We start from the raw sequence: 240,000 nt of genomic DNA on the forward strand, positions 1-240,000 counted from the left end.
AAAACTGGAGGAAGTGAAGTGTTTTAGATATCTGGGAGTGGATCTGGCAGCGGATGGAACCATGGAAGCGGAAGTGGATCATAGGGTGGGGGAGGGGGCGAAAATTCTGGGGGCCTTGAAGAATGTGTGGAAGTCGAGAACATTATCTCGGAAAGCAAAAATGGGTATGTTTGAAGGAATAGTGGTTCAAACAATGTTGTATGGTTGCGAGGCGTGGGCTATGGATAGAGTTGTGCGCAGGAGGATGGATGTGCTGGAAATGAGATGTTTGAGGACGTGTGGTGTGAGGTGGTTTGATCGAGTGAGTAACGTAAGGGTAAGAGAGATGTGTGGAAATAAAAAGAGCGTGGTTGAGAGAGCAGAAGAGGGTGTTTTGAAGTGGTTTGGGCACATGGAGAGAATGAGTGAGGAAAGATTGACCAAGAGGATATATGTGTCAGAGGTGGAGGGAACGAGGAGAAGAGGGAGACCAAATTGGAGGTGGAAAGATGGAGTGAAAAAGATTTTGTGTGATCGGGGCCTGAACATGCAGGAGGGTGAAAGGAGGGCAAGGAATAGAGTGAATTGGAGCGATGTGGTATACCGGGGTTGACGTGCTGTCAGTGGATTGAATCAAGGCATGTGAAGCGTCTGGGGAAAACCATGGAAAGCTGTGTAGGTATGTATATTTGCGTGTGTGGACGTATGTATATACATGTGTATGGGGGGGGGGGGGGGTTGGGCCATTTCTTTCGTCTGTTTCCTTGCGCTACCTCGCAAACGCGGGAGACAGCGACAAAGTATAAAAAAAAAAAAAAAAAATATATATATATATATATATATATATATGTAATGTGAAATTTGTCCATGTTTGTTACTAACTGCGATACGTTCTTTTTTTTCCCCCTCCTCCAGGCATCGGCATTGACTCGTTGACCAATGGCGTCAAGCTGGTCAAGCAGACTGGCAAGGTCAAGTGTCTGCGAGATAAGATCGAGGCGCAGCGCCAGGAGCTGGGCTTCGACAGGGAACTGCAGGTCCACTGTGGCATCGCCCACACCCGCTGGGCCACTCACGGCGTCCCCTCAGACATCAACTCCCATCCTCAGCGTTCCAACGAGGATAATGAGTTCCTCGTCGTCCACAACGGTAGGTGTCGTTGGTCGTAGTCGAAAGTCAGTGATAGGTGTCGTCAGTCGCAGTTGAGCACACAACATATATTGTTTGGCTACGAACTCCATTGTACAAGTTAAATAAATGTACAGAATTGTAAAAAAGAGGAATCATGTATAAAGAAAATTTATAGATTCAGAGCTTCAATGCAACACCTTAGGGCAGGGAGCTATCAATAATGGTTTGCTTAATAAGGACAAGTCCAGCCAGAAGTATTTCTGAAGTTTTTACAATCAAGGTAGTGTAATGCATGTGCACATATCTCCTTCATAGGACCTATATTAGATATATCTCTGCGTGTAATAGAAAGTCACAAGTCATCATTCATCACCAAGTAGAGTAATTTTGCTCCCTTTCGACTTTCCTGGCAGGCATCATTACCAACTACAAGGACGTGAAGCAGTTCCTGGTACGGAAGGGGCACAAGTTCGAGTCTGACACCGACACCGAAGTCATCGCCAAGCTGGTGAAGCATCTGCACACCCTCCACCCCAGCTACTCCTTCAGGGAGCTGGTCGAACAGGTCATCCAGCAGCTGGTGAGTGGGTAACAAACATCATCACCCGCATCTGGATGACTTTTATGTACCTGTGCATGACAGTCGTATGTAGGGTTGGATATCATTTGGCAGGACCTGAAATTAAAAGCAAAAAAGAAGAAATGATAGTAATTCAGTCACTGACTGATGTTTATGAGTAGCGAATGGTTTTCTTGTGCTGAATGTGTGATAGGATGATGGCAGACATGTTCGTTCGTTACTCTTACCCATGCTAAGAAGTAAGCGGAGTTCATCTGTAGGATGATTTTCTGGAAACCGGCCGTGAAGGAAGGGACGGCACATGTCAAAAAAAGTCATGAACAAGTCATCGCGGTACACACCTTGTACAGGTAGGTAGGTAAGACCTAAAATCAAAACAAGGACGTCTACAAAACCATCAAGAAGCCAGCATAGATACGCGGACATACGACGTGCCATACATGCACAGGCTACGTAACATGTGATTTATGTGGTTGATTTGCCGTTTGCACTCAGGAAGTCACGCATTACTGGCACCATAGGCATAGTCGTTGATGAATTGACACTAGTAAAACAAAAAGTACCGTAGAGTACATTCAAACAGTAAACTTCCGAAGTTGCATAACTGGGTACCGACTAGGTAGCCAGCGGGGAAATTCAGATTCATTGAGCAAATATCTCTGGAATGTACTCGATCAGCCTAGGTATTAAAAACTATGAAGGCTGGCGGGTGATGGCATTGAATAACCAGTCTGATAACTTTTTGGGGCAAAGGCTTGTACACGAGAGTTGTGCGGGTAGACATGAATGTCAAATACTGATGTGAGGTACGAAGTAAATTATGAATGTGCCAGTGTGCACAGCGAAGTGACTACCCTGGTCGTTCAGTAACTTTGGTGGAAATCCCTCTCCATCATGTGGATACTGAAATATTTGCCAGGTCGTGCTTTATTTAAACGACACCAGGCCATCTGTCATGTGGAACCCACTTAGTCTATACGCCAGGTCTTGTGTTGAGTACCAAGACTACTGTTTATTGGTTCGTCAAAATTAGGTAACATATCAGTTATCTAAATTGCCATTTTATTCCAGTTTCTCGTTGTTTCAGTGGAAGGAAGTAAAGAATCATTCCAGTAAGTGTTTTAATTTTTTCATCGAATCCACAGGTCTAATGTTGAAGTGAAGAATAAGCGCCAATAATTTGTCTCAAAAAGAGGACTGTGTTGTCCGCTTGGCTTCGTGGGCCATTGCAAAATGCACACCACGTCCCATCATGATGCATATAATAGTCGAACTAATGCAGTTTTCTAATACCTCTGTGTTTTCTTTTTTATGATACTGTATCACAGAAGAGGGAAAATAAGAAAGTAAAGTATAACGATCCACAGGTTCGATTTTTTTTAGCAATGGTCATGGGTTGTGGTATTTGTTTGTGGGGCAGCCAAAGGTGTGCATGACGAGTTTCCATGTGTGTGCATTCATATTGTCAGATTGGATGAAAGATGAGAGCATTAAAAGCCTGACTTCCGGGGAAGAAAAACAAATGAATGAAGTTGTATGGCTTGTTTGTACCAGATCCCTGCCACGATATTGTGTATAAACGTCGTTTTAGTGAAGCCATTGACCGAACGATGTTCATTGAACCATGTTTGTTTATGTATTTATAGCTATACGAAGAATCCTTGTCGCTTACCTCTTGAGATTATTTATTTGTCGTCAGTGCAAACGTTGCATTTGTTGAAGGAGTTCATGTTTGACATGCAGAATGAATGCTGTAGTTTTTAAATGCCTTAAAATAACATCTGCGAAGTACATGGTAACGATACTCGGCCGGGCTGGGAGGCTGCCGTTGGAGAACCGGTTGTGAAAATAGCCCCGCCTACCTTATTTGAACTTCTCTTTGAGGTGAAGACTTCACTCTTGAGAGAGAGAGAGAGAGAGAGAGAGAGAGAGAGAGAGAGAGAGAGAGAGAGAGAGAGAGAGAGAGAGAGAGAGAGAGAGAGATTCGCGTCTTCAGGTGTTTTTTTTTTACTGCGAAGCAACAGAAAATTTAATGAATGCTCACACAATTAAACACAGACATCCATATTTGTAATCACTTCAATAGTCATGAATGAGAGATATATAGACATTAGTAATATGAGCGACCATACCACTAATTCCTGTTGAACAGTTTCCCAAGTAATCAAGCCAACGAAATGTGTAAAGCGGATGATCAGCATGTAATCATTTTCCTGCAATAGGTTGAACTTGGCTGACATATATAATGACAGGGTACCTAACCAGATCACCTTACTTGTGTGTGGATACCGGCTCTCGGCTGAAACTAAACCCGAGTGAAAATGTGAAAGTGAAATCTGCAGAGGTGGTTGGGGGATGGGGGCGCCACTAGAGGCTTGTACGAGACACACTGGCTGTGGTTGGGGTGTGTGGGCGTGGCGGTCTACTAGGAACTTGGAATTGACATGTGGGAGTGGGTTGTGGCTACCTGGGGATCACTTGAGGCTAGCGTCTGTTTGTTATTAGATATAATCGCTATAAACAGGCGGTCATTAAGCTGGGATTCGTACCATACGAGAAAACAAAGATTATGTTACACGCTTATCGTACCATAGGATAGAACGATGTGTAAGAATTGTGTTGAAGTCTTGCGGGAGACAGATGGGCAGGTAATGGGTGGGCATTTGAGAATGACAGAGGCTCGTGGGAGACTGGCAAATGTTGGAGTGGGCGTCGGGGAAACACTGGAGGCTCATGGGAGACTGACTGGCGGGAATCTGGTACAGTGGCGTCAGTGATTTCCTCCGTTGCCACTGACAACCGACCGGCAGCTGATGTGGCTCACTGGGTCCCGCCTGGATACACTGAACGAGGCCATGCGATTCTTTAGATGAACATTTATCTATCCATAATCATATGACAGTTCAATACCTTCAAATTTGTTAAAAGAAATTTGAATAGGCCTCATTAACAAAATACTTAACTGTGAGATGGATGTAGTTTTCTTTTTTTGGTCATGGGAAATTTAGTTTAATTAGGGGAATATGTTATCAAACCAAGGGGATAGTTTCGTAAACGTGATCTTATTCTGGAATCAAGACTTCATATGGGGGGAGGGGGGAGTCAAGGTGCTGGTTACCAATCATCATCGGGACACAGCCCCTTTGTCAACACGGATTTGCCTCCCCACCACCTCCTCTATCGCATACATCCCAGATGTGCCTCCCTCTCTCACACCCCAGCCTTGCCTTCCGTTACTGTCCCCCTCTCACACACCAGCCGTGCCCCCAAATTACTGACCCTCTCTCACACCCCATCCTTGCCTCCCCAGCTACTATCCCTCTCCCACACACCAGCCGTGCCCCCCAATTACTGACCCTCTCGCACACCCCATCCATGCTTCCACAGTGGCCACTCTCTCACCAAGCCATTCATCCCCAGTGGATCAGACGATTTAGATCGATGTAATTATAGGTGTTTGAAGAGCTGTGCCTGCAACAACTAACCTAAGACCACGGTTTGTTGAGGAGCTCAAAAGTCAGATGAATATATTTTTGGTAGATAATCGGTAGTTCTCAGATAATCCCTGATGGATTGTTAGAATAGTGAGGCACTTATAAGTAGAATAGTGAGTCTACGTGCAAAGCCTACGTGGTGTTGTGGTGAATGTTGCGGACTGTGATCATTCACGGGTCGGCCGGAGGTCACATTGGTCGGTTTACAGGCAGCCCAGCTGTTCATCCTCCTGCATGGAACTGGTCGATAAAATAGGTACCTGGCTTATGATATATATATATATATATATATATATATATATATATATATATATATATATATATATATATATATGTATATATATATATAATTCTAGAAGATAGCTGTTATTGTAAAGGAAATTTGTTCATTGTTATTTATTACTGTAAAGCCAATAAATAATATTTAATTTTTCTTGTACGTTGCTTTTTTTTAAAAGTAATTATGAAAATGAAACACTTGCGACTCAGTACAATCCTGTACAGTAAGGAGTGACCTAACAGTATGTTTCACCACAGAATGACATTTTAAATACCCTCGTTACAATTGCAGGAGGGAGCCTTTGCTTTGGCATTCAAGAGCAAGCACTTCCCAGGTGAATTAGTGGTCACTCGTCGAGGTTCCCCTCTCTTGGTCGGAATTAAGACAAAGGAAAAGTTGGCTAGTGACCACATTCCCGTCCTTTACAGCAAAGGTAAGTACTTGAGAGGAATGGATGGGTTGCTTTTTAATTAGACTCCCTATGTGTTGACCTCGCTTCAAGTTACGGTGTATTATCTTATGTCACAGTGAACAATATGTATGAACCTCCTTAGTAGATAAATTGTAGACATTCATTAGAGTATATAGCGTAGCTACATCATAAAGATAAACCAGTGTTACATATTAATTATGTATTCATACAATAAAACTTTACAAAACTGGATCTAAGTGGTATGAAATTTGCTGGAACAGGCCTTTGAAAATCACCCCTTTCATGATTTATGACATGGATGTTAGCAGTGAAATAAGAACATAATAGCTTTGTTGAAACAGTGCATGGTGTTGAAACAGTCATATCTCAATGGGAAGATGGATGACAATAATCCACCAGAGTACCATATTGGTCCTCATTTAGCTTTATGTTGGTCTCAGTTTACTGGAATGCTTTATGACGTTGATTATGCATTTTTGCCATCAAGGACACCATTACGATGTATCTGTACAAATACCTGTGCCGTTGTTTTAAGGCTGTTAATGACTCTTACAAATTTAGTCTATACCAAACCTGACTTTTTCATTACTTTTAATACCTAATGGAAGTTTCAAAAAGCTGCGTAAAATGAGATTAGCATCAGATCTCTTAATTGCCAATAATGATTTTACAGTAATATAAAATAATCAAGATTAAAAATCAGACGAGATTTGAACTGATAATTGTGAAATCACTATCTTGATGTACCGTAGCTTATCATGAATATCCATGATTCACAGCACAGTAATAAAACTATCTTTAATTAAGCATTTACTTACTGTATACATTATGTTTTTACTGTGTTAATATTATTCACGTGGTTGATACTCTACACCATAAGTGTGTTGGACTGTTTGTTCGTAGATAAATGAGTTTATAATTAAATACAATACTTGAATACCGTATTGGATGGATTGACTGATTATATACAGTATCTTAAGTATTAACACATTCAGTAATGCAAAACTGTATAGTAATTCAGCAGCATAAAGGTAGTATTTCTGGTATATATTTAGTAAAAAAAAAAGGATAAGTTGAAAGAGGGAATCGCATTATTGAATTATTGAATCGCATTGTTGAATCATTTCTGTATTCTTGTGTTTTGTCATTGTTACATTTACTGAGGATGGGGGAATCTGTGAGTAGAGATTGTTGATGTGTGCGGTAGAGGTAAGCTTTTCATTTCTGCATAGGGGTTGTTAGTTAGTATAGAGTGATTTGGATGGGAAGGATTTTAGTGTGTTGCAAAGAAATGAATGCCGAGCATATTGAGGAGTCATTTCTATATCCTTATGAGGATCCTGCAGCACTCAGTAAGTTGGCCACATCCACTAGTCAGGACCATAGGTGATAAAGTGTTGTGATTTTTGCATGTTTTCATATGCAGAAAGTACAGGGGAACTGAGTGGTAAGTGCTCAAAATCTTTACGATAGTTACATTGTGGGCGTGAATGGTCGTGGGATGTGTTGAAATGGTGTTCGTAGTGATGGGTAACGTCCAGAGTGTGGACTGGAGGATGAAACTTGTATTTGTCATGGGAGTGTAGTTTTTGATGGGTGTATGTCTAGATGTGTGTTATGTGACTTGTAACATGTGTAACCGAGCAGTGATAATCTGTGTACAGTATTTAGATCTGATTGAAGATTTACATTGGTGTTCATTATATTTCCTGGTGTTTTACTGGTGTTACTTGACACTGTCATTTTATATCCTGACTACATAGCGAAGTGTGAAGAATGTTTAGGCAGTTGTTTTGTTAATTGAACTGTTGTATTAGATTAGAATAAGATTTTCTTTGTCACAATTATATTAGTGGTAGTGTAGTAATTTTTATCATGTAGAGTTCATCATATCTATTTGATTCTGAATTTTTCTAATGTGCTTGTGATATACTGTATATTAAGCCTGGTGATGGGTCTCTTTGACTTATATGATGCATTGTTTATGCCATGGTCAAACTATCATGTTTAACCAGTTTCAAAGAAATTCCAGACTTTATTGTAAATGGAATTTAAGTTCAGCTTACTTATCATCTAATACAGTACCACTTAAAGAGGAAATGAGATGTTCATTCAAAACACATATTATCATAACTTTTACAAAACACTTCTGTACATTCAGCAGTAATTGTTTGTACCCCAATGATTATTGTGTGTTGTGATGACAGCACAGCCTACACAGTATCATTTGATGGAAGTCACTTCAGAGGATTTGCCCATCTTAATTTCTTGTCAGGTTAACATAGATCACTGATGTAGATTTCCAAAATACTTTGATTTAATTCATATCTCAACATGAGTGATTAGCACAAGACCATAGTTTTATGTATATGGCTGAATAATTAGCTTTGATATGTCTGTGCCAAAGTAGTATAATTCATAAGAATATCTTGAAAGTATTAGATAGAATGTACAGAAGACTCAGTTTTGTTGTTCATTATCTGCATGCATTTTTCATACTTGAATGAAGTTAAGTATCTGCTAAATAGAAATCTTTGAATCTGGAATATTAACACGAGAAAGTGTCCTCTAACTCTTGATATCATTTTTGGCTTACTAAGATGGGTGCGAGTTCGGAGGAAGGCCACTGGGTGCAAGAGATAGAGGCAAGTGAGGAATGATACACTAACTTAGAAATTTTAACTGCATGACATCTTTAGCACATATGTTTTGATGTAATAGTTTTCTTTTGCTTATTGCTTTCACTAATATTGCTTTGCTCTATACATTAATGAGGTGTCTAAAGCCTTTACACAGATGTAGCTGAAGGTTGGGAATGTGTATCCCGTAGTGATACTTGCTTTAGCATTAATAGTACCACTTACACATCTGCATGACAAAGAGTGCAATCCATCCTACCACTGACTTACACTATGTCTGTACCTCTTAACCTCATGTTAGTAAATCTTTTCTTATTTTCTTTCTTCTCATATCTTTTTTAAAATTCTCCATCAATACTGGTTTACTTTCTGTTCACTATTTCTAATCAAGATTGATTAATATAGGTAGTCTTGAAGCACTAATCTCTATACATTTTCCAAAGTAGAGTGTTGATAAAAGCATATTGTATGATGATGTATAAGAAAAGTAAGCTGATATTCTTTGAAAAGATTCCCCCTCACATGTAACAAATGCAGACAAAGACCTTGATGTAACTGCATACCTTTGTGTGTGGGCATGCTTAAGATTAACCGCCCAATTTTTTGACCTTGTTATCTAGTTGTTTTTGATAGATCATTTGGTAGATATTAGAAGCCTTGGTATACAGTACTTGTATTGTGCTTCATGCATAGGCAGACTAACTTGTCGGTCCTAATTGCGAAATGTATCTTAGATGTTTTCTTGAAGGTTTTATGTGACATGCTTTCTATAACATTGGTGATGGTTTGAATTACTTCATTTTAAGCATTTCACAAAGAATTTCTTCTTTTGCATTGGTGGTTGTTTGGATTACAGTATTTTAACCATTTCACAAGGAAGTGCATCTTCTGCAGTGGTGATGGTTTGAATTTAAGTTTTAGTGGCTTTGGTCTTCCACATTTTTCCTCTGTGTTGGCATTTGCAAAGTTGATAATCCTGGAAGGTTGTGGTATTTTACAGATGAAAGAATTTATGCAACATGGGATAAACTGTAAATATTCTATGTAAATCTGTCCCTTTTTTTTTTTTTTACAACAGGTGTATTTTGTTTGTACTTGTAGTTTTTAGTTTTTATGTTTACCTTTTTTGTCATATTTATTTCTGTAGCATTATGTATTCCTGTAAACCTTAACATGTCGAGTCCATATTTACTTATTGTTATTTACATTAACCCCCTTCTTCTCCTCCGTGTTTGATCCTGCCTGACCTGCCCTCCACACCACGTCCAGATTCACCCGAGAAGGTTGATCTCAAAGGTAGTTAGAGGTTTCTCCTTCCTTTGTGTTTTATCCTTCTGTTACTTTTATTGTACTTGATTTGACATCACTCTTCGTACTATACTGTTCATTTATGCATAACATGTTTTTGACATTAATTTCAAGCATAGGGTACGATCTTCGTAAGACTTTTTCTTCTCTATTTTATTCATAGATATAAGTCTGACATTAATAGGACTTAATGGAAAAACTTAGGAGTTCCTGCTCCTCTGCTTGCATGCAAGGTTTTGGCTGGGGACCCCATTTTTTACAAAATAATTTTCCAAAAATGATGCATGTGTATCACTTGGTCTACCCCATGCAAAAGGGAAAGTAAAGATTAGAAAGTAGACAGATAGAAGTATGATTACTTCATGAGGAAGGCAGGTATATGAGTTTAATTTCATATACTTGAAAAAATAACACAGTAGCATTTCCTCCCATAATTTTTTCATTATGGTCCATAAGTTATTTTAACATGATTAGTACCCCAGTATTAGAAGTGAGCATATGTTGGTAGGTTTGGAGATTACTTGAGCTAGTTATTAGCAAGTCACACATGTAGTTTCCTGTAATTATATTAGATAATGAAAGTTTGGAACTGAAATCTTGTTTAAAGTTAGTTGCTCCACTGGTTATTTCTGTGCATGATTCATTGTATGCATCTTTAATTTAAGCGAAGGGAATGGAGTGATTCTGTAATACATCAATATTATTTCAGAGTAATATCATGGTTGTAGAATATCATGATCCTTGAGACAATGCAGTATAGAGTAAAAGGAATTCAGGATAGTCTGAAATTGTTATTGAAACAACTATGTCTTAAGTGGTGCTTTTAATTGAGTCCAGCTGCACACCTAAGTCAGATTTGCATACCCACAGTTCAATTACACTGTAACATGGCTTATCATTTTACTAATTATGAATATCATTGCAAAGTTTTTAGTCATTACTGTTAGTATTATTTAATTTTATTACAAGGGATTATTTCCAGTTATCTTCATCCTATGTTGTTGTAGATTCTTCATTGCAACCACTTGATTTTTGTTTGTTAGCGGAGATGACTCAGGCAACTGAGGCCCTCATTAATGCTGTATATATATATATATATATATATATATATATATATATATATATATATATATATATATATATATTATCCCTGGGGATAGGGGAGAAAGAATGCTTCCCATGTACTCCCTGCAAGTCGTAGGAGGTGACTAAAAGGGGAGGGAGCAGGTGGCTGGAAATCCTCCCCTCTCTTTTTTTTCTAATTTTCCAAAAGAAGGAACAGAGAAGGGGGCCAGGTGAGGATATTCCCTTAAAGGCCCAGTCCTCTGTTCTTAACGCTACCTTGCTAATGTGGGAAATGATGAATAGTATGAAGGAAAAAAGAGAAAAGTGCAAAAGAGAAAGGTGCAAGAGGCAAAAAGAGGGCAAATGAGAGTTGGGGTGTGAGAGTATCATTAAATTTTAGGGAGAATAAAAAGATGTTTTGGGGGGAGGTAAATAAGGTGTGTAAGACAAGGGAACAAATGGGAACATCAGTGAAGGGGCAGTTGGGGAGGTGATAACAAGTAGTGGTGATGTGAGAAGGAGATGGAGTGAGTATTTTGAAGGTTTGTTGAATGCATTTGATGATAGAGTGGCAGATATAAGGTGTTTTGGTTGAGGTAGTGTGCAAAGTGAGAGGGTTAGGGAGAATGATTTGGTAAACAGAAAAGAGGTAGTAAAAGCTTTGCGGAAGATGAAAGCTGGCAAGTCAGCGGGTTTGGATGGTATTGCAGTGGAATGTATAAAAAAGGCGGGTGACTGTATAGTTGACTGGTTGGTAAGGTTATTTAATGTATGTATGACTCATGGTGAGGTCCCTGAGGACTAGCGGGATGCTTGCATAGTTCCATTGTACAAAGGCAAAGGGGATAAGAGTGAATGCTCAAATTACAAAGGTATAAGTTTGTTGAGTATTCCTGGGAAATTATATGGGAGGGTATTAATTGAGTGGGTGAAGGCATGTACAGAGCATCAGATTGGGGAAGAGCAGTGTGGTTTCAGAAGTGTTAGAGGATGTGTGGATCAGGTGTTTGCTTTGAAGAATGTATGTGAGAAGTACTTAGAAAAGCAAATGGATTTGTATGTAGCATTTATGGATCTGGAGAAGGCAAATGATAGAGTTGATAGAGATGCTCTGTGGAAGGTATTAAGAATATATGGTGTGGGAGGTAAGTTGTCAGAAGCAGAGAAAAGTTTTTATCGAGGATGTAAGGTATGTGTGCGTGTAGGAAGAGAGGAAAGTGATTGGTTCTAAGAGAATGTTAGTTTGCAGCAGGCGTGTGTGATGTCTCCATGGTTGTTTAATTTGTTTATGGATGGGGTTGTTAGTGAGTTAAATGCAAGAGTTTTGGAAAGAGGGGCAAGTATGCAGTCTGTTGTGGATGAAAGAGCTTGGGAAGTGAGTCAGTTGTTGTTTGCTGATGATACAGCGCTGGTGGCCAATTCGGGTGAGAAACTGCAGAAGCTGGTGACTAAGTTTGGTAAAGTGTGTGAAAGAAGAAAGCTGAGAGTAAATGTGAATATGAGCAAGGTTATTGGGTACAATAGGTACCCATTTTTGCTTTTCGAGATAATGTTCTCGACTTCCACACATTCTTCAAGGCCCCCAGAATTTTCGCCCCCTCCCCCACCCTATGATCCACTTCCGCTTCCATGGTTCCATCCGCTGCCAGATCCACTCCCAGATATCTAAAACACTTCACTTCCTCCAGTTTTTCTCCATTCAAACTCACCTCCCAATTGACTTGACCCTCAACCCTACTGTACCTAATAACCTTGCTCTTATTCACATTTACTCTTAACTTTCTTCTTCCACACACTTTACCAAACTCAGTCACCAGCTTCTGCAGTTTCTCACATGAATCAGCCACCAGCGCTGTATCATCAGCGAACAACAACTGACTCACTTCCCAAGCTCTCTCATCCCCAACAGACTTCATACTTGCCCCTCTTTCCAAAACTCTTGCATTTACCTCCCTAACAGCCCCATCCATAAACAAATTAAACAACCATGGAGACATCACACACCCCTGCCGCAAACCTACATTCACTGAGAACCAATCACTTTCCTCTCTTCCTACACGTACACATGCCTTACATCCTCGATAAAAACTTTTCTAAACTGCTTCTAACAACTTTCCTCCCACACCATATATTCTTAATACCTTCCACAGAGCATCTCTATCCACGCTATCCTGAGCCAAGGTACCCATTTTATCGACCAACCCCTAGGGGTGGATAAATAGCTGGATTGACCTTGGGGTAACTTCAGCCACCAGGATTCAAACCCTGGGCATCCCATGAATGCGCCTTAGTCAAGAACGCTAGCCGCTACACCACGGAAGATATATTGTCATCTTTTAAATCTTATTTATATGTTTCCTTTGTATGCTTTTCTCACTATACATCCTTGCATTTTTTCTGTATTTTCCTTGACAGTATGTGAAATTTTCATGGTATGAGTAGTTTTTTCTTACATATAGGACTTATTGAGTAAGATTTTCATTATTATAGAGGCTTCTCACAAGAGTTTTTTTTTTATTCAACATACAGATTTTCAGTTGCTAGTTTTATCCTTGCTTACACTGAATTTCTGATTCTTGTGTATGCAGAAAGGGTGTTTGCATATTGTGTGTTTGTTCCTATTTGTGTATTTTTTTGTATAGATAATTATCCATTTTTTTTTTCGTACTATTCGCCATTTCCCGCATTAGCGAGGTAGCGTTAAGAACAGAGGACTGGGCCTTAGAGTAAATATCCTCACCTAACCCTCTTCTCTGTTCCTTCTTTTGGAAAATTAAAAAAAAACGAGAGGGAAGGATTTCCAGCCCCCCGCTCCCTTCCCTTTTAGTCGCCTTCTACAACACGCAGGGAATTCGTGGGAAGTATTCTTTCTCCCCTATCCCCAGCATTTATCTGAGGTAATTTTTGGATCTTCTTGTATTCCTTTGCCACTCATTCTTCAACTTGAATATACTTCATCTTCATTCCATATGTTACTATTTAACATTGTCTTTCTACTCTCACTTGCCTAACAGTTCTTAACTTTTCCAGGTTCGTTATGGAGCTCATCATCACCGTTCTACCCTCTTTTAATCATTCTTCTTTTGCATTTAAACCCTGTGTTTTTACCCTCTGGCAGATTATATAGTCATGTCTATTTCAACTCCCATTTCCTTGATGGCCTCCTTCTTGACTTTATTGTCAGTCTCAACACCTTATGAAACATGATTTTTTTCTTGTGAGCGTGGTTGTATTTGCTTCCCATATTCCTTGACCATAGTTGTTATGCTCATCTGGCTCACACTTATGTCATTCAGCTTTGTTCCACAAGTACTGCTGTGCTCACCATTTCTTTTACTTTGGCCATAACTGCTTTCCTTCACCATTTTCCTCATCTCCTGCATCTTTCATTCTTGTCACTGCAAACTGGTAATCATGATCTATCACCTTTCCTGATCTGTCTACATCCTCATCTATTCCGATGATATTTTGCCATTTTTATTATCTTTGTCACATCTCAATACCAGTATAGTTTTGTGTGTGTGTGTGTACTGTGATGCAACTTTTTAACTTATTTCATAATACAGTATCTCCATATACATTCTCATCACTTTGATTCATCTCCCTTTCTTTGTTCTCTCTTTCATTACAGGCAGAGTTGTTATTAACCTTTTCTTATGCAACTTGTTACCTTTTTCAGGTACCATCTTTGTTGCCCTTTGTTGGATGGTCATTATCAGAACTAGGATTAGGGTTCTTCAAGTGTGGTGACTAGACTTGAAAAGCATACTCCCATCTTAGGTCTAGCATGTGATGATATTTTACTGAAAATTTCCTTATTACATATGTGCATGTTTGTGTTTTCATATACATATATATGCTCATGTTGGTTACTGTGTGTATGCGTGTCTGGAGATGAGGTTAGGTATGTTGGCAATGGGATGGATAGCTGGTTTTATACATATTGCTGGTTTTAACATTAATATGTAGTGTCCACAAATATAGACCACCATTCTTCCTTAGACAGAACTTGGCTGTCATATATTGTTTGTGTATTATGCAAGTCTTTATAGACACTAACTAGGCAAAAGAAGGAACATAGACTTGCTGAGTTTAAATTGGTAAAACATTGAATTTGTTTTGTTTGTCACTTAGTTTCTTGTAGAAGAATTTGTTAATGATCCTCCAGAAGATTGTAGGGTTCTCTGATTAGTTCATTGAAAACTTTTATGAGATGAGTCATGTTACACTGTAATGACAGACAGGCAGTTCAGATCTTTGCAACCTTCACCCTTGACATGGAAGGTTTAGAGCATAGTATTCTAAGATACTATAAATTATACAGTGTTTCATTTATTTCAGTAAATTCTTCATTTCATAAATATACATATTTTTTTCTTTTATGAAAATGAGAGAAACCATTGGTATCTATATACTGTACAATTGTACAGTATTAGAAAAATAAAGTACGGGGTACTAAACATTATGAATTGTGGGTCGCTAGACAGTGAAAGTCTTGTTAACTTTCCATTTCTTTTTACCTCTTCTGCAGAACTCTGTCCTGATTCCAGTGTTTACTTCAGCTGATATTTTTGTTCGTTTGATTTTCTACTCTTACTGCAGGCTATCCTGACAGTGATAGATACATATGTTGTTCTTATGATTTTTGCATGATGGTAGTAATGGTGACTATCTCATAATTGTGGAAGGCATTTTTTTGCATGATGAGGTATTTTATGAGTTATTTTGTCACTGACATATGATGGTGTTGGGATCTGATTACAGTATTTGATAAGATGTAGAGATATATGTATATTTGATACCATATTAGACTTTTGTACATGCCTTCAGTATCTGTCATTCATGATTTTTTATTTTGAAATGTTTGAAATCAGTAATTAATTCTAGTTATATTTCTGTAGGTGGTACTTTGCTCAAGGTGTAATGATGTCCATAGCTTCTTTCTTGATTTTAGTGTTACTTCTATGTAACTGGCTGATAGAGGGTGTAGGGATGGTATAGCTTTTATTGGTTGTTTCAACTTGCGTTGTATTCTCCTACATTAATTATTAATATTAATGCTTCACTAGATTCATGAGTGTATTCTTACTAGTCTTGTGACTAACTCATTAACAACATTGCATTATTTGGGGTGTCATGGTAAGCTGTCATTGTGCCATCATCCATATCCCATTTAAATGAAATTCTTGGGCAGTTGTGGATGTTTATAGTAGTTGCAAGGATTATGTGAATTTACTGTCAGAAGGATATATTGAAATGACATTTCTTATAGGTATTATTCTCAAAACATTCCCCTGCTTTGAATATGGGGGAAGAAACGTGTACAGGTCGGATAAGTTAAGGTTTTCTCTTGTGTCTGGTCCTTTGTCCTTGTATTGTCTTCTGTGTCTTCAAGTCCATTTTTTTTTGAGTGTCCCATAATTTTGCCCACACCCATTCCACTTCTACATTGCTTTGTCATCTTGCCTTAGTATCTTAAATTGCTTGCTTTTGTAACTCCATTTAGTTTTTTCCAGTCCAAGAGTTGAGTGTTGCATTGTAGTGGCATTAGATTTTGCCTTCTTTTTATATTGATTTATTTTTAACTAGCATTGAGGCTTATTGTGTCTTGAATACTTTTGCAGTTCCGTGAGTGATATATATATATATATATATATATATATATATATATATATATATATATATATATATATATATATATATGAACTCTTTATTTATTACATTTTCTTTGTCATCTTCTCAAAAATTTCAGTACAATGTACAAATTTAGCCAGCTGTATAGGGTAAGGAAGTGGTACTTTAAGCTATGTCTACAAGTCGTCTTACACCATTTGTATGATGCTGACTTTTTCCTAATATTCATGAATATCTTCTAACCTTAAGAACGTCATTACATCACAGATCCATTTCCATAGAACTAACTTTCTACTAGGAACTTAAAACATTATCTTAGTAATCCACATCATTGATTAGACACTAGGTGTTTTGCTTCATATCATTTAAGACAAATCGCCTTCCACCACATCTCCAACAGCCTTTCAGTACTTCATTAGCCATTTAAAACATTTTCCAGGAAGTTTAAGAATTTTTTTCCCTCCCAGTAGAGTAGTAAAATGTGTGTTACGGTAATTTATTGAGAAAATATTATGTGCATATATGCGATGAATGAAATAGTAGATATAATTATTTGTGTTGTCTGTTTAAGTTTCTTATATACCTTAGAGCAGTGGAAAATGATGCTGTCTTAAGAAGAGGACAGTATGATATTTATTGTTTATATCAGTTATTTTTTGAGTATCAAGTTCATACCCTCTTCAAGAAGTCTTCATTTGGTAGTTATGCTGAGTTGAGGTTTTGACAATTAAAAGCTTTTTTAATGTGTAGTAATAGAATTGTTATGTCATGTATTTTTTAGTTACTGTTATTTTTTTTCCGAGTGATATAGCTGTAAATATTTGCTAATGCCTGAATTTTTGAATGCTGCCAGTTTGGAGTACAGACCTCAAGGCTGTAGCAACCTTTACTTACTCTGTTTACCTTTCTGTCCCACAATCACCTGACCTCCCCACAACCTGATGATCCTGATGGTAGACTTGGAAGGTAATGGTTTCCTTCTTCTCTTGTTCTTTTTTTTTTTCATTTTAACTTCACTCTGCCTTAATTATCCAGGTCAGCAAAAGAATTGTTGATTTGTGTTTGATAATTCAAGGTCTAACATGACAGAGCACTTTATGGCTTTGTGTAGTCAAAATTTTGTATATGACTTTCTATCTTGCAAATACTTTTAACATATAAATGCTCATAACTTCTTTATTTGTCATGGATTTTAAAATGTTGCATTGTTAATGATATGTATTTAGTCTGGATAATTGAGGTATATATCTCCTGTTTAGTCTGTTTGGATATCATTGTCTTCTCAAGTTCACTCTAAGTAACTTTTGTTTTCTCATTAATTTTCACTTTAGTTGTAACCAGAAATGATGAACAGGATTGTCTTTATTTATTGTACATTTCAAAAGTTAGTATGTTTTCATTCATAGTTATGGAATGGCAGTTACACATCTTAAAATTACTTTTTGTTTGTCTTCACTAAATCATAATGTTTGAGAGGCTTCAGGCTTTTAGTTATATAGGCTGCCCACTCATTCATTAGGACAAGTTTTATAGTTTTTTAATTCTTGTACATGTATTTTACCCAGTTACATGTTGTATAAAATAAAAGTAAATGTTTATACTGAATGTGAGTAGAGTAGTTTATAGAGCATCAGTGATGATGGGATTTTAAAAATTTAGTCTCAGCACACAAACATTTTCAGTTACACTTATTTTTATTCCACTTTGCTTGACCTTTTCAGTAATATTACCTCTGTTTTTTCCCTGAACCACAACTACTTGCCACTCCCTATAGGTCTTCCTGCTAAAGAAGGTAATATTTTATTTTTATTTTTGCATTTTATAGAATTCATGATATAGAAGTAATCCTCTATATCTACAACCCTAAAAAACTTCAGTTCAACCTGAAGTCCAGGCAAGGTTGAGATGTTTACACTGTGGAGAGTGTGGAGCTGGTCACTCCAAAGTTAATTCTAGGACTAAAGTAAAGCCTTTCTTGCCTGGAAGGAGAACACCCTACATGAGTGGGAGATAGTGAAAAAATAATTTTTTCTTATTGTGATTGTGTCATCTTTTGACTGTTGCTTGATGATGAACTGTGAGCAGGTGATTGGTGGTCTGTAAGCTTGTTTGCTGGACACAGAAAAGAGTTCAAGTAGAACAAAACAAGGGGTAAAGACATGTTAATGCTTAGAAGTTGAGAAATATAGAGTTGGTCTTTTTATCATTGAAACAAGTATCTCAGAAACAAATATAGTGCTACCTCTGATGCAGAAGGTGTTGATCGAGCATGAAGAAAATGAATGTCGAAACAACCGTGTTAGTTGAATAGTGCACTCTCAGGCCAATCAGGATCATGAAAGGTTGCTTGTTACTAAATAATTGTTGGTGAATACTCATGCAGCATGTGGTTGTTTAGACCTAGCAGATTGTCACAAGTGGTACTTTACATACAGTTTAACCTGTTGAAATGTGGTTGCAAACATATAGCTTAACCTGTTGAAATGTGGTTGCAAACTACATGCACTTTAAGTTATGCTCCTCTATTGCCAGGTGTAAGAGATACTTCAAAAGTACTGTCAGAGATACACAATGAGAAGTATGTTATTTCTGAAAGTTTTGTCACATACAAATGTGATTACTGAGTATTTTCAACACTAGTATCTAGTATTTTGTAAAAGTGTGACAGGTTCACACATTGTTCTGTAACAGGAGGGTACAGGTCTTGTACAGGCTTCCTTGACATGTCTTCATATGCTGACCAATGCATGGAAAGAATTTAGGTCTTAGTATAGGGTAACTATGTGTAGGATGCCACTGCAAGCATTAATTGGCCGTACATTTTACGTCAAGACATAGGCAGATGATTTAATAATTATGAATACTTATGCCTTTGATGTGGTAAAGAAAAGATACAATTACAAACACACCAAAGTCAAAGTGGTTGAGTAAAATGCCATGTTTGTTTGGTTGCTGTGTACTCCCAGAAAAGCTGTTTGGATGTCTACCACATCTAGCACTTCCCCTCCCCCCCTTTTTTTTTTTTTAACTAAGCTCAATAAGATATTCTGGACAGTTGGAGACATAAGCTACAACGCTTAATGAATTCCTCAAGACGTAGCCGCAAAAATGGATCAGTTTGTGAGTGTTTCTTCATGCATGCATGAATGATTACATACAAGATCCTATTTTTATGATTAATAGTGCGTCTGTTTGCATTCTCTTTTTCAAGGCATTTTTTAAGTTTAGTGAGTTACTTTTGCTGATCTGAATCTTATATTCATTTACTCTTTGTATATGCATATTTTGGAAATTTTGAAAATCATTATTATTCATCTGGTTACAAGGTTGACCAAAGTTCATACTTCCTGCTACAGGAAGTAGAATGAGTAATAAGGGCATAATTTGCCTTTGTGCCATGTTTTCAGGCACTAATATTCCTAGCCATGAGAGGACCAAGAAATCTAATGCATGTTGAACCGATATTCCAGTATTTTTGTTGAATTACTCAGTAGATATGTTTGCTTATCTTATCCTAGTGGGATAATTGTGTAGGGTCAAAAGAAGTGGAAAAACTTTTAGGTTTCTCTTTTAGATTTATTAGCAATAGCATCAGGTGGACATCTCTTGATTGAGATCAACAAGATGAGGAGGTATTTACCTGTTTCCCCAATCCCTCTATTTGAACAGCTAAGTTGCTACGAAGGGAAGACATAGGAGCTTTGACTTACTGATATTTGCTATTCAGTCTTTGATTACATTTACTAACTCAGAGGCCCAACCAAGTGATGCGCATCTGTTTCTTACCAGTCATAATAATGGATCCTAAGTAGTGGTTCAATACTCTCAGAGCTCACAACTTCATGTCTGGAATCTTCAGTTTTTGCATGATCAAGTGGTTTCTTAAGCATCGATTTTGGTATTATTGATAAAGTTCTTGAATTTCTGTTTTAAGAAAAAAGCAGTGGGGAAAGGTCCTGCAGTTCTTAAGAGTTTACTATTTTGGATTCATGTTCCACTTACAATCCAAAATGAAAATAAGAAGGTGCATGAGAAAAAAATATGAGAACAAGCAAAAAAAAAGGAAGGATAGGTGTATGTTGCATATAAAGAACAGGAGTTTGAAAACAAGACATGCAGAAAGAAGGATACGCTTATGGTTCATTTAAGGAAAAGATATGAAGTCCAAGTTTTTTAGCCTTATAGAAATGAGACAAAGAATGATCAACAGTCTTTTGATGTGGAGACCATAGAACTACATTTTACATAGCCATTTAGTACTAGCATTCAAGAACTTTGCCTATGTGTAAATTGTAATAATTTATAAGCTTGTGTGAACGATAGATGGCATATCAGTAAAAGATAGTTAGTTGTAAATACTGCTATCCCCTTGCGGCAGTAAGATGATGAAATTGCAGCACGAGGGTTAATTTGGCTGTGACCTCAAACGAGAGTCTGCTGAGTTTATGTGGTTACAAGACAGGTTGCTTTTGTGCAGAATTTGGTTACTGTATTTTTAGATGACCTTCCTTCATCTTCTACTAGTTATTTACTTTTAGTTGCTTTTTTTTGTGTCCAGTATTCAGGCTTGTGAACAACCAAGCAAATGTTGAAGGCTGATGAACAAACACAATGGAAAAAAATAACCTCTCAGTTTTTTAGTCTATGTATTTTGTATTTGTTTACGATTTTCTTAAGTAGAGTAGCAGTAGTATTCATTAATTTGAATTCTTTTTAGGAGTTCTCCTAGTATATGTATTAGATTAGATATGATAATGCATTGGTTGCTTCTTAAAAAAATATTTTTTTATACAATGAAAATGCATAAAAAGAACACAATAACCTGTGTAAAAATGTCTGAACTTGATGCATAGGAACTGTAGAAACCCTTTCATAGGCTTGTCAAGATTAGCAACTGAGCAGCCATTACATGTAAAGCAAATGACCAAATCAGAGTGACTGTCTCTTCTCAATCCAAGTTGATGAAAGACTAGTCAAATAGCAAAGCTGTCCATCCCGTTGAAGTCAACGGTTGCCTTACCCCTTTGCCAGTTGAGGACTTTCTAGGTTCTTGTTTGCTTTTACTTTTTGACTTATCAACTGATACTGTTTTTATTCTTCTGAGGTAAGTCATAGAGGAATTGATATCTTAGCCATCCAAAAGAGAATTTTTTTTAGACCAGATATTTCTAGTAGTCACGTTGTTAAAGGTTATGTAGTGCTTCATCCTTACTGGAACAATATACAGTTTCTCATAGTTTTCTTTTTTTTCATGATTCAAAGCAATTTTTTCTAACCTGATAGTATTCCTTTGTTTTATTATTCAAAGCTGTTTTTTTCTAGTATTTTCATGTAATTAAGAAACTTCAGAAAAGTTTCTTTACTGTATCAGTGAATGCTAAGTTTTTTGATCAGAATATCTGTATTTAATCTTGACTACATTTGAAAAAAAGAGAAGGTTTCTGATACTCACACCTTGTAATTTTGTTGCCTATTTTTGTAGGAAAAGCACTGCTTTTCTGAAATTAGAAATGGCCTTTCCCATGCTAAGACATATCTTTTGTTTCTTAGCTAAACGTATCCCTGACTGTTATCATTCTAATTGACATAATATTTGTTTACTTAAATCAAAGGATACAAATAAAAGGATGAATCATTATCTTGCCCTTGTATACAGATCTTACACTTTTAGTCCCAGTAGTCAAGCATATTAATTGATTGTTCAGTCAGATCATCATTAGTGTACACAAAGAGGTCCTAGTAATGAAATGTTTCTTGTCAGATTTCATAATTATTTTGTTGTGGATAGGGGGCTGTAGATTTGGTGCATTACATGTGACAGCTAGAGAAAGGAATGAGGCCTTTCTTTGTATGTTCTGGGTGCTACCATGTTGGGGCTGGAAACAGCAAGCAAATATGAAAGAGAGTATTTGTACATAAGTTGAGGAATCTGACAGCTTCTCTTGCAGTCTGTGATTCAGGATTTGGTATTGATTTTATAGAACATGTTATTTCAGATGCGTGCACTATTCTGAAATTTTCTCATGACTCACATCAGAAGTTAGCTTATGTTTATCCAAAATTTGGCTTATATGGTTAATGTAAATTATTGTAATTCAGATATGTTAACTGTTTATGATCCGAGGTACACATTGTGTATGTCTGGCCTCATAGACATTTTCAGGTAGATATTAGTAACACAAAGAGAAGCAGGATCAGTGGCCTCTATACACATAGATTGGCTTATTCACTCAGCTTTATATAGTGTTTCAACTGTTTAACTCTTTAGTCATTTGAGAGCTGTGGAAGCATCAGCATAACAAGTCTCAAAATCTGCAGGTATATATATATATATATATATATATATATAATATTTTTTTTTGCTCATTGACTGATCTGTTGAAGGTAAGAGTCAGTAGCATTGCATACTGTCTGGTCATAACATGTTCCTACTGAGCAAGAGATAAGATGGTAACTGCTAGTTTCAGAGGCAGCTCAATGTCCCTTATTCAACTGATTTCATGATTGGAGGAGTTAGGTACCCAGTTACTTGAGGAAGAGGAAGTGACATTGATTTGGTACTTTGGCTTCCATGTAGTGGTTGACAAATTGTAAATCTCACAAGCCAGGACTGGCAGTGTTTCTACAGTATCCCCTCTAATTGTTAAGTTTAGAAATGTGTCTATTTCAAAAGTAGTACAAAAGATTACTTGAATTTTATATTTCGTCTTGTATAGATATGCTAAAATATGCTCCCAGAATTGAATAATGACAGGTTTTGGCACTGAAATAATCTAGGATAAAAGATATGAAATTTATGTTAGAGAAAGATTATGCACCTGACTTCTTGAGCTTCTACAGTCCTTCACTTGTGACTTCTCCTCTCTTGACCTATTTATGTATTACCTGACTAAAGACAATATTTTGTTGAACTGAATTTAACTTTAGTCAGCCAAAGGAGGAAACTTATGCAAAAAGGACAAGTTTTCTATAGCTGTAAAACTTACACAACACTGCCTATAATGTGTGTGGGCATTACAGATGATGAATGGTAATTTATTGCACACTATACAGGGCAGAAGGATATATAGATTACCTTTAGAACAGTGTGGAGGTAAATGAAAATGAGAATGTGAGTGAAAAGTGAAATACTGGAATGATAAAGGAATTATTTCCCATACAGTGTTAGCAGAAGCATCCTTGAAGCATAAGTATCAGGAAAAGATGGAAAGGAATAGATAGACTGTAAAAATGTTCAGGTATTATGTTGCATGCAGCAAATGAAAGAGGAAACATGGTTCTCATAGTAACTGACATGGGATAGGTAAAACATGACCCATGCCTCAGTCATGGCCATCTTAGACTAAAGAAATACTGTTTGAGGTAAGAAAAAAGAAAGAAGGATATATAGATTACCTTTAGAACAGTGTGGAGGTAAATGAAAATGAGAATGTGAGTGAAAAGTGAAATACTGGAATGATAAAGGAATTATAGAATGTGAGTGAAAAGTGAAATACTGGAATGATAAAGGAATTATTTCCCATACAGTGTTAGCAGAAGCATCCTGGAAGCATAAGTATCAGGAAAAGATGGAAAGGAATAGATAGACTGTAAAAATGTTCAGGTATTACGACGCATGCAGCAAATGAAAGAGGAAACATGGTTCTCATAGTAACTGACATGGGATAGGTAAAACATGACCCATGCCTCAGTCATGGCCATCTTGGACTAAAGAAATACTTTTTGAGGTAAGAAAAAAGAAAGAAAAGCTTAATGAGAGCTCCTCTGGTTTATAGACCTGACTGTTAAAGGTAGAAAGGGTATTGGAAGATAATAAAAAGAAAAGAGTTCAACAACATTGTTTGAATCCATTTCTTGTATGACAGATCCCCACAGAGAAAACCTGTGGGAAGCATCAGCTAGATGTGTGTCATAGTTGTAAGTCTTGGTGGCAGGGACACATACAGACAGCTCACTAAAGAGAAGCTTACGTGATGTATTTTCCCGTGAGTTTGTTAAGAGAATACTGGATTATGAAAGAAGAATATCTACATTACATTGATGTGAAAAATGTTAGATAAATTGTCTGTTTCTGGATAAACAGTCACAAATAAGAGAGGGGGGGGCCCCACAAGCATAGAACCCCCTTGCCATACAGTGTAAATACTAAATTAGACATTCTACCAAATTGGAAGACAACACAAATTCAGGGAAGGTCATTCACAACAAATTTGTTAAGACTCGTAAGGCAGGGCACGTTTTGTCTTGATCAAAGAGATGGATGAGTTTACAGTACACTGTATATTTTTGGACTGCCAGAAAGCTGTTGACACTTGTACCCCACCATAAGCTGATTAAGAGCAGCATCTACTGACCAGAATGGGAGTAGATTCCTCCACCAAAAAGATTATCTTATTGGAAAGGAACAGAATTCTCAAAATAAATTGTCACCATTGGATTGCTGCATGGCCTAGTGTTGGTCTCACTGCTATTCTGGGTGTTAGTGACATGCCAATTGAACTGGACTTTTACCTGATCATGTTTTTGCATGATACCAAGGTCGTCAGAGAAGTTAAGAATAGTGATGATGGCATTATCTTCAAGTGTTTGTAGGTGATGCCAAGGTCATGAGAGAAGTAAAGAGTACAGATGATTGCATCTTCTTATAGGATGACGTAGACAAACTTCAAAGTTGGTCTGATGAATAGTCGGTGAAATTCATTCTAAGTGAATACAAAGTAATGAGGATGGTATACAGTGAAAGTTGGCTTTGATGCAGTCATTACCAAGTGGGAAGTAAGGTAAAGAAATCTGTGTGTAACAGAGACCTAAGGATTTACATTGTCCCTAACATGTAACAGCTCCAAATCAAGAAAACTGTGCAAGAGATAAACTGTCTGTTGTAAGAGCTTCACATCAAGAAAATTGTGCAAGAGATAAACTGTCTTATGATATAAACTTTGCACATAAATATATGGATAAAGAAATGTCTGATAAGCAATCTGCAACATAGACCGAAACTGGATTCTATCTATCTTCATCTCTGATGCATGTTCCCTCCAGGAACTCCCATCAAGGGTTGGCCATAGCAAAAGAGTCTCCATCTATCCTTGTCCTTACATGCCTCCCTTACATACACTATTCCATGCATTCTTCCACTATTTCTCTCCCTTCAGTATTCCTCCACCCTATTTGCTTTTCACTCGCAACAACCCCTTTAATAGCACTATCATACACTCTCCTTGTAAACTTTCAGTCTTACATTCTTTCCACATGCCCAAACCCTCTCAAAGTATTACGTTTCACCCATTCCACCTCTTTACAATTCACTCCCCTTGCATTCCTTGCCATACCACATTTCTCATACACCCTTTCATTTCTTTCCTGATTCCATCTAGTCACATCACATGCTCTTCTCAAATAGCTTATTTACACAGCCTGGATCCTTGACCTTTGTGACTCATTCCATGTCCATGTTTTGGCTGCATAGGTCAAGGTTGGGAGGACTATGCTGTCCCTTAATCCTCTTTTCACTTCCATACTTACACCTCTACTCTTAATTATTCTAAGGGACCCAGTGACTCTTCTACCCTGTACTGCTTTCTCCCTTATCTCTCCTTCCATATCACCACTTTTACCTGAAACAGCTCCTAGATACTTAAATTCTCTCCCCTTTTTCTAGTCTCCCCCCCCCCCATATCCACAGCACAATTTAGTACACTTTCCTCTTTTACTCTGCATGGTTTTACAAAATCTATACTTTCACTCTGTTTCCTTTCAAACACCATTACTTTACTTTTACTTGTATTTACCTTCATTTGCCTAGGCTTACATACATCATAAAAGGCACAGAAATTTCTGCAACTCCTCTTCACTCTCAGAAAACAACACAGTATCATCCACAGATAGGCTTATCACTAGCCACTATACCTTACTGCCACACTCTGTCTCTTCTCCCCTTTTTTCCTAGTTTTGCTTTCATCTCTTATCACTCCATCCATATATGCATCCATATATGTATATTAAAAAGTCATGATGACATCAAACAGCCCTGCCTCATGCCTATATGTATCCCAAAACTTTCGCTCAGCTCTTCCTCCACTCTTACACATGCATTTACTCCTCTGTAGAAGGCTTCCACACCATCCAGTTGTCCCCCTATACCATAGATCCTTAACATAACCCACAAAGTATTTCACTTGACTCTGTCATACAATGTCTCCAGATCCATAAAAGCTGCATACAACTGCATACATCACTGTCAATTAATATTCTTTCATACACTTTTCTTGGTATACTTAACAGACTTATTCCCATATAATTGCTACATATATCCTTAGCACCTTTTCCTTTGAATACAGAAGCAATAATAGCTTTCACCCAGTCCTCAGGCATGACCTTGTATTTCCATGCAATGGTATGTATAAGATGCATCCACTCTATCACACTTTTTCCTCCATACTTCAGCATTTCAGCTGTAATCCCATCCACTCCAGGTGCCTTTCCTACTTTCACTCGCATTATTGTCCCTCTTACCTTCCTTTTTCCATCTTCCATACTCATGCATGTATCAACTGCTGCCTCCCCTCCTCCATTCATCAGTTCTTCAAAATACTCTTTCCATCTTCTTCACTTCCTCCTTTTGATTCAGCAACTCCCCTTCCATACTTCTCACATTAGCATTTCCACTCATACAACCACCTCTTTCCTGTTTCACCTCATTCCTTTTTAGTTTTACATTATCCTGAAACTTTTCACTCGACTTCCTTTCAAAATTTTCATCTACTCTTTCTTTGCTTTCTTTTATCAGTTTTTAACATTGTTTACATATTTTGCAGTATTCCCTCCTCCTTTGCTGAACTTCCACTTGTACATTCCTATTGAGCAATGTACCATATGCCTCTTTCTTCAATTCCACAGCATTTCTAATCTCTTCTGTCCACCATGCATTGCCCTTTTTATTCCTGTATCTCACTACCTTGTATCCTGCTACTGATTCTACAACCTTTAATTGTATTTCTCTAAACATTTTAAACACCACATTCCCATATGACCGCATTCCTACATTCACTGCACTTCTGTCTAAGCTTTCATTTACCTTCCTGTCATACTCCTCCCTGCATTTTTTCTGATTCATCTTTTCACTTGCCAAGTTTTTTACCTCTATTCTTCCTTACTCCATACCTCCACTTCTACCTGATCGAACTGCAAAATGTTGAGTCTTCACGGCCTTTCTCAGTCTTTCATCCACTGCCACATAGTCAATCAAAGCCGTTTGCTCTTGTCTTCCATCATTCCTCATCTATGTATATCTGTGGATCATCTTGTGCAGAAAAAGTTTTTTTTGCAAGGAATCAACCCAATTAGCACAAATATCCCTAAGATAACTCATTCTCATTTACTCCAGGCATTCCCCATTTACCAACTATCTCACCAATTTCATCTCATCCCACTTTCACATTCATATCACCCAGTATGACCATGTTTCTCTCAATCTCAAAATTGTTTATAGTCATTCACATTTCTCAAGAAAAGCTTCATTTCATCCTTACCTTGTGCAGTCATCATATTCATAGTTGCATATATGCATACCCACACATACTTCACAATCCTAAGCTTTCCTTTCACCCACGTTATTCTTGATCCATTCCATCCATGCTTTGTAATACCCTCCCATTACTCTTGGTTATAGCAGACTTGCACATCCTTCTTTTCCTCTGCCTCTGTAATTTTCACTCATTCCCATCCATACCACACCTCCCATGCCCTCATACAACTGGATTATGCTTGAAAATCTGGTCACTGCACCCAAAGAAGCGCAGAGATATTATTGAGTGGGTACAGAGAAAAATATTAAAGGTGGTAGCTGAATTAAGAAAGCTGAGCTGCAATGAGAGGATCAGGGTAACAAAGTTGTCCACCACAGAAGAGAAGAGAGAGGGATGACCTAATTACATTGACTGAACTGTTCTCGAGATTGCAGTAGCAGAGTAACCAGAGGCCATTACTTGAGGCTTGGCAAAGAGCTTATCGGAAACAATGCAAAGAAGTACTGTTTTGGTGTAAGGGTAGTGGAAGGTTGGCATAGACTAAACAAGGAAACTGAATGCTGGCAGTATGCAAATGTTTAAAAGGCTACTTGATGGTACACAGTTCAAGAGATGGGGGGCCACTTTAGTCTAAAATTCTCTCTAGTACTGTACAAATTGGTAATTAGATACACTCACAGAGACTGGTAATCTTTATATAGCAGTCTAGAGGAGAGTAACAAAGATGGTACCTGATTCAGGGGAGCTGAGCTACAGAGAGACTATGCTGTTGAGTTGCCCACCCTGGAAGAGAAAAGTAAGGGAAAAGATGTATGTTAGTGCTGCTTTTGTAACAGTGTGGTCGGTGACTGGAATAAGATGAGTGATGAAATAGTGAATGCTCACAGTAATAGAATTAAGGTTTTAGGGAAAGAACAAGTAGGGTAAAACAAAGGGGATATGAAAAAACTATAGAATTTAAGGGATAATGGGGTTTGAGAATACATTGCAAAACACAAAGTGGGTGACATATAAACATATCCAGAGAAAAGAACATACAGTGGTAGACAGTGATATATTTTTATGTTACTGAACGAATGAATATTTTTTCTTGTAATTTTAAGAAGTTGATGAAGTATTCATAGTAGATAAAAAGAGTGCTCCTGAGAACCATGAGGTAGCAAGTCATTGCCATGAAAAAGGAGCCAGGACTGAGAAAAATTTATGGAGAATGGAGGTTCTGCTCTCATTGAAGACAAACTGTTCTCTAGGACTGATAATGCTGATGCTTCCTCAAAATATAAAGAGTTGGAGTCCTCCAACCAAAAGGAAGAAGGGAATTGTAGCTTCCTAAAACTCAGCAGGGGCCATTGACTCATAAGAGAGGGCTCCAAAATTTGCTGTGAAGGAAAAGAAGTGAGGAACATTATTAGAGCCCTGTAGGTGTGAGTGGGATCCCAGCAAGATTAGCAATGATTCTTAAGCTGTACTGGGTTTAATGAATGGTTCTAACAGAACATCAACAGGTGGAGAACCATTACAAACTTGTAATGGGGTGGGGTTAATCTGGTTGCCTATTCATTTACAAGAAGGAAGATCCAGCACCTGATGTTCTAAACCCAAAGTCCTGAATAAGTGGTTGGTCAGACAATGAAACAATATGGGAACTCTGTCCTTGTCTTGCTTGTGTTTCAAAAGATAGTTCTCGCAAGAATTGCCCTTTTTCTATATAAAAAAGGCAAACAAAGGAAGTAGCTGTTGATTAAGAGCATGCAGCAAAACTAAGTGCCAAAACCCACCTCTTGACACAATGAGCACCACTCGGGTGAATAAATGTTTTGAAAAAAACAGCTGTCATGGTAAACCCCTCTCATGAAGGTCATCAGCAGTTAGATTTTCTGTACATTTGGTCTTGGCTATAAAAGAAGCATGACCTAGAGGGATACCAAGATCCTCTGGTAAGGGAGACAATTAACTGAAAGCTACTGTATGTTAAGAAGGAAAAAAAAAAATACACAGAATATACAACAAAAAACAGACCAAAATGTAGCACTCAAGAACTGCCTGAAGAAGGTGTCAACAACAGAAAAACTCATGGCTAGAGAAGGCTAATCCCCAGGAATAGGCTAAATCAATAATTACTCAAAGTATGAGAAAAAACAAGTTTTTTCAATTCTTTGGATGGAGCTCCTTCACATTTCTGTACGACACAAATTATGTATAATCCAAGACCTGAGATGGGAGATAGTAAATGATAAACCGTTTCCTCATTGATACCCCAGTGTACTGTTGGTAAGCTAGTTGGGACATGGTACTAAAGAAAAGTAATTTTATTTCTTTATACCCCAAAGATGACTCGGGATTACAGTGATCTTGTCATATGAATGTACTTGACGTTTACTCCTCTGGTGGTGATAGCATTAAGTAAACGGTATTCAGTTGGTATGAGAGTAATATATTAGAGAAATCAGGTTTCTGTTATCCATTTGGAAATAGTTTTGTGGATTTCTGGATTTTACCCCATTGAATAATGACCTTTGTAGATGCTTTGTTATTGAAATTTGATTTGATAATAGTACAAGAAAAAAAGTATTTTTTTTTTTTAGATAAGATGACTTGTATTGCCCCATCCTTACTTTGGAGGAAAGAAAAAATTTTCAGGTTCGTAAATTAAGACATATCAACTATTCCATAAAAACATGATGCCTGCTGGCATCTAGATTGTTGGCACTTGACATTTAGAATGACACCCAGGGTTTTAACAGTAGGATACTTCTTCAAAATAACTTCAATGCTTTTTACAAAGTTGGTTACAGGAAACTCCCCCTTCTTTGCATGGTATTGTATTTCATTACAGTATTTCATTTGTAGACATCGATTTTTTTTTTCTGCATGATGAATTACCTCTTGACAGCTGAATTCTTACAGTAGGATAGTATGTAAATGCATTTTTATTTTCATGACTAAATTATTGGTTTTTATTTTGACTGGACATATAGAGCAGTAAATGTCTTTCATGAACCACTGAAAAGCATGCAGTTTTATATATCACTAGCATGTAATATGTATTATTAACAGCTGGCTTTTAGACATTCTTTTATATAGGCTGATATGAGCCCTGATTTTACTAACTAAATTTGACCATTTTTCCCTCATTTTTCATTTTCATTATGGTTGGCTTGCGTCTCTGGCCGTCCTGCTGCATGACCCCAACCCCCCATATCCCTCTCTCCCTATATCCCAACAGACAACCAAGCAGGTAAAGTATGAGTTCATAGTTCTGTGTTTATATTGTAATTAGAGCCTTTATACACATACACATATATATCACGTAATGTTTGTCACATCATCATAGAAGAGCTCTTTCATGTGATGTCTGTGTTTTGCTTGTTATTTTTGCCTACAACTTGTAGCTTTTATGGTGTTCAGATTTAAAAAGCTTTTCATTACTGTGCCATGTATTTATTGCTTAGCATTTTTTTTTTTGGCTAAATAATGTATATACTAGTTGTGCATTTGCATTTATTCAAAGCAGTCCCAGTGACATTCATGTTCCTATGAAAAACTCCACTCTGATGAACTCAACCAAAACAGACCCTTCTTGGGCTTGTAGACTGTTACCAAATGAAGGAAAGAATTTATTAAAAGACGTTTATGTTGACACAGTATGATAATATGTTGTCACTGTATAAACTTTATAAATCCATATTGAATATGGATGGAGGTACCACATTTGACTTGTTTGCCCAGAAGTATCTTTCATGTGTTCATAACCAAAATTTTTTACACCAAAAGAACTTGCTTCAAAACCTCATAAGACAAGAAAAACATTTTTACAGATCATCGCTCCCATGTCTATGAACTTCCCCATGGCCTTGCACGCACTGAGTCTTCTGCAGAGTTCCTCCCACTTGGAGATGATAAACAAGTGGAGTATTTCTTTGCTTCAGATGCCTCAGCTATCATTGAACACACAAATAGGGTCATCTATCTTCTGGTAAGAGGTCAGAACTTTCCATAATTCTAAACTAGAAAATGCATTGTAACATGAATTTCTAATATTACAGTTTAATTTCTGCCAGAGTTACAGTTTAATAGTCAGAACTTTGAAAAGAACTTTATTGCAAGGATACTTGAAAATATTTGTGCTAAATTTTGGACATCAGAAGTGTAGACAGGATAAAAAAGGAAGACATGAAATTCAGTGAAAAAATATATGTAGGTTGATGTAGTAATGTTGCATTTTACTTTCTGAAATGTCAGGAGAACATATAGCTCATGTCAGTTTGATCTATGAACTAATTTCTGAACCAGAGGAACCCATTCAAGCAATGAAGCATGACTTTGGAGAGTACATTTCAAACAAGTTTAATCCCTCATAGGATGATGATGTTGCTAGTGTTGACTGTGAGGGTATCCTGAAGATTCATCGTCTCAAACGCAGCCTGGAAGACTCTCATGCACGTGAGATTACCACTCTCAAGATGGAAATTCAGCAGATAATGAAGGGTAACTTTTCGTCATTCATGCAGAAGGAAATTTATGAACAGCCTGAATCTGTCGTCAATACCATGAGAGGACGTATCAACTTCGATAGTGAGACTGTGGTATTGGGTGGCATTAAGGTATATATTTTAACTATAGTTTTGTATGATGCCTTTATAACGTAAATGGATTACTTTTTTAGAGTTCAAAGAGGAGATTTTTAACAGTATTAAATCTTCAAGTGATAGGTATTATTTCATTGAGAGCTTTGATGTGACTCATTCATATATTAAGATTTTCCTACTCATTTTGACAAAATTGTCTGAAATAGTTTTGAATAATGCACTGATCATATGCTTAAAATTTCATAACTTTATTTGTAGAATACATTTTTTAGTACCTATGCTTCATTTCTAAGTATTATATAATTTGCTATAAGGGATAAAACTTTTCTTTCCAATAGGAACACTTAAGTGAGATTCGCCGTTGCCGTCGTCTTCTACTGATTGCTTGTGGAACTTCCTACCATTCTACTATTGCTACCCGCCAGCTGCTAGAAGAACTAACAGAACTTCCTGTCATGGTTGACTTAGCCTCAGATTTCTTAGATCGAAATACTCCTATCTTCAGAGATGATGTTTGTTTCTTTGTCTCACAGTCTGGAGAAACAGCTGATACTCTCATGGCTCTGAGGTATGATTTGGCAAATAACTTTAGTGAAAATCTGTAAAGAAATCCAACTTGGGTTATTATTACTAAGGTGGAGTGTTTCCTGTTTGTCTTGGTATTAGTTTTCTGCAGCTGAATAGCATGGTGTTCTTTTGGAATTAATGGAGTTTTGCCACTAACGGATATAGTTCGGGTGTTCAAGTTACAAGATATATTATTATTTATTTATTATACTTAATCACTGTTTCCTGCATCAGCGAGGTAGTGCCAGGAAACAGATGAAGAATGGCCCATCCACTCACACACATATACATATATTTATTTATCTATTATTCATTATACTTTGTCGCTGTCTCCCGCATTAGCGAGGTAGCACAAGGAAACTGATGAAAGAATGGCTTAACCCACCCACATACCCATGTATATACATACACGTCCACTCACACACATGTACATACCTATACATTTCAACGTATACATATATATACATTTTATTTTTATTTATTTTGCTTTGTCGCTGTCTCCCGCGTTTGCGAGGTAGCGCAAGGAAACAGACGAAAGAAATGGCCCAACCCACCCCCATGCACATGTATATACACACACGTCCACACACGCAAATATACATACCTATACATCTCAATGTACACATATATATACACACACAGACACATACATATATACCTATGCACACAATTCACACTGTCTGCCTTTATTCATTCCCATCGCCACCTCGCCACACATGGAATATCATCCCCCTCCCCCCTCATGTATGCGGGGTAGCGCTAGGAAAAGACAACAAAGGCCTCATTCGTTCACACTCAGTCTCTAGCTGTCATGCAATAATGCCCGAAACCACAGCTCCCTTTCCACATCCAGGCCCCACACAGCTTTCCATGGTTTACCCCAGACGCTTCACATGCCCTGATTCAATCCACTGACAGCACGTCAACCCCGGTATACCACATCGATCCAATTCACTCTATTCCTTGCCTGCCTTTCACCCTCTTGCATGTTCAGGCCACGATCACTCAAAATCTTTTTCACTCCATCTTTCTACCTCCAATTTGGTCTCCCATTTCTCCTCGTTCCCTCCACCTCCGACACATATATCCTCTTGGTCAATCTTTCCTCACTCATTCTCTCCATGTGCCCAAACCATTTCAAAACACCCTCTTCTGCTCTCTCAACCACGCTCTTTTTATTTCCACACATCTCTCTTACCCTTACATTACTTACTCGATCAAACCACCTCACACCACACATTGTCCTCAAACATCTCATTTCCAGCACATCCACCCTCCTGCGCACAACTCCATCCATAGCCCATGCCTCGCAACCATACAACATTGTTAGAACCCCTATTCCTTCAAACATACCCACTTTTGCTTTCCGAGACAATGTTCTCGACTTCCACACATTCTTCAAGGCTCCCAGGATTTTCGCCCCCTCCCCCACCCTATGATTCACTTCCGCTTCCATGGTTCCATCCGCTGCCAGATCCACTCCCAGATATCTAAAACACTTCACCTCCTCCAGCTCCTCTCCATTCAAACTCACCTCCCAATTGACTTGACCCCCAACCCTACCGTACCTAATAACATACACAGACATATACATATGTACACATGTACATAATTCATACTTGCTGCCTTTATTCATTCCCATCGCTATCCCGCCACACATAAAATGACTACACCCTCCCCCTGCATGCGCACAAGGTAGTGCTATAGAAAAGACAACAAAGGCCACATTCGTTCACATTCAGTCTCTAGCTGTCATGTATAATGCACCGAAACCACAGCTCCCTTTCAACATCCAGGCCCCACAAAACTTTCCATGGTTTACCCCAGACGCTTCACGTGCCCTGGTTCAATCCATTGACAGCACGTCCACCCTGGTATACCACATCGTTCCAATTCACTCTGTTCCTTGCACGCCTTTCACCTTCCTGCATGTTCAGGCCCCGATAGCTCAAAATTTTGTTCACTCCATCTTTCCACCTCCAATTTGGTCTCCCACTTCTGCTCATTCCCTCCACCTCTGACACATATATTTTCTTTGTCAATCTTTCCTCACTCATTCTATCCATGTGACCAAACCATTTCAAAACACCCTCTTCTGCTCTCTCAACCACACTCTTCTTATTACCACACATCTCTCTTACCCTTTCATTACTTAATCAAACCACCTCACACCACATATTGTTCTCAAACATCTCATTTCCAACACATCCACCCTCCTCCACACAACTCTATCTATAGCCCATGCCTTGCAACCATATAACATTTGTTGGAACCATCATTCCTTCAAACGTACCCATTTTTGCTTTCCGAGATAATGTTCTCGCCTTCCACACATTTTTCAACACTCCCAGAACCTTTGCCTCCTCCCCCACCCTGTGACCCACTTCCGCTTCCATGGTTCCATCCGCTGCCAAATCCACTCCCAGATATCTAAAACACTTCACTTCCTCCAGTTTTTCTCCTTTCAAACTTACCTCCCAATTGACTTGTCCCTCAACCCTACTGTACCTAATAACCTTGCTCTTATTCACATTTACTCTCAGCTTTCTTCTTTCACACACTTTACCAAACTCAGTCACTAGCTTCTGCAGTTTCTCACACGAATCGGCCACCAGCGCTGTATCATCAGCAAACAGCAACTGACTCACTTCCCAAGCTCTGTCATCCACAACATACTGCATACTTGCCCATCTCTCCAAAACTCTTGCATTCACCTCCCTAACAACCCCATCTGTAAACAAATTTAACAGCATCTGTAAACAAATTTATCATGCACCCCTGCCACAAACCTGCATTCACTGTTTACCAAATGGTGTCCTAGCTTCGTCTCTTCGATGTATATCAACTGACTGTTATATTTCTCTCGTGTCTCCCCTGATGATGTGATTATATATATGGGGATAGGGGATTAAGAATACTTCCCACGTATTCCCTGCGTGTCGTAGAAGGCGACTAAAAGGGGAGGGAGCGGGGGGCTGGAAATCCTCCCCTCTCGTTTTTTTTTTTTTTTTCTCCAAAAGAAGGAACAGAGGGGGCCAGGTGAGGATATTCCAAAAAAGGCCCAGTCCTCTGTTCTTAACGCTACCTCGCTAACGTGGGAAATGGCGAATAGTTTAAAAGAAAAGAAAAAAAATATATATATATATATATATATATATATATATATATATATATATATATATATATATATTATTTTTATTTTTTTTATTATACTTTGTCGCTGTCTCCCGCGTTTGCAAGGTAGCACAAGGAAACAGACGAAAGAAATGGCCCAACCCCCCCCCCATACACATGTATATACATACGTCCACACACGCAAATATACATACCTACACAGCTTTCCATGGTTTACCCCAGACGCTTCACATGCCTTGATTCAATCCACTGACAGCACGTCAACCCCGGTATACCACATCGCTCCAATTCACTCTATTCCTTGCCCTCCTTTCACCCTCCTGCATGTTCAGGCCCCGATCACACAAAATCTTTTTCACTCCATCTTTCCACCTCCAATTTGGTCTCCCTCTTCTCCTCGTTCCCTCCACCTCCGACACATATATCCTCTTGGTCAATCTTTCCTCACTCATTCTCTCCATGTGCCCAAACCACTTCAAAACACCCTCTTCTGCTCTCTCAACCACGCTCTTTTTATTTCCACACATCTCTCTTACCCTTACGTTACTCACTCGATCAAACCACCTCACACCACACATTGTCCTCAAACATCTCATTTCCAGCACATCCATCCTCCTGCGCACAACTCTATCCATAGCCCACGCCTCGCAACCATACAACATTGTTGGAACCACTATTCCTTCAAACATACCCATTTTTGCTTTCCGAGATAATGTTCTCGACTTCCACACATTCTTCAAGGCCCCCAGAATTTTCGCCCCCTCTCCCACCCTATGATCCACTTCCGCTTCCATGGTTCCATCCGCTGCCAGATCCATTCTCAGATATCTAAAACACTTCACTTCCTCCAGTTTTTCTCCATTCAAACTCACCTCCCAATTACTTGACCCTCAACCCTACTGTACCTAATAACATACACAGACATATACATATGTACACATGTACATAATTCATACTTGCTGCCTTTATTCATTCCCATCGCTATCCGCCACACATAAAATGACTACAACCCTCCCCCTGCATGCGCACAAGGTAGTGCTATAGAAAAGACAACAAAGGCCACATTCGTTCACATTCAGTCTCTAGCTGTCATGTATAATGCACCGAAACCACAGCTCCCTTTCAACATCCAGGCCCCACAAAACTTTCCATGGTTTACCCCAGACGCTTCACGTGCCCTGGTTCAATCCATTGACAGCACGTCCACCCTGGTATACCACATCGTTCCAATTCACTCTGTTCCTTGCACGCCTTTCACCTTCCTGCATGTTCAGGCCCCGATAGCTCAAAATTTTGTTCACTCCATCTTTCCACCTCCAATTTGGTCTCCCTCTTCTCCTCGTTCCCTCCACCTCCGACACATATATCCTCTTGGTCAATCTTTCCTCACTCATTCTATCCATGTGACCAAACCATTTCAAAACACCCTCTTCTGCTCTCTCAACCACACTCTTCTTATTACCACACATCTCTCTTACCCTTTCATTACTTAATCAAACCACCTCACACCACATATTGTTCTCAAACATCTCATTTCCAACACATCCACCCTCCTCCACACAACTCTATCTATAGCCCATGCCTTGCAACCATATAACATTTGTTGGAACCATCATTCCTTCAAACGTACCCATTTTTGCTTTCCGAGATAATGTTCTCGCCTTCCACACATTTTTCAACACTCCCAGAACCTTTGCCTCCTCCCCCACCCTGTGACCCACATCCGCTTCCATGGTTCCATCCGCTGCCAAATCCACTCCCAGATATCTAAAACACTTCACTTCCTCCAGTTTTTCTCCATTCAAACTCACCTCCCAATTGACTTGTCCTCAACCCTACTGTACCTAATAACCTTGCTCTTATTCACATTTACTCTCAGCTTTCTTCTTTCACACACTTTACCAAACTCAGTCACTAGCTTCTGCAGTTTCTCACACGAATCGGCCACCAGCGCTGTATCATCAGCAAACAGCAACTGACTCACTTCCCAAGCTCTGTCATCCACAACATACTGCATACTTGCCCATCTCTCCAAAACTCTTGCATTTACCTCCCTAACAACCCCATCTGTAAACAAATTTAACAGCATCTGTAAACAAATTTATCATGCACCCCTGCCACAAACCTGCATTCACTGTTTACCAAATGGTGTCCTAGCTTCGTCTCTTCGATGTATATCAACTGACTGTTATATTTCTCTCGTGTCTCCCCTGATGATGTGATTATATATATGGGGATAGGGGATTAAGAATACTTCCCACGTATTCCCTGCGTGTCGTAGAAGGCGACTAAAAGGGGAGGAGCGGGGGGCTGGAAATCCTCCCCTCTCGTTTTTTTTTTTTTTTTTCTCCAAAAGAAGGAACAGAGGGGGCCAGGTGAGGATATTCCAAAAAAGGCCCAGTCCTCTGTTCTTAACGCTACCTCGCTAACGTGGGAAATGGCGAATAGTTTAAAGAAAAGAAAAATATATATATATATATTATATATATATATATATTATATATATATATTTTTTTTTTTTTTTTTTTTTTTTTTTTTTTTTTTTTTTTATACTTTGTCGCTGTCTCCCGCGTTTGCGAGGTAGCGCAAGGAAACAGACGAAAGAAATGGCCCAACCCACCCCCATGCACATGTATATACACACACGTCCACACACGCAAATATACATACCTACACAGCTTTCCATGGTTTACCCCAGACGCTTCACATGCCTTGATTCAATCCACTGACAGCACGTCAACCCCGGTATACCACATCGCTCCAATTCACTCTATTCCTTGCCCTCCTTTCACCCTCCTGCATGTTCAGGCCCCGATCACACAAAATCTTTTTCACTCCATCTTTCCACCTCCAATTTGGTCTCCCTCTTCTCCTCGTTCCCTCCACCTCCGACACATATATCCTCTTGGTCAATCTTTCCTCACTTCATTCTCTCCATGTGCCCAAACCATTTCAAAACACCCTCTTCTGCTCTCTCAACCACACTCTTCTTATTACCACACATCTCTCTTACCCTTTCATTACTTAATCAAACCACCTCACACCACATATTGTTCTCAAACATCTCATTTCCAACACATCCACCCTCCTCCACACAACTCTATCTATAGCCCATGCCTTGCAACCATATAACATTTGTTGGAACCATCATTCCTTCAAACGTACCCATTTTTGCTTTCCGAGATAATGTTCTCGCCTTCCACACATTTTTCAACACTCCCAGAACCTTTGCCTCCTCCCCCACCCTGTGACCCACTTCCGCTTCCATGGTTCCATCCGCTGCCAAATCCACTCCCAGATATCTAAAACACTTCACTTCCTCCAGTTTTTCTCCTTTCAAACTTACCTCCCAGTTGACTTGTCCCTCAACCCTACTGTACCTAATAACCTTGCTCTTATTCACATTTACTCTCAGCTTTCTTCTTTCACACACTTTACCAAACTCAGTCACTAGCTTCTGCAGTTTCTCACACGAATCGGCCACCAGCGCTGTATCATCAGCAAACAGCAACTGACTCACTTCCCAAGCTCTGTCATCCACAACATACTGCATACTTGCCCATCTCTCCAAAACTCTTGCATTCACCTCCCTAACAACCCCATCTGTAAACAAATTTAACAGCATCTGTAAACAAATTTATCATGCACCCCTGCCACAAACCTGCATTCACTGTTTACCAAATGGTGTCCTAGCTTCGTCTCTTCGATGTATATCAACTGACTGTTATATTTCTCTCGTGTCTCCCCTGATGATGTGATTATATATATGGGGATAGGGGATTAAGAATACTTCCCACGTATTCCCTGCGTGTCGTAGAAGGCGACTAAAAGGGGAGGGAGCGGGGGGCTGGAAATCCTCCCCTCTCGTTTTTTTTTTTTTTTTTCTCCAAAAGAAGGAACAGAGGGGGCCAGGTGAGGATATTCCAAAAAAGGCCCAGTCCTCTGTTCTTAACGCTACCTCGCTAACGTGGGAAATGGCGAATAGTTTAAAAGAAAAGAAAAAAAATATATATATATATATATATATATATATATATATATATATATATTTTTATTTTTATTTTTTTTATTTTTTTTATTATACTTTGTCGCTGTCTCCCGCGTTTGCAAGGTAGCACAAGGAAACAGACGAAAGAAATGGCCCAACCCCCCCCCCCATACACATGTATATACATACGTCCACACACGCAAATATACATACCTACACAGCTTTCCATGGTTTACCCCAGACGCTTCACATGCCTTGATTCAATCCACTGACAGCACGTCAACCCCGGTATACCACATCGCTCCAATTCACTCTATTCCTTGCCCTCCTTTCACCCTCCTGCATGTTCAGGCCCCGATCACACAAAATCTTTTTCACTCCATCTTTCCACCTCCAATTTGGTCTCCCTCTTCTCCTCGTTCCCTCCACCTCCGACACATATATCCTCTTGGTCAATCTTTCCTCACTCATTCTCTCCATGTGCCCAAACCACTTCAAAACACCCTCTTCTGCTCTCTCAACCACGCTCTTTTTATTTCCACACATCTCTCTTACCCTTACGTTACTCACTCGATCAAACCACCTCACACCACACATTGTCCTCAAACATCTCATTTCCAGCACATCCATCCTCCTGCGCACAACTCTATCCATAGCCCACGCCTCGCAACCATACAACATTGTTGGAACCACTATTCCTTCAAACATACCCATTTTTGCTTTCCGAGATAATGTTCTCGACTTCCACACATTCTTCAAGGCCCCCAGAATTTTCGCCCCCTCTCCCACCCTATGATCCACTTCCGCTTCCATGGTTCCATCCGCTGCCAGATCCATTCTCAGATATCTAAAACACTTCACTTCCTCCAGTTTTTCTCCATTCAAACTCACCTCCCAATTACTTGACCCTCAACCCTACTGTACCTAATAACCTTGCTCTTATTCACATTTACTCTTAACTTTCTTCTTCCACACACTTTACCAAACTCAGTCACCAGCTTCTGCAGTTTCTCACATGAATCAGCCACCAGCGCTGTATCATCAGCGAACAACAACCGACTCACTTCCCAAGCTCTCTCATCCCCAACAGACTTCATACTTGCCCCTCTTTTCAAAACTCTTGCATTTACCTCCCTAACAACCCCATCCATAAACAAATTAAACAACCATGGAGACATCACACACCCCTGCCGCAAACCTACATTCACTGAGAACCAATCACTTTCCTCTCTTCCTACACGTACACATGCCTTACATCCTCGATAAAAACTTTTCACTGCTTCTAACAACTTTCCTCCCACACCATATATTCTTAATACCTTCCACAGAGCATCTCTATCAACTCTATCATATGCCTTCTCCAGATCCATAAATGCTACATACAAATCCATTTGCTTTTCTAAGTATTTCTCACATACATTCTTCAAAGCAAACACCTGATCCACACATCCTCTACCACTTCTGAAACCACACTGCTCTTCCCCAATCTGATGCTCTGTACATGCCTTCACCCTCTCAATCAATACCCTCCCATATAACTTACCAGGAATACTCAACAAACTTATACCTCTGTAATTTGAGCACTCACTCTTATCCCCTTTGCCTTTGTACAATGGCACTATGCACGCATTCCGCCAATCCTCAGGCACCTCACCATGAGTCATACATACCTTAAATAACCTTACCAACTAGTCAACAATACAGTCACCCCCTTTTTTAATAAATTCCACTGCAATACCATCCAAACCTGCTGCCTTGCCGGCTTTCATCTTCCGCGAAGCTTTCACTACCTCTTCTCTGTTTAACAAATCATTTTCCCTAACCCTCTCACTTTGCACACCACCTTGACCAAAACACCCTATATCTGCCACTCTATCATCAAACACACTCAACAAACCTTCAAAATACTCACTCCATCTCCTTCTCACATCACCACTAATTGTTATCACCTCCCCATTTGCGCCCTTCACTGAAGTTCCCATTTGCTCCCTTGTCTTACGCACTTTATTTACCTCCTTCCAGAACATCTTTTTATTCTCCCTAAAATTTAATGATACTCTCTCACCCCAACTCTCATTTGCCCTTTTTTTCACCTCTTGCACCTTTCTCTTGACCTCCTGTCTCTTTCTTTTATACATCTCCCACTCAATTGCATTTTTTCCCCTGCAAAAATCGTCCAAATGCCTCTCTCTTCTCTTTCACCGGGTTATAGTGATGGGTGATTTGAATGCAAAGGTGAGTAATGTGGCAGTTGAGGGAATAATTGGTATACATGGGGTGTTCAGTGTTGTAAATGGAAATGGTGAAGAGCTTGTAGATTTATGTGCTGAAAAAGGACTGATGATTGGGAATACCTGGTTTAAAAAGTGCGATATACATAAGTATATTTATGTAAGTAGGAGAGATGGCCAGAGAGCGTTATTGGATTACGTGTTAATTGACAGGCGTGCGAAAGAGAGACTTTTGGATGTTAATGTGCTGAGAGGTGCAACTGGAGGGATGTCTGATCATTATCTTGTGGAGGCTAAGGTGAAGATTTGTATGGGTTTTCTGAAGAGTGAATGTTGGGGTGAAGAGGGTGGTGAGAGTAAGTGAGCTTGGGAAGGAGACCTGTGTGAGGAAGTACCAGGAGAGACTGAGTACAGAATGGAAAAAGGTGAGAGCAATGGAAGTAAGGGGAGTGGGGGAGGAATGGGATGTATTTAGGGAATCAGTGATGGATTGCGCAAAAGATGCTTGTGGCATGAGAAGAGTGGGAGGTGGGTTGATTAGAAAGGGTAGTGAGTGGTGGGATGAAGAAGTAAGAGTATATATATATATATATATATATATATATATATATATATATATATATATATATATATATATACATAAATATGCTTTCAAAAAAACACACACTTAGCAAAGAGAGTAAGGATGGAAGGAAAACTGAAAGTTTCACTTTTTCTTCATATGATGATAAACCTGCCTCTTCAAGGAAGATGTATTGTAGGTATCAAGCATAACATAAAGAAGTTAAGAGTTCTTCAGTTGAACAATGGAAGGAAAGTAGACATCAAATCCACTAACCCTTGAGTTGCCAATGCTCACATAGTATCCAGCCTGTCAGCTGCTGTATAACCTAACCAGATGAGGAAGGTTGTAAACTGTAAACAGATGTGTATGGACCTATGTCTTTAGGACCATATTCATTTGTGCTGAAGCCGTTATACTTAATTTACCTATTTTGTTACATACTGTCATATGGTTTTGTATAGTAATCAATACTAACCTCAGTTTAGCACTGAAGCCAATGCTCATACACTTCTTATTTTTCTCAGGTACTGTAAGCAACGTGGAGCCCTCATTGTTGGAATCACAAACACTGTTGGTTCATCCATCTGCCGAGAGTCTCACTGTGGTGTTCACATCAATGCTGGTCCAGAAATTGGTGTTGCCTCCACTAAGGCTTACACTTCTCAGATGATCTCACTGGTCATGTTTGCCCTCATGATTTCTGAAGACCGCATTTCTGCTCAACCTCGCAGATCAGAAATAATCCAAGGACTTCGCAAACTACCAGAGCAGATAAATGAGGTAAATAAGAGCAGTACTTTTTAGTTATTCTTATCATTTGGAGTTTGTGCATTAATGCAGTATCAGGGCAATAAATATCAACAAAGTATTCACCACCATTCACCAATGAATCCTTACACCAAAGATACTTAATGTTCCCATGTTCCCTTAAAAATTACAGAAAAATGGTTAACCAGCTTCATAGTTTGATATCAAACCAGAGTTATCCATAATGACTTCCTGTTGTTTCTCCAATTCTCTTCAGTTTCTTCCCACATGACAGTCTGACATTTGAAGACCACAGTGTGAATATCTTGTGCAGGGACCATCACACTGACATCACAGCAACTCAACACTGTACAAACAATATCGGAAATGCAGCTCTGAATCAGGCATTAAGAACACTTGTTCTCACAAAAGAAGATGTTAGCATCCCATCAGAAATCCACTGTCATCTTAACCCCAGATAGATATAAATCCACCCTGCACCTTCACAACACCCTAATGATTAATCTTTTCCATTCAACAAAACATTAAACTTACCAGGCATCACTCATAACATTTATGTCCCATATCTAATTTATCTGTGGGAAATCCACAAACTTACCAAATACTCTGAAAACTCACTGGCATCAGGTTTTGGCAAGAAGAATCCCTTAGTACCCTTTTCAAAGGATATATGCTTTCCACTGTATACTATGCCTTACCTGCCTCATCATCTAATTACAGAAGATAGGTTCACAGAAAATCAGTTATGGAAACTTAATATTAGGGAACATGAATCAGTAGACAAGAATATTTCTTATGTAAAGTTTAATGGAAGGGAAGATCAACCTCTGTTTCCAGTATTACCAAGCCATCAGCTAGCATATATATGACGTGTTGCCAGTATTACCAAGCCATCAGCTAGCATATGATCCACAAAAAGTAAACAAAACAACATCCATACTTCAGTTACCTCTTGTTCTTTTCCAGTCCTGCCATAGATTAAGACTATGCATCACCTAGCCTGGTCGTTATGTATCACTGGCAGTGGAACAGCAAACAGTATCATTGTTACTAAATAACATTTAGGCAAGGGTCATCTGATGGCAGTCTTTGACATCGTGATAGGACATTATATACTTTATTTGTTGATTACTGACTATCTCTGTTTAATTATAAGCTGAGGTGGAGCCACTATGTTTTCTTTTAAAGAAAATTTTTTATGCATTGTCTTGCTTAACAAAGACCTAGATAGGGGCCTTGGGAGGCCAAGGTCCTCAGCTTGCTTATCTTCATTGGATAACCAACTAGTATTTAGAATAGCTTAGTAATTTATTTGAAGATATTCAGCAATCGAAATGTTTTAGGAATATATCATCACAAACCACCCTGCTTTGAATGTGGTAAATGACTTGCAGCATAATATTGTTATATGTATTTCATTTTTATCTTACATCACCATATTTGATAGTGGATATCCACCATTATTAGTGTGTTAATGAAGAATACATATATTTTTATCACTATCATCGAGACATGGTAGTGTGAAGAGTAATGTCGATACACACTCCAACTGAGAATCCAGATTAAGGGTATCAGTGATCTAGTATATAAGAATGTATGTGCACTTCTGTTGTAGCTGTTTTGATGAATATGATCTGTAATGTTCTCATATAAGTAATACTTTTATTTGAAAGAGTTCTTCAAGAATAATGTAGAGGTTGTTATTATTATATGGCAAGTTGGGTGTTACACATTACAAGACAAGGATGGTTTTTTTCATACTAATGGTGTTTGATTGTGTTATTCAAAGAATTTCTGAAGGCTTTGCTTGTGGGTGAGAGAGTAAAATATGTAAAACTTAGCTCTAATTTTTACTTTCTAGGTATTAGCCTTAGATTGCAAGATTCAGGAGATCAGCAAAGAGGTGTTTGAGAAGAAATCATTGCTGGTGCTTGGACGTGGTTACAACTATGCTACCTGTCTTGAAGGTGCCCTGGTAAGTAGTTGATACAAGAAAGATGTTTCATTTCTGTGTGACATATAACTTATAATAGTATGGGGCTTGCTTAGACAGTGCATTGTCAAGGTGAGAGGGGAAATGTTTCGTTCTTATAGACATGGAAAGAATAATTATGCAAAAGAAATAGCATAAGAATATAAATGGAAGTGGTAGGTGGCTTAAGAAAACCTACCCTAATGTGAGACAGATTCTTTCTGAATTTGAAGGCTGCCTAGACTGTAGGATAACAGTAAATCCTTCATCCATTATTGTTGAAGAGCAAAAAATCATGATTTTTTGGCCAATACCTGAATCAGTATTTATTTTCAACACTATCACCAGAAATTTTGAAGTGGGAAGGTAGGGAAAGGCATATCCAATGTGAGTCTGAGATATCTGTGTAGGTAACACAACCCACCTTGTGTCATAGGAATTTTTCAGCATAAGATGTGGTAGCTACTGAAACTGGTGCTAGACTACACATAATGTGAAGGTGAGGCCGAAAGTGGATAAACTATCTAAACATTCTGAGAGAAAACATACGATACATGACATAATCGTACATAGCAACAGATGGCTATTGAGGCTGATGGAATTCCTGCAATTTCTTACAGATTTCTGAAGGAAATATTGGCCCACTGGAAGTTCCTGGCAAACAGTAGAAGCTTTGTGTAAATTAACCATTTAAGATGAAATTGAAACAACAAAAATGTAAAAGTGAAAAACTGGATGTTCACTAAAAGTTCATGGTGCACATTGCACAAGAAGCTTGCTTGTTGGATTAGTTGTCTTATCTCTGATATGTGATGTGAAACCTTGATTTTGCCAAGGTCATAATAAGTATCAAAAAATGAGAGCAGAAGATATTCTTTTGCAAGTGAATATGGAGGTAGGAATAGGTACTTTAATCTCACATGACAAATCACTTATGCATGCAAAAGGAAAAAGTAATAAATGCTTCAGGTAGTGTAAAAGGTCACGTTTCACTATATCTCACTGAGCATGAAGTTAGGAAGTTTGAGGAGAGCAAGAGTCCGGAAGCACTGCATCTATCCACATGTCAGTTCTTGATGCTACCTTGATCACGTGGGAAATTGTATGTATGAATATATGTATATATTATTATTATTATGATTATTATTGTTATTATTCTTGATTGCTATTTTCCACATCAGCATCAGTGAGGCAGCGCCAAGAAACAGACAAAGAACAGCCCATTCACTCATACACCCAGACACACATTTATTTATTCATTTATTTTGCTTTGTCGCTGTCTCCCGCGTTAGCGAGGTAGCGCAAGGAAACAGGCGAAAGAATGGCCCAACCCATCCTCATACACAAATGTATACATACACGTCCACACATGCAAATATACATACCTATAAATCTCAACGTATACATATATATATACACTTTTTCTTTTCTTTTAAACTATTCGCCATTTCCCGCGTTAGCGAGGTAGTGCTAAGAACAGAGGACTGGGCCTTTTTTGGAATATCCTCAACTGGCCCCCTCTGTTCCTTCTTTTGGAAAATTTAAAAAAAAAACGAGAGGGGAGGATTTCCAGCCCCCCGCTCCCTCCCCTTTTAGTCGCCTTCTACGACACGCAGGGAATACGTGGGAAGTATTCTTAATCCCCTATCCCCAGGGATAATATATACACACACAGTACACAGATAATATACACACACAATATATATACACACACAATATATATACACACACAGACATATACATATATACACATGTACATAATTCATACTGTCTGCCTTTATTCATTCCCATCACCACCCTGCCACACATGAAATAACCCCCCCCTCCCCCCTCATATGTGCGAGGTAGTGCTAGGAAGACAACAAAGGCCCCATTCGTTCACACTCAGTCTCTAGCTGTCATGTAATAATGCACCAAAACCACAGCTCCCTTTCCACATCCAGGCCCCACAGAACTTTCCATGGTTTACCCCAGACGCTTCACATGCCCTGGTTCAATCCATTGACAGCACGTTGACCCCGGTATACCACATTGTTCCAGTTCACTCTATTCCTCGCACACCTTTCACCCTCCTGCATGTTCAGGCCCCGATCACTCAGAATCTTTTTCACTCCATCTTTCCACCTCCAATTCAGTCTCCCACTTCACCTCATTCCCTTCACCTCTGACACATATATCCTCTTGGTCAATCTTTCCTCATTCATTCTTTCCAAGTGACCAAACCATTTCAAAACACCCTCTTCTGCTCCCACGCATTCCTCATGTGTCGTAGAAGGCGACTAAAGGGGACGGGAGCGGGGGGCTGGAAACCCTCCCCTCCTTGTATTTTAACTTTCTAAAAGTGGGGGGGGGGAAATATATATATATATTTATATATATATTTTTTTCATACTATTCACCATCTCCCGCATTAGTGAGGTAGCATTAAGAACAGAGGACTGAGCCTTTGAGGGAAGTCCTCAGTTGGCCCCCTTTGTTCCTTCTTTTGGAAAATCAAAAACGAGAGGGAAGGATTTCCAGCCCCCTGCTCCCTTCCTTTAGTCGCCTTCTATGACACGTAGGGAACATGTGGAAAGTATTCTTTCTCCCTTATCCCCAGGGATAATATACATATATATATATATATATATATATATATATATATATATATATATATATATATATATATATATATATATATTTATATATATATTCCTGGTGAATTATATGGGAGGGTATTGATTGAGAGGGTGAAGGCATGTACAGAGCATCAGATTGGGGAAGAGCAGTGTGGTTTCAGAAGTGGTAGAGGATGTGTGGATCAGGTGTTTGCTTTGAAGAATGTATGTGAGAAATACTTAGAAAAGCAAATGGATTTGTATGTAGCATTTATGGATCTGGAGAAGGCATATGATAGAGTTGATAGAGATGCTCTGTGGAAGGTATTAAGAATATATGGTGTGGGAGGAAAGTTGTTAGAAGCAGTGAAAAGTTTTTATCGAGGATGTAAGGCATGTGTACGTGTAGGAAGAGAGGAAAGTGATTGGTTCTCAGTGAATGTAGGTTTGCGGCAGGGGTGTGTGATGTCTCCATGGTTGTTTAATTTGTTTATGGATGGGGTTGTTAGGGAGGTAAATGCAAGAGTTTTGGAAAGAGGGGCAAGTATGAAGTCTGTTGGGGATGAGAGAGCTTGGGAAGTGAGTCAGTTGTTGTTCGCTGATGATACAGCGCTGGTGGCTGATTCATGTGAGAAACTGCAGAAGCTGGTGACTGAGTTTGGTAAAGTGTGTGGAAGAAGAAAGTTAAGAGTAAATGTGAATAAGAGCAAGGTTATTAGGTACAGTAGGGTTGAGGGTCAAGTCAATTGGGAGGTGAGTTTGAATGGAGAAAAACTGGAGGAAGTGAAGTGTTTTAGATATCTGGGAGTGGATCTGGCAGCGGATGGAACCATGGAAGCGGAAGTGGATCATAGGGTGGGGGAGGGGGCGAAAATTCTGGGGGCCTTGAAGAATGTGTGGAAGTCGAGAACATTATCTCGGAAAGCAATTTGAACACTCACTCTTATCCCCTTTGCCTTTGTACAGTGGCACTATGCACGCATTCTGCCAATCCTCAGGCACCTCACCATGAGTCATACATACATTAAATAACCTTACCAACCAGTCAACAATACAGTCACCCCCTTTTTTAATAAATTCCACTGCAGTACCATCCAAACCTGCTGCCTTGCCGGCTTTCATCTTCTGCAAAGCTTTTACTACCTCTTCTCTGTTTACCAAATCATTTTCCCTAACCCTCTCACTTTGCACACCACCTCGACCAAAACACCCTATATCTGCCACTCTATCATCAAACACATTCAACAAACCTTCAAAATACTCACTCCATCTCCTTCTCACATCACCACTACTTGTTATCACCTCCCCATATATATATATATATATATATATATATATATATATATATATATATATATATATATATATTATCCCTGGGGATAGGGGAGAAAGAATACTTCCCACGTATTCCCTGCGTGTCGTAGAAGGCGTCTAAAAGGGGAGGGAGCGGGGGGCTGGAAATCCTACCCTCTCGTTTTTTTTTTAATTTTCCAAAAGAAGGAACAGAGAATTGGGCCAGGTGAGGGTATTCCCTCAAGGCCCAGTCCTCTGTTCTTAACGCTACCTCGCTAATGCGGGAAATGGCGAATAGTTTGAAAAAAAAAAAAAATATATATATATATATATATATATATATATTTTTTCATACTATTCGCCATTTCCCGCGTTAGCGAGGTAGCGTTAAGAACAGAGGACTGGGCCTTAGAGGGAATATCCTTTGAGGAAATATCCTCACCTGGCCCCCTTCTCTGTTCCTTCTTTTGGAGTATTAGAAAAATACGAGGGGAGGATTTCCAACCCCCCGCTCCCTTCCCTTTTAGTCGCCTTCTACGACACCCAGGGAATACGTGGGAAGTATTCTTTCTCTCCTTTCCCCAGGGATGATATGTATATATGGTTAGGGAGGTGAATGTAAGGCATCCCGCGTTAGCAAGGTAGCGTTAAGAACAGAGGACTGGGCCTCTGAGGGAATATCCTACATGGTTGCTTTTTGGGCTATGACAGTAAAGAGAAAAAATGGATGTGCATCTCCATACATTTTTAGAGTCTGGATCTTATTAATTCACCTTTTTTTCTAACTTTTGTTTCTATAGGGAATTTTTGCATAAGCCTAATCATCACATTTCTTACATCTAATTTCTTGTTCCCTCTGTTTCTTAAAGACAAGATTCTGAATAGCTTAAAATTTGTGTATGTGAAGGAAGTAGCATGTTTGGAGGGAAATTTTAATTTGAGAATGTGAATAAACCAACAGTTGGGGAAACAACAGGATGGAGAACAAAAGATCTATCAATAGGAAATAAAACAGATTTGACCTGATATATTTTCAACCTTCAATCTCCCAGGATTAGTATCTGTCCATTGATATGCCGTGAAATGTGAATTCATTCACATTTCATGTCTGTATTGTCTTATCTGATCACTTGAAAAAATCCCAACAGAAAATCAAGGAGATCACATACATGCATAGTGAAGGCATCCTGGCTGGTGAGCTGAAGCATGGACCTCTGGCTCTTGTTGACAAAGGCATGCCCATTATTATGATCTGCACACGGGACAATGTCTTTGTGGTAAGTTCAAAGACTTAGGTCTCATTATATATTTCTCTTGACTTTATACATCGCTATTAGGATTAATATATATCATACATTTGTGTGCTATATTTTGGTGCTCTATTAATGTCAATAGGCCTTTCCTGTCGTATGTTTCATGTCTGATCTAATTTGATAAGCTTATATGAAGTTATAATGGATTTTACTCTCAAATTAGGAAATAGCTTGACATGATTATATATATATATATATATATATATATATATATATATATATATATATATATATATATATATATTCTTTCTTTCATACTATTTGCCACTTCTTACTTATGACAACTATATTCTTTTTTTCCTTAGAAATGTATGAATGCTTTGCAACAAGTTACTGCTCGTGAAGGTCGGCCAATCCTCATCTGCAACAAAAATGATGAGGAACCTCAGAAGTATGCCTCCAGTGTTTTAGAGGTTCCCAAAACAGTGGACTGCCTTCAAGGTCTTCTAACAGTCATTCCCTTGCAGCTACTCTCCTATCACATCGCTGTTTTAAGGGGTTGCAATGTTGACTGCCCGCGAAACTTAGCAAAATCTGTTACAGTCGAGTAGTTAGTACTAACTCAATGTCGATACACTGCATTCATTTTGGACTTGCTCAACAATTCTTTGGTGTATCAGTAAAATATTAATAGTTAATTATGATATAAACCCCATGTACAGAATATTACACTTAACTGAATTGAATTGATATTCTAAGTAATGATTTTGAAAAAAGTAGTAGGGAAACTGCACTAAAAATAAAGATGCAAGTTTTTGAACTGCCAAAGAAATTGTTGATAAGTCCATCTGATTTGTAGTTAACATCTGTGATTGCTTTCCTCATATTTTTCTCACCATAATCTAGATTAATCTAGGTGGTACTTAGCTCTCTGGTCTTTCTTGTTCAATTTTTATTATTTTAAGTGTTTTCAGTGATTATCTGGAATTCTTCCCATGCTATCACTTTGATTGTCCAAGTATCATATCCTTCAGTATTTGCATTGAAATTTTACCCATAGTATGATACAGTATCATCATCAACAATACCATTACTCTGTAACTGATACAGGTATTAGGTGGAATTTCCTGTCAAAAGCTGGGTCAGTATATTCATTGAAAATTAATTAGCAAATTAGTTCTTTTCATCACTGATACAGCATTGGATAAAGGTTAATGGGTCAGTAAGTGGCTTGAATTAGAAGGGTATTTTCACTGCTATGGGACTTGCAGCTATCATGCAATGAAAAATGTTGAAGAAAATTATGCTGTTGGGCAAAACTTGTAATTTTGCTATTAATATTGTGCCCACAGATAAGTTTTGTAAATATGTATTTATAGTTAAAGGTTTATACTCATAAACTGTCAGTGGCTTCCATATTGTAAGAATAGTAAGATTTAAAAGCAGAATTTGCAACTGTGAATGCTTTTGTTAATGTGGCACTTTAATGATAAATGCACACATTGATGTATTTGACCACCATTGACACTAAAATTTCTGAATCCTCCACAATTGACACTAAAATTTCTCTATCCTATAATAAATTTAATCCAAAACTCTATCCAGGGGCAGTATCTGACCCATGAACACTGTAATTCATCAGAAATGCTGTTTAGTTTTCGTTTTTTGTAGTTGTAGCTAAAGATATCTAAAGCTGCTTCAAATTATTTCAGCTTGGCAGCTTTGGACATCAAATGAAGCTGTTTTTGAATAACAAAATATTTTGATTTCTTTCCATACATTGTCATTATACTCTTAAAAACTATTATGCTCCATACCTATAAATTCTTCCTCTCTGCACATACATTGTTTTCATGAATTACTATGAAAGTTGTACAAAATAGAGAAAATAAATGCAGACCCAGACTAAAACATTCCTGATGGTGACATCAAGAATATTAAATGCTACTGCAGTTAGTGCAATGCAGCATTTAGATTGAGCTCCCTTTCTGTCATGGATGTTGTGAGGTTTTTATATGAAAACATTTTTACTCAGCCTGTACTGTAAGAATTCATTGAAGGTGGGTTTGGAAATAAAATATGAATTCCCAAAAAACATGTTGCATTGATGTATCCCAAGACCATAAATAGGAATGCTGTATTCCTACCAAATGACCAATTGCCTCTGCAGGATAATGTATGGCACAAAATAACAAATAAAATTTCAGGTGTTTACCTTTGTGTCTTGAATTTATAAATTGTATTAATGTAACACATGATCCTTAAAGCTTTTGTGGTTATCTTTAAATCCATTCCCATTTACACCAGGTGGGTTAAGTGCATACTGCCTCATAGTTGTTGTATCTTGTGTCTTATGGAGACAAAAGAGCAAAGCTCTCCACATAATCTTCAGGGCTTTATAGTTATTCACTGTGAAAACTGCTGAATCATGATAGTTTCTATCCTTCATCCAACCTTTTACTCTTGCTCAAGAAATGACTGCATTTGACAAGCAAATTTCTGTGGCATAAGTGAAAATACTCTAAAACTTTAATCTTTACATCTTTTACCAAGGCCCTCATACAATCATTCGTATTACCATACATATTCAAAAAACTCTTTACTTGCCCATGTTCTGCTCAACTCTACTATTGCAGTAGGCTTGCATCCATTCACGTTTCTATCTTTTTCAAACCATTTATATTTTCATGCATGCATTTGCTTTCTATGTCTTTAATGTGTAGGCCATTTATCTTTAATACCAATATTTTTTATATTTCATGCCACCAAAACATTTTCACGTCTGAGAATGAATCACACTCACCTTCATTTCTGCAAAGCTATTCTTTGTAAAGTGAAGCATGCCTTCATGAAAGGAGAGGTTATTGACTTTTTCTTCTGTTCCTAAATCAAAAGCATCTACAATTCAATCTTTCCTCCTTTCTTCCATCCTGACCATCTATAGCTAACTCTAGCTGATAAAACTACTCATTTTGGTAATTTACTCTCCTCTGATTCTAATTCTACTCTGGATGATTTCCCAACATTCTCCTCATGCAGGCTCTTCCAAGTAGACAAGGCATAAAGTTCAGATGATATATTCCATTTAATCCCTAGGAAGTGTTCTTCTGAGCTTGCCTAGATTGTTTCTGCTTCAAAACCCAAACATTTTCCCTCTTCTTAGCAACTTACCTATGTGCAACTCACCCCTAAGAAAGGAGACCATTCTGAACATCCCAATTATTGCCCCAATGCTCTTAATTCTATCTCCAAAGTCTTAGAAACTCTTTTTACTTTCCTTTTCTCAAATGCTTAGCATTCCATTCCTTCTTTCTTTTCTGATCAGCAGTATGCTTTCACAAGTGAGGCAGAAAGTAAAGACAGGTACCTGGGCCAGAGGAGTGCAACTTGACAACTACAGAAGTACTAGCTCAATAAGCAGCTTGTCACTAACCCTCCCAATACCCAGGTGGGTAGTACTGGTAAATGTACCTCCTTGTTTGTTGGCTGCCTACCAACTACTACCTACTTCTGTTTCATTTCAAGTGCCATAATTCATTCCAAGGATAACTTAAACACATAGGGCTTAACCATATCCTCCACTCATTGTTCTACAGGTATTATTTTGACTACTGCAGTAGTGAGCTGTCAGGATGTGTCCTCTGCCACCAGAGAATATGCATTGAGACCAGCCACATGAAAACTGACAATCATAATATCTCCTTGTTCCCTTGAACAGCAAAGCTGTGGAATTCTGATCATTCATTTGTACCTGTTCCTATAACCTTTCTACCTTTAAAGAGTCAGGTCCACACACAAGTAAGGAACTCTGATTAATTTTTTTCATTCTTTCACCATTTTCCTTTCACCCAAGATGGCCATGATTGGGACATATTTTGCCTGTGTCAAGTCAGTAACTATAAAAAAGTACAGCATTATTTAGGGATTCTGCTTAAGGTACTCTTTACGTTACAAAAAAAAGTCTGGACCATTATGTATATGTGGAGTCGACATCTGGTCTCGTTCTGCTATATTTACGAGGACAAGTCAAAAAGTGTCTGCAATAAGTGTCATTTGTTTCCAGAGCTGGATAAACTACTGGCATTGGTTGCACTGCAAACACTGAGTATAACAGTTGCTGCTGCATGGAATTAAGATCTTTACACTCAGTTGTGATTATACTGTAAACTTGGGCACACCTTTATCAACTTGCTCCAAAGAAGAGCAACGCACTGCCGGGCATTTTTTGTAGTCTGACAGCAGTAGAGGATCTGAAACTTAGATTCTTTTACAGAGTAGTGATCATGTTTTGCCACAGTGGACAGTGCATAAATGGATAATAAAGTTCAAAGCTGGATGATGTGGATGGCCACCCTGAATGTTCTGTGTCTGACTATTTCTGAAGATTTCAATCTATTCCTACATGCTATAGTTTGACAAGACATGATCACCATACTGCATAGATAATCTGCAAATTTCAGATCAATCCTCACCCTTAGACTACAAAAAAATGCGACAACATGCCACTCTTTACTGCAAATTAACAAGCATTTGGCCACAACAGAGCAACTGAGTGTAAAGGTCTCATACCCAGCAGTGACCATTACACTCGGTGTGCCATCAGTGTCAGTAGTGTAGCTAATTCTGGAAACTAATGACTGACAGTGTGTATACCTTCGGACTAGCCCCCATTCTTCTAGAATGTGCAGAAACGCTTGACAGGCCAACTTAAGTGTTTGTGTGTTGGGAGAGAAAGTAGTGAAGACAGTCTAAAGTCAGAGATGAAGAGGTTAAGCATGAAATTTCCTTACATTGTATTAAGACTCTATGGTGGAATAGGTCAAGTTATTTGGAGATAAGACAAGATCTATGAACCATGTGAATGCAAAGGATGCTAAAAGTCATGCTTGCCAGTGCATTTTTTGTAATATTTTTTATAATTTAACTAAATGATTATGGACCTTCATATGAAACTTCAATAACATATTACAAAGTTGTTACCGCAAGAGATGAAAATGTGGCAGTACAAAGCAGAGAGATAAACTCTTTGCTATGTGCAGCAGTAATTGTGATGCAGTCCTGCTAACGAGTTGCAGAGTAGGTTAAGCAGCATGGTCACTAGGTCACTGTTTGTGGCACTGCCTGCATGATGCAAGTTGCTGCACAGAAGCACGTCATCCTGGTATATTGGATGAGATGCCAGGCCGCGGGTAAACAGTTGGTTGCACTCTAAGATGCTGGCTAAGTTAAGGGGCAAGCTTGAGTCCCACCACCACAACCCAGAGGTACTCCTTGTGGGGACCAGCGGATCTTGAAATGTCCAGGTTTCTTCTGTGGTTCCCAAAAGAGTTGGGTTTTCCTCTATGATCCCGGCTGGCTCCATTGTTCTTTGTAGTCTTTGGTCATCTCTTGGAGTTTGTTCTGCAGTCTCCTGCTGTACTGGGGTGTCCCATGGAATCCCGGTGTGCTCTGTCGCCTCCTCTGGTACTGTGGTATCTACTGGAGTCCTTGTTTGCTTTGAGGCTTCCTGTAGTACAGTGGTGTCCATTGGGGTCCTGAATTGCTCTGTGACCTCCTGCAGTACTGGGGTGTCCATTGGGGTCCTGGTTTGCTCTGTAGCCTCCTGTGGTACTGAGATGTCTACTGGGATCCTGGTGTGCTCTGTGACCTCCTGTGGTACTGGGATGTCCACTGGGGTCTTGATTCGCTCTGTGGCCTCCTGTGGTACTGGGATGTCTACCGGGATCCTGGTTTGCTTTGAGGCCTCTTGTATAAGGGAGTTCACTGGGATCCTGGTGTGCTCTGTGGCCTCCTGTAGTGCTGGGGTGTCCACTGGAGTCCTAGTTTGCTTTGATGTCTCCTGTGGTACTGGGGTGTCCACTGGGGTCCTAGTTTGCTCTGAGGCCTCCTGTGGTACTGGGGTGTCCATTGGGATCCTGCTTTGCTCTGTGGCCTCCTGTGGTACTGGGATGTCCACCGAGATCCTGGTTTGCTCTGTGGCCTCCTGTGGTACTGGGATGTCCACTGGGATCCTGGTTTGCTCTGTGGCCTCCTGTGGTACTGGGATGTCCACTGGGATCCTGGTTTGCTCTGTGGCCTCCTGTGGTACTGGGATGTCCACTGGGATCATGGTGTGCTCAGTGGCCTCCTGTAGTACTGGGGTGTCCACTGGGGTCCTCATTTGCTCTGAGACCCCCTGTAGTACTGGGTTGTCCACTGGGATCCTGCTTTGCTCTATGGCCTCCTGTGGTACTAGGATGTCTACTAGGATCCTGCTTTGCTTTGTGGCCTCATGCAGTACTGGGATGTCCCCTGAGGTTCTGGTTTGCTCTGTGGCCTCCTGTGGTACTGGGATGTCCACTGGGATCCTGCTTTGCTCTATGGCCTCCTGTGGTACTAGGATGTCTACTAGGATCCTGCTTTGCTTTGTGGCCTCATGCAGTACTGGGATGTCCCCTGAGGTTCTGGTTTGCTCTGTGGCCTCCTGTGGTACTGGGATGTCTACTGGGATCCTGGTTTGCTTTGTGGCTTCATGCAATATTGGGGTATCCACTGAGGTCCTGGCTCGTTCTGTGGTCTCTGATACTGGGGTGTCCATTGGGGTCCTGGTTCGTTCTGTGGTCTCTGATACTGGGGTGTCCACTGGGGTCCTTGTTCGTTCTGTGGTCATCTTTGATACTGGGGTGTCCACTGGGGTCCTGGTTCGTTCTGTGGTCTCCTCTGATACTGGGGTGTCCATTCGAGTCCTGGTTCGTTCTGTGGTCTCCTCTGATACTGGGGTGCCCACTGGGGTCCTGGTTCGTTCTGTGGTCTCCTCTGATACTGGGGAGTCTACTGGGGTCCTGGTTCGTTCTGTGGTCTCCTCTAATACTGGGGAGTCCACTGGGGTCCTGGTTCGTTCTGTGGTCTCCTGGTGACCTGGGTTAACATCTAGATCAACTGGTGGTCTTTGGGGTTCTTGCAGAATTATAGTTTGTTGTCTGGCCTCGTTTTCTCCTGAGTGGTAATGTGTCCTACCTCGCTCTGAGATCCTGTAAGATTGTGATTCACCTTGGAAAGCCTCCTCCATGGGCAATATATGTCTGTGTGGAGCACTGTGAGAAAGTTGACTAAGGCGCCTGTGTCTTGAACTGTGTCTAGGAAAGTCCTGAGGGTTCCTGGAGTCCTCTCTTGTAGCTCTCTTAAGTCTGTGGCTCTCTCTGTTCTGCTTCAGCAACTGAAGGAAGGTCATTTCACTCCAGTCATAGAGGGCATCACTTAAACCGCCCCACATACTGGGTAATACACTTGAGTGTGGTCGGATGCGACTCTGCGGCAGCACCAAAACTCTCGTCCAACGGGAAATCTAGAAGTGTTGTCATTATTATGAGTATTTACAATGTAAAGAAATGCGTGTAAACAGAGATGCTGTATGTTGTTGGCTTTAGTATCTTCAAAAACGTAAGCATCTGGAAAGAGCATGTGTGTTTATACAAAAGAAAAGGCTTACTTATCCTATTTAAACTAGGAATGGGGGCAACTTTGCAAAAACAAAAACTTGTATGTACCTACATCCCACACCAGCAGGTGTGCCAGATTCTATCGAGAAATTCTAAAGAATTTTGAAAACTTGAAAACCACACAAACTAATGCAAAAAATGCATAAAAGTGTATGAGTTCCTGGCATAAAGGAGACAGTATATAAGTGAAAAAAGGTGGGTAGATGATGATGAATAACATATACTTGTCATGAACAAAACGTGCATATCTTGTACAAAGAGGAGTAATACACAGGTTAGTGAAGGAGGGTTTCAAGGAAACTTTCATGGTCTTATTACTGGGGCTATGAGAGGTTGAAATTACTTTTTTCATCTAATTGGTGGTGTGTTGGAGCACAGAAGTATTGGGTTAAATGTATTAAAATGGTATTGTAATGTTAATATTATGTAACCCATAAACAAGTTCGCGAAAGTTTCTTTGAATTTCATCTTACTCAACAGTAAAGAAAATCAACAATGGTGTCATTTTACAAAGGATTATCATATAAGAATTGGCCCACATAGCACTAAGGATGGTCTCCACAGAGAGAGAACCCAGCTCACTATAAGTATTTCCGTGTACTAATAATAAAGTATTAATGAAGATCCCTAATAAGAGTTTGGGCTTACGTCTTGCTAACCCCTGCCGTCGAAGGGCCACCTCTGCAGCACAGACTTAAAGATTTAGATCTAACACATTTAATCAAGAGTATAGTAGGCATCTCACCTGTTCTAGAAGGGGCACAATGACAGAGTGTTTCTCCATCAGTAAGTCAAGGGTGTCGGCAGTGTACACATTGCGCTGGTTTCTCATTCCTACAATCCAAGAGGTGTAACCTGTGAAGAAAACAGGTTGCTGGCTTATATTCTGGCAATACACATTTATGTAACCGAGTAGGAGGTGGGCACTGTGTTATGTTGAGTGGTAGGAGGAGTACAATTTATGTAACTGAGCAGGTCGGCATTGTGTTATGCTGACTGGTAGAGGGAGTGCATTGTACTATGCTGTAGGGTAGAAGATCAGAGGGGCTATGATGAGGTTACCTGCTGAAGGATAGTACTATTATCGTACATTCCTAAACTGTGGAAATGGAGACCCAACAGTAAAGCAGAGGGCAAGCAACTACAGACTATTAAGGTATTGTACTTACCATATTGGTACTGTGGTTTAGTTAAGGTCATGTGATGTCATCCTCCCTACTCAGCCCAGGTCCAGCTTCATCTACAAGTGGACTACTACATTCAATCCACAAACATTCTTTTCAGGGATAACACCCGACAACATGGACCTCACTTAAATTCTTTATTCTTAATTCTAATTTTCCCCCCATGTATACAACTACTTGGCATGTAACTGAAATAGTGCCACTGGTCGAGGAGAACTAGTTGGTTCCCAGGGCCCTCTGCACCATCATCAAGTGATTGGAATACATTCCAATTCCGGCGACAGACAATGCTACATACTATATCTAGGTCTTTCTCTCTCCATTTCTGAAACATTTGAAGTCTCAGATCCAACCTCCGTTCTGTTGATCACCATCTGTCAACTCTGATCTGCTTTTCTCTAAAACTCAAATGGCCATGGATGTCTCTCCCCTGCAGTGTTATAGATGTATCAATATGTCATACACTATTCCCACTGTGAGGGCAGTGTACGGGTTTAATGCAATAAAGCACCCATTCTAGCACCGCAGATTCTGCTTTTCCCGGCTTTGAAGCTTCTGGATAAAATTTCTTTAAGAGTGTTGATAAGACAGACTACATAAATAATATGACGGTCTACTGATAGGCGCTGATGTTTACAGTGGATAGGGCTATCGTTGTTAAGAGTTACGTACTACGCATGAGATCATCTTTAAAGTCAACTACCAAGAAGTGTTACTGTGACTAAGTACACTGGTGGATCATCCATGTTGTTATGGTGGAACCATCCGTAACTGGAGGTCGAGCAATTGTGGAAGGTGTGTGCAGGAGACTTACCCACGACCAGCAGATCCGGCGAGGGCTCCCCCGACGCCCACTGCCACAGCTCAGCTATCTCCTCGTTGAACTCTGAGGAATGCGTTTGGCTCATTTTCTTAAAGCTGTAGAAGTAATTTTGGGTTAAGTGATTCCTTATAAAGCCTCATTACCGTTAACTTAGTAGCTACGTCCATGGGATGGGTCAGGTAAACACTTACATCCCCAACCCAGGCCTGGTGGGCTATGGTGAACTCGTTGCCGCACTAACATAACAACCTCCCGAGTTTTAATGTTCCACAACAATCACTCCTCACTCGAGACAATATCTCACCTCCACACACACGCAAACCCACACACCATCCTCATCTGAAATGTTTCTATCCCTTAAAAAATTACCCAGAGCACCTGTGTACATTTCTTCCATTACCTTCATCAATAACACAATATATATCATTGACGAACCCATCATCTGCTATGCGTTCTACAGGAACACGCCATCTCAATCATTCCTTCTACGTATTCCTTCTAAGGATGTCTTCTCGTCCTATGCTCTTCACATCTCATATTCTAATATCTTTATTCCTTACTATATTTTCTAGATAATAAACTTGCTATTGCATTTCACTTATGTTGTTCACGGTAAAGTTAGGTTCTATATCCACAGGTAGTTTGGTTTGGTTTAGCATAATGATCAGGCAACACTTCATTAAGTACGTATTAATCGATAAAGTATCTACAATACATACTATAAAACAAAACATATAAGGATAACTGTGGTCCACAGAAGAGCAAAACTGATTAAACAAGACAAATATAAACATGATTCAACAAAACAAACACGAAAAAGACGAGGGAAGAAACGAGCAGAACACTAATTCTAAATATAACTGTGATAACTTCCAAACTGTTCTGCCACGATTTAACACCGCAACCGTCATCACACCACCACGATCTCATCCTAGTTACTCCCTAGCTACAGGCGTTCCACACCCATCCATGCAGACAATATAAACTTGACAATCTATTTAACGCTCATATAAATTACTTCCATCATAAAAGCTCTTGACCACATCAAAGAAATACCCCATGTACACCATATAGAGTCTGGACATCCCAGTCATATAGTTTTAACTTCATATGTCTTTTCCAGATCAATAAATATACAACTTCCCCAACGAACCTTAAAGACATGAAAGCCTAATCTACACACCCTCTACCCTTTGACAATCTACCTTGTGATCCCCTTACAAGGGTTTCACTAATATTCTAATACGTTACAATTTGATGCCCTGCTTTTTCAACTACGTTCAAGAAGTCTTATTCCTCTGATTCTTTCCTTCCTTCCTCCGTACTGGAACAACAATTGCTACCGATTGTATACGATGTTAGAAGTTACGTCACTTAATATTCTTTGCTCTAGGAGGAAAGACACTCCATGGACATTCTTAATCATTTGATAATATTCTCTCTAAACTTGTGTTCTTACATATGAAACACGTATCCCATTAACTTACAGATGAATAAAAATCCTGACCTGAAGGAGATGCGCAGGCCCCGTGCGACGCTGGTCGAGGCCTCCATGTCACACCACCTGACTTGGCGATTCGCCAACCTTTGCCTCAGCGTCGGCCACGACACCGTCACGTTCTGTAGGCGGCACAGTACATGACTACTTAATCAAGCTGTGGATCATGCAGAAAGTATATGATAACTGATTCCTGATTCAGTCAAATTCACGCTTAAGGTCACTACTATAAATTGGTTAAAATGGCCTTATTATGAACAAAGATATTTAGTAAATCATACTAAAAGCAAGACTATCCAATGCCTCGTTCATTCAGTATTAACAGTATGGCTGGCTACCACATATTCTCGCTACGACAAATATATCTAGACGTTGGTTTGAAAACGGCTAGGAATCACGAAGTACAAACGAAAAATACCTAGATTAAAACTATAACACTAAAATGCATCGTCACTTTTCCTGCTTCATAGTCACTGAAATTAAAGGTACCGAAATGTCAATACTTAAGTACTCAGCTGCTAGTCAAAACTCAAGTGAGTGTATGGTCTTAGAACTGTCTTAACAACTGCAGCAAAATGTGATTTCTTTATTTTGGTTCAATCTATATTGCCCTTGCCTGTCGCTTGAGACATCATTAGACCCACTTACGCGCATTTATATATATATATATATATATATATATATATATATATATATATATATATATATATATATATATATATATATATATAGTTTTACAAGAATTCAGCAATTTACATCATGCGTTATTGTGTGATAAATCTGAAATATGTCGGTGTGAGAATATAAAAGATACTGGAGCGTTTGTAGCGACCCGCTGTCGCTCTACAGTGTTACCTTACAGATTTGGTGGCAGGTCGCAGCGGATGACCTTGCTTAACCTTATAATCCCCGGAAAAGTATTTGGTAGCCCAACCTACGGCTACACCTGCAATACTAATCCCTTACACATACACTCGATATTCGGCGGTTGCAGATCAGAAGCTGCCGCTGTAATTGTAGAAGACCTGGCTCCATTAGCGGCGCCGCTCTTACGGGTTTAAACCTCAGTCCAACAGCTTGAAGAGAGATCAGAAGCTTGCGACAATCGACTTCAACGTCTTTAATTTCCTTTGGGAATAGCTACTCCTCCCGGACCTGACTTCACCACCTCTTAAATACCTGGATATCAAAGCAGTCAGGTGGTTGACTGGCTCTAGACAAGTGCATCACTCCGGCACTTCAAGACTTTAGCAACGTTTCATCTTCCTGGCAGGTCTCATCTCCGACGTCTAACTTTGGCAGGGCTCGCGTGGCACATCGCCTCCGCCCGTCATCAGCTATAACATGGGACCTACAGCCACGCCCGAGGCACTCATACAACCCTAAGCACAACTCCAGACGCCTCCTGCAACCCAAGAACAAACCGGCAGCCGCCGCACACTCCAGGAGCCGCGATACGTGCCACATCCACCTCCTACAGGAGCTCCACGTACATTCAGCAGTCATGCACTTCTCCCACGTGCTCCTGCTTCCTCTGACATCCTCACCAGCATCACAGAAACCCTGCCAAGACTTCCTTGTGCTTCTCAACCTCCCACAACTGAACTCTCATTTCCCGCTATAATCCTACACCTCCAGTTGCCCATTGTCCTTTGTTATCTCACCTTATATATCTAAACCAATAAAGCGCTGGTGTTCTTGCTTAACGCGTTTCCGTGCCCCTCTCAGTTAATCCACTCCAATAAACCACAACCATGAACACGGGTCTGTCCAACAGTAATGGAAGTGGGCCTTCAAAATCCACGTTCAGCCTTTCGTTAGGCTGGGTTGCCTCAATCAATTGGCCAGAGTCCGACTTGTAGAACTGAGGTCTGAGCTCAGAAGTTACTTGACAAGAGGCAGCGATTCTCTTCACATCTTCGATAGAGTAAGGTAGATTCCGACCACGGACAAAATGCACCATTGGAAACACTCCAGAGTGGCAGAGTTTTCATGTAGTTCCCCGAGTTTATCTCTCGTAGCAACACCACACACACACGTGAGAGTGCAGTAGCAGGTAAATTTTTCTCAACCTGGGCGGTACACAGTATCATAGCGATAGCACGAGAGTTCAGTGTGCCATCTTGCTATCTTGTCCTTTTTAATTTTTCAACAGATTTAGTGCAAAACATAAACTTTACAATGTGCTGATCTGTAATGAAGCTTAAAATGATGTCCAACAAGAGTGTTTCCACTTCCTAAGGGCTTCTGCTATGGCATTTGCTTCTTTCTATCCAGAATATTTCTGTTCGTTACTAGAATGAGAACGAGATGAATGCTATAGGATGACCGTTCTGAGTTAGTGTAGCAGATAGAGCACGGTCTGAAGCATCGACTTCAATAGTAAAAGGAGATGCAGGGTCAATAACATGTACCACCGATTCCGCAACGTCTTTCGTTAAGTTCTCATAAGCTAGCGCTGCGTCAGTAGAATGAGGAAATTCATTAGCATGAGAGAGAGGACAGATGTTTTTAGAAAAATTAGGTATCCATCGGGAGTAATGTGCTAGCATTCTCACTGATCTCTGTAGGGAAGTAGTGTTCTTAGGGAGTGGAAGATTTAACAGTGGTTGAAGGCGCTCTGGGTCGGGTCTGATCGCTCCCTCCTTAATCGAATACCCAGGAGGATTTATGGCTTGGGCTCTATACCACATCCAAAAAACGTCAGATTTTTAACGTGTTCCTCTTCAGTCTCACCAAATATAGTTACATTATCCATACAAGCAAAAGTGCCCTTCCCTCCTTCCTTTTTAAGGATTTCATCAATCACTCTTTGGTTGGAAGCCACTCCATTTTTCACTCCAAAAGGTATGCGATTGAATTCATAAAGTTTCCTATATGCTCCAGAGGCAGTGTAAGGGTTTTCTTCCTCTCGGATAGCCACTTGATAGTATGCACTCTTCATATCCAGTGTGCTGAACACCTTATAATTGGCAATTTTATTCACCATCTCATCTATTCGAGGCATGGGATAAGCGTCAAGTTCTGTGAACCGATTCATAGTTTGGGAGTCTATAGTCATTCTCTTCTTGCGAGTCTCCCGAAGTGACTCATACTTGAGCCCTTCATGGTGAGCTGCTGGGCCTTATAAACCCTTCTAGGAACATCCGCTCGGTTTCTGTTTCAATAAACTTCTTGTTAGCCACGGAGTAATGTCTGGATTTGATAGCGATAGGCTTGCACTCCGCTACCAGATTTCTAAATAGAAAAGGAGCTGGCACCAAAACGGCGGCAAGTCCACATATCTTGGGGTAGGGCTTTCATCACTACGCAAGCTGGGTAACACCTCACATCACTACAGAAGCTGAGTAACACCTCACATCACTACACAAGCTGGGTAACACCTCACATCACTACACAAGCTGTAACACATCATATCACTACACAATCTATAACACATCACTACACAAGCTGGGTAACACATCACTACACAAGCTGGGTAACATCATTATACAAGCTGGGTAACACATCATTACACAAGCTGGGTAACACAACATTACACAAGCTGGGTAACACATCATTACACAAGCTGGGTAACACATCACTACACAAGCTGGGTAACAAGCTGGGTAACACATCATTACACAAGCTGGGTAACACATCACATCATTACACAAGATAAGTAACACCTCACATCACTCCCTCACATCACTAAACAAGCTGGGTAACACCTCACATCACTACACAAGCTGGGTAACACCTTGAGCTTAACGCCATGGTAAGTTTCTCCACGCAGCTCTGGAGCCACAGTACACTGACTGACCCAAGATTTTCGAGGAAAGCGATACATCGGCCAAGGAAACTTCTCCCTTGTCAGGATGGATGGTTAGCTTGTTCAGTGTCACTATGTTATCGTGCACAAGGTTTTCAAAACTACCAGTGTCAATAAGAGCGTTGACAGGAATCCCGTTGGTTTCGAACGGCGTACAGATTTATCAAGGAATGAAGGTGTAGTAGCTCCAGCTAGGAGCTTCAATGCCTGGAGTAACTGGTCAAGAGACTCGCCTGGCTCTTGTCTACGAGTGGCAAGAAAATGTCTGGCGAATATTTTCTTTTTGGGTTCCACATACAACGCTGTCAAGGCCTTCTCAGCCTTTTCATACGTATCACAGTCTGCTATATAGTCATACACTCGTGGAGTAATGTAGTTAGTGAGGAGAAGAAGTCAATACACAGCGGGAGAAGTTTTTTTACACAGCCAGGGCGAACTTTGTGATTCCACTCCTCAGCAGTAGTGGCAGAGTCTGGATCTGCGTCAAAGCGGTCAGGCCGTGGAAACCGTTCTATGACCTCTTAGAATTTGTTCGTGCAATAAATTGAAGCAAACCAACTGAATAACAACACTTGTGGTTTTACTGCACAAACAATAGCACTACAGTTACATCCTATAAAACAAGCGTAGCTATATACAACACAGCACTTATTACTCAAGTTATACGTCTAGCAGACTAACAAACATAAAGAAAACCTTGTCCACAATTCTTAGTCATCAGTAAGACCGGCAACACGCAATATAAAAATAGGATCACATAAGCAAAACGAAGGCAACCAACCTATGTTTACAAAGTCCTCAGCTCGTCTGAGCTGAAGTGGAATGACAGGGATCCCTAACCTAAACATATAATGTTCTTAACTTTCACAACAAAGAAGTTATAATATGGTATTTGAACAAGTGCGTGTAAAAAATTGGTCATTAAGCCAACAGTGTAAATATGCTTGTAAATGATTGTTATGATGGCAAATATAATAGAATACCGCTTTTATTCATACTGTAAAGATTAAATATATACGAATATATGGTGACTGAGTTTGGTAAAGTGTGTGAAAGAAGAAAGTTAAGAGTAAATGTGAATAAGAGCAAGGTTATTAGGTACAGTAGGGTTGAGGGTCAAGTCAATTGGGAGGTAAGTTTGAATGGAGAAAAACTGGAGGAAGTAAAGTGTTTTAGATATCTGGGAGTGGATCTGGCAGCAGATGGAACCATGGAAGCGGAAGTAAATCATAGGGTGGGGGAGGGGGCGAAAATCCTGGGAGCCTTGAAGAATGTGTGGAAGTCGAGAACATTATCTCGGAAAGCAAAAATGGGTATGTTTGAAGGAATAGTGGTTCCAACAATGTTGTATGGTTGCGAGGCGTGGGCTATGGATAGAGTTGTGCGCAGGAGGGTGGATGTGCTGGAAATGAGATGTTTGAGGACAATGTGTGGTGTGAGGTGGTTTGATCGAGTAAGTAATGTAAGGGTAAGAGAGGTGTGGAAATAAAAAGAGCGTGGTTGAGAGAGCAGAAGAGGGTGTTTTGAAATGGTTTGGGCACATGGAGAGAATGAGTGAGGAAAGATTGACCAAGAGGATATATGTGTCGGAGGTGGAGGGAACGAGAAGTGGGAGACCGAATTGGAGGTGGAAAGATGGAGTGAAAAAGATTTTGAGTGATCGTGGCCTGAACATGCAGGAGGGTGAAAGGCGGGCAAGGAATAGAGTGAATTGGATCGATGAGGTATACCGGGGTTGACGTGCTGTCAGTGGATTGAATCAGGGCATGTGAAGCGTCTGGGGTAAACCATGGAAAGCTGTGTGGGGCCTGGATGTGGAAAGGGAGCTGTGGTTTCGGGCATTATTGCATGACAACTAGAGACTGAGTGTGAACGAATGAGGCCTTTGTTGTCTTTTCCTAGCGCTACCCCGCACACATGAGGGGGGAGGGGGATGGTATTCCATGTGTGGCGAGGTGGCGATGGGATGAATAAAGGCAGACAGTGTGAACTGTGTGCATGGGTATATATGTATGTGTCTGTGTGTGTATACATATGTGTACATTGAGATGTATAGGTATGTATATTTGCGTGTGTGGACATGTGTATGGGGGTGGGTTGGGCCATTTCTTTCGTCTGTTTCCTTGCGCTACCTCGCAAACGCGGGAGACAGCGACAAAGCAAAATAATAAAAAAAAAATCTATTTCCCTCTCTCCACCAAGGATTCCATTCCATTATTCAAAGTCAATCCTGACACTTTGATATACTACTGTAATCTTTTGGTCATCTCCAAAGCTGGAAAGGACAATATAACTAGAATATGCATACATATGTTTGTGAGTGATTGTGTGGTGCATTATATTCTGCAAATAAGTCCATCATCTAGTAAAGAAGATACGTAAGGTAAAAATAACTTTAAATCATAAATATACATATGCAAAGGAGCTTTGTTTCATTTAATACAAATTAGATGGTTCACATTTGTTTTGAATAGTGCTTATATAAGTTAAAATATATCCCCCCAAAAAGTTATGGAAATTTTGGACTTATCCTTCCTCTTTCATTAACATATGTTTACTCATCCGTTCTCTTTGATTAACACACTATCTCAATAATAGGTGACGCTGTAGTCGACTCTAGGGATCTCTTTGAAAGTAATGTAAATGGGTGATAACTAAACTTTCTCCTTAGTTATTCCTTGCCTAAAACACAGACCAAGACACAGACGACGGAGAGGTTGACCAACAAAATCTAGTAACCCCAAATGGCGGGTTATAAGCTCAAAGGAATGGGCAGAGTGGCACTGTAGTTAACAGAGCAGTTGACAAGCAGCGGACATGCGGGCAAGACGAACGTATTCACAAAAGTCTTTCACTTAAAATCATAACTTTCTCACGACCGGATCTGCTCCATCAAGTGAAAAATTCTTTTAGTTCATCGGTGTATTAATCCCGACAGACCATCGGTTTGGCATACGTTTGCGTCAATTCATGAACCAAAGAAGCATTCTTATATATGTATGGGTATAATGTGATACACGGTGTCTTATGTACGTTTTTTCATCATATGACGTCTAATAAGATCTAAAGGAGAAATAAATATTTCCCATTCTCTTCCAGGAATGGTCTTAGAAGATTCTCTCTCTCTCTCTCTCTCTCTCTCTCTCTCTCTCTCTCTCTCTAGTGTTAATAACATCTTAAATATAGCTATAGACATACCATAGAGAAATAGGTCAAAGCATATACTCTACTAATTATAAAACTGACTAGGGCTGATGTCTATAACTATTGGAAAAACAATATATATATATATATATATATATATATATATATATATATATATATATATATATATATATATATATATATATATATATGGTTGCGAGGCATGGGCTATAGATAGGGATGTGCAGAGGGTGGTTCAATTCGCTGCCAAGTCCACTCCCAGACATCTAAAACACTTTACTTCCTCCAATTCTTCTCCAGTCAAACTTACATCCCTGCTAACTTGTCCCTCAACCCTGCTGAACCTAATAAACTTGCTTTTATTCACATTCACTCTCAACTCTCTCCTTTCACACACTTTTCCATATTCAGTCACCAACTTCTGCAGTTTCTCACTCGAATTGGCCACCAGCGATGTATCATCGACGAACAACGACTGACTCACTTCCCAAGCCCTCTCATCCCCAAGAGACTGCTTACTCGCCCCACTCTCCAAGACTCTTGCATTTACCTCCCTTACCACTATATCCACAAACAAAAAAAAACATGGTGATATCACTTACACCTGACGCAGACCGACCGTCACTAGGAACAATACATTCTCCTCTCTTCTTACTCGTGCACACGCCTTACACTCTTTATAGAAACTTCTCACTGCTTCTAGCAGCTTACCTCCCTGCACATGCCTTCACCCTCTCACTCACTACCCTCTCATACAACTTACCAAGTATATACTCCACAAGCCTATGCCTCTTTAATTTGAACATACCTTTATCCCCTTTGCCTTTATACAGTGGCACCATGCATGCATTCAGCCAATCCTCAGGCACTTCACCTTGATCCATACATACAATGAATATCCTTACCAAACTATCAACAACACAGTCACCCCCTTTCTAGATAAATTCAACTGCAATACCATCCACCTTTGCGACATAGCATCCTTAAAACAGACGAAGAAAGGCCTCATTCACTTACATATAACACAAAAACCAAACATCCCATCTACAGCTAAGCCCCATAGTTCCGTGGTTATCCCTGCCTTTTTCAGATGCCCTGATTCAGTCCTTTGACAAAATGTCACCCCCAGTATATTACTTCGCTCCAGTTCGTTCTACTCATGCCCATCTCCCACACTTCTCAGTAATCAGTACCTGATAACTGAAAGCTTCACACAAACCGACTCTAAAGATTCGGATCACCGCGCATTTGATCGATGCAATGTTAGGAAAGTCATTTCTGAGATGCCCACATTAGGACTCTCTAACGACAACAACGACCACAGGATTTTACCAAGCAATGACCAAACCAATACTTTCAGCCATTAAATCCTGCATTAAGTTCATACGGTTATAGGACAATGAATTATACTGGGAAGTCTAATGCACTGTCTAACTATTCTATCTTCCAATTCACTCCAAGTTTTTACGGGACGAATGAGGTATATTATATTCAATCTCAAAAATCACTGTCACTCAGCAGTCTATTTCCCTACACAATGTAAACTTCCATCCGACCAAGGTCAAATAATTACTGTAATCATCTTTAGTGTTATGTTGGTCAGTGATGAGGTTAGTTCTCGAATCGATATAACACGCTAACTACTGCCTACACTTGGTACTGTGACATGCAAGACTTACCAAGTATGAGATGGTGTAATTGTATTCTGAATCAGTTCGGTTGATGAATTCCGTAAACACATTTCTGATTTTGGAGTCGCCCATGAAGAAGAGCCACAACTGAGGCTTCCTCTCAAGCCTCCTCCTGAAGCACTTGGTGAAGGCGGCCGGCTGCTGGTATGAGGCTATGACGCAGGGAACGTAGGGAAGCACACCTCCCCCAGCCACGACTCGACTCCTCTCACGGAAGAATGGCGAGTTCGTTTGTTTACTTATATTTCCACCGCCATCAGCGCTGTAGTCTTTTGTCTGTATTTTCCCATCGTCTCAACTCTCTCCTCTCCATAATGACTGTCATCACTAAAGGACAACAATTTAGGAAGAAGTGCGGCAAGAGAATAATAATACATCGTGGGAGCTCCACAGTGGAACGTTTTCCTTCTTCATCAGTTCCTCCCGATGCCCCACGTTCCCACCAGCAGAGTCACCGACCACCCACCCATCACCTCGCACGTCCTCACTGTGTGTCCGCTTACGTGCGAAAGTCTGGAGAAGGTGGTGGTGCACATCATGACTGATGGTAAAGAGGGCACGGCAGGTGTGGAGAGGAGTCAGAGGAGTGGGTGGCGGACGAACTGTGGCAGACGTAATGGGACCAATCTGCCCGAGGTTATTTGTGCTTCTACTCACATCAGAACCCAGAAACAGATATATCATACCAAAAATTACGATAATACTAAAAGGTTTTAAAAGCGTTTGAATGTTCAGTCTCCTGTGATGCATAGTAAGTACACGTAAACAAGTCTCACTAGAGTATTCGGCAAAAATAACACAACCGTAAACATTAATACACAATTCCCGCAACACCACTGACGAGCAAGTCAATGAAACACTAGCACTCCAGAATGCAAGCGCAGCTGCGAGCACTCTGAACTAGTATGGAAACACGGGACTTTAGGTAAACAAATGTTACACGTGGCTCAGCATTGACTGTGCGTTTGCCTGAGAAACTTTGCAAACCACACACATCACATTTCATTAAAGTACATTTTCCTTAATCTACTTTGATATGATGTCAGCTACTATGGAAAGTACAACAATTTCCTAAATGCACTTGTGAAAACGGTAACAACAGATTAAATGAGTGAAAAAAGTGTCACGTCAACGCAATCGAACGAAGGTTCCAAAATTCGTTGAATAGAATGCAAGTTTTCCTCGTCAGTTCGGCCGGATTAATGACCTTCATTTTCCTCTAATGGTGGATGTAATGTTACAAATATGTCATATATGAATGTGGAGAAAGGATATGGTGACAGACATGGCTTGAGGAAGGTGTTACGAATATATGGTGTAGGAAGAAAGCAACGAGAGGCAGAGGAGTTTCTATCAAGACAGTAAAGTGTATATGCGAGTAAGAAGAGCAGTAGAGTGTGACGTCTCCATGGTTGTGGAACCTGTTTATGGATGGGGTGGTGAGGAGGTGAGATGCTATTGTTTAATTGGAGAGAGAGAGAGAGAGAGAGAGAGAGAGAGAGAGAGAGAGAGAGAGAGAGAGAGAGAGAGAGAGAGAGAGAGAGAGAGAGAGAGAGAGAGAGAGAGTTGGGTCTGTTGGGGAGGTGTCAGTTGCTGTTTACCACGGCTTTGGTGGCCAACTAGAATAGGACACTGTAGAAACTAGTGTATGAGGCTGCGATACTTCCAGCAGTAGGGAGGTGTGGACTCATTTTCTGCTAAGTGATTTGATAGCCCAGCTAAACTTACTTTTCACCCACGATGTAGCTTGATGTTAGCGGAGTTTACTACAGACACTCCCTTGAAGCGAATGCTCAGTTCATCAAATCAGGGCCGGCCCTAGGCTTTTTGGGCCCTTGGGTGTCTTTTTTGGGACACTCTACCCTAATAGAAAATAAATCGCGAGCTTGGGGGGAGGGGGAGAATCCCAAAATGAATCGAAAATTTAGAGCGTCTGGGATAGCATTTCTGTTTGCTGAAGGCTGCCATGTAACGGTAGGTAGTTAGTACCCTTGAACGTATAGAGCGTAGCTGAAAGGCCGGCATAGCATGGAATGTTAAAGTAGATAGCAACAACGCTTGATACAGCAACGAATATTCAAGTCTTACCAAGTATGAAATGGCGTAATTATATTCTGAATCAGTTCGGTTGATGAATTCTGTAAACACATTTCTAATTTTGGAGTCGCCCATGAAGAAGAGCCACAACTGAGGTTTCCTCTCAAGCCTCCTCCTGACGCACTTGGTGAAGGCGGCGGGCTGCTGGTATGAGGCTATGACGCAGGGAACAGAGGGAAGTACACCTCCCCCAGCCACGACTCGACTCCGCTCGAGGAAGAATGGCGAGCTCGTTTATTTCCTTATATTTCCACCAATATAGTATTTTGTCTGTATTTCTCCATCTACTTCTTGTCTCTCCTCTCCATAATGATTGTCATAACTAAAGGACAACAATTTAGGAAAAAGTGAGGCAAGAGAATAATAATACGTTGTGGAAGCTCCAGATACAGCTTCTCTCTGCACCAGTTGCTGTACAGTTTTGCCTGCAGCAGACCACCACTCCCGATCACCCACCTTCCCACTAGCAGGTCACTGCCTTCATGTATTGACACCGTTGACAAACAATTCCATAAATCACTGGTAGTTAATAACCCACTCTAGACTGCAAACACAACTGTTAATACACAAAATTTCTGGACACGGTAATTTCTTCGGTAAACAAATGTGAGACGTGGCTCAATGTGATGTCAACGTTTTTGTTTAGCCCTCCAACCTTTGCAATGCAGCCACATATGGCATTTCTCTTCTGTGCGCTTCCTTTAATTTCTTTAATGCAGTACCAAGTTATTTTCTAAATCGTATTTGACTTAAGAAACGTAATGGTGAAAGAGAAATCACTAAATTTAATTGAAAATAATACATTACACGTAATAGGACGAAGCTTCCTGAACTCGGCAGGATAAACTTCAACTTTCCTCATCACCTCGGCTGGCATACTGTGTACGGATTTTGTTATTCTTTCTCCGAGAGCTGACCATAGAAGAAGTACGTGTGATATTGCCCGACGCACTCCATCTTGTGTCTGGATTTACCAAAAGACAACGCAAAGAGCTTCATGGGCGGAGCAAATGACTAATATAATTAGACTGGATAATGGATATGAACTTATATATATATATATATATATATATATATATATATATATATATATATATATATATATATATATATATATATATATATATATTCATTTATTTATTTATTTTGCTTTGTCGATGTCTCCCGCGCCTGCGAGGTAGCGCAAGGAAACAGACGGAAGAAATGGCCCAACCCATTCCCACACACAGGCACACACACACACACATCCACACACGCAAACATACACACCCATACATCCCAACGTAAACACATATATACACACACAGACACACACATATACACACATGCACACAATTCACACTGTCTGCCCCTACTCACCCCCATCGCCACCCCGCCACACACGGAATAACATCCCCCTCCCCCCTCATTTGCACGAGGCAGCGCCAGGAAAAGACTACAAAGGCCCCATTCGCTCACACTCAGTCTCCAGCTGTCATGCAATAATGCCCGAAACCACAGCTCCCTTTCCACATCCAGGCCCCACAGAACTTTCCATGGTTTACCCCAGACGCTTCACATGCCCTGATTCAATCCACTGACAGCACGTCAACCCCGGTATACCACAACGTTCCAATTCACTCTATTCCTTGCGCGCCTTTCACCCTCCTGCATGTTCAGGTCCCGATCACTCAAAATCTTTTTCACTCCATCTTTCCACCTCCAACTTGGTCTCCCACTTCTCCTCGTTCCCTCCACCTCCGATACATATATCCTCTTTGTCAATCTTTCCTCACTCATTCTCTCCATGTGCCCAAACCATTTCAAAACACCCTCTTCTGCTCTCTCAACCACGCTCTTTTTATTTCCACACATCTCTCTTACCCTTACATTACTTACTCGATCTTACCACCTCGCACCACATATTGTCCTCAAACATCTCATTTCCAGCACATCCACCCTCCTCTGCACAACTCTATCCATAGCCCACGCCTCGCAACCATACAACATTGTTGGAACCACTATTCCTTCAAACATACCCATTTTTGCTTTCCGAGATAATGTTCTCGACTTCCACACATTCTTCAAGGCTCCCAGGATTTTCGCGCCCTCCCCCACCCTATGATTTACTTCCGCTTCCATGGTTCCATCCGCTTACTTCCTTCAGTTTTTCTCCATTCAAACTTACCTCCCAATTGACTTGACCCTCAACCCTACTGTACCTAATAACCTTGCTCTTATTCACATTTACTCTTAACTTTCTTCTTTCACACACTTTACCAAACTCAGTCACCAGCTTCTGCAGTTTCTCACCTGAATCAGCCACCAGCGCTGTATCATCAGCGAACAACAACTGACTCACTTCCCAAGCTCTCTCATCCCCAACAGACTTCATACTTGCCCCTCTTTCCAAAACTCTTGCATTCACCTCCTTTTAACAACTCCATCCATAAACAAATTAAACAACCATGGAGACATCACACACCCATGCCGCAAACCTACATTCACTGAGAACCAATCACTTTCCTCTCTTCCTACACGTACACATACCTTACATCCTCGATAAAAACTTTTCACTGCTTCTAACAACTTGCCTCCCACACCATATATTCTTCGTACCTTCCACAGAGCATCTCTATCAACTCTATCATATGCCTTCTCCAGATCCATAAATGCTACATACAAATCCATTTGCTTTTCTAAGTATTTCTCACATACATTCTTCAAAGCAAACACCTGATCCACACATCCTCTACCACTTCTGAAACCACATTGCTCTTCCCCAATCTGATGCTCTGTACATGCTTTCACCCTCTCAATCAATACCCTCCCATATAATTTCCCAGGAATACTCAACAAACTTATACCTCTGTAATTTGAGCACTAATGGGGAGGTGATAACAAGTAGTGGTGATGTGAGAAGGAGATGGAGTGAGTATTTTGAAGGTTTGCTTTATTGAATGTGTTTGATGATACAGCGGCAGATATAGGGTATTTTGGTCGAGGTGGTGTGCAAAGTGAGAGGGTTAGGGAAAATGATTTGGTAAACAGAGAAGAGGTAGTAAAAGCTTTGCGGAAGATGGAAGCCGGCAAGGCAGCAGGTTTGGATGGTATTGCAGTGGAATTTATCAAAAAAGGGGGTGACTCTATTGTTGACTGGTTGGTAAGGTTATTTAATGTATGTACGATTCATGGTGAGGTGCCTGAGGATTGGAGGAATGCTTGCATAGTGCCATTGTACAAAGGCAAAGGGGATAAGAGAGAGTGCTCAAATTACAGAGGATATATATATATATATATATATATATATATATATATCATACAAAGCTCCATCAGCCAGGATCGAACCTGGAACCCCTTGTGCAAGAGGCAGGCATGCTAACCGCTAGGCTAAGGGACTGTATAATAGAAAACAACTATTCGAAATACTAAGTACTCGAATACCCTTCGTCTCACTATGGTGAGCAACGGGGTCTATCGGTTGTTTCCGAACAGAACACATAGCCTGCTGAGAGCGTTTTACCGCGTTGTACAGTCAGGTTCGGTAAAACGCTCTCAGCTGGCTATGTGTTCTGTTCGGAAACAACCGATAGACCCCGTTGCTCACCATAGTGAGACGAAGGGTATTCGAGTACTTAGTATTTCGAATAGTTGTTTTCTATTATACAGTCCCTTAGCCTAACGGTTAGGCATGCTTGCCTCTTGCACAAGGAGTCCCAGGTTCGATCCTGGCTGATGGAGCTTTGTATGTTCTATGAAGGTGCGCGTTTATATACACTTTATTCGTATTCATATAACTCCGCGTTGTACAGTCAGGTTCGGTAAAACGCTCTCAGCTGGCTATGTGTTCTGTTCGGAAACAACCGATAGACCCCGTTGCTCACCATAGTGAGACGAAGGGTATTCGAGTACTTAGTATTTCGAATAGTTGTTCCCTATTATACAGTCCCTTAGCCTAGCGGTTAGCATGCCTGCCTCTTGCACAAGGGGTCCCAGGTTCGATCCTGGCTGATGGAGCTTTGTATGTTCTATGAAGGTGCGCGTTCATATACACTTTATTCGTATTCATATAACTCCGCTTTGTACAGTCAGGTTCGGTAAAACGCTCTCAGCTGGCTATGTGTTCTGTTCGGAAACAACCGATAGACCCCGTTGCTCACCATAGTGAGACGAAGGGTATTCGAGTACTTAGTATTTCGAATAGTTGTTTCCTAAAATACAGTCCCTTAGCCTAGCGGTTAGCATGCCTGCCTCTTGCACAAGGGATCCCAGGTTCGTTCCTGGCTGATGGAGCTTTGTATGTTCTATGAAGGTGCACGTTCATATACACTTTATTCGTATATATATATATATATATATATATATATATATATATATATATATATACACACGATTCCTGTCACAGGAATGCTATCCATATGAGGCTCCTGTAGCACTCAGAAGCTGTCCACATCCACCAATCGGAACCACAGATCATAAGTGTAATTTGCGTGCGGTTGTGTGTAGAGAGAGCTTGTTATGTAAGCTGCACGGAAGTATGAAGGGTCTTGGGATATGCTGAAACGATGTTTGTAACGATGTTTTTATGGGTGATGTTCAAAGTGTGACTCGTAGTTGTGTGGGATGTGTGGCTTCTGATTAGTGTATGTCCAGTGGGATGGGATTCAAGACTGAGACGGGGAGAGGGATGGCTGTGCTAATCACGTTGATCTCCGATCCAGCTACTCAAGTGGTCATGATCAGATGAAAACCCGATGCGTTGTCCGCTTCAGACATGCTGGCATATAACCATAATATAAAAGGAATACGTCGGGCAACATCACAATAATTGCGTACACCATCAATGCTGAGAGAGAGAGAGAGAGAGAGAGAGAGAGAGAGAGAGAGAGAGAGAGAGAGAGAGGAGAGAGAAATCCATACGCTGGTCTAGGCTATGAGGAAAGTGACAGCTTATCCTCCTCCACGTTTGAGGAAGCTTTTGCAAGTATACAGAGACGAAGGAAATTTTCACTAGTAGCATGTACTCTTCAGGACAAAGCATGATACTATTTTTAAAATAAATGAAGGAAATATATATGAGAGACCTGCTGTGTTTGGTTGGCGAAGATTCAGTGCTACGTATGAGCGTGTTGACAACGTTGAGACACGTCCGACATTTGTTTACACACGGCAAAGTTACGTGCTTACGAAATAGTTCTGCGTATTTGCAGCTGAGCTTGCCTTCTGGATTGGTTCAGCCAATAATAATGGTTTGCTACATTGCTTCTGAACGGTGTTAATCGAGCAGTAGTGTTACTGTTAACTGGAACTCACAAGGAACTTTTTTCTTTTGTTCACGTAGAATGCATCACAGGAAATTGGGCGTCCAAACGTTCATAAAATTTCTTAGTTTCTTCATGGTTCTTGGTGTGATATATTCATTAATAAGTTCTGACGTAAGTAGAAGCACTATGTTAGAGCAGGTTAGGCCCATTAGACCTGCCATTGTTCGCCAGTCACCCGCTTCTCCCCACACCTGCCGTGCCCTTTTCACCATTACTCATGATGTGCATCATCACTTACTCCAAACTTCCGAACATAACGGGACACACAGTGAGGACGTGCGAGGTGATGAGTGGGTCGTCGATGACTCTGCTGGTGGGAAGGTGGGGGATCGGGAGTGGTGGTCTGCTGCAGCCAAGATTGTACAGCAACTGGTGCAGAAGAGAAGCTTCCTGTCTGGAGCTCCCACATCGTATTATTATTCTCTTGCCGCACTTCTTCCTAAATTGCTGTCTTTTGGTGACGACAGTCATGATGGGGAGAAGAGAGATGAAGCAAATGGAACAATACAGATTAAAGACTACAGCGGCCTAGATCCTGCAATTACAATGAAACAAACAAACTCGCCATTCTTCCGCGAGCGGAGTCGAGTCATGGCCTTGGGAGGTGTACTTCCCTACGTTCCCTGCGTCATAGCCTTATACCAGCAGCCGACCGCTTTCACCAAGTGCGTCAGGACGAGGCTCGAGAAGAAGCCTCAGCTGTGGCTCTCCTTTATGGGCGACTCCAAAATTAGAGGTTTATTTACAGACTTCATCAATAGAACTGATTCAGAATATAATTATTCCATCTCATACCAGGTAAGTTTTCAGTGTGTTACAGTAGCAAGGGCAGGGAATAACAAGCATTTTGATATATGAATAATTGAGGCGAGAAATACCAACATCTCTGACCTAGATAGTACCGAAATTCTTGTTGTAAATTACATATACACATGAAGCATTGACGTAAGTAAACTTGCTGGAGAAATGTTCTCAGAACTCGTAGCTTTCAAATGTTTCTCAAGGATCTATGAAAATGGCTTGAAATACACTCAAAAGTCTGGAGCTTCTGTATCTATTGTTCCAGCAAGTTTATTTATACGTAGCACTAATTAGTTATTGTAATTGATTAAACTGGCTTACATTATATGTTGTGTCACATTGTTTCATATAGCTGACCAAAAGGTGTTTTTTCATCAATGTTAGATTGATAAGAATGAATAAACTTCCCAGTATAATTCATTTTTCCGTTACAAAATATATATATATGAGATTTGAATGCTGGACTTGGTAAAATTGGTTGCGAGTACTTGCTGATCGCTGGTTGTTACCCTTAAGCCCTGTAATGATGTCACTGTTGCCGATAATGAATATAGAATTAAAATTTGGACATCTCGGAAAATATTTATCCTGATATTGCATCGTTCGAATATTCGGTGATCCGGATCTTTGTAGCTTATAAGAAATTGTATCGGATGAGAGCCTGAGAGTCGTACATAGGATAGAGTGCATCAGAGCGATGTGGTTTGTAAGGGGTGATATGTTGTTAGTGGGCTGAACCATGGCATATGAAGAGGTCAGGCAAAACCACGGAAAGGTCTGTGGGGCTTGACTGTGAATAGGGATGATCTAGTTTCGGTGTATGATGTGTGGGAATGAGGCCGCTCTTCGTCCGTTTCGGGTGCACCTCATTCGCGTCTCAGGAATCAATTTTTGTGTTAGATTATTTGCAGGATCCACAACCGAACTACAAATATCAAATACTATGCGGCCTACAGAACATGACGGTGTCGTGGCCGACGCTGAGGCAAAAGTTGATGAAGCGCGAAGTCCGCTGGTGTGACATGGAGGCCTCTACCAGCGTAGCACGGGGCCTGCGCATCTCCTTCAGGTCTGTATCGTCTAAATTCTATAACCTCTGAACTACAGTTTTCATTTCTTAAATAGACGTATATATAGCGAGAACATTATCCTTTGCTGAGGAATATTGATGGTATATCTAATTTTTGAACGCTTTACTTTACGTGTTATCGAGTGTTAGCTCACAGAGCCTACGTAGTGCAGTGGTAAACATAGCGACCCTCAATGAGTTTTCCTGTTTTCGAACCCTGGTAGTGGCAGCCGGCTCGCAACTGATCCAACTGTTCATCCTTCCCATTGATGGTGGTCGATGAATGGGGACCTGTCGAAAGCTGGAGTATATATTGTGTGCATACCTGCAACACATTAAGAGACAATAGTAGCCTAATACCTAGATGAGACAATATTATTGTAAACTCTACCGATGTAGCACTTGTTGAGGTATAAGGTTGAAAACCTTGGACCATATTACGCATGGTATCGAAAACTAAACTCTTAGAAGTTTTTGGGAAAGCGCTGATTGTTGTGTGAATTCAAAGGGAATAAAGAAAAGAACTGCCGGAAGAATCAGAAAAATGATTCTCCTTAAAGCAGCTGGCAAGAAGGACATTAAATTATTAAATGATTAAAAGTTTTTGAATCCTTTGTCGGTTGAAAACATGGAGGATCCATGAAGGGTACAGGTTTGTAGATCAGATTTTTATATCTAACATGATAATTGAGAAAGTTCTAGGGAAAAAGTGGATATATGTAGGGGAGAAAGATTACTTCCCACGTATTCCCTGCGTGTCGTAGAAGGCGACTAGAAGGGGAGGGATCGGGGGTCTGGAAATCCTCCCCTCTCGTTTTTAATTTTCCAAAAGAAGGAACAGAGAAAGGGGCCAAGTGAGGATATTCCCTGAAAGGCTCAGTCCTCTGTTCTTAACGCTATCTCGCTAACGCGGGAAATGGCAAATGTATGAAAGAATATATATATATATATATATATATATATATATATATATATATATATATATATATATATATATATATATATATATATGGAACTGGAAAAGTTTCATTTTAAACTTAAGATGGAAGGACTGGGAATTCCTAACCCTATAAGAGGCACGGAGGTTATCTTCTGAGTGTGGTTATGAGTTTTCATACATGGGGTAGTACATGTGGGAGAGCAGAATGGTGGTTTTAGTGAGTTGTTTGAATTAGGTGCGTAAGTATGACTTCAGTTTATGCGGTCAACATGGATGGTTGTGTGTGAACCTATGGTTAAGGCATTACGTGAGATGCGAGCGAGGTGGTGTGATGACGGTGGAGGCGCTGAACCAAGATGGAACGGAATGGAAGTCGCCACAGGCGTTGTGCAGAACCACAGGAGGAGCAAGATGGAGAGGTGGGTCGATCTGATAATGCTGAAAGTAACATGAAGTTAAACCAACTTTTTTGTGTGAACAATGGTATACGTTATAACCTAACTCAGGTTTTGAGTGTCCGTAACCGTGGGCTGGCATTGATGAGTGGAAAGAATTCAATTGAATATCGAACGTGCAAGAAGCTTGCATGATAGGATAGTCGTCCCAAGCCTGGTGTATGGATATGACACCTGAATTTACCTAGGAATAGAGATGTGAGGCTATGTAGTAAAAGAAATCCTTACAAGGGTTTGTGGATTATAGACTATTAGAATGATACGTTCGCGGTGGATGCATATAAGAAGATAGGTTAGTCAATTATGTATATGGTGGTATTGATGAAGGTATAAAGAGAGGTAGAACAGGTGGACAAACGTTCTGAATAAACTTTATTTGTAAAGGATAGAGGTATTTCAGATGTGAACGCTGGGTGGCTCTGTATGTGGATGTGAGACAATGGTCTCATATGACAAACGATTATTGTGCAGCTGTACAAGTTGACAGCCTAAGAACACAGTAGCCCACCAGGCCTGGGTTGGGGATGTCGTGGCCTGTATGTGTACCTGATCCAACCCATGGAAATGACTACGAAGTTAACGATAAAAATATTATCTACGTAAGGATTTATAAGAAATCCACTAACCCAGGATCACTTTTACAGCTTTAAGAAACTGAACCAGATAGAACTCTCAGAGTTCAACGAGGAGATAGCTGATCTGTGGCGGTGGGCATCGGGGGAGCCCTCGCCGGATTTGCTGGTCGTGGGTAAGTCTCCTGCACACACCTTCCACAATTGTTCAACCTTCCATAACTGGAGGTTCCACTATAACAGTAACCAGCAGTCAGCCCCATCCCAGCCACAGTGACTTTCCCTCACTATTTATGTAGGCTGTCTTAGCAACCATTTACACTTATCTTTTATATATATATATATATATATATATATATATATATATATATATATATATATATATATATATATATATATATATATATATATATATATATATATATATATATATATATATATATATATATATATATATATATATATATATATATATATATATATATATATATATATATTTGGAGGATTTTTGCAGGGAAGTTATGCAAATGACTGGGAGATGTATAAAAGAAAGAGGCAGGAGGTCAAGAGAAAGGAGCAAGAGGCAAAAAAGAGGGCAAATGAGAGTTGGGGTGAGAGTATCATTAAATTTTAGGGAGAATAAAAAGGTGTTTTGGAAGGAAGTAAACGAAGTGCGTAAGACAAGGGAACAAATGGGAACATCAGTGAAGGGGGCTAATGGGGAGGTGATAACAAGTAGTGGTGATGTGAGGAGATGGAGTGAGTATTTTGAAAGTTTGTTGTATGTGTTTGATGATAGAGTGGCAGATATAGGGTGTTTTGGTCGAAGTGGTGTGCAAAGTGAGAGGGTTAGGGAGAATGATTTGGTAAATAGAGAAGAGGTAGTAAAAGCTTTGCGGAAGATGAAAGCTGGCAAGGCAGCGGGTTTCGATGGTATTGCAGTGGAATTTATTAAAGAAGGGGGTGACAGTATTGCTGACTGGTTGGTAAGGTTATTTAATGTATGTATGACTCATGGGGAGGTGCCTGAGGACTGGCGGAATGCTTGCATAGTGCCATTGTACAAAGGCAAAGGGGTGCTCAAATTACAGAGGTATACGTTTGTTGAGTATTCCTGGGAAGGGTATTTATTGGGAGGGTGAAGGCATGTACAGAGCATGAGATTGGGGAAGAGCAGTGTGGTTTCAGAAATAGTAGAGGATGTGTGGATTAGGCGTTTGCTTTGAAAAATGTATGTGAGAAATACTTAGGAAAGCAAATGGATTTGTATGTAGCATTTATGGATCTGGAGAAGGCATATGATAGAGTTGATAGAGATGCTCTGTGGAAGGTATTAAGAATATATGGTGTGGGAGGTAAGTTGTTAGAGGCATGTCTACATGTAGGAAGAGAGGAAAGTGATTGGTTCTCAGTGAATGTTGGTTTGCGGTAGGGGTGCGTGATGTCTCCATGGTTGTTTATTATGTATATGGATGGAGTTGTTAGGGAGGTGAATGCATGCAAGAGTTTTGGAAAGAGGGGCAAGTATGCAGTCTGTTGTGGATGAGAGAGCTTGGGAAGTGAGTCAGTTGTTGCTTGCTGATGATACAGCGCTGTTGGCTGATTCGGGTGAGAAACTGCAGAAGCTTGTGACTGAGTTTGGTAAAGTGTGTGAAAGGAGAAAGCTGAGAGTAAATGTGATTAAGGGCAAGGTTATGAGGTACAGTAGGTTTGAGGAACAAGTCAATTGGGAGGTAAGTTTGAATGGAGAAACACTGGAGGAAGTGAAGTGTTTTAGATATCTGGGAGTGGATTTTGCAGTGGATGGAACCATGGAAGCGGAAGTGAATCATAGGGTGGGGGAGGTGGCGAAAGTTCTGGGAGCGTTGAAAAATGTGTGGAAGTCGAGAACGTTATCTAGGAAAGCAAAAATGGGTATGTTTGAAGGAACAGTGGTTCCAACAATGTTATATGGTTGCGAGGCGTGGGCTATAGATAGAGTTGTGCGGAGGAGGGTGGATTTGCTGGAAATGAGATGTCTGAGGACAATATGTGGTGTGAGGTGGTTTGATCGAGTAAGTAATGAAAGGGTAAGAGAGATGTGTAGTAATAAAAAGAGTGTGGTTGATAGAGCAGAAGAGAGTGTTTTGAAATGGTTTGGTCACATGGAGAGAATGAGTGAGGAAAGATTGACCAAGAGGATATATGTGTTAGAGGTGGAGGGAACGAGGAGAAGTGGGAGACCAAATTGGAGGTGGAAAGATGGAGTGAAAAAGATTTTGAGTGATCGGGGCCTGAACATGCAGGAGGGTGAAAGGCGTGCAAGGAATAGAGTGAATTGGATCGTTGTGGTATACCGGGGTCGACGTGCTGTCAACGGATTGAACCAGGGCATGTGAAACGTCTGGGGTAAACCATGGAAAGTTCTGTGGGGCGTGGATGTGGAAAGGGAGCTGTGGTTTCGGTGCATTATACATGACAGCGAGAGACTGAGTGTGAACGAATGTGGCCTTTGTTGTCTTTTCCTAGCGCTACTTCGCGCGCGTGCGGGGGAAGGGGTTGTCATTTCATGTGTGGCGGGATGGCGACGGGAAGGAATAAGGGCAGACGGTATGAATTATGTACATGTGTATATATGTATATGTCTGTGTGTGTATATATATGTATACGTTGAAATGTATAGGTATGTATATGTGCTCTGTGTGGACGAGTGTGTATATATGTGTATGTGGGCGGGTTGGGCCATTCTTTCGTCTGTTTCCTTGCGTTACCTCGCTAACGCGGGAGACCGACAAAGTATTATATATATATATATATATATATATATATATATATATATATATATATATATATATATATATATATATATATTGCCTATATTGTCCTTATGTACTGTATAATTCCTAGTTTCTAGCTGCGTTTAATGATCTCAGGTTACACCTCCTGGATAATCGGGGCGAGGAACCTGTATCTGAACAAGGCTTATGTGTACACGGGCGACATCCTTGACCTATTGATGGAGAAACATTCCGTTATTGTGCCCTTGTTGGAACAGGTGAGACTGCGTGCCATATGTGTGGATGAATCTGTTGGATCTTGATCTTCACTCTGTACTGAAGAGGTGGTCCCTCTTCAGCAGGGGATAGCATTGCTGTAGCCAAGTTCTCCCAAAAGATTCGTAAATACTACGTCATCTCAGGTCTGTTCTGCAGAGAACCTCTCTATAGCAGGGCATATCATGACCAAAGCCATGGTCTCTTCAGGATCTTCAGCACTGTCGTGTTACCAGTACAGGGATTCACTTATGTTGTCCTTAGCCTTCTGTTTGTCACTCAATCAGTCAGTCAGTCTGCCTGTCTGTCTGTTTGTCTGGACATATTATCTTTGGTACCATTTTGTACCCTCCATCTAGGTAGATACAATAACAGTCTCATATCATGTTACACAATAACCCTCAGTAAAGATACATCATTGTTGATTATCATAACTTGTGATTAAGGTAAAACAAAGGAAAGAACTTTTCGCAGACATACTTATGGCTTACGTAACATTACAGTATTATCCTTTTGATAGTTTAACCCAATACTCGACCTGGGCTCTAACACTTCACCCAACTTATTGGATAAAAGATGAAGTTTAGAATAATGCCACTTTATCACACACCCAGTGATAATGTCATGAGAGTTTCAAGTAATTTTCTCTTCATTAATCCGTGAGTTAGACTTCATTTTCTTTACATGGTAATGTACAATGAAACGTTATTTATTATAATGAGAAGTACAAGTTATTAACAAATACACTGTCTCCTCTTTTATCTCAGGAACTCAATAATTCTTGCAGTATTGTTTTTTTCATTCATATGATTAGTTTGGTGGTTGTCAACTTTTCAGAATCCTTTGCAAATATTCTGTAAAATCTGGCACACGTACTGGTGTGGGATGTTGCGCCAAATATTTTCATTTTATTTTCTATCTTATATTAATCATTCATTTTCTTGGTTTAGAAAGTTGCTCCCACTCCCTAATATATTTAGGGTAAGTCGGCCTTCTCCTTAAACAAACATACGGACTTTCTAAATGTTTATATATTTAGGAAAAAGAGAAAAAAATGAGGTTAGAACATAAATCACATTTTACATGCATTTTTTGTCATAAATATCTATAATGATTATTATAACACTTCCAGATTTCCCATCGATCAAGAGTGTTGGTACTGCCACAGAGCCGCCTCCGACCACACTCCGAGGTATGGGTCACTTTGCTAGGTGCTTTATCAGATGCCATTTTTGACTGGAGTGAAATGACCTTCCTCCATCTGCTGAAACAGTACAGAGAGGGCCGTGGAGACGGTGAAAATCACATGCACAACAGCAGCCATGTGTCTCACAGTGCACCACCACCCAGACACTTCCTGGCCATAGATAAGGCTTCCCGAGGTGAACCACGATTATACAGGACCTTAGAGCGAGACTGGACGCTACAGGACCATCCAAGCACAGACGAGACCAGGCGGCAAACTACAATGCTACAAGATCAAAGATCGCCTGACGTTACTGATGCCAACCTAAGACCCAAGACCACGGTACAAACCAGTACCCAACAGGAGGCCACAAATCAACCTATGACCACAAGGGATGACCTAAGAACAGGTCGAGCTAGGATCGCCGAGGACAGCTCAAAACCACAAGGAATCCGAGAGACATTCGAGACCACAACCGAGGACCTGAAACCACAGGGGACCACAGAGCAAAACAAGGCGCCAAATACTGACCGAAGAACGAGGAGGCCAGCAGAAGAAATCGGGACTCCACACGACATCCCAACACCACATGGGACCACAGAGCGAACCTTGACATTCCTCGACCACTTGATCCCCACGAGGAGTTCCTCTGGAGTGTGGTGGTGGGACTCGAGCCTGCCCCTAAACCTGGCCGGCATCTTGGAGTGTAATGAGCTATATAATCGCGGCCTGGCGTATCATCGCATATATAGAGAGGCTGTGCTTCATTGCTTGGACGTGCAGCATGCAGGCAGGGCCACCAACAATGACCTGGTGACCATGTTGCTTAACCTCCTTTGCAACTCGGTGTCAGGACTGCATCACACTTACTGCTGCACGTAGAGTTTGTCTCTCTGCCTCATAGTTCCACACTATCGTGCCTCCTGGTGACATTGTACCGTGATGAAAAGTCCCATAATCGTTTGGTTTATTACGGGTGTTTACCTTTTCTAAAACTGCACAAGCAAGAATGTCATCTTTAAACTGACATATTATATGAACAGATTTCCTCCACACTCTCTTACCACAACTTGAGTGAGTCCGCACCGGTTCTTCACTCAGCACCACTGTACTCCTGTAAAGTGTACTTAACTGAGATAGAATAAAGTGCTTGTTAAGTAAATCTTACATTAGATATAATTCCTGTCTTCGATGTGTTTATTTTTAGTCACATGCACATTCAGTCTGTTTTCTAGTTATTTTCGACATGAATTTAATTCCAACAGACGAGACAAAACTTCATCACCGAGATAAGTTTTGTATGTGAATAGAAGAGATTATAACATGTAATATATGCCAGTACCTACAAGTAATTTCAATGTCACTTACATTAACTCTGATAGACCCAAAGAAACCCATCAACCTTAAATGCGAATATACTGCAGCTTAAATCCGTGTCACTTTATCAAACACGAGTCGAGCACAGATGTGAACGATATTAGGAAAATGTGCAAAAAGACAATTGTACCAATGCAACTATTTGAGCCTGTATCCCTCAAAATACGACGACGCTTTGGACGAATATTCAATTCGAAGTAATACACTATCCTGGTAAAGATGTATATCATTATGATATACGTTTTTAAGACAATATTGGGTGTATACATTATCAAATACGCGTAATATTAATGAAAAATGATTTTACTGCATGTTGGGATGGGGTAAAATTGTCGGGCTTTTGACCAGCTGTTTCGGTTAGTTGTTTACCTAAGCTTCTCGGCAACTGTTCCTTCACGTTTGTTGTCACGTTGTCAGCATGGGAATATTAGGGCTGTCGAAGCTTATAGCAGATGTTGCACCATCAGCAGCCAAAGAAAATGAGAGCAAGAACTACTTTGGTCTTATGTTTACATGGGTCTCTGAATGGGTCCAATCTGCCCGAGGTTATTTGTGCTTCTACTCACATCAGGACCCAGAAACAGATATATCATACCAAAAATTACGATAATACTAAAAGGTTTTAAAAGCGTTTGAATGTTCAGTCTCCTGTGATGCACTAGAGTATTCAGCAATAATAACACAACCGTAAACATTAATACACAATTCCCGCAACACCACTGACGAGCAAGTCAATGAAACACTAGCACTCCAGAATGCAAGCGCAGCTGCAAGCACTCTGAACTAGTATGGAAACACGGGACTTTAGGTAAACAAATGTTACACGTGGCTCAGCATTGACTGTGCGTTTGCCTGAGAAACTTTGCCAACCACACATATCACATTTCATTAAAGTACATTTCCCTTAATCGACTTATATATGATGTCAGCTACCATGGAAAATATAACGATTTCCTAAATGCACTTGTGAAAAAGGTAACAACAGATTAAATGAATGAAAAAAGTGCCATATGTCAACGCAATCGAACGAAAGTTCCAAATTCGTTGAAAAAATTCGGCTGGGTTAATTACCTTCATTTTCCTCTAAGGGTGGATGTAATGATACAAATATGTAATATATAAATGTGGAGAAAGGATATGGTGACAGACATGCCTTGAGGAAGCTGTTACGAATATATGGTATAGGAAGAAAGCTACGAGAAGCATTGAGGGGTTTCTATCGACAGTAGAGTGTATATACGAGTAAGAAGAGGAGTAGAGTGTGATGGTGTGATGTCTCCATGGTTGTGAAACTCGTTCATGGATGGGGTGGTGAGGTGGTGACATTTTTTTTTTTGGGGGGGGGGGAGTGAGAAAGGGCTGGGTCTGTTGGGGAGGTGTCAGTTGCTGTTTACCACGGCTTTGGTGGCCGACTAGAATAGGACACTGTAGAAACTAGTGTCTGAGGCTGCGATACTTCCAGCTGTAAGGAGAAGTGGACTCATTTTCTGAGAAGTTATTTGATAGCATAGCTAGAGTAACTTCACCCGCTCCGTAGCTTGATGCTAGTGGAGTTTTGGTTATACCTTTATATAATATATATATATATATATATATATATATATATATATATATATATATATATATATATATATATATATATATAATGTTTGTAAAGACAGTATTCGATCGCCATGATGGAACATTGGCCTCTTAGTTTTACGTAATTCAGGATACTTAATTCGACTTCTTTGATGTTCATGATTTTTGATGTTTGTATCGTCTTAACTGTTCATTTCATCCTTAACATTACCACATTCATCTTTTACATTTTTTTTTTCATTTACATTTCTACTACCATATCATCTACAATAGAAAAGGTAATTACGTGTCACTGACATGATCAGACCATGTAAAGCAAAATTTTAGGTTTTGAAAACTGAACAAACCTTAATTGCTGTAGTAGGAACCTGCTTACAGGGACCAACACTAACAAAAGCAGGCCTGGCCGGAGTCGGGTTTACTGTGGTATAAATATTGCAGTGCAGTATTGTCTCCCCCGGGGGCCTTCACCCACTGGGAGCTTCCACATGCTGGGCTCTCATCAACCGGACCTCCACATATACCTGAAGCCTCTACAAACTGGGATCCTCCACTTACTGAAGGCTTCCAAATACTGTAGGTCTCCTACTGGGGTCTTCCACATACTAGGGTCCTCCACATACTAGGTTCCTCCACATACTAGGGGACTCCACTTACTGGAGGAGTCTACATGTTGGGAACCTCTACATATTAAAAGCGTCCACAAACTTTTAAATTCTTCCAAAACTCTACTGTAATCATCTCTTAAACATGACATAAAGTACCCTGACTGTCGGTGTGATTTAACAATTCAACTGCTTTGATATATCGATGAAAACTCATATAGTCTATCATAAGTACTTAGGAAATACATGTGTTCCTATAAATCATACTTGCACAGCTATTGTGAATAAAAAAAGGATAAACATGGGGTATTATTCCCGGGTCGCCATTGTGCTGGATCCTATCTGGCTAACCTGATGGATACATCCTCTTCTCCTGGGCTAGACGAGCCTGTCTGACCTACCTTTAGGGTTATACACTCCGATCCGTGGGTAGGTTCGTGAGGTTACGCCATTGGATGCTTTCCCGAAAAGTACTTGCAAGATACTGTTGCTAACATCAGTTGCCGTTGGAGTTACTGGAAAAAACATAATTACAACTGTATATATTTTCATACCGTCATATATTTCGACTTCCTTTAAGAAGTACATCAAACTATTTACATTATCAAAATTTCTCGAATACTTTTCCTTGATTCATTGTCATAAGGTAATTCATATTTGATTCCGAAGACTAATGTATTTTCAGCAATCCGTCAGTATATGGTTCACGGTAATATTGCAGTGCAAAGTATAGGTGTCATATACTGGAGCAGGTCTCCACTCCACAAGTCAACACTGAATGATTAAAACTCAGTCCACAAAAAAATCTCAAAAGGGTGATTACTGTTGAATAAAAAAGGCCATACTTGAACACCCGTCTTTTCTTCATCAGTTTGGTATTCTGCTGAATTTCCAAATTGCATCTGGTTTACCATTTACAACCAACACACAGTCATTGTGATAAATCTTTCACATACATGTAGTCAAATATAGCAGATTTAGCCTTAGTATCTACATTTTTATTACCACTGATACTAACATGTCCAGGAAACACCAACAAAGATCAAGTCTCTTGCTTAAAATTGGAATCTAACAGTTCAACTTTAGCCTTCTATAAGTATGGGATGCAGTGGAATAATGTTTTATGGCTTGGAATGAGTGCACTCTGGGAATCTGGGTAGAATGCAAAATTGTTCTAGGAGGATTTAAATATATTGCTGATGGAGATCAGGAATTTAAAGATATTAGCAGAAATACCGTGGCTAGATATATCAACATAGACGATTCAAAGTTGTCACCTCGAGAGACGAAAGCGTGGCGGTATTAATTAGAGAGAGAGAGAGAGAGAGAGAGAGAGAGAGAGAGAGAGAGAGAGAGAGAGAGAGAGAGAGAGAGAGAGAGAGAGAGAGAAGCTGTACACTACGTGCAGCAGTAAGTGTGATGCAGTCCTGCCACCGAGTTGCAGAGGAGGTTAAGCAACATGGTCACCAGGTCATTGTTGGTGGCCCAGCCTGCATGCTGCACGTCCATGCACTGAAGCACATCCTCTCTATATATGCGATGAGACGCCAGGCCGCGATTATATAGCTCACTACACTCCAAGATGCCGGCCAGGTTTAGGGGCAGGCTCGAGTCCCACCACCACACTCCAGAGGAACTCCTCGTGGGGATCAAGTGGTCGAGGAATGTCAAGGCTCGCTCTGTGGTTCCCTGTGGTACTGAATTTTCCACTGGGTTCCTAGTTTCCTGCCTAGTCACAAGGGATCTTGGGTTGGCATCTGTACTGCCAGATGATCTTTGGTATTTCTGGTGTACTGTAGCTCCTTGTTTGGTCTCGTTCATTCTTGTTTGGTACTGCGGGGTCCAACCTCGCTCTGAGACCCTGTCTGATTGAGGCCCATCTCGGAAAGCCTCATCCTTGGGCAACATGCGATTGTGTGGAGGAGTGCAAGATGCAAGGTTGTGGATGTGCTTGTGGTCTTCAGTGTCTCCATCAGGTTCCCAAGGGTCACTGAGGTTCTCTCTCCCAGCAACCTCAGAGCCATGGCTGTGTGTGTGCTGCCTCAGTAAATGAAGGAAGGTCATCTCGCTCCAGTCAAAGATGGCATCGGTGAAGGCGCCCCGCAGGTTGGGCCATGCAACGGAGTGTGGTCGGAGGCGACTCTGTGGCAGCACCAACACTCTCGACCGACGGGAAATCTGGAAGCGTTTCAATCATTATGAAGATTTATAATGTAATGGAATATATGTAAAATGAAATCTCTTACGTTGCTCAATTAAAATTTTCTTCAAAAAGGAAGGGCAAGCACTTGATAAACTGGGTTTAAGTCAACTTTCGAAAACCAAAATCCTCTTGTTTGAAGATACAGTCCACATCAGTACGTGTGCCTGAGTCTGCATAGTAATCCAGAGGGATATTGTAGCCAACAACCAAAATATAAGTGGAAAGCAAAATGGGCGAAAGAAAAGAAAATTCTACATCGTGAATCTCATCTCGATTATAAGGAGAAAATATACAATACGAGTCGAATATATCACTGTCAACATACACATTTGAGAAATCAAGTGAAACCTTCAGTGGCTTACAAAGACGGGAGACAGACATACGAGAGAATTCATTTCGGTCTTATGATTGACGTTGGGTCGTTAGATTCGGTTGTTTCTCGTTCGGTGACGTCCCAAAAGCAGTAAGAAAACACGTGGGTGCATGAATCTGACCTCCGTCAATTGTATACGCCACTCAACATGCTGCTGCTTCACTAAGAGTTCCCATATCACTGTAGACCCTGATTATGTATTAGCAATGAAGAGGTTCACCTTATTTCAACTAGTTTCCTTGATGCATCGCCCCACATGGACGGAACGATCCTTAAATGGAACCAATAATGATTCGTAAAGAGAGGAGAAGAATGGCTGAGCCTGATTTGTAGAGAGAAAAAGTGAAAGCCTAGTCCTACGCAGCGAGTAAATTGTACTGATAAGTTAGTTAAAAATCCTTGACGGGATCTTGGGTTTATGGATTTAAGCATGATATTCCTTAACTTATACAGAAACGCTGTGTATTACAGTTATACAGAAACGCTGTGTATTACAGTTACAGAGAAACGCTGTGTATTACAGACTTCATACTAAGATCCGTCAAGTTTGTGCATCTCACCTGTTCCAGCAGAGGCACAACAACCGAGTGTTTCTCCATGAGCAAATCAAGGACGTTGGCAGTGTACATGTTAGCCTCCTTGCTGTACAGGTTCATCACCTCCATCATCCAAGTGGTGTAACCTGCGGAGAGCAAGACGTATATTTTTGGTTTGGTATAGGCTAGATGTGGCACCATTACATTACATACTAAGGTAAAACAGTGTGAATTGGAATATTCCTTGTGAGCTTTCTATCATGATAGAAATTGTGGGCCCTTCTGAAATTTTGCCTCGTGAAAATTCCTGAAAAGTTTAATGCCCTGGTGGAGACTGTGTTATGCTGTAGGGCAGGTGGTGGAGACTATATTATGCTGTAGGGCAGGTGGTGGAGAATGTGTTATGTTGAAGGTCAGGTGTGGAGACGGTCTTTAGGTTGAAAGGCTGGTGGTGGATATGTGTTACGTTGAAGGGCAGGAGGTGGAGACTGTGTTATGTTGAATGGCAGGTGGTGGAGACTGTATTACGTTGAAGGGTAGGTGGTGGTGGAGACTGTATTATGTTGAAGGGTAGGTGGTGGACACTGTGCTATGTTGAAAGGCATGTGGTGGACACAGTGTTAAGTTGAAGGGCAGGTGATGGAGACTGAGTTATGCTGTAGGTCAGATAGTAATCGGTGTTATATACATATATCACATAATACCCTCCAACAGCCAGGATTCGAACCCAGTACCTTTTGCGTGGTACACGAGAACGCTAATATTAGGCTAGGCTATGATCGTCTGTAAAAATAAATGACTATTCGATTACAAGTAATCAAATACCCTTCGTCCAACATCCATGAGCAACGGGGTCGACACTGGTCAAATCCCATCAGGCATACATTACCAACAGCTACTATTTCACAGAGCCTTACTGTACGAACGCAGAGGTATATGGACACAAATATAGTGCATATGAATTGAAAAGTTTTGAGATGATGGCAAGGCGAGAAAAGGGGACTGACCTAATGGATCTATACGCCAGAAGAGAGGGAACAAGGGGAGGGAGGCCTGAAGATTCAGGAGGGCGAGAGGCTTGCGCTGGATACAATGGACCGGAATTGTGGTATAAGGAGGAAGAGAAGTGTCGATGCGCTGAAATAAAGTATACAAAGTAGTTAAGAAAAACTATGGAATAGTCTGTGGGACTTAGCTGTGTACTGCAGACTCGGATTACGGCAAATTATGCATGATAGCTATGTCTTGATGGGACTGGACGTGTGCAAATGAACCGTTATTTGTCTGATCCCAATGCTAGCATACTAAGCGTGGAAGGGCAAGGAAGTAAAATAATAATAATGATGATGATAATAATAATAATAATAATAATAATAATAATAATAATAATAGTAATAATAATAATGATAATTTCTTACTGCAGCAAAATCATATAAAAATGCACTGTAAATACAGTAGTACAAACACTTGGAGCTATAAAAGTAGAGGATGGAGGGAATTCACAAGAAGTCTTTAGATAAATACTGTAATGACAGTATCCTGATTGTTGCCATGTTCACTAAGGCTGCATTGGGGTTGCTCTTGTTGTATGAGACTATGTTTCGTATCAAGTAACACCTTAGAGATGTCATAGTAACGTACATATACTGGTGGATCATCCACCTTTCTGTGAGGAACCTTCTGTCACTGGAGGTCGAGCAACTGTGAAAGGTGCTTGCAGGAGACTTACCCACGACCAACAGGTCCGGCGAGGGCTCCCCTGACGCCCATCGCCACAGGTCAGCTATTTCCTCGTTGAACTCTGAGGGATCTATCTGGTTCAGTTTCTGGAAGCTGTAGAAATAAACTTACTTGAGTACATTGCTTTTGTATTTCTGCGTAAACAATGCTTATAACCTTTGCCTTTTTAGCCATTTCCATGGGATGGATCAGTTACGACTAGGCTCTCACTTTATCGACTTCTTCAGCCTCGGCCTAGTAAGCAACAGTTACCTTCGGCTGTCACAACAACTTTCAAGCTCCTCCATAACTCACGTCACAAAGTAAGTTGATTACCTAAACAAGACTAACGTCTTACACCTATACGCAGAACCACTCCGTTGTACACAACAGAATCTTATGAAATGTCTCTAACATTAAAATAGTTGAATCACAGCATCTGTCCATCTCTTCCTTGTATACCTTCTTCAGTACCACCACAATGCGCCCGACACGAACGAACCCTCTCGAGCTATCTCTTCACGGCACTTATTTTCGTATTACAGTTACTCACCACATGTACACCCTCTACAGATCATTCGGCATCCTTATCTCCAATACGCCCGGCAACGGTCAGCTGATCACTGGTGTGGTTGGTATCCCTATGTGTGTGTGTGTGTGTGTGTGTGTGTGTATGTGTGAACGGTACATGTTTTCCGCAGCCACGGTCGCATTTAACGGTTAATAAACGGGAATACAAGGAGCGTTAATACGAAAGCCTCTAAACAGCATTACATTACCCTCTCTAATATAATCATAAAACCCACAAGCTTTATGAATGTGTGCATAACAACCAACGAATCGGGATGCCATTTAGGGATTTCTTATGTTATGAGATGCAACAACATCAGTCCACATCATTACAAAGTGTAGATGATGGAAAGTATGTAAAAGTCCATTAATAGAACACTTTCGCAAAGAAAACACAATATCTGCGTTTTGTAAGACTGACATAACATTATGAAGCAGGGAATGAGTCACGAAACGAGGTATGATATTTCTCTAGTATGACAAGCATGATAAAATTAGTAGGGGGGGGGGGGGGAAATTGGTGGTGAAATTCATGCGAGACACTGTTAGTGTAAATATAAACTTCAACCACAGGAGGTTAGGTACCTGAATACAATGTATAGAATATGTTGCAAACGGGACTTGTTCAACCTGCATTGAGTTGAGATTCGAAGCGAGCAGTAGGAATTTATAAAGCTTACTTCGAATCATAACTGTACACATCTTCACAAAAGCTACGATTTTTGTAAATATTTACTTGCAAATCCCACTGAAGTATAAGATGAAGAAGGAAGTAGTATACTACCATGTCTCTCTGACATATATATGTTAATAAATAATTCGAATCCTAGCTATGTTACACAATATGAAAACTTCGGAGAAGACACGCGTAGCTATCACTGCACTTCACAGTGCAAGTCTCAGCAATGGTCAATTGCGAGGCGGGTTAGCGTCTCCAAGCACACCGTAGGCCGACGGCTACAGCGCTACGTTGAAACTGGGGACGCCTAGCATAGACGTGGAGAGGCGGGCCTCGGTGCACAACGCCTGCTGAGGATGGAGGAAGCACACATATCGTCGACAATACCCTACTTACCACAGCCCCAGCCGTCCCGTCAACAAACTGGATTATCCTGCACAACACAAACAATTAAAAACCGGCAAAAATCCCGTGGTTTCCATGGCTGTATACCAGCAAAGAAGCCGGAGCTTACCCAGCTGGACATACAACGGCGCGTGGAATATGCATTATAGCAGACAAGTGTACTACATTTTGGGTCAAAGTCGTCTATTGCGATGAGAAGACGTTATCTACTGATAAGAAAATAACTACCAAAGTATGGCGCCCAAGGAACGAAGACAAGACTGTACGTGTGTGTCATAAATCCTTTTGACATTCGCGACGCATTGGTTTCCTGTAAGTGTTTGGTTAATCGTTTGACAAAATGAGAAACATGCTACTAATGCCGGAATATTACCCCAGTATCTTACGTCACATACCTATACTTCTTATAGAGGCAATTCAGAGTAAGGTAACGCATGTGGAATATCCTGCCGTACATGGATTACTTTCATCCGTCAATACTAGGATGGTAATGCATATTTACGGTGTTTCACAGGGAACAAGTATGTCGAGATATTGGAGGAAGTCCTGCTTCGTCAGTGCAGCGATTAGTCTCCCCTGACAACACGCCATTCTTTCTTACCAACTCGCCCATACACACGAGCAATGTTGTAAAGAGGCGGTTTCAGAACCATCCGCCACATGTTACGAGTGTGTCACACCCTTCGAAATCACCGAACCTCAACCCGATCGAAAATATGTGGTCAGACTTGTCAGCTGTCACCTTCATGAAATCCATAACCACAGCAGGGAACAGGTGATTACTCATGGTAAGATGGGATGGGAATGCATGAAATGTCCGGCTGGTCAGGCATTGCTCCAAATTGGTCAAACTATGTCCAAGTAGCTGGGGTTTCCTACGCTAACTATTGACAAAATTAAAAGTAAGATAACATCTGATGAAACGTGTTTACCTCTCTGATCAAATAACAAGATGACCGGTTGACCCTTACATCTAAATACTCTGTGACCGCAAGTCTGTCGGTGGCGAGATACTGCTGTGGTATTATTGTGAACACTGCTGTTGTGGTTCATTTGTATCGTGAAGCATAATTTGGTTCATCAAGCACAATCTGCACGTAGAGCCACTGAAAAATGTATACCATCACAAGCTACAGAGTACATGGCAACTCAGCCGGCCAGGATACCTACCATGAGCCGGATCTCAGAGGCATTTTCCAAAAATTCTGGTGTGTTGTGTCATGTTGCTTCACGTCGTAATGGTGCCGAATGATTTTTCGGAAGGTGTACATCTCTCGTGGATATTGGTATGTCACACAAGTTAACCGTTTTACTCTATATTTCACTTATCCTGCCCTGGAAGAAACAACTCGTGTTCTTACACCCTTTTACCTTAATCATCATCTTTCTCTGAACATCATCAGAGCGATCAGCCACTCTATCCAACTCCTGTCCTTCAGCAAAGAATAATGCACCATCTCCCTACAGCAAAGACGATGATTTCCATTCTGTTCTCCATGTTTCTGCAGCACCAACAGCATTATCATCCTATCTAGTTCTCATCTGAAGTAATGCCCCAACTCCATACATAACACAGCCATGATTAAAACACACAACCTTGACGCACTCCTAAATTCAAGCCACTCACACTATCACTTTACCGTACTTCCTTTATAAAAGTTCTTTCTGACACTTAAAAGTATCTCTATGCACACCATGTAAAGCCAGAACTTTAAAGTCCTTTCCTTTTTAAATCATGTGCTTTCTCCAAGTCCCTAAATGATGCATAAGCTTTCCTCATTTCCTTTGTAGCTCTCAACTAACGTCCTAAAATAAAGAACCTGGTACACACGCCCTCTATCTCTCTTACATTTACCGTGTTCACTTGCAAGGGATTCACTTCTCTACTTGCCAGCTATGCTAAAAATGCTTATTCCCTTTATTCTTACGTCAGTTTTCACTGTGTTTATTACTCTTACGGTGGAGCAATAATTACCTTCGTACAAAATATTTGCTTTATAATTCAGATACTACACTAAATGCAAGCAGGGTTTATCAGGCCTACGATAACGCCAACTCTCTGCTTCCAGTTCGATTCGAATTCGTTAAACACTTATTTTTGGAAAGAAATATACTCCATTCATAGTCCTAAGCATATGATAATACTCCCTGTACATAGTTATACTTATGTTTAACGAACAATATAGCTCCGAAGTTATAGAGCAATGATAATGCAGACCTGAAGGAGATGCGCAGGCGCGGTGCTGCTTCAGTCCTAGCCTCCATGTTACCCCAGCGAACCTCGTCTTGCACCAGCCTTTGTCTCAGCGTCGGCCACGGCTCCGTCGTGTTCTGTAAACAGAATATTACTTGATATTATACTGAAGTATTGAAGTATTGATTGAGAGGGTGAAGGCATGTACAGAGCATCAGATTGGGGAAGAGCAGTGTGGTTTCAGAAGTGGTAGAGGATGTGTGGATCAGGTGTTTGCTTTGAAGAATGTATGCGAGAAATACTTAGAAAAGCAAATGGATTTGTATGTAGCATTTATGGATCTGGAGAAGGCATATGATAGAGTTGATAGAGATGCTCTGTGGAAGGTATTAAGAATATATGGTGTGGGAGGCAAGTTGTTAGAAGCAGTGAAAAGTTTTTATCGAGGATGTAAGGCATGTGTACGTGTAGGAAGAGAGGAAAGTGATTGGTTCTCAGTGAATGTAGGTTTGCGGCAGGGGTGTGTGATGTCTCCATGGTTGTTTAATTTGTTTATGGATGGGGTTGTTAGGGAGGTAAATGCAAGAGTCTTGGAAAGAGGGGCAAGTATGAAGTCTGTTGGGGATGAGAGAGCTTGGGAAGTGAGTCAGTTGTTGTTCGCTGATGATACAGCGCTGGTGGCGGATTCATGTGAGAAACTGCAGAAGCTGGTGACGGAGTTTGGTAAAGTGTGTGGAAGAAGAAAGTTAAGAGTAAATGTGAATAAGAGCAAGGTTATTAGGTACAGTAGGGTTGAGGGTCAAGTCAATTGGGAGGTGAGTTTGAATGGAGAAAAACTGGAGGAAGTGAAGTGTTTTAGATATCTGGGAGTGGATCTGTCAGCGGATGGAACCATGGAAGCGGAAGTGGATCATAGGGTGGGGGAGGGGGCGAAAATTTTGGGAGCCTTGAAAAATGTGTGGAAGTCGAGAACATTATCCCGGAAAGCAAAAATGGGTATGTTTGAAGGAATAGTAGTTCCAACAATGTTGTATGGTTGCGAGGCGTGGGCTATGGATAGAGTTGTGCGCAGGAGGATGGATGTGCTGGAAATGAGATGTTTGAGGACAATGTGTGGTGTGAGGTGGTTTGATCGAGTAAGTAACGTAAGGGTAAGAGAGATGTGTGGAAATAAAAAGAGCGTGGTTGAGAGAGCAGAAGAGGGTGTTTTGAAATGGTTTGGGCACATGGAGAGAATGAGTGAGGAAAGATTGACCAAGAGGATATATGTGTCGGAGGTGGAGGGAACGAGGAGAAGAGGGAGACCAAATTGGAGGTGGAAAGATGGAGTGGAAAGGATTTTGTGTGATCGGGGCCTGAACATGCAGGAGGGTGAAAGGAGGGCAAGGAATAGAGTGAATTGGAGCGATGTGGTATACAGGGGTTGACGTGCTGTCAGTGGATTGAATCAAGGCATGTGAAGCGTCCGGGGTAAACCATGGAAAGCTGTGTAGGTATGTATATTTGCGTGTGTGGACGTGTGTATGTACATGTGTATGGGGGGGGGGGGGTTGGGCCATTTCTTTCGTCTGTTTCCTTGCGCTACCTCGCAAACGCGGGAGACAGCGACAAAAAAAAAAAAAAAAAAAAAAAAAATTATACTGAAGAATTCAAAGAACTGGATATTCTCAAGGCTGTTTGGGATAATGGAATGATTCAGAAACTCAGGGATAAATGTGGTTAGAGATGCAAATAATGTCAGTCGTGGACTAGATACACATACTTTTATAAGTGTGGCTTTAAACGAATAAGTTGGGTTGCTTTCGGCTAGGACTGTGCTAACTGGTAAAACATTCCATATGCATCACTCCTTTGACAGGAGTATCTAGTGACAGCACTAGGATTTCATCCCTTTAACAAGGAGAAAAGTATTGAATTTGAAGAATCCTCTTGAAGAGAAAAAAAACCCCACAAATCTGGTAAGTGATTCTTAGATCGAGATTGTTTAAAGAATTGGATAATTTTGAGTTACAATGAGAGATATGAGGATATAAATCTCCCTTCTCCGCATGGAAGAGATAGGAGGGTAAAAGATGACTCGATCACTTACAATAAAACTCTTACCCAACTCCCTAACGAACCACTCGATGCGAATCAATTATAAGAGCGCTTACACAGGCTAATCCAACCTTGGTGTTGATGTGACACAAGATTCCGTGATTTACCTCATCCCATCCATCCTTTCCATCAGTGATCTACCTGACTCTCTAATATGCTGACGCTGTGACGCTACAACATATAGACAACACGGTCTCACTAAATTAACTACAGTCCTTCAACCTTACCAAGCGAATCCAGGAGACTGACCACGTCTCGCGATGTGAGGTAAAGAATAGACTCAAAACACGAAAAATTAAATATACCGTTACAGCGCACAAACATATTCACTTCGACGCACATGCTCACTACCCATCCTTCATCATTCATCTCACGAACACTGGATCTGACCTAAGCTATGATACTGAACTCAATACAAACTGCTATAATCAACCCAAGGCGGGTACTGCATACGGTCGACCCATTGGATTATATATATATATATATATATATATATATATATATATATATATATATATATATATATATACATATAGTGGTTCCAACAATGTTGTATGGTTGCGAGGCGTGGGCTATGGATATAGTTGTGCGCAGGAGGGTAGATGTGCTGGAAATGAGATGTTTGGGACAATATGTGGTGTGAGGTGGTTTGATCGAGTAAGTAATAATAGGGTAAAAAAGATGTGTGGTAATAAAAAGAGTGTGGTTGAGAGAGCAGAAGAGGGTGTTTTGAAATGGTTTGGTCACATGGAGAGAATGAGTGAGGAAAGATTGACCAAGAGGATATATGTGTCAGAAGTGGAGGGAACGAGGAGAAGTGGAAGACCAAAATGGAGGTGGAAAGATGGAGTGAAAAAGATTTTGAGTAATCGGGGCCTGAACATGCAGGAGGGTGAAAAGCGTGCAAGAAATAGAGTGAATTGGAACGATGTGGTATACCGGGTTCGACGTGCTGTCAATGGATCGAACCAGGGCAGGTGAAGCGTCTGGGGTAAACCATGGAAAGTTCTGTGGGGCCTGGATATGGAAAGGGAGCTGTGGTTTCAGGCATTATTGCATGACAGCTGGAGACTGAGTGTGAGCGAATGGGGCCTTTGTTGTCTTTTCCTGGCGCTGCCTCGCGCACATGGGGGGGGGGAGGGGGATGTTATTCCGTGTGTGGCGGGGTGGCGATGGGGGTGAGTAGGGGCAGACAGTGAGAATTGTGTGCATGTGTGTATATGTGTGTGTCTGTGTGTGTATATATGTGTGTACGTTGGGATGTGTGGGTGTGTATGTTTGCGTGTGTGGACGTGTGTGTGTGTGTGCATGTGTGTGGGGGTGGGTTGGGCCATTTCTTTCGTCTGTTTCCTTGCGCTACCTCGCAGGCGCGGGAGACAGCGACAAAGCAAAATAATATAATAATATATATATATATATATATATATATATATATATATATATATATATATATATATATATATATATATATATATATGTGGAAAGCGTTTGGCAAAACGCTCTCCATTGTACTCCTCACAAAACGAAGCTAAAACTGACAGAAACTACAGAAATTGAAAATTAAGCAAAATGGTTTTATTTCACCAGATAGGCCGACCTAAACGAGAGTGAAAGCAAATATCTCAGCATTATTCACATCCTGACAATCGCATGTCAACAAACTGAACGGTTTAAGTACATAGTCGGACCCGAGCGAGAATCTTCACCAAATCTCATCTGGGAAGAGAATCGTTATGTCATATAAAAAGACCTTACTTGCAATACTCAGAACTAAACTTCTGAACCTGTTATCGTTAATTTTCACAGCTCTCCTTACCACCACTATAAAACCAAAGTAATGCTTCGTGTACAAAGAAATAAAAGTTAGTTCCTAAAAGGCCATTTGTCAGCATACAAATGCCTGACACTAATTCAAAAACAAAAGACATTCAATCTTGCCATATCCAGTAGCCACTGCACGGTAGTTAAAGCCTCATCTGTTCCTTTAATACACTCAATCTACCTTCTGACTCACTCCCTGATGAGGTCATGCACTGAAAAACGTGACATTCACGAAATTTGCATAAGATAGAAGAGGAAAATGTTGACGTCGAGCTCCTATGGAGATTACAGTTTACTACAGACACTCCCTTGATGCGAATGCTCAGTTCATCAAATCAGGGCCGGCCCTAGGCTTTTTGGGCCTTGGGTGTCTTTTTTGGGACACTCCACCCTAATAGAAAATAAATCGCGAGCTTGGGGGGAGGGGGAGAATCCCAAAATGAATCGAAAATTTAGAGCGTCTGGGATAGCATTTCTGCTTGCTGAAGGCTGCCATATAACGGTAGGCAGTAGGTACCCCTGAGCGTATAGAGCTTAGATGAAGGGCCAGCCCTGCATTGAATGTGGAACTAGTTAGCAACAACGCTTAATACAGTAACGAATATTCGTCTTACCAGGTATGAGATGGCGTAATTATATTCTGAATCAGTTCGGTTGATGAATTCTGTAAACAAATTTCTGATTTTGGAGTCGCCCATGAAGAAGAGCCACAACCGAGGTTTCCTCTCAAGCCTCCTCCTGAAGCACTTGGTGAAGGCGGCCGGTTGCTGGTATGAGGCTATGACGCAGGGAACGTAGGGAAGTACACCTCCCCCAGCCACGACTCGACTTCTCTCACGGAAGAATGGCGAGTTCGTTTGTTTACTTATATTTCCACGACTTTCACCGCGATAGTATTTTGTCTGTATTTCCCCATCTACTTCATCTCTCTCCTCTCCATGACTGTCGTCACTAAAAGATAGCAATTTAGGAAGAAATGCGGCAAGAGAATAATAATACGATGTGGGAGCTCCAGACAGTGAGCTTCTCTTCTGCACCAGTTGCTGTACAATCTTGGCTGCAGCAGACCACCACTCCCGATCCCCCACCTTCCCACCAGCAGAGTCTCGGACGACCCACTCATCACCTCGCACGTCCTCTCTGTGTGTCCAGTTACGTGCGGAAGTCTGGAGAAGGTGGTGGTGCACATCAAGACTGATGGTAAAGAGGGTTCGGCAGGTAGGTTGATGAGAGGGTGACGGACAAGCATTGACTGACCTGACTTGTCCTCTACGACGAATGTAAACTGTGCCTCTACTCAAATCAGAACTCATGAATATATATATTATCCCAAAAAACACAATGAAACTACCAAAGGATTTCACAAACGTTTGTCTTTTCAGTTTTGTGTGTTGCATCGTGAGTGCAAAAATAGAACACCTCTGGGAAAGGCGACGTCGATAACACGGCTGCATGTATTGACACCGTTGACAAACAATTCCATAAATCACTGGTAGTTGATAATCCACTCTAGACTGCAAACACAACTGTAAATACAGAGAACTTCAGGACACAGCAATTTTCTTCGATAAGGAAATGTGAGACGTGGCTCAATGTGACGTCAACGTTCGTGTTTAGCCCCACAACCTTTACAGTAATGCAGCCACACATGGCATTTGTATTCTGTACGTTTTCTTCATTTTCTTTAATACAGTACCAAGTTATTTTCTAAATCGTATTTGACTTAAGAAACGTAATGGTGAAAGAGAAACCAGAAAGGAAATTGAAAAATAATACATTACACGTAATCGGACGAAGCTTCCCGAACTTGGCAGGATAAGTAGCATCTTTCCTCATCACCTCGGCTGGCATACTGTGCACAGATTTTGTTATTCTTCCTCTGAGAGCTGACCATAGAAGTAGTAAATGTGATATTGCCCAACGCACTCCATCTGTGTCTGTATTTACCAAAAGACAACGGAAGGAGCTTCATGGGCGGAGCAAATAACTGATATAAGTGTACTAGGTAATGGATATGAACTAATACACACACACACACAGACACACAGACACAGACACACACACACACACCACACACACACACACACACACATATATATATATATATATATATATATATATATATATATATATATATATATATATATATATATATATATATATTTCTTTTCTTCAAACAGCCATTTCCACGCTACGAGGCGGAACGAATGGTTTGAGGAAATATACTGAATTTTTTTTTTTAAATATATATATATATATATATATATATATATATATATATATATATATATTATATATATATATATATATAATAAATATATATATATATTTACTTTTGCTTTCATAACTAGGGATCCTATTCCATTCAAGAGGGTCTGAGAGCGAGAGAGCGTAAAACAAGGTATGGCCCAATTGGGAATACCCAGATCATAAAGCTGGCTCAAATTTGCGTTGTTCGTTTGTGTTGCGAAAAGTATATGATATTAATATACGATATATATATATATATTTATATAATTTATTATATATTTTTATATTTTATATCGAATAAGTGCATTTTTTTACGTTCCTCTCCAGGGATCTTCCATATGAGGCTCCTGTGGATCAGAAGCTTCAGATCCACAACGGAACCACAGATCATAAGGTAATTTGCTATGCGTTTGTGTGCGAGAGAGCTTGTTATGTAAGTGCAGGAGTATGAAGCTTGGGATATGCTGAACGTGTTGTACAGTTGTTATTGTTGTGTCAACAATGTGCTCTGTTTTCGGTGTGTGTGTTCTCATTTTTATGTCCAGTGATGGAATCAGATGAGACGGGAGGGGATGGCAAGTTATCTCGTCCAGCTACTCAAATGCATGATCAGATGAAACATGCGTTGTCCGTTAACACTCGCATATCCCGTAATAACGGAGTTGTAGAGCACTACAATAATTCGTACCTCAGTGAGAGAGAGGGGAGAGAGAGAGAGAGAGAGAGGAGAGAGATGAGAGAGAGAGAGAGAGAGAGAGAGAGAGGAGAGAGAGAGAGATGCTGGTAAGGTTATGAGGAAAGTGACAGTTTATCCTCCTGCACGCTTGAGGAAGCTTTTGCAAGGATACAGAGATAAAGACATTTTCATTTGTCGCATGTGTTCTTCATGACAAAGCACAATACTGAAATATATGAAGGAAATATATATGAGAAACCTGCTGTGTTTGGCTAGCGAAGATTCAGTGCCACGTATGAGCGTGTTGACAACGTTGAGACACGTCCGACATTTGTTTACACAAGGCAAAGTTACGTGCTTACGAAATAGTTCTGCGCATTGCAGCTGAGCTTGCCTTCTGAAGTGGTTCAGCCAATAATAATGGTTTGCTACATTGCTTCTGAACGGTGTTAATCGAGCAGTAGTGTTACTGTTAACTGGAACTCTCAAGGAACTTTTTTCTTTTCACGTAGAATGCATCACAGGAAATTGGGCGTCCAAACGTTCATAAAATCTCTTAGTTTTTTCATGGTTCTTGGTGTGATATATTCATTAATAAGTTCTGACGTAAGTAGAAGCACTACATTAGAGCAGGTTAGGCCCATTAGACCTGCCATTGTTCGCCAGTCACCCGCTTCTCCCCACACCTGCCGTGCCCTTTTCACCATTACTCATTATGTGCATCATCACTTACTCCAAACTTCCGAACATAACGGGACACACAGTGAGGACGTGCGAGGTGATGAGTGGGTCGTCGATGACTCTGCTGGTGGGAAGGTGGGGGATCGGGAGTGGTGGTCTGCTGCAGCCAAGATTGTACAGCAACTGGTGCAGAAGAGAAGCTCCCTGTCTGGAGCTCCCACATCGTATTATTATTCTCTTGCCGCACTTCTTCCTAAATTGCTGTCTTTTGGTGACGACAGTCATAATGGGGAGAAAAGATATGAAGCAAATGGAACAATACAGATTAAAGACTACAGCGGACTAGATCCTGCAAATACAGTGAAACAAACGAACTCGCCATTCTTCCGCGAGCGGAGTCGAGTCATGGCCTTTGGAGGTGTACTTCCCTACGTTCCCTGCGTCATAGCCTTATACCAGCAGCCGACCGCTTTCACCAAGTGCGTCAGGACGAGGCTTAAGAAGAAGCCTCAGCTGTGGCTCTCCTTTATGGGCGACTCCAAAATTAGAGGTTTATTTACAGAATTCATCAATAGAACTGATTCAGAATATAATTACTCCATCTCATACCAGGTAAGTTTTGTATGTGTTACAGTAGCAAGGGCAGGGAATAACAAGCATATTGATATATGAATACTTGAGGCGAGAAATACCGACATCTCTCACCTAGATAGTACCTAGATTCTTGTTGTAAATTACATATACACATGAAACGTTGATGTAAGTAAACTTGCTGGAGAAATGTTCACAGAAGCTCCTAGCTTTCAAATGTTTCTCAAGGATCTATGAAAATGGCTTGAAATACACTCAAAAGTCTGGAGCTTCTGTATTTATTGTTCCATCAAGTTTACTTATACGTAGCACTAATTAATTATTGTAATTGATTAAACGGGTTTACATTTATGTTTATATTGTGTCATTTTTTCATATAGCTGACCAAAAGGTGTTTTTTTTCATCAATGTTAGATTGATAAGACTGAAAAGACTGTGAATAGGGATGATGTAGTTTTGGTGTATCGATGTGTGGGAATGAAGCCGCTCTTCGTCCGTTTTGGGTTCTACCTCATTCGTGTAACAGGAATCAATTTTGTGTTAAATCATTTGCAGGATCCACAGCCTAACTACAAATACCTAATACTATGCCGCCTACAGAACGTAACGGTGCCGTGGGCGACGCTGAGGCAAAGGTTGGCGAATCGCGAAGTCCGCTGGTTTGACATGGAGGCCTCGACCAGCGTAGCGCGGGGCCTGCGCATCTCCTTCAGGTCTGTATCATCTAAATTCTATAACCTCTGAACTACAGTTTTCATTTCTTAAATAGACGTATATGTAGCGAGAATATTATCCTTTGCTGAGGAATATTGATGGTATATCTAATTTTTGAACGCATTACTTTACCTGTTATCGAGTGTTAGGTCACAGAGACCACGTAGTGCAGTGGTAAACATAGCGACCATGAATCTCAACGAGTTTTCCTGTTTTCGAACCCTGGTAGTGGCAGCCGGCTCGCAACTGACCAAACTGTTCATCCTCCCCATTGAAGGTGTCGTAAGCTGGGATATATACTGTGTGTATGTCGACTACACCTAAAGAGACAATAGTATCCCAATATAATTGTAAACTCTACCAATGTGGCACTTGTTGAGGTATAAGGTTGAAGACTAAATTCTTGAAAGATTTTGGGAAAGCACTGATTGTTCTGTAATATCAAAGGAAATAAAGGAAGAACTGTGTGAAGCATCAGAGAAATAATTCTCCTTAAAGCAGCTGGCAAGAAGGACATTAGATTGTAACTGATTAAAATTTTTTGAATCTTTTGTCAGTTGAAAACATGGAGGATTCATGAAGGGTACAAGTTTGTAGATCAGATTTTTATATCTAACATGATAATTGAGAAAGTTCTAGGAAAAAGTGGATTTATGCAGGGGAGACACAATACTTCCCACGTATCTCCTGCGTGTCGAAGAAGGCAACTAAAAGGGGAGGGAGCGGGGACTGAAAATCCTCCCCTCTCGTTTTTAACTTCCAAAAGAAGGAACAGAGAAGACGGGCCAAGTGAGGATATTCCCTGAAAGGCTCAGTCCTGTTTTTAACAACCTCGCTAACGCGGGAAATTGCGAATAGCATGAAAGAAAAAAGATATATATATATATATATATATATATATATATATATATATATATATATATATATATATATATGGAACTGGAAAAGTTTCATGTTAAACTTAAGATGGAAGGACTGGGAACTCCTAACTCTATATGAGGCACGGAGGTTATCTTCTGAGTGTGGTTATGAGTTTTCATACAAGGGGTAGTACATGTGGGAGAGCAGAATGGTGGTTTTAGTGAATTGTTTGAATTAGGTGCGTAAGTATGAGTGAGTTTATGCGGTCAACATTGATGGTTGTGTGTGAACCTATGGTTAAGGCATTACGTGAGATGCAAGCGAGGTAGTGTGATGACGGTGGAGGCGCTGAACCAAGATGGAACTGAATGGAAGTAGCCACAGTCGTTGTGCAGAACCACAGGAGGAGCAAGATGGAGAGGTGGGTCGATCTGATAATGCTGAAAGTAACATGAAGTTAAACCAACTTTTTTTGTGTGAACAGTGGTAAACGTTATAACCTAACTCAGCTTTTGAGTGTCCGTAACCGTGGGCTGGCATTGATGAGTGGAAAGAATTTAAATGAATATCAAACGTGCAAGAACCTTGCATGATAGGATAGTCGTCCCAAGCCTGGTGTATGGATATGACACCTGAGTTTAACTAGGAATACAGATGTGAGGCTATGTGGTAAAAGAAATCCTTACCAGGGTTTGTGGATTATAGCCTATTAGAATGATGCGTTCGCGGTGGATGCATATAAGAAGATAGGTTAGTCAATTATGTATATGGTGGTATTGATGAAGGTATAAAGAGAGGTAGAACAGGTGGACAAACGTTCTGAATAAACTTTATTTGTAAAGGATAGAGGTATTTCAGATGTGAACGCTGGGTGGCTTTGTGTGTGGATGTGAGACAATGGTCTCATATGACAAACGATTATTGTGCAGCTGTACAAGTTGACAGCTGAAGAACACTAGCCTACCAGGCTTGGGTTGGGGATGTCGGTGAAGTGAGAGGCTGTATGTGTACCTGATCCAACCCAAGAAATGACTACGAAGTTAACGATGAAAATATTATCTACGTAAGGATTTATAAGAAATCCACTAACCCAGGATCACTTTTACAGCTTTAAGAAACTGAACCAGATAGAACGCTCAGAGTTCAACGAGGAGATAGCTGATCTGTGGCGGTGGGCATCGGGGGAGCCCTCGCCGGATTTGCTGGTCGTGGGTAAGTCTCCTGCACACACCTTCCACAATTGTTCAACCTTCCATGACTGGAGGTTCCACCATAACAATATCCACCAGTCAGCCCCATCCCAGTCACAGTGACTGTCCCTCACTATTTATGTAGTCTGTCTTATCACCATGTACACTTATATATATATATATATATATATATATATATATATATATATATATATATATATATATATATATATATATATATATATATATATATATATATATATATTCCTATGAGTCCACGGGGAAAATGTAATTTTGCATTTTTCCTGGACTTATATATATATATATATATATATATATATATATATATATATATATATATATATATATATATATATATATATATATATATATATATATATCTTCAATGCCTATATTGTCCATATATACTGTATAATTCCCAGCTTCTGGCTGTTTCATGATCTCAGGTTACACCTCCTGGATAATCGGGGCGAGGAACCTGTATCTGAACGAGGCTCATGTGTACACGGGCGACATCCTTGACCTATTGATGGAGAGACATTCCGTTATTGCGCCCCTGTTGGAACAGGTGAGACTGCGTGCCATATGTGTGGATGAATCTGTTGGATCTTGATCTTCACTCCGTACTGCAGAGGTGGTCGCCCTACAGCAGGGGATAGCATTACTGTAGCCAAGTTCTCCCAAAAGATTCGTAAATACTACGTCTTCTCAGGTCTGTTCTGCAGAGAACCTCTCTATAGCAGGGCATATCATGACCAAAGCCATGGTCTCTTCAGGATCTTCAACACTATCGTGTTACCAGTACAGGGATTCACTTATGTTGTCCTTAGCCTTCTGTTTGTCACTCAGTCAGTCAGTCTGCTTGTCTGCCTGTCTCTGGACATATCTTTGGTACCATTTTGTACCCTCCATCTAGGTAGATACAATAAGTCTCATATCATGTTACACAATAACCCTCAGTAAAGACACATCATTGTTGATTATCATAACTTGTGATTAAGGTAAATCAAAGGAAAGAACTTTTCGCAGACATAGTTATTAGTTACGTAACCTTACAGTATTATCCTTTTGATAGTTTAACCCAATACTCGTCCTAGGTTCTAACACTTCACTCAACTTATTGGATAAAAGACGAAGTTTAGAATAATGCCACTTCACTCTATCACACACCCAGTGATAATGTCATGAGAGTTTCAGGTAATTTTCATTAATCCGTGAGTTTGACTTCATTTTCTTTACATGGTAATGTACAATGAAACGTTATTTATTTTAATGAGAAGTATAAGTTATTAACAAGTACACTGTCTCCTCTTTTACTTCAGGAACTCAATAATTCTTGCAGTATTGTTTTTTCTATTCATATGATTAGTTTGGTGGTTGTGAACTTTTCAGAATCCTTTGCAAATATTCTGTAAAATCTGGCACACGTACTGGTGTGGGATGTTGCGCCAAATATTTTTATTTAATTTTCTGCTATATATTAATCATTAATTTTCTTGGTTTAGATAGCTGCTCCCACTCCCAAATATATTTAGGGTAAGTCGGCCTTCTTCCTAAAAAAACAAACGGACTTTCTAAAGGTTTGAACATAAATCACATTCTGTATGCATTTCTTTTATGTCATAAATATCCATAATGATTATCATAACACTTCCAGATTTCTCATCGATCAAGAGTGTTGGTACTGCCACAGAGTCGCCTCCGACCACACTCCGGGGTATGGCTCAATTTGCAGGGTGCTTTATCTGATGCCATTTTTGACTGGAGTGAAATGACCTTCCTCCATCTGCTGAAACAGTACAGAGAGGGCCATGGAGATGGTGAAAAACACAAGCACAACGGCAGCCATGCGTCTCACAATGCACCACCACACAGACACTTACTTGCCATGGATGAGGCTTTCCGAGGTGAACCACAATTATACAGGACCTCAGAGCGAGACTGGACCCTGCAGGGCCATCCAAGCAAAGACGAGACCAGGCGGCGAACTACAATGCTACAAGATCAAAGATCGCCTGGCGTTACTGATGCCAACCTAAGACCCAAGACCACGGTACAAACCAGTACCCAACAGGAGGCCACAAAACAAGCTATGACAACAAGGGATGACCTAAGAACAGGACGAGCTAGGATCGCCGAGGACAGCTCAAAACCACAAGGGATCCGAGAGACATTCGAGACAACAACCGAGAACCTGAAATCACAAGGAGCCACAGAGCAAAGCAAGGCGCCAAATACTGACCGAAGAACGAGGAGGCCAGCAGAAGAAATCGGGACTGCACACGACATCCCAACACCACATGGGACCACAGAGCGAACCTCGACATTCCTCGACCACTTGATCCTCACGAGGAGTTCCTCTGGAGTGTGGTGGTGGGACTCGAGCCTGCCCCTAAACCTGGCCGGCATCTTGGAGTGTAATGAGCTATATGATCGCGACCTGGCGTCTCATCGCATATATAGAGAGGATGTGCTTCATTGCGTGGACGTGCAGCATGCAGGCAGGGCCACCAACAATGACCTAGTGACCATGTTGCTTAACCTCCTTTGCAACTCGGTGTCAGGACTGCATCACACTTACTGCTGCACGTAGAGTTTGTCTCTCTGCCTCATAGTTCCACACTATCGTGCCTCCTGGTGACATTGTACCGTGATGAAAAGTCCCATAATCGTTTAGTTTATTACGGGTGTTTACCTACTCCAAAACAGCATAAGCAAGAATGTCATCTTTAAACTGACATGTTATATGAACAGATTTCCTCCACACTCTCTTACTACAACTTGAGTCAGTCCGCACCGGTTCTTCACCCAGCACCACTGTACTGTAAAGTGTACTTGTGATAGAATATAGTGCTTGTCAAGTAAATCTTAGACATAATTCCTGTCTTCGATGTGTTTATTTTTAGTCACGTACACGTTCAGTCTGTTTTCCAGTTATTTTCTACATGAATTTAATTCCAACAGATGAGACAAAATTTGATCACCGAGATATGCACAATGTGAATAGAAGAGGCTGCAACATGTAATAAAAGCCAGTACTACAAGTGATTTAATGTCAGATGCATTAACTCTGTCAGACATGAATAAATAATATTAGACTAGGCCTTAAGAAACCCATTAACCTTAAATGCGACTTTACTGCAGTCTAAATCCATATCACTTTATCAAACATAAATCGAGCACAGATGTTAGCGATATTAGGAAAATGTGCAAAAAAAACAATTGAGCCTGTATCCCTCAAAATACGACGACGCTTTGGACGAATATGAAACAATTCAATTCGAAATAATGCACTATCCCGGTAAAGATGTATATCATTATGATATACGTTTTTCAGACAATATTGGGTGTATGCATTATAAAATACGCGTAATATTAATGAAAAATGATTTTGCTTCATGTTGGGATGGGGTGAAATTGGCGGGCTTTTGACCAGCTGTTTCGGTTAGTTGTTTACCTAAGCTTCTCGGCAACTGTTCCTTCACGTTTGTTGTCACGTTGTCAGCATGGGAATATTAGGGCTGTCGAAGCTTATAGCAGATGTTGCACCATCTGCAGTCAAAGAAAATGAGATCAAGAACTACTTTGGTAAGAAGTTGAATTATCTGTTGGTTTTATGTTTACATGGGTCTCTGAATTGTCCTCGTGAGGGAAATGTCTAGCAGGAAGGGTATTTGATAATGTCCTACGGTAAAGTTCCAGGTTTGGAGTGCCACAGTAATGACATGGATGTGGAACACAAGCACGTCAATGGACGTAGAGTAGGTAATGAGTGGCTTGCACTACATTTCTTTGTATTTAAAGGTGTAAGAATGAGTCGAGCATTCCTGAATCAACTGAACATAATAACTAAACATATTTATAATTACAGGCCAAAGTTTACTTTAGTGTTTGGTGTTGTATCGAAATAATGGAGACGTGTAATGAGGATCACACTAAAATGAAATATTTCACTATGTGTTATCCTCTAAAAGTATTTGTGGGTTGACTATGTGTTTTAACTATATGATTTCACATTTACATCATCTTCCTTTGTTATAATGGGAATGAACACCCGGCAAAGATATGCCCCAGCCACTGAATGCAAATAATATACTTTTCAGCTTTTCTTTTAAAATGATATTGTTTGTGAAAGTCACGAGGTTCTCGTGGGTTATCTTGATTTACGAAAGTGTTTCCCTTTTACTCAACGTTTCTAGGTCATATCCCTCCCCACTGTCTTTGTTACTGTTGAATTAAAATTAATTCTCCATATCTTGTTTTGCCAATTTGCATTATTTCTTCTGACTCTAAAGAGTTAATTGATATGCATTTCATGCAAAGTTAAAAGTTATATCTATGGTGCCCTTAAAAACTGTAACTGTACCCATCCATCTTCATGTAGTAATTGATGGAGGATTGCAATAGGTGTCATCTTTATTGACTTGGTGAATTTAACTTTTGAAAATCAAAGAAAATCATGTCAGGGGAATTGTAATATACCATGATATTATAGGATGTAAGTGTTAGGTTTCTTGGTTTAGTAATGTGTCTATTAGTCTAATTTATCTCATTGCAGATAGCACTGATATTGATTAATTCTGTTATGCAATGCTAGTGTAGTCTATAGAGAATAAAATTGCTGTTTTGGAATGTAGTTTGTGGTAGTATATTTTTATGATTTAATGGAGGATATTATATAAAGTGATAGCTATGAGGGAAAATATGGGGTTAATGTATTAGTAGGTAGAATTTATTAGAAAATAAAGTGAACCTACAAAAGCCTCACTGAGCTCAACAAAACCACAAAAACCTCATCAAATCTCACTTAGTAACTTAAATGCTCGGTAGAAAGGTAATTTATTAGTCAGGCTTGGTATTGCTCCTAGCTCTGAATATTGAGTAATTGTGTTATGTAATGCTAGAGTAGTGGTTTGAGAATATGATTACATAAGCACGCTGTTTTATACACAAGTTTAAATCAGTTGATCAAGGAAAATGTAGGGTTATTATTGTAAGAGTAGGTAATGAACTTTTGAGATATCAACAAAACTTGTGAAAACTTCACCTAACCATAGTGGTCAAAATTAATATTGATGTTCCATAAACTTGTATTACCCACTTTTTCATTAATTGACTGAACACTCCCTGGTATGCCTAGCCTTTGTTACTTTTCCACTATTTGATGTAGTGTTGTTCATTAAAATGTATTGCTTCATAGTCATTATTGTATTTCAGAACATTATACAAATAGCTTTCAAGAACAAATCCAATGCTAAAAGTGACATGGAACTAAACTAGGCCATTATCTATGCTTATATAGTACAACAGCTGATGACCTTGAAAAGACACTCCCCCAACCCTTTACCCTCTTATTACTAACTTAAGTGAACATTCTTAAACTCATACTGTATATTTTGACAATTCTTGAATCTGCCACTTCTTACTCTAGGTGAAATATATGGCCATTAAGGCTTGTGATAGCATCCCATCTATTGTTTTTGTGATATCACAGTTTTGCATGAGATCTATGTCCTTATGTTCTGCAGTGATTTGTGAAGCTGTAACACTGTTATGAGATAATAGATGCTGGTAAAAAAAGCCCTTGGTAATTTTGTTTTTGACAAAAACAATTTGAAAAGTATTACATATCACTTCATATACCACAAGACCTGTGGTTGGCACAGTTGTGTAATGGGTATTAGTGTTTTTCCTAATTTCAAAGCCCTTCCATTTATCATTTATTTTAGAATAAAAGATAATGCTTCAAAGTACAACATCTATGTAGATCACCTCTACTAAGTGTAATGGTTCCCTGATGTGCATTTCTTCCAAATATGTAATTCAGTTTTCTGGTGCCCCAAAAGTAAGATTTTACTGCTCATCATGTACGTAAGGACAGTGTTAAGCAAGGACTTTGTGAATCCAGAGACATGGATCCTACTCACAGAAAAGTGGAAAGGTATAGCAGGATGTGCAAAACCATTTCTGCATTTGAGGTTATACTACGTGATATTTTGCAACTTTGCTAAAGCCTTATTCTAGAAATTGTTGAACATCACAGTCAGTCAGATTTCACTTGTTCTTCCTGGTTCTGCAGCTGTACTCTCCATGGTAAGTTAGGATTCCATATTTTACTTGAAATGGCAGGTTTAATGCATGTGGTTCTATTACTGATCTTAATATGCCAGATTAAGCTAGGGTATTTTTTTTTTTTTTTTTAACCTAGTGTCTTCCCTCCAATTTTCCCAGTTTCAATGCCTTGCTCACTGTGTGGGGTCTTAATTTCATGACAGTGAATGATTTTAAGCATTACATTTCCTTCTTTAGTTCTATGTAAGTAACTGTAAGGATATCTTACATGTGACTTGTCAGTTGTGGATGTATAGTAAGTTGTTATAATTAAAGAGAAAATTACCAAAAATTCCATTCTGCCTCTAGTGATCATTTTATAGAAAGTTAGGATAGATTAATTTGTTTAGTTTGATGTCTTTCTTTACTATGTCATTTTTCTTATTTACATGTAAAACACTCTTTACCAACCCAAGAAACCTAACATAACTTAGCCCTCTTAGAATGGCGGGGACAGTTGGAATGAAGTGTAATGATTTCCTTTATTCAATATTTGTTGATTTCCATGTTTTCAGTGTTGCTAAAGTTAGTATTTGAAATAAGTAGAACTTAGAGATGTAACAGTTTCATCTCAGAAGTATTGATGAATGATGAGTATTGAAGGTCATTCGCTAAGAAGTACTGATGAAGCATTGAAGATCACTTGCTTCACAATAGAACTCTGTGGTGATCAACATATGGACTGTTAGCAAAGATCAGCTTAGGTTTCTTGAATGGGTATTGAGTTCCATTTTTAAGCATATCTGGATTTACAAAAGAAGGATAACTAGCATACAGTAGGGCCACTCCAAGAAGCCAGACCTATTCTAAGATTCTTTAAAACAGTTGCTGTGTGTAGATTAAAGCCATGCTAATTCTGATGAATCCATTAATGGTATTTTCATTTGTGCTGATAAGTTAGAATTACTGCATCTTTAAAGGAAAAGTTTTACAGGTTTAGAGTGTGCTCCATTATTATTAATCATTTTAGATTTCTTGTAGTGATGTTAATTCTCCTGTGTAATATTTAGTACATATGCACCTCTGAACTTACAGTGGACATTATAGAATTGATTTTCATTATCATTATTTTAGGGCGTAAAGTGGCTGTTGATGCATCAATGAGTCTGTACCAGTTCCTTGTTGCTGTTCGACAGGAAGGGAATATGCTTATGTCAGCTGATGGAGAAACAACAAGGTAGATGAGTTACTGTTAAGATATTGATGATAAACCATAATACCATTTCAGACACTTGAACCCATGTTATATTAAAAGGAATCACATTATCTGAATTCTTTTTTTACTTATTTCCTGATACTAATACAGTAATTATGTATTTCCCTGTTTAGAATAAAGAAATGTTTTGCCTCGGAGTTTTTTCTTCCATTATATTTATACCTGCTTCTGATGAAGAGATGATGTGTCATTGATTGCCCCTACGTACTTAACCATTATAGACTGAGACAAACACTGGCAATAGATCTGATACTGGCTGTTCTTAAACATTCATAATTTCATCTCTTGATAAACATTGGGTACAAGTTTTTTGCAGTTCAGAGTTTGCACACTTATATCTTTGGTATAAGAGACATATTTTATATGAGCATTAGTATATCATGTAACTTATTTTTGGTTGTCAGTGTTTTATATATTTTCAGAAATGTAGAATAGTTGTTTTGCATGAGACACAAACACTGACTTAATATATCTCAAGACTCTTCGTGCCTACTATGTAATAACCACAGTGAAGACAATGTGCACCTATCTCTCTGTTATCTTGCACTTTCCCCATTTAGACACAGACACACACACACACACAACATTACTGCACTTTATGATCTGTGGTCTACTCAGTGGATATGGCTGGCTTTCTGAGCATTGTGGGGGCCCATGGAATGTATAAGGGGCTCCTTAGGCAGGAAGAAAGGCAGTGTTGATGATATAAAAGACAAGGATATCAGGAAAGCAGGATTAAAAAGTCAAGAAGATATGTATATGAGAAAATTGAAAAGTGATTGCATGCCTAATGATTTTATGGAGGAAGTGTTTGTTCTCATGCTTTAAGGGAAAGGGAATTAAGTTTATATTCAGAATGAAACAGAAATTAGCTGTATAATCATAGTTAGGTAGATAATTTAGTTGTGTCAGTCAAGAATTAGACCTCTAAATCATAAAGGAAGAAAGAAAAAATAGACTCAATAAAATTTTTTGTGAAAAATGCATATTTTAATGGTAGATAAGGATCAAGTGACAATAGCCATGATCTTTTATCATTGATATTAGACTTGGACATCGTAATGTAACATTACAAAGACATGGTTTTGATAGTGTAGTGAATTGTTATTCTTTATAAACATTCATTGTTGAAAGTGATGTTTTACTGACTGGTTTTTAGGCTATAACACTGCCTTCTGATTGGGCATTCATGATGATGGTGGTAGTTTAATCTGTTTCATTTTAATCAGAAGGCATTCTTGATAATGGTGGTAGTTTAATCTGTCTCATTTTAAAGTTAATAAACTAGTATCAAACTATTACTTTCCCTTCATCCATAACAGGGTCATTAACTGATTCTTTTTCACAAATTAGGTCACAGATTTAGGGTAATCAAGAAGTTTGTCAACCTCTTCCTCTTCAGTTGTACATGGGCCAGCTTGGCTTATAAGACCAGATTCCCTTTGCATTCTGATGACATCCTGGAAAAATTCTGTTTTTTATAAGAAGGCCTGACAATATTAAGCACAATCTCATTCTTATCGGGGAGGCTGCTATAAGTTTCACCTTTGTTTTATTTAAATTTTGCTATTGTTTTCTTGCATTGCACCTCTTTCCTTACCCTTTTTTGTCTACTGGAGGGACCAGGCTGATCCCAGTAACAAGTGTCATTCATGATGCACAGTATGATTAGTTTAGGGTTCAGGACTTGATTTAAATTAAGGGATTCCATCATGGTAGCAAGTTGTGAGAACAGGGTTTTTTTTGGTGGAGTTGTGATTGGTTGGGATTGCTGTAATGTGATTGTTCAGCTGTGAATATCTCAATAGTGGTGAGTGGCAGAGAATCACTTTGCATGTTTTTTCATGTGCTGTGATTGGGTCACTTTCTCTCTTAATGAAAAGGATGAAGAGGAGTACCTCTCTCCCGGTGTCAGCACACTCCAGTCTCCATAGGCAATAAGGCGAAGAAGAGCTTTTTGTTAGGAAAATCAGCCATGTTATGTATGCTGTACTCTGTCTCTTGGTATTCTTTTTGAAAGACGAAAGTTTTAAGATTATTATAATGGTGTAAAAACACATTTCCATAAGCTTTGTTGCTTTCCTAGTTCTTGCTTGTAGTGCTTCATGTGGTAAGACTGTGGTTATGACTTGAAAAAGATTAGTGAAATCATTTAGATGAAGAAAAAGATTCATTTGGAAAGGGATGAATATGTGTTATTGAGATTTTTGGACTTGGTGGATACTTTTAATGATAAAAGAAAAGCAGTGGTCACCATTCATGGATTTAGAAAAGGTATGTAAGAAATTTAGTAGGAAATGATAGAAGTGTTCTTGGAAGAATCGTTAGTGTTGTTAAAAGAGCTCACATGATAGAAGTGATGCTTGTGTGAGTGAATGAGTGGTTGGATGCTTTTATGGTTATGCATCAAGTTTGTGTTGTTTAATGTTACTACGATTGCTTTTGTGAATGGTGCAGATCATAAGATGAGAATGAGGAGGAGTTTGGAACATAATAAAACCTTAGTGCAGGTTTTGGTTTTGCCTTGGGAGGGCTGTGGTTGGGTTGTTTTTTGGTGTCAAGTTGGTAGGTAGAAGTTTGTAAACTACAGATGCCCAGGAAGGTACTTACATCTACATTTAGGGATGTCAAACTCCTGCACAGAAAAACTGTAGGTTCTGTGTTTCAGAATTGCTTATTTTACTTTCTTTCATTAAAGCTAAGGTGTAAGGTTAGATTTATGGTACTATAATATGTTTTTTCTTCATGATTACACCATATATCTCTCAGCTTCTTTTACATTTGAATTGTTATGCTTTCCTTTTTCTTATTCTCTTTCTTCTCCTCCTTGATTTCCTTTAAAGACCTTACTCTAAGTTAGGACTCCTGTCCATGATTAGAATATTTGTCTCAAAAAAGTATATAGTTTGTTTTTGTTTTCAGTCACTTAATGGGTTTCTTCTACCGAACAATTCGTATGGTGGAGAATGGTATTAAACCAGTATATGTGTTTGATGGCAAACCTCCAACCATGAAGGGTGGAGAATTGGCCAAACGACGAGAACGTAGGGAGGAGGCTCAGAAGGCTTTGGATGTAGCTACAGAAGCAGGTATGATTCTGTTCGTGATTCTCAGTTTTCTTATAATCTTAAGCATTGGGTACAGCAGTGCAGTACTCATCATGAAGCCATATTGATATCCAATAAGTTTTTAGACTTTGAAATCAGATAAGCTTTAATCCTGTTATGAGTTACTTTGTTTCCCTTTACATGGGTGTGAATCAAGTGCATGCACATGCATATAAAAATGCAATTTTAGTGAGAATCACGTTTGCACACCTGGGGTTCCTGTCCTTATTCTTGCATGTATGGATACTCACCCAAGGACTTCCTTGGGTTTACATTTGCTACTCAGCTGCTTTGATTTATGGGATTGATAAAGATTTTCTTTTCTTTCATACTATTCGCCATTTCCTGCATTAGCAAGGTAGCGTTAGGAACAGAGGACTGGGCCTTTGAGGGAATATCCTCACCTGGCCCCCTTCTCTGTTCTGTCTTTTGGAAAATTAAAAAAATGAGAGGGGAGGATTTCCAGCCACCCGCTCCCTTCCCTTTTAGTCGCCTTCTACGACATGCAGGGAATACGTGGGAAGTATTCTTTCTCCCCTATCCCCAGGGATAAAGATATATCTATTTATTTATGTATTTATTTTGCTTTGTCACTGTCTCCCGTGTTAGCGAGGTAGCGCAAGGAACAGACGAAAGAATGGCCCAACCCACCCATAAACATATGTATATACATACACGTCCACACATGCAAATATACATACCTATACATCTCACCGTATACATATATGCACACACGCAGACATATACATACATACACATGTACATAATTCATACTGTCTGCCATTATTCACTCCCATCGCCGCCCCGCCACACATGAAATACCCCCCCCCCCCCCCCCCCCTGCATGTGTGCAAGGTAGCGCTAGGAAAAGACAACAAAGGCCACATTTGTTCACACTCAATCTCTAGTTGTCATGTACAATGCACTGAAACCGCAGCTCCCTTTCCACATCCATGCCCCACAGAACTTTCCATGGTTTACCCCAAACGCTTCACACACCCTGGTTCAATCCACTGACAGCACGTCGACCCCAGTATACCACATCATTCCAATTCACTCTATTCTTTGCACCCCTTTCACCCTCCTGCATGTTCAGGCCCCGAACACTCAAAATCTTTTTCACTCCATCTTTCCACCTCCAATTTGGTCCCCCACTTCTCCTCATTCCCTCCACCTGTGACACTTATATCCTCTTGGTCAATCCTTCCTCACTCATTCTCTCCATGTGACCAAACCATTTCAAAACACCTTCTGCTCTCTCAACAACACTTTTTATTACCACACATCTCTCTTACCCTATTATTACTTACTTGATCAAACCACCTCACACCACATATTGTCCTCAAACATCTCATTTCCAGCACATCCACCCTCCCTCGCACATCTCTATCTATAGCCCATGCCTCGCAACCATATAACATTGTTGGAACCACTATTCCTTCAAACATACCCATTTTTGCTTTCTGAGATAATGTTCTCGACTTCCACACATTCTTCAACGCTCCCAGAACTTTCACCCCCTCCCCCACCCTATGATTCACTTCCGCTCCCATGGTTCCATTCATTGCCAAATCCACTCCCAGATATCTAAAACACTTCACTTCCTCCAGTGTTTCTCCATTCAAACTTACCTCCCAATTGACTTGTCCCTCAAACCTACTGTATCTAATAACCTTGCTCTTATTCACATTTACTCTCAGCTTTCTTTTTTCACACACTTTACCAAACTCAGTCACCAGCTTCTGCAGTTTCTCACCCGAATCAGCCACCAGCACTGTATCATCAGTGAACAACAACTGACTCACTTCCCAAGCTCTCTCATCCACAACAGACTGCATACTTGCCCCTCTTTCCAAAACTCTTGCATTCACCTCCCTAACAACCCCATCCATAGACAAATTGAACAAGCATGGAGATGTCACACACCCCTGCCCCAAACCATCATTCACTGAGAACCAATCACTCCCTACACGTACACAAGCATTACATTCTCGATAAAAACTTTTTACTGCTTCTAACAACTTGCCCCCCACACCATGTATTCTTAATGTCTTCCACAGAGCATCTCTATCAACTCTTATCATATGCCTTCTCCAGATCCATAAATGCTACATGCAAATCCATTTGCTTTTTAATTATTTCTCACATACATTACTCAACGCAAACACCTGATCCACACATCCTCTACCACTTCTGAAACCATACTGCTCTTCCCCAATCTGTTGCTCTGTGCATGCCTTCACCCTCTCAATCAATACCCTCCCATGTAATTTCCCAGGAATACTCAACAAACTTATACCTCTGTAATTTGAGCACTCACTTTTATCCCCTTTGCCTTTGTACAATGGCACTATGTAAGCATTCCTCCAATCCTGAGGCACCTCACCATGAGTCATACATACATTAGATAACCTTACCAACCAGTCAACAACACAGTCACCCCCTTTTTTAATAAATTCCATTGCAGTACCGTCCAAACCCACTGCCTTGCTGGCTTTCATCTTCCGCAAAGCTTTTACTACCTCTTTTCTGTTTACCAAATCATTCTCCCTAACCCTCTCTTTGCACACCACCTCAACCAAAACACCCTATATCTGCCACTCTATCATCAAACACATTCAGCAAACCTTCAAAATACTCACTCCATCTCCTCACATCACCACTACCTGTTATTACCTTCCCATTAGCCCCCATTTGTTCCCTTGTCTTACACACTTTATTTACCTCCTTCCAAAACATCTTTTTATTCTCCCCAGAATTTAATGATACTTTCTTACCCCAACTCTCATTTGCCCACTTTTTCACCTCTTGCACCTTTCTCTTGTCCTCCTGCCTTTTTCTTTTATACATCTCCCAGTCATTTGCATTATTTCCATGCAAAAATTGTCCAAATGCCGCTCTCTTCTCTTTCACTAATAATCTTACTTCATCCCACCACTCACTACCCTTTCTAATCTGCCCACCTCCCACTCTTCTCATGCCACAAGCATCTTTTGCGCAAGCCATCACTGCTTCCCTAAATGCATCCCATTCCTCCCCCACTCCCCTTACGTCCTTTGTTCTCACCTTTTTCCTTTCTGTACTCAGTCCCTCCTGGTACTTCCTCACACAAGTCTCCTTCCCAAGCTCACTTACTTTCACCACTCTTTTCACCCCAATATTCTCTCTTCTTTTCTGAAACCCACTACAAATCTTCACCTTCGCCTCCACAAGATAATGATCAGACATCCCTCCAGTTGCACATGTCAGCACATTAACATGCAAAAGTCTCTCTTTCGTGCGCCTATCAATTAACACGTTATCCAGTAATGCTCTCTGGCCATCTCTCCTACTTACATATGTATACTTATATATATCTCTCTTTTTAAACTAGGTTTTCTCAATCACCAGTCCTTTTTCAGCACATAAATCTACAAGCTCTTCACCATTTCCATTTACAACACTGAACACCCCATGTACTCCAATTATTCCCTCAACTGCCACATTACTCACCTTTGCATTTAAATCACCCTTCACTATAACCCAGTTTCGTGCATCAAAACTACTAACACACTCACCTAGCTGTTCCCAAAACACCTGCCTCATGATCTTTCTTCTCATGCCCAGGTGCATATGCACCAATAATCACCCATCTCTCTCCATCAACTTTCAGTTTTACCCATATCAATCTAGAGTTTACTTTCTTACAGTCTATTACATACTCCCACCACTCCTGTTTCAGGGGTAGAGCTACTCCTTCCCTTGCTCTTGTCCTCTCACTAACCCCTGACTTTACTCCCAAGACATTCCCAAACCACTCTTCCCGTTTACCCTTGAGCTTTGTTTCACTCAGAGCCAAAACATCGGGGTTCCTTTCCTTGGAATACTACCTATCTCTCCTTTTTTCTCATCTTGGTTACATCCACACACATTTAGACACCCCAGTCTGAGCCTTTGAGGAGGATGAGCATCTTCTGTTTCCCCTTTTAGAAAGTTAAAATACAAGGAGGGGAGAGTTTCCAGCCCCCTGCTCCCACTTGGAAAATGTGTGGGAAGTATTCTTTCTCCCCTATCCCTGGGGATAGGGGAGGTAGTGCAAGGAAATAGACAAAAGAATGGCCCAACCCACCCATATACACATGTATATACATACACATTCACACATGCACATATACATAAATATACATTTCATCATATACATATATATACATATACAGACATATACATGTACATAATTCATACTTGCTGCCTTCACTCATTAATGTCGCCACCCCGTCACACATGAAATGACATCCCCCTCCCCCCGCATGCATGCAAGGTAGCGCCAGGAAAAGATAACAAAGGCCACAGTCGTTCACTCTCAGTCTCTAGCTGTCATGTATAATGCTCCGAAACCACAGCTCCCTTTCCACATCCAGGCCCCACAAAACTTTCCATGGTTTACCCTAGATGCTTCACATGCTCTGGTTCAATCCATTGACAGCACGTCGACCTTGGTATACCACATCATTCCAATTCACTCTAATCCTTGCACGCCTTTCAGCCTCCTGCATTTTCAAGCCCCGATCTCTCAAAATCTTTTTCACTCCATCTTTCCACCTCCAATTTGGTCTCCCATTTCTCCTCATTCCCTCCACCTCTGACACATATATCCTCTATGTCATCTTTCCTCACTTATTTTCTCCATGTGACCAAACCATTTCAAAACACCCTCTTCTGCTCTCTCAACCACACTCTTTTTATTACCACACATCTCTCTTACCCTTTCATTACTTACTCGATCAAACCATCTCACACCACATATGTTCCGCAAACATCTCATTTCCAACACATCCACCCTCCTCTGCACTACTCTATCTATAGCCCATGCCTTGCAACTATATAACATTGTTGGAAGCACTATTCCTTCAAACATGCCCAATCTTGTATTCTGAGATAATGTTCTCGCCTTCCACACATTTTTCAATGCTCCCAGAACTTTCACCCTCTCCCCCACCCTGTGATTCACTTCCGCTTCCATGTTTCCATCCGCTGCAAAATTCACTCCCAGATATCTAAAACATTTCACTTCCTCCAGTTTTTCTCCATTCGAACTTACCTCTCAATTGACTTGTATCTCAACGCTACTGTACCTAATAACTTTGCTCTTATTCACATTTACTCTCAGATTTCTTCTTTCACACACTTTACCAAACTCAGTCACCAGTTTCTGCAGTTTCTCACCTGAATCAACCACCCATGCTGTATCATCTGCGAACAACAACTGACTCACTTCCCAAGCCCTCTCATCCACAACAGACTGCATACTTGCCCCTCTCTCCAAGACTTGCATTTACCTCCCTAACAACCATATCCATAAACAGATTAAAGAACCATGTAGACATCACACACCCCTGCCCCAACCGACATGCTCTGAGAACCAATTACTTTCCTCTCTTCCTACTCGTACATATGCCTTACATCCTCGATAAAAACTTTTCACTGCTTCTAACTACTTGCTTCCTACACTATATACTCTTAATACCTTCCACAGAGCATCTCTATCAACTCTCATATGCCTTCTCCAGACCCATAAATGTTACATATAAATCCATTTGCTTTTCTAAGTATTTCTGACATACATTCTTTAAAGCAAACACCTGATCCACACATCCTCTACCACTTCTGAAACCACACTGCTCTTCCCCAATCTGATGCTCTGTACATGCCTTCACCCTCTCTATCAATACCCTCCCATATAATTTCCCAGAAATCCTCAACACACTTATACTTCTCTAATTTGAGCACTCGCCTTTATCCCCTTTGCCTTTGTACAATGGCACTATGCATGCATTCCGCCAGTCCTCAGGCACCTCACCATGAGTCATACATACATTTGATATCCTTACCAACCAGTCAACAACACAGTCACAACCTTTTTTACTAAATCCCACTGCAATACCATCCAAACCCGCTGCTTTGCCAGCTTTCATCTTCTGCGGAGCTTTTACTACCTCTTCTCTGTTTACCAAATCATTCTCCCTAACCCCCTCACTTTGCACACCACCTTGACCAAAGCACCCTATATCTACCACTCTATCATCTAATACATTCAACAAACCTTCTAAATATGCTCTCCATCTCCTTCTCACATCACCACCACTTGTTATCACCTCCCCATTAACCCCCATCACCGATGTTCCCATTTGTTCTCTTGTCTTACACACTTTATTTACCTCCTTCCAAAACATCTTTTTATTCTCCCTAAAATTTAATGATACTCTCTCACCCCAACTCTCATTTGCCCTCTTTTTCACCTCTTGCACCTTTCTCTTGACCTCCTGCCTCTTTCTTTTATACATCTCCCAGTCATATGCACTATTTCCCTGCGAAAATCGTCCAAATGCCTCTCTCTTCTCTTTCACTAGTAACCTTACTTCATCCCACCACTCACTGCCCTTTCTAATCTGCCCACCTCCCACTCTTCTCATGCCACAAGCATCTTTTGCGCAAGCCATCACTGCTTCCCTAGATACATCCCATTCCTCCCCCACACCCCTTAGGTCCTTTGCTCACCTTTTTCCATTCTGCATTCAGTCTCTCCGGGTACTTCCTCACACAAGGCTCCTTCCCAAGCTCACTTACTCTCACCACTCTCTTCACCCCAACATTCTGTCCTCTTTTCTGAAAACCTCTACAAATCTTCACCTTCGCCTCCACAAGATAATGATCAGACATCCCCCCAGTTGCACCTCTCAGCACATTAACATCCAAAAGTGTCTCTTTTGTGCACCTATCAATTAATACGTAATCCAATAACGCTCTCTGGCCATCTCTCCTACTTACATATATATATATATATATATATATATATATATATATATATATATATATATATATATATATATATATATATATATATATATTTTTTTTTTTTTTTTTTTTTTTTATACTTTGTCGCTGTCTCCCGCGCTTGCGAGGTAGCGCAAGGAAACAGACGAAAGAAATGGCCCAACCCCCCCCCATACACATGTACATACACACGTCCACACACGCAAATATACATACCTACACAGCTTTCCATGGTTTACCCCAGACGCTTCACATGCCTTGATTCACTCCACTGACAGCAAGTCAACCCCTGTATACCACACCGCTCCAATTCACTCTATTCCTTGCCCTCCTTTCACCCTCCTGCATGTTCAGGCCCCGATCACACAAAATCTTTTTCACTCCATCTTTCCACCTCCAATTTGGTCTCCCTCTTCTCCTCGTTCCCTCCACCTCCGACACATATATCCTCTTGGTCAATCTTTCCTCACTCATTCTCTCCATGTGCCCAAACCATTTCAAAACACCCTCTTCTGCTCTCTCAACCACGCTCTTTTTATTTCCACACATCTCTCTTACCCTTACGTTACTTACTCGATCAAACCACCTCACACCACACATTGTCCTCAAACATCTCATTTCCAGCACATCCATCCTCCTGCGCACATCTCTATCCATAGCCCACGCCTCGCAACCATACAACATTGTTGGAACCACTATTCCCTCAAACATACCCATTTTTGCTTTCCGAGATAATGTTCTCGACTTCCACACATTTTTCAAGGCTCCCAAAATTTTCGCCCCCTCCCCCACCCTATGATCCACTTCCGCTTCCATGGTTCCATCCGCTGACAGATCCACTCCCAGATATCTAAAACACTTCACTTCCTCCAGTTTTTCTCCATTCAAACTCACCTCCCAATTGACTTGACCCTCAACCCTACTGTACCTAATAACCTTGCTCTTATTCACATTTACTCTTAACTTTCTTCTTCCACACACTTTCCCAAACTCAGTCACCAGCTTCTGCAGTTTCTCACATGAATCAGCCACCAGCGCTGTATCATCAGCGAACAACAACTGACTCACTTCCCAAGCTCTCTCATCCCCAACAGACTTCATACTTGCCCCTCTTTCCAGGACTCTTGCATTTACCTCCCTAACAACCCCATCCATAAACAAATTAAACAACCATGGAGACATCACACACCCCTGCCGCAAACCTACATTCACTGAGAACCAATCACTTTCCTCTCTTCCTACACGTACACATGCCTTACATCCTCGATAAAAACTTTTCACTGCTTCTAACAACTTGCCTCCCACACCATATATTCTTAATACCTTCCACAGAGCATCTCTATCAACTCTATCATATGCCTTCTCCAGATCCATAAATGCTACATACAAATCCATTTGCTTTTCTAAGTATTTCTCACATACATTCTTCAAAGCAAACACCTGATCCACACATCCTCTACCACTTCTGAAACCGCACTGCTCTTCCCCAATCTGATGCTCTGTACATGCCTTCACCCTCTCAATCAATACCCTCCCATATAATTTACCAGGAATACTCAACAAACTTATACCTCTGTAATTTGAGCACTCACTCTTATCCCCTTTGCCTTTGTACAATGGCACTATGCACGCATTCCGCCAATCCTCAGGCACCTCACCATGAGTCATACATACATTAAATAACCTTACCAACCAGTCAACAATACAGTCACCCCCTTTTTTAATAAATTCCACTGCAATACCATCCAAACCTGCTGCCTTGCCGGCTTTCATCTTCCGCAAAGCTTTTACTACCTCTTCTCTGTTTACCAAATCATTTTCCCTAACCCTCTCACTTTGCACACCACCTCGACCAAAACACCCTATATCTGCCACTCTGTCATCAGACACATTCAACAAACCTTCAAAATACTCATTCCATCTCCTTCTCACATCACCACTACTTGTTATCACCTCCCCATTTACGCCCTTCACTGAAGTTCCCATTTGCTCCCTTGTCTTACGCACCCTATTTACCTCCTTCCAGAACATCTTTTTATTCTCCCTAAAGATATATATATCTTTTTAAACCAGGTATTCCCAATCACCAGTCCTTTTTCAGCACACAAATCTACCAGGTCATCACCATTTCCATTTACAATGAACACCCCATGTACACCAATTTTTCCCTCAACTGCCACATTACTCACCTTTGCATTCAAATCACCCATCACTATAACCTGGTCTCGTGCATCAAAACTACTAACACTCTCACTCAGCAGCTCCCAAAATACTTGCCTCTCGAGATCTTTCTTCTCATGCCCAGGTGCATATGTACCAATAATCACCCAACTCTCTCCATCCACTTTCAGTTTTACCCATATCAGTCCAGAGTTTACTTTCTTACACTCTATTACATGCTCCCATCACTCTTGTTTCAGGAGTAGTGCTACTCCTTCCCTTGCTCTTGTCCTCTCACCAACCCCTGACTTTACTCCAAAAACTTTCCCAAACCACTCTTTGTTTCACTTAGAGCTAAAACATCCAGGTTCCTTTCCTCAAATATACAACCTATCTCTCCTTTTTTCTCATCTTGGTTACATCCACACACATTTAGACACTCCAATCTAAGCCTTCGAGGAGGATGAGCACTCCCTGTGTGACTCTTTCTGTTTCCCCTTTTAGAAAGTTAAAATACAAGGAGGGGAGAGTTTGTAGCTTCCCGCTCCTGTCCCCTATAGTTGCTTTCTACGACATGTGAGGAATGTATGGGGAGATGTAGGTAATAAAGATTCTCAAGTTTTTATGAGTAGCCAAAGATTTTTTGCATGGTTTTTGTTTGTGTTGCTGGAAGCTGAGTGATAGGATTAAGGGCAGCCATTTTTTGGAATATACTGATTCTCTCTAAACCAGAGAATTTTAAAATTTTTGCTGTCCTCATAAAGGGAGAGATTCAAAACATTATCAAGAAAATTCAGGCACTTGCCATAACCACTCTTAAAAGAAGTAATTGCAGAAAGGATAGGAAGAACTTTGGGAGATCACCAGAAATAGAGGGAGAAGAGAAGAAATAAGTATTTGACCTCATAGTTACACTACATATTGATGTATGCGTTCCAGAGATGGGATATTCATAATGATATGGTAGCCAGTGCTTCTTGCAAAAGATTTATTTTTCCTGTATCTATCGAAAAGATGATCTGTATGATCACGAAATATTTTAGTTGCTAGAGAAGTCTCATGGTAAAACATAAGAGATGAGTGTAAAAAAAAATCTTTGAAGGTTAGAGTTGACTGAGAAATATGCTTTTCATCACTTTTGAATGTCAAAGAGCTATTGTTTTTTGCCAACTTTCAGGGCTTCATCATTATAGATCTAGAAGACCTAAACAGGTGTCTTAGTACTGCAGGAAGCACAAACGCTAACTTCATAATGTAAATGAGGGGAAAGATTTTCGTTGGAGACGACAGTGAAGAGGAAAAACAGCCTTAGACATTTGAGTTTTAGATGAAAAGATTAGGGGAAGAAGTAGACACAGTTTTCTGCAGGAGAGAATTTGGATTTGAAATTGTAGAGTTGCAGAAATGAACAGAGGAAAAGCAGGTCTAAGGAGCAAAGTGTTGGAAGAAATAAAGTGGGCTCCAGTCACATGATGATGATTAATGAGGCTCTGGGAACCATCCAGCTTTCCTCAGCTATTAATGCTGATCCAGTTTGGTGCTGAAGAATCATTATATTGTTGTACTTCAAGGATTTTTTTTATTGTACATAGTCAGGAAAATCAAGAGTGGAGAGTATAAAGTTGTGTAAGTAGGGTGCTGTCAAGGGTTATGTGTGAGATGGAGACAGTGTGAATTTGTGGATTAAAAGCTAGCAAGCCATGTGTAGGTAAGGAAAAAACTTAGCTTGAGGAGGGGGATGACAAATGCAGCAGTACTGGCTTACTGCAATGTCACCAACCCTCCCAATTCCCAAATGGACCTGGTCTTTACTTGGTTGTAACCTGCTACTGTACCTATGAATGAGCTCATATGTACCTTTTGTCTTATGAAGTAGTGCTACTCAAGAAATACAACTTTAGGAAAGCATCAAGAACTTCAGCTTAAACATTGAGCCAGGTCTGTTAAGAAAGATGCAGATTTGGTGAAATAACCTGAATGGGTAAATCTGTAGAGGGAAGCATTTATGTTATATGATCAGGAACTCGTAAGATCCTTTACAACTGTATGGTATGATCTGTCAACTTGCCTGTTTAGTACCCTGCTCATACTTTTTTATTATTTAGTGTTTCCACACTTTCAGGTCATATTGGCTTGATTTAGAAGATTCTCTGCTATACCTGCATTTACTGATGTCTTAATCATCTCGAGAACCACTAAGCTCTAGTCAAAGGGATTTCATTGTACACTGTTAGAGAATTGACAAAAATAAGATTTTATACTGGAGAGGTGATGTGGAAGTTGCAGGATTACACTTTACTTTCCTGTTTTATTTGTGATCACTAAAAACACTTGTCATTATAAGTTTTTTGTTTTATTGATTGCAATTTTAGATGCTGCATATTTACAAGATGTCCTTCCTCTTGTGTAATCCAAGCCAGAGAAGCATAGTATAGTGATTTACAGATGTGATTTTACAGGTAACGTGGAGGAGATGGACAAATTCAGCCGTCGCCTTGTGAAGGTGACTAAGACTCACACTGAAGAGGCGAAGACACTGTTAAAACTTATGGGTATCCCTTTTGTAGAGGCCCCTTGTGAAGCTGAGGCCCAGTGTGCTATTCTTGCCAAGTCTGGCAAAGTAAGACAAGATTGTTTTGAAGTTATTTTATCTTTTGAGTTTGATTTGCAGTACAGGTGTAGTGAAGTCAATACACTTCCATCTCACCTTCACTTTTGCTTTAATCCATTTTACTGTTTACAGTAGTCTATTCATTTCTAATGAAAGAAATTTGTTTTCCATGAAATTGCTTTCCCATTGTTACTTTTACAGATTGTGTTTTCATACCTATGGAATGCACATGGGAGATAAGTAACATAACAGATACATGAAAGTTGCTGTTGTTATTAATGCAGGCCTGTAGGTCTTGGCTGCAAGTGGCCTTACTGATGAGAACTATAATATGGACCCCATGGTGTAGCAGTCTGCATTCCTGACCATGATGCATTCATGGTCCGTCCAGGGTTGAGTGCATAGGATTGAATCTTGGTTGCAGCAGTTGGTCCACAGTCAACTCTGCTGTTCATCCATCCCTAGGGGTTGGTCAATAAACTGGGAAATGGTGATCATGTATAAATATTTTTTTATTATTATACTTGATCGCTGTTTCCCACGTCAGTGAGGTAGCACAAGGAAACAGACGAAGAATGGGCCAACCACTCACATGCACACATATATATGTATATGTACATAAACGCCTATACATGCACATACACATACATATACATATCAGCATATACATACGTATACATACACAGACACATACATATGTACACATGTATATATTCATACTTGCTACCTTCATCCATTCTCATTGCTACCCCACCGCACAGGAAATATACCCCCCTACAGCAAGGTAGCGCCAGGAAAAGACAAAAAAGGCCACATTCACTCACTCAGTCTCTAACTGTCATGTGTAATGCACTAAAGCAAGAGCTCCCTTTCCACATCCAGGCCCCACAGACCTTTCCATGATTAAAATGTTTAAACATATATTATTTTTTTTATTATACTTAGTCGCTGTCTTCCTTGTTAGCAAGGTAGTGCAAGGAAATAGACGAAAGAATGGCCCAACCCACCCACATACACATGTATATACATAAACGCCCACACATGCGCATATACATACATATACATTTCAACGCAAATGGGGAGGTGATAACAAGTAGTGGTGATGTGAGAAGGAGATGGAGTGAGTATTTCGAAGGTTTGTTGAATGTGTTTGATGATAGAGTGGCAGATATAGGGTGTTTTGGTCGAGGTGGTGTGCAAAGTGAGAGGGTTAGGGAAAATGATTTGGTAAACAGAGAAGAGGTAGTGAAAGCTTTGCGGAAGATGAAAGCCGGCAAGGCAGCAGGTTTGGATGGTATTGCAGTGGAATTTATTAAAAAAGGGGGTGATTGTATTGTTGACTGGTTGGTAAGGTTATTTAATGTATGTATGACTCATGGTGAGGTGCCTGAGGATTGGCGGAATGCGTGCATAGTGCCATTGTACAAAGGCAAAGGGGATAAGAGTGAGTGCTCAAATTACAGAGGTATAAGTTTGTTGAGTATTCCTGGTAAATTATATGGGAGGGTATTGATTGAGAGGGTGAAGGCATGTACAGAGCATCAGATTGGGGAAGAGCAGTGTGGTTTCAGAAGTGGTAGAGGATGTGTGGATCAGGTGTTTGCTTTGAAGAATGTATGTGAGAAATACTTAGAAAAGCAAATGGATTTGTATGTAGCATTTATGGATCTGGAGAAGGCATATGATAGAGTTGATAGAGATGCTCTGTGGAAGGTATTAAGAATATATGGTGTGGGAGGAAAGTTGTTAGAAGCAGTGAAAAGTTTTTATCGAGGATGTAAGGCATGTGTACGTGTAGGAAGAGAGGAAAGTGATTGGTTCTCAGTGAATGTAGGTTTGCGGCAGGGGTGTGTGATGTCTCCATGGTTGTTTAATTTGTTTATGGATGGGGTTGTTAGGGAGGTAAATGCAAGAGTTTTGGAAAGAGGGGCAAGTATGAAGTCTGTTGGGGATGAGAGAGCTTGGGAAGTGAGTCAGTTGTTGTTCGCTGATGACACAGCGCTGGTGGCTGATTCATGTGAGAAACTGCAGAAGCTGGTGACTGAGTTTGGTAAAGTGTGTGGAAGAAGAAAGTTAAGAGTAAATGTGAATAAGAGCAAGGTTATTAGGTACAGTAGGGTTGAGGGTCAAGTCAATTGGGAGGTGAGTTTGAATGGAGAAAAACTGGAGGAAGTGAAGTGTTTTAGATATCTGGGAGTGGATCTGTCAGCGGATGGAACCATGGAAGCGGAAGTGGATCATAGGGTGGGGGAGGGGGCGAAAATTCTGGGGGCCTTGAAGAATGTGTGGAAGTCGAGAACATTATCTCGGAAAGCAAAAATGGGTATGTTTGAAGGAATAGTGGTTCCAACAATGTTGTATGGTTGCGAGGCGTGGGCTATGGATAGAGTTGTGCGCAGGAGGATGGATGTGCTGGAAATGAGATGTTTGAGGACAATGTGTGGTGTGAGGTGGTTTGATCGAGTGAGTAACGTAAGGGTAAGAGAGATGTGTGGAAATAAAAAGAGCGTGGTTGAGAGAGCAGAAGAGGGTGTTTTGAAGTGGTTTGGGCACATGGAGAGGATGAGTGAGGAAAGATTGACCAAGAGGATATATGTGTCGGAGGTGGAGGGAACAAGGAGAAGAGGGAGACCAAATTGGAGGTGGAAAGATGGAGTGAAAAAGATTTTGTGTGATCGGGGCCTGAACATGCAGGAGGGTGAAAGGAGGGCAAGGAATAGAGTGAATTGGAGCGATGTGGTATACCGGGGCTGACGTGCTGTCAGTGGATTGAATCAAGGCATGTGAAGCGTCTGGGGTAAACCATGGAAAGCTGTGTAGGTATGTATATTTGCGTGTGGACGTATGTATATACATGTGTATGGGGGTGAGTTGGGCCATTTCTTTCGTCTGTTTCCTTGCGCTACCTCGCAAACGCGGGAGACAGCGACAAAGTATAAAAAAAAAGAAAAAAAATATATATATATATATATATATATATATATATATATATATATATATATATATATATATATATATACATGTACATATTCATAATTGCTCCCTTAATCCATTCCCGTCACCACACCCCCTCACACATGAAATAGCACTCCCCTCCCCCCATGTGTGCATGGATACGCCAGGAAAAGACAAAAAAGGCCACATTCGTTCACACTCAGTCTCTAGCTGTCATGTGTAATGCACTGAAACCACAGCTCCCTCTCCACATCCAGGCCCCACAAAACTTTCCATGCTTTACCCCAGACGCTTCATATTCCCTGGTTCAATCCATTGACAGCACGTCGACCCTGGTATACCACATCGTTCCAATTCACTCTATTCCTTGCACGCCTTTCATCATCCTCTATGTTCAGGCCCCAATCGCTCAAAATCTTTTTCACTCCATCCTTCCACCTCCAATTTGGTCTCCTGCTTTTCCTCGTTCCCCCTACCTCTGACACATATATCTTTGTCAGTCTTTCCTCACTCATTCTGTCCATGTGACCAAACCATTTCAACACACCCTCTTCTGCTCTCTCAACCACACTATTACCACTATCTCTCTTACCATTTCATTACTTATTCAAACCACCTCACACCACATATTGTCCTCAAACATTTCATTCCAACACACCCACCTTCCTCTGCACTACCTTATCAATAGCCCATGCCTTGCAACCATATAACAATGTTGGAATTTATTCCCTCAAACATACCCGTTTTTGCTCTCTGAGTTAATGTTCTCGCCTTCCAAACATTCTTCAATGCTCCCAGAACCTTCGCCCCTCCCCCACCCTGTGACTCACTTCTGCTTCCATGGTTCCATCCTCTGCTAAATCCACTCCCAGATATCTAAAACACTTCTTTTCCTCCAGTTTTTCTCCATTCAAACTTACCTCCCAATTGACGTGTCCCTCATCCCTACTGAACCTAATAACCTTGCTCTTATTGACATTTACTCTCAGCTTTCTTCTTTCACACACTTTACCAAACTCAGTCACTAGCTTCTCAGTTACACTTTACCAAACTCAGTCACCAGCTTCTGCAGTTTCTTACCTGAATCAGCCACCAGCACTGTATCATCAGCGAACAACTGACTCACTTCCCAAGCCCTCTCATCCGCAACAAACTGCATACTTTCCCCTCTCTCTAAAACTTGCATTAACCTCCCTAACAACCCTATCCATAACATATTAAACAACCATGGAGACATCATGCAACCCTGCCGCAAACCGACATTCGCTGGGAACTAATCACTTTCCTCTCTTCCAACTTGTACACGTGCCTTACATCGTCAACAAAAACTTTTCACTGTTTCTAGCAACTTACCTTCCACACCATGTAATGGGGAGGTAAAAACAAGTAGCGGTGAAGTGAGGAGGAGATGGAGTGAGTATTTTGAAGGTTTGTTGAATGTTTGATGATAGAGTGGCAGATATAGGGTGTTTAGGGCGAGGTGGTGTGCGAACTGAGAGGGTCAGGGAGAATGGTTTGGTAAACAGAGAAGAGGTAGTGAAAGCTTTGTGGAAGATGAAAGCTGGCACGGTGGCGGGTTTGGATGGTATTGCAGTGGAATATATGAAAAAAAGGGGTGACTGGTTGGAAAGGATATTCATTGTATGTATGATTCATGGTGAAGTGCCTGAGGATTGGCAGAATGCATGCATTGTGCCATAGTATAAAAGCAAAGGATATAAAGGTGAGTGATCAAACTACAGAGGTATAAGTTTGTTGAGTATTCCTGGGAAGGTGAGGGATGTGGCAGTTGAGGGAATAATTGTTGTCCATGGGGTGTTCAGTGTTGTAAATGGAAATGTGAAGAGCTTGTAGATTTGTGTGCTGAAAAAGGACTGGTGATTGGGAATACCTGGTGTAAAAAGAGAGATATACATAAGTATACATATGTAAGTAGGAGAGATGGCCAGAGAGCGTTATTGGATTACGTGTCAATTGATAGGCGCACAAAAGAGAGATTTTTGGATGTTAATGTGCTGAGAGGTGCAACTGGAGGAATGTCTGATCATTATCGTGTGAAGGCAAAAAGAAGAGAGAATGTTGGGGTGAAGAGAGTGGTGAGAGAAAGTGAGCTTGGGAAGAAGACTTGTGTGAGGAAGTACCAGGAGAGACTGAGTGCAGAATGGAAAAAGGTGAGAGCAAAGGACGTAAGGGGAGTGGGGGAGGAATGGGATGTATTTAGGGAAGCAGTGATGGCTTGCGCAAAAGATGCTTGTGGCACGAGAAGCGTGGGAGGTGGGCAGATTAGAAAGGGTAGTGAGTGGTGGGATGAAGAAGTAAGATTATTAGAGAAAGAGAAGAGAGAGGCTTTTGGACGATTTTTGCAGGGAAATAGTGCAAATGAGTGGGAGATGTATAAAAGAAAGAGGCAGGAGGTCAAGAGAAAGGTAAAATGTAAAATATCGGTTACTCTGACAGGCTTGGATTGCAGTGATGGAACTTTGCATTAGCCCTGCGTAAGAAGCAGAGGAAAGGTGATCAAATTCAGAATTGATATTTCTTTTTTATGCAGTTTGTAAGTAACCTGATCGGAGTTTAATGTTGTTATCTTTTTTTCTGCTGACATTAAGAGAGACTATATCTGAAGATGCTGTATTGTGAAGTATTTTTCAGGTGTATGGTGTAGCAACAGAGGATATGGATGCTTTGACGTTTGGTACCCCTATCCTCCTGAGGCACTTGACCTTCAGTGAAGCCCGGAAGATGCCCATTAAGGAGTTCCATTTGTCCAAGGTTTTAGTTGAGTTGGATGTTACACAGGAGGAGGTGAGCACTAAGATTTAAATTTAAAAGTAGAGATGATTTAATTCCAGTTGTTAGATATTAATTGAATTATTAACTTATTTGATTAAGTCCCTTTACTAGTGTGATTAACAATGTTCTGACTGCCTTTGATTCCCATTAAATTGGCCAGAAAATATAAACCAATTACTTTACAGCCTAGTTAAATGGAAACATGGTGTGTTGATACTTGGCCACACCACTGATGTTATTTTAGTCAAGAAACTCTCAGTTTCAAACTGAGTAACATTTAGTAGAGCTTTGACCCATGGTTCTCTGATTTCATGGGTGACTGACAGGATCTCTCTATTTCGTAAGCTTGATCTTTGCTGCTATTTCAGTTTATTAGCTTGAGGTCAGTGTATCAGTACTATGTGTTATTGTGTCTGTGTCAGTTCTGAAAGCTAGCAGTAGCATCTATCATGAGTTTCCAGTAGTTTTATAGAATATAATGTTTAGTTCCCCTGGTGCGTTGTTAGTTACAGTGCTATATTTGTACAGTCCTCAGGTAACAGTTGCTTAAGTGCTCCAAGGGAAGCTTTATAATATTTGTAGTATAAGTGTTGACAGAATGATAATCTGTATCATGTTTGAGTGGCCTTTTGGATTATGTTCAACATTTCACTTCCTGCTTCATCTCATTCTTGCTGTGTAATTATAGGCACAAGTTTCTTCATTTTTCAGATACAGCATATCAGTTTTTTTTTCTAAAGTTGGACAGTAAATGAATTCTATAAGACTTGTGCCACTCTTCAGATTTCTGATTTTGAGTTTAAATATTAGATGGCTTATTTATTACTTTTAGTAAGGTTAGCATCCCCTGTTGGAAGTGGGTTCAAGTTATGATTAGTCTAGGTAGTAAGTGCCTTGCTTCACGATATCAGATCATCTTGGCAAGAACTGTCCTTTAAATGATGAAAGAGATAACCATCATGTAAGGTATTTTACCTCTCATTTTATGAATGTTTATGCAGCCTTATTACTCTCAGCCAGGTCATAGTATGTGTCTTTAAGGTTCATATGTAGGCTGTGTGGAAAGAAGTTTCTCGTATATCAAAGCTTATTTTTTTCACTCATTGCTTCTATGATTCTGTCTTGTGAAAAAATTATGCTTTTAAGTTTTATGCAGTTTTTTTGCTCACAATTTTCTTGATTTTTCCTCTTCAGTTTATTGACATGTGCATTCTTTTGGGGTGTGACTACTGTGATAGCATCAAAGGTATCGGGCCGAAGCGAGCCATTGAACTCATCCGTAACCACAAAAATATTGATGATATATTAAAGCATATAGACAAGAAGAAGTATCCTGCACCAGAGGATTGGCCATATGAAGAGGCTAGAAAGTTATTCCTTGAACCAGAAGTCACAGATCCTAAGGAGATAGAGGTAAGATTTGATATTAAATTTTTAGTGATAGAGGTTGTAGTCACCTATAATTGTAGTTCATTGTATTTTATTATGATAATGTGCAGTTATTGTTGGTGAATTGTATGGAAAGTGGATGAGCACAGTGTTTTCTTTTTATCCTTTCATACTTGATTGCCATGTCCCATGTTAGTGAGGTAGCACTCGGAACAGATGAAGATAAGACCTCATTGCCTCACATGCATTCTCAAGCTGTTGTGTGTAATGCACAGAAGCTACAGTCCCCAATCTAAAAACAGGCCCCACAGACCTTTCTGTGGTCTACCCTGGCTGTTTTGTATGCCTTGATTCAGTGTATTGGCAACATGTTCCCCCTTTAGACCATATTGCTCCTGTTCACTCAGTCCTGTGCATGTCTATCATGATATGGAAGATTATTATTAGGAGCATTAAAAGCTATTCATAATGATTAGAACATTGCATTTCTCATGACAGCAAGAGAATGGATGAGAGTGGATTTGGCCTTTTTTGTTTGTTCCTGATGCTACTTTGCTGATGCGGGGAATGGTGATGAAGTATGGAAAAAAGAAACATTGCACATATAATGGGAACAGAAGCAATGAATAACATAAATGGTGGTGAAACATTTTGATAGAGGAATTACCTCTCGTGAATGACAGTAGAGACAGTAGATGACATGAAATGGAGTTAAAGAAGAGCACAGTATGATGGTGGTTTAAACAGTAAATGACCTTAGATGTGTAAATGTTACTCAGTATAATGAGAGTTAATGATTGTGAATGGAATTGATTATGTTCACTCAGACAGAATTCAATACCAAATTGTTCTTTCTTTTAAGTTTATTCAAATTGACATGAGAATGAAGGGCAGTTATTGCCATGGTCACTGCAAAGTGCATTTGTTTAGGCTTACTGCATTCCATATCCTGCCAGTTTGAAGACACTTGGCCTGTATGGTACAAAAAAATCATGAGTGGTTTTTCCTTCCTGGTTGTCATTTTATTCAAGATGTGCTCATATGATGACCACATAAATTACTTTTACTTCATGGTTGAACACAACAGTTAACAAATAGTAGTAATAGTAATTCAAGCAGTCATGCTCATTTGATGAACTTGATACTGTAAAGGAGTCTTCAAGGATTGCAATATATTTGATGAATTTGAATGGATTGTCAGTGTCATAAACATCATAAGTTTGTTATTTTACATATATACCTCGCACACATGAGGGGGGAGGGGGTTGTTATTCCATGTGTGGCGGGGTGGCGATGGGAACAAATAAAGGCAGACAGTATGAATTATGTACATGTGTATATATGTATACTTATACATGGAGATGTATAGGTATGTATATTTGCGTGTGTGGATGTGTATGTATATACATGTGTATGTGGGCGGGTTGGGCCATTCTTTCATCTGTTTCCTTGCGCTACCTTGTTAACGCAGGAGACAGCGACAAAGCAAAATAAAATAAAATAAAAATAATATATACATATAGAATAATTTCTTGGGATTTGCTGGTTTTGTATTTTTCCTTTAGGCCCAGTATGGTAGATTGGTGTGCTGACACTTCACATTAATCTCCTTTAAGTACAGAGGGGAGGAGGCTTTAGAGTATCAGCACTGAGGACATGCAAGAGGCCTACATTTGACAGAATTGACTAGGGTGATATGGTATTTGGGGAATGATGTGTTAGCATTGAGCTACACCAGGGCATATAAAGCAGTCAAGGTAAACTAGAGAGTAGTTTGTGGGGTTTTGCTGTGAATGGAAGGATATGGTTTTTAATACATTATATATGACAGTGAGAGATTAATGTGTGCAGTTTAGGCTATTGTTTGTGTGTTCCTGATGCTTCTTCATTCAGGAGGGGGAGTTAATATTTCAGAATTATTTAATCTATTTTGTTGTTTCAACTTCAGCTCAAATGGACTGAACCAGATGAAGAAGGCTTGGTTAAATACATGTGTGAGGAAAAGGGCTTTTCAGAAGATAGAATTCGGAATGGTTCTAAGAAGCTAGCAAAGGCACGCACTTCTTCCACTCAGGGTCGTTTAGACTCTTTCTTCAAGGTTTTGCCTCAGCCATCAAGTGGAAATAATAAGCGCAAGGTAAGCAGATTTGTGTAGAAATGAATTTGAGTAGCAAGGTAGCAGTCTTTGTCTCAGGTTGTTGGACAGCCTACCCTTAGCCAGTGTGTTTTATTAGGGTTGAAGGTATCAGTTCTTTAGAATAAACTCCCACAAAAGAACCTAGGCTGCCTGAATTTAATGTACCTCATATGAATGGAGTAATTGGAAAGTTCCTAAATGCATTTAGGAGCTTTACTAGAAGAGCAAGGCTTATGTGTGAGTAGGAACAGTTCTTGGTGAAGGTGGGTCTAAGTCAAGGATATGATGTCTCTTGAGGTTGTTTATGTACAGAAAGGGGAAGGGTGTTGATATAAGAGTCTTAGAGCAAGGGATAAGTCTACAAAGTCTACAGTATGCTTGGGTAGGGGGGCATGGGAGCTAAATCAGTTGCTTTTAGCTTTTAGTGATGGGTGATTTGAATGTAAATGTGAGGAATGTGGCAGTTGAGGGAATAATTGGTGGACATGGGGTGTTCAGTGTTGTAAATTGAAATGGTGAAGAGCTTGTAGATTTGTGTGCTGAAAAGGGACTGGTGATTGGGAATACCTGGTTTAAAAAGAGAGATATACATAAGTATACACATGTAAGTAGGAGAGGTGGTCAGAGAGCATTATTGGATTATGTGTTAATTGATAGGCACACGAAAGAGAGACTTTTGGATGTTGATGTGCTGAGAGGTGCAACTGGAGGGGTCTGATCATTGTTGAGGCGAATGTGAAGATTTGTAGAGGTTTTCAGAAAAGAAGAGAGAATGTTGGGGTGAAAAGAGTGGTGAGAGTAAGTGAACTTGGGAAAGAGATTTGTGTGAGGAAGTACCAGGAGAGACTGTGTGCAGAATGGAAAAAGGTGAGAGCAAAGGACGTAAGGGGAATGGGGGAGGAATGGGATGTATTTAGGGAAGCAGTGATGGCATGCGCAAAAGATGCTTGTGGCATGAGAAGCATGGGAGGTGGGCAGATTAGAAAAGGTAGTGAGTGGTGGGATGAAGAAGTAAGATTATTAGTGAAAGAGAAGAGAGAGGCATTTGGACAGTTTTTCCAGGGAAATAGAGCAAATGAGTGGGAGATGTACAGGAAAAAGAGGCAGGAGGTCAAGAGAAAGGTGCAAGAGGTGAAAAAGAGGGCAAATGAGAATTCGGGTGAGAGAGTATCATTAAATTTTAGGGAGAATAAAAAGATGTTTTGGAAGGAGGTAAATAAAGTGCGTAAGACAAGAGAACAAATGGCAACATCGGTGAATGGGGCTAATGGGGAGGTGATAACAAGTAGTGGTGATATGAGAAGGAGATAGAGTGAGTATTTTGAAGGTTTGTGGAATGTGTTTGATGATAGAGTGGCAGATATAGGGTGTTTTGGTTGAGGTGGTGTGCAAAGTGAGAGGGTTAGGGAGAATGATTTGGTAAACAGAGAAGAGGTAGTAAAAGCTGTGGAGAAGATGAAAGCTGGCAAGGCAGTGGGTTTGGATGGTATTGCAGTGGAATTTATTAAAAAAGGGTGTGACTGTGTTGTTGACTGGTTGGTAAGGATATTTAATATATGTATGACTCATGGTGACGTGCCTGAGGATTGGCAGAATGCATGCATAGTGCCCTTGTTCAAAGGCAAAGGGGATAAAGGTGAGTGCTCAAATTACAGAGATATAAGTTTGTGGAGTATTCCTAGGAAATTATATGGGAGGGTATTGATTGAGAGGGTGAAGGCATGCACAGACCATCAGATTGGGAAAGAGCAGTGTGGTTTCATAAGTGGTACAGGATGTGTGGATCAGGCTTTGCTTTGAAGAATGTGTGTGAGAAATACTTAGAAAAGCAAATGGATTTGTGTGTAGCATTTATGGATCTGGAGAAGGCATATGATAAGAGTTGATAGAGATGCTCTGTGGAAGGTATGAAAAATATTTGGTGTGGTAGGCAAGTTGTTAGAAGCACTGAAAAGTTTTTATCGAGGATGTAAGGCATGTGTATGAGTAGGAAGAGAGGAAAGTGATTTGGTTCTCAGTGAATGTTGGTTTGTGGCAGGGGTGCATGATGTCTCCATGGTTGTTTAATTTGTTTATGGATGGGGTTGTTAGGGAGGTGAATGCAAGAGTTTTAGAAAGAGGGACAAGTATGCAGTCTGTTGTGGATGAGAGAGCTTGGGAAGTGAGTCAGTTGTTGTTTGCTGACGATACAGTGCTGGTGGCTGATTCGGGTGAGCAACTGCAGAAACTGGTGACTGAGTTTGGTAAAGTGTGTGAAAGAAGAAAACTGAGAGTAAATGTGAATAAGAGCAAGGTTATTAGGTACATTAGGGTTGAGGGACAAGCCAATTGGGAGGTAAGTTTGAATGGAGAAAAACTGGAGGAAGTGAAGTGTTTTAGATATCTGGAAGTGGATTTGGCAGTGTATGGAACCTTTGAAGTGAATCATAGGGAGGGGGTGGGGGTGAAAGTTCTGGGAGCATTGAAAAATGTGTGGAAGTTGAGAACGTTATCTCAGAAAGCAAAAATGGATATTTTTGAAGGAATAGTGGTTCCAACAATGTTATATGGTTGCAAGGCGTGGGCTATAGATAGAATTGTGCAGAGGAGGGTGGATGTGTTGGAAATGAGATGTTTGAGGACAATATGCTGTATGAGGTGGTTTGATCGAGTAAGTAATGTAAGGGTAAGAGAGATGTGTGGTAATAAAAAGAGTGTGGTTGAGAGAGCAGATGAGGGTGTTTTGAAATGGTTTGGTCACATGGAGAGAATGAGTGAGGAAAGATTGACAAAGAGGATATATTTGTCAGAGGTGGAGGGAACGAGAAGTGGGAGACCAAATTGGAGGTGGAAAGATGGAGTGAAAAAGATTTTGTGTGATCGGGGCCTGAACATGCAGGAGGGTGAAAGGTGTGCAAGGAATAGAGTGAATTGGAATGATGTGGTATACCGGGGTCGATGTGCTGTCATTGGATTGAACCAGGGCATGTGAAGCATCTGGGGTAAACCATGGAAAGTTCTGTGGGGCCTTGATGTGGGAAGGGAGCTGTGGTTTCAGTGCATTATAGATGACAGCTAGACTGAGTGTGAATGAATGTGGCCTTTGTTGTCTGTTTCTAGCGCTACCTCGCGCACATGCAGGGGGTGGGGATTGTCATTTCATGTGTGGTGGGGTGGCGATGCGAATGAATAAGGGCAGACAGTACAAATTATGTACATGTGTATATATGTATATGTCTGTGTGTGTATATGTATGTATATGTTGAGATGTATAGGTATGTATATGTGCATGTGTGGACGTGTATGTATATACATGTGTATATGGGTGGATTGAGGTATTCTTTTGTCTGTTTCCTTGCGCTACCTTGCTAACGCGGGAGACAGCAAGAAAGTATAATAGATAAATAGATATAGAATGGTACTTTGTAAGCCTTTTGCACAATCTTGATTTGTAGTCATCAGTCCATGTGCCTGATCAGTCATATGCATAGCAATAAGGGGTATATCATATCTCAATAACCAGAGCTGATAGAGAAAAACTGATGGCATATTTAGAATCAGCAACCAAAATTTAACCAAAAAAAAAAAAAAAAGGCTTAATATCTCAAGCACCAAATTCTGTGTAACTGTATGTTATGTTGTATAATGACTGATTTTTGTATCTTTTTTCTTTCAGTCAAATGAGAAACCTGGTTCAGCTAAGAAGCCAAAAAGTGGAGGTGGTAAGTTCAAGAAAGGACGGTAAACATCTGGACAACTTCTTAGTATTGTCGGCTCTCGTAAGGACTGAATTGGAAGTGAGACAGCAACGAATCTGTTATCACAGAAAGAAAATGATGTTTACACAATCAGAATTTTAACCTGGAAGTTATGTGCTGTGAAACCTTTCCCTTTTAAAAGAAAAAACCTGTGGATGCATTTCCACTCTACGTTACTGCATGACTGGGGTCAATTTGATCCTATTCAATATTTTTCAGTATAATATCTGAAGGAATAATGTAAACTAAGTGTATTGGATGCAGCTATATTATACATGATATCTGGTAATTGATGCAAAAACCATAATAATTTGAAGCAAAATAATACAAATTTTATCCAAAGATAACTCGTAAACAGAAACTTGTCTCCTTTAATTCAACATGAAACACCATACTTTATCACATAAGTGAAATGTTTAAAACTAATGTTCAGGGCGTATAAATTCACAATACAGCTTGCATTTTGCCCTAGTTGTTCTATCTTTATCCCTTAGGCACACTGAACCTCTTGAATGTTTCTTTGAAGAAACAGATGCAGTAACTTGGTCCTGTCCTGAACTGCGTGAAGCAGTACCAGCATTCCTGGCTTCCCTGTACTTGTGACTCAAAACCATGTCCAATTCATAAAGAAAAATCTGTCTCCTGTGGCTTTTTTCCCTGTGATGATCCAGAAATGTGCTTGTGTAGAGAACTAATATGTTGTATCATGCCAGATCATCCAAGTTACACCAAACGGGAACATGCCATCTCTTACTCGCATGTTTGACACTGTACAAACCAACTATCTCATCTACACAGTTAACACCTCCTTTTGTTGAATTATGATAAGTATCACTTCCAGTTTCTTTTTGTTACAATCACTCAATTTCTTATCTTTGTAACAGTAAAAACACCTTATTTTTCTTGACCTTATACAACACTGCTTGTACCCCTTCACTATTAGCAAAATCACTTTCAAACAATTTCTGATTTACTACCCGCAGCTCCTTTGGCACTTCCCTTCTATTACTACGAATAATTCATATTAATGACATTTTCTGTGATACAAGCTCTCTGCCTAATTTCAAGCTGGTGAAAAAAAATCATCACGTGTGACATTTCTTCCCATTCCATGCACTCATTCCTAATTCATAAGCTCTCTCTTCATCTTTACTTGTATATGTTTCAAAATTCGATACTTAATATGAGTCAACATCCGCCAGAACCCAGAATTTTAGACCATATTTGTTAGGTTTTAATAGCATGTACTACATGTACCTACAACATTCCTTTTACGGATACAATTGCTCATTGGCATAAACACAGCAGTGAGTTTATCCTTGGACAGTATTGTTTCATGTAGCTAGAAAATATGGGAGGACCAGATTAGGGATTCCACAACTGTCTTACTGCTTGATTTTTGCTTTTGGATACTCCTCTTAGAATACACAAGCTTACATAAGCATGAAGACCATAATGTGTCGGTAGTTTCCAGATGTTTGTCTCTTTTCCTTGCCTGTTAGTTTCATTCATTATATAATAGTAATCATTATACTGTTGTCAGAGATAAGGTGAAAAACAGAAGATGGTTCTGGAGTTATTCTATTAGCAGCATATGTAGTAATTCCAGTGTGTGTTGTCAAACATTCAATGAAGCTGTACGACCTTGTGTGGATGGCACTGTCAAACACCACTTAATCTCCAGACGGGTCATACATAAACTCATCACCTCTTTTGATAGCATGTGAGATTGTTGCAGTAACATCGGTTTGACAATCATTGCCAGTAATACTGTCATCTGTATCAGAACTGTCAACTGAAGGGTTGTCAGGAGGAGATATAAATTCGTCATCACTTGTATAATCCAATTCTTTGTCTATGTCGCTAGTTGTTAATAGATCCCTAATTTGTTTGTCGTTCAAATTTTTTGATGAGACATATTAAGAGGTCTAGCAACGTGGCGTGAAACTGTCAGGAGTTACTGTGGTACTGACATACCCCTTGTGGCGAGACCTAAGCACTTGCTTATTGAGCATGTTCAATATGTGTATGGTTCTGGATATTTGTTGCATGTAATGATCTGGAATAAAAAATATTTTTCATTGCATACGTAAATCTTTTGTTTAGAGCATTTCTAATAAATTGCTATAGTCCTGCATTATTACAACAATTATATATTTTGTAGTGCTCATATTTGAAGGTAATGCTCATATTTTTAAATGAAAAACTTGGGGTCAGTCATGCATTGATGGTGAATTAGTTCATAATGTGACAAATCAAAATTGTTGAGAGTTACAAAGGCATTCATTGAAAGAGAATGATAAGTTATGAAACGTTTTAGGGTGCAAATCTGTTTCAAGCACCCAAATGAAAAATACTGAACAGTTTGGTCCTGCTGGGGTCAATATGACCTTGTTATGCACCCACAGGCTGTCATATTATTTCTATTATTTCCTTCTTGCCTGTAGTGTTCCTGTAGTTCTCTCTTATATTTTTTAGACATTGGAACTACTGTAATGAAAATAGGCATAAAAGGCTCACATTTATGGTCATGTTAGTCTTATTTTTCTGTAAGACTTATGATGGTTAATGGTAAATTACATTTTGTTTGATTTTTTAACCCATGAAAACTGGAATAATGAAACATGAAATATCATCAGTTGCATCACCCAGTCTTTGGTGTATATATCTTTTGTGTTCAAGTTGTTAACCATGTTAACTTGATTTGCTGTTTGGGTCACAGTTGAACAGTAAAGTGACTTGTAAAGGATAGGACAGTAGATTTATTTTGCACGATTTAAGTACACTTTTTTCTCATCGAGCACTGTCTTCATGTCAGGAAATGGATTGAAGCCTTTATTGATGCTCCCTCAATTTTTGACATCTTCCTGTAATTTTTCCAATACATTGACCCTATATAGTGGCTGAAATGGATAAGATGATCTTGTTTTTCATTCCAGTGAAGCTGTTTAATTTGAAAGATCTAAGTAAAAGATTGTTTTTACACATCTAACAAATTTGAAATTATCCAGTTATCCTGTACAGATGCTCCTCGACTTATGATTGGTTACATTATGATAAACCCATTGTAAGTTGAAAATATTGTAAGTTGAAAACACTTTAATACTGTAACCTAACCTAACCTGCTGAACATCATAGTTTAGCCTAGCCTACCTCAAACGTTCTCAGAACACTTAATTTGAAAGATCTAAGTAAAAGATTGTTTTTACACATCTAACAAATTTGAAATTATCCTGTTATCCTGTACAGATGCTCCTCGACTTATGATTGGTTACGTTATGATAAACCCATTGTCCTGCATTAGTGAGTTAGCGCCAGGAAACAAAGGAGTCATGCGGGGAGTGCTTATCCTCCTCGGGAAGGCTCAGATTGGGGTGTCTAAATGTGTGTGGATGTAACAAAGATGAGAAAAAAGGAGAGATAGGTAGTATGTTTGAGGAAAGGAACCTGGATGTTTTGGTTGAGTGAAATGAAGCTCAAGGGTAAAGGGGAAGATTGGTTTGGGAATGTCTTGGGAGTAAAGTCAGGGGTTGGTGAGAGGACAAGAGCAAAGGAAGGAGTAAGCACTACTCCTGAAGCAGGAGTTGTGGGAGTATGTGATAAAGTGTAAGAAAGTAAACTCTGAATTGATATGGGTAAAACTGAAAGTAGATGGAGAGAGATGGGTGATTATTGGTGCCTATGCACCTGGTCATGAGAAGAAAGATCATGAGAGGCAAGTTTTTTGGGAGCAGCTGAGTGAGTGTGTTAGCAGCTTTGATGCACGAGACCGGAATATAGTGATGGGTCATTTGAATGCAAAGGTGAGTGATGTGACAGTTGAGGGTATAATTGTTCAATGTTGTAAATGGAAATGGTGAACAGCTTGTAGCGATGAGTGCTGAAAAAGGACTGGTGATTGGTTTAAAAAGAGAGATATACATAAGTATATGTATGTAATTAGGAGAGATGGCCAGAGAGCATTACTGGATTACGTGTTAATTGATAGGCGCAAGAAAGAGAGACTTTTGGATGTTAGTGTACTGAGAGGGGCAACTGGAGGGATGTCTGATCATTATCTTGTGGAGGCGAAGGTGAAGATTTGTAGAAGTTTTCAGAAAAGAAGAGAAAAAGTTGGGGTGACGAGAGTGGTGAGAGTAAGCGAGCTAGGAAAGGAGATTTGTGTAAGGAAGTACCAGGAGAGATTGAGTGCAAAATGGAAAAAGCTGAAAGCAGATGATGTAAGGAGAGTTGGGGAGGAATAGGATGTATCTAGGAAAGCAGTGATGGCTTGTGCAAAAGATGCTTGTGGCATGAGAAAGGTGGGAGGTGGGCAGATTAGAAAGGGTAGTGAGTGGTGGGATGAAGAAGTAAGATTGTTAGTGAAAGAGAAGAGAGAGGCATTTGGACGATTTTTGCAGGGAAATGATGCAAATGACTGGGAGATTTATAAAAGAAAGAGACAGGAGGTCAAGAGAAAGGTGCAAGAGTGAAAAAGAGGGCAAATGAGAGTTGGGGTGAGAGAGTATCGTTAAATTTCAGGGAAAATAAAAAGACGTTTTGGAAGAAGGTAAATAAAGTGCTTAAGACAAGAGAACAAATGGGAACATCGGTGAAGGGGGCTAATGGGGAGGTAATAACATGTAGTGGTGAAGTGAGAAGATGGAGTGAGTATTTTGAAGGTTTGTTGAATGTGTTTGATGATAGAGTGGCAGATATAGGGTGTTTTGGTCGAGGTGGTGTGGGAAGTGAGAGGGTCAGGGAGAATGATTTGTTAAAGAGAGAAGAGGTAGTAAAAGCTCTGCAGAAGATGAAAGCTGACAAGGCAGTGGATTTGGATGGTATTGCAGTGGAACTTATTAAAAAAGGGGGTGACCGTGTTGTTGACTGGTTGGTAAGTGTATGTATGATTCATGATGAAGTGCCTGAGGATTGGCAGAGTCCATGTATAGTGCCATTGTACAAAGGCTAAGGGGATAAAGGTGAGTGTTCAACTTACAGAGGTATAAGTTTGTTGAGTATTCCTGGGAAATTATATGGGAGGGTATTGATTGAGAGGGTAAAGGCATGTATGGAGCATCAGATTGGTGAAAAGCAGTGTGGTTTCAGAAGTGGTAGAGGATGTGTGGATCAGGTGTTTGCTTTGAAGAATGTTTTTGAGAAATACTCAAAAACAGATGGATTTATATGTAGCATTATGGATCTGGAGAAGGTATATGATAGTGTTGATAGAGATGCTTTGTGGAATGTATTTTGAGTAATAGGTATGGGTGGTAAGTTGCTAGAAGCAGTGAAAAGTTTTTACCAAGAATGTAAGGCATGTGTACAAGTAGGAAGAGAGGAAAGTGATTGGTTCCCAGTGAATGTTGGTTTGCGGCAGGGGTGCATGATGTCTCCACGGTTGTTTAATTTGTTTATGGATGGGGTTGTTAGAGAGGTAAATGTAAGAGTTTTGGAGAGAGGGGCAAGTATGCAGATTGTTGTGGATGAGAGGGCTTGGGAAGTGAGTCAGTTGTTGTTCGCTGATGATACAGCACTGGTGGCTGATTCGGGTGAGAAACTGCAGAAGCTGGTGGCTGAGTTTTGTATTGTGTGTGAAAGAAGAAAGCTGAGAGTAGAAGTGAATAAGAGCAAGGTAATTAGGTTCAGTAGGGTTGAGGGACAAGTTAATTGGGAGGTGAGTTTGAATGGAGAAAAACTGGAGGAAGTGAAGTGTTTTAGATATCTGGGAGTGGATTTAGCAGTGAATGGAATCATGGAAGCAGAAGTGAATCACAAGGTGGGGGAGGAGGCGAAGGTTCTGGGAGTGTTGAAGAATGTTTGGAAGGCGAAAACGTTATCATGGAGAGCAAAAATGGGTATGTTTGAAGGAATAGTGGTTCCAACAATGTTATATGGTTGTGAGGCATGGGCTATAGATAGGGTTGTGTGTAGGAGGGTGATGTGTTGAAAATGAATTATTTGAGGACAATATGTAGTGTGGGTGGTTTGACTGAGTAAGCAATGAAAAAGTAAGAGAGATGTGTGGTAATAAAAAGAGTGTGGTTGAGAGAGCAGAAGAGGGTGTATTTAAAAGCTGAGAGTAAATGTGAATAAGAGCAAGGTTATTTAAAAGCAGAGAGTAAATGTGAATAAGAGCAAGGTTATTAGGTACAGTAGGGTGGGTAGTGGATTTGGCAGCGGATGGAACCATGGGAGTGGAAGTGAGTCACAGGGTGGGGGAGGAGGCGAAAGTTCTGGGAGCATTGAAAAATGTGTGGAAGGCAAGAACATTATCTCGGAAAGCAAAAATGGGTATATTTGAAGGAATAGTGGTTCCTACGATGTTGTTTGGTTGCGAGGCATGGGCTATAGATAGAATTGTGTGGAGGAGGGTGGATGTGTTGGAAATGAGATGTTTGAGGATAATATGTGGTGTGAGGTGGTTTGATCAAGTAACTAATGAAAGGGTAAGAGAGATGTGTGGTAATAAAAAGAGTGTGGTTGAGAGAGCAGAAGAGGGTGCTTTGAAATGGTTTGGTCACATGGAGAGAATGAGTGAGGAAAGATTGACAAAGAGGATATATGTGTCAGAGGTGGACGGAACGAGAAGTGGGAGACCAAATCAGAGATGGAAAGATGAAGTGAAAAAGATTTTGAGTGATCGGGGCCTGAACATGCAGGAGGGTGAAAGGCGTGCAAGGAATAGAGTGAATTGGAATGATGTGGTACACCGGGGTGCAAGGAATAGAGTGAATTGGAACGATGTGGTATACCGAGGTCGACGTGCTGTCAGTGGATTGAACCAGGGCATGTGAAGCATCTGGGGTAAACTATGGAAAGTTTTGTGGGGCCTGGATGTGGAAAGGGAGCTGTGGCTTGGTGCAATATACATGACAGCTAGAGACTGAGTGTGAACGAATGTGGCCTGTTGTCTTTTCCTAGCAGTACCTCACACACATGTGGGGGGAGGGGGTTGTCATTTCATGTGTGGCAATGGGAATGAATAAAGAAGCAAGTATGAATTATGTACATGTATATATATGTATATGTCTGTGTATGTATATATATATGTATACATTGAAATGTATAGATATGTATATATGCGTGTATGGACATATATGTATATACATGTGTATGTTGGTGGGTTGGGCCATTCTTTTGTCTGTTTCCTTGCGCTACCTTGCTAATGCGCGAAACAGCGACAAAGTATAATAAAATAATAAAAGATAATATATATATGCACATATATGTACATTTGCATATACATACATACACATACATATGAATATATACACATACAAATTCATATTTGCTCTCTGTGATTCTATTTCCACATACTCTGTCTGATTCCAATGGTTATGGATGGTTTGGCCTGAATGATTAGTTGCTTGGGATATGTGAAGGTATTAGTGATGAAAGTAAGGATAGACTGGTTATATTTCATCGTTTTTTTAATGAAACGCAAAAGTATTATGATTTGTTTGAAAAATGGCGAGAGTATTTCAGAGTAGCTCATAGACAAGGACATGATATGACCGTTAAGGTGAGACATATTTTGTAACAAAGTCTACATAGGATGACTATGAAGACAGAAGGAACTGACGCAGTATGCTTAACAAAAAAGCACTGGGTGAGAGAATTGAAGACTATGGGAATACAATGGTGTGTTATATGGTGGTAAAGCCATATTGAGACATAATATCTAGATGGAGGATTTAAGGTAAATGCAAGATGCAAAGCTAGGCTTCTTTGTAGTCATAGTAGCATCAAGCACTTTTGAAGGCATTCTTTCATAGCTGGCCTGGAACTCTTGATGCCCTTTGTACAGTTCTTAATAGCAGGAATAAGAAAGTATGCAATCATTGTCATTGCCTGTATGGGAGTTGGAGTGAAGTACATAGGAGGTGAGGAGCCCATTCCAAATACTGCTGCCAAAGGAACTCTTCATACTCACCATGTGAAGGAAGTTTTTCCAAGTAATATTTTTCTATCAAAATTTCTGACTGGAATTTGTGATGAATAAAAGAAGAATGATTACATACAATTCTGTATTGCTGATGTATATTATATAAATAATGATGATGATACAGTAGAAATGCTATACAATTTCTGTTAATTTCAACACTAAAAACTGTTCTCATAGACTTATCACACACTATAATCTAAACAAGATTAAGGTGTAGACTGTTTTAGCATCATCTTTGGTAGCTGTGACAACCAAGAGGCTAGAGTTTATGGTATGGGTTTGGGGCTGTGACACTAGTAGAGCTGGATCATGCTGTATGCAGAGGGTTTAAGGCCTTCGGTATGATGGGAAAGGTGAACGATAGGTTGATTTGGGTGGCTGGTAGGAATCCGGTTGGTGGTGTAGTTCAGTTTCGTAGGTCTCACCTGGGATATACAGTGGCCCTTCGTATGGTTTTTGGTAGTAAGGGTTGTGGTCGGGATCTTTGTTCAGGCTGAGGAAATATATAGAAAGTTAGTTCCATCTTGCTTTGGTGTTGGTGGGATTCATATATAATGATACTTAGGTATGTGCACAAAGATTTCTAGATCTTAATATACTCCTGTAGGAAATTTTGGAGACTGTAAGAGATTAAATAGACATACAGGCAATGGTTATGATATGTATTATGAGGTACAGATGACTCACTCGTAGAAGGAGGTGGCCTTAGAGCAATCAACATTGAACCACCAGTCGCAGCTGAAAGTCTCTTGGTTGAAGAGGGTCCCATTGGTGCAGAGGAACTCTGCTCCTCTTGGACCAAACCGGTCGTCGTTACAAACATGGTACACCTTATGATTGAATACATTGACATATTAATAAATGATCATTGATATAATGAAGGAACCCACCACCATAGTTCATCTGCAGGAGACTGGAACAATACATGGACATTCTCATGTGTTCAGTCTAGCCATTCATTATAACACTTCTCATTATTTATATAGTTACATGCTCTTCTTCCTCCTATTGTGAATGTAAAATGAGGAAAGAAGTTGCAATTGTAAGAAAGGTGAGTGAGCCAACACTAGAGAGTTTTTAGATAATATCCCAGTGTTATCCTAATGACCTTTAGTTAACATATGATGAAGACCTACAAAAACAGAAGTAACTCACCTCGTGGAAATTATGTGGTTCTTGTTATGTGTAGTTTAAGTTAGTTGTGATTTCCCCCACATTTTTTTTGTAAAGAGAGTAAGGCAGAGAATTTACCTAAAAGGGACTGGTGGGATCATGGTATGAGATATTTGGACACTGGTGTAGTGGGGATACATGATGGGAAAGTATGAATCATGTAAGTAATGAAGAGAGAGAGAGAGAGCACAGATGGATATTAAGAATCTGGCAGAGGGTATGGAGAAGGTGATGAGGAGGTGGGGTTGGTGGCAGTGAAGCGAGGTGATGTAAAGATGAAATGCAACGCTGATCATGTATAGGATAATTGGATAGACTAATTTTTCCTCTATAACAATGGTACAGGGAACTGTAATCACTTTAAGAACCATTGAGGGAGATGTCCTCTCAGCTTGATTTGTAAGGTATAACATGTATGATGATTAAAAGAATATTTATTGAACTCACTGTAAAGAAAGGTTAGAGGCTTTACAGTGAAAATAAAAGAGTGTAGATTACTTTCTTTTAACAGGAAGTGTTGTGGATGCATGGATCAAGCAAATGTGTAAGTCGTTTCCCCTGTATGTGGTGAGTGTAAGAGATTTTTTGATATTTCTGGTAGTCTTTGTAAAGTACTATGTGTTTCTGTGAGCAGTCATTTGATATAAGCATTGGAGTGTTACAGGTCAACGTCCTGTCACCTTGGCTGTTTGATGTTTATGCTGATCGATAAATACGTCATTTGAGTGTGATGTAAGGTGGCCATAGATAACACCGAGTCTTAGGGGAACAGAAGGTGAATTAAGGATGACTGGTTTATCGGAAGAATTGGAATAGGTTGATGAAAAGGCTATCTGATACAATGAATTAGTTTAAGAGAAATGATAAAAGTAAAATGCTAGAGAGAACAAATTTCTTACGTCTGTAACAAATGGATAGCATACAAGTAACTTCGCTCTGATTGTCTTTAAGTAACTTCACTCTGGTTGTCAAAGATGTGGAAGGTGTAAGGGGATTTAGGTACTGGGAAGTATTAATGAATGAGACGGAGTTGCGAAGAAGGATGACTTCGGGGAGAGGGTGTAGTTTCCTCTATGATCTTAGGTGAATGGGAAAAAGGTTAGTGTAGAGTGTACTTGAAACCCGCATACTTGAGGTCTTGTTTTAACACTATAGTATTGTTGATCTTCAGTATCTTTATATCCAGATGAAAATGATTTAGATGAATTGATGGGCATCGATGAGTAGACTTTTGCATGAGAAAATGAGATTCAGTAGATATGAGGAGTATACATAAGGTGAAAAAAAATCACAGACGAAGGCGAAAGCTTGTTAAGATGGTGCAGTCAGGAAGATGAATGTCTCACCTCTCAGGCAAGACATCGATGAAGCGCTGAGAATGACAGAGGAGCAGGGAGATGGGAAGATACTGTGGGAGGTGCTCTTGAGATCCGGCCAGGCTTGGGGCATCTTTAAAGGAATTTTCCTTACAGGGACAAATTTCCAGAAGGGACCTATTTTTGTGCATGGAAATAGATAACTATTGTGATGATATTAAGCTCCCAAGGACTATTACATTTCGCACTGTTATACCGAAAGGGGCTTCAAAGGGTCTAGTTCTATGGAGCAAAAAATGATTTGCTCCTGAGTACTGGGGACATGACGCAACACTTATAATTGCTCTGGCCAGTGTCGTGTTGGACAGAGATGGTAGAACAGTAGTTTGCTAAACAAGTGATCCTGACGTGTCACCTGTGTTCTCGTCTCACACCCAACTCAATGGTATATACATAGAGATAACCACTTGATGCTATACACAATCTCCCTCTCTAACACCGGTTCTCATCAGTCAGTTACTCACCTGGCAGCCTGCTTCTGGGTTGGCGTACATTCCTGGCCGGTAGGGAACCTTTTCACACTCGAACTTCGTGTACGGGATCTGCAAGGGAAAGAGGGAATGCACTGGTCATGTAATAAACATCGGTTGTACGAACTTTCCGTGAAAAGGACATTATCCAAACCCTTTGTTGCTGTTGTTATTATTAGTCATTCTTTCTAGTTACCGTGGTGGTGGTCAAATATCATCGGAAATTTATGAAGTAATACGATGACAAATCAGGGTAACAACTCGTTATTAATGGAGGAAACAAGGCAGATACTGAGGCTAAGGATGGGAAATGGGTGTCGGGTGGATGGCCGCCAGTGGTAGTGGGGAGCGAGGCTCACCTCATTGTAGATGGGGTAGTCGACGCCGGGCTCGCCAGGGATGGCGTTTTCCTGCTCCTCGGAGGAATCGTATGGGCGAGCTGGCTCCTGGTAGACAGGCTTGGGTTTGTATGTTGGGCGCGGCTTGTAGGTCTGTTGGATGGGTCTGTATGAAGGACGGCGTGGAGGGGCCGACTCGTAAGAGTCATCGTTTGAGCGAGGTGGGTAGTAGATCTGCCGCTTCACCTAAGGGGTAAAGCGAGATCAAAGGTCATTAGGTGATTACTGAGATTTAGAGTTAATCAAGTGTGACGATCGAGTAATATATCTCATACCTGTTTGAGATGTTGCCACCTTAGCCAAGTGGCGTCAGGAATACGTCTGATTCTTAGAGAGAGAGAGAGAGAGAGAGAGAGAGAGAGAGAGAGAGAGAGAGAGAGAGAGAGAGAGAGAGAGAGAGAGAGAGAGAGAGAGCTCAGCTTTTGGAAAGTTATGATACAGGAGGATATGTGGGTAGAATTCTTTCTCCCCTAAGATATATATATATAAATATATATATATATATATATATATATATATATATATATATATATTATTTATCATACTTTGTCGCTGTCTTCCGCGTTAGCGAGGTAGCGCAAGGAAACAGACGAAAGAATGGCCCAATCCACACGCATACACATGTATATACATACATACATACACGTCCACATATATATATGTATATATATATATATATATATATATATATATATATATATATATATATATATATATATATATATATATACATACACAGACATATACATATATACACATGTACATAATTCATACTTGCTACCTTTATTCATTCCCGTCGACACCCCGCCACTCATGAAATGACAACCCCCTACCCCCCGTGCGCGCGCGAGGTATCGCTAGGAAAAGACAACAAAGGCCACATTCGTTCAGTCTCTAGCTGTCATGTATAATGCACCGAAACCACAGCTCCCTTTCCACATCCAGGCCCCACAGTAATTTCCATGGTTTACCCCAGACGCTTCATATACGCTGGTTTAATCCATTGGCAGCACGTCGACCCTGGTATACCACATCTTTCCAATTCACTCTATTCCTTGCACGCCCTTCACCCTCCTGCATGTTAAGGCCCCGATCGCTCAAAATCTTTTTCACTCCATCTTTCCACCTCCAATTTGGTCTCCCACTTCTCCTCGTTCCCTCCACCTCTGACACATATATCCTCTTTGTCAATCTTTCCTCACTCATTCTCTCCATGTGCCCAAACCATTTCAACACACCCTCTTCTGCTGTCACAACCACACTTTTTTTGATGACCACACATCTCTCTTACCCTTTCATTACTTGCTTGATCAAACCACCTCACACCACATATTGTCCTCAAACATCTCATTTCCAACACATCCACCCTCCTCCTAACAACCATATCTATAGCCTACGCCTCGCAACCATATAACTATTGTTGGAACCACTGCGCCCTCAAACATACCCATTTTTGCTTTCCGAGATAATGTTCTCGCTTTCCACACCTTCAACGCTCCCAGAACCTTAGCCCCCTCCCCCACCCTGTGACCCACTTCCGCTTCCATGGTTCCATCAGCTGCCAAATCCACTCCCAGATATCTAAAACACTTTACTTCCTCCAGCTTTTCTCCATTCAAACATCTCCCAATTGACTTGTTCGTCAACCCTACTGTACCTAATAACCTTGCTCTTACTCACATTTACTCTCAGCTTTCTTCTTTCACACACTTTACCAAATTCAGTCACCAACCTCTGCAGTTTCTCACCCGAATCATCCACCAGCGCTGTCTCATCAGCGAACAACAATTGACTCACTTTCCAAGCTCTCTCATCCATAAGAGCCTGCATACTTGCCCCTCTTACCTCCCTAATAACTCCATCCATCCATATATATATATATATATATATATATATATATATATATATATATATGTATATATATATATATATATATATATATATATATATATATATATATATATATATATATATATATAAAAACTGATACTTTACATTTAATTTCAAGAATTTTTTATCATGACATGAAAACAAAACCATGAGTTTCTTGACAGTAGCAATTATAGGTCTAGATCTGAAACCTGGAATACTTCATTGCCTAGAAAATATAAGACCGAAACATCAAAATAAAATGAAAAACATGAATAAAGACAGAAAAAATTGCGAATAATCTCGGTGTAAAAGAATTGTGGGTAATTATTATTCGGGACAACCTACACCATTAACACATAAGGTTGTTTATATCACACACACACACACACACACACACACACACACACACATATATATATATATATATATATATATATATATATATATATATATATATATATATATATATTTCTTTCTTTCAAACTATTTGCCATTTCCCGCGTTAGCGAGGTAGCGTTAAGAACAGAGGACTGGGCCTTTTTTGGAATATCCTTACCTGGCCCCCTCTGTTCCTTCTTTTGGAAAATTAAAAAAAAAAACGAGAGGGGAGGATTTCCAGCCCCCCGCTCCCTCCCCTTTTAGTCGCCTTCTACGACACGTAGGGAATACGTGGGAAGTATTTTTAATCCCCTATCTCCAGGGATAATATATATATATATATATATATATATATATATATATATATATATATATATATATATATATATATATATATATACCAAGTTATGACTTTTGCTGTAACTGTCCAGGCTTCCCTCACGGCTACATATGTGTCGCATACATGTAGCGAGACTTACTTCAGTTCCCTCCAGGTTGAGGGGGTTGGACGTGGCTGTACAACCCCACTTTGTGTATCATCTCAACAACTGGGCCCACGCCACACAACAGGCGTTTTTGACTCGTTTTCATTGGCCCAGTATCAAAGATGTCTCGCCCTATCTGGGATGTCTCATCCTCCACATTCTCCCTTAGGAAGAAGTGGAATGAAAAGCCTTTGAACCAGCCCTTTCAGTCTCCCGTTATATCCCTTCCTATTCTCCATTCTGCAGGTATCATTTCGGCCACAGCTCTCGTGAGCTGTGTGCGTATGTGTCTTGAGCCGCTGAGGCTTACTGACCGTAACGCTTGCCTGCTTATAACTGGTGCTTCCCACATCTGTGTGGACACTGGCCACAAGAAGATTAACCGTTATGTTACCTTCTTCATCCCTCGAATAATTAAGCTGTGGACTTCTTTTCCTCTTTTTCATATACTCCATAATTGAAGGTCATGTCTACAAAGTACCTAAAGAGCCGAGTTTAATTTCTGTATCTTTTTCTCGTAATCTTCACCTGTTCCTTACCCGCAAGATGTCCTCGACTCGGCCATGTTTTAGCTAATGTTGTGTTGGCTGCTTTAGTAAGAGGAAAAAGAAGTATATGCCAGACGATACAGAAGTAGTGGATCGTGTCTGTCTTTGTGGTAATGGGTTTTCTGTCTGTGGGAGAGTACTCGTCTCCCGTCTGTGCTTGCAGACGGGACTTCTGTCTGTGGTAGGATGTGTCCATTGCCTCTTCTGTCTGATTCTCTTTGGTCAAAATGTTAGAGAGGGCAGAGAATGATGCAAATTAGAAATTCAAAACTTCTTCCCGGATAAATTTTACTCGACAAAAACAAGAGATGAATAAAAGATAGGGTGACAATTTACAGAGTACGTTTAAGAGAAAACGGAAAGACTTTCGCTCGGTCCATTTTCTATGAGATTCAACGGTATATATACGTTCATCCGTCGGAATACACGAGACCTGATTGCTCGCTCTACAATTTTCGAGTCAGTCTGGCTCCCATTTAACTTTTTTTTCCCCCATTTCGGAGCAAGTTCTGAGTTTGCTGTGCTGCCAACTCATTACGAACTTCCCCGAGAGTGGAAATATTGGGGGATACTCTTTTTTTTTTTTTTATAATCATTTACGTCCTCTCGCTAACGAGAGAAACAGCGGATAATTTGTAAGTTCCATTCGCGTCAGTTTGTTCCCGTTGATGTTTGGCTGAATGACGATGGCATCAGAGAGAGAGAGAGAGAGAGAGAGAGAGAGAGAGAGAGAGAGAGAGAGAGAGAGAGAGAGAGAGAGAGAGAGAGAGATCGGTGGGATTGGGCTGTAATGCACCGAGTTGTAAAATATACATAGATAAGAAAAAAATACGTAACTTATGGTCGAAAATCCCCATGGATTACAACACGTTACGTTGGACTTATACAACCATAAATCATGACAGACCAGCGAGCCCCAGGGATTTACTTATATAAAGTACTACGATACTTGGATTAAACTTAAATCCTGATTTACTACAACACCTGAATTATCGTAATTTCCACCAGAACTTATATGCAAGATTACTGGCGCTCGTAAATATCATCTGGGCGAAGAGTGCAATGGTAAGGCGTCCTCAGGTAGGACGAGTGGGTGAGAGTGGTTCTCAGGTAGGACGAGTGAGTGAGAGTGGTCCCCAGATGGGACGAGTGGGTGAGAGTGGTCCCCAAGTGGGACGAGTGAGTGAGTAGTCCCCAGGCGACACGAGTGAGCGAGAGCAGCAGTCCTCAGGTGGGACGAGTGAGTGAGAGTGGTTCCCAGAGTGGGACGAGTGAGTGAGAGTGGTTCCCAGAGTGGGACGAGTGAGTGAGAGTGGTTCCCAGAGTGGGATGTAGACTTTTTATAAACTTCCGAAGAGCTGTTGGCAGCCCTAGGTGCTCCTACAGTAGACGATACGGTAATGTTGGCAGCTCTGGTTGCTCCGCCGGCAGCTGATACCTCCTCATTTCGATGTAAATTTGATACCCAGAATGAAATTAGCTCAAAAAGAGAATTGCAACTGGTTATATACGATTATAACTACAACTGGTTGTATACAAGTGTAGCTACAACTAGGTGTATAAGAGTGCTGATGGACATTAGAGTGGCAGGGTGGCCGGCGGGATAAGGAAGAAGAAATGTGATGAGAAAAACGAAAAAGTTTATGGCAAGATGAACAAACCAGCAGAGGTTTTCGTATAGAAAACGAAGAGTCATATTGGAGAGGGGAACGGATGAGGCAATAAAAAGAAATATACAAGAATTGGAAAACAATCAAACCCGATGATATACTAACAGAGAAACAAGAGGATAGTTAAGAATATATATATATATATATATATATATATATATATATATATATATATATATATATATATATATATCTTTCTTTCTTTCAAACTATTCGCCATTTCCCGCATTAGCGAGGTAGCGTTAAGAACAGAGGACTGAGCCTTTGAGGGACTACCCTCACCTGGCCCAATTCTCTGTTCCTTCTTTTGGAAAATATATATTTTTTTTTTTTTTTTTTTTTTTTTTTTACTTTGTCGCTGTCTCCCGCGTTTGCGAGGTAGCGGAAGGAAACAGACGAAAGAAATGGCCCAACCCCCCCCATACACATGTACATACACACGTCCACACACACAAATATACATACCTACACAGCTTTCCATGGTTTACCCCGGACGCTTCACATGCCTTGATTCAATCCACTGACAGCACGTCAACCCCTGTATACCACATCGCTCCAATTCACTCTATTCCTTGCCCTCCTTTCACCCTCCTGCATGTTCAGGCCCCGATCACACAAAATCTTTTTCACTCCATCTTTCCACCTCCAATTTGGTCTCCCTCTTCTCCTCGTTCCCTCCACCTCCGACACATATATCCTCTTGGTCAATCTTTCCTCACTCATTCTCTCCATGTGCCCAAACCATTTTAAAACACCCTCTTCTGCTCTCTCAACCACGCTCTTTTTATTTCCACACATCTCTCTTACCCTTACGTTACTTACTCGATCAAACCATCTCACACCACACATTGTCCTCAAACATCTCATTTCCAGCACATCCATCCTCCTGCGCACAACTCTATATATATATATATATATATATATATATATATATATATATATATATATATATATATATATATATATATAGTAAGAGCAAGAGGGGAGGATTTCCAGCCTCCCGCTCCCTCCCCTTTTAGTCGCCTTCTACGACACGCAGGGAATACGTAGGAAGTATTCTTTCTCCCCATACCCGCGGATAATATATATATATATATATATATATATATATATATATATATATATATATATATATATATATATATATATATATATACCATCCTTACCATGTAACTTGGGAACCATACGTCTCTTGCTCTGACGGCAAGTATACTCACACCTAGACACGGGTATGCCATCCATATTGCATTAACAGTTATTATGCCCGCACCTACTGACTCTAATATACCAAGTACTATACCTTGATAACCAGCATACCCCGCATTCTGACGCAAGTATACCACAAATCGTCAGTGTATATATACACATGCCTTCTGTCTTCAGCATACTACAGCATATCCCGTCATCCACCGGTATAACCCATTAGTTTACCCACGCGTTTCAACTCCAGTATATCATATACCGTATCATACCCACACATGAAGACACCAATATACCACAAGACAAACGACAATCAGCATACCACAAGCTTTTTCCCTACCTCCTGGACCTGACGCTCCGTGATGCGGGGCCTGAAACCTCACAGTACTGGAGCTGGGGGAAATGTGGAGAGCCGGTCACTAAGAGTTGGTACTGCAACCTTGGTATATAGGGAAGAGTACCTACTGATGATGAATGTCAGGGATATCAATCTTGGGTTCATCTGGAACTGTTTTCTACCATATTTGACGTTTTCTTTTAAATGTTTTCTGTAGTTGTTCCATACATTTTTCTCCTTTGTCTTTGTAGTATATCAAATAGTCTTTCTGTCGTTTTTGAAGGGTTTTCGGATATCTTCGTTCGATATTTTATTTCGTATATTCCATAACAGATTTGCAGACTTGCTAACTCGATTTTTTTCAGCGAGATGAGAAACTTTTGGGTCCAAAATATTGACATTAACCCCTCGAGTTTGTTGCCATGCGTTGATCCTTCACGTATCATTCTCTCGTTTTATTTCTAGGCTGTAAAGTTCGGGTTCTCATGATCATCATCTTATGGTAAGTCATATATTACATTCCCTGGATCTGATCCTATGACTTGTGTCCCAGTTCTCTCTATGAATCATTTAATTCCCTGTGTGTGGCTGGCCAGCATACATTAACATAAGGAGCTTCGGTGTTTGCTCTCTATGCAACATTCTGATAGTTTGTTTTTGTCTCCTTGTGAAAATCTCATTATCATACCACCCGTGACCCGATGGTATTATCTTACAATCATCTTTCATGATTTCCAGTTTCTTAATCATGTTGACTTTTAGATTTTCGAAGTTTGAGCCACTTTTTCTGCGTTAACTGGGACGTTACGGGCAACTTATTGCCCTATTCAAGGCCATTTTGTTTATCGATCAACCCTCAAGTTGAGGATGAACAGCTGGGTTGACTGTGGACCAACTGCCGCGACCAGGATTCGAACTCCCTTTCACTCGCCCTACTGAGTCTTTGTGGTGGCGTCAGCACGTTGTTTATCATTCCACGACGTATTTGCTCAGATTTCAACACTGCTGAATTCCGCTGCTCCTCGTTTGATCGTCTGCTGGTGAGAGAGAGAGAGAGAGAGAGAGAGAGAGAGAGAGAGAGAGAGAGAGAGAGAGAGAGAGAGAGAGAGAGAGAGACGATAGCATCACCGACAATTAAATGATGGTTCACATATTGTTACAACAGTGCGACATTTACCATCGTGTGTGTGATATTACTAATTATACCAGATGGGTAATGCAGAGTATCAGGATATTCATCTTTCTTTTACCAGGGTTGCAAGATATTGTTAATTAGATTTGCCGCGGTGGGATGTGTCCATAATTACGTGTGGAAATTACCTTGGGAAGGTGCAGGTGTAGGGTTGGTAACAATGTTCCCTTCTCGGCGCGTCGTCAAATACGATTTATTTAGAACTGTATTTTGTATGCATGGGTGTGCATGATGCCGAGCATCTACGTGTGAATGAAAATGTGTATGTATATTCTGATGTCTTTAAGGTTTGAAACAATATATATATATATATATATATATATATATATATATATATATATATTATATACATTATCTCGGAAAGCAAAAATGGGTATGTTTGAAGGATTAGTGGTTCCAACAATGTTGTATGGTTGCGAGGCGTGGGCTATGGATAGAGTTGTGCGCAGGAGGATGGATGTGCTGGAAATGAGATGTTGGAGGACAATGTGTGGTGTGAGGTGGTTTGATCGCGTAAGTAACGTAAGGGTAAGAGAGATGTGTGGAAATAAAAAGAGCGTGGTTGAGAGAGCAGAAGAGGGTGTTTAGAAATGGTTTGGGCACATGGAGAGAATGAGTGAGGAAAGATTGACCAAGAGGATATATGTGTCGGAGGTGGAGGGAACGAGGAGAAGTGGGAGACCAAATTGGAGGTGGAAAGATGGAGTGAAAAAGATTTTGTGTGATCGGGGCCTGAACATGCAGGAGGGTGAAAGGAGGGCAAGGAATAGAGTGAATTGGATCGATGTGGTATACCGGGGTTGACGTGCTGTCAGTGGATTGAATCAGGGCATGTGAAGCGTCTGGGGTAAACCATGGAAAGCTGTGTAGGTATGTATATTTGCGTGTGTGGACGTATGTATATACATGTGTATGGGGGTGGGTTGGGCCATTTCTTTCGTCTGTTTCCTTGCGCTACCTCGCAAACGCGGGAGACAGCGACAAAGCAAAAAAAAAAAATATATATATATATGTGTGTGTGTGTGTGTGTGTGTGTGTGTGTGTGTTGATATGTATATGTATGTATATGTGGGTGTGTGGGCGTTTATGTATATATATTTGTGTATAAGAGTGGATGGGTCCTTCTTCGTCTGTTTCCTGGCGCTACCTCGCTGACTCGGGAAACGGCGGTCAAGTATAATAAATATACAAGTATAATATATGGGATGGCTTACTTTTTTTTTTTTTTAACTTGTCTCTTAGCCACAGTGGAATACAAAAACAACTTCCACCTTGTTAACCCTTGTATCATCACCTCTTTAATCCACCATTATCATCCCGGCCGCTACCCTACCGAGCTGTGTACGTGTGTGCTCCCCAGTCCTTAAGACGTGGCTCCTGGCAGGCGCCTGGCTACTGCTTCCAGTAGCTGCTGTGTAGAGACCTATCTCACGAGGACTGACCGTTATGGTGCATACTTCCTCCTATCCTCGCACCAAAAAGATAGGGGAATTCTCTTCCCTGTATCGTCTTCCCCCCACCCTTTCCTGGAACCATTCCGTCTTTGAGGGTCGAGTTTACGAACACCCAGGGAAGATAAATCAATCCTTCGCTTCATTTTTTTTTTCGTATACTTTACAATTTTACCTTCCTGTCCGAAATGGACCTCAATGGGACAGGAATCTGCCCGCTCCCTGGGGACAGAAGAGAAAATATCCTACGAACATCAGATGGGACAAAGGGCCCCTTGGAACTCCTTCCCTCCCGTATTATCACATTGTAGAATAACAGACCGAAGAAGGAGCAAAGTAGGGACATATATAAACATTTTTGGTCCAAGGTTCGATTCCTAGCACCACCTCACTAAGCTGAGACGAGGCAAGATGGTATAAGGATAATAAGAAAAACAAACTCATCGTTCTGACGGGTTCCGAACCATCATGATCCCATTGGTCACTGAACGATAAGGATCGCGCTACACCACAGACGCATTACTCAACACCCAATACATACCCTTCCATACCCCCCTCACGAACCTCCACCTTACACCATCCCCAGTGCTCAACACCCACTCCACGTCGTCAGTACCCCCCTGCACACGGGGCCACACTGTCCTTTGTGTTCCAGGCTACCCGGGTACTTTACCCAGATGATCGTATCTAAAGATCAGCTAAGATAGTCTAAGATAGCTTATCTTTCTCAAGTAAGATAAACATGAAATGTCGGACGATTTGCTGTTCTCTCTCTCTCTCTCTCTCTCTCTCTCTCTCTCTCTCTCTCTCTCTCTCTCTCTCTCTCTCTGTTTCCGATTATCTTACATCTTTCTCGTTTGATTAAACTGAATAAATATTAAAAAATCACATCTTAATTTTGTCCTTCTTGACCGGTCGAGTCCCAGCCGATGTGTGTGTGTGTGTGTGTGTGTGTGTGTGTGTGTGTTAGCCTGGAGCGGGTGTGTTTGTGTGTCTGTGTCTTGTCAGCCGACGTCGCGTATTGTGTCAAGCAAATTCACTCCACTCCAAAGCACATTAACTCATCGAGATCCAGTGCTTGCTCTCGCGGGGTCTCGTCGAGGACGTGGCAGCATCAGGGGATCTGTCTCCTTGAGCACGTCGCCCGCTGATGGAGGAGGAGGAGGAGGAGGAGGCGTCTGGCACAAGACGGTGGTCCTCCCGGCGCGGACCACGTGCAGCAAGCCGCCCCCTTGGGTTCGAACCTCACCATGACCGCTCGGGTATATGTAATTCGTATCATTACAAGCGAGTCACTTACGATAACCCATTTATCTAAGGAGGAATGTACTCTACGACTAAGTTACGTACGATATTTGAACCTGAGGTTCATTCTGCTTCTGTATTGACAATAAACCTCTTGCTACACAGATGAAACAAGCTTTCGAGGCAGTGTTGAACCTCGTCACAAAGGAAGGGTTTGAAGCAGTGACTGAACCTCCTCATAAACAAAACATTTGAAGCAGTGATCGAACCTTGACACAAAGAAAGCTTTCTAAAGCAGTGATTGAATCTCGTCACAAAGGAAAGGATTGAAGCAGTCATCGAACCGTCACAAAGAAAGCTCTCTAAAGCAGTGTGATTGAACCTCGTTACAAAGAAAGCATATGAAGCAGTGATTGAACTTCTTCACATAGAAAGCTTTTGAGGCACTTACTGAACATCGTCACAAAGAATGCTAATGAAGCAGTGATTGAACCTCGATACAAAGAAAGCATATGAAGCAGTGATTGAACTTCTTCACAAAGAAAGCCTTTGAGGCAATTACTGAACTTCGTCACAAAGAAAGATGATGAAGCAGTGACTGAACTGCATCACAAAAACGACCCAGCACCGCTGTGTCGGTCACTCTGAAGCTCTGAGGACGCGCACACGTACGTACCTTTGTGGTGGTTATACATCCAGAACGAACCAAACTTTGGAACACAACCATTTGTAATGTACGAGTAAAACAGCAGGACCCATAATGGATCTATATTTCATTCTAACCTACATGGTAGGGAGACAGGCATGCCGAAGGCGCCCCTTTCGGTTGAGAAAGTAGAATAACACCTAATGAGTCTATTGAAATATTGAAGAAGATGAATAGGTATTTTTAGATCCGAGTTTTGTAGGTGGAAAGGTTGATAAGAAGAGGAAAAGAGGAGATAGGAGAGATAATTGCACAGCTTCGCTACGCAAGATGTTCAAAGATATTTCGGTTGGTGGATTTGACGGCTCTTATGATCCCCCCACAGTTGACAGGCCTAAATCCTGGTCCCAGAGAGGAATTCTATCATGGAGTGCAAAGTTGCCCTCGGGTCCCCAAAAAAGGGGTTATGGAAGATGAGTGAGGGGTAGAATGGAGCCTCTGCTCTGTTGATTTCCTGCATTTTCTGAGATCCAAGGAAATTCCCGGGTCCGAGTACGATTGTATCCCCTGCAACCCCCTCTCAGAGGAGGCCGGGTCTCAATTTCAAAACATCCATCTAACCAAATACTGTACCGACATTCATCATTCTTGTATACCCAAATTTTTAGGTCAGGAAAGATAGTAAAATCATATTCTCATCTGAAATTTACTATTTCTTTTGTTTGACTTAAAATTGATAAAGATTTAACTAATTTACTTGTACGTTTTATATATAATCGTCTTGAATTTTTACAATATCTATCTATCTATCTATCTATATATATATATATATATATATATATATATATATATATATATATATATATATATATATATATATATATATATATATCGAACTGTTTGCATTGGACTTCGGGCTTCTGTATTTGCCTGATTTCAACTTGCCAAGACTGTGAAAGGATTTTAACTCCGTGGACACAAACTTACAGAGAGAGAGAGAGAGAGAGAGAGAGAGAGAGAGAGAGAGAGAGAGAGAGAGAGAGAGAGAGAGAGAGAGATGAGCATCATAGGTGGAGGAGGAGGAGGAGGAGGCAAACACAACAGGTGTTCAGGCAGCAGGTGCTATGCAACCTCAGCAGTCATTCACAGTTGTTGACGGAAGGGAAAGAGTTGTGTTGAAGAGCCACTCGCTAGAACTATGACCGGGGGCAGGAGGTGCCATTTTCTCTCTCGTCTTATCATGTGTACGTACACATGTTGACTCTCCTGCTGAGTAAATTAAATTCCAGGCCATTCCCCACCTTTACGTCCCGCGTTACTGCGGCAAATTTAAACTTCTGGCTCCGTCCATAAAGTTGTGTGTAGTCTTGCTGGAGATAAAACCTGAGTTATGGCCAGGAATGGAAGAGGAGGGAGACCTGTAAATCTAACCTGCTTCACCTGGGATAGGCTGGTGTGGTGGTGTGGTGGTGTTCGTGTGGTGGTGGTGGTGTGGTGGTGCTTGTGTGGTGGTGGTGGTGTGGTGGTGTGTTGGTGTTCGTGTGGTGGTGGTGGTGTGGTGGTGTGTTGGTGGTGATGGTGCGGTGGTCGTGTGGTGGTGATGGTGCGGTGGTCGTGTGGAGGTGGTGAGTGGGTGGTGGTCGTGTGGAGGTGGTGAGTGGGTGGTGGAAGTGTGGAGGTGGTGAGTGGGTGGTGGTCGTGTGGTGATGACTGGGTGGTGGTGGTGGCAGTATGGTGTGGTGTGGTGTGTGTTCAGTTGCGTTGCTAGTAGGAGAGGGTGGTAGTTCATGTAACAGTGGGGTGTTGGGGATTAGTGGTGGGAGATATTTGTGGTTGTGGTGACGTGACTGTGGTGAAGGTTGGGGTGGTTGTGGTTGTTCAGGTGTGTGTGTGTGTGTGTGTGTGTGTGTGTGTGTGTGTGAGAGAGAGAGAGAGAGAGAGAGAGAGAGAGAGAGAGAGAGAGAGAGAGAGAGAGAGAGAGAGAGAGAGAGAGAGAGAGAGATGATAACATGAGGGCTGGAGAGGCTGGCTGGCCCTCCGAGGGGGTCTATATAGACACACACGACCAACAAACAGTGTTTACATACATGATGGCGTCTCCCTTGTGTCCGCCATTCCTCTCCTGAAGCAACATCTAAAAACAGAACGATTGCGACGTCTGACGAATACCCTGACGTGTGGAGAAGTGTAAACTCCAGAAAGGAAGTTGGGGAAATGGAATATAAAAACTCTCTTGAAGGATATTAAGCGTTAGAACACCTGTTTGGCGCTCTGGCCTCCTTTCCTTGCTTATCACTGGGCCGTGTGACTCGCCATTTCATCTTTAGCTTTCAGACTGTTTATTGCACTTTTAAATTCACCGTGAGAAGGAGTTTTCCCAGGCTGGATATATATGTATGTATCGTCTGAAACTCAATTTCTCTAGCAAGATGTCCAGCCGCGTGGGGGAAACGAGTCAATCATTCTGATGCTGGCCGGCGAGCCATCAAACTTTACTTTCATTCATTCTGTTGCCCGCATTTTATGAGCTATTACGAGGCTCTTTGATGACTCAGGGGTTGGGAGGGGGCCGCCGAGCTGCATCGCTGAACGAGGTAAAGAGGCCCTCACTTGAGGATGATCATATATAAAACTCGTAAATTCTACTCTGAGCTATGAAGGCCGTCTTAAATGGCCACTTCGGGGCGCAACGTATAAACGGAATGTGTTCTTGGACGGGTACTGTGGCGAATCCCCATGTCACGTTTGATGGTTCTGTGGCGATGGTGATGGGAATATTCATCATCCCGCACAGGGGGAGTTACTGTCAGCCCTTGATGATGATGTCCGTCATCTCCATAAAGCACGGATGGTGACGCGGACATTGAGTTACCAGACTAAGACAGGCGTAGGAGTCTCTCCTGGGAAAAACAAGATCTTACTGATCTGTGTATACAAGGCAACAGAAATGGATGCCATTTACTGAACTTCGAGAATCTGTCTATCTCTTTATTTCAAATGTGATATTTATGTGAACCTAAGAAGATTTATCTTAAAAAAAAAACAGATTAGGATAACTTTCTACATCATATTGCTAATTCATGTATCCCTTCCTTCTTCTACTATTTACTAGATCTTCAGAGCAATTTGTCTCAGGTGTCTTACTCTGGAGGAAGGTCTTTCTTCGGCTCCTCATACTAGGTCACATGAGGAGATTATCAGCCAGCATCGGTGAGTGAGGGAGGCAACACACAAGGCCATCAATTGATGTCTCACACGTCATTGTATGTGTTGCAGGAAGGAGACGTCTGGATGGTAACACACAATGCCAAGTGACGTGACCAAATAGATCGAGAATCATGGTCCTTTAGTATGACGGTACGACCGATGGACATGACAGTGCGGCTCTTGAGCGCGACGGCTCCTCCCTTGGTGCATGTGTCGTCGTGCGAGGTGAGGGCAAGGGACGACCTATACGACAACGGCAGAAAAGTTTTTGGTCACAATTATAACTTTCGAGTTAGGGAGGCAGAACGAACGTGTCCCGAGGGACGCTCTTAGGCAGGCCTATCTTGGCTCTCCATAAACAACCTGTCTCCTACCCTAACCTCTAGCCTGGCTCTCCACAAACAACCTGCCTCTTACCCTAGCCTCTAGCCTAGCTAGTCTATTATCTATTTGGGTTGGTCCATCAACCATCCTGGCTGGTCTATTACCTATACTGCCTAGGCCTTTAACTAAGCTCTATTATGGCTAGCCTATTAACTATCCTGGCTAGTCCCTGAACTATTCACTATAGGATCAGAGGGAAAATACCTCAGTCATGGCCATCGTAGGTGGAAAGTGAATCAAAGATGCAACAAAGATTGATATGAGCTCCTTGAGTACAACAGTCTATCCTCGTGTGGTTGGTCCCCACATAGAAACTATGAGAAACAGCAGTCAGCCATGCGCTGCGGTCCCAGGTCTTAGCAGCTGGGACACATGCAAACAGTTCTCGAGATGAGTAGCTGAAACAAAACCTATAGAACACGGAGAGGGAAGCAACATCGTGGTAAATGGAGGAGGGATGACTGAAAAGAAGTGAAAACAGGAGAGTTAAGGAGACGGAGTCACCTGATTCTACTCTGGTTGAGAGAGAGAGAGAGAGAGAGAGAGAGAGAGAGAGAGAGAGAGAGAGAGAGAGAGAGAGAGAGAGAGAGAGAGAGAGAGAGAGAGAGAGAGAGAAGGAAGAGTAGCCACCCCAGTATGCAAGCACTAGGGCGAATGAGGCCACTGTAGATATGGAATGGCGGCTGGCATGGAGATAACCCAGCAGTACTCGTCCAACACTCCCAGCAGCTAGTGGCTAGGTTCCACCACGCTCATCACGTTGGGTCTTCAGGACAGAGGAGGAGGTTATGGTTCTGCTCAGCATGTGCTATATGGACTCCTGTGGTGTAGCGGTTAGCGTTCCTGACTGTAAAACATTCCCAGGCTTGGGCCCAGGGACGAGCGCATAGGTTCGAATTATGGTTGCGGCAGTTGGTCCACTGTTCATCCACCTCAAGGATTGGTCGATAAAATAGGTACCTGGCTCAGGCTACAGTATATATATATATATATATATATATATATATATATATATATATATATACTTTTCCAAAAAGAAGGAACAGGGAAGGGGGCCAAATGAGGATTTTCCCTTTTAGGCTTATTACTTTGTTCTTAACGCTACCTCGCTAATGCGGGAAATGGCGAAAATATGTATGTATATATATATATATATATATATATATATATATATATATATATATATATATATATATATATATATATATATATATATATATTTTTTTTTTTTTTTTTTTTTCATACGATTCGCCATTTCCCGCATTTGCGAGGTAGCGTTAAGAACAGAGGACTGGGCCTTAGAGGGAAAATCCTCACCTGGCCCCCTTCTCTGTTCCTTCTTTTGGAAAATTAAAAAAAAAACGAGAGGGGAGGATTTCCAGCCACCCGCTCCCTCCCCTTTTAGTCGCCTTCTACGACACGCAGGGAATACGTGGGAAGTATTCTTTCTCCCCTATCCCCAGGGATATATATATATATATATAGCGTTAACGGGATGGCCTTGATTAGGTCCTCAGCTGCTTGTGCCGTCTCGGATAACATAAGGAAACCCCAGTGGTAGAAATGCAGTGTTTTGAAATTCAGTAAAGTAGGAAATGAAAGAGATGACACAAGAGGAAACTGCACATGTGTAGATTTACAAAGTTTGCCAAACCCTGATCATGTCGGAAAGACGTGGAAAAAGGATGTAGTAACAGTGGTTGTTGGAGATATGGTTGGTAAAGGCTCAGATCAAGTAAATAATGGTTGACGAAGGGCCGGTATGCTCTCTCTCTCTCTCTCTCTCTCTCTCTCTCTCTCTCTCTCTCTCTCTCTCTCTCTCTCTCTCTCTCGTGACAATTCTCTAAACGAGAGATTTATCAACTTGTTTTCTCCCTCTCCCGGCTCTATCCTGGCTACTCCTCTAACTGTCCTGGCTCGTCCATTTAACTATTCTGGCTAGTGCACACACACACACACACACACACACACACACACACACACACACACACACATATTCGTATACCTCCGTGTTGTATAGGTAGGTTAGGTAAAATGCTATCTGCTGGCTGAGTGAGCCAGATGGGAAATGACCGGTGTAGACCCCGTTGCTCACTAACGTGAGACGAAGGGTATTCGATAACAGAGTATTCGCATGGTCATTTCCCTATTAGGGGTGATCACAGCCTAGCGGTAGTGCTCCCGCCTGTGCACAGGGGTCCCGGGTTCGATCCTGGCTGTTGGAGGTTTGTATGTTCTTTGAAAGTGCGCGTTCACTTGCACTTTGTTAAAGCTCATATTAATTACAGAAAGGTAAACTATTATACATTCCTGTGGTAAACTATGTTGTATTATTATAGTAAATAATGCTGTATTGCTATATTAGACTATGCTATATTGGTACAGTAGGCTATCCTGTATTACTACAGTAGACTATGTTGCATTGCTACAATAGACTATGTTATATTGTTACGGTAGAGTATACTATATTGCTACAGCAGACTATTCTGTATTGCGACAGTAGATTATATTGCTACAGTAGACTATGTTATACTGCTACAGTAGACTATGTTATACTGCTACAGTAGACTATGTTATACTGCTACAGTAGACTACGTTATATTGCTACAGTAGACTATGTTATACTGCTACAGTAGACTATGTTATACTGCTACAGTAGACTATGTTATATTGCTACAGTAGACTATGTTATATTGCTACAGTAGAGTATGGTATAGTACTGCTGTAGACTATGTTATATTGCTGTAGTAGACTACACTTATATTATTACAGTAGATCAGGTTATGTTGCTACAATATGCTTTATTATTTTGCTATAGTAGACCATGTTATTTCGCTATATTAGACTATACTATATTGCTTTATTACTCTATATGTATTTATCATTTCTCAAATACTATAATTCTCTGTCTGTCTGTCTGTCTGTCTGTTTCTCTCTTTTTTAATTCATCTCTACATGCATATGGCCAAACCTTGTCGTACCCCCCCCCTCTCTCTCTCTCTCTCTCTCTCTCTCTCTCTCTCTCTCTCTCTCTCTCTCTCTCTCTCTCCTTGTCTCTCACGGCATTTACGCTCATCATCCAACCTCCTCTACCAGCTCACCTCTTCCTCTCTTTCCCTCATTTTCTTTATGCGAGTCCACCATGTCATTCGCGGATCTCATGCACACAGTCTCCTCCCGTCACAAAGAAAACGGAGGTATGAAAGACTTAAAAAAATTATGGAGAACTTTGTCTTAATGAAACGTGTGTGTGTGTGTGTGTGTGTGTGTGTGTGTGTGTGTGTGTGTGTGTGTGTGTGTGTGTATGTGTGTGTGTGTGTGTGTGTGTGTGTCAAAGGTTCCAGTCCAGGGAAGATGTCCTCATCCACGTCTGGACCTTGAATGGAGCACGCGAAAGAGTGAAAGAAATGAAAGTAAAAAACGGAGAAGATTAATCTAAGATTCCTCTTTGAGAGGATGAAAAATCTGATCTTCAAAGAGGTGGCAGGTCGGTGTTATGTGGGACAAGAATGCAACGTGAAACATTTCCAAAGTTTAGTGGCGTAAGGAAAGAAAGGGACATCACAACGGCTCATCCTTGAGCTAAGGTACTAAAGGCCATATGTTAAGACAAAGGAATACAAAGGAATTCAAAAAACAGCAGCAGGACCACTGGGTTCTTTCGACGCTCTTTGTGCTAATGGATGAGATCAGAACCCCACAGATTAGCGTGGCAAGAGTAGAAAGGCATACAGATAATTCAATGAAGAAAGATCATGCAAACTGTTCAATTGACTAAGGAGGCTCAAATAAGGTTAATCATGGACTTAATGATGTGATGGACCTGCCTCATCTCGGACTGGGACTGGGAGGAATGACCACATACAATCACTCTCGACTGGTCAAAGACTTGACAGCAGCTCCCTAAGTATCACCTGGTAATGGTGGGGGTCGCACAAGCAGTTCGGGAAAAATGGATCAAGATTTGAGGTCAGACCGGGAGAGAGAGAGAGAGAGAGAGAGAGAGAGAGAGAGAGAGAGAGAGAGAGAGAGAGAGAGAGAGAGAGAGAGAGAGAGGTGATAAGGTGGACTGATTTAGGCTCAACTCTGTCCAGAAGGTATGAGAGTTGTACTCCATGCAAGGATGTATCAGTCCTCTGTATTATGAGAGCAACTGCTCGGAACAGAGGACCGTCTTTTCTTTGATGCAGATTTAGCTATTTGTGGGGTTTCTATGCAAGTACGATTAGGTGTTACGGGAATGCCAAGGACATTCACTTTGCTCATTGGTGGAATTACGAAGCCATCAAAGGGAGAGTTAAAGGCACGATGACGTTTAGAAAAGAGAAGTAGGACGGAACTGTATCTTAATGGCGTTAAACTAGGGTACATCTACTGCAGCAGAAAATCCCCTCCAAATCCGCGCGTAAAGAGGTAACGAGACGAGACGAGACGAGACGAGACGAGACCAGACCAGACGAAACGAGACGAGACAGTACGAGCAAGGAGAGACACAAGGTGGTTATGAAACAAGTGAATGCATCCAGTTACCTGAGCGTGCGTGAGTGAATTTCAGTTATTTATAGATGAAATAACGTCACTGATGTAAATAAGAGAATCAGACTGGGATTAAGGGTTACGGGGTAAAGCCTAGAGAAACAGTGCCGCTGATAGGATAAGGGAGGGGATGATGACGCAGGAGCAATCACAGAAATGGACGGAGCAGGAGGATACCTGGATGTGGGAGGAGAGAGAGAGAGAGAGAGAGAGAGAGAGAGAGAGAGAGAGAGAGAGAGAGAGAGAGAGAGAGAGAGAGAGAGAGAGAGAGAGGGGGGGGGAACGAATCATGGGAGCTTGGAGAGTTGGCCCCGACACTGCAGCCTGTCACTCGATATGTCAACGGATGAAAGATAAGGTTCCATAGCGTATCCCAGAACGGAAGACCACACATGCACGGGTGAACTACGAGAGGACATACCTCCACTGAAGTTGCCTTAGCGAGAGCCATGATGATGAGAGATGACTAAGAGATCCAAGAAGTTTATAAGATATTGAAGAAAGATTCAAGATTCAGACGCTTCCGTAAGGTCAGATGGAAGGGTTGAAATGGTCCCCCACATTCTTTAGATAAAAGCAAAATAGATAAGGAGAGATGAAAGTTCTCAGATATACTCCTTCAAAATACGTCTCTTCGTTGTATATCAACTGACTTTTATATTTCTCTCTTTTGTCTCTCCTGATGATGTGATTATTACACGAAAGTGCACTTGGGAACTTATCATTTCATTTCCCTGTGGACTCATAGGAATATATATATATATATATATATATATATATATATATATATATATATATATATATATATATATATATATATACATAATCTATAACAGACGAGAATGATGCAATTGGACTTAAGAGCACCTGTCTGTTCGAACCGAGTGATCGAAACGTTCCGTTGTTCTAGAGTGCAAGTGTCTCATTGTCAATATACGATATCTTATAGCTATAATACATAGATCTATATACCATAGACGACTGTAAGTGTCTGCAAAAGTACATCTTTGATTGAGATTTTTGTGTCGGTGGTTCTTGAATATCATTCGAGTTGAAACCTATAAATAAGATTCATTGAGCAACTTTCCAAACCTTACCTACGTGGACTGATAATCTGATAACCTTTGCAATCGGTGACAATGAGGTGAGTGACCTTTATATTTGACCCCGCAAACGTTGGCATCCTAAACGCAAACGTTGGCATCCTAAACGCAAACGTTGGCATCCTCAACACAAACGTTGGCATCCTCAACACAAACGTTCAAACGAGTTATTTGGTGGCGTAATTGCAATGTCTTAAAAAAACGGAGGACCGTCATTAACTTCACGTCAGATATGAACTTTGTGTCTACACTTGTTTATGAGTTTTGACGATGAAAAATAGAATTAGATAAAACAAGGGAACTAGGTCATGGCATCTGTCGTAACATCTGTCCCTCCGCAGCCAATGTCTGTGTGACATCTGTCCCTCCGTAGCCTCTGTCTGCGTAGCATCTGTCCCTCCGCAGCCTCTGTTTCGTGACATCTGTCCCTCCGCAGCCTCTGTCTCGTGACATCTGTCCCTCCGCAGCCTCTGTCTGCGTGACATCTGTTCCTCCGCAGCCTCTGTCTCGTGACATCTGTCCCTCCACAGCCTCTGTCTGCGTGACATCTGTCCCTCCGCCTCTGTTTGCGTGACATCTATCCCTCCGCAGCCTCTGTCTGCGTGACATCTGTCCCTCCCCAGCCTCTGTCTTCATAACATTTGTCTCCACAGCCTCTGTTTTCGTAGCATCTGTCTTCTTAGCGCCTGCCATCCTGACATCTGTCTCCCCAACTTCTGTCTTCCGAACATCTGTCTTCCTAGCATCTATCTTCCTCACTTCTGTTTCCTCAGTCCTTGACTTCGTGCCATTTGTCTCCCACAGCCCCTGTCTTCATCACATCTGTCTTCCCAGCTCCTGTCCTCTTCACATCTGTCTCCCTAGCATCTATATTCGTAACACCTGTCCCCCCCCCCAGAGCTTGTCTTCGTCACGTCCATCTCCCCAGCCTCTGTCGTGAGAGGCGGCCGGCATCTCGCTGGTCGTTACAACATATCGGTCAAGACATCTTCGGCAAGTCACCTTCTGGGCATTACGACACCCGCGGTGGCCACAGGTGTTGCCCCTTGAACCCGTGGGGACCTCATGGCCACAGGTGTTGGCCCTAATCCCATGGAGGCCACCTTGGCCAAAGGTGTTAGTCCTGATCCCATGGGGCCACCTTGGCCACTGGTGTTTCCCCTGAACCCCTGGGGCCAAACGTGGCTGTAGGGTAGTTTTTGAAAGTAATATATATATATATATATATATATATATATATATATATATATATATATATATATATATTTCGTCACCTCCTCCATCCCCTCCCCAACTAATTCGACTTACGGGCATTGACCCTTTGAAAAAGTTTACGGTAATTAGGTTATTGGAAGCAGACTCCATGAAAAAAAAAAAAAAGATGAGCAGAGTAATTATGCCTCGGTTCTGGGCCAAGCGAAGCCGTGAGAAGGTGTCAACGAAATGCCTTTGCACAACAACTGATCATAAACGTCATCTGAAATACTCAAAAAAAAAGTACTGACGGAGGGAGTGCGTTCATGAATGCTAATCAGATAAATCTATCGATAAGAAATTGATAGGGAAAACAGCGGTTAGTAAAATAAATCTTGATGAAAACTATCGGCGAGAAGACTCTGCGAAAAATACGACCGAAAAATATCAGCGGAAATTATTAACACAAAATGTGAGGGAAAAAAATTGTTGTATTATGAAAATATAGTGCAATGTAAAGGGCAGCTGTTCCTGACTTTTCAGTGAAAGTTAAACAGACTCGTAACATGAAGTATATATATATATATATATATATATATATATATATATATATATATATATATATATATATATATATATATATATGAAACACAAATCCAAGTGCTATTGTGTTTCATCTTCTTTGTGGCCACGCACATATATATATATATATATATATATATATATATATATATATATATATATAATATAATGTAATATAAAGGGAAACGAAACATGTCTCTCTGAAAATGAATTACAAAAAACTGGACATAAAAAGAGGGGAAACTCCATTAATGAGAGTGTGTGGGCAGCTCACCTTGTGCTGGCTTAACTCCTGGTGCTGGGAGGTTGCTTCGGCTACTACCATCGCCAGCAGGAGGGACACGCCCATCCACACCCCTGATCCCTTCATCGTTGTGGCTGGAGGTCTCGGCTGCCCTGCGGTGGGTGAAAGGATGGGTTACTGCTGCTGCTCCGTAGCCAGCCACAGAGGTCACTACTGCGTGGTAATGATGATGATATGTTCCAGGGCTGAGGCGTGTGTGTGTGTGTGTGTGTGTGTGTGTGTGTGTGTGTGTGTGTTCACTATGTTCACTTCATGGGTTCCACAGGTGTCTAGAACGTTTCCAGGGCAGTGGTGGGTGTGTGTTCCATGTGTGTGTGTGTGTGTGTGTGTGTGTGTGTGTGTGTGTGTGCGCGAAGAACATACAGTAGTGTCTCATCCAGGGTTGCAGCATGTGATTACAGCCTATGGGATATCCCACGGGGCTTAGTGTGAGATGCAGAAGTGTGTTTCAGGTTTTCATAGCGTTAGTGTGAGTTCTTGCGAGGCTGTGGTAAGTGCCATAGGACTCTTGAATGTGTTGCAAGTCTGTGATGTGATTTCCAGAGCTCTGGTGTGTGTTCCAGAGCTGTGGGGTGTGTTCCAGAGCTGTGGGGTGTGTTCCAGAGCAGTGGTGTGTGCTCTAGAGCTGTGGTGTGTGTTCCAGAGCAGTGGGGTGTGTTCCAGGGCTGTGGTGTGTTTCAGAGCTGTGGTGTGTGTTCCAGAGCTGTGGTGTGTGTTCCAGAGCTGTGGTGTGTGTTCTAGAGCTGTGGTGTGTGTGTGTCCCAGAGCTGTGGTGTGTGTTCCAGAACAGTGGTGTGTGTTCCAGAGCTGTGGTGTGTGTTCCAGAACAGTGGTGTGTGTTCCAGAGCAGTGGTATGTGTTCCAGAGCAGTGGTGTGTGTTCCAGAGCAGTGGTGTGTGTTCCAGAGCTGTGGTATGTGTTCCAGAGCTGCGGTGTGTGTTCTAGTGCTGTGGTGTGTGTTTCAGAGCTGCGGTGTGTGTTCTAGTGCTGTGGTGTGTGTTCCAGGGTTAGGGTATTTGTGATCATTATTTGCGTGTTCCGGGGAAAGGACTTACAGTCGTGATGCCCCGTCTCTTCACATTGCATATATGTAACAAGTCTTTACTCTCAAGTGTGTACACACACACACACACACACACAGACACACACACACACACACACACACACACACACACACACACACACACACACACACAGAACAGCATAATTCAGGTCTCCGTTTATCAACAACTCCCGAGGGGGAGGACAGACACCCAGGTTGGTTGTGAGCCTTTGGTCGCGCTCAGGTTGTGAACCCATGAGCGTCCTACCCTGGGCGAGCAGGTGCTGACTTATGGTCAGGGATGCTAACCACACCACCACAGGGGCCCGTGTGTGTGCTTACCATTCACATGTATGGAGAGAGAGAGAGAGAGAGAGAGAGAGAGAGAGAGAGAGAGAGAGAGAGAGAGAGAGAGAGAGAGAGAGAGAGAGAGAGAGAGAGAGTTTTGCACTCGTGTTGCCTCGACACTTAACCATGCATATACGTACCGTGTCTTCTCCTGTGTGTGTATGCGCACACACATACCCCAGTCTAGGCTGGGTACCACAAACACTTCACAGTGAAACAAAGATCCTTCCAGTTAAGTCCCACCTTTACGTGCTCGGAACTTGCCCCTGCCCAACGGCACTAGACCCACTTCTCATTAAGACCACTCCATAACCAACCACTAACTCCAAAATAAGAAAAAATAGCTCTCCCCTGCCTCACACTTCAGCAACCTCTACTCATAGATCCCACTTACCCCAACAAAAGTATAACACTGGCAAACCCCGTACACATTGGAATAACCCTCCTGACTCAGTCTTAAACTCCAAACCATCAGACACACGCACATTAAAAGCAACACTCTCCAGACAAACACGAGACACGCTTTCCCGTCTACGCTCCGGACATGATGCATCCCTACACCACTCCAAACACCGTATCCACATATCCCAAGACTCTTCATACCCACAATGCAACTATCACAACGAGACACTCAGCGCTTACTACTCCATGGCTTGAACTCGCTACACATAGACGTACACCCACCAGTGAACGTAGCCAGTTTCCATAGCGATGCAAGAACTTCACTCTCAAAGATAGAAGAAATCCTGGGGCATGAATCCTATATATATATATATATATATATATATATATATATATATATATATATATATATATATATATATATATTATATATATTGTAGACATACAACGTTTATCTGCCATTTCACAAAATGAAACAAATAAATTCTAAAAGAAAACCGGAGCAAACGTTGGTGATAATGGCAATAATATCATTATTTCACGATCTGGCAAAAAGTTCATGATTTCATCAAAAGACTGAGCCAGATTGAGTCATGCATGGCATTTTACGAATCAGTTATTGCTTTACGAATGACGTAATGAAACAAGCCATCCTTCGTATTTTCGTGCAGAGGAGAGGGAGTATATATATATATATATATATATATATATATATATATATATATATATATATATATATATATATATATATATATATGGGTAGTTCATCTTCATGGCATACAATATGTGAAAGTTGTGAAGAGCGCTTTTGAGCTCTCGCAATCTATCAGTCTAATTGCTGATTGGAGGACGATAGATCTGATTGTGCAAATTGAAACTGCATTCATGTAAATGCTTTGATTAACAAAGCTTTTTTTTTTTTCTTCTGATTTCTCTTCGGACACCCAGGGCACGAGATCTGGACCAAAGGATTTGGCAACTCCAAGCAACTGTGACCTCCCTGGAATCGTGTGACCTTTTGTAAAAGCTGACCTCCGAGCCAGACGTTGACCTGCAGAAGGCGCCGTTGGTGCAACAGACAAGTTGATCCCTCAGAGTAAAAAATTGTCTTTACTGATGATTACCCCATGATCTCTTTTCAGGAGAGGGGGAGGTCCTGGTCTTGCACAGGACCTCTTTCCAGGGGCTCCTCCACCTCCAAGGGGCTGCGCTACTTCCAGTAGGAGGGAAATGTTGAATCCTTTGGAGCGAGAAATTCTGACGAGACTGTACTCCCAATGATACAGTATCGATAAATTTGACTTTTCACCCGCGGTGTAAAGCTGTTCGTGTAGGCATGGTCCGGTAACACCGATATCATCAATTGACATAATTTCCTATATCGCCGTACAACGAACTCACAGTTTCAGTCGATGGTTCCTCCAACTCGGTCAACATCTTTGAGGAAAACGTACTTTTCCTCCAGTAATGTCGGCAGCATCTCTCTCTTGCTTGACGGAAACACAAAGCAAATGTTTCACTGATTCGAACAATCTTGAGCCAAGTGACCAGACGTCTTAGAAAGGAAGGGAATAGAATACTGAGTCAGGTTCTGGGAACAGGTTTTCGCTCCTCCAGAACTATATTCATGACACCGTCACTTGTGACTGTATCAGAATGCTGACACGGTCGACATGTCTGGACCAGGGCAGGCAGCTGGTCACCTCATACGTTGCCCAGCAAGGATTTCTCCAGTTCTTCGTCCTAGAGTTAAACAGGCGGCCACATGACCACACTGGCATTCAGGTTCATGGTGTAAGTAAAGGTAAATAACCCCCCCCCCCCTAAACAACCTGACCGCTCTAGATAGCTGAAGTAAGTCTCCATCACCTCTACCCTTTACAAAGACATTTCTCTTGTTATCACCTCGGAGTCTGTGTTCTGTCTCTGCTCCCGGTGGAATAACGGATATTACTTTATTCTCATAAATACTGCTGTTTAGATTATCGACCAACAACCTGGTTTTTTATCATACCTAATCCCATCGCCATTATGTTAGGGCATACCTGGCATTTCTGATCTATTTTCGTTCTGGCTCACATTATACACAGCGCTCATAAATCCTTTCACGTCGTGCCAGCGACCGATTTACAGACCTCTGTGATGAACGACGGGATGGGTGGCCTACTGCAGGAAATGAGGCCGACCATCGACTATCATTACAAAATCATATATAACTGCCTGATGAAATAATCTGCCCAGTTGTTGCCCCAGCAGGTGAATGTGGCTCAAGTTTCAGGTGAAAATGATCGCTGAGAAGGTGGTCGTGATGACTGGCCAGTGACCGATCGTCGTGCTCCTCACTCGGCCAGTGACCGATCGTAGTCCTAGCTCGGCCAGCGACCGATCGTAGTCCTAAATTGGCCAGCGACCGATCGTCGTGCACACTCGGCCAGTGACCGATCGCAGTCCTAACTTGGCCAGCGACCGATCGTCGTGCTCGCTTGGCCAGTGACCTATCGTAGTCCTAACTTGGCCAGCGATCGATCGTGGTTCTCACTCAGCCAACGACCAATCGTCGTGCTCACTCAGCCAGCGACCAATCAACGTGTGGATCACGTCTACACAGTGTTATGGACCATATAAGTTGTCATTCTCAAAATATCTTGAAGCCTGGAATCTCCCACATGACAACTCATGACACATGACACCAGTGGCACTTGACGTAGAGTGTCAATGACACATGACACCAGTGGCACGTGACGTCAGTGTCAATGACACATGACACCAGTGAAAATCATGGGTGATGACTGTGGTAGAAGTGACACTGACGGCGTTACTGGCACGTGACACTTATGACACTGGTGTGATATGTAAGTGACACATTCTACACTAATGACAAATACGACACTAGCGACTCATAAGCTGTATTTGTGACACCAGTGTCACTTGACATTAGTGATACATATGACGCTTGGCACTTATGACACTGTCGACACTTATGACAGGCGGCATTTATGACACAAGTGACACACTGGTGGCACTTATGACGCTGAGAGCACTTATATGACACTGGCGGCATTAATGACACTCGTGACACACATGACACTGGCAGAACTTACGACACTTGGTGGCACTTATGACACAACAGTAGTGACGTGTATGCAGCGGTCAGCTGTGAGTTGGTTGGTCAGGCCTGGAGAGGTCAAGGCAGACGAGGTCAGACTAAGGTAAGGCAGGGGAAGGGAGCGGCCAGCCAGTTTGGTCGTCACAGTCGACCAGGTAAATGTAACAAGTTTGTGAGCCAGGTGATCACCTCCATCTGGGCGATGAACCTACCGTCGTCCAATCTATAAAACATTATGGGTAACGAAACACAGCGTGGCTGGAGTACACGCACGTCAGGCAAAGGCAACGATCAGAGGAAAAGTGCGAATGAGAGAGAGAGAGAGAGAGAGAGAGAGAGAGAGAGAGAGAGAGAGAGAGAGAGAGAGAGAGAGAGAGAGAGAGAGAGAGAGACGTAATAGATCTTTTTTTGGAGTTGAGGATTACGGTTCACACCGGTGGTCCTCCATTGGTAGGTAGGTAGGTAAGTAGATAGGTAGGTAGGTAAGTAGGCAGGTAGGTAAGAAGGAAGGTAAGTAAGAAGGTAGGTAGGTAGGTAAGTAGGCAGGTAGGTAAGAAGGAAGGTAAGTAAGAAGGTAGGTAGGTAGGTAAGTAGGCAGGTAGGTAAGAAGGAAGGTAAGTAAGAAGGTAGGTAGGTAGGTAAGTAGGCAGGTAGGTAAGAAGGAAGGTTAGTAAGAAGGTAGGTAGGTAGGTAAGTAGGCAGGTAGGTAAGAAGGAAGGTAAGTAGGAAGGTAGGTAGGTAGGTAAGTAGGAAGGTAGGTAGGTAAGTACGAAGGTAGCTAAGTAAGTAGGCAGGTAGGTAAGAAGGAATGTAAGTAAGTAGGAAGGTAGGTAGATAGGTAGGCAAGTAAGTAAGTAGGCAGGTAGGTAGGTAAGGAAGGTAAGTGAGTAGGAAGGTAGGTAGGTAGGTAGGTTGGAAGGGGGCTTTAAGGCTAGGGAAAAAAACAGGAGTTGGCAGAGGACCAGAGTGTTGTGGTAATGGGAGATCAGAAACGAGATGATATACATGTGTGAGGTGTAGGATGGCGGGAGACTGGTAGTAGGTGACGTCCAGTGCCGTCCCAGGACGCTGGTGGTGGGGGCTGGGGACATGGAAGGAGGATCCCTATAATGACAGTGGCTCTCCTGACGAGGGATCTGAGGGAACAGCGGGTTTAGGGAAGGTTCCCTGACGCCCTGAAATGTCTGTGGTGGGGTCTAGATGGATGGCTGGGGGCTTAGGCAAGGAGGCAGGGAGGGAAGGAGGGAGGAGGCGTTTGATGAGGGATCTATATCGCTGGTTAGGGAGTGGGAATCGCTGGTTAGGGAGTGGGAATCATAGGCTTGGGAGTGGGAATCGCTGGTATGGGAGTGGGAATCGTTGGTTAGGGAGTGGGAATCAGTGGTAAGGGAGTGGGAATCTTTGGCTAGGGAGTGGGAATCAATGGTAAGGGAGTGGGAATCATTGGCTAGGGAGTGGGAATCGCTGGTAAGGGAGTGGGAATCGTTGGTTAGGGAGTGGGAATCATTGGCTTGGGAGTGGGAATCATTGGCTAGGGAGTGGGAATCGCTGGGAAGGGAGTGGGAATCTTTGGCTAGGGAGTGGGAATCGATGGTAAGGGAGTGGGAATCGTTGGTTAGGGAGTGGGAATCAATGGTAAGGGAGTGGGAATCAGTGGTAAGGGAGTGGGAATCAGTGGTAAGGGAGTGGGAATCAGTGGTAAGGGAGTGGGAATCAGTGGTAAGGGAGTGGGAATCAGTGGTAATGGAGTGGGAATCAGTGGTAAGGGAGTGAGAATCAGTGGTAAGGGAGTGGGAATCAGTGGTAAGGGAGTGGGAATCAGTGGTAAGGGAGTGGGAATCAGTGGTAAGGGAGTGGGAATCAGTGATAAGGGAGTGGGAATCAGTGATAAGGGAGTGGGAATCAGTGGTAAGGGAGTGGGAATCAGTGGTAAGGGAGTGGGAATCAATGGTAAGGGAGTGGGAATCAGTGGTAAGGGAGTGGGAATCAGTGGTAAGGGAGTGGGAATCAATGGTAAGGGAGTGGGAATCAATGGTAAGGGAGTGGGAATCAGTGGTAAGGGAGTGGGAATCAATGGTAAGGGAGTGGGAATCGTTGGTCAGCGAGTGAGAATCAGTGGTAAGGGAGTGAGAATCAGTGGTAAGGGAGTGGGAATCAGTGGTAAGGGAGTGGGAATCAGTGGTAAGGGAGTGGGAATCAGTGGTAAGGGAGTGGGAATCAGTGATAAGGGAGTGGGAATCAGTGATAAGGGAGTGGGAATCAGTGGTAAGGGAGTGGGAATCAGTGGTAAGGGAGTGGGAATCAGTGATAAGGGAGTGGGAATCAGTGATAAGGGAGTGGGAATCAGTGATAAGGGAGTGGGAATCAGTGATAAGGGAGTGGGAATCAGTGATAAGGGAGTGGGAATCAGTGGTAAGGGAGTGGGAATCAGTGGTAAGGGAGTGGGAATCAGTGGTAAGGGGAGATTCAATTAAGGAAAATATGAAGTTAACTGTAAGAAGTTTGTATGATAATGAGACACACGCAAAAAGCTTCATGCAGTGGTTACAGTCATTTCAGACAGTTGCTACAGTGGTGTATGCTAAAGTCACAAATCGTATCATACATTGGTTGAAGCCATTTCAAGAAAAAGATACAGCAGTTTCGTGCAGCAGTTACAGCAGTTTCATGCAGTAGTTACAGCAGTTTCATGCAGCAGTTACAGCAGTTTCATGCAACAGTTACAGCAGTTTCATGCATTAGTTACAGCAGTTTCATGAAGCAGTTACAGCAGTTTCATGCAGTAGTTACAGCAGTTCCATGCAGTAGTTACAGCAATTCCATGCAGTAGTTACAGCAGTTCCATGCAGTAGTTACAGCAGTTTCATGCAGTAGTTACAGCAGTTTCATGCAGTAATTGCATCAGTTCCATGCAGTAGCTACAGCAGTTCCATGCAGCAGTTACAGCAGTTTCATGCAGTTGTTACAGCAGTTCCATGCAGTAGTTACAGCAGTTTCATGCAGCAGTTACAGCAGTTTCATGCAGTTGTTACAGCAGTTCCATGCAGTAGTTACAGCAGTTTCATGCAGTAGTTGCATCAGTTCCATGCAGTAGCTACAGCAGTTCCATGTAGCAGTTACAGCAGTTTCATGCAGTTGTTACAGCAGTTCCATGCAGTAGTTACAGCAGTTTCATGCAGCAGTTACAGCAGTTTCATGCAGTTGTTACAGCAGTTCCATGCAGTAGTTACAGCAGTTTCATGCAGTAGTTACAGCAACTCCATGCAGTAGTTACAACAGTTTCATGCAGTAGTTACAGCAGTTTCATGCAGCAGTTACAGCGGTTTCATGCAGTAGTTACAGCAGTTTCATGCAGCAGTTACAGCAGTTCCATGCAGTAGTTACAGCAGTTCCATGCAGTAGTTACAGCAGTTCCATGCAGTAGTTACAGCAGTTTCATGCAGCAGTTATAGCAGTTTCATGCAGTAGTTACAGCAGTTTCATGCAGCAGTTACAGCGGTTTCATGCAGTAGTTATAGCAGTTTCATGCAGCAGTTATAGCAGTTTCATGCATTAGTTACAGCAGTTTCATGCAGCAGTTACAGCGGTTTCATGCAGTAGTTACAGCAGTTCCATGCAGCAGTTACAGCAGTTTCATTCAGTAGTTACAGCACTTCCATGCAGTAGTTACAGCAGTTTCATGCAGTAGTTATAGCAGTTTCATGCAGTAGTTACAGTAGTTCCATGCAGTAGTTACAGCAGTTTCATGCAGCAGTTACAGCAGTTTCATGCAGGCGTTACAGCAGTTTTATGTAGTAGTTACAGCATTTCCATGCAGTATTTACAGCAGTTTCATGCAGCAGTTACAGCAGTTTCATGCAGTGGTTACAGCAATTCCATGCGATAGTTATAGCAGTTTCATGCAGCAGTTAAAGTTATTTCAAACAATAGCCATGGTTGCTTCATGCAGTAATCACAGTACTTTCATGCAATAGTTACAGTCATTTCATTTTGTAGTTAAAGTAGTTTCATGCAGTAGTTTCAGTAGTTTCATGCAATGGCTACAGTATTTTCATGCAGCAGTTAAAATAGTTTCGTGCAATCGTTACAGCAGTTTCGTGCAGTAGTTACAACAGCGTCATGCAGTGGTTATAGTAGCTTCATGCAATAGTTATAAACCTATCATGCAGTAGTTACAGTAGTTTCATGCAGTGGTTTTGCTAGTTTCATTCAGTAATTACAGACCTTCTTGCAATAGTTTCATGTAGGAGTTTCATGCAGCAGTTACAGACCTCTCATGCAGGTGTTATAACAGCTTTATACAGTTGTTATAGTAGCTTCATTCAGCAGTTACAACAGTTTCATGAAGCAGTTACAGCAGTTTCATGCAATAGTTACAGACCTTTCATGCAGCAGCTACAACAGTTTCATGCAATAGTTATGGGCCTTTCATGCAGTAGTTACAGCAGTTTCATGCAGTAGTTACAGCAGTTTCATGCAATAGTTATAGACTTCATGCAACAGTTACAGCAGGTTCATGCAGCAGTTTTATGCAATAGTAATAGACTTTTGATGCAGTAGTTACAGCAGTTTCATGAAGCAGTAACAGCAGTTTCATGCAATAGTTATAGACCTTTCATGCAGCAGTTACAGCAGTTTCGTGCAGTAGTTACAGCAGGTTCATGCAGTAGTTATAGATCTTTAATGCAGAAGTTACAGCAGTTTCATGCAGCAGTTACAGCAGTTTCATGCAGTATTTATAAACCTTTCATGCAGTAGTTACAGCAGTTTCATGCAGCAGTTACAGTAATTTCATGCTATAGTTAAAGACCTTTCATGCAGTAGTTACAGTAGTTTCATGCAGCAGTTACAGCAGTTTCATGGAATAATTATAGACTTCATGCAGTAGTTACAGCAGTTTCATGCAGTGGTTATAGCAATTTCATGCAGCAGTTACAGCATTTTCATGCAATAGTTATAGACCTTTCATGCAGTAGTTTCAGCAGTTTCATGCAGTAGTTAAGGAGCTTCATGCAGCAGTTACAGTGACTTCATGCAGTAGTTATACTAGCTTCATGCAGTAGTTACAGCAGTTTCACACAAGTTACAGCAGCTTCAAGCAGTAATTACAGGAGTTTCAAGCCAGAAACATTCTCAACGCAAACGTTTTCGGGGCAGGTTACAGCGGAATCTGTGGAAACGTTTTCAACGCAGACGTTTTTGGGAGCAGTTTACAGCGGAATCTGTGAAAACGTTCTCAACGCAGACGTTTTTGGGAGCAGTTTACAGCGGAATCTGTGAAAACGTTCTCAACGCAGACGTTTTTGGGAGCAGGTTACAGGTGAATCTGTAGAAACGTTCTCAACGCAGACGTTTTTGGGAACAGGTTACAGGTGATTCTGTGGAAACGTTCTCAACGCAGACGTCTTGGGGCAGTTTACAGGTGAATCTGTGGAAACGTTCTCAACGCAGACGTTTTTGGGAGCAGTTTACAGCGGAATCTGTGAAAACGTTCTCAACGCAGACGTTTTTGGGGCAGGTTACTCAACGCAGACGTTTTGGGAGCAGTTTACAGCGGAATCTATGGACACGTTTTCAACGCAGACGTTTTCGGGCAGTTTACATGATCATGGGGCAGCTTGATCTAAACATACTCAGTTTAAGCATCGAGAGAGGCGGTGTATCTCACTACATGCAGTTACCCCAGGTCTACATGGACCTCGCACTGTTAATTAAAGTCTATATTCCCGGAGCGCAACAGCGAAGACTCTTCTGCTGACGTTGTGCCGTAGATGTGGACCTCAAAATAAGCACACACACACACACACACACACACACACACACACACACACACACACACACACACACATACATATACACAAACCCGACATATAAGGTATGTGTGTGTGTGTGTGTGTGTGTGTGTGTGTGTGTGTGTGTGTGTGTGTGTGTGTGTGTAATGTGGGTATGCCCGTACGTCACCATCAAAGAGCTCATGACTAGAGCATAGAGCCCCACAAGGGCCCCACAGTGAGCCACGGAGCTCTATACCGAAGGAACTAATGCTCCTTGAATAATTACATACACACACACACATGGGACGTACAGTCATGCACATATCTACTCATGGCAAGACCATGAACTGTACCTATGTATATATAAGTATATGCATTAGCAGAGCATACGTCAGAGGCGTGTGGACATGAGTGACAGTAACAATACCACAAACTCAAGTCAGAGTACAAGCACGGTGAGAACTCTTCCGGCACACTACAACTTCGAAGTTCCCCTCCCTCCGCTCGCGCGCTGAAGACCTCCTCCTCCTCCTCCTCCTCCTTCTTTCTCCCGTCGCCGCCGCGCCATCTCATCGAAGGGTCCGCGACTCACCTGCAGACGTAAGCTGGCGCTGTGAGAGGTACCTGTGGGCTCAGGTGTTGACACAAGGCACTGGTGAAGCTAACTGGCTCTCACGACGCTTTACGAACACGCCGTAGCATCTGGCTGGGTCCGCCCATGCTGGGCTGGGCCCGCCCACACTGGGCCGGTCACCGCCCACAGACCCACCTCGCGATGGGAGAAAGTCGACCCACCCACCCCCGAGGGCGGGGAGCTGGCCAGCGACCTACCGTCATCTGTCCAGCTCTGGGGAGATTGTCGATAATAAGTCAGGGTTATTTTTGTCATGTCTCACACAATGGTTGGCGTTCACGGCTGGGGTTCTTGGCTGGTGGGGTTTTTGGTTGGGGTTCTTGGCTGAAGTTCTTCGCTGGGTTCTCGGCTGGGGTTCTTGGTTGGGGTTCTTGGCTGGTGGGGTTTTTGGTTGGGGTTCTTGGCTGAAGTTCTTCGCTGGGTTCTCGGCTGGGGCTCTTGGTTGGGGCTCTTGGCTGGTGGGGTTTTTGGTTGGGGTTCTTGGCTGAAGTTCTTCGCCGGGTTCTAGGCTAAGGTTCTCGGCTGGGGCTCTTGGTTGGGGTTCTTGGCTGAGGTTATTGGCAAGGTGGATTTACAACGGCAGCTACAGCGGTAACAACCGCAGGTACGCTTATAACGACCATAACAGCCATAACAGCAGAGAAACAGCAGCAGCAGCAGCGGTTCAGACTACAGCAGCAGCAGTGACAGAAGCAGCTGTGCCAACGAATGAGGCAACAAAACCCAACAGCTCTCCCAGGCAGAGCCAGGTGTGTCACTCCCAGCTGCAGCCAGGTGTGGCACTCCCAGCTACAGCCAGGTGTGGCACTCCTAGCTACAGTCAGGTGTGGCACTCCCAGTTACAGCCAGGTGTGGCACTCCTAGCTACAGTCAGGTGTGGCACTCCCAGCTACAGCCAGGTGTGGCACTCCCAGGTAGAACCTGCTGTCGCACCCACAGTCAGAGCCAGTTGTGGTACCCCCAGATACGGCCATATGTGGCACATGTTGACAGAACCTGGTGTTACAACCCCAACCATAGCTAGGTGTTACAGCCCCAGCCATAGCTAGGTGTTACAGCCCCAGCTATAGCTAGGTGTTACATTCCCAGCCACAGCCAGGTGTTAAAGACACAGCCGTAGCCAGGTGTCAGAGACCTAGCCATAGCCAGGAGTTACATCCCCAGCCATAGCCAGGTGTTATAACCCCAGCCATAGCTAAGTGATACATTCCCAGCCACAGCCAGATGTTACAGACCCAGCCACAGCCAGGTGTTACAGACCCAGCCATAGCGTGGTGTTACAGACCCAGCCACAGCCAGGTGTTACAGACCCAGCCATAGCGTGGTGTTACAGACCCAGCCACAGCCTGGTGTTACAGACCCAGCCATAGCGTGGTGTTACAGACCCAGCCACAGCCAGGTGTTACAGACCCAGCCATAGCCTGGTGTTACAGGCCCATCCATAGCCAGGTGTTACAGACCCAGCCACAGTCAGGTGTCACGGACCCAGCCAGAGCCAGGTGTGGCGCCTCCCACATACGGGTGAAAGTCAGTCTTCATCAGGGAATTGCTAATAATTATGCCACTTGCGCTGCAAACTGCGGCAGCGAACAGTTTCACTGTATGAACGATGTTATGTTCCGTGCTTGGTGACCAGTCAGATGATGATGATGGTGGCTTGGTGACCAGTCAGATGATGATGATAGTGGCTTGGTGACCAGTCAGATGATGATGTTGATGGTATGGTGACCAGTCAGGTGATGATGATGGTGGCTTGGTGACCAGTCAGATGATGATGTTGATGGTATGGTGACCAGTCAGATGATGATGATGGTGGCTTGGTGACCAGTCAGATGATGATGTTGATGGTATGGTGACCAGTCAGGTGATGATGATGGTGGCTTGGTGACCAGTCAGATGATGATGTTGATGGTATGGTGACCAGTCAGGTGATGATGATGGTGGCTTGGTGACCAGTCAGATGATGATGTTGATGGTATGGTGACCAGTCAGATGATGATGATGGTATGGTGACCAGTCAGATGATGATGATGGTGGCTTGGTGACCAGTCAGATGATGATGATGGTATGGTGACCAGTCAGATGATGATGATGGTATGGTGACCAGTCAGGTAATGATGATGATGGTATGGTGACCAGTCAGATGATGATGATGGTGGCTTGGTGACCAGTCAGATGATGATAGTGGTTTGGTGATCAGTCAGATGATGATGATAGTGGTTTGGTGACCATGTTACGTATGTCAACAGAGATTATGATGTAGGGCGTCTGCTCGTGTTTATCAATGTTGACATACAAATAGATTCAGTCATTGATACTCATTTGCAACGTGGATTCCTAATCTTGTCTGTCTGGCTGGCATCTTTATTTCCCAGCTTAGAATCGATGGGGAAATTTGATATCTTACAACCTCGCTCACTGTCGATATCACGACATCATGAATATAACAAGTCTCAAGACAGATCCCTGTGGCACGCCACTTGTCACGTCTAACCAGTCTGAGGATTGACCATTGATTGCATTACTCTGTGTTTCGGAAGGCGACCAATTTTCTAGCCACCGGAGAACAACGCCATCGACACCATGCGAGAGATATCTCTAGAAATCATTGAAGAGGAATTTTACCGAATGATTTTTCATGATCTAATAAGAAAATCAACCGCTTTATTCTTATCGAAGACGTTAAGCAGACGTGAACGACTGCGTCGAAAACCACGGCGCTGAGCAGTGGTTTTCCTAGACTCGATTTATGGTCTCGTGTTGAGTGATGGCTTCCGTGTGGCTCCCAGCAAGTGACGGTAACTTAACTGGGCGACGATCTCCAGGTGGGGAATTAGTGCCTTTTGATGAGCACTGGTGTCACACTGGCAGACTTCCAATCCTCTGGAACTTTTCCAGCAGTAAGTGACTTACTGCAAAGGATAGTCCAGGGTTAAAACCCAGCCACATCTGATTTTCTTCCACTGTTCTTGGATAAAGCTTAGATGAACCTGTTATTCAGTTTACTTTCATGCTTTTCAACTCTAGCAGTATGTGATGGTTTGGTATGGGACTGCAGATGGGAGACGAATTGTGCACTCACTTGTATATAGGGACACACACACACACACATACACACACACACACACACACACACACACACACATATACACATGTCCATGGTGTAGTGTTTAGCGTTACTGTCCATGAATTAGCACAGACCCGCCCAGGGTCAAGTACGCATGGGTTAAAGTCCTAGGCTGGGCAGTTGGCCCACAGACAATTCCAGCTGTTCATCCTCCCCTCGGCAGTGGCCGATGTTGTATATATGTGGGTATACGCATATATACAGTACATACATACATATATACAAGGTTAAGAGACGGGGCAACACGAGTGTAAACTCCCTCCCCATAACACAGTAAATAATCACAAGTTTGAATGGTAATCACATGATGTCAGACACAGTTTCCCGTAATCAGTGAACCAGATGACTGAATACAGACTTTCGCTTCGAACAGAACTGAACAAATATTTAGGGTTTCCTCTGCTATTTTCAATGATACACTGTTCATGCTTTGACGTACATTATCTTTATGTAAATTTACATATTCTTATCTACCATCATAATATTTGGGATTATATTTTCTTGGACGAGGGGCAGCTCTGTACTTTAGTCTTCCGCTACTCTGGCATCGTTCCAGGAAAAACAAAAGGCTGTCTGCTGCTCCCTGGTGGCACATGTTTCAAGGACGGGTCCAGGATTGTGTGGGAAGAGGAGGATGCATCGCTCTGAATAACAATGTATGTCTTGTGTAGGTTTACCATCAGGAAGTCTGGATGGATTCTTGACGATTATACCACTAATATACCAGTCAGTAGATAATGTTTGTCCACCGCAGAAGTTGCACAGGAGGAAGAAAAATCAAAACAGAATCATCTGAATTCGATTTTTGGAAGAAGTTCTCGACACACTGGATGAGCCATGACGGTAGAGAACTAGGGCGGTGTTCAAGTTGAAATAGAATCATATTTCTTGCATAGTAAAATGTAATGTATTTCATGCCCGGTATTGGCAAACAGAATTATACTTCTTTATCTATAAGACTTTCCAGCGATTGCGATCGCCCGGAAATGTCAACCAGAAATTGTGGATCACCAGAGCATGCGCCAGGTTTTTGTCTTTCAATGAACGGTTTATGTCAGCACGTCTGTGTCGTGATGTATATATCTATACTGACATCTTACTTTATCTGCTATTTGCTGAAGCTTAGAAGACATAAATGCTCAAACGCACTTGAAAGTTTCCGCTCCTACACATTTGGCAATGATGTTGGTAACGTTTTTGAATTGAACTGGTCTATGACGTATGACGTTGATTAAAGTTTCTTTGCACCAATTGGTCATGCACCACTGGGTCGTCATGGTTCGCGACCATGTTTCAAAATGTTAACAACTTCCCTTCGTCTGCCGAGTCGTGAACGCGGTGACACTCGAGTGGAAAACATTTCTTGTGCTACACTGTAGAACAGCGACGACAATATCCGGCAGATTATGTCTTGTTGAAATACCTGACTGATTCTGCAGTTCGCCGTTCACCTCTGGATTTGTTCTGTTTCCAGGATGGTCATGGGTCGAGACGCTTGCATGGTAAGGCAGAATGTCATCTTTCCCTAAAGGAACGTACTGGGCTGGGTGAATGCATTGCTTACACGAACGCCCAAACGACCTATGTTTGTCCAATAAAAGAAAACAGGAAAACGAAGCAGGATTTGCAGAACCCTCCTTACCCCTGCTGGGAGTTCGCGAGCCACTCACATTCTGTCAAGCCTTTACAAGTGAAATTAAACTTTCCATGTCTTTCCAGCTCTGGAATGGCATTTGGTCGCATGAATCTGGCCTGCAGTATGAACACTTGTATAAAGCTCCGCATATATGAAATCTTTCTTCTTTCGTTCTTGCCTGTTCGCAGTTTCCAGCGTTAGCGAGACCTCGTCAGGAACAGACGAGGTGGAGGCCCCACTCACTCACGTCCATACTCCAGCTGTCATGTATAATGCACCAAATCCCCATCCTCCCTCTCCACATCCAGGTCTCACACATCTTCCCGTAGTCTCACTAGGCTGCTTCATAAACCCTGGTGTAGTCCATTGACAGCACATACCTATAATTCACTCTATCCCATGCACGCCTTTCACTTTCCTGTAAGTTCAGGACCCGAGCATTCAAAATCTCAATCCCTTCATCCTTCCACCTCCCATTTGATCACCTTCTCCCTGTTCCTTTCACTTCTGACACATACACTGTATATAATCTCTTTTGACCTATCCTCACTCATTTCCTCCTTATGCCCAAACCATTTCATCACACCCTCTTCAGCTCTCTCAACCACACTCTTATAATTACCACATCTCTCTCTTAACCTGTTGTTAATTTCTCGATCAACCCTCCTCGCACCACAAACAGTCTTCAGGCATATCATTTCCAACACATTAATCCTCTTCCGTACGGTCTGATCACCGTCAGAACCACACCTTCAAAAATACTTATTTTCAGCCTCCCAGGTCGTGACGTCTCTCTTTACACATTCTTCAATGCTCCCAGAACCATCGCCCCCTAACCCACCTTGTGAATCACATCATCGTCGCTTACAAATCATTTCCCCAAAAACCTAAAACTCTTCACTTCCTCCTGGTACTATCTCAAAAGCCAGTTCAGCCGGTAGAAGAAGGATTAGTTTGAGGGTCTTTTATACCCAGAACGGTATTTCCTGATATTTCCGGTTCATTCCCTGTCATTCCCAGCAAGTTAGTTGTGATCATGTCCTCTGGCGCGTGTACCCCAGTGGGATAAAGCATTAATATTAAACTTGTCAACAGCAGCAGCAGCTAAGTTCTCTACCAAGAATTGTCGATTCTGACACCACCTGCAAGCTGCCGAGCGCCAAGTTAAGACTGTTGTGGAACTCAGAGCCAAACTTCCCAGTACACACAAAACACTTCTGACCTCCCGGAATGCCGTGGTGTTGGTGACTCTGTATGTGACCTGGATGACGATGTTGGTGATTTGGTAATATGTCTGATGACTAGTGGTCTCTCGTGCCCAAGGCCAAGAGTCGTAACATGGTGGCCAAGGGATGTTACATCGTGCTCATGGGACGCAATGTCGTGCTTAAGAGTTGTAACGTTGTACTTAAGGGTTTAACGTCGTGGCCAAGGGTTGTAGCGTCGTGGCTAAGGGTTGTAACATCCGTGTTCAAAGGTTGTAATGTTGGCATGCTCAACTGTTGTACCGTCACTCTCAAGTGGGAGTTTACATTTTCTCCCCCGTCACATCGACACAGAAACTTTTAGTTCGAAGGATATTGAGCCTTTGTCAGTTGGTCAGTAGCTTGATTATTATCGAAAGCAAAAACATTTCATGCCTACAAGACTAAGTAGATTTCCGTGTGATATTCTTGGAGTTGGAGAGCACCGTAGCCTCGCACAGATCGCATTCTAGCCAAATCTAACACCCTGCCCATTCATGCCATGTCCCCTTTTTGATTACACCGAAGCCATACATTCTTTGTGGGAACTATTGGCCCATCTTGACCTACAGTGCTGGAGTGACGTGGTGCATGAGCGAATGACATCGTGAGGGACAAATATTCGAACAGTACACATCGAGTCAAACGTACAAGATGAATGAAATAGACAGGATTCATCAAAATGCAGGGGAGGACGTGTTCTTCATACAAGGCTGGACTCACACGCGCAACTACATTCATATTTCGTGCAGACATGCCCCACGTACACACAACGTATAACATATGAACTGCTGGACATCCACACAACTTTCACCCTTTCCAAACTATACCTCCTCCACCTGGTCTTCATCTACTGCATAGAACAGGAGACTACCAGACAACATGCTGAAGAAAGCATGCAAGAGCGACCTCATTCCCTCTTGACACCGACTATCAAGAGGCGCTCCTCCCGACCCTCTCTAACCATCACGTGGACTTTAACTAACATTTCGGTCGTTATTGCACCACTCTCGCCATCGTCATCTCCTGCTGCTAGAGATCCCTCGTCCCCGAGCTGAAGCTCGGCATCACTGTAGCGATCCCACTCGATCGTACAATCGTCAATGATGAGTGGACTACCAACCCCTTGTTGTTGACCAAATGTCTTTAAACATCACCAGATAACAAGACACACACACACAGACACACCACGCGTGTGCAGACCTACAGCCACAGTCACGTAGGAAAAAAACAAGAGACAGACAGGTGGACAGACGGAGGTGCACCTTGACTAACATATGCTAGGCGAGCAGCATGGTCTGTCAGGCGTAAATAGCTTATTGTCTTGGTGAAACCCGGGTGAAATGGATGGAATAAAGACTGTACAAGGAAACTGTGAATGGCGGCAGTATGCATGTGTTTAAAAGGCGATGTGATGGTAAGGGAAGTGTTTAAAACGATGGGGCCCCCACGAGTGTACAGCTCCCACCACTTTACAAATAGGTAATGAAGCAAACTATAAATGTAATGTAAAAGCATTACACTTTCACAGTCACTCCAGGTGTTGCCCGAGTGTCTAAAAACCCATTTCATTTCCGAGAGTAAAACTCGTGTTTTCTTTAAAAGGAAATATTACAGTGAATAATGCGAGAATTAGTCTGATACTGGATGAAAACAGTGGCAAAGTTGATAATGACCATATGACACTTGACGCCACACCTAAAGGGGAAGACACAGGCAATGGCTCATGTGGCTCTGAGCAGTCCAGGTGCCCGGACGACTGGACAGATTGCCATGGCCAATTACACTTGGCAGATCGACTTGGATAAAGGAATGGACAGATTTACGTAGCCATAGAACTGGACAGATTGACTTAGCTATAGTGGTGGACGCTTTGACCTGGGGAGGGTATTGGACAGATCGACTAGGCGGGATGAATTGACTTGACCACAAGACTGACTCGGTCGTGACACTGGACAGATTGACTTAGTTATCACAGTGGACAGATTGACTTAGTTATCACACTGGACAGATTGACTTAGTTATCACACAGGACAAATTGACTTAGTTATCACACTGGACAGATTGACTTAGTTATCACACAGGACAAATTGACTTAGTTATCACACTGGACAGATTGACTTTGTTATCACAATGGACAAATTGACTTAGTTATCACACTGGACAGATTAACTTAGTTATCACGCTGGACATATGGACTTAGTTATCACACAGGACAGATTGAATTTATAAACACTGGACAAATTGACTTAGTTGTCACACTGGACAGATTGACTTAGTTACCACAATGGACAGATTGACTTAGTTATCGCAATGGACAGATTGACTTAGTTGTCACACCGGACAAATTGACTCAGTTATCACACTGGACAGATTGACTTAGTTATCACACTGGACAGATTGACTTAGTTATCACAATGGACAGATTGACTTAGTTATCACACAGGACAGATTGAATTTATCACAATGGACAAATTGACTTAGTTATCACACTGGACAGACCGACTTAGTTATCACAATGGACAAATTGACTTAGTTATCACAATGGACAAATTGACTTAGTTATCACACAGGACAGATTGAATTGATCACAATGGACAAATTGACTTAGTTATCACACTGGACAGACCGACTTAGTTATCACAATGGACAAATTGACTTAGTTATCACAATGGACAAATTGACTTAGTTATCACACAGGACAGATTGAATTGATCACAATGGACAAATTGACTTAGTTATCACGCAGGAGATTGACTTTGTTATCACAATGGACAGATTGACTTAGTTATCACAATGGACAAATTGACTCAGTTATCACAATGGACATATTGACTTAGTTATCACACTGGACAGATTGACTTAGTTATCACACTGGACAGATTGACTTAGTTATCACGCTGGACAGATTGACTTAGTTATCACGCTGGACAGATTGACTCAGTTATCACACTGGACAGATTGACTTAGTTATCACACTGGACAGATTGACTTAGTTATCACAATGGACAGATTGACTTAGTTATCACAATGGACATATTGACTTAGTTATCACAATGGACAGATTGACTTTGTTATCACAATGGACAGATTGACTTAGTTATCACGCTGGACAGATTGACTTAGTTATCACAATGGACAGATTGACTTAGTTATCACAATGGACAGATTGACTTAGTTATCACAATGGACAGATTGACTTAGTTATCACAATGGACAGATTGACTTAGTTATCACGCTGGACAGATTGACTTAGTTATCACGCTGGACAGATTGACTCAGTTATCACACTGGACAGATTGACTTAGTTATCACACTGGACAGATTGACTTAGTTATCACAATGGACAGATTGACTTAGTTATCACAATGGACATATTGACTTAGTTATCACAATGGACAGATTGACTTAGTTATCACAATGGACAGATTGACTTAGTTATCACAATGGACAGATTGACTTAGTTATCACAATGGACAGATTGACTTAGTTATCACAATGGACATATTGACTTAGTTATCACGCTGGACAAATTGACTCAGTTATCACAATGGACAGATTGACTTAGTTATCACGCTGGACAGATTGGCTTGTCCATAACACTGGACAGGATCACTTGGCCATGACAGTAAAGACAATCGCTTGACCAGAAAACTCAGAACGTTCACTCGGCTATAACACTAAGGATATTCACATGGTGCACTTAACCATAACACTATGCGCATGTACTTGACCATAACACTATGCGCATGTACTTGACCATAACACTATGCGCATGTACTTGACCATAACACTATGCGCATGTACTTGACCATAACACTATGCGCATGTACTTGACCATAACACTATGCGCATGTACTTGGTCATAACACTATGCGCATGTACTTGACCATAACACTATGCGCATGTACTTGACCATAACACTATGCGCATGTACTTGACCATAACACTATGCGCATGTACTTGACCATAACACTATGCGCATGTACTTGACCATAACACTATGCGCATGTACTTGACCATAACACTATGCGCATGTACTTGACCATAACACTATGCGCATGTACTTGACCATAACACTATGCGCATGTACTTGACCATAACACTATGCGCATGTACTTGACCATAACACTATGCGCATGTACTTGACCATAACACTATGCGCATGTACTTGACCATAACACTATGCTCATGTACTTGACCATAACATTATGCGCATGTACTTGGTCATAACACTATGCGCATGTACTTGGTCATAACACTATGCGCATGTACTTGACCATAACACTATGCGCATGTACTTGACCATAATACTATGCGCATGTACTTGACCATAACACTATGCTCATGTACTTGACCATAACACTATGCGTATGCACTTGGTCATAACACTAGGCGCATGCATCTGGTCATAACACTAAGCGCATGCACTTAGCCTTAACATGAAGCGCATGCACTTGGTCATAGCACTAGCTCATGCACTCGGGCATAATACTAAGCGCATGCACTCGGCCTTAAACTTAGTGCATGCACTCGGCCTCAACACTAAGCGCATGCACTCGGCCTTAACACTAAGCGCATGTACTTGGCCATAATAATATGCGCATGCACTTGGCCTTAACACTAAGCACATGCACTTGGTCATGACACTGAGAACATGCACTTGGCCTCAACAATGAGGACATCTACTTGGCCATAACACTAGAGAACCTGCACTTGGCCATAACACTAGAGATACAGCACTTGGCCACAACACTAGATAACCTGCACTCGGCCATAACACTAGAGAACCTGCACTTGGCCATAACACTAGAGAACCTACACTTGGCCATAACACTAGAGAACCTGCACTTGGCCATAACACTAGAGAACCTACACTTGGCCATAACACTAGAGAACCTGCACTTGGCCATAACACTAGAGAACCTACACTTGGCCATAACACTAGAGAACCTGCACTTGGCCATAACACTAGAGAACCTGCACTTGGCCATAACACTAGATAACATGCACTTGGCCATAACACTAGATAACCTACACTTGGCCATAACACTGAACATAATGCACTTATCTATCACACTGAGGACATGTTCCTGGCCATAACACTGAGGACATACATATTGTCATAACACAACACATGCACATACCTACAACACTGAGGACGTACATTTGGCCGTAACCCTGATGACACCCACTTGGCCATACCAGCAAGGACACGCACTTGGCCATACCAGCAAGGACACGCACTTGGCCATACCAGCAAGGACACGCACTTGGCCATACCAGCAAGGACACGCACTTGGCCATACCAGCTAAGGACACGCACTTGGCCTTACCAGCAAAGGACACGTACTTGGCCATAACAGTAAGGACACGCACTTGGCCATACTAGCAAGGACACGCACTTGGCCATACCAGCAAAGGACACGCACTTGGCCATACCAGCAAGGACACGCACTTGACCATAGCACCAGTCTCCCTCAACTCGTCCACACTGTGCGACCGGCAGTTAACTTGCTGCCACATACCCCTACCCCGTCACCGAGACCCCCGACCCAAACCCTCTGTCCCTCCCACCGTCACTGGACGGACAGCCGTCTGCCACCACAGTTGCCTTGTTCCGACCACAACTCGTACAGACAGATGTATAAATATAGGAGGACATACACCTGGTCATGGCATTAGAGGACATACACTTGGTCATAGCATTAGAGGACGTACACCTGGTCATAGCATTAGAGGACATACACCTAGTCATAGCATTAGAGGACGTACACCTGGTCATAGCATTAGAGGACGTCAACCTGGTCATAGCATTAGAGGACGTACACCTGGTCATAGCATTAGAGGACATACACCTAGTCATAGCATTAGAGGACATACACCTGGCCATGGTATTAGAGGACGTACACCTGGTCATAGCATTAGAGGACATACACCTAGTCATAGCATTAGAAGGACATACATTTGGCCGTAACACTAGACACTGCCATCGCGTACGTCATAAACATCCAATGAAGAAGTACACACCTAAGCCAGTAATTACGTCAGTTATACCTTTATTATATGGTATGACAACTATTGCATAACCATAACTCAGTTAGCGTGTAACTATGTATCAAATAATGTCCAACAAATCACCACTAAATGAATGTATGATATATAAATCATAGTGTTTACTATGTACAGTTCCAAGCATAACTGCCACCCTGGCCATGTAAATGTGTACCTCACTCACGTGCTCCTTGTAGATGTGTACCTCACTCACGTGCTCCTTGTAAATGTGTACCTCACTCACGTGCTCCTTGTAAATGTGTACCTCACTCACGTGCTCCTTGTAAATGTGTACCTCACTCACGTGCTCCTTGTAAATGTGTACCTCACTCACGTGCTCCTTGTAAATGTGTACCTCACTCACGTGCTCCTTGTAAATGTGTACCTCACTCACGTGCTCCTTGTAAATGTGTACCTCACTCACGTGCTCCTTGTAAATGTGTACCTCACTCACGTGCAACTAGATACCATTATGACCTCACAGTTCTGTATCAACTCGACTCTGTATTTCCAGCATACATCTAGCGAACCTTTTATGATAATGGTAATGATAATCATGATGATAATGATAATGATAATGATGGAAATAATAGTGATGATAGGTAATAATAAGAGTGATAATGATAATGATTATTGTTATTATTATCATCATTATCAGTATCAACATTATAATTGTACTTGGTCATAACACTAGAGGACATCCACCTGGCCATAACACTAGAGGACATCCACTTGGCCATAACACTAGAGGACATCCACTTGGCCATAACACTAGAGGACATCCACTTGATCAGAACACTAGAGGACATTCACTTAGCCATAACACTAGAGGACATCCACCTGATCATAACACGAGAGGACATCCACTTGGTCTTAACACTAGAGGACATCCACCTGGCCATAACACTAGAGGACATTCACTTGGCCATAACACTAGAGGACATCCACTTGGCCATAACACTAGAGGACATCCACCTGATCATAACACGAGAGGACATCCACTTGGCCATAACACTAGAGGACATTCACTTGGCCATAACACTAGAGGACATTCACTTGGCCATAACACTAGAGGACATTCACTTGGCCATAACACTAGAGGACATCCACTTGGCCATAACACTAGAGGACATCCACCTGATCATAACACGAGAGGACATTCACTTGGCCATAACACTAGAGGACATTCACTTGGCCATAACACTAGAGGACATTCACTTGGCCATAACACTAGAGGACATCCACTTGGTCATAACACTAGAGGACATCCACTTGGTCATAACACTAGAGGACATTCACTTGGCCATAACACTAGAGGACATTCACTTGGCCATAACACGAGAGGACATCCACCTGATCATAACACGAGAGGACATCCACTTGGCCATAACACGAGAGGACATTCACTTGGCCATAACACTAGAGGACATCCACTTGGCCATAACACTAGAGGACATTCACTTGGCCATAACACTAGAGGACATTCACTTGGCCATAACACTAGAGGACATCCACCTGGTCATAACACGAGAGGACATCCACCTGGCCATAACACTAGAGGACATTCACCTGGCCATAACACTAGAGGACATTCACTTGGCCATAACACTAGAGGACATCCACCTGATCATAACACGAGAGGACATCCACTTGGTCATAACACTAGAGGACATTCACTTGGCCATAACACTAGAGGACATCCACCTGGTCATAACACGAGAGGACATCCACTTGGCCATAACACTAGAGGACATTCACTTGGCCATAACACTAGAGGACATTCACTTGGCCATAACACTAGAGGACATTCACTTGGCCATAACACTAGAGGACATCCACTTGATCAGAACACTAGAGGACATTCACTTGGCCATAACACTAGAGGACATTCACTTGGCCATAACACTAGAGGACATCCACCTGGTCATAACACGAGAGGACATCCACTTGGTCATAACACTTGAGGACATCCACCTGGTCATAACACGAGAGGACATCCACTTGGTCATAACACTAGAGGACATCCACCTGGCCATAACACTAGAGGACATCCACTTGGCCATAACACTAGAGGACATCCACTTGGCCATAACACTAGAGGACATCCACCTGGCCATAACACTAGAGGACATCCACGTGGCCATAACACTAGAGGACATCCACTTGGCCATAACACTAGAGGACATCCACTTGGCCATAACACTAGAGGACATCCACGTGGCCATAACACTAACCAAACCAGTTTGGCCATAATTGAGTATCCCAGTCAAATAAACCAAAACAAAATGTCCTTTTTGCTCTCCCTCAGTTTAATTCCAGTCCCAAATCGTGAACTGATGTAATCTCTAGTTTAATAAAGGGCAATTTGCCCGGCAGACTCCACTCGCCTTTGTTGAGGAATGCCATCTGAAGTTGTTTGGCGAGTTCATGAATATATATTTGGTGCGTTGATTCGTGGCACATACCCCAGGTGGAGTGTGTGTGTTTACATTAACTGGTGGACTCTGTGGTGAGGCTGGTGCACGAGTGGTACTGTGTCTCCAGCCTGGTCATGCGAACTGGGTGCGTGAACTGATTATACGAAGTGGGTGCGTGGACTGATACACGAAGTGGGTGCGTGGACCGATCATACGAAGTGGGTGCGTGGACTGATTATACAAAGTGGGTGCGTGAACTGATTATACGAAGTGGGTGCGTGGACTGATTATACGAAGTGGGTGCGTGGACTGATTATACGAAGTGGGTGCGTGGACTGATTATACGAAGTGGGTGCGTGGACTTATTATACGAAGTGGGTGCGTGGACTGATTATACGAAGTGGGTGCGTGGACCGATCATACGAAGTGGGTGCGTGAACTGATTATACGAAGTGGATGCGTGAACTGGTCATACGAACTGGGTGCGTGAACTGATACAGGCATTACCGACCTACCGACCTATCTATTTATCTATCAACTTACCTCTATCTACTTATCTATCTGCCTACCCACCTATCTACCTACAAACCTAACTACCTCCCTTGCCACTTACCTATCTACCTACTAACCTACCTGTCTGTCTACCTACCTTCCCACCTATCTGTCTATCAAACTAACGATCTACCTACCCCCTTACCCACCTACCTATCTATCTAACCTACATCCTTACTTGCCCATCTTCTTAACTATCTACCTACCCACCTACCCATCTATCTACCTACCCACCTAACTATCTCCCGACCTAACTACCCACCTATCTGTCTATCAAACTAACGATCTACCTACCCCTCTTACCCACCTACCTATCTATCTACCCACCTAGGTAAAAGTACGTAGGCAGGGTTAGGCCTGGCCAACTGTTTATGGTTAAGCTAACGAGTTGTGTGAGGTGCGTGATGTCAGGTAGAGTGTGTGTGTGTGTGTGTGTGGAGTCAAGTACGTGGGGAAGGGGGGCTAGGCTACACGTGAGTGAGTGAGGTGTAAAAGCAAATAGAACAGCAACCTGTTCCAAGGAGGGGAAGTCGACGGCCAGGGAAGTGCTGGCTCATTGCACTACCGTCACTAGGCCTCTCGAGTCCCAGGGGGGTGTTGTGACCCCCCCCTCACACACACACACACACACACACACACACACAGAGCTCGGCGGTGGTGGCTGGCTGTTCTCCACCCCCCTCCTCCCCTTCACCTGAGAGAGAGAGAGAGAGAGAGAGAGAGAGAGAGAGAGAGAGAGAGAGAGGGGTTCTTTCTTTACTTTCTAAGTACAGAACCTTAACCACCATTGCCTCACGCCACACCATATCCAACAGCCAATCACCGTGGTGGTGTTGGCGTTGAGCACATAACGAGTGGTTGGGGGGGCCTCTGTCGTCACCAGTGCCTGGGTTTTATGGACACATGTTTACTGACGGTTATTATGCCGACAATAACCTGTGAGTGGTGAAGATCTGCCACATGACAGATGACACCTGATACATGACAGATGACACCTGGCACATGACACCTGTTATTTGGTTAATGACACATGGCAGCTTATATGAGGCAAATGACACGTGACACTTGAAACCTGGCACCAGGCACCTGACACCTGGTACCAGGTGCCTGACACCTGGCACCTGACACCTGACACCTGACACCTGACACCAACAACCCATACATACATGACACAACTCCGCCTTTCTCTCTCTCTCTGGGTAACTTCATCCTCTCGTTGACATCACACTGGGATCAGTACAGCTTCATGAGGCACTCATCACTTGCTGCTACAGCTTCATGAGGCACTCATCACTTGCTGCTACAGCTTCATGAGGCACTCATCACTTGCTGCTACAGCTTCATGAGGCACTCATCACTTGCTGCTCCAGCCTCATGAGGAACTCATCACTTCCTGCTACAGCTTCATGAGGCACTCACCACTTGCTGCTACAGCTTCATGAGGCACTCACCACTTGCTGCTACAGCTTCATGAGGCACTCACCACTTGCTGCTACAGCTTCATGAGGCACTCATCACTTGCTTCTCCAGCCTCATGAGGCACTCATCACTTGCTGCTACAGCTTCATGAGGCACTCATCACTTGCTGGTTTAAGTTCAAGAGGCGTTTAAAGCTCACTTGTATGGCATCATGAGGCACTACTAATCACTTGTCTGCTTGGCTTCATGAGGCACTCATTACCTGATTGTACAGCTTCGTGAGGCAGCTGGATTGTATAGCTTCGTGAGACCCTCATAGCTTGCTTGTATAGCTTCATGAGGCAGCTTGCTTGCATAGCTTCATGAGGCAATTATAGCTTGCTTGTATAGCTTCGTGAGGCCCTCATAGCTTGCTTGTATAGCTTCATGAGGCAGCTTGCTTGCATAGCTTCATGAAGCACTTATAGCTTGCTTTTATAGCTTCGTGAGGCCATCATACCTTGCTTGTATAGCTTCATGAGGCAGCTTGCTTGCAAAGCTTCATGAGGCACTCATAGCTTGCTTGCATAGCTTCGTGAGGCCCTCATAGCTTGCTTGTATAGCTTCATGAGGCGCTTGCTTGTATAGCTTCATGAGGCAATCGTAGTATGCTTGTATAGCTTCGTGAGGCCCTCATAGCTTGCTTGTATAGCTTCATGAGGCAGCTTGCTTGCATAGCTTCATGAGGCACTCATGTCTCACCTCCACAGTTCATGATACAATCATACAATTACTTATCTAACCACCTAGAGAGCCAAATGGACGACTTTCCCTAAACTGTAACATAAAGACGCACTTAGAGGTGTGTTGCTCATTCGTGAGCGGTTCAGTGAGCTAACTTTTGCTTTTTCATTCTCATAAGAAAACTCTCGTCTCTGGAAAGTCAGTTAAGCAGCGTATTAAGACAGAAGTAAAAGCAGGTAATACCATGAGAGAGGGAGAATGTAAAGCAGGTAATACCAGCTGGACTGGGAGAATGTTTCACATCTGGCTGAGGTGGATGCCGGAGGCCACCGTGGCTCCCACAGTTACACACTTCACCGCGAGTCCGAGAAAGGAGGCAAGCGTAGCCCTCCACGTCTAGTCCTTTCGTTTTATTGCTATTATTATTTTCTATATTTATTTCATTTTGCTTTGTCGCTGTCTCCCGCGTTTGCGAGGTAGCGCAAGGAAACAGACGAAAGAAATGGCCCAACCCACCCCCATACACAATGTATATACATACACGTCCACACACGCAAATATACATACCTATACATCTCAATGTACACATATACATACACACACACAGACACATACATATATACCTATGCATACAATTCACACTGTCTGCCTCTATTCATTCCCATCGCCACCTCGTCACACATGGAATACCATCCCCCTCCCCCCTCATGTGTGCGAGGTAGCACTAGGAAAAGACGACAAAGGCCCCATTCGTTCACACTCAGTCTCTAGCTGTCATGCAATAATGCCCGAAATCACAGCTCCCTTTCCACATCCAGGCCCCACACAACTTTCCATGGTTTACCCCAGACGCTTCACATGCCCTGATTCAATCCACTGACAGCACGTCAACCCCGGTATACCACATCGATCCATTTCACTCTATTCCTTGCCCTCCTTTCACCCTCCCGCATGTTCAGGCACCGATCACACAAAATCTTTTTCACTCCATCTTTCCACCTCCAATTTGGTCTCCCACTTCTCCTCGTTCCCTCCACCTCCGACACATATATCCTCTTGGTCAATCTTTCCTCACTCATTCTCTCCATGTGCCCAAACCATTTCAAAACATCCTCTTCTGCTCTCTCAACCACGCTCTTTTTATTTCCACACATCTCTCTTACCCTTACATTACTTACTCGATCAAACCACCTCACACCACACATCCCTGGGGATAGGGGAGAAAGAATACTTCCCACGTATTCCCTGCGTGTCGTAGAAGGCGACTAAAAGGGGAGGGAGCGGGTGGCTGGAAATCCTCCTCTCTTTTTCTTTTTTTTTTCTAAAGGAAGGAACAGAGAAGGGGGCCTGGTGAGGATATTCCCTCAAAGGCCCAGTTCTCTGTTCTTAACGCTACCTCGCTAATGCGGGAAATGGCGAATAGTATGAAAGATATATATATATATATATATATATATATATATATATATATATATATATATATATATATATATATATATATATATATATATTATAGAGTTGATAGAGATGCTCTGTGGAAGGTATTAAGAATATATGGTGTGGGAGGCAAGTTGTTAGAAGCAGTGAAAAGTTTTTATCGAGGATGTAAGGCATGTGTACGTGTAGGAAGAGAGGAAAGTGATTGGTTCTCAGTGAATGTAGGTTTGCGGCAGGGGTGTGTGATGTCTCCATGGTTGTTTAATTTGTTTATGGATGGGGTTGTTAGGGAGGTAAATGCAAGAGATCTGGAAAGAGGGGCAAGTATGAAGTCTGTTGGGGATGAGAGAGCTTGGGAAGTGAGTCAGTTGTTGTTCGCTGATGATACAGCGCTGGTGGCTGATTCATGTGAGAAACTGCAGAAGCTGGTGACTGAGTTTGGTAAAGTGTGTGGAAGAAGAAAGGTAAGAGTAAATGTGAATAAGAGCAAGGTTATTAGGTACAGTAGGGTTGAGGGTCAAGTCAATTGGGAGGTGAGTTTGAATGGAGAAAAACTGGAGGAAGTGAAGTGTTTTAGATATCTGGGAGTGGATCTGTCAGCGGATGGAACCATGGAAGCGGAAGTGGATCATAGGGTGGGGGAGGGGGCGAAAATTTTGGGAGCCTTGAAAAATGTGTGGAAGTCGAGAACATTATCTCGGAAAGCAAAAATGGGTATGTTTGAAGGAATAGTGGTTCCAACAATGTTGTATGGTTGCGAGGCGTGGGCTATGGATAGAGTTGTGCGCAGGAGGATGGATGTGCTGGAAATGAGATGTTTGAGGACAATGTGTGGTGTGAGGTGGTTTGATCGAGTAAGTAATGTAAGGGTAAGAGAGATGTGTGGAAATAAAAAGAGCGTGGTTGAGAGAGCAGAAGAGGGTGTTTTGAAATGGTTTGGGCACATGGAGAGAATGAGTGAGGAAAGATTGACCAAGAGGATATATGTGTCGGAGGTGGAGGGAACGAGGAGAAGAGGGAGACCAAATTGGAGGTGGAAAGATGGAGTGAAAAAGATTTTGTGTGATCGGGGCCTGAACATGCAGGAGGGTGAAAGGAGGGCAAGGAATAGAGTGAATTGGAGCGATGTGGTTGGTATACAGGGGTTGACGTGCTGTCAGTGGATTGAATCAAGGCATGTGAAGCGTCTGGGGTAAACCATGGAAAGCTGTGTAGGTATGTATATTTGCGTGTGTGGACGTGTGTATGTACATGTGTATGGGGGGGGGGGGGTTGGGCCATTTCTTTCGTCTGTTTCCTTGCGCTACCTCGCTAACGCGGGAGACAGCGACAAAGTATAAAAAAAAAAAAAAATATATATATATATATATATATATATATATATATATATATATATATATATATATATATAATTTATATATTCTATTATACTTTGTTGCCGTCTCCCGCGTTAGCGAGGTAGCGCAAGGAAACAGACAAAAGAATGGACCAACCCATCCACATACACATGTACATACATACACGTCCACACACGCACATATACATACCTATACATTTCAACGTATACATATATATACATACACAGACATATACATATATACACATGTACATAATTCATACTGTCTGCCTTTATTCATTCTCGTCTTCACCCCGCCACACGCGAGGTAGCACTAGGAAAGGACAACAAAGGCCACATTCGTTCACACTCAGTCTCTAGCTGTCATGTGTAATGCACCGAAACCACAGCTCCCTTTCCATATCCATGCTCCACAAAACTTTCCATGGTTTACCCCAGACGCTTCATATGCCCTGGTTCAATCCATTGACAGCACGTCGACCCCGGTATACCACATCGTTCCAATTCACTCTATTCTTTGCATGCATTTCACCTTCCTGCATGTTCAGACCCCGATCTCTCAAAATCTTTTTCACTCCATCCTTCCACCTCCAATTTAGTCTCCCACTCCTCGTTCCCTCTACCTCTGACACATATATCCTCTTTGTCAATCTTTCCTCACTCATTCTCTTCATGTGACCAAACCATTTCAATACATCCTCTTCTGCTCTCTGAACCACACCCTTTTTATTACCACACATCTCTCTTACCCTTTCATTATATATATATATATATATATATATATATATATATATATATATATATATATATTCCTATGAGTCCACGGAGAAAATGAAACACGAAAAGTTCCCAAATGCACTTTCGCGTAATAATCACATCATCAGGGGAGACACAAGAGAGAAATATAACAGTCAGTTGATATACAACTGACTGTTATATTTCTCTCTTGTGTCTCCCCTGATGATGTGATTATTACGCGAAAGTGCACTTGGGAACTTTTCGTGTTTAATATTCCCCGAGGACTCATAGGAATATCTTGATCACGCGCAAAATTGTAATCCTTTCCATCATATATATATATATATATATATATATATATATATATATATATATATATATATATATATATATATATACCGTGAGCAGAAGTTGGCATCTCACACCACACCATCTATTACACACACAAATAGACGGTCTGAGTTAAGAAGAGATAACATCTCCCAATAAAAATGCTCTTTAGAGAGACAGAATTATAAATTAGACTCTTTCTTCACTACTGATGTAAGTTCTCTCTCTCTCTCTCTCTCTCTCTCTCTCTCTCTCTCTCTCTCTCTCTCTCTCTCTCTCTCTCTCTCTCTCTCTAACATACACACAAGATGAACCTTCGCGTCTATCATCATCCCCTGGTCGTCTATGGGAGGCCGTGGGTGGTTGTGTTTGCAGGTCACCTACTCAGAACCTAAATCATCCGATATCGACCTGGCAGACTGCACGCGCCGCCTCACATAAGCGTCCAACCCTTCCCAACCCCGAGCGACGACCACTGACACCAATGTGTGGCCAAGTGTTGAGAGAGCCACCCACCCGCCGCCCCCGCTCCCACACTAGCCACGAAGGATTTGACAGTGTGAGGGGCAATTAATGCTTCCTACCTCCTTCCTGACTGTGTGACCGGCTCAAACCAGTCTTTCTGTCTTCGTTGAATCTCTCGTTTAATATCCAGTTGAAACATTGGCTGACTGTTCCTTCTTTAGGCCAGTTATTATGTACACGCTCTGACTGTCTGGTTTTACACAGTCGAATCACTGAAAGTTGGAAAAAAACTCACAGACTGGCTGGACACACAGTTATGCTCGACGTGCTCACTGACTGTCTGACAGTATGCAGTTATACTCTGCCCGCTGACTGTTGACAGTATATAGTTATACACTGCTCGCTGACTGTCTGACAAAGCACAGTTAAGTACTGCCCACTGACTTTTGACGGGATAAAGTTACGTACGACGTACTGACTGTCTGTTCGTGATGGGATGTGACGCAGAGGACGTCCACCTCCCGTGTACGACACCCTTCTAAGTGAACGCAGGAGGGAGTCCGTCCACTCTAAGTTAACGCCGCTGAACGTGACACATTCCGTAGCAACTACTGTTCTTGTGTTCAGGAATCTTTTCGTGCCAGTTTTGCAGTTTCCGTCGACAGGACAAACCTGAAGTTGAAACTAAAGCAGAGAGACTCGGACATCATCTGGAAACTGTGTCGGATAACTTTCTGGACTCTCGCCGAACTGTCTTCTCCGCCTGAGCAGATAAAATGTTTTTTCTTTTTCGTTTTCTTTTCTTTCGCTTTGTAGGAGACCTATGTTCAACAGTTTCATTTCAGTGACACCCTCTTCGTTCCATGTTGCGCTGAGAGACTACGTTCTTATTCCGCGTGTCTAGTGGGGGGCCTAGTAACTCTCGCTGTCTGATCACCACACCTCCTCACTAGCATCAGCCTGTGTCACACTCGCCTATACCCTTATCTTCACTATGTCTGGTGTAGAGATGACCTTCGGCTGGCCTAGTTCACTATCCTCCTCTGCATTACACCCTCATGTTCTCAATACCCTTACCTGCACTATGCAAGGTTAAAGGCACTGTCTTCTTCGCTACACCCTCATCTTAGCAATACTCTCATCACTACACTAATCTTAGGTTCATTATACAAGTCTTCACTATACCATATCTTCACAAACTCTTACCTTCACCATGCAAGGTTCAAGGCTGGCTTGGACATAGTCTGGGCCGTTTTCTGTTCATTCCTCTTCGCTCCTCCCTCATTTTCACTCCAAGGCCAACATCACAACACCCCAAGGCCAACATCACAACACCCCAAGGCCAACATCACAACACTCCAAGGCCAACATCACAACTCCCCAAGGACATCCTCGTCTTCATTACCAATGTTGTCATCACAGGACTTTTCATATTACTGACCTTCGACCTCACCATTACAGCCGAGGCCAAAGGTTATCTTTTCCTACACACAAATATTATCATTACTTCTGAAACACAGGTTATGTATTAGAGATTTCTGACACCACGAACAGCTTGTAGGGCCGCGGCGGTCTGTTGCTGTCTGCATTCCTTTGTATTATGAACGAGTGAGCTGACTCCATGACGCATGGCTGCACTCAGCGGTGCATGATTGGAATCTCTCACATCTCTTCCCACTCCCCGGGCGACCTACTGCAGACCATGAATAAGTTTCTTAATGTATAACTACATCCAGGAACCCGTAAGTACCTTTCATGATACATCGCTACAGGACCCACAAAGGCAGCGAATGCCCGGAAAATTTCTTTGATGTTGGGTGTATGTATTTGTGTGTGTGTGTGTGTGTGTGTGTGTGTGTGTGTGTGTGTGTGTGTGTGTGTTCGTTGGTTACGTATTCCTGACCTCTTGTCTTAAAAACTTTGACCTCAATGAAATTCGGAACATCCTATCTAACCTTTGACCATTTTGAAAGGTCTGGCGCCTCTCCCCTTGATGGGGTTTGGGAGGCAAGTTCCACTTTACCTTACACAGTCTAGTCTTAAGAACTTCCAACTTCTGTGGACCAGCCTTTCGTATCAGGAGCCGTGACGATCTAATCTACATATCTGAGCCGGGTTGCCATTGTTTCCGACAACGGGCTGAACTTTCAGAGAAAGAATGCCAGGGTGAGTGTGTTTAAGAGCCGAAAAGAGGAGAAAGTTAATTAAAGCTTGCATTTCCCGTGATATTTCCCTAAAAAGATTGTAAGTCCCGCATTGTAGCAGTAGGGAAATGATAATGACGTGGTGGTATATCAGATGAAGAAGAGGAGCCCGGAGAGAATCTTTTGCGTGTTCTTGGTGCGTAGCGTTCAACCGAACGGGACCAGGGTGTCGCTGGTATAAGCTGCGTGTCTTGAACAGCGGAAATAAGCGGTGTATAACCAAAGCCGTCGCTGGCGCGAGAGAATTTATGGTGTCAAGAGCCCAGCTATTGTAGGAGCGAAGGACCTGGGTCCTGGGGCAGAGCCAAGGAGTTGAGGAATCCAAGTGTCATTCCGTCAATGAGCCGATGGGTTCGCCTCCTCGGGTGTCCAGAGGACCTCGACCCAACTACTTCTGTTCGATTTATGACGTTAGGACGAAGCTTTTTTCCAGCTCCCGTCCTCCCACAGGTCCACATCATGATGCACACCAGGTGGCTGATCCCCGACACATGCCCTACCCAGACACACAGACACACACACACGCACGGCAACTCATACTCTCACATACTCGTCCACATACGCCCACTCACCCACTACCACTCCTTCACCTACACACGTCACCACACAATCCCAAGTAATCAAACTTTAACCATTAAACTATGTCCACGCTGGCACCTTTACACCACTACACCGTTATAAAAGCTTGTATGATTACTTCCGTAGCCTTCCTGCTTATATCATTATGTTCCCACACCAGAACCTTCCAAGCCCATACCAGATCCTTCCTCACAGCCTCACACCAGAACCTTCACACACACACACACACACACACACCACACACACACACACACACACACACACACACACACACACACACACCGCACTCTTTCAGTCCCCACAGCAGTGGTAATAAGGCTCCTTCCCCCTGAAGGCACGGAGAATTATTCATAATGTTCATTGCTCACAAAAGCCGCTGAGTTGATACACTTACAACATCATCAAGTCTTTTATTCCTGTTGAGGAATGGCCTCAAAGAAACGTGAAAATATAAATATTCTTTGAGCTTCCAGGCAACTCAGATATTTCCAGCTTACCTAAAGAAGCCTCATGACGACGAAGAATATTTCAGGTCGTCAAAGGAAGTTTCTAATCAACTAAGAAAGTTCCAGGTGTACTGAGAAGTTTCCATGCAACGTAGAAGTTTCCAGCTGACGAAGAAGTTTAGAATGTTCCAGGCAGCTTGATGATTTCCAGCCGAATAAGAAGACTGCACTACATCACGCTCCAATAAAGTTAGAATGACTCGAGTAAGAGGTTCCAAAACATGTTTTGTAATAAGACAAGAAATTCCAAAACATAAACATCAGATTGGAGTTATTAGCTGGAATGGTTGACGAGGTTTATGAACGCGGCCAAATGCGTAGGAGGCCGTAGGAGAGTCTAGAAGGAGGAGGTAGGAAATGTGTGAGGGAAGGAAAAGGAGTGGAAGGGAGTATGGATGGATGAAAGGGGGAGTGTGATGAGGTGTTTGATGATGGAAAGAAGGAATATGAGAGAAGGAGAAAGATGCTTAATGGAAGGATAGATAGGGTCTTGGGTGTAATGGTTAGGGTGTTAGGGTTGGGTGGATAGGGTGATGCACGTGCGTGTGGATAGAGCGTTGGTGTAATGGATAGAGTGTTTGGGTATGATGGAGTGGGAGTTGGTGTGTGATGGATAGTGTGTGGTGTGATGGCCAGGGTGTTGATATGCGTAACGGATAGTGCTGTGGTGTGTGATCGATAGGATGACGGGGGTTAATGGATAGTGTGATGTAGGTGATGCATGAGGCGGTGTAGTGTGAAGGAGGAACGTAAAGAATGGAGGGAGATGTGTTAGGTGCTGTGAGGGATGAAGGAATGGAATGGAGGAACAAGAGGTACTGGAGATGCAGGTGTGGGTTGGCAGGGAGTAGGTTAGAAATGGATGGGAGGATAACTTGAACAATATAGAACTAGTAATAACTATATAACGAGAGGAACAGTAAAACAATGACGTATTGCAGAGCTAATGTTACCACTGACGTAGGGAGTTCAGCCGGGAAGTATGGCCCCTTCCCTTGATATTCTCATATGTCATGATTTCCTACTTGGTATTGCCGTTGATGACGTCCTAACGTGCAAGTGGTACACAAGTCCCGCATGTATTACTTACGTTTAGGCTGTGCACACTAACGTCATTGTTTACCCCAGCGCTGATTGGCGGAGGGATAATGACATCACGTCACTCAGCAAGAAGGGGTTCATTCCACTGGTTCCCTCGCAGTTTCAGTCCATCGTCAGCATGTGTACTAGACACAAGTTGTTTATCCTAGCTCTCCTCGCTCTGGCCTTCACTCAGGGCCTGGCTGAGGGTAAGTGGCAAGCAAATAGTTCAAAGAAAAAGGATTTGAAATGAGTCTTTTGATACAGCAAAACAGGAAATGAGTCGTGAGTTATACTTTGCTTTTGATGGTTCTTTATAGCTTTATCCCTCTTTGCTTAGGTCTATCATGTTGATTAGGTATTGCTGCGTCGTACTCTTCATTCATATTCACTCATATTCCCCATCAGAGTGATTCATACTCATGATCATTCTCAAATAATCCTGATTATTCCTCATAATTGTCATTCATGCTCATAATCAACTCACTCATATTCCTGGTTCTTCTCCCATATTCGTAAACACCCTCGGGACTCATATTCTGGCATTTTCAAACAAAACCGTGAGTAGCCTCATGTTCCTCACCATCGTATAATAGTTATGATTATCATTTTGAACTCCTCATCACTGTAGCAGCATTTCCAATCCTTTCGACTTGCGTGACCAATCCTTCTCATTCACAAATCACCTTCAATTACTCTCATTGACATTTTGCCAATCATCACTATCATTGGCTTTAGTCATATTCGTAGTTTGCTTTTCATATTCACGATATTCCTGGCTGACAGTCTAGTATCCTCAGTCATCTTCAGTTGTCATGTTTCTCATCATCATTAGCATCATGACGCATTTCTCCTTCTCTTGTTGGATTCGTCATTCTGAGCCACATTGTCCTCATGCCTATAAATTGATTACCATTGATGTTTTCCTTATTTACAATATCATTTACATATACGTCTCGTATGTTTCCATGATTCGACAATACCATAAGTCGTTGTCACACATCACCATCACTCATTTTCCCAACACTATCACTCACTCGCTTATCAGCATCACTCACCCTTGCTATCACCATGATATACCCTGCCATCACCATCACACACCTTCCCATCACCATCACAGACCCTGACATCACTGACCCTGACATCACCATCACACATCTTCACATCGCTATCACAGACCCTGACATCACCATCACTGACCCTGACACGACCATCAAAGACCCTGGCATCACCATCACAGATCCTACGATCACCATCACACACCTCCTTCCCATCACGATCACATACCCTGCCATCACCATCACAAACCTTCCCATCACCATCAAACACACTCTACCATCAACCACCATATTTCCTGACTCCCTCCCTTCACCCTCGCCTGTGGCAGTACGGTATGGGGACGGGCTGCCCGGAGAGGAGTGTCTCATGGGTGGTGGTGTGGTGGGCTACTGTGAGGAGATCAGCTCCTGCCTGAGGACTAGGGGCGTCGTCAAGAGGGAGGGCGTCGTCCAGCTCTGCGGGGCGAGAGACCACACCGTCTACGTCTGCTGCCGGAGGCCCGATCTCGTCGTCCGGGAATGTAAGTATGGAAATCCAGCGTTAAAGAGATCGGTTTCTAACTTCTGATAACCCTATAGTGTTATAACCTTTTTTTCCTCCTTTTCGTGGGGAAACCGAGATGGCAAGGGATGTTTTAGGTTTTGAAACCAGGTGTGAAAGAATGGTTCTCTAAGAGTGAAAACCGTTTTTTCAAAGAGTGGTTTACAGTGAAGCCGAGGGTTTGAAGAATGGTTTTGAAGTTTTGATAAGCTGGTGACTATGTGTTGAAACTCGGTGTTATAGATTAGAGAACGGTGTCTATGTGTAGAAACCCGTTGTTATAGATTGAACAACGGTTTCTGTGTTGAAACCCGGTGCAAGAGGACGGTTTCTATGCTGAAACCAGATGTTAAACAATCGTTCATCAAGTGTTGAAAACCTCCGTCAGAAAGACTGGTCCCTAAGTTCTGAAACCCAGCGGAGCATGCTGTGTCGTGAGCCCACAGCACTGGTACAGCTTGTTGTGTCATCAGCCCACAGCGCTGGAAGACCTTGTTGTGTCATCAGCGCACAGCACGGGAAGACCTTGTTGTGTCATCAGCCCACAGCACGGGAAGACCTTGTTGTGTCATCAGCGCACAGCACTGGATGACCTTGTTGTGTCATCAGCCCACAGCACTGGAAGACCTTGTTGTGTCATCAGCCCACAGCACTGGAAGACCTTGTTGTGTCATCAGCGCACAGCACTGGAAGACCTTGCTGTGTCATCAGCCCACAGCACTGGAAGACCTTGTTGTGTCATCAGCCCACAGCACTGGAAGACCTTGTTGTGTCATCAGCGCACAGCACTGGAAGACCTTGCTGTGTCATCAGCCCACAGCACTGGAAGACCTTGTTGTGTCATCAGCCCACAGCACTGGAAGACCTTGTTGTGTCATCAGCCCACAGCACTGGAAGACCTTGTTGTGTCATCAGCCCACAGCACTGGAAGACCTTGCTGTGTCATCAGGCCACAGCACTAGAGTCGAGGGTCCTGAAGGCCGATGGGAGAGCCCGGCTGTTCTCGAGGTTTCGGTACAGACGACCCGAGGTTATCTCCACCCAGTGGTGCCAGTAACTCGCTCCTGCTGCTGCTGGTACTGCTGCTTCTCCTCCTGCTGCTCCTATTGCTGCTGCAACACTTGGAGCTTCAAGCAGGAGCAGCATCGGTAACATCGGAGACCAGGAGGGTTAACGCTATGACCAACATCATCAAACACATCAGCGATTATGAGAAGGAAAACAAGAACACAGTTCACAAGAACATCGACGTCACCACTAACAGTAAAAGACAAACAACAACAACAACAACAACAACAACAACAGTAACACAGACACTGTAAAACGGAACGAGAAACAGTAGCAGAACAGACAACAACAGCAGGGACACAGACGACAGTAAATCATACTCGACTATCAACACAGACAACCAAAAACAACGAAGTGGCATAACAGCAGTAACCGTGACAACAGTAACAGTGACAACAGTCGCAGTGATTACAGTAACAGTGACAACAGTAACAGAGACAACAGTAGCAGTGACAGCAGTAACAGAGACAACAGTAGCACTGACAACAGTGACAACAGCAGCAGTGACAACAGTAACTGTGACAACAGTAGCAGTGACAACAGTAATAAAGACAACAGTAGCAGTGACAACAGTAACAGTGACAACAGTAGCAGTGACAACAGTAACAAAGACATCAGTAGCAGTGACAACAATAACAGATAACAGTAGCAGTGACAACAGTAACAGTGACAACAGTAGCAGTGACAGCAGTAACAGTGACAACGGTAGCAGTGACAACAGTAACAGATAACAGTAGCAGTGACAACAGTAACAGTGACAACAGTAGCTGTGACAACAATAACAGATAACAGTAGCAGTGACAACAGTAACAGTGACAACAGTAGCAGTGACAGCAGTAACAGTGACAACGGTAGCAGTGACAACAGTAGCAGCACGAGCAGCAGCAGCAGCAGCAGTTGTAGCGAACGGAACAACACCAATTAGCTTCGCCAGAGTCTCTGACCTTTGACTCCCTCACTCCTATCTTTCCCCAGCACTGGCAGAGCCATCCTCACCGCCCGATGCCATCCATACCTTGGTTATTTCCTCAAACTCATCTCTCTTAGCTTCATCGCTTGAATCACTGTCTCTCACACTTTGCCATAATTTCCTCAGTCTTCAGCTTCGAATCCACCCGGGTTCTGAGAGGTATTCGCCAATAACAACCCCGTTCACCAATGCTAAGTTAAATTAGTTGGTCTATTTACTAACCAGTCGAAGTTGGCAGTTAGTGAATACATCAGGAAGGAAAAGAAATGTTTCGCAGACAATTCAAGGAAAACAATTATGGCTTTGTGTTCACATCATTTCCCATAACAGAACATTTTTGATACAGACACAGCATTAGGCACCGACATGTTCATATAAAGAGAGATATGTACGCATACTAATGCACTAACGAACTTATCTTAGACACAAAAATAAATGATTAAATATGTGACCTGTGACGCTAACGTTGTTGTGGACATGGGGACGAAAACGGACAATTTGAATAAACACACAAACGCAAACAGAAAAAGCAATTAGAGTGGTTCAGGTAGGCATCATTGACAAAAAAGAAAAGAACAAAAAAAAAAAAAAATACAGATAAATGATATTTATCAATTATCTGACTTTCCCTCTTTATCTGAATTTACCATTTGTAATTCTTTGATTTATTTACGTTATCACAGGGTATCAGATAGCCAGACCTCAAAACTCTGGAAATCCTAGAAATCAGAAAACATTTTGGGTCGAGAAGAATTTTCTATATTAAGCCTAATTTTTGTCTTGTTTTTCACTGTAAACGTAATGTGAGATTGTTCACAGACTTATTACGAGAAAAATAGTGTCAGAAAAGTGTGTAATCATACTTTTAAGACAGAGAAGGCCAAAGTTACATGTTACACAGAAGGTCAGACTTTTTGAAACTGTTTTATTTAAGCTACACCCTGAAATTTAGCAATATCGAAGTCGGTTTCGGATTTCTGATGTACCTGTAAACACTTTTCCACTGCGTATAATAATAGCTCACGTGGAGCATCTGTTGTTTTTAGTTTATTTGGTCAAAGGTTGTGCGGGTCTCTCCCAAAACAAGGCGATCGTCGTTCGTGGTCTACTAACTTTCAACATTTCAATCTTCCCTTCTAAAATTACTGGTTTGATTTGAACCAAATATGGCAGAGATGGTCCTTACGTGTTTCCATTTATTTTTTTTTCCATTGATCAGGGCCGTCATCCAAGGCAGCAACGGGTGCTAGAAATAATCCGTCCACTAACTTTCCAGATTTCACCATATTTTCTCTGAAAATCCTGAGCCAGTTTGAAGCAAATTCAGCAGGGGTGGTTTAGGGTGGTCCCCTTTCATAATTTCAGGCCCGATGACCCACGACCAACTTCCAAACTGGTCTCTATAACTACCGTCAAATTAAGCGTAGCTTCGTTCGAAGTCAGAATTCACTCATCTCAATTGTACACCAGGAATTACGAGTTGTTTGACGTACAAAATAGGCTTCAATCTGCCAAGTCTGGGGGTCTGTTGAGTACGCAAGTGAGGCCTATTCTGTTCTGTTAAAAAAAAGTCACATGAAAATCTCCCCCGAGACCACTGGGTTAGCCTGAAACAACAGCATGGCAGGGGTGGTTCATTTGCTCGTCCCTTCCCAAAACAGAATCTAAGACCTCGACCACCATACAAGGTATCCTCTGTTTGGAAAGATTAAGATTTCTTCAAATACCCAGAGCTTATCATTAACTAATCATGCACATACATAAAAGCTATTGGTACCTGATTATGCTCATACATAAAACCTATTGTTAAAAAATCAAATTGAATATTACTCTGTAGCCACTAGGCCAATTTACACCAGACCCGGCAGAGATGGGCTTTGAGTGGTCTCTCGTCCAAATTGTGTACAGGCGACACCGACACTCATCCAAGATGGCTGCTGTAAATGAAAATAATTTTTTTTCTTTTTCAGTTCACATTTCTATTTTTTTTTTCCTTGTAACTTCTGGACCAGCTGAAACCCAACTTGATCGGGATGTTCTCCTTCCAAATTTGTATTTGGTGACCACAACCACGATTTAAATTGGTCGTTGTTACTTGAAAAGAATCTTCAAAAAGTCACAAGATTGTTCTTCGAAACCACAGGGGCAAAACTTGAACCAAAATTGGTAAATGACGTTCTCTGGGTTGGCTCGCTTTCTAACTGTGTCTGGTGGCCCCGACCACCACGATCCTCGTTTTTCATAAAAATAGAAATTTTCCTCAATTTCTCGCAAGAAAAAGAAAAAAAAAAATGCATGAATATTTTCTCCTCTGAAACTAGTGGGCCAATTTGAGCAAAACTTTTCAGGGATGGTTCCTGGTTGGTTCTGCTTCAGAACTGCAGTCGGCAGCTGTAGTAATCATCTAAGGTGGCCGCTGCTGCTAATAACATATACTTCTTTCAAGTAGTTAAGGATTAGTTTCAAGACGGAACTAACTGGAATTTCGGTTGTTATTTAAAGAATAATCAATGAGGTATTGAACAGGTGATAAAATGGTTTTCTATGAAAGGTATGGTTCTGCTCATTTTTTTTTTTTTTGCCGATTATGCAAATTAGGTTCATCTGATGTAAAATAGATATCAAATTATGAAATAGGATGAGTGACGCTGTCTCAATTGAATCTCTGGTTGAAATGTTTACAGTTGTAACACTGCTGTATCTTACTGTGTTATGGTATCAATTCTCACACTTTATCATGACTGTAATTCATTACATGAACGTTTTTTAAAATTTGCACTGTATCATAACCATATTTCACGGCATGAAAGTCTTTATCTAGCTTTCTACTGTACCAGTATCACTTTACCTAACTGTATTACAGTATTTATTCACTCTTGCACTATATCAAGACTGTAATTCACTATATGGAAATATTTCTTTCCTCTTACACTTTGTCAGCATCACTGTATCTCACTGTATTTACTAACACGCTGCATCATGACCTTAGCTCATCATATGAAAGTATTTCTTTACCTCTACACTGTACCATCGTGAGAGTGTCTGACCGTGTGTCTCTTGGTGGCAGTGTGTGACGCCTGGAGCCACTACTGGAGAGGGAGTGAGGGGCGGTGTGTGGTGGAGAAGCCTCTGATCGTTGGAGGTGAGGACGCCAATCTCGGAGAGTTCCCTCACACGGTAAGCAAATCTTCTTCTGTCTCTCCATGTCTTCCGAGTTTCTGGTCTTGTCTTAAAACACAGCTCGGTCCAGAGCCTGACCTTACGTATATGAGGTCTTCTACCCCTACAGCTGGGTCTGGGACCTTGCTTAACCTAACTTATACCTTGAGATGGTTTCGGAGGTCTTCTACCCCCACAGCTGGGTCTGGGGCCTCACCTAACTTTACGTATATTCTACGATGGTTTGAGAGGTCTTCTACCCCCACAGCTGGGTCTGAGGCCTCAACTAACTTTACGTATATTCTACGATGGTTTGAGAGGTCTTCTACCCCCACAGCTGGATCTGAGGCCTCACCTAACCTTGCGTATATTTTACGATGGTTTGAGAGGTCTTCTACCCCCACAGCTGGGTCTGGGGCTTCACCTAACCTTACGTATATTTTACGATGGTTTGAGAGGTCTTCTACCCCCACAGCTGTGGTCTTGGGCCTCACCTAACTTTACGTAACAATACTTTACGATGGTTTCGGTCTTCTACCCCCACAGCTGGGTCTGGGACCTTACCTAACCTTATGTATGCCTTACGATGGTTTCGGAGGTCTCCTACCCCCACAGCTGGGTCTGGGATCTTTCCTTGCCACTTAACGTATATTTCACGATGTTATTTGATTTCCTTTTGGCCATATCTCAAAAGTCTCATGTTTGAAGTTATGTCAGGATCTTTTTCTTTTGTTGGCTCTGAGTTCTGAACCTCTGGGTACAGAAGACTAAGTCTGTTCTTATCTATTTGTCAAACACGAGTCTTTTAAACTATGGAGGAAAACGTTCTTTTCCCTGTCTATATTCATAGATCCCTTTGTCTCGAACATACATGCGAAGCATCAGATTAAATACCTCAGTTTTAAATAGTAGTCTATTTACATATGAAAGAAAGTTTTTTCTAATAACATTCGGGACTCTGATAGCTTTTTTGTTCTTATTAAACAACAACCTAAGAGATCTATAAATGATAGAGCAAATGAGATACATAGATAGGTAGATAAGCAGAGAGAGAGAGAGAGAGAGAGAGAGAGAGAGAGAGAGAGAGAGAGAGAGAGAGAGAGAGAGAGAGAGAGAGACTTACTATCTCTTCATAATTCGACCACAAGACAAATATTCTCGTGTCGCGTCTTTAGCCTACGACACGACGTCATCCACGAACGTGACCGTCAAAAGGTCATCAACAAGAGCCACTCCGCCCGTCCTGCTGTCTGGGAATCCCCTTCCCCCTCCTACACACACACACACACACACACACACACACACACACAGCCCTATCTCTTCCTCCCCGGCAGAACCCCGGGGTAACCGAATATAGACGGAATTTCCCCATGGGGAAGACGGCTCTCCCCGTGAGGCGATAGAGATAGTGACGAGAAAGCACGACAAGTGGCGGGGAAAAACCAGAACGGACGCTTCCCCTTTGGGGATGCAGAAGTGATCCTCTGATGTGGGGCGGTTTAGGGACGTGGGTTGGCGCCTCCAGTGAAGCAACGCCCGGGCCTCCGTGAGACACATGCGAACCACACACTTGCTGAAGCCACACAAGTGTACAAGATGAGGATCTTACGATGCGCCACTACCGAGAACACGACCCTGACACAGAACACACCCAAGAACAACATCAGTGACTTAAGATAAATTCAGGTGGAACAAACACTTTGACGGACTGAATCCGGATGGCGGACGCCACGAACGAAGGGAAGGATACACTTGACGAACACAGGCAAGAGTGATCCGTAAAGGTCGTGCTTTTACTTTAAGAAATCCACAAGAAGAGACAATAATTCCACATATGGTGATACTCTACATAAAGTTCAGAATATGACCCTAAAGTGCGTTAAGATAACCTCCCATGACCTGGGTATTCAGAGTGAAGTAAAAGCTTAAAGAATGAAAGCAACAATATATAAACGAACGAATAAAAAGACAGATGCAAAAATGACTGAAAATGGGACACAGTAGAATGTACCACTACAGAGCTATGTTAAGATTTCATCGAATATGTATCGTAGAAAACGATTACAGAAGTTATAATGATCGGAGAACAAAGTGAAATGCTTATCAAAGGGAAAAACAAATGAATGGCGTCTCTCTCTACGTAGACTGCTTCACGCAGCTGTTAGTTTCAGCGGTACCGATCACTGCCAGTAGCAGTACGTGTGTGTGTGTGGCACGTATTCATCCTGGTATATACTCATGTGCAGACTGTCGGAGGCCTTGCGAAGCTCTGCAACCGAATACGATCCTGCTTTCATCTCTGCAGCCAACGTTTGAGGGAAACTCCCCAGAGGATAATCTGTCCACGCACGCTTCTCCAGTGGACCCACAAGCAAAGCAGATTTGATCGAACCAATGCGGAAAGTCGGGTCTCAGCCATGTTGCACCAGGCCTCAGCCATACTAGAGCAGGTCTCAGCCATGTTGCACCAGGCCTCAGCCATACTAGAGCAGGCCTCAGCCATGCTACACCAGAACTCAGCCATACTAGAGCAGGCCTCGGCCATGCCACACCAGGACTCAGCCATGCTGGAGCAGGCCTAAGACATGCTGTACCAGGCCTCAGCCATGCTACACCAGGCCTCAGCCATGCTGGACCAGGCCTCAGCCATGCTACATTAGGCTTCAGCCATCCTGAAACACAACACTGCTCACATATGGAGGGCCCGCCTATATGCTGTACATGATCCCTCACTCGGGGTTCATCTTGGCTTTAATGCTGAGTTGCACGCTGAGCGGTACGCCAGCTACACTGAGATCAGTGCCATTATTATCTTCTCCCAACTGTAATGTAGACAGGGAACCCCCACCTCCCTAAGCCCGATGGCGTTAGCAAGATGCCTGGCGGTGTGGCATTATATGCCTGGTGACGTGGGGCAGACAGCTGGTGTGGCACTACACACGTGCTCCTCCCACCTTAGCAGATGACAGTTTGGATCATGTGATCACACTGGTGTCGTAGCAAACTTCGAGAAATGACGGAGATTGTATATGAGGCTCAGGATCCACTACAAAACCTCTTTCTTCCAACTGTCTTGGGGAGAGACCTCAGCTTCTCGGCTAGTTCAATGAAGTAGGGAAGAGGAAGCAGCCATATTTCTACTTCAGCACCTCACCATGGCTATCCAGCGAGGAAACACAAGAGGCAGCGGTGTCTCATGATCCAGTCTCCGAGGAGGAGCAGGTAACATACCAAGGTGTTATTCGAACGTAATTCCTTTTAAAGACTTGATAATCTGGATTACTTCTTTCTAATACACTGAATGAATACAGAACGAGGAAGAAGTGTGGTGGGGGAAGAAACTATTTCAAACTATTGGCAGAAAAAAAACTTTCGTGATTAATATTCATTTGTTTCCCTTTAGGGTATGAGGGTCTTTAAATCAACCCACAAGTGGTACTCCTATATCTATATCTACCTATCTATATATGGTCCTTATGATGCCATTTGACATTCACCCTTATAAGCAATGTAGACTTGTATGTTAAAGACGCCACAGACACCAATGGGTTGCTCGGGAATTATAAAGACAAGGCTTTTGGAGAGGGGGAAGAAGGAGCAGCTGAGAGACGGGAGATAGTCACAGACTATACAGATGTTTGGTGCAGGTTTGACTGAGGTGTATGGAGGGTTTGCTGGATACATACACATGGTACATCTGGTGTCGAAATCATACTATACTCCCGGCTATCTGATGTGTGTGTGTGTGTGTGTGTGTGTGTGTGTGTGTGTGTGTGTGTGTGTGTGTTCAGAGACGAACCTGACCACGTTAGACAAAGAACTGTTCACTATTGTTCATCACGTCAGTGTCGATCGATCACGGGAGCGCCTCTCTCAAGGGGGTCTGTGGTTATGGGGGAATCCAGGTGTGGTCCATATTAGTCTCAGTGCTCTCGAGGTCTTGGGTAAGTCTGAGGTCTGTGCGGGTCTGTTGTCTTCTAATTTCTCACATAATTCATTTATCGATGCTGCTGCTGCTATAATTCGAGTGTGGATAAAGTCTTGAGTGGGTTTGGCATCAACGCCATTACTCTGCATCAGGAATATTTGCAGCTAAATTGCATGATGAAGAAGAATAAAAGTGGGAAATTATACAGTCACACTGCTGAAGGTACGAACTGAGGTTAATTCAAATGTGAATCTACTTTGATAACCTAAGATCCAGTGAGAAAAATAGATTAACTTATGATGATGATAGGAGAGGTAAACTGAACAATGCACTCGTCATAAAGATCTTGATTTGGATTCACGAAGATGACAAAAGAAGGCATCTAAATGCACTTGTGATTAATGATATCCCATTAGGGAATAAGGACGTCATCTTAAAGTCTTGATCTGTAGTGATGATACGTGTTGGACATGTGCCTCATCCCTGACAGGTCTTCCTCGGCAGCAAGAGATGGGACGATCAGGTCAACTACTTCTGTGGAGGAACGCTGATCTCCCCCTACCACGTCCTCACCGCTGCTCACTGCGTCTTTGGGTACAGGTATGTAATTCCCCCTCCCTCATCTCTCTCTCTCTCTCTCTCTCTCTCTCTCTCTCTCTCTCTCTCTCTCTCTCTCTCTCTCTCTCTCTCCCTCTCCTATTTCAAGATAAGCAGTTTCCTGTCTTTCATTATGCGTAAGCAAATCTCCTCTTTCTCAGATTTAAGATAAGGAGTTTCTTATCTTTTAGGATCAGATAGATAGACTAGTTTGCTGAGTCTATGACCTTAAGTAGATATGTTGTAACAAGTTGACGAAAGTTCTTCTTGGTAAAGATATAATATCTCCCAAATATTCCTCCATCCTTGAGGTACAGCTATAATATCTCCCAAATATTCCACCTTCCTTGAGGTATAGCTATAATATCTCCCAAATATTCCACCATCCTTGAGGTATAGCTATAATATCTCCCAAATATTCCACCTTCCTTGAGGTATAGCTATAATATCTCCCAAATATTCCACCATCCTTGAGGTACAGCTATAATATCTCCAATATTCCACCTTCCTTGAGGTATAGCTATAATATCTCCCAAATATTCCACCTTCCTTGAGATATCTTCCACACAATAGTTCTTGCCATTTACCTGTTAAATGGCTTGGCATCTTGTCTCGTTCTTCACGTAAAACTACCATTCTATTTCATTTTCCATTCTCCCTGCCATTTATAAAGGCCCGATTGTGACTGAAATGCCAGTTCTCTTCCTCTCTCATGTGTGAGTGTAATTACCTATCTGTAATTACCTATCTGTAATTACCTATTTGTAAATCATCTATTTGTGATTATCTATTGATGCTTTCCGTTTCCTACCTGCCAAGGGAGGGCACCACCTACTGGGCCAAGTTAGGCGAACACGACCGCTTCCACAGCGCCTCAGGAGAGTCGATCGAGGTCATCCATGGTCCTATACCCTCCTCCCTGTACGGGGCCGCTGAGCTCCAGGCTAACCAACCTCTTACGACGACGACTACGACTACTACGACGACTGCTACTACTACGACCACGACTACGACTACGACAGCTGAACCAGCGCAGATGGCGCCCGTGGAGCAGGAGATCGAGGTGGTGGACGTGCAGGTGTACCCACACTACCCTCTCAGGTTTTACTACCACGATGTTGCCGTGGTCAGGCTCAAGACCCCGGTAGGTTGGGTCGGGCAGGGAGAGAGAGAGAGAGAGGAGAGAGAGAGAGAGAGAGAGAGAGAGAGAGAGAGAGAGAGAGAGTGCGGCTGCGTGTTCACACATTAAGACAACGGAGACAAAGGCATATGCCGAAGTACGGAAAAAGGTATGTGTACACACACACACACACACACACGGAAAAAGGTATGTGTACACACAGATACAGACACAGACACACACACAGACACACATACACACACACACACACCACACACACACACGGCCCGGATGTTGTATGAAGCAGCTCTGGAAAAAGCCCCCGGAAACCACGAGTGAGTGAGGTCTCGCGTGAACTGCAGGTTTGCCGCTTTTAACACGACCAAAACCAACCGATGTGCCTCCATTCAGGAGACCTGGTTCTACACCACACACCAGATAGGTAGCCGGTGTGTGCGCGCGCGCGCGCGCGTGTTTGTGTGTGTGTGTGTGTGTGTGTTGAGGTGGTGATTATGATGGGACAGTGTGTGTGTGTGTGTGTGTGTGTGTGTGATTATGATGGGACAGATGGACCAAATGTCTTCGTCTTTCATCGGAAAGCCATTGAGATCTGCCAGATACGAAACTAGTGGTTAAATCCAAGTGTCTTTCAAACACACTAACAGATTCGGTATTGGAAGACAAGCAAACATAGTAGACGTGATATAGATGAGGTCTGTTAGACGAAGCTGGCTGGAGTCCCACAGTCATTAGTACCTTTTACACATGGCCGATGTGTAGAAGGTTCAGGGACACAGCAATGTACAGGAACAATGTACAGGAACACAACAATGAAGACAGTAATGATACATCAACCGCTACACCAGGTAAATCTTGTGTCTGTGGTGGAATAGGCATAAGATAACAACACGAGAGATTTATGATATGAACAATTGTGTTCAAATAGTGATTTGAAACGGGGTTATAAACGGAGGAGTAAAGCATTGCATCTGTCCATCATGAAAACGAAAATGAAGGAAGAAAATCGCAAAAGAATACATTGAAGTAATTTTGAATGAATGAGGAACATTGAGGGAGTAATTAACGAATTCTTCCTGAAGATAGGTCGGCTCTGGCGAACTGGTGGGCAAAGGAACATCGAATATCTAATATGATTTTGGGGATGTAGAGCTTCAGCGACTGAGCAGTGGACTGTAGGAGGCAAGTACAGAGAAAACAAAAGCTATGCCTCATGAAACACCCAGATGGCCGCACGCAAGACGAAGAGCGAGACGTAGAGTTACGACACTAACACTCGTACAGACACTTGTACACACAACATAAGAATAAGCAAGTCTTTCTAATATGAATAATATCACTACTACTAGTACTACTACTACTACTACTACTACTACTATTGATGATATCTTCGTGTGCTCCTGCAGGCGAAGCTGACGAAGAGAGTGTTGCCAGCGTGCCTACCCCAGGACCCTTATGACGACCACCAGGGAAAGTACCTCACCGTGACCGGCTGGGGCCACACGACAGGTACGTCACCTCAATAGTGCAGTCCACCGCGGGAACGCAGACGAGACTAACTGATCACATCAATCCTCATAGCTCTTTACAAACCAATCCTCTGGTTCTGGGAGAAGTAGTAACAGTAATGATCTGGTTCTGAGAGCAACAAGAACCCTTTACGTCATGGTGTTCAATGCCTCTACTGGGATCTAACGTTTCTCCATAAAACAGATTTAGATTGATCTAAGAGGCTTGAGTCCCTCCCGAACTCCATATGGCTAAGAGGTTCTTGTTGGTTCTCTGAAAGCTCGAGTGGTGGCCATCGATTTACTAGATTAAAAGATCTAATTCTTCAAACGTCTTGCTACTACTACTACTACTACTACTACTACTGCTACTAATGCTACTGCTACTACTACTTCTAGCTACTACTACTATAACCACTCCTCTAAGATGTCCTTAAAGAAATGAAATTCTTTGACGATATCATGTCTTTATATGGATGATTTCATACCTCTAAGAATCTTTGTGATTATAAAAGTATCTATAGTTCTAATGTCCCACTACAAGTGCTCCCACTAGATCAGGAGATCTAATAGTCTTTAAGGGATTCAGATGGCTGTAAACTCTCATACCCATCATACAAATGCCTTACTTTATGTCCACAGGATCACAGGAGATGTCTCGCATCCTGCAGAAGGTGACTGTGCCTGTGGTGGACGGCCTCACGTGCAATTACTTGCTCAAGAACTCGTACAGCGTACCGATGGGCATAACCAGAGACATGCTCTGTGCTGGCGACAGGGCCAAGGACTCCTGTGGGGTAATACATAGAGGGTTTAAGTAACCTTTTTTTTTTTTTTACATGTTGAACTTCCATGCTAGGAGATGCGTATATATCATCCACCAACCACAGTGCCATGCTGGGTGGTGGGTGGATCAATACGCATCTCCCAAGATGATGCGTAACTTGAAAAAGGAAGTATACTCCTCCTTGAGAGAGAGAGAGAGAGAGAGAGAGAGAGAGAGAGAGAGAGAGATTCATCCGCGGGAATTCTAAAAATTTGCGGACGACATATGAGATTCATAGATGGAACCCAGTCACACAAGATGGCTGTCTACAGAGTCAAAAAGATTCGGACCAATTTGATGGAATTTGTCAAAGCCATTGGCAGAGAGACTTTATCACTGACATGTGCAAAATGATTCATTTTGGGAAGTGAATCTTGAATCACGAATGTAGAATTGCTTCGTGAATCATTGTGAGAAGTGGGAAAAGATAAAAGTCCCTTAGAGAAATTATCAGGCATGACATAAAGCATGGCAAACAATGCCTAGTAGTTTGTTATCTGTCCTTCCCATGTACCCTTCATACGAGAATGGCTGTGAGTGAGGCAAACTTTTACCCCTCTGCTATGTCGGCTACTATGAGGTGATAAGGTGCTCAAGGTAATGCTAGTTCTCTTACCACATATATGGCCCTGGTTGTACAGGATTTAGAAAAAAAAAAGGTGTGTGGGAGGAGGTTAGAGCAAGAGTTTGCTATCCTAGAAGGATTCAGTAAGAATCACGGAGAGTGTAGATATCCTACAGGACACGGGGGAACACGAGTGACCCAGGCAAAAGACAGTGTTGTGTGGCAGGTGTGTGTGTGTGTGTGTGTGTGTGTGGTCACCTGGAAGACGCAGAACACTGTAGGGAGGTTAATCCTCTGGACTTAGGCTAACACCCTTGTAGTCCCAGATCCCCCATTCTCAGTGCTACGCTCTTTCATTTGGGATAAAGGACGTGTTTTTATCTACCCCACTACCTGTGGTCTGTTCAGAATAGTAACTGCCATGTATTTCGTGTTATATGTCCTTGACAGGTTCCCCAGAACCTGCTTTTTCAGTTCCAGTTTGATTTAGTTTTTAACATGTTCCCGCAGTTTGTTGTCTTTGCCTTTTTCTTTTTCTGTCTGCCTTTCTCATCTTAAGCCAAACTCTCTCATTTCGACTATGATTAACTAACCTAAATGTTTGTTCATTCTGTCCTCTTTCTCTCCCCCGGTGAATTAAGCTTTCATTTCCTCCCTCAACCCCAGCATCTCTCTCTTGGGATTAAACACCTCTCTCAGTCTTTCTCATAAGCTTCCCTTCCCTCGTCCTCTCATCCAGTATTTCTCACTTTCATGCTAGCTTCTCATCCCCTACCATCCTAGACCTAAATGTACCAAGTGTATTCCTATCCACCTTTAGGTTTTCTTCTTCATAGACTATCAAGTCTTTCTTATCTAAATTTATCATGCACTACACTAGACCAACTCGTTATCTGTTATCTGGGTCTCAGACCATCACGTTATCTGTTATCTGGGTCTCCAATAGACCATCATGCCTTTTGTTGTCTCGTTCTCACATGTGGTGCCAAAGACCACATCAGGTCTATTTGTTTCCTGGTACACCCATGTCATTAGGTCTCGTGTCATCTTCCCATGTCCCTGCAGGGTGACAGCGGAGGGCCCCTGACGGGGCAAGTCCCAAGGAACGGCACGCGCTGCGAACACACGGTGCTCGGGGTCGTCAGCTTCGGCGTCGGCCACGTTCACTCCCGCTGTGGTTTGGTCGGGGTCTACGCTCGGGTCACCTCGTACCTCGACTGGATCACAGGCCTCATAGCCCCGGAGAGCAGCAGGGGTCACGAGGCGTTCTACACCACCACCACCACCACCACCACAACCACAACCCACAGCGCGGTGACCAACACCACCACATACACAATCGCCACATCTCCTCCTCCTCCTCCTCCACCACTCTGGGAGGGTTTAAGTTCCATACGCAGGAGTTCTAGTAACGAGGACCCGCCTTTTCTAGAACCAAACAGGGAATACCTGGAAGATTTTTTTGGTTTCGTCTTTCCGGATGAATAGACCTGGAATGTATAGTCCAGGAATGTTAACCAAATATCAGCACACACAACAACGTTACTCCAATTTGGTCTCCCATTTCTCCTCGTTCCCTCCACCTCCGACACATATATCCTCTTGGTCAATCTTTCCTCACTCATTCTCTCCATGTGACCAAACCATTTCAAAACACCCTCTTCTGTATGACGTAATCCGTCGCCTCTGGAGGATAGACCTGAACAGGTATCGTCATCAGAACTACGAAGAAAATTGATTCAAAAAATTTATGTGGATAAAGTTTTCAAGACACAAGATAAATATGGACTGATAAAATGTGTACAATAGATTTCCTGAAATAAAAGATCGACGTAACAATTAAAATCTATTGTTTTTTTTTTTATATATATAGTAAAGTACATCGTGTTATAGTAGCCAAGTTGTGGTGATGCACCCTGATGAAATAGCTAACCCCTGGTCGTACACACCCTGTTAAACGAGCCAAGCCTGAGCCGTACACCGTGTTAAACGCACCAATCCTGGGTCGTACGCCATGTTAAACGAGCCAAGCCTGAGCCGTACACCGTGTTAAACGAGCCAAGCCTGGGTCGTACACCGTGTTAAACGCACCAATCCTGGGTCGTACGCCATGTTAAACGAGCCAAGCCTGAGCCGTACACCGTGTTAAACGAGCCAAGCCTGAGCCGTACACCGTGTTAAACGAGCCAAGCCTGGGTCGTACACCGTGTTAAACGAACCAATCCTGGGTCGTACGCCATGTTAAACGAGCCAAGCCTAGGTCGTACACCGTGTTAAACGCAACTGGGTCGTACACCATGTTAAACGAGCCAAGCCTGGGTCGTACACCGTGTAAAACGAACCAATCCTGGGTCGTACGCCATGTTAAACGAGCCAAGCCTGGGTCGTGCACCGCGTTAAAATAGCCAACCTTAGGTCGTGCACCGCGTTAGACGAGCCAAGCCTGAGTCGTATACCGTGTTAAACGAACCAAGCCTGAGTCGCACACCGTGTCAAACGAGCCGAGTCTTGGTCGTGTACCGCGTTAAACGAGCCAAGCCTAGGTCGTATACCTTGTTAAATGAGCCAAGCTTGGGTCGTACATCGTGGTAAACTAGTAAAGCCTGGATCGTACACCGTGTTCAACGAGCCAAGCCTGGGTCGTACACCGAGTTCAACGAGCCAAGCCTGGGTCGTAGACCATGTTAAACGAGCCAAGCATGCGTCGTACACCTTGACGTCAGGGGGTCGTACCTCCCGACCAGGTAAGGGTGGTCGTACACGGTGATACAATAATAATTTCCACCACTGTGCACATCATGTCGTGACAAACAACTGTGGGATGATGTGGCCAGTGAATACGGTACGGACGCAGCCGAGGAGCCCAAGTTCCAGCAAAGCTTTCGGTGCAGTTTACGATGGTGATGGGCTCCTGACGAAGACCTCCTCCAGCTGACCCCAGGTGGTTGAATCACCGACCCATCTCACCTCATGTTCGTTGTCCCTGACGTCATTTTGTCGTTACTGGCAGCAAAGCCATACGGTCTAAGGGGATTCAGCACCTCGCCCCACCAGCTGGAAGGGTCAGCTTAGCTTCCCTGATGGTCTCAGCTAAGCTGTTTGGAGGAAGTCCTAGAGGGTATGTACCCTGAGGGTCAGAGAAGCTATGTTACCAGAAGCTACAGTCAGCTTTTCATCCCGAGTCCGTCCATGTACGCAACACTAGCGAGTTAAATGTTCCTTCAGTGGTTTTTATCAAGTACCTTTATTGGTAAATCATTCCGCACGTCAGCAATCTTGCTTGAAGGAAGTGCACTCCGTCTCAGTCGTAGAAAAACGTATCCTTACGAGGTCGTGTCCATCATTACGAGTGAAACCCGCCTGATCTAACCTTATTCAACCGTTTAGATCGAGATTACGAAAACCTTTGATAATCCTGAATACCTGTTTTAAGTCACTTCTTAACTTTCTCTTTTTTTTTTTTTTTTACCCTCGATATGTTAAGGTCGTCTAGTCGACTCTCATTTGTTTTTCCAGTCCGAGGAATTATCTTGGTTGCTCGCCTCTATATACTCTCTCCGTCCTGTGGACGTCTCTTCAATACAGGGCGACCAGAACTGAACACTGTGTTCATAGGAGGGAACGAACCAATGAAGTCTAAAGCGTGACGACTCGCATTTTAGACTTGAATTCGAATGCTCTAATTATGGAGCCTAAACTCTCTCTCTCTCTCTCTCTCTCTCTCTCTCTCTCTCTCTCTCTCTCTCTCTCTCACACACACACACACACACACAGTGTGCTCAGCTTTCGGTCAACGGAAATTTTTACATCTGAGTCTCTTTCCTCTTTTCATGGTGGAGATCGACAGAGGTCGCACTGTAGCGTGTCATTTGCATTACCCATGTGTAAAACTTTGCTCTTAACTATACAAGATCTACTCAGTCTATCAGTTTGATTATGTCCGTTTGCAGCTGCAGACGTACAATTTCTCTTGTAGCTTTACTTCCCAGCTTGGAATCGTCCGCGAACCTGGATATCAATGTTGTTAATGTAGATAGATAAGGAAAATGGTCGCAAGACCGATCCCTGGGACACACCACTTGTTACGTCTGACCATTTTGCGGCTTGAACGGTCAATCAATCAAACATAAAACAACATCCACTGTATTATCATACGACTTGAATTTTGCTGGTGTAAATACACTACACAATTACTCACTTTACTGCTCTCTCTATTCAATGAATGTGTATGCAAATTAAACGCACATTTGCATAAATGTATTTGATGTATATCATCACTAAAACGTACCTTCAAAATATGACGGGTGTGTCCTTTGAATATGACAGGTGAGTCGACTCTCATCGGCAGGTGGTCACAACATGTAAACAAATCTTGAATCCCGCCACAGCAAGCAATACTCTTATAAAAATGTATCTCTGTCACAAGTTTTCGTAAATAGTACATTTATGGATGCATGAATTAATATACGCAAGTAGTTTTAAAGCAAGAATAAGCTTTCAACCGTTTATAATGTGAATATCAGCAATCATTTTCCATCGCAAAGTGGACACTATCGTTCCAGTATTCCGCCGCAGTCGAGTCGTGAACCAATCAGCATCGTCTTGCCACCTCATTACCACGACTATGAATACGGCGATGCGACGCTGTCCCTCGTCTTTGAACACGGCCTATTGTTATCATTGGGCGCTATATTTTCACAAACTAGAATTAACATTAACGTTAACAGTAAGACACTACCACCTAGATTGTTTCCTCTTTTAGACCATGGAGCTACATACTCTGCAAACAATCCTTTATCTTTAATATCCAACACAGATTCAGAGATATGAATCATTTAATACGAATTTCCCCTGTCGCATATTTGTTTCATTCTGAAAGCCTGTTTCGTATACTGCATGTAGTTACATAATGTTCGAAAAAATGGATGTGAAATGTTGCGAGAAGTACTTAAAGAGGATTGAGTGTGCTCCACATGAGCAACAGTATTTTGAACAAAGCCCATCAAACAGACTTGCTGAAAAGCCCGCTAAAAAAGCGTAGTCAACATAAGTCGCTTAGATGTACGTTACTCCTTACAGACATGTGAGTCCACATGTAAGAACGCTGCTCCTTCCTTACTTGTAGAGGCTGTTGGCTGATCAGTAACCGAGATAACATCTCACTGACGAAGGCGTTTACTGTGTGCCTGAGTTCATGGATAATCTGAAGCTAAACTGTTGTTAATGGGACCCTTAAACTGACGAAAGAGTCGGGAGATCTTCCCATGAAAAACAGGGGCTCCTTCAATCTCACCTTGTGTATGTAGTCGTCGATACCATCAGGATTTATTGACGCTGTGGAAGATCTGCTCCACCGCATCACCTATGTCATTTACCCGAGCAAGTGGGAAGCAATATTGCTCGTGGCAAGAAGGGTTCATAGCGCAAGAATTCCCCCCAACTGTTCTCAAATGATCGAGTCTCAAAACTGGACACATCTGACGCACGTAGTCCTCTGTGCCATCCAGAGCCTGAGAAACGATTCTTTGGCTTCAGTGGCACCAGAGGCTTACGCTTGAGAGGTCCTGCATTCATCCAGACTTTTCCAGGCGGCCGTCCAGCCTAAGGGATGGAAGAAGGGGTTAGTTTGGGGCGTTAGCTCAGACACCCACAGTGTTACAGGAGGACGTCGGCGACTCGCTCCCTAACACACATGGCAAGTCGTTCTCAATGACTCTTTGAAGAACGCAGCAGAAGTTCACTTCCCCTCCAGGATCCATCGATCCTGGAACGACCTGCAAACTGAAGACCGAGATAGATTATTCCAGATTTGAGAACCAAAGTCTCCAGTACACAGAAAAATACCGCAGAGAAGCTGGTATACCGAAAGAATAGTAGGGGGAAAAATATAGAAATTAATGAACATAGACAAAATCCAACCGGCTGTTAAGCTTACCGGATGACCTTCAACCATCTCGTGTAACTACCTGGATCTCTAGGTACCTTCCAAACTTTCACCCTTATGTGCGTTGACCGCTAACCATACTTTGTTTTGCCGGCCAGGTGACCGCTGTCCACGTTCCCCTGGCCCAAGTGACCTGTATGATATGTTCTTTCACATCCAGATACTCATGAACTGGGCAGTGATACAGCGCAACGCACACTACTGCAACACACGCAGGAAAGATGATGTGAGGGAGGCTGGCTCGGGAGTGAGGGAGGCTGGGGTGGGAGTGAGAGAGACTGGGCCGGGAGTGAGGGAGACTGGTGCAGGAATGAGGGAGGCTGGCTAGGGAGTGAGGGAGGCTAGTGCGGGAGTGAGGGAGACTAGGGCGGGAGTGAGGGAGACTGTTGCGGGAATGAGGAAGACTGGCGCGGGAATGAGGGAGGCTAGCGCGGAAAGTCATCACTGTAGGGCAACAGACACCACCTCCATCATCACTGCAGATGGACAGTGACCAGCATCTTAATCGCTGCAGGACGACGGTGACCTGCATCTTAATCGCTGCCGGACGACAACCATTGTACAGCAACAGACACCATCACCATCATCACTCGCCTCTGCGGGTGGAGGGAGACCTTCACCTTTATCACTGCAGAGCGAGAGTGTCTACTGTCATCATCACTGTAGGTGGAGAGTACCTGCCATCATCATCATCACTGCAGAACGACGTAAAGTCAAAAGTCCAGGTTATAATCATGGAAGTAAACACTTCATGAAGTGTTTCCAGGGTGGAATTATTTCCAGCTCACGCTTAAGCTAATCCGTTTCCAGCGAACACTTAGTGTTGTCCATTTCCAGCGAATACTTACGCTAATTAAGTTCCAGCGATCACTTAAGCTCATCTATTTACAGTGAACAGTCGGTTCATCCATTCCCAGCGATCGCTTGCGTTCATCTATTTCCAGCGATCACTTAGGCTCATCCATTTCCAGCGAACACTTAGGTTCATTCGTTTCCAGGGAGCACTTCAGCTCACCCAGGAACAACAAGACATCCAGAGAACGCCCCGGGGTCTCCGCTAGCACACGTCATCCCTGAAAGGTCAGCAATCCAGGGATGAAAGTTCCGATGTTGCCTAACGCAGGTAGGTGAGCGACCCGACACCATCAGTGGCTCAGGGCCGACGCTGGCCTGCAGTAATGATCTCTAAATATCAAGATATCCAGCTCCGGCCACAGCCCGTGTTCCATGCCCGGATACAGCTCCAGCCCCAGCCCAAGTCCCATTCCAGGCCCGGCCACATCCCCATCCCCGGCCCCGGTCCAGTTTCAGCCCTGGCCTCAGTCTCATTTACAGCCCCAGCCCCGGCCCCAATCCCAGTTCCAGCCCCGGCCCCAATTTAAGGCCGGCCCCGACCCCAGTTCCAGTCCCAGCTCCAGTTCCGGCCACGTCCTCAGCTCCAGCCACAGTTCCCACCCCTGGCCACACCCAGGGCACTGCAACTGCTTCATTACCTTCCTACAGGACAAAGTCTTATGAGAATCCGGTGTTAATCCTGAAGACACGAGATGACTCACTATTGCCGTTCTTTTATGCTTTCTTAAGCCTCTTTAGCAGGACGATATGACCCGCGAACAAGATCATACGACCCTTGAGCACAATGAGACAACCCAACAGCACGATGGTACGACACTTGACTGTGGTGGCCTAACCTTTGACCTGACCCTTAAGAAGTCAAGCCAGTTATCAGTTCATTGTAACCAAGAGTCGTAGAGTCGTACTCACAGCGGGGTGGAGGAGGAAAGGGGAATGATCTTTGTCATTCTCAAAGCACGACGTCTGTCAGGTGTCTGTGACGGTAGTGTTTGTCGACAGTGAGTCTGTCATGCGTGTGTCATGCGTACGTCAAGAGCGACGTCTCTCATCACGATGTCTGTCACATGTATGGAGTCAACAGGGTACACGGTGTCTGTCTGTTAACAGGTCTGTTGGCATGACCTCTTTCGGTAAATGTCTGTTACCACAGTTATGAGATTCTCCATAAGTCTGTACCTTTGATTGGTCTGTGGGTTTCTCTGTTAACAGAACGACTGCTAACAGAGGGAGACTGGTTCTGGACGCTCGATATTAGACAGGTATTTAGCAACAGTCTAACTCAACTGGAGCGAGGTAGGTCACCCAGCAGCTGGATTACTAAGTGGCACCTAACCCAACACCACGGATCTCTCTCTCTCTCTCTCTCTCTCTCTCTCTCTCTCTCTCTCTCTCTCTCTCTATATATATATATATATATATATATATATATATATATATATACATTATATATCTATTCTTTTTTTTCCATATCTATTTGCCGTTTTCGACCTGACAAGGTAACCTTAGAAACAGATGATGAGCGGCCTCATTCGCTCACATCCACTCTCTAGCTGTCATGTACAATGCACCGAAGCCAGAGCTCCCTTAACCACAACCAAGACCCACAGAACTTTTTGTGGTTACCCCTGACCGCTTTATATGCCCTGGTTCAGCCCATTCACAGCGCGTCGATTCGCTTCAGTTCTCTTTATTCCATGCACGCCTCACACCCTCCTGCGTTTTCAGGACTCGAGCACCCTGATTCTTTCTCTGTATCCTTCCATCCCCTCCTCGACCTCCCCCCTTCCCCTTGGTCCCTCTGCTGAGCCTCTCCTCACTCGTCCTCTCCATATGTCCAAACCATTTCAGCGCACCTTCTTCAGCTCTCTCACACAAACTCCTCCTACAACACACACCTCTCTTTTATCCTATCAATTCTTTTCGAACAGCTTTCCTCATGCAACAGATTGTCCACAGACATCTCATTTTCAGCACCTCCTCCAACTTTCACATTTTTTTTTATCTACGTCCTACATCCAGCCTCCACACAGCACCGTCGGGATTACTATAACATTAAACATACCCATCTTTGCGCTCACAAACAGTAACATCTCTTTCCACTTACTCGTCAAAGCGCCCAGAATCTTATCCCTTTCGCCCACCCTCTATCCTACTTCAACTTCCACGGTTGTATCGGTTGCCATGTCCACTCCCAAGTATCTATAACGTCCCACTATCTCCAGGTATTCTTGATTCAGACTTACGCTCCAACCGACCTGTCTCACTCCTCTCTTTTCTACACTGCATCAAGCTCAGAAACTAACTCAATTAGCTCCTCACTCGAAATGCCAACAGCTGCGTGTCATCAGCATACAGCAGTTGACTCACATTCCATCTCTCCCACCATACCACAGATCTGCCCCTGTCTCTCAGGCTATCACTTTCACCTTTCGAACCAATCCATCCATAGAAGATTAAACAGCCATAGTGACATCGCACACCTCTCCACAGACCCACTTTCACCTGGAACCACTCACACTCCTCTATTCCCATTCGCACAGACGCTCTTTCTCGACAATAGTTCCTTCGAGTTTCAAGTAACTTTTTATGCACTTAGAAAACCTTCCATGGAACATCTCTATCACCTCTATCATTTGCTTTCGCCAGATCGATAAGTGTCATGCCAATCTGTTCTCTAAATATTTCTC

At 41.9% G+C, this 240,000-nt stretch overlaps 8 protein-coding genes across 20 annotated transcripts in view; 5 read left to right on the forward strand and 3 right to left on the reverse strand.

Moving 5' to 3' along the window:
* LOC139758166 (glutamine--fructose-6-phosphate aminotransferase [isomerizing] 2-like) overlaps positions 1 to 53,266 on the forward strand; it is a 100,242-nt gene extending 46,976 nt beyond the window's left edge. For 2 of the 9 annotated variants that reach the window (XM_071679338.1, XM_071679339.1), the window contains exons 3-14: positions 895 to 1,128; positions 1,524 to 1,690; positions 5,756 to 5,897; positions 8,498 to 8,542; positions 18,318 to 18,335; positions 31,890 to 32,047; positions 32,433 to 32,675; positions 32,999 to 33,228; positions 43,671 to 43,926; positions 45,776 to 45,889; positions 50,925 to 51,053; positions 51,395 to 53,266. In XM_071679338.1, the coding sequence (XP_071535439.1) occupies positions 895 to 1,128; positions 1,524 to 1,690; positions 5,756 to 5,897; positions 8,498 to 8,542; positions 18,318 to 18,335; positions 31,890 to 32,047; positions 32,433 to 32,675; positions 32,999 to 33,228; positions 43,671 to 43,926; positions 45,776 to 45,889; positions 50,925 to 51,053; positions 51,395 to 51,640 (1,982 nt within the window). In that variant the 3' untranslated portion in view covers positions 51,641 to 53,266. Of the gene's footprint in view, positions 1 to 894; positions 1,129 to 1,523; positions 1,691 to 5,755; positions 5,898 to 8,497; positions 8,543 to 9,805; positions 9,833 to 18,317; positions 18,336 to 31,297; positions 31,310 to 31,889; positions 32,048 to 32,432; positions 32,676 to 32,998; positions 33,229 to 43,670; positions 43,927 to 45,775; positions 45,890 to 50,924; positions 51,054 to 51,394 lie in introns of all 9 variants that reach the window. The other 7 variants (XM_071679340.1, XM_071679342.1, XM_071679344.1 and 4 more) reach the window with 5 other exon arrangements.
* A 2,649-nt stretch (positions 53,267 to 55,915) lies between these two features.
* On the reverse strand, positions 55,916 to 71,606 carry LOC139758165 (uncharacterized). Of its 4 annotated transcripts, XM_071679333.1 has the most exons (5): positions 70,668 to 71,606; positions 62,022 to 62,134; positions 60,506 to 60,609; positions 59,253 to 59,362; positions 55,916 to 58,353 (listed from the first exon to the last, which is right to left on the reverse strand). In XM_071679333.1, exons 1-5 carry the CDS (start codon positions 70,749 to 70,751, stop codon positions 56,059 to 56,061), a joined length of 2,706 nt encoding a protein of 901 aa, XP_071535434.1. In that variant the 5' UTR covers positions 70,752 to 71,606; the 3' UTR covers positions 55,916 to 56,058. The 4 variants fall into 4 exon arrangements, with proteins under 4 accessions (XP_071535434.1, XP_071535436.1, XP_071535435.1 ...); XM_071679335.1 differs by lacking the exon at positions 70,668 to 71,606 and having other exon boundaries at positions 60,506 to 60,577; positions 62,022 to 62,135; XM_071679334.1 differs by lacking the exon at positions 70,668 to 71,606 and having other exon boundaries at positions 62,002 to 62,132.
* Positions 71,607 to 77,875: 6,269 nt separating this feature from the next.
* LOC139757968 (uncharacterized) lies at positions 77,876 to 87,296 on the forward strand. Its single transcript, XM_071678903.1, has 5 exons — positions 77,876 to 78,877; positions 79,837 to 79,949; positions 81,989 to 82,092; positions 84,829 to 84,950; positions 86,081 to 87,296. The coding sequence occupies exons 1-5, from the start codon at positions 78,098 to 78,100 to the stop codon at positions 87,014 to 87,016; spliced, it is 2,055 nt and encodes a 684-aa protein (XP_071535004.1). The 5' UTR covers positions 77,876 to 78,097; the 3' UTR covers positions 87,017 to 87,296.
* Positions 87,297 to 90,999: 3,703 nt separating this feature from the next.
* LOC139757969 (uncharacterized) lies at positions 91,000 to 104,281 on the reverse strand. The gene is made up of 5 exons (XM_071678904.1): positions 102,909 to 104,281; positions 98,401 to 98,513; positions 94,539 to 94,642; positions 92,834 to 92,955; positions 91,000 to 91,875 (listed from the first exon to the last, which is right to left on the reverse strand). The coding sequence occupies exons 1-5, from the start codon at positions 103,746 to 103,748 to the stop codon at positions 91,096 to 91,098; spliced, it is 1,959 nt and encodes a 652-aa protein (XP_071535005.1). The 5' UTR covers positions 103,749 to 104,281; the 3' UTR covers positions 91,000 to 91,095.
* A 1,057-nt stretch (positions 104,282 to 105,338) lies between these two features.
* Positions 105,339 to 112,521, forward strand: LOC139758167 (uncharacterized). The gene is made up of 5 exons (XM_071679348.1): positions 105,339 to 106,513; positions 107,093 to 107,205; positions 109,176 to 109,279; positions 109,725 to 109,846; positions 110,936 to 112,521. The coding sequence occupies exons 1-5, from the start codon at positions 105,734 to 105,736 to the stop codon at positions 111,869 to 111,871; spliced, it is 2,055 nt and encodes a 684-aa protein (XP_071535449.1). The 5' UTR covers positions 105,339 to 105,733; the 3' UTR covers positions 111,872 to 112,521.
* Positions 112,522 to 112,633: 112 nt separating this feature from the next.
* On the forward strand, positions 112,634 to 147,291 carry Fen1 (flap endonuclease 1). The gene is made up of 8 exons (XM_071679349.1): positions 112,634 to 112,866; positions 116,464 to 116,566; positions 119,528 to 119,694; positions 131,142 to 131,302; positions 136,901 to 137,053; positions 138,236 to 138,454; positions 140,379 to 140,567; positions 144,223 to 147,291. The coding sequence occupies exons 1-8, from the start codon at positions 112,785 to 112,787 to the stop codon at positions 144,289 to 144,291; spliced, it is 1,143 nt and encodes a 380-aa protein (XP_071535450.1). The 5' UTR covers positions 112,634 to 112,784; the 3' UTR covers positions 144,292 to 147,291.
* A 5,005-nt stretch (positions 147,292 to 152,296) lies between these two features.
* Positions 152,297 to 200,671, reverse strand: LOC139758169 (uncharacterized). 2 transcript variants are annotated; one of them, XM_071679350.1, is made up of 6 exons: positions 200,443 to 200,671; positions 177,953 to 178,074; positions 155,610 to 155,834; positions 155,245 to 155,322; positions 152,919 to 153,061; positions 152,297 to 152,724 (listed from the first exon to the last, which is right to left on the reverse strand). In XM_071679350.1, the coding sequence occupies exons 1-6, from the start codon at positions 200,654 to 200,656 to the stop codon at positions 152,559 to 152,561; spliced, it is 948 nt and encodes a 315-aa protein (XP_071535451.1). In that variant the 5' UTR covers positions 200,657 to 200,671; the 3' UTR covers positions 152,297 to 152,558. The 2 variants fall into 2 exon arrangements, with proteins under 2 accessions (XP_071535451.1, XP_071535452.1); XM_071679351.1 differs by lacking the exon at positions 200,443 to 200,671 and adding an exon at positions 189,247 to 189,403.
* Positions 200,672 to 215,279: 14,608 nt separating this feature from the next.
* On the forward strand, positions 215,280 to 232,359 carry LOC139757970 (phenoloxidase-activating factor 1-like). The gene is made up of 8 exons (XM_071678905.1): positions 215,280 to 215,365; positions 216,544 to 216,735; positions 221,861 to 221,970; positions 226,371 to 226,480; positions 227,297 to 227,621; positions 229,022 to 229,124; positions 229,766 to 229,920; positions 231,580 to 232,359. The coding sequence occupies exons 1-8, from the start codon at positions 215,296 to 215,298 to the stop codon at positions 232,000 to 232,002; spliced, it is 1,488 nt and encodes a 495-aa protein (XP_071535006.1). The 5' UTR covers positions 215,280 to 215,295; the 3' UTR covers positions 232,003 to 232,359.
* Positions 232,360 to 240,000: the final 7,641 nt, after the last annotated feature.

The sequence above is a fragment of the Panulirus ornatus genome, chromosome 29 (assembly GCF_036320965.1).
Source record: "Panulirus ornatus isolate Po-2019 chromosome 29, ASM3632096v1, whole genome shotgun sequence".
Lineage (NCBI taxonomy): Eukaryota > Metazoa > Arthropoda > Malacostraca > Decapoda > Palinuridae > Panulirus > Panulirus ornatus.

What these genes read in the sequence shown, in the direction of transcription:
- LOC139758165 (XM_071679333.1), bottom strand. Translation starts at nt 70,751, where the DNA reads ATGGGCGACTCCAAAATCAGAAATGTGTTTACGGAATTCATCAACCGA. An exon ending in ATTACACCATCTCATACTTG is followed by an intron (nt 62,135 to 70,667) that starts GTAAGTCTTGCA and finishes TGCCGCCTACAG; the next exon opens with AACGTGACGGTGTCGTGGCC. An exon ending in GGCCTGCGCATCTCCTTCAG is followed by an intron (nt 60,610 to 62,021) that starts GTCAGGATTTTT and finishes TTACTTCTACAG; the next exon opens with CTTTAAGAAAATGAGCCAAA.
- LOC139757968 (XM_071678903.1), top strand. Translation starts at nt 78,098, where the DNA reads ATGCATCACAGGAAATTGGGCGTCCAAACGTTCATAAAATTTCTTAGT. An exon ending in GGCCTGCGCATCTCCTTCAG is followed by an intron (nt 79,950 to 81,988) that starts GTCTGTATCGTC and finishes TCACTTTTACAG; the next exon opens with CTTTAAGAAACTGAACCAGA. An exon ending in TTGTGCCCTTGTTGGAACAG is followed by an intron (nt 84,951 to 86,080) that starts GTGAGACTGCGT and finishes TAACACTTCCAG; the next exon opens with ATTTCCCATCGATCAAGAGT.
- LOC139757969 (XM_071678904.1), bottom strand. Translation starts at nt 103,748, where the DNA reads ATGCAGCCGTGTTATCGACGTCGCCTTTCCCAGAGGTGTTCTATTTTT. An exon ending in ATTACGCCATCTCATACCTG is followed by an intron (nt 98,514 to 102,908) that starts GTAAGACGAATA and finishes TTCTGTTTACAG; the next exon opens with AACACGACGGAGCCGTGGCC. An exon ending in GCCGGACCTGTTGGTCGTGG is followed by an intron (nt 92,956 to 94,538) that starts GTAAGTCTCCTG and finishes TGCTCTCCGCAG; the next exon opens with GTTACACCACTTGGATGATG.
- LOC139758167 (XM_071679348.1), top strand. Translation starts at nt 105,734, where the DNA reads ATGCATCACAGGAAATTGGGCGTCCAAACGTTCATAAAATCTCTTAGT. An exon ending in ATTACTCCATCTCATACCAG is followed by an intron (nt 106,514 to 107,092) that starts GTAAGTTTTGTA and finishes TGCCGCCTACAG; the next exon opens with AACGTAACGGTGCCGTGGGC. An exon ending in GGCCTGCGCATCTCCTTCAG is followed by an intron (nt 107,206 to 109,175) that starts GTCTGTATCATC and finishes TCACTTTTACAG; the next exon opens with CTTTAAGAAACTGAACCAGA.
- Fen1 (XM_071679349.1), top strand. Translation starts at nt 112,785, where the DNA reads ATGGGAATATTAGGGCTGTCGAAGCTTATAGCAGATGTTGCACCATCT. An exon ending in TTCTTGCCAAGTCTGGCAAA is followed by an intron (nt 131,303 to 136,900) that starts GTAAGACAAGAT and finishes AGTATTTTTCAG; the next exon opens with GTGTATGGTGTAGCAACAGA. An exon ending in CAGATCCTAAGGAGATAGAG is followed by an intron (nt 138,455 to 140,378) that starts GTAAGATTTGAT and finishes TTTCAACTTCAG; the next exon opens with CTCAAATGGACTGAACCAGA.
- LOC139758169 (XM_071679350.1), bottom strand. Translation starts at nt 200,656, where the DNA reads ATGGCCAAGTACGTGTCCTTTGCTGGTAAGGCCAAGTGCGTGTCCTTA. An exon ending in AGGAGTTAAGCCAGCACAAG is followed by an intron (nt 155,835 to 177,952) that starts GTGAGCTGCCCA and finishes TTTACCCCTTAG; the next exon opens with GTGAAGCGGCAGATCTACTA. An exon ending in ACTACCCCATCTACAATGAG is followed by an intron (nt 155,323 to 155,609) that starts GTGAGCCTCGCT and finishes TTTCCCTTGCAG; the next exon opens with ATCCCGTACACGAAGTTCGA.
- LOC139757970 (XM_071678905.1), top strand. Translation starts at nt 215,296, where the DNA reads ATGTGTACTAGACACAAGTTGTTTATCCTAGCTCTCCTCGCTCTGGCC. An exon ending in TCGGAGAGTTCCCTCACACG is followed by an intron (nt 221,971 to 226,370) that starts GTAAGCAAATCT and finishes CATCCCTGACAG; the next exon opens with GTCTTCCTCGGCAGCAAGAG. An exon ending in CACTGCGTCTTTGGGTACAG is followed by an intron (nt 226,481 to 227,296) that starts GTATGTAATTCC and finishes CTACCTGCCAAG; the next exon opens with GGAGGGCACCACCTACTGGG.